The sequence below is a fragment of the Euwallacea fornicatus genome, chromosome 24 (assembly GCF_040115645.1).
Source record: "Euwallacea fornicatus isolate EFF26 chromosome 24, ASM4011564v1, whole genome shotgun sequence".
NCBI classification, from domain to species: domain Eukaryota; kingdom Metazoa; phylum Arthropoda; class Insecta; order Coleoptera; family Curculionidae; genus Euwallacea; species Euwallacea fornicatus.
Genome location: NC_089564.1, coordinates 809,327 through 1,093,682, shown reverse-complemented (window position 1 = coordinate 1,093,682; position 284,356 = coordinate 809,327). Strand labels below are relative to the sequence as shown.

At 34.9% G+C, this 284,356-nt stretch overlaps 25 protein-coding genes across 49 annotated transcripts; 11 read left to right on the top strand and 14 right to left on the bottom strand.

The window, feature by feature from the left end:
• Positions 1 to 50,828: 50,828 nt before the first annotated feature.
• Positions 50,829 to 58,911, bottom strand: LOC136346650 (uncharacterized protein MCAP_0864-like). 3 transcript variants are annotated; one of them, XM_066295966.1, is made up of 6 exons: positions 58,383 to 58,911; positions 56,125 to 56,407; positions 55,109 to 55,484; positions 53,564 to 53,846; positions 52,784 to 53,515; positions 50,829 to 50,968 (listed from the first exon to the last, which is right to left on the bottom strand). In XM_066295966.1, the coding sequence occupies exons 1-6, from the start codon at positions 58,455 to 58,457 to the stop codon at positions 50,915 to 50,917; spliced, it is 1,803 nt and encodes a 600-aa protein (XP_066152063.1). In that variant the 5' UTR covers positions 58,458 to 58,911; the 3' UTR covers positions 50,829 to 50,914. The 3 variants fall into 3 exon arrangements, with proteins under 3 accessions (XP_066152063.1, XP_066152067.1, XP_066152062.1); XM_066295970.1 differs by lacking the exon at positions 50,829 to 50,968 and adding an exon at positions 50,992 to 51,327; XM_066295965.1 differs by lacking the exon at positions 50,829 to 50,968 and having other exon boundaries at positions 52,556 to 53,515.
• Positions 58,912 to 63,548: 4,637 nt separating this feature from the next.
• Positions 63,549 to 66,291, bottom strand: LOC136346714 (uncharacterized). The gene is made up of 2 exons (XM_066296080.1): positions 63,638 to 66,291; positions 63,549 to 63,582 (listed from the first exon to the last, which is right to left on the bottom strand). The coding sequence occupies exons 1-2, from the start codon at positions 66,252 to 66,254 to the stop codon at positions 63,569 to 63,571; spliced, it is 2,631 nt and encodes an 876-aa protein (XP_066152177.1). The 5' UTR covers positions 66,255 to 66,291; the 3' UTR covers positions 63,549 to 63,568.
• Positions 66,292 to 70,900: 4,609 nt separating this feature from the next.
• RfC3 (replication factor C subunit RfC3) lies at positions 70,901 to 73,933 on the bottom strand. Its single transcript, XM_066296285.1, has 8 exons — positions 73,462 to 73,933; positions 73,317 to 73,381; positions 72,103 to 72,230; positions 71,797 to 71,959; positions 71,589 to 71,748; positions 71,290 to 71,501; positions 71,150 to 71,227; positions 70,901 to 71,097 (listed from the first exon to the last, which is right to left on the bottom strand). Exons 1-8 carry the CDS (start codon positions 73,494 to 73,496, stop codon positions 70,949 to 70,951), a joined length of 990 nt encoding a protein of 329 aa, XP_066152382.1. The 5' UTR covers positions 73,497 to 73,933; the 3' UTR covers positions 70,901 to 70,948.
• Positions 73,934 to 74,051: 118 nt separating this feature from the next.
• Positions 74,052 to 76,876, top strand: LOC136346823 (G patch domain-containing protein 1 homolog). Its single transcript, XM_066296283.1, has 4 exons — positions 74,052 to 74,192; positions 74,486 to 74,787; positions 74,906 to 75,945; positions 76,025 to 76,876. Exons 1-4 carry the CDS (start codon positions 74,123 to 74,125, stop codon positions 76,761 to 76,763), a joined length of 2,151 nt encoding a protein of 716 aa, XP_066152380.1. The 5' UTR covers positions 74,052 to 74,122; the 3' UTR covers positions 76,764 to 76,876.
• Positions 76,877 to 77,613: 737 nt separating this feature from the next.
• Positions 77,614 to 78,602, top strand: LOC136346825 (thioredoxin, mitochondrial-like). The gene is made up of 3 exons (XM_066296286.1): positions 77,614 to 77,887; positions 78,142 to 78,265; positions 78,425 to 78,602. The coding sequence occupies exons 1-3, from the start codon at positions 77,721 to 77,723 to the stop codon at positions 78,539 to 78,541; spliced, it is 408 nt and encodes a 135-aa protein (XP_066152383.1). The 5' UTR covers positions 77,614 to 77,720; the 3' UTR covers positions 78,542 to 78,602.
• A 1,485-nt stretch (positions 78,603 to 80,087) lies between these two features.
• tefu (Serine/threonine-protein kinase tefu) lies at positions 80,088 to 98,229 on the bottom strand. 3 transcript variants are annotated; one of them, XM_066296280.1, is made up of 31 exons: positions 98,116 to 98,229; positions 97,219 to 97,418; positions 97,017 to 97,134; positions 96,760 to 96,918; positions 96,464 to 96,702; positions 95,533 to 95,634; positions 95,106 to 95,354; positions 94,886 to 95,037; positions 94,593 to 94,829; positions 93,210 to 94,051; positions 92,977 to 93,149; positions 91,880 to 92,030; positions 91,674 to 91,819; positions 91,420 to 91,620; positions 91,165 to 91,357; positions 90,237 to 90,505; positions 89,901 to 90,179; positions 88,824 to 89,838; positions 88,417 to 88,673; positions 88,133 to 88,362; positions 87,844 to 88,072; positions 87,481 to 87,789; positions 87,026 to 87,419; positions 83,605 to 83,800; positions 83,342 to 83,540; positions 82,666 to 82,877; positions 81,999 to 82,600; positions 81,489 to 81,862; positions 81,040 to 81,292; positions 80,692 to 80,979; positions 80,088 to 80,597 (listed from the first exon to the last, which is right to left on the bottom strand). In XM_066296280.1, exons 2-31 carry the CDS (start codon positions 97,411 to 97,413, stop codon positions 80,425 to 80,427), a joined length of 8,436 nt encoding a protein of 2,811 aa, XP_066152377.1. In that variant the 5' UTR covers positions 97,414 to 97,418; positions 98,116 to 98,229; the 3' UTR covers positions 80,088 to 80,424. The 3 variants fall into 3 exon arrangements, with proteins under 3 accessions (XP_066152377.1, XP_066152378.1, XP_066152379.1); XM_066296281.1 differs by lacking the exon at positions 98,116 to 98,229 and adding an exon at positions 97,749 to 97,988; XM_066296282.1 differs by lacking the exons at positions 96,760 to 96,918; positions 97,017 to 97,134; positions 97,219 to 97,418; positions 98,116 to 98,229 and having other exon boundaries at positions 95,533 to 95,630; positions 96,464 to 96,580.
• Positions 98,230 to 98,837: 608 nt separating this feature from the next.
• LOC136346652 (uncharacterized) lies at positions 98,838 to 100,530 on the bottom strand. Of its 2 annotated transcripts, XM_066295973.1 has the most exons (3): positions 100,462 to 100,530; positions 99,684 to 99,787; positions 98,840 to 99,375 (listed from the first exon to the last, which is right to left on the bottom strand). In XM_066295973.1, exons 1-3 carry the CDS (start codon positions 100,490 to 100,492, stop codon positions 98,962 to 98,964), a joined length of 549 nt encoding a protein of 182 aa, XP_066152070.1. In that variant the 5' UTR covers positions 100,493 to 100,530; the 3' UTR covers positions 98,840 to 98,961. The 2 variants fall into 2 exon arrangements, with proteins under 2 accessions (XP_066152069.1, XP_066152070.1); XM_066295972.1 differs by lacking the exon at positions 100,462 to 100,530 and having other exon boundaries at positions 98,838 to 99,375; positions 99,684 to 100,201.
• LOC136346651 (arf-GAP with dual PH domain-containing protein 1-like) lies at positions 100,448 to 111,944 on the top strand. The gene is made up of 8 exons (XM_066295971.1): positions 100,448 to 100,750; positions 103,688 to 103,913; positions 106,462 to 106,587; positions 107,847 to 108,009; positions 108,072 to 108,185; positions 109,235 to 109,430; positions 110,787 to 110,978; positions 111,552 to 111,944. The coding sequence occupies exons 1-8, from the start codon at positions 100,672 to 100,674 to the stop codon at positions 111,614 to 111,616; spliced, it is 1,161 nt and encodes a 386-aa protein (XP_066152068.1). The 5' UTR covers positions 100,448 to 100,671; the 3' UTR covers positions 111,617 to 111,944.
• Positions 111,945 to 118,713: 6,769 nt separating this feature from the next.
• On the bottom strand, positions 118,714 to 119,831 carry LOC136346646 (uncharacterized). Its single transcript, XM_066295963.1, has one exon. It carries the CDS (start codon positions 119,829 to 119,831, stop codon positions 118,737 to 118,739), a length of 1,095 nt encoding a protein of 364 aa, XP_066152060.1. The 3' UTR covers positions 118,714 to 118,736.
• Dcps (Decapping enzyme, scavenger) lies at positions 119,812 to 122,095 on the bottom strand. The gene is made up of 4 exons (XM_066295964.1): positions 121,644 to 122,095; positions 121,439 to 121,584; positions 121,069 to 121,294; positions 119,812 to 120,101 (listed from the first exon to the last, which is right to left on the bottom strand). Exons 1-4 carry the CDS (start codon positions 121,981 to 121,983, stop codon positions 119,812 to 119,814), a joined length of 1,002 nt encoding a protein of 333 aa, XP_066152061.1. The 5' UTR covers positions 121,984 to 122,095.
• A 451-nt stretch (positions 122,096 to 122,546) lies between these two features.
• Sec24CD (Secretory 24CD) lies at positions 122,547 to 128,013 on the top strand. Its single transcript, XM_066295962.1, has 2 exons — positions 122,547 to 123,090; positions 124,294 to 128,013. Exons 1-2 carry the CDS (start codon positions 122,670 to 122,672, stop codon positions 127,383 to 127,385), a joined length of 3,513 nt encoding a protein of 1,170 aa, XP_066152059.1. The 5' UTR covers positions 122,547 to 122,669; the 3' UTR covers positions 127,386 to 128,013.
• A 1,406-nt stretch (positions 128,014 to 129,419) lies between these two features.
• Positions 129,420 to 133,085, top strand: NC2alpha (negative cofactor 2 alpha). Its single transcript, XM_066296274.1, has 5 exons — positions 129,420 to 129,613; positions 129,680 to 129,752; positions 131,293 to 131,430; positions 131,819 to 131,977; positions 132,248 to 133,085. The coding sequence occupies exons 1-5, from the start codon at positions 129,572 to 129,574 to the stop codon at positions 132,610 to 132,612; spliced, it is 777 nt and encodes a 258-aa protein (XP_066152371.1). The 5' UTR covers positions 129,420 to 129,571; the 3' UTR covers positions 132,613 to 133,085.
• Positions 133,086 to 134,560: 1,475 nt separating this feature from the next.
• Positions 134,561 to 164,583, bottom strand: gek (serine/threonine-protein kinase gek). 8 transcript variants are annotated; one of them, XR_010733371.1, is made up of 34 exons: positions 164,210 to 164,583; positions 158,337 to 158,634; positions 158,011 to 158,267; positions 157,795 to 157,958; positions 157,579 to 157,729; positions 155,293 to 155,347; positions 154,995 to 155,200; positions 154,707 to 154,915; positions 154,487 to 154,610; positions 154,277 to 154,427; positions 153,934 to 154,148; positions 153,586 to 153,734; positions 153,304 to 153,430; positions 153,136 to 153,249; positions 152,878 to 153,027; positions 152,499 to 152,709; positions 151,635 to 151,809; positions 151,405 to 151,508; positions 148,213 to 148,257; positions 144,424 to 144,626; positions 144,164 to 144,365; positions 143,479 to 143,571; positions 143,125 to 143,318; positions 141,853 to 142,090; positions 141,623 to 141,732; positions 140,950 to 141,123; positions 140,710 to 140,890; positions 140,020 to 140,208; positions 139,643 to 139,828; positions 139,480 to 139,588; positions 139,249 to 139,420; positions 138,789 to 139,025; positions 137,660 to 137,741; positions 134,561 to 136,236 (listed from the first exon to the last, which is right to left on the bottom strand). XR_010733371.1 is itself a non-coding variant. In XM_066296267.1 (33 exons), the coding sequence occupies exons 2-33, from the start codon at positions 158,545 to 158,547 to the stop codon at positions 136,120 to 136,122; spliced, it is 5,223 nt and encodes a 1,740-aa protein (XP_066152364.1). In that variant the 5' UTR covers positions 158,548 to 158,634; positions 164,210 to 164,582; the 3' UTR covers positions 134,561 to 136,119. The 8 variants fall into 8 exon arrangements, 7 of the variants coding, with proteins under 7 accessions (XP_066152364.1, XP_066152365.1, XP_066152367.1 ...); XM_066296267.1 differs by lacking the exon at positions 137,660 to 137,741 and having other exon boundaries at positions 164,210 to 164,582; XM_066296268.1 differs by lacking the exons at positions 137,660 to 137,741; positions 164,210 to 164,583 and adding an exon at positions 164,017 to 164,070.
• A 3,033-nt stretch (positions 164,584 to 167,616) lies between these two features.
• On the bottom strand, positions 167,617 to 189,269 carry lin (protein lines homolog). Of its 3 annotated transcripts, none has more exons than XM_066296298.1 (2): positions 188,879 to 189,269; positions 167,617 to 170,655 (listed from the first exon to the last, which is right to left on the bottom strand). In XM_066296298.1, exon 2 carries the CDS (start codon positions 170,623 to 170,625, stop codon positions 168,466 to 168,468), a length of 2,160 nt encoding a protein of 719 aa, XP_066152395.1. In that variant the 5' UTR covers positions 170,626 to 170,655; positions 188,879 to 189,269; the 3' UTR covers positions 167,617 to 168,465. The 3 variants fall into 3 exon arrangements, with proteins under 3 accessions (XP_066152395.1, XP_066152394.1, XP_066152393.1); XM_066296297.1 differs by lacking the exon at positions 188,879 to 189,269 and adding an exon at positions 170,871 to 171,054; XM_066296296.1 differs by lacking the exon at positions 188,879 to 189,269 and adding an exon at positions 170,791 to 171,053.
• Positions 171,594 to 182,492, top strand: LOC136346827 (condensin complex subunit 3-like). Its single transcript, XM_066296292.1, has 16 exons — positions 171,594 to 172,064; positions 173,078 to 173,293; positions 174,305 to 174,442; positions 175,203 to 175,325; positions 176,024 to 176,161; positions 176,213 to 176,427; positions 176,483 to 176,680; positions 177,252 to 177,442; positions 178,061 to 178,188; positions 178,244 to 178,483; positions 179,457 to 179,624; positions 179,829 to 180,050; positions 180,525 to 180,645; positions 181,529 to 181,737; positions 181,817 to 181,984; positions 182,128 to 182,492. The coding sequence occupies exons 1-16, from the start codon at positions 171,936 to 171,938 to the stop codon at positions 182,281 to 182,283; spliced, it is 2,760 nt and encodes a 919-aa protein (XP_066152389.1). The 5' UTR covers positions 171,594 to 171,935; the 3' UTR covers positions 182,284 to 182,492.
• Positions 182,868 to 183,794, bottom strand: LOC136346843 (proteasome assembly chaperone 2). Its single transcript, XM_066296325.1, has one exon. It carries the CDS (start codon positions 183,644 to 183,646, stop codon positions 182,921 to 182,923), a length of 726 nt encoding a protein of 241 aa, XP_066152422.1. The 5' UTR covers positions 183,647 to 183,794; the 3' UTR covers positions 182,868 to 182,920.
• LOC136346839 (zinc finger protein 271-like) lies at positions 184,401 to 191,370 on the top strand. The gene is made up of 9 exons (XM_066296318.1): positions 184,401 to 184,855; positions 184,906 to 185,086; positions 185,872 to 186,079; positions 186,250 to 186,370; positions 186,437 to 186,549; positions 187,261 to 187,432; positions 187,490 to 187,651; positions 187,706 to 187,873; positions 191,157 to 191,370. Exons 2-9 carry the CDS (start codon positions 184,943 to 184,945, stop codon positions 191,245 to 191,247), a joined length of 1,179 nt encoding a protein of 392 aa, XP_066152415.1. The 5' UTR covers positions 184,401 to 184,855; positions 184,906 to 184,942; the 3' UTR covers positions 191,248 to 191,370.
• A 468-nt stretch (positions 191,371 to 191,838) lies between these two features.
• Positions 191,839 to 207,417, bottom strand: LOC136346826 (calcineurin-binding protein cabin-1-like). 5 transcript variants are annotated; one of them, XM_066296291.1, is made up of 23 exons: positions 207,087 to 207,417; positions 206,786 to 207,031; positions 206,580 to 206,725; positions 206,088 to 206,321; positions 205,932 to 206,033; positions 205,666 to 205,874; positions 205,373 to 205,595; positions 205,034 to 205,315; positions 203,948 to 204,221; positions 203,550 to 203,815; positions 202,930 to 203,491; positions 202,542 to 202,872; positions 202,327 to 202,472; positions 201,713 to 201,882; positions 201,294 to 201,591; positions 200,902 to 201,235; positions 200,654 to 200,846; positions 200,170 to 200,417; positions 199,521 to 200,101; positions 197,262 to 198,166; positions 194,785 to 196,776; positions 193,541 to 193,620; positions 192,495 to 192,636 (listed from the first exon to the last, which is right to left on the bottom strand). In XM_066296291.1, the coding sequence occupies exons 3-22, from the start codon at positions 206,652 to 206,654 to the stop codon at positions 193,564 to 193,566; spliced, it is 7,482 nt and encodes a 2,493-aa protein (XP_066152388.1). In that variant the 5' UTR covers positions 206,655 to 206,725; positions 206,786 to 207,031; positions 207,087 to 207,417; the 3' UTR covers positions 192,495 to 192,636; positions 193,541 to 193,563. The 5 variants fall into 5 exon arrangements, with proteins under 5 accessions (XP_066152384.1, XP_066152387.1, XP_066152386.1 ...); XM_066296287.1 differs by lacking the exon at positions 193,541 to 193,620 and having other exon boundaries at positions 191,839 to 192,636; positions 207,087 to 207,413; XM_066296290.1 differs by lacking the exon at positions 193,541 to 193,620 and having other exon boundaries at positions 191,839 to 192,636; positions 203,948 to 204,212; positions 207,087 to 207,413.
• A 218-nt stretch (positions 207,418 to 207,635) lies between these two features.
• Positions 207,636 to 218,844, top strand: Socs36E (Suppressor of cytokine signaling at 36E). 5 transcript variants are annotated; one of them, XM_066296308.1, is made up of 8 exons: positions 207,636 to 207,892; positions 211,895 to 212,006; positions 214,314 to 214,577; positions 214,628 to 214,867; positions 215,114 to 215,309; positions 215,490 to 215,660; positions 215,719 to 215,897; positions 216,564 to 218,844. In XM_066296308.1, the coding sequence occupies exons 3-8, from the start codon at positions 214,373 to 214,375 to the stop codon at positions 217,040 to 217,042; spliced, it is 1,470 nt and encodes a 489-aa protein (XP_066152405.1). In that variant the 5' UTR covers positions 207,636 to 207,892; positions 211,895 to 212,006; positions 214,314 to 214,372; the 3' UTR covers positions 217,043 to 218,844. The 5 variants fall into 5 exon arrangements, with proteins under 5 accessions (XP_066152405.1, XP_066152404.1, XP_066152410.1 ...); XM_066296307.1 differs by lacking the exon at positions 211,895 to 212,006 and having other exon boundaries at positions 207,637 to 207,892; XM_066296313.1 differs by lacking the exon at positions 211,895 to 212,006 and having other exon boundaries at positions 207,638 to 207,892; positions 215,493 to 215,660.
• Positions 218,845 to 219,342: 498 nt separating this feature from the next.
• On the bottom strand, positions 219,343 to 222,357 carry Pex3 (peroxin 3). Its single transcript, XM_066296323.1, has 5 exons — positions 222,143 to 222,357; positions 221,347 to 221,597; positions 220,929 to 221,135; positions 220,145 to 220,324; positions 219,343 to 219,780 (listed from the first exon to the last, which is right to left on the bottom strand). Exons 1-5 carry the CDS (start codon positions 222,219 to 222,221, stop codon positions 219,454 to 219,456), a joined length of 1,044 nt encoding a protein of 347 aa, XP_066152420.1. The 5' UTR covers positions 222,222 to 222,357; the 3' UTR covers positions 219,343 to 219,453.
• Positions 222,358 to 222,477: 120 nt separating this feature from the next.
• csul (protein arginine N-methyltransferase 5) lies at positions 222,478 to 227,897 on the top strand. 2 transcript variants are annotated; one of them, XM_066296303.1, is made up of 11 exons: positions 222,478 to 222,942; positions 225,188 to 225,432; positions 225,489 to 225,697; positions 225,761 to 225,931; positions 225,985 to 226,220; positions 226,354 to 226,420; positions 226,473 to 226,637; positions 226,700 to 226,856; positions 227,021 to 227,220; positions 227,276 to 227,506; positions 227,630 to 227,897. In XM_066296303.1, the coding sequence occupies exons 2-11, from the start codon at positions 225,192 to 225,194 to the stop codon at positions 227,816 to 227,818; spliced, it is 1,866 nt and encodes a 621-aa protein (XP_066152400.1). In that variant the 5' UTR covers positions 222,478 to 222,942; positions 225,188 to 225,191; the 3' UTR covers positions 227,819 to 227,897. The 2 variants fall into 2 exon arrangements, with proteins under 2 accessions (XP_066152400.1, XP_066152398.1); XM_066296301.1 differs by lacking the exon at positions 222,478 to 222,942 and adding an exon at positions 223,379 to 223,538.
• Positions 227,898 to 229,970: 2,073 nt separating this feature from the next.
• Positions 229,971 to 253,618, bottom strand: LOC136346813 (heterogeneous nuclear ribonucleoprotein U-like protein 2). The gene is made up of 18 exons (XM_066296262.1): positions 253,255 to 253,618; positions 251,791 to 251,987; positions 251,288 to 251,329; positions 250,994 to 251,225; positions 250,811 to 250,935; positions 250,538 to 250,753; positions 249,971 to 250,162; positions 249,462 to 249,707; positions 248,654 to 248,923; positions 248,471 to 248,593; positions 248,287 to 248,415; positions 238,144 to 238,312; positions 234,475 to 234,621; positions 233,397 to 233,585; positions 232,490 to 232,642; positions 231,994 to 232,140; positions 231,239 to 231,360; positions 229,971 to 230,603 (listed from the first exon to the last, which is right to left on the bottom strand). Exons 1-18 carry the CDS (start codon positions 253,388 to 253,390, stop codon positions 230,592 to 230,594), a joined length of 2,847 nt encoding a protein of 948 aa, XP_066152359.1. The 5' UTR covers positions 253,391 to 253,618; the 3' UTR covers positions 229,971 to 230,591.
• Positions 253,619 to 254,744: 1,126 nt separating this feature from the next.
• LOC136346816 (deubiquitinase DESI2) lies at positions 254,745 to 258,342 on the top strand. 2 transcript variants are annotated; one of them, XM_066296265.1, is made up of 5 exons: positions 254,745 to 255,002; positions 255,076 to 255,270; positions 256,755 to 256,869; positions 257,744 to 257,885; positions 257,949 to 258,342. In XM_066296265.1, the coding sequence occupies exons 2-5, from the start codon at positions 255,090 to 255,092 to the stop codon at positions 258,120 to 258,122; spliced, it is 612 nt and encodes a 203-aa protein (XP_066152362.1). In that variant the 5' UTR covers positions 254,745 to 255,002; positions 255,076 to 255,089; the 3' UTR covers positions 258,123 to 258,342. The 2 variants fall into 2 exon arrangements, with proteins under 2 accessions (XP_066152362.1, XP_066152361.1); XM_066296264.1 differs by having other exon boundaries at positions 254,757 to 255,002; positions 255,089 to 255,270.
• A 5,931-nt stretch (positions 258,343 to 264,273) lies between these two features.
• LOC136346815 (putative autophagy-related protein 11) lies at positions 264,274 to 269,344 on the bottom strand. The gene is made up of 12 exons (XM_066296263.1): positions 269,159 to 269,344; positions 268,187 to 268,376; positions 267,387 to 267,470; positions 267,103 to 267,322; positions 266,779 to 266,963; positions 266,460 to 266,687; positions 266,263 to 266,406; positions 265,597 to 265,731; positions 265,425 to 265,535; positions 265,054 to 265,373; positions 264,885 to 264,987; positions 264,274 to 264,455 (listed from the first exon to the last, which is right to left on the bottom strand). The coding sequence occupies exons 1-12, from the start codon at positions 269,257 to 269,259 to the stop codon at positions 264,330 to 264,332; spliced, it is 1,947 nt and encodes a 648-aa protein (XP_066152360.1). The 5' UTR covers positions 269,260 to 269,344; the 3' UTR covers positions 264,274 to 264,329.
• A 326-nt stretch (positions 269,345 to 269,670) lies between these two features.
• Positions 269,671 to 273,284, top strand: LOC136346695 (ubiquitin-like protein 7). The gene is made up of 5 exons (XM_066296050.1): positions 269,671 to 269,957; positions 270,454 to 270,665; positions 270,721 to 270,855; positions 270,927 to 271,225; positions 272,960 to 273,284. The coding sequence occupies exons 1-5, from the start codon at positions 269,813 to 269,815 to the stop codon at positions 273,093 to 273,095; spliced, it is 927 nt and encodes a 308-aa protein (XP_066152147.1). The 5' UTR covers positions 269,671 to 269,812; the 3' UTR covers positions 273,096 to 273,284.
• The last annotated feature ends 11,072 nt before the right edge of the window (positions 273,285 to 284,356 follow it).

The window sequence follows — 284,356 nt, the reverse complement described above, 5'->3', positions numbered from 1 at the left end:
GATGACTCTATATATGATCATCAGTCTGATCGTCATGTCGCAGAGCCAATGCTAAGAATTTAAGTTTGAAGCCTAGTGTTTCCATAGAAACGTTTGTTTGTCCAAAGGGACAGCTTCGCTTCGTTGACTGTCTTTTCCAAATGTGCGTTCCAGTTTAACGTCTCGACAGAGTTAAACCTCGGTAATTCGCCTCTAGCGCAAGTGACCTTCCTCCGAAGAGTCGGTGCCTCAAAATAATCCCGTTTGCCCCATCTCATAAAGGAGACTATCACTGCATTGATGGGATTCACACGAATCTGCAGTCCCAATCACCATACACAGGGTGATTCACTGTTAATGATAAGTTAGGCGTTTGCGCAAAACGAGATTCGTGATTTCTCTTAACTCGGAGAAAACGTAATTCGTACGGCTCTATCGCTCTAAAATATTTTCAGCACGCAACGTTGCCGGTTATACAAAAAAGTAGTTGCAAATATAATATTTAACGTGGCGCCCCCTATGTTTTTGTATTTTTAAGTTCACCATTTCTTTCGAAGCATTCGCGCTTAACAGCTCCTAATCTAACAGGTTTCGATACGTTAATTATTCACTTTTAGCTAAAAATGGGCCCCAGTGAAACTTCTGTTCACAACGCGATTGTAATTTAGAATGAACGGAAGTTTTGGAGATGTTTCGCAGATATCCGCCAATTTGCCCCACGAGGAAAAAGTGGTTCCACCTGGTAAAGGGTGGTTCAAAATTAACATCTATACGGTTAATTTGTAAGTTTCTTCACTTAAACTGTCATACTTAGTAAATTGAGATGTTTTCTGTATTTTTTTTTTGAGCATTCTATAATTTTGAACGTGTGAAATTGTTCCTTTATCGTATCAAAAAGTAAAAAAGGCTATCAGGACAAGGTCGGGATGTCCAAAAGGCCGGTCCAATCGCCTAAATCCGTGATCGTCAAACATTTTAAGAGTTCCTTTGGAACGTTCTGGTTGCAACGAATGGTTCGGCTGGAACGAACAGATGTAAGGTTCTTTTCGTGTGAGATTTTCTAGAAAACCACATACAGTTCATCATTTATGATTGTAAATGATGAAGCTTATCATCTTTCGGGACACAAAACATTAACACTAATTCCGTTTTAATTTAATCTCTTTAACCATGCGTGAGCTGCGATTAGTCCGGAACGGGTTTTTGACGATTGAAAAAACTTTCATTGGAAAACTTGACTTCGTCTGATGAAGTTAAATCAAAGAAAATCGAGGTCTTCTGGTTTTCCCACCAAAATTGTTTTGCAAAACCGAACTTGGCATTTGCAATTTTTTGGTTTTAAAAATTGGATTTTGCGAACCTGAGCGCATGCGTTACGTGCGCGAGAAGAATTAAAGCGTAACTGCCTTGAAGTGCTCGGGATTAGTATGAATTGACCTCTTGTTTCTTGTCTTTCACGTTGTAATGCTACGTATTGTTTCATTAAAGTGCAAAACGAAAAAGTAGACATTTCCATGAAAATATTAAAAATTAATAACAATAGACAATAAACTAAAATTTTGGAAACACGTACGAAATATTCGACTAGAAATCATAAAAAGGGCGAACACTGACATACAAAGACAAAGGGATTAGTGTGGAAAACGCCATAAAAATATACAAAACCATATGCAGACCACTATTGGACTACGGGCACGTACTGAGGGCAAATGCAACAGAAAAAACAAGCAAACACATACAGACTATGGAACAGATTGCACTAAGGCTAATCACAAAACTAAGACACCCCGAAAACCCGTTACACAACCCACCCAACCAATTACTGTACCAACGCGCAAACATGATAAGAATAACAGAAAGACTGCGACAACTACAGAACAGATGGAAAAAGAACACCAACAACTCAACTATACTGAGCCCACTTTGCTTAACAAGACAGACAAGACAATCCCGCCTCCTTCTCCCTTCGAGCACCCTTTGGGAGCACTTCCAGACGTAATGTGATAGTATTTACTCACTAAAAGATTACCATCGTATCACAGGCAGAAAGACCTAACAGGTCGATAGCCTATTTCTGAGGAAATAAAGATATGTATATATTAAAAATTACTTTTTATATTTGATTTCAGGTTATCTCGTATATTAACATACACATACATTAACATACATAACAGTTTTACAGCTGTACCTCCGTGCAGCTGCAATGCTAATGCTAGGGCTTTCTAGCCCTAGCATTAGCATTGCAGCATTACATGAGCTTATTTAGTTCTTAAGTGTATCCCATTACCATTGGCTTGTCTAAGACCTATCTCCTTTCATTTGTATTTGTCTTAACAGCATATGATGTTAAATTATGCCTGAAACCACCGTAATCGGTTCATTTATCTAAAACTGGATCAGCGCAGTGCCTTTTCTTTCGTCCTGGCTATTCGTCAGGTCGTACTTAACCATCGTTCCCGTAGTTTCGTGCCGACGAAGAAAAACTTGTAATTTCTCTTATGATTAAAAAGACCTGTGGCTTTTTCGATAATAAGTCGAATCGGGGTTTTGGATCTGAAATTAAGTTTCGCGAACCTCTGCATAACCTAATCATTATCGTCGATGTCCACCGGTGGTCGCGGCAAAAGCGGTCATACAAAGCTGTGCATGGTCCCCGCTGGCGAATCGTAAAATTACTCATTCATACCGATTTGTTTCATTCATCCATTCTTGGTAATGCCGCAATAAAAACATGATAACTGCATAATAAAAACAAATAGGCAAAATGTACGCACTGTTCACATAGCTGCATCCTTAACGATTCATTGTTTTTATGTTGAGATCGAGACAGACACTTTTGATTGCAATTTTCATGTTTTTTTTTTGTTGCCTTGAAGCTGCATAATAGTAATGTTTTCGATTCAGTTAAGACAAAGTTGGTAACGGACAAAAGATAAGAAGACATTGGAACTACTCATAAAGTAAGAAGAAAGTCAACGAATTACTCCTAGACAGGAAGAGGATGTGGGTATCATTAGAGAGAATGTGAAGATTATGGAGAAACCACGTGCTTTGGTTGAAATATTGGAAAAACAAGATTCGATAAGAGTACTGAGAAGACCACAAAAAAGATTTCCCCAGAACTGGACGTCAAGCTGCTACCAGTAGCTGCATGCACCAAAACAAACTGCTCGTAGAACTGACCAACGAAAGAGGGTCAGATTCTATTTATATTTGCGATCATATCATACTGCACATTAACTAGCTACGATATGTAGGCTTTCACCTGCAACTGCGATGTCCTGTAACGCATCCTTCAGGGAAGCCCTCAACCCTTTCAGGTGGCAAAGTGCCTGAAAAATTCTTTTGAACGATGCGTAAAGTCCAGAGGTGGTGGACCGGGAGATTGGCATTTCACCTACCCGACCATTGGTGGAGAAACGAAGAACTTAGATACTTTTATTTTGCTGAGAGGTGAGATTTTTATCGTTGCACCTCCATTGTTTGATTATACCCCCATTTCTTGATATTTCTATAAAGTTGGAACGATGAGTAGGTCTACGCTATTAAACAATAAAATATTCGGACACGAATGTTCCTAAAATCTTGTCGAAGAAACATTGACCCAACGATTTGGTTTCCTGAACGTTTGAGCTATCTTTACTTTCTGTCGAAGCTCTGCACGGAGGAAGTCCCTGAAAATGTGTGAAATTTCATTATCCCAACGTCCGCCATTGTGTTTTTTCACAAAGCCACGTTTTAAAACGGCGTTTTTACAACATTCGAAGGCGAAGCAAAAAAAATCAGCACATTTGCAAGGAGAATTGAAATACCATTGGTTTAATGTACCACTCGACCCCATTGGCACTCAAGATTCTCGATTAAATCGCCACCCCATTTAGGGGGACGGCTTTACATCTACGAATCTACGATCCGAAAATGTCCCGTTTGAAAATAAAATTGACGCGTTTCGGGTTTTTCCGAAGAAAAATATTCCATTCGGGCTATTTCATGTGGACCGTTCTAAGGGGGCCACCCCGCATAACGAAACGAAAGCTCAACCGAACAAAAGCGTTTTCGCATGTGTTTGAATTACATTTGAAACTGTTCCGAAGTTATTTGGATGAATTATATTGCAACACTGTTGATATTGAATTTGATATAAAAAAAAAAAAAAAAAAAAAAAAAAAACTATTTGATGTGATACAGTTTGACACATTTCACAGAAAAAAAAAATAGAAGGAACTGAAACAACGCCCTGTGGTATGTAAATTGACACCTGGTAGTTCGAGAGAATTAAGCAATTTTTGTAAAAATTCTATTTTTTTTTTTTTATACAGGGTAAGTCTTCCCCTATGCCCGTAAACTTGGGTAAAAAAATTTAGTAAAACGTTGTTGGTTTCGGGGACACAAACTTATTTCAATTAAAAATAAAAAACTTGAACTTAATAAAAGTGAAATTTCCATCACAGCAACTGTTCGCAGTTACTTCCGTGATGCTGAGCGCACAGCTGAGCTGAGACACGAAAAATTTGTCGCACGAACCCGAGGCCTTGCCATGACAAATTAAATACATTTTCAATTTTTTTGAAATTTAAATTCTTTTATTTTTATTTGAAATAAATTAATATGCCCAAAACTGAATATATATATATATATATATATATATATATTTTTTTTTTTTTTTTTTTAATTTAATTACTTGTAGAGATACAATCTGTCACAATAAATGTAAAGATAAATTGGACATTCAATATCTATGCTGGCAATTACAAATTATAGTACTAAGTGGTGTAGTAAAAAGACCAACATTTCAGTCCCTTACTTGGTTGAATCTATGTGGCGAATCTAGAAGGTTGAATCTCTTCAACCTGGTTGTACATGTCGCTGTGTCCAGTAAATTTATGGCTAAGTCATTTGGGTGGTGATCTAATCCTCGAATGTAGTCATTAGAGTAGCTCTCTATTTCTTCTCGGATTGTTTTGATTGAGAGGTCGGAGTTAATTGTATTGTTGCTAACATACCATGGTGCGTTAACAAGCATCCGTAACGTCTTAGATTGAAAACGTTGTAAAATTTCGATATTAGAGTTGCTGGCGGTTCCCCATAGCTGGATACCATGGGTCCACACGGGCTTGATGATGGTTTTATAAATTAGCACTTTGTTCTCTAGTGATACTTGCGAGCGGTGTCCCAGTAGCCAGGTAAGTTTTTTTGTTTTGAGATTTAGTTGAGTTCTTTTGGTCTTGATGTGCTTCTTCCAGGTTGGCCTCCAATCGAGGTGCATTCCTAGGTATTTCACTGATTCTGCCTGGGGAATTTCCACGTTGTTTATCTTCACTGGCGGGCAGGTATTTCTTCTTAAGCTGAAGGTGATGTGGGTGGACTTGTTTTCATTAATCTTTATCTTCCACTTAGCCAGGATTCTGGTTGTGAAAGATAGTCTTGTGTGAGGTCAGTAGCAGTTTGCGGGTCAGGACTGCTAACCAGAAACGCAGTATCGTCTGAATGTATTTTACGACATCTTTTTCGCTATGAATCATTACTCAGAAAGTTTACATAAACTTGAGAAACACATATGTGCACTCACACACATGAAAAATTCGATCGTGAAGTCGATCGATCAGGTTCGTTCCACCTAATTCGTCGTGTTTTAACCTGCATTAGACAGTTCGCACTCGTTCGACTTGCAACCCGCATTTTTGCTTTTTATAAAAGCCAAAAGTTCACTGTTTTTTGATAGATCCAAATTATCCTTAGTGGTAAAAGTTGCTCTCAGCATAGGGTGCTTGGCACAAAGGGCTGATGCATACGCTCGCTTCGATTTTCCAACTAATATTGCCAAAAACGCTTATTCTGTGTGTAATTTTCAGTGCCTTCTTCTTCTTTGACCCATTTTTCGAAGCATATACCGGGTATTATTTAAATACGCGGCCAACCTTGAAGGGATGATTCTTTGAGTGATTCAGAGACGAAAAGTTTGTACTAATGCAGGTCCAGTAGTGCTCCGTTTCCGAGGTACTGAATGTCAGATCGACAAAAAAAATCGCTTTTTGCAAAAATTCTGATGATTTTTTAGCCGATTTTGCTGAAATTTAGCAATACGATTTGTGGTAATTATTGTTATTTACACGTTAGTCACTTTTCCGACATTTTAATACTTTTTTCGCACTAAGCGACTAAAAATACCACTTAATGTTATAAAAAAATTATAGGGACAAAAGGGTTTTTGTGAATGTTGGAGTGAAATTTGAAAACAGACGTGATTACTGTTTCGAAAAGAATTTCGAACACTCGAAATATGAATAAACAATTTTTTTACACTGCAGTTGATACTTAAGTTTGTCTAGAATTCGGACGCGATTTTTCGAAAACCTCTCAGTGAAAATAGAGGCATGATTGGAAAGGTAGCCGAAAGGCTTTTCAAAAGAGGTATCACCGAATCCCTTTCCTTCTTTAAGATTTAAGTGGTTGTTCCTCTTTTCCAGTTTAATAGAAAACCGACTTAAAAAATCTCCTTCTTGAAGGTGAAATCGAGGTGTTTTTGAGCATTTACGTAACATCTATGAGGACCGACATATCGAGGGTGGTTCGTTTGCAAATCGACACGTCCTAGATACAATATGCAAATGCGTACAATTGTGATGGATCTTGAAACGGCAAACTCAGGAACAAGTTACGAAGTAATTTATTTTTCAGTTATTTAATGATACACCTTAATGAAGGAACGAAATGATGAAACTCCGTTAACGAAGTGAAGGTCAACGCGGCAAATCGGTCAACAGTTCTTTCACAAAGTTCTTAAGTACTAAAACAGAGGCCTAACACACAGAGGCGTACCACAGCTGAGGGGCAATCATCGGTTAATTTACTATGAATATCTTTAGAGCGTAACACGTAGCTGAACCGCAAAATGGGCCGTTTATTGGCGTGTTACAGTTAACCCTTTATAATAAAACTTGGATGTGCTTAAGCTCAAGGTCTCGCTAAAAAAAATGGTGAAAGTTTTGTTACACAGGGTGATGCTCAGCTGGGGTAATTAGTACTAAAATCTTGCCATGCCTGACGCATTGCATGGAAAACTGGTAACGTTTATGAGTATAACATAAGGGTGCGTTACACAATTACAAATTTCAGGTGCTTCCGCACTGTAGGTTGGAAGGAGCTATATGAAAATTACGACAAACGAATAGAACAATTATTTTGTATGAAACTGAGTAATGGAGGCTTATATATTTTTAAGCAAGTGCCTGCCCGGCTCGGGTGGGCACTATAGAGAGCGTATTTTGCACAGGTGCCATCTTCATCAGCTCTTTTCTTGACTGAAAATATTCAATAATTCAAATACAAAATATGACTGGAATGCAGGCGCACTTCCAAAGAAAAGTTCGCGAGAAATTTTGAAACAGCTGCACTACTTTTTCGCCAATGACGGGGCTTAATTGAAACATTAATAAGGCAGTTGTTGAGTTTAATAAAATAATTGTTAAAAAAAAATTCATTTGGGTTACTGACACACATTCTCCAACGTAATTTGCGAACGCATCACATTTTTCGGCCCTGTTCGGTATGGAAGTTGATGCGGTTTACGACGATCTCGAGGCGAGTTGCAATTTAACCTGGAATCTCGTACTTTTCTTTCCTTAAAATTAGTTGTTCTGCAATACCAAAAGATGTCCAGGGTGGTTCCTGTTAAAATGAAATCCCTCTACATAGCGGACTAGGAGTCCCTAAGAAATTCATTAAAAATTGAAGGAAGTGTTTTTCAGGAAATTCTGGAACGCATCGAAAGTTGTGTATTTTTTGGCCCACCAGACATGTACAGAGGGTTACCCGCGTATTAAACAAATATTCTTTTTCGTTTTCCTCTTGTGAAGCCCCGACGTACCTCATGATGTTTTTTTAATTATTTGAGAAATTCTGAACGTACTTCATGTAACATATTTGTTGCGTCACGGAGCGTTTCCTCCTTGGGGCCAATAGTGTGGTCGCGGGGGTTCTGTTGAGATTCTGTCTTGAACCCTTTAATACTGCCTTTTTTGCTCCTGCCTTTCCGACATTCCGCCTTTACCTTTCGATATTCCACGTGGTTTTCGAGACCACTACTGCCTTGCACCTCGAACTCTCGACATCTGCGCCACAACTCGCGTGGTCGATTACCAGTGCCACTCGCACTCGGCTAATAGTATTACGTCACTGTTTGTATACGTAACCATTGCAATCACTGCCGAGAGAAAGGAAGAGCTATCCCGTAAACCAGTGTTCCGACTCCCCCTCACGAAGGTAACCCCAAACCAGAATCTTTATCGAAACCTTTGTGAAGTACGTTTGCGATTCTACGGATTTAAGATGGAATGTTAAGAGCTGGTGCTCTTGTCCCTAACGGTCTGTCGATACACCGACACATACCAATGCCCATGTCTAAATTCAACAGGTTTCGAAGAAAAAACAGCAATATAAACTACTATAATCTAATGGTCGAACTATTCCCCGTTGATTTAACCCTAACCTGAACAAACCTGACAGCGGTCGAGCTGCAATTCAAACACTTCTTCATCTTTTGAGGGAGCATTTGGTGAGCTTCTTTAGTAATTTTATTTTTTGAATCTTCCATGCTGTTGGATTTTTTATGTGCCATATTATCCACGCACCCTACCGTTTAGATAACCCCTTAAGACAAGTCCGCCGGGGTCAAGTCAGGCGATCTAGCAGGACACTTTAATTGCCATATTGCGCGAATATTTCAACAACTGGTGAATATGTGTGGAATGTGTATGTTACGTGGAACATGTTCAGATTTTCTCAAAGAACTCAAAAATGTCACGACATACGTGGAGCTCCATAAGCAAAAATTAAAATTAAAAAGTACATTTATCTGCTGCATGGGTAACGCTGTATGCAAGTTGGTTACGCCAAAAAATATACAACAAAAGTTTTACAATAAACAATATTTGACACAATTCAGCATTTTCATGAAAAATACTTCCTACAATTTTTAAACAATTTACGTGAGACTTTTGGTCCTCTATATACGTTTCTCTTCAGGTTTTTAGCATCTTTTCACGATTGTTGTGTACCTTCAGCAGTTTCCCCCGAAACATCACATCATCAACAAATGGCGGCTAAAGTCAACAAAATTTTTTCAAATAATTACTGCCATAAAAAAACCAAGAGACTCCATCTCCGTTCACCGAAAGTAATTTCAAATTCTCTAAGGAGACTTCCAGAAACCCTGGGACCAGAGAGCACTCCAACTCATTACCCTGGAGCCGCGGTCTCTGAGTTACCTACGCCACTGGCTTGAAAACTTGATTTACTGAGAGTTTTACGCAAAAGTCGGGTCAGATTAGAGAGTAGCTAAAGATCTAATATAGTCTTGTATTGACTGCTTTTTCAGGAAGTTTGGTGGTTTCTGGTTTTTTGGGCAAAGGACTGCTCGTTGCTGAGTTGACCAAGTTGGACTGTTGGTACAGATCAGATTAACTTGATTCAAATAATTCTGGAACTTGAAATTCAATTTAGAACATTTAAAGCAAAAGGCATTTTTCGGTAAAATCTGGACAATTTCAATATTTTCAGCTATACAGTGTGTCTCTAGATAGAGATGCCAAGACGAAAAAGTTTCTCAATTTTCATTTCACGAGAAAAATGTATTATCCATGAAAGTTTTTGCTTGGTCGAAACGGGTTGAATCAATTCTCGTTATTTCGATTTTTGTTTTCGTTGCAGAGAAACGACGAACAATAGATCCGTTAAACGTTTCTAGGTCCCAAGAATTCATTTTAAAATAGACCATTATGGTACGTCGTGACAGGTGTGAGGGGTTTCTAGCAAAGGCGTTTTTGTCAGAAGAAGCTGCGTTTTTGATCAATGGTCACGTAAACAGCCAAAAATACCGATACCGGACACGTGAAACTTACAATGAATGAAAAAGGTGAATGTTTGAACCGGAATTATGAACAACCGAATCACGAGACCATACTTTTTTGTGAAAAATTTAACTGGAGCTCGATATCCTCAATTCCTTCAGGGGCATTTGTTGCCACAACTGAATTAACATTTTCCAAATGGAAACGATCTGCGTCTCCGGCAGAACGGGGCAGATAGGCGCTATGCCCTTGTCGTAAGAACCTACTTAAAGAGCGTTTTCCCAGATAGATGGATTGGGAGGGGAGGATCGATAGAGTGGCCGCGAGGATCACCGGATTCGACCTCGTTGGATTTTCTTTATGGGATGCTTGAGGGGTTACGCTTATAAAAGAAGATCGTACAATTGAGAAGGGTTGAAGCAGGTGATCTCAGAGATTCTAGAAAATGTTAAAAAAGTTTGAGCATTTATCATGATGTCATAGAGTTAAAAAATTTTAGTAAGTAAACTGATTCATTTAAAAATTGAGGAGAAAGTAATTATACTGCCGAGTAAACGATGAGGAGATCTTTTGAAAGAGGTATCAGATGACACTTATTTATAACTTAAAAAAGCTTTCGATTACGTCATTATGCCCACCTACACCACTAGAATGGGGCACCTTAAAAACTTAAACACACGTCTTTTACGATTTTCGCTAAGTGCCGTTCATTTTAGACATAATGAATTTGTTGCACACACTTACGCTATACAGTATGTACATCATATGACGTGCTTCGGTCGGTGCTCTGCAAGGTGTTAGTTGTTTTCGACTCAGGTTCCCATTAATATTGCTGATCACATCATGCCTGAGAACAACCGGCCATCAATCTGTGGATGTTTCCCCCGTCATAGGGCTCAAATGGAACATTTAGTGAGACAATGGTTGGGTTCACATACATTTTTCTCTGTGAATTGCGAGCGGACCACATTTATTGTCCTTGTTCAATACGGAAGCTGGTCCCATTTGCAACGGTCTCGATGCCGTTTGCCATTTAATCATCAAATTTAAGTGGAGGCGGTTTTATGAAGCTAAATATTCCACAGAATTGAAACGAGTTTAGGGTGATATGTTTTAGACTAAAATTCCGGCATGTTTCTCGCCAGTTTTCTAATTTCTCTCCACGATCGACCCTTATCTACTCTAGTTTATCGCCTCCTGCTCAATAACCACGATCAGGATCCCGATTTGGGATAAGTTTCGCCTATTTATCGAATTTCTACTATTAAATTTTTAACTCTCCTTCCTAATCCAAGGGACCACATCATTAATCAAGGGCACCTAAAGGCAGCATAAATCCTTCAACGATTTACCACCGGAGCAAATATCGAGCGGCGCCATCTTCATTCATCGAAGACGATGAACGAGTTCTCTGAAGAAACTACCTGGAACGCTGGGACCTAAGGAAGTCCTCTTATTCATTCCCCTGTGTTATGGTCAGCCAAAAAGCCCTCGTCTTTGAGTTACCTGCGACGTGGCTAGTGCTGGTAAACAATCATTACCAGATTTACTAAGATTTTTATTAAAAAGTCGAGCTAGCTCATTTTTAAATAATACATCGACGATTTCATTCGCGAACACCTGTCACTACCCTGCATATGAGCAGCTTTAGGGGTGATATATGATAACAGCTGTTACGTGGTGTGCTGCGGCCGTATTTTCAGGCGTCGAGATGGGGCAGTAGGAAGGGTAATTTTATAGATCTATCTTGATGATAGAACAGCCCATTTGTGGGGTATTTTAAGTGAAATTACATGCTAAACATCTAGCAAGTAAGTCAGAACGTTTAGCATAAATACATGCTTTAGAGCAGGAGTTCCCAAACTTTTTAGAGATGTGTCAGCATAAGGACATACAAGGCATCTTTAAACATAGTGCCATAAATTCTATCACGTATCCTACGCCCAGAAATGTGACGAAAACTTCGTATAAATGTATATCGAAAGGCGTTTCGTTTTCGATGTACAGGGTGGGAAAAGTTGGTTCGTTAGGATGGGTTTCTATTAGCGTTTTTGATACGGTTCGAGATAAATTAATGAAACATTTTACATTTTTATAACTATCTATGCTCTTTCTGAAACTTTATGAAGAAATAGACACTTTTTCCGGGGACAGGTAATACAGGGGATGGCGCTTTGAAAATACCTAAACTTTTTGTACTCAACTTTATGAATATCAAAATTATAGAAAAAACGTAATATTTTAAGGTTTTAACATACAAAAAGGGACTCTTACTGAATATCGAAATCTCTAACAATTTTCGAGATAATTGAGATCACTAATATAGACCACGTTTGATTGAATAAGCATTCGATTTTTTTTCATTTATTTGTGAGCTTGTTTCGTAGTTTTCAATTATTTTATTTGTATTTAGTGCCAGTTTAGAAGCGCCAATACTCAAAAAATCTTTCAAATGGCCCTCAGCTAGTTTCGAACAGTTTTTTTTTATTTTATCTGCTTTAATTTGAAAAAATTCTGTTCACAGACGTAATTCTTCCAAAAACGGAAATCATTTCGCTGAAAATCCCTAACATCGCTATAATTATTTTTAGCTAACACGAAAACAACTGAATTAAAATTTAATTTTTAAACGAAGAACTCAGAGTTTTCTTAGATCGCAAATCCAGCAAATGTAATTACAAATTCACATCAGCTTCGTTAGGAGCCACACCAAGCGGGTGTTAGTGCAAAATAAAACTTTTTTTATTATGCATAAAAATCCTTAAATCGCGCATGTTGCTCGTTTTTTAACAATTTCATTTCTCAACGCAACTTTGACCTGAAAATGTAAATTTCCTTTGCGTAACTTTCTGCAAATTTTCGCAGGACCGGAAACGTGAACACTTGCCTCGTTGTAACTGTTGCTCGAAATTAAGTGATTTTGTTTCAAGTGATTTAATAAGGAGGAAAGTTAATGTACAAGCCATCTTCCCCTTGTAAGTTGAGATCCTACAGCCCGCATCCATACGGGATGTGAGAGTTCCGGAGTTAATTTTTCCATTACAAATGTGTATATCAATTTCGTTTCCTAACTCAAAGAAGCGTTTTGGCAATTTCCCCTGGTTCGACAAAAAAAAAATCGCAAACGACTAAAAGTCACAAGTGGCAAAAAAATCAACAAGTGCGACAAGTGCGTAGGACCGGATTAAGCCCGCGGACCGCAGTTTGAGGACCCCTGCTCTAGAGAGCTCTAGCTGTTTAATAAACACGCAGTGTAACCAACATCCTTTTTGCCACGTTGAATATTCGAGGCAGCTTTAATGGCCCATCGAAGAGGAAGTCCCAAGAGTCTTCCACCATCGACAACTGACATCATCAATCATAAGTCACGTACAGATACACAGTGTAAGTGTGCAGTTTTGCAGATTTTCAAACCGGATCTCAGTTCTCAAAGGGTATAAAAGCGTGTCAAAGTAATCGCATTTCGCCGATATTACCCCAACACCAAGTTTATTTGATTATGAATGATGACAGTAGTGATGTGCGTGTTTTAGCTTTAAAAACGCATATTAACTTTCGAATGCCCCTTGATTTGCTAATTTCACGGCTATCATATATCAGCTCGGAGTGCCAGAAAGGTCAAATAAACCATTATTCAAAACAAGTCTCAGTTAAATTAATCCGCCCGCAAAAAAGATGAAAAGAAAACATCATTCGAAATCATTACTTTGGTATGGTGAAAAAATCAAAATGTCACCCATATTCATCAGTCATTTTTAACCGGTTTCTCTCTGTTTGTTCAGACTTAACGTAATCTAAACCCTTCCTCACATGCACCAAAAGTATGATATATCTTAGTAGTCTAATCCCATGGTTGCAAATTTTAGGGTCACGACGAATTTGACTAATGAGGATAAAATGCCGACATCCGCTCTTTTTTCATTCCGACATCTCAACCTAATGATTACACTACAAAAACAATTTTGGGAAAGGTTATGGGTCTGTTTATTTGGCGATTATGGCCCAGTTAGAAAATGTCACGTATACTTTCGTAACGCACTCGCTAATCATTCTTTGATGGTCCTGGTTTCGAAAAACTGGAAATAATCGTGTTGGTCGTACGCGGTTCCGCACGCGCATGTGCGCGCATTGTTGCCAAATTTGTGCACATGCGGCAAGAGAAACACGAGGCGCGCCTCATTTTCGGCATGCGCAGAAGCTGCGACGTGCGAGAAACGTCAGTATCGACGTTCTCATCCCCCCCCCCCTTTTACAGACCAAGGTCACCTGTGTTATACGTTAGCGATGAAGAGTGTGCTATGGAAGTGTGCGGAAAATGTGCACTTGTGCAGATTGAGATCAGTGAGAAACAGCTGTTGCTATGGTCATTCCCGCTCTCGGACATCTGCGCCGTTAATATTTATGGCCGTATTTGTGCTGGGGAAATTGACATGTCACATATACAGGGTTGGTGACAAACTGACAATGGCGAATTATGCACACAGTTTTTGAGTCGTAAAAATTCCCAACTGCCAGAATGGCACGGTTCATCCAATACCGCATAGAGCCACGGTCGCCTTTCATTTTTAGTTGCTCTAAATCGTCTCCGGAATAGTAATGATTTAGTTTATTAAATTATTCTCCAAATATACTGCAACTTGTTTGCCATAGAATAAATTTCTTGTTACGATGATTACTTTTTATTATATTTTTAATATTATAAGAGAATTGTAAAGAAAAAAAAATTACCAAATAATACAGAAATTCGAGAAAAATAAAACAATAATAGAGATATTATATACTAATTGAAGAAATTAATTATTTAATATTTCGACAACGATTTGAAATAAACAAAGGCGCGAGCTTTAAGTCTCTTTTTTAAGCAAATTACTTTTTACAAAAGACTCAACTAAGAGTTGCAAAAATCAAATTACAAATGTGCAAACCTTAATAGTTTAATAAACTTTATAAATAATTATACATGAAGGCTCGTCGGGTCTAATTTTACGCAATTGGCTATTTCGGAATCCTAATAAGGCTTATCAGTCTATGTATGTCGGTACCGTGCTTGCGATAAGAAGGGGACTGCATGACTCATGTTACACAGAATAGTTCAACATTTTCATGAGGTATCGAAAAATGCCTTCCCATGCAGGGATTAGTACGTTCGCACTTGCTAAGCAAATAGGTCTTTATGTGCGAAACACAACGAAAATGTTTTCATCACACTTGATTGCCGATCGAACTCCGCTTCACGTCTTTGGGTCAACTGGAATCAGCGTGCTGTAACACTTTTCACACTTGTTAAATAAATAACTATTCTTCACTGACAGCCCGAATTAGGATAAACCAACCCTAGCACGTTATCGCTTTGTTGGATATTTTTCCTATAATTATATGCGCATTCACTTTACTATCTGCTACAAATTTATTTAAATAACAGCGTGTGTAAAATCTTTACTCGCAAACGTACGGTACAGTATATTTCGTTATAAATCCGGATAATGACATATTTACGTATGCGCCGAGAGTTTGACGTGCCAAGTGACATGGGAAATCGTTTACAGCGGGAGAAAGCATATTTCGGGTTTATAATGAACAACATTCTTCATTGTTAGACTCTGAAAACGAAAAGCAATTCCTCGGATTGATTGAGTTGCTACGTGGGGTAATTTTTTTGGATTTGTGAACGGTTTTACAAGAAAATCTTTCTATTCTGGTTCTGTTGCTGTTTACATTCATAGGAGGAATCGATTCTGTAAAGCAGAAATTTTCATTAAATACTCATAAAATTTCATAAATTACCTTCTCTTTCGTAAAAAAAAAACAAGAATGTCCTTGACGCAATTTTATATTTACTTCCCAGTCTTTCTGACATGCAAATCATCAGTAGTCATTGTCTGGGTTTGCACATTTCTTCCTTGAGATACCTCGAGCAATCGATTCACCAATTATAAGGTATCTTCAGGTTGTTGTTTGAATTTTTAAATTCTCACGGACAGATTTAAAAACGATAAGCAAACTCCGAAGTGACTCATTGGAGTGATCCTAAAAAAAGGGATGACGCCATATTTGTTATTAGGCTCTGAATTCCGTTAGGAGTCCATCAAACGATATTTTTCCGCGCCCTCGCGGGAAAAGTGCATTTTCTCATGTCCTTACGGGAAGAGCGTATTTTCACTGCAGTTGACTGGCGAAAAATACTAATTTCCAGTGTGGTATAATGATAAAATTATTTGTCGCACGCCATATCACCCAAAACTTTCGGCACTGCTCATGTCGCGTTGATTTGCGCACGGTAAAAGTGCTACTTTTATCTCGAAAATGAGGGGGTAACTCACCCTTATCGCACGCTGGCGCGAAAAAACTTTATTTTAAGACCTTTTAAACGAACGGGACAGGTTTTTGGAAACCTAAAACGTTCGCTTTATATAAAGTAAATTGTAATTAAATCTTAAAGTTTCTGAGATATTGGAGAGTTGCCAGGTTTATCAGCGACCGTTGTACGGATCGAAAAGTGCCCTGTTTTATTCGGGGACTTAATTCCGAGCTCTCAAAGTAACTAACGTTTTTTCAATCTGTTTCGTTATGAGTCGGTGAATTTATCACTTTGCTGGCAGAAGAGTTTGTTTAAGAAAAACCAATCTGTGGCAACGACAAAGAATCAAACGTAGACTGCCGATTGAATGACCGGGAGCGAGCAAATAAAAGTAGACCAGCCACACGAGCATCTTCCATGATGGTTTAGGGCGGATACCCGTGGCAGATTTGAGAAAGCACACTCAAACAGAAGGCTTGCAGCAGGTCTTTGCCACCAATGGAAAATATTTGCACGATTTCATTGTTCTCCACGTTCTGTCTGAACTTCTAAGTTTTCGTCATTTGCCAAACAAATACACCACTAACTTCTCTATTATTTCCATTGTTTTCAATCCGTTCTCTTTCAAAGCTGAAATTCTCTGAAAATGTTGACGTCAAATGAGAGCGGCAAGGAGGGCAAACATCTGCCTCAGAGCCAGTCAGGATCAGAGCCTCTGGAACGTCGGTGTCGTCGCGTGAAATATTTTCGGAATTTCTGAGAGAACTTAAAAACGTCACAATCTACAGGGGTTCCATAGAAACAATGAAAAAGTACACTTAGCTACTACATAGGCAACTTAGTACACATGTCGGTCACGTGAGAAGATGCACAACCGAAAACGATCATCGACATGCTCCAGCATTTTGATGCGAAGTATTCCCTACGACTTTTAACGAACTTATTCGGGACTTTTCGCTCTCGCTATACATCGTCCATCGATACAGTTCTAGGGAGTCCGCCCTGTATATACAGGTAATACATCAGGTCTTTAGCCCATCGTGATGAATTAATTAACAGTTTTTTTTACATGTTTAATACAAGAAGTGCTAATTATCCGCTTAAAATAGCTAATTGCCTACAAACTCATAAATTAAATAAGCTTCAGAAACAAGGTTGTTAGGTTCTAAAATTAAAAAGACACTTTACGCTAAAGAAGAGATGTTGAATAGGTGCCAAGGCAACTTTGTTACGTCTCTTAAGCTAAATGTTATTAAGAATCTTTCTTAGTTTGCTTTGTTTCAGAATGTCCATTAACGAACTTGGGGAGGTGAGCGACGGAATTTCCCATTGTATCGTTTATTAATTGTATTTTTACTTCTTAATTCTACTCATTACAACGGATGTTTTCGACAATTTCGATTAAGTAACGAGAAATCGTCGTAAAGATTCCTCTTCCGCATTAGCTAAGAGGTTTTATTAAGGCAAATGATGATATCCGTCTGGGTCTGGCGTGTTCTCAAGAAGCCCCACTATAGTGTTAAATTTAAACTTCCTTCGTGACTCGTATATGAAAACTACATGCCAGACCTCGGGCTACGCTTTATTTACGAAAATAAGAGAATTGTTTTGACTGATGATGATGCCTTCTTCGGGAACCACGTTTAAATTTCTTTTTTATTGGCGACTCAAATGTAAACGTCATCGTCTCCATGGATAACTAATTAATGGAATGCTTCCAGGAGAATTAAAGAACACCAGTTTTACGATACAAGCCAGCGGCGAGCGAAACCGCGCTACATATGAATACCTTCGAAGGCAACTTACGTGATTGTGACTAATGCTGAAATTCTCGTATTTCGTCAAATTGCTTATACAGGATGTTTTCAAGTACGACCGCGTATTCACGCGGAAAAACTAATACGTAAAATATTCCTCGTTTGGGCTGGCGAAGATGCGCAATGAGACAACCCAAATTTTGCCCCGAGTGGAAGGCACTGGCCCGTGCGGATTGTACTAATGAAAATAGAAAATTATTTGTTTACAGCACAATGGGACCGAATTTCACAAATCAGTACTCGTAAATTTAATTTAAATGTTGCTAGCCACTCTGGATAAATGGAAAAATGTGCACGGTCAAAACGAACTTGCGAAATTTCTTATACAGGGTGTCCGGAAAGGTCACGTCGTAAGTTCTGGTGGTTATAGAGAAGGCCAAATTATTGCGAGTGCGTCACGTTAAAACGCATCCTAGTTAGTTCAGGTTAGTACGTGTTCGTTCGTGTTAGTTCAGGTTAGTTCGTGTTCGTTCGGGTTAGTTCAGGTTAGTTCATGTTGGTTCGGGTTAGTTCGTGTTGTTTCGGGTTAGTTCGTTTTGGTTCGGGTTAGTTCGTGTTGTTTCGGGTTAGTTCGTTTTGGTTCGGGTTAGTTCAGTTCAAATTATTCGCTCTCAAACCAAGAAGTTAAAAAAATATATTTTGGCTGTAACTTTCAAACAATTATCATGGCGACAGTGAAATTTGGGCGGTTTAACGAATTCGTAGACGTTCTTAATTCAATATGTAACCTGATGTTTTATATGTCTTCCTTATACAGAGGAAGTCTAAACCTCTCATTTCGACTCATAAATTTGTTCATCGACTTGACGAAATCAGCCTTTTTTCATAGCTTGATATTTTCATAATTTTGCTTGAAAAAGTGTGCATGTTGCTTTAATGGATATCTTGTACCGTCTCTGAAAAAATCGTTTTTTGTTACCGATGAGCAGCATACGTGCCTAGAATTTGAAATTAAATGAAATATCATTAAGAAAAATTGCATTTGTTACTGTGAAAGTGATAAAAATTGAAAAAAATATGAAATGTTCATGTTAACATTCACTGTTATCAACAAAAGTTATTTTAATAGTACTTTTTATAATAAACTGCTAATTTATTTGATTTCGCATCGTTGTCATGTATGGTGCGTGCTGATAATAAAATGCGAATTTCTCAAAAACGGTGAAAGATATCGATTAAAGCGAAATATACTTTTTTATAGGAAAAATACGAAAAAAATACCGATTTCGTTAACTCACTAAACGACATTAATGAGTTTAAATATGAAATTTCGAATTATCCTGGATTAGGAAGACATGTGGAGCACCTATTTACATATGAAGATAAGTACTACCGTGAGCTATTAAAACCGTCCAACTTTCATCGTCACCATGATAATTGTTTGGGAGTCACAGCTAAAACACTGTTTTTACCTTCCCACTTTGAGAGCAAAAAACTTAAGGCCTCTAGGACTTTTTTTTTTTTTGGTGTGAAGCCCTAGGGCTATTTCAGCCTTCTCTATAGTCCCGACATGACCGTTCCGGACACCCTGCATGGGAAGAACTTTCTGTAACTTGCACACGGTTAATGGACTCGACAACACAATTTCAATCAATTTCTTCAAAATGTCGTTCAGTGCGAGGGCCACACGTTGCATGGTCCAACCTGTTATTAACTGCTGAAACAGTTTAGGTTAACTCAATGTTATGCGTCAACTTGACTAACCGTTTAGGTAACTAAATACAAATTTAGTTCCGTTTTAGATCATATGTGTGCCCACACGATTTCGAATGGAAAACAATGCCGTCATATCCAGCATCCAAAAAAGTCAATGTTATGAACTCAACTAATTATAGCATTCCGATGTTTGACCAGACGATAGGTCAGACTGTTTTCGGCGAACTCGGCTATTCGCATATATTTTGTCTGGAATTTGTCGGCTTCTCTTTCCAAATCAATTACCGCAATAATTTCATTAAAACCCCAGACCCTCAATATTTAACTGACGCACTTGGATGAGTTTTATATTTCTTACAACATTTCTAATTGAACGCCCCCCCCCTCTCTTCCCCCGAACCTTAACCCCCCCCCCCCTCCCTGATCGGTCATTTCAATAAGGACGCGAGCCCACTGCCGTCACCGAACCCTTTCGGTAAATCCAAATGATGAGATATTTTCAACTGATACAATTCCCTGATACAGATAAAAATCACATTTTCTTTGAGTGGAACATTCCCGTCCAATAATAGAGTTATTATGTGTAAATTCATCTGTGACATTTCACTTTCCTCCCCTACGTTTTCACGCCGTAAAACCTTTATGACGGACTAAATTGTAGTTCGGTTTCCAATAAAAGAGAAAATAAGGGGCTTTACCTTATAAAGCCATTCGCTTGTTTATAAGAGATCCTTTCCTTCGAAGCTTGTGTGCAGGCTATAAATTGACACCATAAAGGGTGCAAACTTAATAACTTCCTTAGATAAAATTCCGGATTACAAGGAGCAATGTCCATTTTCAAAATATTTGGAACATGGCGGCAATGGGAAGTGACCAGATGTGGCTTGTAAAGTAGTAGTTTTATTCATTTATTAAATTTACTAAGGGAGGGGGGGATGGGATGGGAATAACGCCCCACGCAAAAGTAGGGGTTGTTCTATGGGGGTAGCGGAGAAATTGCACGCTATTCTCGACTAATAGTAACTCGCGTAACATTCGTCTTTTACCAAGGGTTCGGACGATACGAGGATGGTTCCAGAAATACCCGATCTAACCTAAAGAAAATTGGAAAATATTCCATTATTTCCCAACATAGTCTTCAATCGATCTCGGACGCCACCTCTTCATTATTGGCAAATCTCCCCACCGGGCCATTTTTTCAAGTTGGGAAATGGAGAATAATCTGATGGAGCTAAATCTGGCGAATAGGGTGGGTGAGGAAAAAGTTCGAAACTAAATTGATTGATTTTGTCCATCCTAACGATGGAAGTGTGGACTGGTAACTTCTCTTGATAAGCAAAGAACGTTTTCTTCGCCAAACGCGGTCTCCTTTTCTTAATTTATTCGCTCAAACGAGGCTATAAATTTTTATAATATTCTCCGTTTATTGTTTTCCCTTTAGGGTCCGTTAGTCGATAAAAATTGTCCCACGTGCATAAAAAAAAACCGACGCCATCCCCTTCCCTGTAGGTGGAACGGGTTTCACCTTCTTTATAGGCGACTCTCCCCTTTGAATCCATTGTTTTGACTGCTCTTTCGTCTCAGGTGTGAAATAATGGATACACGTTTTATCCATGGCTATGAATCGATGCAAAAAGTCGGCTTTATTGCTGCGAAACTCTGCCACACAACAATCCCTTGAAACATCCTCAAGGCGCTGTTTTTGTTCAATTGTAAGCAATCGTGACACCAATTTTGCCCATAGCTTTCTCGTATCCAATTGTTCGGTCAAAATGCGATGTCCAGTACTTTTGGAAATGCCTTTCAGACTCTTTTTTTTTTACGAGGAGGGGAGAATTTTCTAAAGATACCCGGCGTGGATTTACAGCTGGGAAGTGCGGAATTCGATCGACCATTACGTCGCCCTTTAACCTATTAACACCATCTCCCCTCTTCCGCCCCGAAAACGCCCTTCGGCATTTCATCGCGGACGCCTATCCACCCGACTAAGTACGGACGCGTCATCCTACTCTTCTTCTTTTCGTTCTCCCTTCCAATCTTCATTCTCAGAATCTTCTCTGTCATTCTCTCAAACCTTCCCCATTTCTCCTTACTTTTTACCAATTCGTTCTCTATCGTCCTTCGGCTTAGATCGAGTCTCTTCTCCCATGCCTCCGTATGATGACCTTCCTGTTTTGGACCCACCCATAGCGTGTACTCTAGGGTGTCCTCCCTTTCGTCACAAAACCAACGCTCAATACTCCCTTCCATTCCGATCCGCCTCAAATATTTCCCAAACACTCCGTGCCCAGTACACCTGAGACAGCATATACCTACTCGTTGTCCACTCACACTCGTACCACTTACGAATCCGAGACATGAAGATTTTTACCCATCCTTCAATACCTCACCCGTTCCGTCTCCCATTCCTCCATCGCTCATTCTCGCACCTCGTTCCTGTTTTCTCTCCCCTTCTCCCACATCATGGTCTTAACCCGCGCAATTTTAGCCGAAGGTTTTTCAGGAAAATTTTGTGGATTTTCACCGCAATATCTGGAGTTGTCAGATCTGGAATGTCACTGGAGCGACCACTGCGGAGTCTTGGTAGCTCGTACAACCACGTTTAAACCTTGCCACCCAAAATTTTAGAATTCGTTAGCGAAGGCCCAAATTCCCCCGAGTAAAATCCAATTCCGCTTTGATGTTGGGCGAACTGAGACCTTTCACATGAAAATATTGAATCACGCTTCGATGACCAATTTTTTTCCATGTTCACAATATCTCTAAAAGCGTTCAATGGAAACGACTCCAATGGAAGCACAAATCAACGTAACTTCCTCAATCTTTACACATAAGATTTTTGAGGTTAGGTCTTCGTAATTTACGCAAATTTTTAACAAACAAAATCGCCATTTATGCGCCAGGTGCGGTACTTCTGGGACTGTCCTGGTATAATCACGATCGAAGATCATACATCAGTTCGATTGGTCTTGGAATTACAGTGCTCGCGTGTTGTATAATGAAAATCTTGTTATACCTTTGGCGCAAATCGTTTTGAACGAAAAAATGGGCCCAATCTATTTGTTTACACCTTAGTTTCCACGGCGAAAACAATGAATTTACGACCGGGCTTTGTTATATTTTACGACTCGTTTCTCGCGGCGACGGGCCGTAAAGTCGCAATATCGCCCTTGGCAACGGCCTGTAAAGTGAAGATAACCCTTCGGTAATTTTTTGGTGGCCTTTAATCAAACAATTATGTATGATATTCTACTTGCATGTCGAAGATAAAAAAATATCATTCCTCCGTCAAACCTTGAGGCTGCCACGAGCCGAAAAAGGTTACGTCCTTGACCGAATAAAAATCCTCTGCTTCGCTGCTTTGCATCAGGTCCGAACTTCGGACACGGGCGTAATCTTCTTATTTCGGCTCTCTACACGTAGAGGACTATTAGGCCCTCGACGGGCCTTCGGAATCGCTCACGATCAAATCTGGGGAATTTTTACTTATAGGCCGGACTCGCGGCCGCAGGCGTAAAGTTGAATTTTACGCCCTTGCCACCGAAACGGCTATAAATAATGAGTGTAAACAGTTTCGTGTCGCCCGTTTTCAAATTTTGGCATATGTTATTGCCGGTAGGTTGAAATAACATCTCGACTGTAAGTAGGTATGTATGATGCCACTCACAGACGGTATAACAACCTTTGAAATCATCGAGTTCAATAGCCATTGCTCTATTTATTTACTTTTTTTTTTTTTTTAAATAGATTGTCAAACGTTTCGGGCGGAGGAGGAGGACAATTAGGGGATTTGGCACGGAGGTTTCTCCACAGCACGTGGACGATTTAATTCGGGTTGACCTTTGAAAAAGGCGACGCGCGGCGTGGAAACGAGGTCAAGAAATAAAGTAGAGAAGATTTTTAGATTTTGTTCATTTAAACAACCGTCGTTATCAAGACGGTTAAGGGAACCAGGGGAGGTATTAAAAGTAGAAAAATGTACATATGCGAGCGCCTAAACGAGTAACTAGCCTAGATATAAGTGCATCGCCTACAATGGAATTAGTGTTGATTAGTTAAGTTTCCCAATGCAATATTTACAATTCTCACAAGCAACGTTGAACAAGACAACAGAACTTTTATATGTTGTTGACTAAGCTATCTCGACTCCTCTACGGCCTGTACTAAGGCGCGTTTAGCTTAACAAGAGACACGTTCCACATCACTCAGCGTTCCCCGCTAAATGATTTATTTAATTAAAATAGACAAAAACTAATGTTTTTTTCCATGGGCAACGCAATTTCCTACATCTATAAATTTGGGCTCGGATAACCTTCGTCTGTGAATCTGATGTGCTAAGAGCCATAATTTTCTGTTTTATTTCAATATATTTTATTACGCATTCCCGCTTTCGCATAATTGAAACTGAACGTGATTGGTCTGGCTCCTAAGACAAGATGTCCCAAGGTAAGCCATCAGAGCTTTGGGAGTGGTGAAAAAAGTACGTCCCAAGATGGCTCGCTCGTATAAATGCGAGCATCAGTAATTCTACAGGGTGTTTCAAGAAGAACAGGCCGCATGAATTATTTAATGTAAAATTTTGTCTAAAGCGCAACTTTTTTTTTTTTTATCTAAACCTGTCATTTGTCTATTTCCTACCAGTTCAAGCACAAATACCGCTGCGTGTTTAAAAACTGGCAAAATGCCGTCTGTAAGGTGGGACAGGAAAATGGACGAGAAAATGAAAGGGACGAATCGATAAGTTACGACCAAATTCTCTCATATCAAAATATTTTCAACACACCCAGTAAAGGTGCAACTTTCGTAGGACTAATACTAGATCGTTACAGGATTTGTCAAAGTTGACTTAGTGCACTGAATTTGGCCGTTTACTGCTAAAATTAAGCCATTCTCTACACACGTAAACAAACGGGGTTAAATCGACTTATTTACCCCTTGGAAATGAGTTTTTTTTTTAATTTTTTAAAGAAAATGAGCCTCAAAAACTACTGGTACCTTGCCGTCTGTGTTTTTCTGGGGCATGCTGAACTTAAAATGACACCGGGGATATTAGAAAAGGTTTTTTTCACGCAGAGAGAGTAATTACCGTTGGAAGTGTCGCCGCAGAGTAACTAATGATTTTGCCTGGTTCTTTGTCCTTCCATATAGGTACATCGCGGGTTCCCTTCAGTCCTGAGCTATAGGTTTAGCCGGCAATATCGAAGTAGCATCGTTTTTCTTTTTTAATAATTTTGGTCGTTCTCTCTGGCAAATAAAAAATATTTCACGCTAATTCATGACGCCGAATTATTTTCTTCACAGCCCCATCTCCGGCTCCGCCGTGAATGCCGCTGCGGCAGCAAATTGGCCACTTCATCGCCTCGTAAAATAACTATCTTCTTTATTACAAACAATAACCTGGTTAAATTTAAAAAAAGTCGGTGTTTTTATAGAAAAAATTCAATTTTTAGCTCATATGAAGCACATACACATTTAATTGGGGCCGTCAAGCGAAATGACTTAATCTGACTAATTCCATCAAACTATACGTTAAATTTGGGGTTAAATTTTAAGAAATTGCTACGGGTTTGCTATTCGGAAAAACAGCTACTACGTATGTAATTGTTCCTTATGAACCTTATGAGTTTATGTCATTTCTGGAAAATGAAAGTCTCCAAGCAAAAATCTGATAAGCGTGTTTTACTCAAGGCAGTCTTCTCTACAAATTTATCATTTATGATGGTTCCCTGAACCCGCGAATAGCCGCTGGATCGACCTTAAAAAAATGATAAAATTTGGTTTTTGTAGCGAAGGTCGCGTATATGCGCCGACTGCGCCGACGCATGGGACATCCACGACCACCAAATGATGCCACGAAGGTACCATGGTACGTGATAGCCTTCCGTTCGAAAATCTTACCGATTCTAGTGAAATGCCCGGTAAATCCTTGTTACATCCCGCCCTTCCAAGTCATTTAGTTTTTTCGAACTTTATATTGCTGCTTAGGACAACGCTGCGTGGGAATACCGACAAAGTAAATTTATTGCTGTTTATGGAAGGTCACAATAAAATATGCTAAAATTACTGCACCCTAACCAATGGGCATTTATGAAGTTTATTAGGCGATCCGAGTTGCCGCCGGTTAACGTTTATACCTGCAGATTTATCGTCTAGAAATTGTGCAAATCTCACTTTGTCTTGGCAATTAAAGATATATTCGATGGCACAGTTTTTAATCGAATTACACGTATAGATTAGTCTCGAAATGTCGAGATAAGAATGCAGAAACGAACTCCAGGAAGTTGCGTTTTTTACGAAATGAGTATCATATTTCCCACATCAATACCTCTTGAAATAAGCTAATAATAAAATAGGCTTAGAATTCAGAGATAAATCCAAATATTAAAAAATATACAGGGTCATTTGACTTAATAAAATATCGCGCTATATTCGATTTAAAATACTCAACAAACCCGTCTACTTCCGGGCTAACCAGACGAGCCGCCATCTCTAAAAATACTCCAATTGAATGGACCATTTCGCCTTTCGTCGCTGGTCCTGTTCGAACAGGAAAAACAATACCGGATTGTCATAAACATAGGCAAGAAGTCTCCATAAGCATAATGCGCACACTTCTGACTTTCCAGAACATCTGTCGAAACAGGCCTGGAATTCCATCGAGCTGGACTATAAGCGCATAGCACTTAGCAACAATAGGACATGGTCGTCTTTACCGTGTTTGGTCAGGACCTCACGAGTCGTCCGGTCATTCCTCGCAACACGAACTGACCGTGTTGAATTTCTGTTTTAGATCCATGCGATTTTGCGCGCAACAATTAAGGAGCTCGCGCACCTCTGTCCCCGATACTGGACAACCAGGTTGGTCTCTCCCGTCTACGATTATTTTCAGACCGACTTCATAGTTTATCAAGTAAATCGTCCATATCGGAACCTAAGCCTAAATGAGAGCATGGGGCAACCCCGGCAATTCTCTGAGGGTTCCTGCATCGCCGCGGACTAGGAACTGTTGAGCAGAAGCCTAGAGTGATGCTTCCCCAGCGGCATGTCAAGCGGATTTAATTAAAGGTCCCCTCAAAACTTCGAAAGTGCTTTTAAAAGACCCCGTTAAGTTGACGAGAAAGACCCCAATATGATCTCAAGGAATTTCTCTCACAGCTTTCGAATCCAGCAGTCGAGCAAGTGCGTTCCGACCAATAGGGCACCGTTCCGAACCACTGGACTGTGGACCGCTGGATAGTGCAAGAAACATACGTAGCCGAGGGGCAATGAGAAGTGGAAGCGGACCATCAAGACCATCGGAGAAATTTAATTTATTACTGCGAATGAAGAAGGATGAAGCTAGATTCGTGTTCTTTCCGTAACTACGCGTCACCCTCCTCGTTACAGAAGTCTAGCACTCGCAGTCAGATTATTTCGACGAAACTTCCTTTAGGTGATCTCATCTGGAGAATTACCGAGTACTGCCCTGTTCAAATTAATTCACTAGTTTAAATAAAAGAAATCCATCTAATCATGCTAGATTTGACTTAATAGCTGCCGGACGAGTTTTTAGACACATATTGTAACTATTATAATCAGGCACCAATGCGGTGGTCCTCAATTGGGCGCTCACTCTTACCGTCCACAACATCGGACACAAAGGCCAATTAGAGGTTGGTCTATTAAGGAAAAAAAAACATCACGTCTAGCGAAACTTTTTTAATTCTCTCACACGGTTTTTAGCTCAGGGCCTTTTTTAACACGTTTTACGTATTAAGTGAAAGTTTTTTTTTTTTCCATTATTTTTTAATCTGCATGTTATTACGGCTTATTTGGGGTAATGGGTACCTAGTGGATATAGCGCACCGTAATAGAACATAACGAAAACCGAGACATTTGGGACTGAACAAGGCTACTTCAGGTAAAAAACCTTTTCACGTGCGAATGGTTCGAAACGGTTTGTTTACATCTTGGGTTCCACGGCGGAAAAGATCTGACGTTAGCGACTAGGCGTTGTCATAGATACGTGGGCTGCCGCTCACGGCAACGGACCGTACCGTCAGAATAACGCTCGTACGCTTTTGGTAACGAGCCGCTAGAGCTACAACGTCAGTTAATTTCTCAACAGTTTTCGTTAAACGACCAGGTAAAATATTTTTTCAGTACCCTGTAGAAGACACAAAATGAATTATGCGTAAAACCTTGTACTTACCGCAGGTCAAAGGAGCAATTACGTCTTTGACCTAATAAAGGCCCTGTGCTTCGTGTTGGGCTTCGAACTTCACCCACGGAACTAGTCTTCTTCTCTTCATCCACACATAAATAACTGTTTTTGAGTGTACATCGATAATGAGGCAGAAAAATATGCCAATTTTGTTACGAACAAAGGTGGAGGTGATTATGAAAGCAAAAGCAGAATGGGCATGGCCGATTATTTATCATAATTATTTAACCAACGAGTGTGTTAAAGAAAGCGTTAATAATCGAGACGGTTTAACGTATGAGAAAATTGAGTGGTTACATTCATAGTGAAGAGCGCCAATTTAAGCATATGAGTTGTACAAACTGCCTATTTCAAGAATTCAAACATAATGATAGTAGCACTCGTAGCACGAAGCAGAATGAACGATGACAAATGCGAGCCTTTGAAATTTGAAAATTAACCCACATCTCTTACAACTTACGTATATATAATGTATATGTATATATACATATATGTAATGCTTGAGTAAATGTTAGGAAGGACAGCAACAGAGTGACCCTGAAGTTATTTAATAATAATAGAAAATGGCACCCCATTTTGTTGATTTTATGTATGCTTCGTTGCTTATGATAAAATCGTCCATTAAAATAAAACAATTAAAAAAAGGAAAATTGATAAGATGCATTGCTAGATGGTTTTGTACGCATTAGGCAAACGTACTAGCAGCCAGACGAACGGACGGATGTGAAGCAACATTGTAGAACCAGGAATTTCTCAAAACATCCAAAACTCGAATTAAAAATTGTTCATAGGGGAAAAAGCGGAAAACGTAAAATCGAGAAAATTAAAAATTTTTCCCGTCACCCCTTGCATATCTTTGGCAACGAGCCATCTTCACGCTTTCCACCTGTCATTTGCTGCATTTCCACGTTGGCGGTTGAAAAATGCATCCCCAGCGACAAATTTAACGCTAATTTTATTTAACTGCCTGCAAGTATAAAATTTTAATTAAAACTATAACTAAGTATAAAGACTTTTTCCACGGTTTTGTCCTTATTTGCTTTTCCTGGAACTTTTACACTCTCGGTTAGAGGTCAGTTGGTGAACGTACTCCCCTGTAAAGAACTGGTAACGTAAATTAGTTTATTTTTTATACCGATTGCGAGCATATAGTTAAAATCTAATTAAAACTTAATGGTAAAAAATTTGGGTCTCGCTGGACCTCATTTACATTAATACCAATGTTTTCGTTGGTATACGAGTCCCATCAAACACTAACCCGCGTCGTAGCTAGAGAAAACGCTTTCTTGTTAATAATGCGAAGAATGTTAATAATTTTTGAGTTTTTAGCGGCTAAGCAGCACGAATACGAAGGAGTTTAAAGGCAAATTCCAATGCCGACAGTCAATGCCAACGTACGGATATCATCATGTGTTGGCATTGACTCAAATTTCAAAACAAATCTAATTTCTTATTTAATTTATTCAATTATCTGCCTCACTTTGCGGCTATTTATACTGTACTTCATTCGACGGCAAAGCAAGTGTTGCTTGGAAATTTCCGTTTTGTAACGTTACCATTTCCCCCATATTCAGAGTGCATATGCATTTCTGCGCAAACGCCGGAAAATGCAAGACTTGAACTATTCAGTACGGCATTGGGCTTTAATGAAAAAATATTTGACTTCACACCCTACAATTTTCTGTTAGTTCTTGGACAGTATTTGGGGGAGGGGGGGGGGGGGGTGAAGTCCGCCCCGATAGAAATTATCGTATTTTTTTGAGTGCGCTCTCCTACAGCGAAAAATGTCAATATACAGGGTGAGTCGGGAGGATCGTGCCAAACTTCAGTACATAAAAATATACATAAAAAATAAATGTAAAAAAGCTCAAATGTCGTTATCCGATTTTCGTTTGTTTACAAGTTATAGTGTAAATAAAATTAAAACATAAAATTAAAAAAATTTATAAATTTCATAAGAAATTCCATAAATTAACGTTCGGATATCATAAGTAAATGTTCAAAAATATCGCCATTAACTTCTACATATTTTCGGCTTCGTCTATGAAGAGCATTCGTTGCGCTCCTGATTGCTTCATGTGTTTCTTTAATGGCAGCTGCAGCATTTCTAACGCGTTGAATTAGTGCTTCTTGAGTGTCCACTTCTACTCTGTACACTTCAGTTTTAAACCAACCCCACGAACAATAGTCTAGTGGTGTGAGGTCTGGAGACCTCGGAGGCCAACTAATAGGGCCACCGCGACCAATCCAACGTCCAGGAAACTTTTCGTCTAAATGTTGCTTAACCTGTCGAGCGGAATGTGCGGGAGCTCCATCCTGCTGATGGTACATTTGGATTCGGATGTTTAAAGGAACATCCTCAAAAAGTCTCTGCAATTCATTTTGAAGGAAATTCAAGTAGCGTTCTCCCATGAGGCGATTCTCCAAAATAAAAGGGCCAATTAAATACCTTTCAATCTTACCACACCACACGTTTACTGAAAACTTATGTTGAAAATTACTTTCGACTGTTGCGTGAGGATTTTCGTCCGACCATACATTCAATAAATTATTAATAAAAAAAAAAATTATAATTTTTTTAAATTTTATGTTTTAATTTTATTCACGCTATAACTTGTAAACAAACGAAAATCGGATGACAACATTTGAGTTTTTTTACATTTATTTTTCATGTGCAACACGCTCCCGAAGTTTGGCACGATCCTCCCGACTCACCCTGTATAGTTCTTCTTTAGATTGACGGGCTCGTTAACGAAACTAATTGCAATTTTTGGTAAAATCCTTCTCGAAGATGGTGCCAAAGCTAAGGTGAATTTCAAAAATAGAGCTAATTAATGTCCTGCCACCACTCAGATCACCTTAAATTACAGCTACCTATAATTAAATTCGTAGCGGCCAGTAGCAGGTAGTTTCGCATCTGCTGGAGGCCTATGTCGTGTGTGCAGGAAGAGGATTTACAAAGAGGAACAAGAAACGCGACAAGAATATGACACCCAGTGACCCGCCTGCACAAAGTGTTTGGAAAGGTTAATACGAGACTTAAGGAGGAGAAATTAGTGCTAAAAATAGCAAAAAAGCTTATAAATGTTGGTCCCACGGAACACCGTTACTGAGATGCGGGGCTCCGAAGGGGTCCCATCATTTGGCTATTTTTTAAAATGGCTTTCTTTCTGATTAAAAAATGAAATGAAAAATGTAGATAATAATCATGCCATAATCGTGCTTTCACTATCCTAAGTTCCATCATAGGCAGTTGCAATTAAGGGTGGTTCTCTGGCTACTTCTAACAGAAATTTGTCGATTTTTTAAATTAATTTAAATGAAGCAATTTTGGAAAAATGATCTGCTATTCTGTTCGAATTCTGCGTAGTTTAGCCAGCAATAATTTTTTTTTAATAATGTATGACTCAGAGCATCAAAATTTTTTCACACAGTAATGATGTGTATTTGATGACGTAAATTTCTATTTTCACATAGTAGACACCTTTATGTGATTTTACATATCTGTTTCATTCATACATACGTATCACTCTTAAGATGTGATTATTACCACCCGCGTTCTTCTGCAATCATATAAAAGTTGACACTGGATTACGGAGAGAAGTGAGAAAAGCCTAAAGAACTGAGCTAGGATAGAAATGCGACGGGTGGACTACATAAACGCACACAACAAGAAATTCAAAACTTCCATTACCATGTTTTTTTTCTTTTATGGTGCTGGATGTTCTTGGATATTTTTAACTGAAGAAGTGGCAGTTAGACGCGTCGCGCCTTGGCACGAGAAGATGCAGCCACAGCTGAGTCTTGTGGAGCCTGCCCGTCTTTGATCATAGCCGCATTCTTTCAGAGAATAATGATCTGTTTATATTATTAATTAATTTTACGTGCTTTCTTATTAAAAAGTACTGGAATGCTCGCGACGTCTGTAGGACAAATTCATGTTTAACGCGTTATATATACTTTCACCATTTATTCCATAATTATTGCAAATTTTTTAAATTAACGGGACAGATAATTTTGTCCTGATAAACCGAAGAAGGTAATATCGATAAATCGAAATGAAGTAAAAATTATCTAAAATAAAGCAATTTTCGATACGTCTTGCCTCGAGCAATGTATGCAACCCATGAGAAATAAATCAGAGCTCTCTACTATTTGGTAACATATTCAAATCAGATATTTACATTTTCGGCTAAAAAGAAATACAATTCAATAAATAATTGGTAGACACATTAACTTATAAATAGGTTTGTCGGCATAATGTGCTTTCATTAATTTTAAATGGTTTTACATACCAAATTGAGGGTTGCCAAACCCAGCAAGGAAAGCTGTATAGATGAAAATTTGGGATTTATCGAATCAAGGATCATTGCGACATATATTATATAACATGGACTCAACGTTACCATTGACCACTAAGCGATTTACTACGGTTTTATAGTATATAGTGGAAAACCTGGGAACTTCAATGAGGAAAACAATTCGTTCCATATTATTGGTGCAGCAGATGGAACCCGCTAGAAAATTTTCCTGCCATGGGAGGAAGTTTTTTTTTATGTGAATAGAAAATTTTGCCACATTGAACTTTTCCGAGAGACCTCAAACTTCAGTTTAGTCACTCTTTAGAAAAAGAAAATTATGCTACTTCCATTTCCGGAAGATACTATTTTGTGGGTGATCCGGCATAGCGTAACCTTCCAAAAGATACATGATGACTTTTCACGGGGAATGGGCATTTACCAGATGATCTAAGACAACAGAATTGCAAACAGGCTAGTCAGGTGATTAAATATGTATTTGAGTAGGTCAAAGGCAGATTTGAACGAATAAGGAATTTTGAAAACGGCGATTTACAATGTGTTTCAAATTGTGTTGCAGCCACATGGGAATTTTATGCAATGATACGATACGGTGGCATGCAGTGGTGAATAAGGGTATGAATTTCAAGATTTTGACTAACTTGTGGTAGACAAAATTGTAGAAATTTTTTTTTTTTTTTTTTGAGAACGCTTCTTGATCAGTTTCAATCATAAAACGCATAAAATCTAGTTTCTCATACTTTTTCAAATAAAAATACTCTTTCAATGCTTCTTCTATTAACTTTTATTTTTACTTTCTTCTGGAACCCTCGTTATTTCGTTTCAGCAACTTGCGAGTGAGTTCGTGGACGCTCCAACTGAGAATTACGTTTCGAAGTGGAGAGTTTCAGTTTCCTATTGTTCAACATGTTCAACGATATCGAATAAATCAACAACACAACACTATATTCTATTTACTTCAGCTCTATATAGATACATATTTCCGTTTCACTGTTCAGAGATTTATTTCCAAGGAGGTCGTTGAGTCATTCAACATATTGAAATATTTGTAACTTATACGTCACGATCAGATGTTAACCCTTGATTGATCGGTGTGCTCTCATTAAATTGATTTTTTTTTCTATTTATTTCTTTTTTCTAGAATAAACCTACATTGGAACAATACCGAAACCGAAGAGCTCTCGTGTTAGTATTACTTATTGCTTCGGCAATGTTCATCAATTTTGCCCTAGAGAGGTTATAGGAAAGGCCTGATGAGATTGCTTACATTATAACTTTGAGCAGCAAATTCTTCGGCAATTATGATTTAAACATATTTTTTCTTTTTGGCTTCATTTGCTTCTTTCTGTTGATGGGGACTTGTCAAAGGCAAGTTCTCCGTCCTCGGCCAGTCCAGTGATTCTGCAATTAACACATATCTAAAATTCGTAAAAAAAAATTAATTAAAGTTGAAAAATTTATTTATTTAACAGATTAGCGCTTCCATTAGTAGCCTGTTCATAATATTTATCATTCGAGTACACGACACTTTTCAATTACTCTCATGATCTACCACCTTCAAAACTCGCCAATAGCCATTATTTGAATAAAAACCCGAATAATGTCGTATACGTAACAATTTTTTTGCCAAACACAAATTTAATACATATTTTCTTCTTATTTTGATGAAGGTTGCTCTGGCTTCGCCCCATGGAGTACAATATCTTCGACCTCCAGGAAGGAAGGGCGATTGCAGATCCAAATTTTCGAAACATAACTCGTTCCAATCCAAAACATCAAGTCCAAAGAGAGCGGCTCACATTTAAACACATCGAAAGAATGAAGCACGTGTCTTTTTCATGTCCCAAATGGAAATTCTGTTAGAATAGAAGCTGAATGGCTTGGTGTCAATTGCACTATGGAGAGGAAGAAACAAGAAGTGAAAGGGTCGGAGAAAAAATTAATTGTTAAAGACTTCAAAGAGTTGAATGTCAGAGGCGTCGTCAGGATTGTGAAATTTCCCTGAACAGTCATATAATAGTGGATTCTTCAACGATTGAAATGTTCATAACTTTACCATCTTACAAAACCGAACCTGTTGCACAATAGGGCGGACACATGTCATTTATAGCTGAGAATATTCTTAGTGATAGAAGAGAAATTTTACACAGTAACGTTGATCCGAAGCGAATAAATGACGGTTTCTAGTCAAAAAATTATATATAATTTTATTGCATTCAGAAAACACAAACTATAGGAAAATGGGGCAATCGGTCATTGCGATAATGGTGACCGCAAATTCTCAACTTTGGCCTACTGGAGAACCAAATCGAGAACCTTTCAGATGAAATCTATCGATTCTGATCGATGAAAATTGATATTTTTCCTGAGAACCAGATAACATCATATACCCCCGCTGTGTTGATGTAAATATACGTTCCCGGATATAAAATTCGGGTCAATTGAAAAAAACATGCGCAAACAAATTCAGTGGGGCACTTCGCTAGCTTCCCATCAAAAATTCAAAACGATCTTGAACAAAGAAACCAGCCTTGTATCAAAATTCCTGAAAAGATGCGTCAGCAGCATTTTTTGTTCAGTCTCCTTATCAATATATTGCAAATCCTACGACTGGTATGAGCGTCTTTGTCACTTTGTCCTTTCGTTGAAATTTCCATAAATCCTACTGTTGCAGATATAGAAGATGATGGTAAACAGCGCGTACCTGCTAAGAACCGTGGAGTAAGCCTATCCAGTGTGCAACAGGGGCTTTAGTGGTATGCAGAAACTGAGCTGGTCACTCGCAGATCGGGATCAGAACGAGCGAAGCCTATAAGAGCTGGAGACGGCCGTTTTCTCGTTTCTATTGCTCTGAGGAACCGAGCGGCTACCGCAGTTTCCCTTCGAACTCCCTTGCAAGAAATGAAAAATGAAAACGAAAACGAGTATACCGTTAGGAGGCTATTTCATGCTGCTGGACTAACCTCTCAAACTAAAGCTACAGGGCTTCTAATTTCTCGTGAACATCGGACTGCGAAGTAGAATTTTTGCACAAGAAAACTTGGCTTGCACAGTAGAGAGTTGCAGTTGCGTGTTATTTTCCGATGAATCTCTACGTTGTCTTACAGGCTCAGACAAACGTGTAAGAGTGCAGCAGAACGACCAGGCGAGAGATATGCTCAAGAGTGCATTGCTGAGCGACTTCCATGTGGCGGAAACTCAGACACATAGTATCGGGAAGAATTTCTTTTAAAGCTCATACGGAGTTAGTCCTGATCCTAAATCGGCCTCTGAACGCGTAAACGCGCCTGACAAAGATTCTAGGAAACCACCTTGTACCGTTCATGGTTACTCTTGGAGAGAACGCAACGTTTATGCATGATAATGCACGGCCACACACTGCTCGCATGGTTACCGCTTTTCTCGACGAGGTTCCAATCACGCGATTTGTCTGGCCCACCCGAAGTCCGGATTTGAATCCGATAGAGCATATTTGGGATGAGATAAAGAGGCGTTTACGGAGACGTGTGCCGACTCCTAGAAATTCAAGAGGGCTTCGCGAAATGCTGGTACCGGGAACGATCTTCCACAGAATTTGATCCAAAACCCGATGCGAAGCGTGCCTCGTCATCTATGAGCTCTTATCACTGCTAGAGGAGGAAATATTTGATACCGAAGTCCGTAAAACTTCTCATGGTCGGGATAAGTGCGGGTTTTTTAATTTCATTATTTTTAATACGTTTCGCGGCAAAAACGAAAAATTCTTTTCATTCAAGCAATTACGACCAAATGATCGCATAAAGTTAGCAAATTACGTTAGAGGCGGAAAAAAATTTCAATAAATTACAAGTTATTAAATTAAATGGAAATCACAAGGTTAGCCTAATTTTATGCTTGGGAGTGTAGCATAGTAGCTAAGAGAACTGATCATTAGGGTGATTTTCTTCGTTTAGGTCAAAAAAATTCTAGACCCTGCCTTTCGGAGGGATAATCTATTTTATTCCCTACTGAATCCATCTCTGCATCAAAGGAGTATAATACACACTTTCCATCCATTGAGAATCCGTCAGCGGAGCTCAATTCATAGGCAAAGAATTTGGGCCAATTTCAACAATTAATCAATGTCTTTTTAACAAGATTAATATCTCCGAATGGAAACAAAGACATCTTCTTGTGTTATATTAACAAGTTAAGCAGCGACGGCTTAACGGTACTGCTCCTAAAATGCTTTATATGTGATTTTTTGTAAAATTTTATTTAAAATTTAAATGTTCACATTAGTAAGCCTTGTCCGAAGAAGTTTATTGACCTTGATGTGGAGAATTTGAGTGGGAGCACAGAAAGAGAGCGTCTCGCTTTGTTGGGCTTACGGACACCCTCAGAAGATAAGCAACGCATAGTGCGATGGTTCGGTTTAATCTCAGTTAAGTGGTACACGGTCAGATATGGACACAGCTATATGATTTGGTATTTAAGCTCAACGAACACTGTGACATATAGCACAGCTAATACATTGCCATTTTTAGAGGCCTCGCCCACCTTCTCAATCTAATCTGATATGTGACTGAATGGCAATATGTGCTGCTAATTCCGATACGTTATTTTCTTACAAGGCAGCAAAGCAGGTTTTACTATAGATACCGAAACAACTTAATAATTAATAAAATATAATTTATATCCTTGTATCTAAGAACTTTTGTGAAAAACTGCTTCCATAAATATCAAATTTATTAACTTATTCCTGTTAGTCATAATTCATGACACCTATTCCAATAAGTTAGTCGCTAATTAGTTAATAAAAGGTAAGAATTAGCACGTTTAGTTGAAGGGGAGCAATAAAATCGTGAGCTTAGTCCTGGTGCGCATGCGTGGATGTTGAGTGATCGCCATTTTCGAAAATCGAAGGAGCTCCACGGACGAGCACCGAAATGAGCACCGCTCTTTTGCAGTTCCCCTTACGTCACGGACTAGTTATCACGTGATCATTTATTTCTCCTTTCGTTCGATTTCGATTGTTATCGGAGGAGTTTTTTTCCCGCATTATACCGATCTGCAATTTATTTGGTGACGCTGATGGATCCTCTAATTATTTATGCTCACATGCAATATTTCAATGTCTCGGCTGAAATAAACCGTAAAAGAAATCTCAATAACCTTTAATATAATCTACATCAGTGTACCGTTGCTTTCATTTTAATGTACGAATGCGAATATAAAGCAAATTAATTTTAGAAACCAGACCGGACCGAGACAAGTAACATATTGACGTCACCTGATTTTATCGCCATTAAATGGTGAAAGGGAGATAATATGGACTTTCTGCTTGCCATTTCAGAATGTTTGAACAATTATCGAACGTTTAATAGGGGGTGTGTCGCGTGTGTTACGGCTGTCTTTATGTGTAGGTGAAACAGCAGATGCGAAATTAGAACGATGATCTTGCTAGAGAGGACTCATCAAGATGGAATAGGTCAGGTTTTTGCGTCGGTGCGAGATGATTTTTAACATTTACTACGGCCATTACTTTGAACTTTTGTATGCGAGTTTTATGTGTCTCGTGCTGGGATAATGCAAGACGACGGTTGATCTACCTGCATTGAAAATGGCACTGCAGAAAGAGGACAAAAAGAAGCAAACAACGTTCAATCTAACCGACACTCATACTTATACGAGGATAGTCCCAGAAGTATCCCACCTGACACTTGAGGGAGAAAAAATTGGCAAACATTACATTACTTCTCAATACAGTCTCCTTAGAGAATGGCACACTTTTCCCGGCGATGTTCTACGAGTTCTAACCCCGTTCGCGGTAAGAAGCCTCGGATGTCTTAAAACAGGCATTATCTTCAGACTCCGCCTTTCCGCTATTGGCAAACCTCTTTCCATCGAGCCATTTTTTCAAGTTCGGCAACTGAAAATAATCTGACGGAGCTAAGTCCGGCGAATAGGAGGGAAAAGTTCGGAACAAAGTTGATTGATTTTGACCACATCGCGATGGTGTGGACTGGTGCGTTGTCTTGATGAAACAAGACTTTCTTTTTCGTCAAATGCGGTCGCTATTTCCTAATTTCTTGGCTCAAACGCGGCATTAAATTTGTATAATATTCCCGTTTGTTATTTTCCCTTTAGGCAGATTGTCGATAAAAATTACCCTAGATACATACGAAAAAACTGACGCCATCACCTTTACTGCAGACGGAACGGTTTTCGCTTTCTTCCGAGCCGATTCTCCACTTTGGGTCCATTATTTGATTACTCTTTCGTCTAAGGTGCGAAATGATGGGCCCATGTTTCATCTATGGCTATAAATCGACGCAAAAACTGGTATTTATCGCTGCGAAACTTAGCCGAACACTCTCTTGAAACGTCCTCACGGCGTTGTTACGCACGGCTTTCTCACATTGAATCGTTCGGTCAAGTAAAGTGTGAGAATAACACTTTTTGGAATGCACGTCATCCAGTACAGTTTCGTGGGTTTCCACTACAATTTCCAGAGTCGTAAGATCTGGAGTGCCATTAGGTCGACCAGTGCCGAGTTCGTCTTGGAAGCTGGTACGGCCGCGTTTAAGGGGTGCCACCCAATGTTTTACAATTGTTAACGAAGGACCAGACTCCCCCAGAGTAGAATCTAGCTTCGATTTGATATTGGATGGACCAAGACCTTTTAAATGAGAGCACTGGATCGCGCATCGGCGATCAATTTTTTCCATATTCAAAAAATCTCTAAAGGCTTTCGATAAAAACGGCTCTAAAACGAGTACGAATCGACTCAAACTTCCCTCTCAGACATCCTCAACAGACATCAACTTTTTAACGTTAAGTCTTTGCAATATAAATAAACTTTTAACAAAAATATCGTGATATATATATCAAGTCGGGTACTTCTGGCAGTACCCGCCTATTTATATGAGGGTCACCGTCTTGCATTGAATTAAGCTACTGTGTAAACTAGCATTTGATTATGATAATTTGGATCTTCAATGAAAGGAAATTCGTCACATGCTCAACTCGTATTCAATCAAAATCACTTTCAAGTTTACATATTTTACCCGCAGGATTTTATAAATGGTTTGACTGAACTAGCCCAAGGGCTCTATACTTACTTATTCATATGTAAGATCGAATTTATACACCCTACTTTCGTGTATTTCTGCTAGGGGGGTTTTAGCTTTCTCATAAGACCTACTACAAGACAGTGCTTACTACGTTTATGGAATTTAATAGCTCACGGCCCGTTAATTCCAGTATTTAATGTTGGAATTAAGCCACAAGTATAATTCGTCCAATAACGATCATGCATTCGCTATTTAGTCCGACAACATGAAATGAAAGTGTATTATAAAACAAATAAAACGTCTTATCAAATAAACAAAAACTCTTGTGATGTTACACATGCTAACGGTAAAAGGGACCATTTCAAGTTAAAACGAGAGAATTGAGCAAGATTAATGAACATGTGTATAGTTAGATGCTGAGTTGGAATGTCAGGGGTATTGCAGCTCATAGAGTAGTACCTAGTAAATTCCTATTCGAACATTCTATTAATGTTAAAGGACAATTCAAGTATTTATTGTTCTTCTGTATTCTTCTGTATACTATATTTATTCATTCCCTCGATAATTCCTTCCATCATGATTCGCATCCATTCCCCTCTGCCAATTCTATCCATCGTGAGAGCTCATCACATTTCATTACATATATTTCCCATTAACTTTCCTTGAGACCTTCCTATTCATTACAAAATATCTTATTATACTCTCTCGAGTAACGCATTTATTCCATTCATCCTCTCGATTACATTATCTTTACTTACCTCATTACTGTGAGTTTTCTTCTACGTTTTATACAGGTCCTCTGCTTTGGCATCATGCCTGCGGCGGCAGTTAACTTCTTTCTTTTGCAGAAATAAGCTAAACTTAAAGAAAAATCTCAAATGTAAAAAACTTAATTGACCTAAAATTTCTAATTGTAGATTTGCGATCTTCGCCTCGTGCGATAAGGCCACTTCACTGCACACTGACGGGGAAAATCATAGAACATGCAAAAATGAATTAAAATGTCTTTTCAAAATGTCGACTGCCTATACCAATACATTTTCCAATTCTTAAACCAAATCCAAAACGGAATTTGATTGTTCTTTCTAATTACATTTACATCTCGAATATTACCGAGTAACTGTTCTTCGCCGTTGGATACAGACTTGTCCACCAACGAGTTAAAAAAAATAAATCTAATGGCGTCAAGCCGGGATTTTGCGGTGACCACAGATGGTCCTTACCCCGACAAAATGACGGACGTGGAAAATTCACATTCAAAAACTCTTTTACACCTATAGGGTGATGAGCTGAAGCGCCATCTTGCATAAACCAAAAATATTGTCTTAAAGCTGTGAGAACATCGTTCAAGACTAAGGGTAAGTTTCTGTCTTAATGAGCTCAGGTACCGTTCCCCGTTCGGTTATGCCGGAGGTTCAACCGGCCCCAAAACCGTATCCCCCAAAGTCCTACACTTCACACTTTATGAAAATTCAGGTTTAAAATAATGTTCTGTGAATAAATAAAAATGTTCTCTGTAGCGAGAGCGGCTTTTTCTTTATTTCAATACACATCTCCTTCTAAATGTTTTTCCTTGATAAACAGTATTTTATTTTAAAAATTTCCATTAAAGTGACAAATTGCTGAAATCAATTGTGGATGGAAAAGCTATTGGCAATAAGTTTTGAAAGGTATAAAATGTTATAAAAATCGCATCTGTTTCCGTAAATATCTAAAAATTGATTATTTGCTGACGTCCGTCGCTTCAGAAGCACGTCTGTGAGTCAAAGACTGCGAGACTTATTTCCAAATTATAGAATTAAAGCAATTTTTTTTACACTCTATAAAATGAAAACAAGCAATTTTCGTATGAGGAAAATCTAGCCGGATCGCTTTATATTTTTACCATTTCCCATACAACCCTCATTCGCATTGTTGTTCCTGGACGCTTCGCGTATCAACTGGACAAACATCGAACGTCCTTAAAATTGAACCAAATTTTGTGCAAAAATCATGGATTTTGCTAAGTAATAATAATAAGTTTCATGAATCAAGAAAAAAATCAAATACTGTGATCAAATTAACATTCTTCCTTTTTATCTGTTGATGTTAGCTGCGACCTAACCATTTTTTAAAAGGAATTCAAACTGGAATACTCCAGGAGCTACCACAGTGATTAGAAACAAACTTATTTTACTGTCAGGACATTAACGGACAGCATTTTGAACAATCGATTTAGGTGCTTTTGTATTTGTAGTGCTCACGAAGAAATAATCGATTTACCCATCAGCGGCTTCTTCAAAGCAAGAAACTTTCGTATCGCCATAAAGACCTTCAAAAAGCCTTTAGTTTGACGTGTCACTTGGCCCCCTTTCACATTCAAAATTTTAGGGGCTGCTCGTCTCCTGCTCAGGGGATGAAGGTAATCACCGTAAATACCTAATAAAAAATCTCCCCCCTCCACACTGAAGTTGACGTGTCCGAGCATTTTTGCATAACTGTTTTATCGACCGAGATAACAGCTCTGATTCGTTTTAGTTGGCGCACCCTGTATAAAGACGCACTTGCATTGAGCCAAATTATGCATGAGGCCGGATAATAATTTGCTTTAAATGTATAAATGTAAACATTTCCGATTAATTAAAAACAGAAAAGATGTCGCTTTTGTTTTATTTATGGCTTAATTACTCTTTATTTTAAAATATTTACAACATTTCATGGAAGCGCTTCATTAACTTCAATTTTGTTTTTTTCGAATGTGAGCCTGCCTTTTTTGCATTTTTAAGTAACTTTAGACTCAATAAAACTCAAGGCACTTCGAAATCGAATAATATGCGATGGCACTGGAGAATTTTAAAATTTGACTAAATTTAACCTTAGGGACCCACACGGCCAGTATAAGAGTTAAAAAAGGGCAGGCCCGTACTAAAGAAAAATAAGTTGAATTGGGCGACTTAATTGCGCAGTTTCTTCTTGATGAAAAAGGACGAAAAAGTGTTCCAAGAAAGTGCTGATGGTTTTCAAGCATATTATGAAATATTTATACCTTTTAATTTCACTGTATTAACTCTATTTAACCCAGTTTATATCTTGTTTGTAGCTTTTATGGTTATCCAGAAACGGCAATACTAATGCGTCAATTTAGGAACGCCCTGCTATAAGAGAGCTCGCAACTGAATTAATAATAATAATGAATAATCGGCAATAGGGACTTGAATAATAAAACAGAAATTAAACTGGGTTAGAGTGTTTTAGGGCGAGTTATTGAATCATGGCTTAAACTTGGTTCACCTAAACCCGATGGTTGTAAATTTTGATGTCCGTAACAAATGCTTTGCTGCCACAATAACTGTAATCTGTAAAATAAATGCTTTATGTGTTTTGGTGATATATGAGGGGCCGGTTTAACGGAGCCGAGCTCAAACCATGATTCATAACACACCCTAGATGTAGCATTAACAGTGCATTCTTCATTAATGCATTAATGATGGTAGATTATTAGCTGGGGACTGTGGTTGTGTATATTTGTGGACTTAACAAGTAGATAATAAGAAATAACAATACTTTGTTCTATTAAACCTTGAATGCCCGACAATACCATTTCGTGTCCTACTTGAGAAGCAGTTGGCTGGCTCAGTTGATAACGCAGCACTGGTTCTGTATTTTTAAACCTGAGGAGATGATGAACCAACCTCTTCCCGTGCCTACACACCTCATTCGTGTTCCATATTTAAATTTATGTCTTATCTCTTTTGCGACATGGAATTGTAACGAACTCTGCCGTTTCGGACCGTAACAAAAGACAAGAAATACGTATGTTACCTACCTTCACGTTTTCTAAAGTCATCGATATTAATATTCAACAGGTCGTTGAGATGATTTAAATTAGATCACCCATCATGCAAATGAAATCAAATTTAAAAGCGAATACATTAAATAAGTTGTCTTTTTTTTCCTTTTTTTTTTTCCTTTAGGGTCGATGCTCTTGGTACATAATAAAAGAGATTGGGATTGGTACGTGAGAGATGAACCTAAAATGTGTATTAAGATAAAAATACGAATATCTAGAAATGTGCTATTTAGCACGTTAGATTCCTGCAATTACTTCTAGGTAACTAATGGCGGCAGCTCCTTAATTAGCATTAATTTGCTAAGATAACAATTAATTATGAGTTTTTACACGTGCATACGTATCGATCGAATGTTTCTCATAGAGATAATACATAATACCATAATTACTGTCTTACAGCGTCTTTACTCAAATGCCCTGCTTTTGTCGATAAGCCCCCACGCGCGTAAGGGGTTTAATAAAAAGTGATTTTAAAATATGCGTTCTGACTATACGGGGTGTTGCCTAAGTGCGGTACATAACTTCGCGAGCGCGTTCTACAGCTGAAATAAAGGTAACTCTGTTATATAAACTATATCCCAAAAATGTTTCGTTGCGGAAATACAGGGTGTGAAAATTTCCTTAAAATTTTTTAAAAATATTTCCCAAACTACTGGAGACGTTTCAATGAAACTTTGCAGGGTTTGAGAGTTAGCAACGGAGCGTGTTTTACGCAAAAAACACGCGCCTGTTGTGCAACCAGTGGCGTGCGCGCAGGATAACTGCCGGATATTTTAAAGAAAAATGTGGCACGCCACTGTTCTTTTCCAATATCGCGTTCCTTCCTTAATTATGTGTTCGACTTGGAGAAAAAAGGTCTCTCGACTTTTTTCCGTAGGACGCACCGTTTTCGAGTAAATAAATGAAAAACATCGTAGCTGAATGTTTTCATTCTTTTTTATCATTCTCAAGGGAAGAAATGCTTGTGTGAAGATACGAATTTTTTTGTTGTGTGCTTGCCCGTTTCGTTAAAATTTCATCAAAACGTCTCAAGTAGTTTCGGAAATATTTGAAAAATTGTAATTTTTTAAGGAAATTCTCACACCCCGTACTTCCGCAACGAAGCATTTTTCGGATGTAGTTTATATAACAAAATCACCTTCGGTTCAGCTGTAGAACGCGCTCCCGAAGTTAGGTACCGCACTTAGGTGACACCCTGTATTGCCGGGCACCATTTTTTTCATTTTCGCTTCGACTTCGCGTAGCTCGTTCCATTCTTCGTTCCCGCTTCGTTTACGAAATTCCTGAAGCGAACGATTAAAGAAGGGGAATATCCATTCGTTTTCAAAAATTCCATACTGCACTGAAGAAAGTGGGTCCAAATTCAATTGGAAAAACTGACGATAACTTATTTGTTTTCCATACAAATTCTTGGCACAAAGGCAACCAGCGTCGGCCCACAATGTAACATTAGTCATTTTGCTAGGGTGATCTGAAGCTATAGGCCATTCACCTGAAGTTAAAGTGTCTAATTAATATTATATCCATTAGGCGAGCCTAGACAAGGCCAGTCTTATTATTACAGTGTTAGTCACCTCTAAATACATTGTTTTGCCGGTGTAGACGTTTGGCTGCGTAACACTGTGATGCAGATGCCAATTATTGTAGATCCAAAAACAAGAGCTTCGTACTTGCCACTTGTTGACCGCGTTCAACTAATGTTTATTAAATAAATAAATTTAATTAAACATCGCCCCAACCTTCAGTGTTTCTGACAAACAAATTAGGTCTTTTATGTATTTTTATGCAACATTGGTGATAACCCTTTTTCCGAATATCGTTGTCTTGCGCTCACTATCTATCTCTTGTTTAATTTCTTCTTAATGCGTCACACCATTCATTTATCCTTCACAGAAGCCTACGCATGTATGAGATAAATGTTGTATAATATAAACACTGGCGGCAGGAACCAAAACATGCCATAGTCAGATAATGTTTAGATGGGAAGGATACAAACGATGGGTCATTTGTAAAAAGTAACAATGGGCTTTAAAGGAGATCAGTGGGACCCGCAAGAATTACACGAAAACCACAATTACCTTAGTAATGACCACATAATCCAACAGTCTGCCGGAAAAATGTGAAGCAACAGCAGGCAGATGGGCCAAATTACGAGCTGGGTATGTTGTTGCGAGAATAGGAGGGATTGAGGGATTGCATAACGATTTGTTAATGTCAAATCGGTTTGGTTATCGAGAAAGACTAAGTGTATTTTTGAAGTCGATTTGCATTTTTCAGGGCTGAAATGAAATAATTAATAATTCAAAGCCACGCTCGTTCCTTTGTCGTAAAATCACGCAGTTGTTAATCGAATCGATTGCGGAATCGAGCGAGGATCTCTAGGTCCAATTAATAATAGTTTTATTTTTCGAATACGGACCTGCACTTTTGCGTTTCAGGTAGCTTTAGTCTCTCCAAAGTTGAAGGAGCAACGCTTCGGTATCGAACAATACGAGCCGGCACTGAAGAATTTTTTAAATTAGGCAAATTTTTAACCTGAGGGCCAACGGCTGGTGCAAGAATTAGAAAAGTGCGAGTCCGCAGTGAAAACGGAGTCGATATGGACGTGTGAACTAAAACTATTTCCTTTAAGAAGACGGAAAAATGTCCCAGGAAAACGCTAATGGTTTTTGATAGTAATGACGCAGTAAAAACGCAAAGAAAATTATTACGACACGGTATGAGAAAATGGAAGTTCCGTTTTCTGATGGGAAGCACAATACGCAGGGTGCGCATGACGTACGAACCGGCTTAACACGCATTTGAAAGGTTGTAATGCCGGTGTGGAAATGCGCTACGTGTCATTCAGTTAAAGTGTCACAATATTTCGTTTCTGTTCGATCGAAGCCGAATAGTTTTGCACCTAATAATCGCCATTTGTGCAAAATCCTCATTAGACTTTTACAATTTAAAGAAATCCACCGCTGAAAGCCATCGCCTGATCGTAGAATCTGACGGCGAACGTGCCGTTTCTGATGGTATGTGAGGAAGATGGTTGAGACAATTCGAAAAAGGCATTTTCGATGTTCGATGTGATGGTAGATCGAAAACGTTTAAAAATGAACAATTGGAAGCATTACTTGATGGTGATCCCTGTCAAACTCGACGAGAATTGTCAGAAGCATTAAGTTTTCAACGGTCAACTCTTGAAAACCGTTCACCAGCACTGGGACTTGTTCAAAAGCACGGAAAGTGGGTCTCACATGAATTAACTGAAAGGCAACGAGAACACCAAAAAACCATTTGTGAAATACAGGTTCACAAACGACAAAGGATTTTTTACATAGAATAATTGCTGGAGATTAAAAATGGATTTACTACGAGAATCCTAAACGTGAAAGAGCTTGGGTAAACCCTGATGCACTTGATCCATCACAGCCAAATAATTGTGACGAGGTTACACTCTATGTTTGGTGGGATGTGATGGGCATTGGATACTGTGAACAGGTGAAACCTTCCGAAACAATTATTGGCGATGTCTATCGGCGATAACTAATCCGTTTAAAGCGGGCTATTGACGGAAAACGACCCGAATGGGAAAATGGACACGACAAGGTCATTTTTCAACATGACAACGCTAGATACATTGCTCAGCCGATTAAAAACTCCTTAAAAGAGCAGAAGTGGGAAGTGTTACAGCATCCGCCGTATTTACCAGACATTGCTCTTTCAGATTGCTATTTGTTCCGGTCGATGCAGTCAGCCTTTAGTGGAGAACGGTTTTATTCTTTTGAAGATATACGAAATTAGCTTGATAATTGGATCGCCTCCATGGACGAGCACTTCTTCAGAGATGGAACCGCAAATTGCCTGAAAGATAGGCGAAGGTTTTAGGTTCAGATGGAGCATAATGCACATATATGATATAAGTGCTAAATAAACGTTTGTTTTTAGGAAGAAAAAAAACGAAACTTTCCCCTTCTCACAGCGATTGATCAGGTCCTCACGTATGCCTCCGAAAGCATTCGGAATTACTCTTTGAAGCAATTTCGAAGAAGAAACTTTCCAAAATTTCTAAAGTAAAAGTTGACGACAATCCCCGGAGCTAACCCCCACAGTCACGGGGTCCTGGACGTCATATTACTTCCAAAAATTCCGAGATTATGCAACGTAAATCTCAGTGTGATTCTGGATTAAAACTGAAAACTTCTTTGCTTGAATGTTTTCGATATAATCGAAAAATTGCGAAATCCAAGAAATGCATCGTGCTCCGCTTAAAATAAGAAAAAATGCTTATTGCAGCTGACGCTGCGTAATTATATAGATTATTATTTTACCGGGACGAAATGCCCTTATTAATTACAATATACCCATTATGACGCTACACCAAATATATTCATGTTTTTCTTCCGGAGGTGATATGTTCGGAATCCCATAATACCGTTTTTGTTTTGACGTTGGTAATGAATACTTCCGAAATAGACGTTATACATTTTCCCCTTAAAAGCCGCAGAAACAAAAAATACTATTAGTATATTGTAATATGAAAGTATAAGCATGCTATTAAACACCTGCGACATTTGGGAAAACACGTTTCGCATGGAAATGTTTCATACATTTAAAGAGCGTTAGAGGCTCTTACAAGTGAATGTTGGACAATATTTTTTGCTCCAAATGCAGCAAAATTACAGTGAATTCACGCTTTCGGACCTTAAGTATTGATACGAGTTTCTCAAAATTGCACCGGAATTAAAATATCTATGATATTGTACCGGTCGTATCCATAAAAACTTTTTCATTACGCATGCAACATAAAGACTGTTTTATGCACGCTGGAGCGTGCATAAACCGTCGATTGTAAAGCATATGCATTAAAAAAAATTTTATTGCGCAATTTTATAACATTCATATTTTATTAGATTATGGTCTGGAAAACCCGCATCATATATTACATATGTACATACATCCTACTAGCGCATGTAAAACACTGGCTAGCGCTACTTTCAGCTCATAAATACGTGCCTTAATAGTATACGTATTGTGCAACCAGTGCGTACCTTTTTGTGCGAAAAGTGATTTTCGCACGTATTCCACAATATACTTTTTCTAGTACTGCGGAAACTACGAGAAACTGCTTTTTTATTTCGTTCAAATTCATTCCAGCTCACTAAAAATTGAGCTGGAATGAGTTTGTTATAACGATGTAAAAAGTAAGTTTTTTAACGTTCATGGTCGAGGATGTCCAAACACTTGCGCAAAGGTCGCAAAAACATGGTTAATTTTTTCCTTGACCGTGAGCATGGTCACGAAAATTTGAATCTGGAAAGAGAAATGGTATCATTCCTTATGTGGCACTCTAAGCGTCTATACCTTCTTCTCTATACTTTTCTATTCTCACTTCCGCAATTTCACCTTAAATGCTTAAAAATGAAGATATAGTCGGTATAACCAATCAACAAGGAGTTAGCCAAGTCGGAAGTCCCATTAAAATTCGAGGTAAATAAGAATGGAATTGGTCTGTGTATCCCCTAAACAAACTGTCATTTAGTAATCGATAAGGGGTTAATAGAATCATTAACTGACGAATGCCAAACAATTTTCTACGGAAGATCTATAACAATAACGCTAATGATCAACTTGACGAATTTGCCTTAATTCGGCTCAACCATTAATCGAAGTAAGACATGTTATCAAAGTTCATAGAATTATAACAAGAAATTCTATGAAATGTCCTTAAGCTTTCCTATTAACACGCAACCGCAACGAAAATCGACTTTTTTAACAATGCAAGGTGGTTTCCACTCGGCCGAAGAAGCCTCGGTGAATCACTCGGTCTTATGCCATTTGGTCAATCACTCTAAAAACCCAACTGAAACAAAATATTCATGACCCAGAAAACTACCGTTTAATTTAATCCTCCTGTTTACAATTACGATCAAAACAAGACATGCCTCGAGAAAACGGCACATAATCATTTTCTACCACTATAGGGAAAGGAAAAATCAAGACGATGGTCGAAGAGCACCTGCCACGAAGTGGGTGCACCTGTCTCAATAAAAAAGGGGCGCCAGCTGGGGTGTTCGACACGTCTTCTCTTTGTAAGATATTGTGCGTGATGGCTTCTATACCCGCATCAGGCATGTGGATATTTAATAATTTATAGTGACGCGCCTTCTTGAAACTGTTAAAACTGCTTTTATCTTCGCCGTGTTGGAGGGCAGGTTCTTAAGAGGTGCATTTAAGGGAAATTAATTTATTTATTCGGAAGCGCTGCTCGCGGGTATAGGCAACATGCAAGGTAAAAACTAATTATATCTCAATTGCCTCTGGTTACCTTACAGCATTGACTTATTAAACTGAACGTTTCATATTGACCGTTGGGAAGGAGAAAGAGACGTTTGTCCACGAGAATTAATATTCGATATTATGGTAGATGGTCGACATGTGTTTACATGAAAATCTAACAGAAGAGGATAATGCCGGAACTAAAACGTGAAGAAGAACAAACGGGTAAGTTATTTGCATCTCAGACTTGAAAAAAATACTTTTCGAGATAATTTAGGGATTCTCGCCCTGACTTGCCTGCTCGGATGTTCGAAATAGATATTCACGAATTAAATTGAAGTCATGCTTTACGTAGAAAACATCAAATCTAGTTATGTAATTCTATGTACGGGGTTTTTTACGTTTACACAGAGGTAAGCACAACAAATATGAAGTAAGTAGTAAAATAATAAAACGGGAAATTGCGAGCAAATCTGCTTTGCGGTCGCTCTACCGGTTACAATTATTACATATGAATAGAGAATGAAACTGAGCATAAACAGTAGCAACAATACACACAATATACAGTAGATGATTGTAGAGAAAAAAGATTTAACTTTGAAACGTGAGTCAAGAAGGAACATAATGTATATGTATTTGTTGACTTTATGTCAATGCCCTGGCGGCTGCTATAAGTAATATCCTTAAGGTAGTTTTCACGGCAGGATTGATTTTCGGTCAGTTTAATTTCGTTTACCTCTGTATATTCACAATTCTAAATGGAACTGATTAATCCGTATTGATCTTCCTCCTATTTCCTGAAAAAATCATCAAAAGCCGGCGGGGAGTAAAAATGTTATATGCATAGGATCATATTTTGGTAATATTAAATTGAGCATTAAAACCGTATCGGATTTTTTTGCTTTTTGCGTCACTTCGTTAATACTATTTATCAAAACTTTCTGCTATTCTACACACAGTATGCAGAAAGTCGCAATTTCTCCTAACTAGTTTGTGCCCAATTGACTTACAAATCCATTTTGAGCGCAATTACGATCGAAGTGACTCCTGCAAGGTGTCTGAAAATTATGTGAAAAATCAATATTTAATGCTTCTATTTGAAGCACAAATTTGAAAATTCCTGCACGCATATATTTTCGGTGATTTTTTTTGCACCCTATATGTGTAATGTTTAAGGTAATTTCATTCATACTTACATGAAATATGTAAACACCCTGCAAAATATTCTATCAGGTACGTTTCAATGTCTATGTTATAAGCAAATGGAAAACTTGAGCTTCGTTTTTTGTACAAATGTAATAAACTCTGCTGAAAACTAAAAAGGAAACAAAGTGGCGAAAACGTCTTGAGAAATCGCTCATAAGATCAGGATGAAACATTTTGCGCCTTATGAATCACTTTCCAAAATGTGGATAGTTTGATCTTATCGGCCTTTGATTTAAAAGCGTTCTATATGCTCTTGTATGTCGCCTTCATGACGGATTCAGTAATTTATACACTCATACGAATATACCATACTCCTGCCGTTTAAGAAATAGCAATGATAGCACATCGGATTTGGAACATCCTGTATGCTACTGACCTAATCTTCGTAAACCAGTTTCAGTGAATTGAATGCTGTTAGCTTCGTACACGCTAATTCTGAGACTAATGATGCACTTACATTATCAGTGTAAACTAATCATAGCATTTCTTCGGTCAACTTTGAACAACCAGCATCTCTAAAAATTGAAATTCTCATATTACTGCCGAGGTAAGACGATAAATCAAATCAACTTTTGACTCGGCTGTCAACGTTCACGTAATTTGCTGAATTTTTCAACACATACCACATTCATTTCTCGCATTAGAAAAACTGTTATTGTCGTTTTTTCATACAGGCGAACAACGACTACATCCATGGCGACGTGGGACATTTAATTAGTCGGAATGGCATAACTAACTATATTGTAATATTAGAGTCAAATGTTAACTTAATGATAGTATTTTTATAAACAAATTAAACGACAAACTGCGAAAATAAACTAGTGATGATGATGATGATAATAAGTCACTTAATATGCCGAGAGGACGATGACACCTGAAAAAAAGAGAAAAGGAAAAGTTTCAAATCCGAGGATTATTAAATGAAAAGTCGAAGGGACGGAGAGATCCCTTGGCTTGAAGAAAAGCTATACGAGAAATTGTCTGTAGACGTCAATTTTTGTCGAACACGTTAGCAATAAAACCAACGTACCACAGGTACCCGAACACGTGAACTGGCTCTTGCAAATGGTAAAAACTGTTCTGATGTAAGTTCGATTTTTAAAAAACAAGAATATGTCGACAGTTTTACACAGAGCTCATTTCTCTTTAACATGCCATTTAAATGGCAAATTCAGTAGAAACCTATTATTAAGAAAGGCGGTCTAGAATCAACAGTTATATCCCTACGCCAAATTTTGCAACGCTTAGCTAATTTGGGTACGGGAAACAACCTTAAAAAAATTGAAAGATTAATTTTACTCAGTATAAGCTACTTTGGACCAACAGGTTTTTTTGCAAATTATCTAGTCAAATCTTGACCTTTCAAAAGTGATGTTAGAAATTAGTCTTAAACTAGACAGGATTGAACCCAAAAAAAAATTAATTAAAATCTTTTTTCTTGCAAGAATCGTTTCACCTGTCCGGAGACATACTCGACATTCAATATACTGCTATACCATTCCCTCAAGCAATTCATGCAAAAATACTGTGCAAGCTTGTTCAAAACATATACAGTATCTGAAAAATACATAAAATGCTCAACCTGGAAGTTGTAGCCGCATTTTGACGCTATAATAATTGGTCTCGAATTGATAATGAATTTCATAGTCAACCGCATATGCGTGGTTTCCCGGTAAGATGGTTACGATATGTGATAACTGTTTAACTCTAGTTACGATTTTCGCAATTCCTGTTAAAGTGATGGTTAGCGAAGGTAGTAATAAGATTTGACCGATGTCTAATGTTAACAGAAAAGAATTTGAAAAAATTAGCAATCCATAACTTGAAAACGCCAAAATACATGCAATTGCAGCCACACGAAGTTATTAATTTACAGAAAAAGACCCATACAGGATGATTTCATATGCCTTGCATGTTTTTTCGAACTAGAACGAAGTGGTTTTCATTAACTTTATCTATATTCCATATCTAGGGTAATTGAAATGTTATACTATTTTTTTATGTTAAAGAGATGTATAGATTTTTATATGATGATGGTACCATAATAAATCATTGCTACGTATCGGATGCTACTACAGATAATTTTTTTTTTATTACGGTATTTCATGGGTCTGTTGTTATTTTTCGAACATCGTAGACACCATTATTTACTTTCCTAACTTCGAACCTGCAGTTTATTGAGGACGTAATCGCTTAACCCTACCACAATTTACTCCACTCTGTATGTCTCATGGTTTGGAAAATTTCAAGTATCACTTTCGAAACGTAGAAGCCGTATACATTTTTGCCAAAGAAAAGGTGGAAATTATTGAAAAAACTATGAAATTTACCCGATTCTGCTGCTTTTTTTTCAGGACCGCATTCAAGGGCTGAAGGTCACCTTCGATGCTACTGTCACTATTCCAATTGCGCTCAGGTGCAGGAAGTGAAGACTTCTTCATTACCTTCCTGGATGGTTCTCCTGATGACGGTAATTTTGGAAAAACAAAATCTGGCTTCTGAGCTGCAACTATCTTGGCATAAATCGAGGCGTGAGGTTTCATTTCTTGATTCTTATTTCGTTCTAACTCCCTCATATTCTCTTTCTCACCATTATAGATTGTATTCAGCTCGTCATTTTGTTTTTTTTGCTGCTCCAGTGTCTCTAATAATGATTTTTTTTTCTCTTCAAGTTCGTTAATGTTCTGATCAAATATTTTGAGATTGATGTCCAGTTGGATTTTATTCGTTATGATCTCATGGAGCTGTTTCTCGAGTTCTTGTCTCTGCTTTAAATGATTATTTTCATACGCAACCATCTCCTGCTCCCCTTTGAATTTTGTTGACTCTAGTTGATTGGCCAGTTGTTGAATTTCATGTTCCTTTATCTTGGCCGAGTTTCCAAGGGAAACTTGTTCAGCTTCGAGTTCGTTCACTACAGCGGAAATATCGTTGAACTGTTGAATTAGGTTCTCGAGGGTTTCTAGCGATTCAAGATCTTTTTCTACTTCTTGCAACTCAGTGGAGAAATCTTCGATTTCCCGAGAAGTGATTTGAAGTTCTTCGTTTTTGTCGCTCAGTAGCTGCAATAAAAATATGCTTTTTCCCAATTTATTTTTAGATTAACTCACTTGAGAATTTCTATCCACTTCCTGTTTTAATTCATCGAACTTCTTACTTCTCTCCCCAATGTCTACCCGAATGCTTGCGATTTCTTGATCAAATTTTAACATATCGTTCTGGTAACGGTTTTGCAGATCCTCACAAAATTTTGATATCTCAGACAACTCTTGGTCCAATTTCTTTTCGTATTCTTTCAAAGTATTATAAGAAACCATTGATTCTGTATTTAAGGCATGTTGTTCTTTTATGTCATGAGTTCGTTGCGAAATTTCCGCATCAATCTGTGAGGACCTAGACAATATAGGTAAATAGTTAAAACGATTTTATAATTAATTACCTGACATTCTCCTAATTATTAATTTTTTTCTTAGAAATTTGTATATAAAGGTCTAATATATTGTCTCGCAAAATATATTAGAAAATTCTTTTTCAATATCGCTCTGTAGACTCAATTCCTTACATTAGGTACTCATTTTATGTTTTAGGTGATTTTAATATATTTTTACAGAAATATAGTTTAGGTTAGATGGATGGCTAGATAGGTAGAGAGTCTAGAATAAAGAGGTTCTACTTCTAGCATTGAAACGGTTACAAAGGTCTACATTTCTTCCACAATAATAATAATAAATAATAATAATAATGCTAATAACAATAATGGCAAAATGTAAAAAAACTCGCTTAAAAAGATTTAGTTTTATAAACGTTGAATATGTTAAATATCTAAGCGTTTATAAATTGAGTTCATGTTTCACAATTGGTTGATTTCTCAAAGACAATTTGGTCATTTAAATAGAGCTTTTACAACGTACTAATTCGTGATCACCGCAGGGTGTTTTCAATTTGAATAATTTAGTGAAAAAATATAATATTTTTTACTCGGGATAAACTCCCTCACAATCTCAACTACGGCACAAAACTTCCTGTTTTGACGTGACAACTTCTTATTTTATTTAGTGAGGAAATTAACGTACCTTTACTACTTAACATTTTCAGAATTTAATTAATTTGGTCAAAAAGTTCAGAATTGAAAGAAAATTGCAATCATGTGTTACTGAACTATTGTTGACAGTTTTTTGAGATTTTTAAGCCTTTTAATAGGAAATTTAGCAAAGAAGTAAGCACGGAAAATCCGTGTTTCGGACAAACTCTTTCAAAAGATTGAATTAAATTTTGCAAAATACCTAAACAAAGCAATCCTTTTTCCTCAACGATTTTGGCATTTCAGGAATTTTTAAATGAAATTTAATAAGGAAGACTTTTATTCACAAATGTCAGGAAAGTGAATTTTGAGCGTCCTTTTGAAAGACAGTTTATAATTCCTGATATTAACCTGGCACCTAAATTTAATTAGGATATAAACTCATTTGAGGACCAGTATATTGATCAACCAATACGAAAAATTACTGTTAACAAGATGCTCTCTATGGACATCTCTATATTGGTGACACTGTGTAAATATATCATTTTTTTAGTGAAACGAAGAGCAATAGAAAAACTTTTATGTATTTGATGTGATGATTTTTTGTTTGTTTTTTTTATTATTGAAAACTTACTTTTTTTCCATATCGGCAAAAACAGTACCATCATACATCTTTTCAATACGTTCAAGAGCTGCATCGCAGGCTTTTTCTTCTTCGTTAATTTTCAAGAAATCTTCATTTAAGACTGTTAATTTGGATTGCAACTCGTCGAGTTCTTTTTGCAGTTGTTCCGGATCGTTGCTGTCATCGTCATCATCATTTTCTGAGAATTCATTTTCCAGTTGTTTTAACTTGCTCTCTAATGCAATATTTTCTTTTCTCAATTTCTTTTCCTCCAGCTCTATTGACTGAAGCTTCTTATTCTTTTTCTCAATCAAGTTTTTTTGCAATTCTTCGAAATTGTCGATCTTCTGTTCGTAGCTTGCCATTTTAATTTCGATCACATTTTCTAAAGCACACAACACTTCTATTATTTTATTTAATATTCCGCCGATAGAGGATGTCCCATAATTAACGAAACGAAACTGAACCATAGATTTTTAATGTAAAAATTTTCTTTTCTTTTCTTTTCCTGAGTAATTTGGGAAAAGCAACAAAATATCGCACAAAACTAAATATTATTAAAGGTGTTCATCTAGTGGAAAATGTTACTTAAATTTGAATGCTTAGTATACACGGTGCTGTCTGCGAATCTGCTCCTATAGTTAAAAACTCAGAGCTTTTTGTTTTGTCGATATATTGCACTAAACGATCAAATTGATTTATTCTTTCGACGTGATTTCACGAGTCGATTTACAGACATTTGCATGTATACATACATATTACTGCCTCACATAGGCCATAATTAATTAAATTGGAAGGTCTAAAAGAGAAAATCTGTAAATGGAAATTAGTTTTCTATTCATCGAAAATATGGAATTTCACTGACCTATATGTAGTAATGAGTTTTTTTCACAATGACTTTTTAATAGTTATAATTTTAAAACTTCCGAACCTGTTTTTCGCTGATAATTAACTTTTGAGTATAACTGTGATCCATGTATGTGAAGTGCGTCATTAATTAATTATAGGTCACTCTGTTCACTTACCAATGCTGACTAATTTATTACTGATAAATAAAAAGTCTTTTTCGACATCGTTGACGAGAGAATAACATGTATTGTATGGCAGACACATTTCTTTGCACCGGTTTTTGCAACTCCTAGTCGCCTCATTGATAAAACTTGCTCTGTTGTTAGTCATAAGCACAGCGGCTTGTCTCTCGGCTATTGATTTATTTAGATTATCATTATATTGCATTAATTTAAGGTAAAAGTTTTTCTTATTTTCGACCAATTGTTCCTGTTCGAGAATTTGTTCTTCATTACTGGTCTACATGCAAAAAATATCATTGTTATGAGCATAAAATGAATCTTGTAATAGGTATCAAAGGAACGTTTGTTCTACCATAGAGAATATTTCTACTATAACTATTCGACATTATCGCAGTATGAGATAGTAAATAGTTCTCATAAGAATTAGAAAAGCAATTTCTTTCTCTCAGAATTCGCGTGCTCACAATTTGAATTTCTCCGACACCTAAGTTGATTTATTAAAAAATTTCCTCTCTGAATTAAAATTAATGAAAAAGAATACATGACACTTAGATACAGAACACACATACGACCCTGCTCTGTAATCAATCATGTCAATTGTGAAGAATGAAGTAATTATTTCGTTTACAGAATTGTGATGTAAAAAGCATATGTGTCTTTAACTTAAACATAAATGCAGGTCCAAATTTTGCTCAAGGTATGATATCAAAAGTAATGCATATTTCTCCCATATGATACAATATAAAGCTTTGCAGGTCGTTCAAATAAATATGATTTTTTCAGAATAGGCGAAATCTCTTCTCTCTTCACCACTACCAAGCGAGGAGCACTTTCCCTTTCCTCAACCAAGTTTGCTCGTGCTACAGAATCCCACTCGTTACGTGAAATTTACCATTTTCAAACTGGTTAGCTAGATAGCTATAGCGTACCTATTTTGGGAATGCATAATTTTATATAACGAGTGCTTTTTTTGGACACGGAATATGACCCAAGTTACATAAAATAGCATTTTTTTCTTCTTTAATGTTATTGTGTAACGAACAAACAATAAGAGACTTAAAAGCATGAGCATAATGAAGCTGCGGCTTGTATATGTTGAAAAAACCCGCTGTCGTTACGAGCGGTTTCATTTGTTATCTAAGTTATCAAATGACTTTGCATGGACACATTATTACATTTTCCATTTTAAATACATGTACACAGACGTCACATTGAAGGAAAAGTACAACTTTAACGAATCCATTGATAACCGTAATTTCCATTCAGAAAAAGTAAATCGGTTCGTATATTGAATACGAAGAAATACAATTTATCTACGTAAAAAAAATCTGCACAACCAAGAGATCAACATTTGTTCAATTTTGTTGAATACTAAATAGTTTATGAAAGATTTAATCATGTTGAAACGTTTGTTGTTTTCGCATTTTTCATAATCTTTAAAGGCTTCGTAATTTTGAAAGTAACAATGAAATCGGCATTTAGCTAGGGCCAAGTTTCCCCATTTAATGGAGATTGTATCTTTATTAATAAAAAACTTAACCATACAACGCAAGAGATGACGGCCATCTTCCAGATACAATCTCAAGTCGTCAGGAAAATACGAGTACACAAACGTGCAGTGCCACGCATTAAAATATTTTATTTATTAATCGCCTTCATTAATAAACTTATTAGTTACAATACTATAGTTTGTAGTTTGGATCTGTGCATTTGTATCGAATTAGGTAGGACATGTGTGCCTAGGGTAGACGGAACATAACGTTCAAATAGCAAAGATAGAGATATAATGCATGTTTTCTACAGACTGAACTAACGGGTCAATATTGATAATGGCAGTGTATACGAGTTGAATAAAGATGGTGGTATGAACGTAAATCTTTGAGTTGGTTATTTGTTACAATTCTAGTATGATCAGACGCGTGTCAATATATTTTAATGATTTTACTGTGTTCTGTATAATTATAAACAGATTTCGTGATTTAATTTTTCTGGTGTTTAGTTCATAAATTAATAGTTCATTTCCCCATTCGTCATCTGCTTTTGTTATATCAGCTCTTTTTATTATTTCCAAAAATATAACCTTTTTGAGACGGCACTGGTCATATTTTACGTTAACTTTGAATTAATTTAGTTCATACGATTCGTATGTATCACACACGTGGAAACATCCAAACTGCAAACTATATTCTAAATACCTGTATTAAATTGAATGTTCGAAGCTATGTAGAAAATATACTAAAATAGAAACTCACCTTACACGCCAAAAGCTTATCGGTTTCATTGCAAACCAAGGCAAAAGACTCGTTAGTTTTGTCATCGTTCTGCATGTTAACGATTAATTGTTAGTACTGAGTAATTATTATAGTTATTACCACTAATTATCGCAAAGTTCTGAAGTGAGAAAGCGGATTTTAGCAGAAATTACTGCAGAAAATTAATAATTTGAAGAGGGAATGCCAAAACATCAAACCTGCATTTGTTCTTTGATTGTCTAGTGTTCAAGATGGGAGCGGTATGACGTTTCATCTACAGCCTGCTAGATTGCAAAAACGGTCAGAATTCGGCAGTGAACCTGAATTTTTAAATATAATTTTTTTCTGTAAATTAAAACATGAAATACTCAGTCTATTAAATTGTTCCGTCGCTAAATACTCCCACAAATCACATTTCATTTTTTGGTGATTTGGTTTTTAGTTTCTTGGCCAAGGTTAATGCAATATGACAGGTTAAGCGGTAGCCGGTTTCGATCAATCGATCCTCTTTCAATTCGGATAATTTGCAATTACTTCCCTTATTGACGAATCTCTTATGACACTAGACAGATTTGGTTTTTCAGTCTCGGTGATGGCCCAGTTTCCACTCTTAGCTTCAATATTTTTCTTGTTGCGGTGCCTCAAACTTCAGATTTAAATGTGCGCAAAATAGGGTGTGTATTAAACGTCGAAGAATCGTATCATACCCTTACTCGCATTATGTATTCTGTCATATTTATGAAATAAACTATGGCCAACACAAAATTTGAAAGTAAAACAAACTTAATTTCTGAAAAAAAAATCGGACACCTATTTTCGAACACAGGGAGTATCCGATATAGTTTGTAATTTGGGTCTACGCATGTGCGTAATACGTACGAATCGCATGCGCCAAATAAATTCAAGGTTGACATAGGATATGACCAGTGCCGTCTCAAAAAGGTTATATTTTTGGAACTAATAAAAAGAGCTGATATAACAAAAGCAGATGACGAATGGGGAAATGAACTATTAATTTATGAATTAAACACCAGAAAAATTAAATCACAATCACGAAATCTGTTTATAGTTATACAGAACACAGTAAAATCATTAAGGTATATTGTCATGCTTTTGATCGTGCTAAAGTTCTAACAAATAGCCAACTCGAAGATATATGTTCATACTTTTATTCAACCTGTATACACTCCTATTATCAATTTTGACTCGTTTGTATGGTCTGTAGGAGACGTGCATATTATATTTCTGTCTTTGCTATGTGAATACTATTGTCCCTCCACACACCCTAGACACGTACGTGCAACCTAATTCGATACTTACGCGAAGATTCAAACTACAAACTATAGTTTACTTTTTGTCTACTAAGTATCAACAAGGTCTTCTGCTATTAATGCATTATTTCCCCTTAATGTATGGTTTCCAATTTGTGCTTGATTTGTATTCTACGAATTGTATTTTCAGTACGCAAAAATGTGCAAATATCACTCGGACGCATACAGAGTATAGAGTAAACGCTTGAATTAACTACTAAAATACCATATTGCAAGTTTTTAGGTTCAAATATCCGCAAATGATACATTTTCTTCCGCTGAGAAAATCGATTTGTTCATTGTAGTTTTCTACGTTTCTAATACATCAATATCGCATTGAAATAAAGCTTTAACTTGCATCAAGTAATCATTTTATTGACTTGAGACCGTCAAAATCCCATGCTGAGTGACTGCTGGTCTAGTGCATTTGAAATATGATGATATTTAAAGAGACCTTTCATTTTAAATATATTCTTAATTTAAATACATTGACTTGATGTTAAGTGAAACTGAAATTGGCACCTCGTATGCTTCTAGCGATAGTTCCGTGAATGACAGGCTGCGTTCGTGCATCCCTATCAAGCCTTTCTTTTAAATTGGTATATTTTATTTACGTTGAATGCGAGAATAGATTTTTCTCAAGAACCATAACAGAAAATATTCGTACTAACGCGTACAGTCCCTTGAAACTTATATTATAACGAACTTGTGCGTTAATGGGCCCTGTATTATTTTGATTGTATTAACGCGCTAACATCTCTTACGCGCCAAACCGTTTGGATTCTTCATCGCCTTCATTAACAATTTAACTTATTAGTTATCTTATTTCATTAATACGCGTAATGCTTAACTAACTATACTGCTACATACATAAAATAATTAAATTTACATTCTAAAAGTTTTTTTATTTCAGTTTCTCGTAATGGAACATCCGATTTTTATTTTGTTAAATGAGCCCCATCATCCTGATTTCAAAAATACAAGGTTCTGTAATCTTATCTTGAATCGTTTTCACTCAAACGAATTAGTTGCGAAAGGAGAACACTTTAATTTCACACCTTTTACTGGCGAAGAGCAAAATTGTATCGAGACCAAGACTTGGCCTTATTCTTTTATGAAGAGCCTTGGCCTTGGTCTTGGTGTTGGTACTAGACCCTTGCTAGTCTTGCTAATGTACATTGAGCTTAAATAGCGACTAATAAACAAATTTAACAATTCGTTAATTTGTTAAAAAGTGCCGCAGACCCGCCAAATTTCCCGATAGTAGATCCTCCCAAACCTGCATACCAAAGAGTAGAAGACTGTACAGCAATGTCGCTGTATTAACTTCCAAAATTTAAATTTTCGGGATTTTTTAGTGCGTCCGCGTGACACCTAATGGTTCTTTTTTAATTAAAGCTAATATCCTGCGAAAACTGCTCCTAATACTTAATCGCATTGGTATAATGGGCACGTACCATTAAAATATGCAGATTCATTGATAATTCTATTTAAAAAAACTGATATACTTACTCGGAATAAAGGATCTCTCTCGTCCTTCGTCCTTTTGTTAGCCCAACGTCTTCTAACTTCTTTTATTCGCTAATTGAGCCGTTCCGGATCATATGCTTAACTCTGTATCGAAGCTTCGAATAAAAAATAAAGGTGAATGATATCAGAATAATCGGAAGTTAGAGAAATGAGCGCACTTGAGCTATCAAAGAGGCTCAAGTGCTAAAGTACCACGTAGGAGCGGTTTTCTGCGCAAGTCGGAGAAGCCATTACATACTACAATGAGAAGGCGACAACATGAAACGGCAATAATGTTAACGCATTTATTATTTCCTTAAACTACAGTAAAACAGGATTACAGTGGGCCGTTTTGTCTACCAAAAATGGAAAAATATGGGACGCATGTGAAATTAACTTTGGTATGTTAAATAGTAAAAACTATTAAATTCGTAGTGGCAAATGAACAAACCCACGATGTATTCCCTATGAATAAGCCCTTTGCGCTCAAGTTATTTACGCGACAGTGCCACCCATATAACCTTTTTATGGTATATGAAGACTTAGATGGACGTGTCAAGTATAAAAGTGAGTTGATACGCATTTAATCTCTTCTCAATAAAACAGAGCAATAAGACGTTGACGCGCCATTCGATTCAATTCCTTACAAAAATTTATAGATATTTGTAATGTTAATTAAAAATTCATTTTCACCTACGCATGTACATATGTAAAAACTAACTTCTAAGGGCCGGTTGTGCGTTCACATTTCATCCTTTGAGATTAGTTAAAATTAAAATTTCGTGAAATACAGCATTGTGCATTAAATCAGGTGCTTAACCCCGGAATTTGAACTTTGATAATAACTACAGCTAACAACTCTCAGCGAATTAGGACCTCCAAAAAGAGCGCCGACATACGACAATAGAGCCGAAAGTTACCTCCTACAGTTTGTCCTATTAAGGAAAAATTAAACAGAGACAATCGGAAAAGTTGGTGCGCTCTGTTTGGATAATATGTATGTACATGTGTGTAATGTAAGGAATGGAACTCACAGCAAAATTAAACACCTATTCATTTAACATAACCCAGTTAAAAAGTGAACCGTGAAAGCCTTTTGTTGCAAATCGAAAAAGGGAAATAATCATAATATTCCTTTCGAGTTGGTATTATTGGACAATCCAAATTGACACGGGTGGACCTACCTGATTCGGGGTCACTGCGGTACCTCCTGCAAGAAAATTCAAGTTTTGTCGCTCCACTTACTATTATTAAAATATGTCTATTTTTATAAAATAAAACTCCCTGATAACGTCCCAATTTAATTGTTGTTAATCCTTTGAAGTGCCGCTATTAGTCAGTTCTATTCGAATTCGACAGACCCTAGGTGCACAACATGCAACTCAGTGCTGAAAGTGGACGGGTGCTTTGCGATCGGAAAAATGTATGTGGAAAATGAATTTTCCACATGCATGTAATTATACAACGTGCGTGCATGTACACGTGCTCGTCATTGGGACTAGTAGCATTAGTGAGTATGCAATCCGCGGTGCTCGTTATGTTAGTAGAGGGCATTTTTATTTATTTTGAATTGATTAATAGGCAGACGGTTTTTGTAGAACCTAATCATTGACCCTGTATTACCTAAAGGTCTTCTGTTCCATTTCGAACAGTGAAAAATTGGATCGACCAATCGACAATGGCGGAAACTTATCGGACAGCAGCCGAGAAAGGACATGACGTATGAAGTCGGTCGAAGTAGGAAAAATCAGGATTTAATTACTAAATTTGAAGTTCCCCAAAAATTTTTAAATATGTTTTGGAGATTTTCAAAATCGGTTAGATGCGCAGTTGTCCCAGTTACAACTGGGAAAATTTAAAAATCAATACGAACTGGTCTTTGCATGTGCAAGAAACATGGGTTTCTGTAACTCCCAAGTACATCGACAGCCTGGTCAGGTCAGTGAGATCTTGAGGCGTTGACGTGATGAAAACTAGAGAATTTGCAACTTGGTCGTTGTGTCATTGTGTAAGGTTATTAATAAATGTTTCTCTACTTTTTGCCACACTGGATTTATCAATTGTTCTCTCTTGGCAAAAAAAACTATTAAAAAACAAAAATGTTTATATACAGGAATGTTGTTTACAAGCTGAAATCAATTGTGCATACTGGACGATTAAGTCTTTAAATCGTTTTTTGTAGAGTATTCGAAAATTCTGAATTGCTCCTCCACTTTTTGCCGATAGTGCAGCTGAAATGAACTTTTTCGATCGTGTGGAGGTATATTTGAAGGCCATAAGCCCGCGAATGACTCGGCGATATGGTGGTGGTTTGGGACACATTTGAAGGGTGAAAAAACATTTGAGGGAAATGTTCAAAGTGAAGGGCTAAAAGAACAATCCTGGCGAGAATTAGGTGTTAACGTTAAAAATTATCGTTGAAAATTTCAGCAATACCTGGACAAATAAACTCAATTTTGGAACCATTCAACTTAGCGAGTCCCGCTAAAGTTACTATTTGCGTCAAAGTGGAATTACCAGGAATATTTGGATTTTCGGCTATTTGCTTGTGGATTGAAATTAGATCTTCTTTCACGCGGGCGCGAATCAACGCATCCACGGCCTTAACATCGTTGGAAAAAAATTTTCTTATAAAACATTCAAGCTTTTTATCGATGAACTTGGCTTTGAAACAGGAGACGTCTTCCGAAAAGCCATCGCTTTCACATAGAACTTCAACTAGCACCTTGACGTTCTCGGGACTGTCCAAAAGCGCAGGAAAGCTCAAAACCGAACATATACTCTCGTCGATATCTTTAAAACTTTTCTTCCTATTTCTGCACAAGTCGTTGACATATTTCAATCCCTCGGATGTTGCAATTTTATCTAAATGCAAAACAGCGGAGACCATCAATTTCTGTTTAACAAGTTCTTCTTCGTGAGGGGACGCAGCCACCCATAGCTGATGAAGGTCCTGTCCAGACACAGCTTCTAAAAACGTCAAAGTTTTATCATAGTATTTTGGATTCACCACATCCAAGTCGTCGCAAAATAAAACTATCTTTGGATATTTCTTCGTTTCGTCTTTAGCATCGGTCAGAGCCAACAGGAAAAGTTTTCTCGTAAAAGCGTTGTGTCCAAGCATATCTGACAGAAGACTGATAGCTGGTTCTTTGTCGTCTCTCTCAACATTGATTTGCTGCAGAAATTTACCATGTTCGTTTAAGTTGATACGCACTATCCACCAGTTCGGGTTGGATTTTTTAAAAGCTTCATGAAGATATGAAAAAAAATCGGTTTTACCAAATCCTGACTCGGCTGTTAGAAGGAATCTTCCCTCTCGTTGAAAGAACTGGTCCGTTGTAATGAATTCTTCGTCGAGGGTTTTCGCTTCGTTCAAATGCTCCCCTGCTCCCCTATAACGTATAGATCGCTTCATGGAGTTTCGTCTGTTATAGTTTGGCAACGGATTGTCGATAAGAATCCGAATGTTATTGATTATATGTTGCTCTAAAACATTCGCATCAAGGCACGAGACTGCAGCCTCGCGATTTATGACCTCCTTTAAACGAACGTCTGGATTTCCTTGAAAGGTGATCTTTTCCTGCAAAATTTTCTCCAAACTTTCCCCAGTCAAGTTGAGGTGGACTTTATCGTCCGCATTCACAATTTTACATTTTATATTGAGAGATTCGATTTGTGACTGCAAAATGTTATTTAATTCTTCGTTTTTTCGATTGGTGACAAACAGCACTTTTTTTATTCTCTTTTCATCCTTATTTTTAGACGTATTCTTGTGTTTTATTATTATATTCAACACCTGTCTCGTAGTGTCGCCTATTATACGACTGTCCAGTTCTTGACCGTCATCTCTGAGAATCAATAAATTTTGAAATTTGGACGCCGTAAACGTTTCGGTTAGTAATTTTGGTATCCACTCATAGCACAATTGCTTAAACGGTAAAAATATTACGTCATCTTTAAACTTAAAATCGTTCGATCCGCTTGCTCTTCGCAGGTATTGGTTGACTTCTAATGCACGTAACAAGGGATTCTCAGAGGAAATATACAAAACTGAAATTTTGACATTTTTCGGATCCAGGAAAAGCTCGATCTCTTCTGATATGTTAAACTCGATTTTCGGAAATCTGAGGTCCCTAGAAAATTTCAAACTCAGTTCGGTCATTTTTATTTGGCTCAAGTAAATTTCGAACTTCTTAAAAGAATATTTTTCTTTTTCTATTTCGAGCAAGGGAGCTTTATTCTCGGCGTTCTTGCTCACAAACCACAAAAGCATATCGTGGGCAAATAATGCCGTGAGCATCCCCGAATCTATAGAACCGACATTTAAAGCAATTTCCGCTTGAATTAACTCCTGAAGTTTATCGTGACTAGGGTAATTAGTGAGGTAAATGAATGTCTCAATGAATTTGTCTAGCAACGAATTTATCAAAGCTCGTTTCTCCTTAAGAACTTTGCCGGCTTTTTTCTTACAAAATAATTCGAATTGCTCTTCCAATTTACTCCTACACTTCGGATTTAAAGAATATTTTTTCACATCAATGCCGTGTTTGGACGGTAATGCCAATAGGTCAGATTCTTGAACTGTTTTTTCTTCAAAATACGGTTTAAAAGCTTCGTTGATTTTTGCGTTGGTACATAAAATTACCTCAACATCGGCATTTTTAAATCCCTTATCTGATTTTATGCTACAAAAGGCTTCCCAGTATGTAAATAATTCGTTAAATATATTCTCGCACGTTTTTCTTGAAGATGAAGGATCAAGATTTATGTTTTCCTTATGTTTGCATTGTATCAGATGCCACACCCAATCGTCCCCCTTTTTCCCATTGCTAGCATTGATCCTTTTGTGGCCGATCACTATATCATCAAACTTTGAAGCGTTCTTCATTTCAGTGGCCAGTCTATAACTGTAATTGTGACACATCATGTGCGCCCTGTATGCATATAAAGTTAGCAGATTTAATTGAAACTGTATCCCATGCGCATTATTTTTGAAACCAACAACATCATACAAATCACCCTTATAAAGGCGGTCATCCTCTGTCGACATGTCTTTCAATTGCGTTGATTTTGGCTCAGGTGCATGCCCAAAACGATCCATATGTTTAAACTAAACCTGCATAAAAGAAACCAAGATCAAGCTTTTTGGTACTTCTTAAGCGGGCCAAATGTTACTTACTTAGCTTGTCAACCAAAGTTCCACATATGGATCAGTTATCGATAACAATGGTTAAACTGTGGAATATAAAAAAAATAATAAAAAGCTCAATTTAATTCGATAAACTGCCGGGCACTAGGAGGAAAAGAGGGGGATTATTCCATTAAAACGAAAAAGAAATAATGTCTTATATTAGATACTTTTCGAAGCATAATCCAGTGACGGACTTCGATCTTTTCTAGGATATTCCATTGACCATGACGATGGTACTAATATTAAGACATAAGCTTCATACTCATAAGGTAACCCATTGTCCCGTCAGTCCGAACTAGACCAGATGATGTACGTGACAATGGCCCTTATAAAGTGCATATACAGAGTGGCCTTTCCGGGAGCCCAACCGTGGAGATCTGTACAAACATAGAAGAAAGGAGGCTGATGAACTAGGAACTCGTTTGCCCAATTAAGAATTCACAAACTTGTCGTTTTAAAATTTTAAAAATTCGATTCACTTTCCGAGTTATTAAAAAAAATTAAAATTTAAAAAAATGTTTACGACGAAGGTAAAATTCAAGGGGCTCCGGTGTAGCGGTCCTGCAACCCGTTTCTGGTACCACGCCATCAAGAGTACAAAAAAACTATAATCTGCATGCAGTTTTTGAGCTGATTTTTCCTAAATAAATCATTTCCTACTTGAATAGTTCGAAAACGGTCAAGTTTGGCTGTAGCAGTCAATATTCAATTATACGCCGAAAAATGGGCAATTCCGTTTTAAAAATCGCAGCTGACAATTTCGTTCAAAATAGTCTTAAAATGCGCACAGGACGAAAACTAAATCGCGATTTTTACTAAAATCACCGTCCTCTGAGGACTTCTTAATATTCTTAATATATTCTTAAATATTCAAAAGCATACTACAACGCCTTAGAGGAATTAACAGAATATGGAGTGCTTGAAGGCATAATTCCATTTGAATAAAGCCGTAAGCAGTCGAGCTGCTTGCTTCCATTTTTTTGGCTCTTATAAACTTTTTAACCGCCAATATTAGCAGAGTTAAGTAGAAATAATTGCCCGGCAAGTACAAGTAATACTGCAATATACTTTATAATCAAATTTTACCTCTCTCTCTCTCTCTCTCTCTCCCTTAATCCCTCTTTGTAGAAATGGACACAGCAGTAATACAAACTTAACTTCTTTCTCACTTTACTGCAGGAAATGTGTTTCTTACCGTGCTAGTTCTTTAAAGACGATAGAAAAATATGTATCAATCAAATATTCGCGAGGTTTAAATGAATTTCAACTAAAAAAATTATTTCGTATCTTAACTGATAGATAAGCATTTTGATATAGAGTTTTATTGAGCAGAGTTTACGGATGGTAAAAAAAAAAACATAAAATATTATAATCAAACTTAACAGTATTAAATATATTTAAGTAAGTTTACTTATGACTTAATAATTAAATAGTGATTAAGCTAAATCATCAATTAGGTAACGCGCAGATCATTCCTTTAAATTTATTAATTATCTAAATCCACAAAATTTACTATTTTTGTTAATTTTCAGATTATCTACGTAGGCAGTAATTTACCTAGCAATAAAACTCATTACATGTACGTGATAAATATTAGGTACTATTTCCAAAATTACTCGATTACGTCCTAAGCCTTAGGTAACAAACGCCCAATATTATAGGCAGAATTGGACTTCTGAAATGTTGGTCAATTTTTTTCACTGTCCATATGTCGCTTCGCAATAAGACTAATTTTTGCCACAAGCTCTCGACACAAAGTTCATCAAAATTAAAATTAATTAAATTAAAACTTAAATTTTAAATATACATTTAACACAGTATGCTAGCAACGTTTTGTTGTAGTTTTCATTAGATTGTCATAACAGGTTTCTCTTACGTTACAATGTCGTTACCAATAATCTAGAAGAACTGGACACAAGAGAACCTTTTTGAACAGTTTTACACTAATCTACGGCCGTTTTCCAATTGAAAAAAGCCCCTAACTTACAGTGGAATGCCGACAAATGTTTACTACATCCAGTTCTTGTAGATCATTGATCGTTTCATTGCAATTTAATAAATGTTGTAAGAAAATTCTCCAGCAGACCTTCAAAAAAATACTGTGACCCTAATTGGTGAATACTCATGCACACTGTCACAATGAAATATGAGACTTGTTCCAACGTATCAAAGCCCTGATTTTATAAGCTGTGGAAGCGAGATGTAAATTTCTGGATGATATTTTATGATATTATATTTCTGAACAGAAAATTCATATCAAATTTAAATTTCTAGTATAAGTTACTCAAAAAGATTTGCGAATCGTTTTAGTACGATTTTCTGACCGGTAGTAATAGGTCTACGGGCACCTTAATGGATCTAATATTTTCCATTGCTTTAGAAAGTACATCGGGACTTTACCATAAAGTTACTTTACATCAGAAAATTATTTACACGTCTTTTCGTAATCTGACACATAGAAAGGTCGTTTAACTCCTTCTGGAAACGAAAAAATCTAATGAAGCTGCCACAAGAACAATAAAAGTTGATGATGGTTCCAGGCAACCAAAATGTTGTCTTTTAAATTTCAACTTCGCACGCGTGTTCGACTCAAAGGAGTTTTACGGATTTCGAAATCTTCTAAAATAAAGCACTTATAACGAATTTTTGGAACACTCAATTATGATTATCTGAAAATTTCTCAAAAATCTGAGCAATTAGGTTCAGGCCGTTACGTCTCTAACATGATTTCCTACAACTTGCCCATTTAACAAACCTCGTAACTGTTATAGTTCCAAGATTTCAATAGATGTAAGTCGAATTTTAGGCCCACTGTAAGAAACATCGCACTTCTTACTTTTGCCAATGGCTAGAAAACGGTAAAAAACGGTAAAGGCGGTCAGTGGCGTCCGCCAGTCCATCGATTGAACCACTTTGCTACTCCCTGTGTTAGAGGTAGTAAGAAGGATCGTGACCTCCGAAAAAATTTCACCTTGTACAAATCGACAACTATTTGTAAATGGCATTCCTGTAAATTCTAAACAAAAGGGCACGGTCAAAATCGTAATGTAATATCTAAAAAACTGAATCACTTGTGAAATAAAATTTTGTGTAATTCAGCGACAAAGCGTTTTGCAAATATTGTCTATGCGAACTAGTACTATTTTTGGGCGTAAAATCCCTGGTTAAAGTCCTGCAACAAAAAAGAACGGCCACCCTGTACTCTTTCAGCTCACGAATATGTACATAGGTGCTTGAAAAATGACCTTAAACAGCCTGATCGTGGGAAAGATATTTGAAAAATAAAGAGCTAACAGATATAAATATCTATTTCGTTTTTAATGATAAACATACGGAAATTAACAAACTATTAATACCGATTCTATATATACCTGAAATCATAAATAGGTATTTAGACGAATTTTTTCAAATAGGGGGAAACAAAAAACGGGCAATCGAATGTAGTATAAAAAGAGTAAATACATACGGATTAAAAATTAATGGTATAAATTGCGTCTCATAAAAAGCTTACTGGCATTATCACAGATAGACATTTAATTATCTTTAACGTATTACTTTTTATTCGAAACTGTACTGATACATAGTTATTTTGTACTATGTTGCAACAACAACAATCGAAGTACATCAATTTATAACTTTTTTCATTATTTTTAAAACGGTAAGCCATAAAACTTTGGGTTTGCCAACTTTTAAATTAATAATTATTTTTCAGTATTTATTGTATTTGTCAAACCACACTTAGAAAAATTAATGCAAAACGCAAACTTGCTAGGTGTTGTGCCCAGCAAAACTGCGTTTTAAATTTAAGTAAATTGAGAATGTAAATTTACCTGAAGATATTGATTCTGAACGTTCAACAAGAGCTAAAAAGAGGAAGTATGCAATATTTATCGTGAACTATTTATAATCATTATTACCTCTGTTATTGAATTTTTTATCATGCCTCCAAGATAACAAATATAAATTATTTAAGGGAAAATCGTTATTTTTGGAATAATTTGTAATTTTCGAAATTTTAAAACGCAGTTGTGAAGTCTATGATTAAAAGAAACTGTAGTAAACGTCGCAACATTGCATTTATCATCACTGATTCCTGAATCACTAATAATCAGATTAGAAAATTCGGTAGTTTACTAAAGCCATTCTAGAAATATATAACTTTCCCCTGTAGAAAATTTCACAAGGAGTTCTAATGTGGAATAATATACAAGCACTCCATAAAAAAAACTTAAATTGTGCCCACAATTCACACAACACCCTATATGGTCAAAAATATTTTTTTAATAATACACCTGTTATGCCCTTATGGCGTTCGTAGGAAAAATTGGTCAAGTAGAACAAAATAAGGAAGATATAGCACTTTGCCACACTGTGACACCATCCTGTTCGTAGGTTTTTATTTATCCCATAGATCACAAAAAAAACATGCATTTGGAATATTATATACATGCTGCACAGGAAAACAAGGGAGTAGGGAGTTTTCGGTACACAGAAAGACCTTTACATATTAATGGAATAATTTATTTATGCAAAAACCATGTTATTAGTTAAATTTATTCAGGCGGCTTAATATGTTTAGCGAACTGAAGGGATGAGATTAGGCCTGTTAACTGGATATTTTCATTCGCCCCTTGTGATAGTCTATACTCAACTTCAGCCATTTTATCCAAAAGTCGTATCAATGTTTCGAATGGAAATTCAACTAAAAATGTATTTCAATAAGGAAAATGAAAACAATATTTTGAAACACTCACTTCTCAGCACAAAGTTGTGCACCTCAGTTAATATGTCAGTCAGAGCTAAACCTTTTAGGGTTTTTAACTCCTGGATATCTAGAAAATCATATCTTCATTATCATTACTAAAATCTAATAAAGAAAACGAAAGAAAAATACTTTTATACGTAGTCTTTATATCATCATTTAGAAGCCATTTAACGATATTCTCAATATCCCTCCTCAACGGATGGCCCACACAAGTGTAAACCGTATCTTCAGTGACGTCTTTGAAAGCCAACCAAGTGCTTTGAAGCACGTTAAGCACCTTACGCATATCGCCCTTTGCTAGAGTTATTAGGGCATTCTTACCATCTTCAGATATTTGAACTCTGAAAAGTAAAAAGCATATTTTTGCTCAGATTTTATCCATATTTGATTGTTGCCGATAAATCATAAATTTATTAAATTTAACTTACCTCTCTTCATCAATCACATAATTCAATCTGGGCATTATTTGTTCTGGCGCTAAAGGACCGAATCGAAACCTTGTGCACCTTGATTGTAACGCAGGTATGATCTTGCTCAAATAGTTGCAAATTATACAGAATCTGATGTTTTCAGTGTATTTTTCAATAACTAGAATAATATGTTTCAAAAAAGGAAACTTTGTAAAATCAATCTTACTTCTTCTTAAAGCATTTTGAGCATCCATAGTCATAGCATCAGCTTCATCTAATATAATCAATTTAAATCGACTCTTAAAAATAGTTCTAGTACTAGCAAAAGTTAATATTTGCCCTCTTACAATGCCTATACCCCTATCGTCGGAAGCATTCAACTCTAATACCTAATAATGCAGAAACAGAGACATATGATTTACTTTAAAAAAAAGAGAGCTCTGAGGACTCCAAATCAATTATTATGGCAAGTCTGTCACAAGTCCCATTGTGAGGACTTAATTTGGAAAGATTATAAAGGTCATGTTTTTACCATTGAAGAAAATTGATTTGGTGTGTAAAGCTGTCGCGCACATGCCAATATTGTACTCGTTTTTCCAGTTCCTGGTGGACCATAGAATAAAAGATGTGGTACTTGGTCTTCTCTGATAAATTTGCTAACTAAAAGTTAAGAGATTGGGGTTTTATATTTTACATTTTTACTTTACGAAATTCGTACGCCAATGTCAGCTCTAAAACCCTTAGTGTCAAGGATTTCTCGATAGTCTCAACCAATACAATATACAAGGTGTAAATGCAATAAAAAGGCATATTTTAAGGAGTCATTTTACATCCGAAAATATTAAGAGAAGTTGTTTAACCATGTGCTATGAAATTGCTAAGTATAGAAATGCTATTAAAAAAAGCTCTATGGTGTATACAACAGAATGGTCCTTATTTAAATACATTTTTTTAGATTGTGATTTAAATCAAAAGCTTTGTTGTCATAACATAAATTGAAAAATTGTTCGCATGTCTTCAGTTGGTTCAGTCAGTTGAAAAACTGAACAAAAACGATCTAAACATTACATTAAACTTCACTTTCAACTTTAATCAACCAAAATAAAAAAATTATTGAAATAGATGACACCGTTAACGAAATCAAAACCAATTAACAGATAATTAAAAATGATGTTCTAACTGATAAAATTATATATAACTTGTAAAACTAACATGTTTTTTAAAATTTAACCAGAAAATCATCTTTAAAAAATTTCATTGAAATTGAGGAAGATATAAGAACTTTTTGATTTTGAATTTGCCTGTCTTTTAGCTGGAAATTAAATTAAGTATGGAAGGTATGCGTTATGCATGCTCTACATATATATGTATATAATTGATTAAACTAGGTATGTACATATTTCCTGTTAGGTAAACATAGGATATGGGCTAGAAAGGTGCCTCTGAAACAATATTAAATGGGCAATTCCTTGTTTAAAGTGGTATACTAGAAATGAAAGTATAGTTATATTGTTCAAGAAAATCACGAATGTTTAGTTAAATTACATTTTGCCTAACCTCTATACCAAGTTAAAATAGGTTCTTTTATCCATTAGAAGATCAATACCTTAATTAAATGCTTAACACTAGTAGTTTTTGAGCCATCAAAGGTTAACGCTATTGAAAGGCTCTGTATAAAAAAACTGAAATTTTCAAGAACTTTAGTGAAGTAATACATATTGTACTATTTAAGGACACTTTAAGTACCTGTGTTTATAATATCATCATGTGAGACAAGATCTTCTAAAGTGCGAGGTCTATACTTTTCAACCCTAAAAATGTTAATGTAGAAACTCTAGTATAAAATGTTACAACTCTAGTTTTGAGGGTAAACTGGTCATAGTACACATACCAAGGGAGGTTTACTTTCTGGTCATTTGATACCATGTTTATTTAATTTCTTCAATAATAGAAACGCTCCGATTTCTTAATCAAATCGATCACGATAAGAGAGCTACTGAAGTGAGAAAAAAATTAAGTAAAAAACTCACTTAATACAAAAAAACTTAATTACTTGAATGAAAGAGCGGGAAATATTTGTTTATATTAAGGAACATGAAATAGGTTAGAATTTAATCCAAGTGACAGATCACAGAATAAAGTCAATTATGTAAAACGATCTAAACCAGACGCGTTTCGCAGGTTTTAGCGTCGTTTTTGAGAGATTTCCTCATTGCAACAGTCGCATAGATTAATTGCAAGTCCGTAGAACAGTGCTGGAATGTTTTCAAAACAAACTACACGCTTCGGAACTGTTCCGAACTACTCCCGCTGCACGATGGAAAACGCCTCATGTTTGCAAATCCGAAATTACCAAAATGACAAAAATTTTATTTTTCAAAGAGTTGTTTACATCAATCAGCTGTTTTTCGTTTTATTTTTTAATTAACTATCGCATTCTTTATATCGGTGTTTATTCCTGAAAATTTTAAATTAACTAAAATCCAATGTCGGACCGTATCATGTTTTTTTCCATTACCGAATTAGAATGTTAGGTCTTAAAATTCTTTAAAATGTCAGAATCTGAAGAAGAAAGTGAACATTTCTGCTTTTATGGCAAACCACTGGAGCCTTACGATGAAGGTAATATCTGAGGAGTTATACCTTTAATGGTAGACTAGGTGCAAAATTTGAGGCATCCTTAAGACTGAAAACAAATCTAGTAAAACTTACTGCAGATCTTGCTAATATTGCATTGTTGGGCTAAAACTGCTGCAAGCTTCAAATAAGTTAGAAAGCAGTAGGGGTATGAGATATGTTCAGCTGTACTGATTGCCAAGTCTTATAGCGTCGATTCCTAACAGAATAATTAAATACCTATCTATTTAGCGTTCCTTTACTAAGAGTTCAACTATATTTTTGTTTGCGTTTTCCAGATACAATACCCAGAAAACGACCTATTACAGTTGAAGAACAAATTGCCACTGATGCTCAAGGACGCCGCCGTTTCCATGGCGCCTTTACTGGTGGTTTTTCAGCTGGTTTCTTTAATACAGTAGGCTCGCTAGAAGGTTGGCTTCCTGGCGAGTTTAAAAGTTCCAGATCTGCAAAAACTGAAAAAGTAACACAAAAACCTGAAGATTTTATGGATGATGAAGATATGGGACAAGATGGAATCGCCCCACAAGTGGTCAGAGCAACTAGTGATTACAGTACTAGTAAAAAAAGGAAGAAGCAGGTAAACATATTTTTTTCCATAATTTATTGCACTATAAGTTTTAAAATATTTCTATAACTCTTTATCTATTTTACAATATTTTTTTAATAAATTTATGTATTTGAATTTTTTCGTTAAGGTTTTCTCCGATGGACCGATACCAGGCGAACCAGTTCTGCATAACATCCTTTCAAGTGGCAACGAAACAATTGGCTACATGCTGCTAAAACATCTGCGCATAAAAGATAAAAAGAAAAGCATAACTGACCAAAAAACCTACGGCTGTCAAATGCCAAGTTCAGACGTTTTTTTGCAGAGCACTGAAGACAACCAATATGAAATTCCTCAGTTATACAAGGACTTCCTTATGCGTCCCAAAGACAACACATTTGGCCTGGGTTATACAGGATTAGACAAAACCAGGTTCAGTCTTTTTCCCAATGAAAACAAACCTCAGTTTAAAGTAACTGACAGAAATAATAAAAAGTTTTCAATATCTGGGCAGGCATTTGGAGTGGGTGCTTTTGAAGACGATGATGACGATATTTATATGAAAGATGACATGAAGAAGTATGATTTTGAACTTGCTTCTGAGAAGGATGTGACTAAAACTAGTTTAGATAAGAGTAAATTGCATTTAGGCATGTTTGAACGTTCGAAAGAAAATCCAGTGTTGCGCAATCAGATTAAATTCCTTCCGCCAACTATACCTCACAGCTTTACCGGTAAACATAAGGTCAAGAGATCGCGATTCGAACCACTCCCTGAAGAGGAAACTCCGAGCACTAGCAAAATAAATCCTATGGTGCGAGCCAAATATTTAGGCGAAGATTACGAAAAGGAATACACTTCTTCGAAGCCCGCAGTAGACCATTCCATCAAGAAAGAATCAACAAAGAAAGTTACGAAAGTGCCAAATCCTTCAGAAACGTCCGCTGCTACCACGAGTTCTGTGGATGTTAACTCTTACTTAAACGACAGATTTGTGTCTTCGTCAACGAATGAGGATGTGGGAAATATATTGGAAGTAGTGGAGAAGACTGAAACTATGCACGGGACGTCGCAGATGCGCGATGCTGTAAGGATGAAAATGTTTGGGCCGTTGACCAGGATTACTTCCGATTGGGTGCCCCATACGCTGTTGTGCAAGAGGTTCAACGTTCCCGAACCATTTGTTGAGTAAGTAGTCATTGGGTAAATGTTTTTTTTTTGTAAACAGTAATCCAAATTAAATCCCTAAGTAATTTTATCATTTCAGTCGACCTGAAAAGTCCAGAACCCGAACCAAGAACATCATATTCGAATACCAGAAACACATGGAACAGAATAGTCTACAACCGGGAATTAAAAGGGAAGAAACATTCAACGAAACGTCTCAAGAGGTTAATGAGAATATTCCCGAAATACCTTCAAACGGCAATACCATTGAAGAACCTTCAACAGAAATGAAGCCAGACACTGAACCACCGACTTCTGCCACCCCTAAAGACATTACTGAACCCATTCACTTAGAAAAACAGCAAGACTTGTTCAAGGCAGTCTTTATGAGTGATAGTGAATCAGAACAAGAAGATCAAGTTGAAAAAGAAGACGAAAGCGCAGAGCGCCAGAGGGAAGACATCAGGAGAGAAGAGATGAAATCCACAATTCTTTCGGATCAACTGATCCCCAAAATAAAACCACTGAAAGAGGGTGTTTTATCTGGCATTAACTTCCATATCTTTTCTAAATCCGATGTTAAAACGACGGAAAACAATCAAGGTGAATCGAAACAAGCCCAAGTGAATGATGATCCAGATTTGTATGGTCCAAAAATTCCAGAAAGATTAACTGCAGCACCAAAAACTGCTAACGTTAAAGTAGCATCGGGAAGTGAAGACGAATGGATAGAGAAAGACGAGAGGGATAGTGAAAGCAGAGAAGAAAGAAAATGTAAAAAGGGAAAGAAACACAAACATAAACATAAAAAGAAAAAACATAAAAAGAAATTGAAGTAGGGTAGTGAGGATTGAGTAATTTTTTCTTGATAATCGTGATCCGCGATTTTAAAACAAATTGAAATTGCTACGTCATTATTCCATTTCATAAAAATATAAAGTTTTGAAAACGACATGTTAAGTTGTTAGTTCGCTTCAATTTTGCACACCTCATATCCTGACGGTCTATTCTTGAGATGCGATTTTAGAAAATTTAAAATTATATGAGCAAGAAAAAATAGCCTTATATTCAGAAAGCGAAAGAATGTTAGGGAACTTCTGTCTTCAGTGGTATGAGATTGCAAATTAAGTTACGGTTTGGTAATCCTGACCTTCATATGACCCTGGTACACACAAAGAATTTGTTCATGTCATAATGACACCAATGTACATATTTCTTATGAACATTAGGGATTTTATGGGTGAAGTCTAACATAATTATAATGGGGTAAAAGACCTGACAGTTTTCTTTGTTAAACTTATCAATTTTTCTTTTATGATAACATCTCTCACATATAAGCTTAAAACCAGAGTGGAATGTAACTGTTAATGACCTTTTACATGTTAATCAGATAGATGTGTTAAACTTATATTTGTTTTTCTGTTGTGAAAATGTATGGTGTAGATGGAGGAATCAGAAAATCAGCGCAGCCCCTTTACAGATGAAATATGAAATATACGGGTATCACCAGTTCAAGCGGAAATAAAGGTATTGCGCAAGTGGAAAAAGGACCGTATAAAATTTAATGTGTTTTCGACAAAAACCAATGAAATAAGTCAAAAATTTCTTCTAAAGTCAACACTTACACCACGAGTGTAATTTCTGAACTCGATTCTGTATTGCTGTTTATTTTATTTATGTTGCACTTGTCATATTAAAAAATTAAATTATAATTACATTTTTGTTTTTAAATTTCCTATCAAGTTTTCCTTAACGTAAGAGATTCTAGTCAAAAACATTTATTAAGTTGTGAAAAAATGAGTGGGCTCATTTCAAGGCACCTCGCGAGGAAGTTGACATCTATGGGCAGAACTCTGGCCATAACACAGAATAGGGCTGCATCGTTCAAGGTACAAGATGACAAGGATTTTCTGGATAAAGTTGAGAATAGTAAAGAACCTGTGATAGTCGACTTTTTTGCTACGTAAGTAACGAATAAAATAAAGGAATTAAAATTAAAGAATATTTTTGTTTTTATGGTCCGTAACTAGCTGAATTAGTGTATGTGACAACGAAGGGCTCTTACTATTCCTATCAATGAGAAGAAAATTCAGCTCACAATGCTCACCTTTTCTGTAAATTTCCTCATTTTAACCAATAATGAACAAAATTGCCTGATTACACTTTAAGGACACAAAAATAAACAGGTGGAAGGAATAAACTATTATTGAATTCTAGGTGGTGTGGCCCATGTAAAGCTTTAGAGCCAAGATTAGAAAATGTTATTGCACAGAGAAAGGGTGATATTTCATTGGCAAAAGTAGATATTGATGATTTAGGGGAATTAGCTGCCAAATATGAGGTAATCACCAGTACATATTTAGCATTGAGCATAATTAAAAGCGATAAATATGTGTATTTAAAGTACAGCGATAGCTCTAAAGACAATTTTATTAATAAATGAATGTGACTTTTAGTAGATGATAGTGTATGTTATACTTATTTGCCAATTTTTATTTAGGTGAGCACAATTCCAGCCTTGGTGGTCTTTCAGAATGGCAAAGTAAAGGAACGATTGATTGGCCTACAGGATGAAGACAAGTTAAATTTGTGGATCGATAACGTTCTCAAGAAATAAAAGTGTTATTAGTTATTATTTGGTTGTATAAAAGTTGAAAAATAAAATATTGCAAGATAAATTTGAATAATTTTAACTACTACCCAAACAAAGATGAAGATAGGCCAATGCTAAAGGTGTTTAAACATTAAAGAGCACGGCAGAAGATTGAAAATATGTTTTTTTCAGTCAAGCGTAAAAACACCATTTTTGTTAGGTTGGTTTAATACTAGTCTCCTACAGAATCAACCAAAATCGGCTATTTTAGATTGACAACAACTCCTCAATGCTTCATTTAATGACCCTGAAAATTACTCTCGCGACAAAGAATTTCTTTTGTTAAAAAAGCCCATTAATATCATTATCAAAAGATAATGGAACAAAATCAATAGAAATATATCGTGTTATAACTTAGACGAAATAAAATGCCGGACCTCTACTTCACTTCTTTATTTCGCTTCGCGTCAGAATAGAATGGTTTATCTAAAACTGCAGGTCGTAGGGATTACACATCGCTAGCCGGCTAGTTGGCCGCGTCATCATCACAACTTGGCTGAATCACCCAACGAATAATACACATAAATAAGCAACTACCACCAATAATTAATTAGTAACGACTGATAAATTTACAAAACAAAATTTTAGCTTACATGAAGTATTCAATGGTTGGTGAAAACCAAATAATAATATTAAAGGTGTTCCTTTGCCAAATAGAAATTTTGTATCGTAACTCTTGTTTTGCATGGAATCATATTTTTCGCAATATTTTAAATAATCCTGATTTCAATACACAAAATAATAAATTCAGTTTTTAAGGATAAATGTGGTGTGATTGCAAAGAAAGAGGTATTTATTGGGATCCTACCTCGAAAAACTTATGCAGGGCATTTTAAGCAGGACCACTCTATAGCAAACATGATGCTCTTTTTGTCTAGTATATTAATACTTTTTTTCGGCCTAACAGAAGGACTTGCCAATGCGAAACTGCAACAATTTTTCGGCGGAAATATATACTCTGCAAAAAAATACATTTGTATTAGAAATCACAAAAAGTACCATAAAATTCTTTGCCGATTTGATCACCTGTCAAGATTGATGTACTTTTCATCAATAAAATTTTCTCAGTTGTATCATCAATTACCAAAACAGCACAATTGGATTCTTTCTCCTTCAGTACTTATAGAAAGATTGGTGATGGGATATATTTTATGGGTTGTATTTGCATTGTATTATTTAAAATCGGTAGTTTCTCAGCTAAGTGGATTAAAAGAAATTGTCAAGTGTTTTTTTGGGACTATTAAGGGGCCCGTGAACCTTTTCAAATAATAAGAAATCAAAGTTCATTTGAAGTCCTCCCTTAAAATTGTGAATATTTGCTAAATTTTTAATTCAGCTTGTTTCCAAGGGCCCTGTTCTGTAAAATAGTATTATACTCTCTAGACATACGAAACAGAATTTTAAAATTTGGGGCTATAACGAAGTTGGAATTTAGGGCATGCAATATCCTGACATACCTTGAGGGTACGATTAGGTTTACCCAACATTGTACTAAATGAAACAATATATGTAACATAAACAATTAACATAGTATGTACTTAGAAAAAATCTTATACAACGTTTACTTGGCGTGGTTAATTTTAACAAATCTTTCTTTTAATTTATTGCAGTCTGAGTTTGGGAATAAAAAAACAAAATAATTTGTCCGCGAGATCAAAAACGTGATGTATATGACATAAACAAATTTTCCAAAAGGCTTCAAAAATATTAAACTTACAACTAGTTTTAACAACAAAGGTAAATGTAATAAACTTCGCATTGAACCGTAATTAACTTTCAGTAGGAAATAAACAGTTTTACCGGATTTTTTTTTGTTTTGTAGGGACTTAACAAAATCAGCAAAAATCTTACAAATACGGTTGCCATCCATGAAACAGACGACATAAATTCTTGGGCTCCATAGCTTGTTGTATAAGGGTACCTACTTGTTGTTCCACACTTGATGGTTTTCCTTCTTCCGTCCCTTGTAGTTTGCCTCTTAAACGCAACAAGGCTCTTTGAGCCGATATATTTTTGTTTTCTGTAGTTGAAGAAGAAAAGGCATAAAGTCAGTGAGTGATAATGTCATACCACATTAAACTTAAGAAAGGTCAGATCGTTGCATATCTTTATACCTTCATCGACATCATCTGCCATAGGCCCATAAGTGTCATCCTCAGTTTGACGCTTCTTCGCTTCGGCTGCCGACACAGTCCAAAAGTATAGGGGATCATACAAAAGTACCTCCAAAATAGTCAAAATTATTTGGGAATTAGATCTCAGCACTTCCATAGTCTTTTCGCATGATTTCCTAAACAGACCTTCAACCCCAGATACGCCCATTCCATCTACGATATCTCTTGATAATCTGAATGGTACGGTTTCGGGCGTGGGGAGACATTTTCCTTGTTCAAAGGCGATACCTATGAAAATGGTTTCACTATATGATCTCAGTTATTATTATTATCAAAATAGCAATATACCGAAATCAATGTGAATAACTTCAGCTGTTTGTTTGTCAACAAGAATGTTGCTCACGTGCCTATCTCCGATTCCCAGCACGTATCCGCACATACTCGTGGTGGCGACACTATGAATGTACGCTCTCCTTCGTTCGTACCAAACGGACGGTTGTCGGAAATAAGTTTCGAAAAATTTATGGAATACCGGATGAAACTGCTTGCAAATCGAGTTGTAAATTGCCAATTTGTTCTCTAAGGATTTGCCTTGACACATCTAAATAATTAATAATTTTAAGAGGAATCCATCCCAAAATGCGCTAATGTAATCATTTCAGAAACCCCGATCAAATCTAAGACACCCTGAACAATGTACGTTAACATAGTAAGAAAAATTCCTCATGATGAGCTTTTTTTGGGTTAACCATTAAAAAAAGAAACAATTTTTTAATATATTCAATCCGTAGTCTTACCCTGAACATTTGCTTGCAATCGGCTGGAGTCTTATCTTTGGGTCTAAATTCTTTATGAGCCCCAATGTATTCCTTACAACCGCATAAATATTCCCCAATGGGCATACTATTGGCCACCCACTCCAAAATACCACTGCGCATGGACAGAGGTACTATTTTATAAGTTCTGACTAGCAAATTGTTTGTTTGCTTATTCGACGAGAGGAGATTGGTCATGATGGTAAAAACTTGTTGCATTACTGCATCTTGACGCAAATCATCCTGGCCTTTGACTAATTGCAAGTGAGTCTCGCCGAAAGTGCACCGACACTCGATTCGTTTGGGAGCGTTAATACCTCCCACAGTTCCGAATTTTGGAATAAATCTGGATATACCTGAAAGAAAGTGTATACGAGATGTTATCTCGGAAACGATACATCTTTTTGACAAATTGTATTTTAGTAAAAAGTTTTAAAAGAGTAAAACATTCGATCGAATGTTTTTCATTAAGTGCATTAAAGGACTACTTACCAACAATTTTACCATAAGTGTTATTTTTGCTTACTGGCAGTGAAACCGTGGGAACTAAAATGTCATCAAATGCCTTTATCTTCCTTATCTTTAACCTGGAGGGAATTTCAAATTCATTCTTCCTACTAGACTGACTGCTGTCATCAACATAATAGGCCAATTCGATTAACGCGTCCGCCAATTTCAGCATTTTATCGATAATACAACTAAAACCACTCTTCTTCTTTAGTTTACTGAGCATAGTCCCAGCTGTTATAGTCCTCTCATTAGCTGGAAATTTGTTTTTCGAGCTGCTGTACTCTCGATCTTTGTTCGCATTGACCAGAGCCAATAGAAGTGGTAAGGTGTGATGCGGATGGTCGGAGGCGCATTTCTCTATTATTTGGTTGATTTGTTGTCCGAACAAATCGTGCTGGTGATTTGTTATGTGCGGAATTAATTGAGGTAGCATGATGATGTATTTGTAACTTGGAAATTGTGGGACCATTTTCTGGAGGAGATCGATTAAAACCTTGTTGTCCTTATTTTCGAGGAAAAGAGCCATGATTCGGAAAATTTTTATGTTGTTCACGTCGCAAGATAATAGATTTTTTATGTAATACCTGACGAAGAAATTCAATAGCTTCCAATTAGCGGATTTTATCTCTAATTAACCTGAATATCTTACTTTATAGCGAAACCTAAAAGTTGATCTTTATCGCGCTGGGCTGCGGTTACTTCACTTTCATCTATGCGAATCTGCTTTTCATGAATGATTTGTGCCTTTTTTTCGTCATCCGTTTTCTTTTTCTGCTCACTGAACGCCATTGCCATCTCTTTACACGACTTTATAGTGGAGATTTTTTTTTGGAACAAGTCCGAATTTATGTGGCTCATTATCTTAAAGAAACGATCATGTCAGCTTACAAGAAACAAGTTTCCACAGCATTTACCCGAAAGGTCACGCATCGCTACATATGATAAATTTTACACTCATCTTAAGTAAAATTTGTCATATACCAGGTGACACAAATTAGCGTTTAAGTACGGGAGGTCATGCAAACTGTAAGAGACACTAATAGAGTGAAATTAGGGCAAATGCGCCTTTGAGAGTCCAATTAAAGTATTTTTTTTAAGTTACAAAGTTCAGAATATTTCCGGAGATATCTACGACAATTTGAATTATCCGATTTTGTTGTTCATGAATAGTATATACACAAATGAATATACGCATAATACATAATTTAAAAAAAATCGTACATTAAAACAATGCAAAGAAGATAGAATTAAGACCGTATCAGACTCGCTTGTCGAAACTAATTGACATTTTTTCCACTAAAAAAATAAATAATAAATACGAATACCTGCTGGTACTCTTTATCTGCAAATGTGGCTATTTTGTCATAAGTATCCTGAAAATTTTTGTAATCTTCAGCAGTCATACTATTATGGATTTCTTTATATTTCTGAAGTAATTCATTAAAGTTGTTTAGTACTGAAGTTTTGTCGTGATACATCTCCGCCGTATAAACTGCCTGCAACCTTAGACAACTGGCTTGCAATCTGAAAAATAAGTATACACCGGTTTTTATCACCCTTCACTTAAACCTTTCTCTCGATTATTCACCTCGGCGTTATATTTTCTGCTTTACATAGTTTTCTTAGCAACTGTTGTGCAATAAATTTATCTCCCTTCAGCCATTCCAACTGAGCCTCCCTTAGCTGCAGCTCAATTTCAATTGTGTTATCCAAATTGGGAATCTTCCGAATGTTCAAAATTGCGTTCTCAGCTACTCGGATTTGAAGTTCCTCTCTCGCATAATCTGACATCAAGACGTAATATTCATTATCCTAACTCAAATTCATGTTGGGTAACACAAGGTAAAAGTGATACATGCTACATGTACATTATTTAGTTCCATTTATACAGGATATCCCTGACTGTACAACGTTTGGCCAAAAGTGCTTGTACAAAAAAATACGGCATCATAAGCAAACTTCCCTATATCCAGTGTGGTTTTGTGTTGCCCCTGCAGGGCACCAAAGTTCTCAAATTATTATCGTTTTTTCGAAATAATCGCTAAAACGGTTTAATTGATTATCACTAGTTTTGAAACTAAGAGCTACAACATAAATTGGCGTTTTTTGACGTGGATGGGATTTTTTTTTAATGCCTGGAAACATGGGCGCGTGGCTCGTAAATCAAAGTTTGTATATTTTTTACCCCCTGTACGAATCCCTTTAATATTTTCTCTATCATTAGCTGACTATTTTGATTTTTTTTAATCGCTTCTTAAATTTCCTCCAGGTATACAGTTTCTCTACAAAAAAAATGATTTACGATACCTTGAAATTCATCGTTGTTGTGAAAACAATGTTAAAAAAAAAAGGGTTTAGCGTTTTTTGCGCCATAATAAAGCAAATATTCCGTACATCTAACGTGCAGGTAGTGTTTACTGTGGTTGTTATTCATCGGAGTTGAGTTTATGATAAATTAAATAATTTCTGGTCTTTTAAACTGGCATTAACGCGAATGTGCTGAGCTGGTGACCGCGTTCTTGTTAATTACCCAGCAGTTCCCGAAGTAGAAATGAAGAATTAAAAAAGCGAAATTTTAACGGGCTGTATCTCCAGAACGAGACAATTTCGTATATATCACCATGAATCGATACATTTTTGACCAAGGAATATGTGGGTAAGCCCCGACCCCCTCAATCTGGGACCCCCTGTATACATATTTATATTAATTATGAACCTAACGTATTTAATACCGCTTGAAATTCTAAATTAGCATTGTTTTCAATAAACCTCATAATTTTTCGGCCGATCAAGTTCTTTTCCAACAGGAGATGTATTTTTCATTCCATCGGGGCACGTTTGCATAATGAAACCGCTTCCTTAAATTTGCAGCTCTTCTTCGATTTTACTAAATCTGGAAACGTCGCATGTATCATTTCTAGGACCGATCACCTGTAACTATACAAAAGGCAGAATAAACATTTTTTGCATGATTTCGTACCGATATTACTTCGCAAATGATTCAGTCCAACTCTGGCGTGGCAGTGAGCAACATCTTCGTAAAGCGCGCTGCATTAATAATTGTGAAAATCGGTTTTTCTATTGTTTTAAAAACTTGTGAGATATTCTACTGGTATATCCATGACTTAGTGATTGAAAGTGACTGTGTTTAACCGTGATTTTCTGAGTGGAAGTGGGTATTGGTGACGTCATTCTGATTCACGTCAAGTGTTCGGGGGTAAGTTCTGACTTTTGTTCTTTGTAGTTTTAAGTTACGCTTCGACAGGCCAATGAGAACAAAGAAATTTCAATTTTAATTGAATGTCAAAATTATTAGCAACAATGGATCATTTTGAAAGAAACTTGGAACAATCTTTGGACGTAGCCGAAGAATGATATCGCAACAGTTTTGAAAAATTTCAATATTTTTCCCTAATTAATATTGATTTTCCCAGAAATTAAGTAATAGAGATTTTTCGCGTTTCACATTCCAAATGTAGGCGCCTCTGCTTCGAGTCAAAATTAACTCAAAATTTTAGCTGCTTTGAAGGTTTATTACATAACTAATACTGTTTTCTTATAGTTTCAGGTTTGAACTGGGTCCGCCTTTGTTTCAAGTCAAAATTAATTCGAAATGCCAGCTGTTTTGAAGGTTTTTTACATGACTAATACTGTTTTCTTATTGTTTCAGGTTTGAACTGGGTCCGGCCTTTGTTTCAAGTCAAAATTAATTCGAAATGCGAGCTGTTTTGAAGGTTTTTTTCATAACTAATACTGTTTTTTTTTCAGGAAATAATATTAATTTTTTTTTCAGGCATTAAGATTGATTTTTTTGGTAGTTATGTAATTTTTTGTTTTTCAGATTTCAATTGTGTACACTTCTGCTTCGAATCAAAATTGATTCGAAATTCGAACTTTCTATTTCCATTGATATGCTATAAATCAATTGAAATTGCACCATATTTTTTTCTTTTTAATATTTGACGTTTTTCTGGCATTCGTGTCTTTGATTAACGTTATTTGAAGTAAAACTACTCGATTCCGTAATTTGTCTGTCAATACTCGCGAAAATTTAACAATTGGAGTCTTTGATACTCACACGTTCATTTTCTTCGCGCAATCCATATACTAGAAGCATGTCAACCTTCTCAGCGATAGAATAATGCTTTTTAAAAAAACCAAAAAGTATTCAATTTACCATAAACTCAATTCCGATTCACAACAACCTTAGTAAACATTATCGGTATGTCTGTTATGCGGAATATTTATTTTACAGTTGCGGAAGAAACGGAAAAATAAGTTTTTTTAATTTTATTTTTTTTGTAAAATTGTATGATTGGTAAAAAGTTTAAAGAAACCATAATGTTTCAAAAAAACCAGCTTGTCGCTGGAAAAAAAATATTTGAGTATTTGTACAGGGGGTAACAAAAATTTTAAAAATTATTTACGAGCCACGCGACATTTTTAATAGTTCCATGTGTTAAAATAAGATCCCGATGGTCAAAACACATCAATTTATGTAGTCACTCTTACTATCACAATTAGTGAAAATCAATAAAGTGTTTAGAAATTATTTAAAAAAAAAACTATATTAATTTGAGAACTTGGCCGCCCTGTAGCGGCAAAACTAAACAGCACTTGAAAAATGTTAGTTTGTCTAGAACGCTTTACTTGTAATTCCAGAATTTTGGTTTAGGCGTAGCACAATATTTCCAGGGACACCCTGTATGAATAGCTTTTAAAGTGCTATTGTATACCCTAGTTTTGAACTCGATTTGGCTTAAATTTCAAATTTAACATATGTTGACTAAGCTATCCGTAATACACATTAGTCTCTACTAGTTTATGCCGGACGCAAAATTGTTCAACGAGTATTTTCCCCTTATTGTAATATACTAATAAACTTGCTTTTTGCTAATGAGCAAGCTTTATAATTGCATCACTGCAAACTACTTTCACTTGGAAAATGAAATGAAAATAAAAACCTATGACCTCGACTTTTCAAACAACTGACGTTCAAATGAACTTACCAGCAATATCTAACATTATATTAAAATATTTTTTCTTCAAAGCAGGATCCTTCTTAACAAATTCCCCTAGAATGGTCATTCTTTGAGCAATTATGGGTTCTATAAACTGAAAGTCGTTTTTCCGTATAATAGTGTCTTGGGCTTTCCACTTTCTTATTGTATCTTCAAGGCATTTTCCATCAATTGCATTCAGGCAGTCGTCCATTTCAATAAGAGACTGCAATTGGCAAAATATCGGATACAGACTTTTAGTACTTTCGAGACTCGTATGTTTCAGGTTATCGATTATGCACAAGTCTAATTGATTTTTTGTCACGTTGAAAGTGTACTTATCATTGTCGCAAAGGGATTTCAAGCAGTGAAACTGGTACTTATCGTAACCTGAAGAATTAATCTGAAATCGTCAAAAAATATGTGCTAATCTGGTAGGGACCGCAGTCGGTTATTTTTAATACCTCATTGTATTTAACTGCATCTTTTTTGTTCAAATTCCACTGGCCCAATCGCCATAAACACTCATACTGGGGTTCCTTCGAAATATTGTCACATAACAATGGTAGCTGATGCAGACCATTCATTTTGAAACTTTCGATCAAATTGGCCCCATTCATCTCCGAGAATCCTACTGAATTCATACTATAGTAGTTCATTACGAGATCCCATTGACCGGTGTTTTTGTAATATTCGACCCGACGTTCTGGATGCAGGAACAGAGAGATTCCGCATCCAGACAAGGCGTCTAAATCTCCAATTGATTTGTAGGACTATAAAAATAATATTTAATTTAATCCAGGATTTTACAACAAACATACGCTTACGCTCTGCAAAATTTGTTGTAAAGTAACACCCGTTTCTTGAGGTTCGGACTCGTAAATGAAATCTACCAAAGTGTAACCATTCTCAAACGGCTGTCCATTCAATTTCCCTTGGGCCAACGCAATTTTTTCCTGGCACCACAATTCTGTGTACAATAAAGCGGAGAAATGAGCGGAACAAAAAGCCGCTGCCTTGCCAATGGGCAGATAGTTAAGTTCTAAATTATGCGATCTAAAAATATTCCAAGATGTTAATTCCAAGTATAATTAAAGTATATAAAGAAAAACTCACTTTTTATATATTGCTGGCTGTTGTCTGATGAAATTTACCACGTCTAACATACATTTCACCGATTTCTTGTTTACAGGTACTAAGTTACTAGTTGACGAAGACACGGTCAAATTCCAATGTTGGGTGAAAAAGCTATTTATTTGATTAGATAGTATCTTTGTAACGGATACATTGTTTAAAGAGAGCATTAGGTAAACTAAGAGAGGTAAAATGTGTTCGCAAAATTTCGCCTAAAATAGCAATGGGGTTATAATATGCAATTAAAAGTAAAATCAGAAACTAACCTTAACTTTACAAAGAGAAGCCAAATCCCTTAAATAAGCACCATACTCAAAGACATTGAGTAGACTTAGTACCAAAGAAGTAATCCATTCGTCATTTTTGACGGGGGATGTAGGACACCATATTCTTGAAGTAACTGCCATATCAGATAAAACTTGAATATCTACTCTTAATTGTGATGTCCCTTTGTGGAATGTACTTATATAGGGGATTATGAAATGTTTATTAATTGGTCCATAACCAAAATCAATGTCAGAAACTAAAAATATTACCAATTAACACTTCTCCCACGATCGCTACGTTGCGGCACTACACAGAATAAGATCTTACACTCTCCTAACTCAATTTTTTTATACGTTGCCTTAAGTATACTTATAGTTCAACGTAGAAAATAGATATAGCCACTTACCCACAACGTTCTTGCCTTCTTTATATTTTAAAACTTCATACAATGTCTCACTAGCAGTCTTAACGACGTTTATGTCAGAATCCACAATATACTGCGTGAGCAGTGACACTACATGTCCGGTAAACAACTCCAGTGGAGTGCATTTGATGTCCAAAACCTTCTTTTCGGGCTCCAAAACTATGGTGGTTAAATTGGCAGGACCCAACTCCCCTAGACATTTTATAGCCTCCTGGCTAATGTTTTCTGTCGGATAACAACTCATTTTTATTAGCATTGAAGTCAATCTATGAATGAGGCTTTCATCGCAATCCTCGGAAAATCGTCTCTTTTCTGACAGTTTGTCGTAGAGTTGTTTTAGTTGCTCTTTTTCTTTAGAGAGAAGGTGCTTAAGGTGAATTAAACTATCTTGCCTAGTGGCAAAATCACTATAGGCCAAAAAGGACTTAATTTCGTCCTCTAATGTCACATTTTTACCCTCGTATTTAATTTTCTGATGAGCTTTTCTAATGCGGTCAAACTTGGTAGTCAACGGGAAGGCATCCAGTTTTTCGATAGAGTGCATTAAAGACTGCTGATTTTCTATTATCAAAAATTCCAATGCGTCAATGCACAAAGCGGAGAGGACGTCCCTTTGCTGGCAAAGATTTTTCAAAGAATTGACAGTGAACACCAAAAACTCTTCAAAATCTTTGGTTTTATCCGGAAGGATGTTTTTCAAAAAATAGCGGATATAATTCACTACTGCCCTACAAACTTTAGTCTCTGAGATATTTATGGCCAAATGCATTAGAAAGTGAATGATATCTCGCAGAAAAAACGTTGTCAGTGGAAATGACTGTTTAATAGTAGTAACGATGAGGTCAATAAATATTGTATACTGGTGAAGACACTTCAACTGTTGATCAATAGTGGCAGAGTACACCTTGCACTGAAGGTGCAGGTTTATTCGCTGTAGTTGGCTTATCTTCGTTTGGCTAAGAAATTGGATCAGAGGGCGGCTGTCGCAAAGGAAACTCTATAATTGTAAAACAATGGTGTCAAAGATTTCAGTAATATTATTATGGTTCATCGGAATACCTCAACGTAAGAGATACAGGCTTGGAAATCTTTCAGTGATATGCCTTTAGAGATGACCAAAACATTTTCTCCCAATACTAGTTCTAAACTTTTTGAATCGGTCACCATGTTAATAAGACATAAAACTAGTTGATCAATGTTTTCAATTAAGTTTTCTCTGAGTCTACTGCCTAAAACTTGCGCAGCATACGCAACTTCCACGGTACTTTGAACAAAATTTGCGTTCGTGTTACTGACACCGTTGGATAAAGCTCGGCCGAAAATTTTCGTACAACATCTCTAAATAGCAAAAATATGAAACCAACTAACATACTTAGATTTTACTTTTTGGCTTACCTCAAATACGTCTTTTTCAGTCATACCAAGCTGTCTGGCAGCTATGAAAAGGTCGGTTTGATCCGTTTTTAATAATAACGGTAAGCAAATGTCAAAATACTTCGTATAGAGGTGGATTTTATCGCTGCATCCTAACATTCTGTACTCAAAATCACCGATATTGTAGCCTAAATTGAACCAACCAGTCAGGATATTTTCTACGTATTTCTCCATGAAATTTTCAGATCCGAAATGATTTTGGAGGACTAGAAATGCGCGTCGCATCAACTCTGGAATTACATTAGTTTTCAAAATTTCATTCACCACATGTGCTACACTTAAAATAAAGTATTTAATTATTAAAGAACAATTGTAACTACACTAATACAAGCCTACGAGCTGAAAATTCTTCAAAATTTTAACAAATACATAACATTTTACCGATTATTTTAGGGAAGATACATATCACTCTATAATAATAATTTCGATGTATAATTTTTGATGAGCAAAAAAAGTTCCATAACCAAGGCGGCCTGAAACTTTCTTAACCTGAGTCAAGAAACTGTAGTCTAAGTATCTGTCCATTATTTTTCGTCAAAAAGTGTAATTATTACCAAATTTTCGGTGTATTATGTAATTTGAAAATCACATGAATAAAATTTTGAAAGCAGAATGTTTCGCAATCAAATTTTGGAAATACAAGTCAAAAAAATCAAAATAGTTCGTTTTCAATACATAGTTGTATTAAACTCAGAATAAGTCGTTTTCTTTTTGGGCGGGCTTTATCCAGCCAATACAAATCGACAAATGGATGACGCTTTCAGTAAGAAAAATTTACAAATTAGTTGTTTTAACACAAGAATTACTTTAAAAATTCACTTGAATTACCTAACAAGACTTCTTTTAACTCATACAAAAGCAGTTTAAAATATTTCAAAACTGCACTTACCTCCATTGCATAAATTATATAACTTTTTATTGTGTTCCAGGCGAATAATCGCAAATAAAGATTCTTCAATCCAACTACTACAATTCACTATAATGGACACAAATGTTTGCAAAGCAGACGAAGCTCGAAATATTACCTCGTCTTTCTTCCTCTCATCTGTTATATCACCTTCTACTTCGAAAACTATGATATTCTAAGAGTTAAAAAAATAACGTGTTAAAACTCCTAATTAGAAATCACAAAAAATGTTCATACCGACTCATAAATCAAATCGAACAGCTCCTCCGATAAATGTATGGTTTCTAATCTTGTGGACCCAGATGATATGCTTAAGAAGAACTCTAATGCTTCTATAGCCCGATAACGAACCCTTTGAAAATTACTCGAAAGATATACGGGTACATATTTTATTATTTCCTTGTTGTCCCATTGAGAATAAGAGCATTGAGGGTCCACCTAGGTGAGATGATTTAAATAACGGAAATTGTACTACATCATTTAAATTTTACCTTGCAAAGTTCTTCAATGCAATCCAATACTGCAAGTGCTATTTCGGGTCCGTAATAAGCCGAGCGAAGGTAAAATGGTTTCAACAAATCAACTGCTTCACTTTTCAAAGTCTCGTTTTCAATATGTTTAAGATGTTTGTAAACGCCTGCGTCAAGTAATAATGGAACTAAAGATGTGATTGTGAGATTTTATGTTCTTATTGTACCTTTCTGGATTTGTAAAATCTGTAAGGCAGATTCATAGCGACGATAAGTTGCAAAAGCAAGACCTCTAATGCATTGTAACACGTTGCAAACAACGGCTTCAGACAAATAATTTTCTCTGGCCAAATGGATGTTCATTAAAAACGCCATGATCTGGAATATAACGAGAAACTTTTAGATTCTGATAGTAATACTGCGACTTATAATTGACATTAAACTGCGCACAAGAACTGTCGAAACAAGACATTTTTCCATATTTTTACGAAATTTATTATTTCGAAAATGTCTTTGCCGATTTCCACGAAGAAAAAATTTCGAAAAATCTGTTTATTCTAGAATTATTCGTAAATAATTAAATACATGTATATCGGGATATTCAACTTTACGATCGAATAGAGTTTAAATTTTAACGAAAACAATTTTTAATTTAAGTTAGGCCTGTGATTCATTAGATATAATACCTGCCTTAACTTAACTTTATTTATTCAGTGAGCATCCAAAATCTCTTCTCCATCTGCCTTCGCAACGCATTGACATTGATTTGAAATTTGCAGATATATTATATTACCTAAAAATCCATTCTCTGAAATAAAGCCAATAGCTCTAAATTTCAAAATAGCGACTGAGTACCATTGTCAACTGTTAAACAATTTAAAACAAATAATACAAAATGGCGCACAATTGATTTACCCCAAAAAGTAGTCTTTTTATGCCTTATAAGACACCTCCAAATTTCAAATCTGAATGTCAATTTTACAAACACTGGATGCGAATGTCGAAACATACAGTTTATTACGTAAAGTGCACAAAACAAAATTAGGTTAAATTTTCATTCAAGTTGTTCCTGTAACAGCTTTGTGTATCATACCTAGCAAGATACAAGTATAATATTAAAATGAAATGTTTCCAGATTCATGTCCACTATAAGTTTTTAATATATTTTTTAGAGGGAATATCCTTTTAAAATTGTTAATACTAAATTTGCGATCCCAATGTGATACCACATGCCCGATTAATGTTCTTTAAAGATGTTCAAATCAAGCACATCTTTGTTTAACATTAATATGCATTCATATCAATTGGTAAATAAAGTACATACCAAATCGTAATCTGTATCGTCGCCGAAATTATAATCCGGTTTGGCTATTGCCACCATGATGTGCTCCTGTGTTTGACTTGCTTCGCCAGCATTTGACACCAAAGAATATTTAGCAAGCGCTCCGATTACAGATTTTTTCAATCGATGCTCAAGCTCGACCTTTGATTTTGCCACTAAAAAAAATTTTTTTTGACAACAAAAAAATACAATTTTTGGAAAACCACATCACGTACCACGTTGAAAAAAATTTACGATTCCCAAAAGACCTCGTAAGAAATCTATATGAAATAAGCTTTTTACGGTACTAGTGACGCTGTTATTTAAGGAAAATATGTAGTCCAGTATCTGTACAATGGTCACAAGTTCTTTGAGCATTTTCTCGTTATGGTTTTCATATTTACTGAAGGATTTAACACTGTCTTTGTCCAGTAATTGATTAATTAAACCATAAACTCGACATTCCTGAATTTGCTCCATTTCGACTGCTTGAAAATCAGCCATATAACTCAACACATTATACAGTAATCCTACAATGCATAACAATTTATCAGTCGGCTCTGCGTCTGCCGAAAGAGCGAAACTTTGCAATTTTTCAATGAGAATGTTGACAATTTCAAAATCGACATTAAAACTCCTATTGGACGAATTTTCCTTAATTGGCTGCAAATATCTACATTGTACCAGCTCAAAATTGCTTTTTGCGTACAGATCTGCCAAAGACTGGTAATATCGATTTGAGTGGTCAACTGCATTTTCATATTTGAATGGGGGACATTGCTTTAATGTTAAAGCCACCAAGAGTTTTGCAAAACTCGGTTTTAATAAGCAATGGAAATCTTTAATGCTCTGCCCATTGAGAAGGCTATTAAACAGCTCTCCTCGTTTTGAAAGCTCCAGCTGTGAGAAGTTAATTTGCTCCAGAACTAACTGCAACGTGTGCACGTGATGTTCAGTGATGATTAACACGCCTGACACGTAAGTTTGTATCACAGATTCCAAGTCTATCAAATTTGAATTGATTAATTTTCGTAATAAGTTTTGTGTTTCTTTTACGTTTTGATTTAAACCTACTGCCCTGAAAATAAAAAGGATACAGGTGTTCAATTAAAATCAATCTCTAGTGTCCTGAAAATACAATTGCATTTCCAAGGTTAATTAATAGAGCCACAATATAAGGGATAATAGTTATTTCTGAAACTAAGATTTTTTTTAAATTTTATGTTGGTCCTTATAAATAAAACTGAAGTAACTGTTTTTCCTTTAAAACTCTATATATTCATAATATGAACTGAATAAAACATGTGGCTATTATGTTTAAGGTTTAAACAAATGATAAAAATTTACAAAAATGTTTTATTACTAAAACATTTTAAAAAAATCTGTGCAATCCATTTCATTTACTTGTTAAAATTGAGAAACTATATATTCCACGTTATCAGACAGCTTTACCGGCGTTTCAAGACGCTCTGTACAAGGTGTACGAAATATTTTATTGTTCTTATGTGTTAATAGATACCAAGCAACAAGTTGATCAAAAAACGGCATTTTCCACACATATTATACAAATAAATATTATAAATATTAATCAAATTACGTAATAATTAATCTTAGCTTACCTTAAAGTAGAATCTCCTACTAATCTCCATAAATTTTCAGTCTCTTTCATTTCGTCCTTAAAACCTAAAAGTGGCTCAATATCTAATAAAACTGATTGAGTTTCGTAGATGTAACTCGTCGTTAAGCTGTCTCTAACTTCCAGTTGAAGAGAATGTAATACTTTTACCAAGCTTAAATAGAGCTTATCATTTATCAGCTGAGGGTATTTGGCCAGCAGTGATCCAACAAGTTTGATCCTGGCGAATAAAATTATTATAACACAAAGTAAAGCCCGATTTGCTTTCAAACGTACCAAACCCAACTTTTAGTTTCCTTTATCTCTGCAATGAAAGATTCTAAGGAAGCACACACTTTGCGTTTCTTTTTAACTTGGGTACACAAATCTAAATCACAAAATATTGATTGACTTCTACTGGCAGTATTAGACTCATAGGTAGTAAATAACTGTAATAAAAATTAAAATATTGACCAAATAATTTATACTCACTTCTTCCGGCCTGAGCAATATTTACCTCTTTACAAACTTCCACAAACAATATAACGAAGCTATCTAATATCACAGTCATTTTGCCTTGAGGAATGAAAAAATGAACGTTTTTCACGTTCTGTCTCAAATATTGAGATATCTCTGTAGTAACTATAGTATAAATTTGTCTGATGGTCAATTCCCAGCAATGAGAATTCAAAGTCATGACCTGATATTGCCCTGCTAACCCGCCATGAAGGGTCATTTGGAGCACACAAAATTCAATAACATTGAGCTGGAATATTGTAGGGTTAGTATGCTTGTTCCTTTTTATTGAAAGTGGAACTATCACAATAAACTCAGCAATGAAGTTTCTTTCTTACACCTTTAGGGAACTTTATGCACCATTAGATGAAGTTAACTTAGACGTTTATTCATTTGAAAAAAAAAATACAATTATAGTAATTACTTACTTTCAATTGAGAATCATGACCACAGGAATGATACAAATTAACCAGGTTTTGAAACACATCCTCCCCTAATTTCATACAAGATAATCTATTATCTTCTGCTGTCTAAAAAAAATGATCTAAAAAAAATTTGTAAAAAACGGGGTTATAAAAAAAATTGGATAAAACCCAGAACTAGCGAAAAAAATCGTCACCCAAGCGGTAAAAATTTTTCCGAATTCGGAATCATGAACCAGCGTAATAACACATCACCAAGTAAGATAATATATTAGAATTATACACATATAAGTAATACGATGATATATATGTATATTATACCATCCACTAAATTTAGTAATTGCATCTAAAAACCGCTAGACAAAAGTTAGTTCTGAGCTCTCGAATGATAATACCGAATTTCGCTACGTTGTGACATGTCAAACTAATTTTGACAGCTTTCTACAACCATATTGTATTTTCAACCCATCTACATACCCATTTTTAATGTTTGTTTTTATTATCAACAATTTTTTAATTAAATTATGCCAGATCTACACGTGCAGACTTCGGCGAGTCTGAAATAGTGAAGATTCGATATTTCGTAAATACGATCTAATGTAAATGGAAGTCGTCCTTACAATATCACATTTGGTTCAGCATTATCCTACCATAACGACAGCGTTAAATTTATAAAACTACGTTTACTATCTAGATTTCACCATAGATATTTAGGTGTCCGTTCAGGCGTAAATAAGGTTGCACTTTAATGCCTAATTTGTGCATTTAAAAATTGAGTTTCATGTATTCGCTCTATTTTTTTCTTAGCGCCGAACAAATTATATTGAATTTATTCTAACCTTTAACAACTCACTATATAAATGAAACACATATTTACAAAAAAAATTATAACAAACAACGAAATTATATACAACAATTATTTCAAAAACATACGTACATGTTTACAAAAATTCAACACAATCTCAACAGCATCTTCTTGCAGCACCCTTGCGTTGTGTTGCGTGATAGATTGACATAGTTTAGACACAAAACCAAACTGTTCTCTCAAAAAGGTAGCAGGAAAACTGGCAAGAGGTCCATTTTTAATTATCAAAGAGAAACACTTAAATACTATCACATTATTGCCAACTGTTGAACTGCCCTTTAAAAACTCGGTTTTAAGTATGTTGAATAGACCTAAAATATAGTGGTTGGATCATTATAACTTCTATGACTGACAGTGTGGGTACCTACATATAAAATCGTCTGGCTCTAAGTACCCAATAGAAATGGGGTTTTGCAGGATCTGATCTTTAATTGTTTTTAGGAAAGAGTCCCTGCAAACCCTCATCCCTCTCTCCTGCAAACAGCCTTCAAAATATCTCACTAAAGTTGATAGATCTATATCATTTCCTAAAATATACATCAGAAAAATGAGTTTTTAGTAAAAATTTTATTTTAATCAAAACAGTTGCAAATAAAGGAGCACATTCAAAAACTTTTTAACTTACCTTCCTGAATCCCCAATTTAATAAGCTTTGAAACAAGTTCCAAAGACATGTCAACAAGTTTATCAGGGCCTTTTAAAGGCCCCTTTTTTGTAGCAACTCCTTCAATCCTATCACATTCCTATTAAAACACATATTATAGTTACTTTTCTTTCAATTTTTAAAGCAACATAATTTTGAAAGTATTATATTACTAAAAATTTACTTTTTTTAAACACATCTGAACATTCTCTAAAAATATACTCCAGGAATGGCTTCTATTTAATTGAGATATAACTGCTTCTTTGTCTAAGAGATCGATCAGGTTTTCCAGTGATTTTTTACGCTCACTCTGTTTGGTGGAGCGTAAATTGGCTTGGGCTTCCTCTAATTCTCTTTGGAAGCTCATCACTGCAGTCATTTACCCTAAAATGATTTAATCCTATTTAGCGACTGCAGGAACACCATTTTATGTCTTTTGACTTTGATATAAGCCATCTTACAAATGAATTTATTATCAAATAAATACCAATACTTCATAAATATCTTCGATCAGTTATAATAATTTTTTAAACAAAAAAGTGCACTCTTTTGCTTTATCATCTCAAGGCAATCATTTAGAGTATAAACCTTCTAGGAGACTTCCAAACAACCACCAGAACTTACAAGTCAAGATGTCAACAACCTTTATATTTTCCAAAATATGTTAAAAATATGGCAATTTTTAAGGTGATTTAAATGTGCAATAATAAATACCTAGATGGGTTCTGATATATCTAAAATATAAGCTGTAATATTGTTATTCATTGACGAAATATATAACTAAAAAATCCAAAGCATTCTTTAAAGAATAGTGCTGAAACTGTTTTTCTTCCAGACTTCAACACTGTGTATTTCAAAAATGAAGCGGTTTATAGCATATGTTTATACCAATTTTTTTTAATTTTAACCCGAGAAATATTCCCTAAAATGTTCAAGGAGTGTTTAGGAAACACTCTGTATATAAAATACAAATGTTGGGGTATTTTTACAGGTTAAAAAATCAAGAACAGGATACTTTTTTCTTCCTTTGTTTTTTATTGTTAAAATAATGTTTCAAAGCCTAATTAAAATTGAAACTCACCTTATTCACAAATTTCAAAATAAACACTCACATTACATACAAAAACACAAATCATAAATCTTAAAAAAAGATTTCGGCGGGACATAAAAATAACTTTTTTTTCATGGCCTCTCGTCATCTTTGCAACGTTCAGCCAAACGATTAACTTTTGTTAAATATGGCGGACTATTACTAATCAACCATTAGGGGCCCCCTAGACGCTCAATTATATTGCACAATATAATATTGTGTAATATTATATTGCTCAATATTGTTTAGCCTACACAATTCAACATTTTTGTGCAATATACACATTGGCCAGTTTAAACTTGAAACTAGAAAGTATTGAAACCTAAAAGTAATTGAAGTAAAAATGTCAAATAAACGTAAAGCCTGTTTGGCGCTTGTTTCATATTTATCTTCCATAAAAGAACCAAAACCGCGTTGGTCTAAAAAATGGTAGAAGAATAAAAGATGCGTATACAAGTGAGAATTTACCGTGTAACTTGAAGTTAAGTGATCCAAAAGATTACCAAAACTTTTTACGAATGAATAGTCAAACATTTCATGAGTTTTTGGAAATTATAGCGCCAATTATTGCAAGACAAGATACAATAATGAGGAAAGTTATTTCACCCGCAGAACGGCTAACGACAATTCTACGATTTTTAGCAAATGGACGAATTTTCGAAAATTTAAAATTCAACACTGCAATTGTAGTATAAACTATTAGTGGAATTATTTTGGAAACATGGGAAGCAATAATTACAGAACTGCAAGAATACATCAACGAAAATTATATATATTTTTAAAGAATAAAGCAAATACATAAATATTCTAAATATCTAATGGACATTTTTTGATTTTTTACGAGTTGTCATATGAACGTGATGACTGATCCGTATTAATTTGTGGAATTGTCGATTGCGGTGATGGGAGAGGTGTGGATGTATATGACCAATTTGTTCTTTTCGATTGAGGAATTAGTTGTCGAACATTTATTGAAAGTTCATTGATCTTTACGGAGTGTCTATGTAAAGTCCCCAACTGTCCCTCATACAAAATGTCGTGAATAGCTTTTTTTGCTTGAATTTGTTGGTCAGGGCTCATCTTTTTTAATTCATTCGCCCATGTTATTCCCAGATGTTCATATTCATCAGACCTTTGTAAATAGTCACGTGCCAAATTTAATAATTCTCTTTGGGGATTGATTAGTTGCTTTTTTCCTGGGGGTCGCTGGATGTTTGGTTTCGGCCTATCTTTAACATTTCTACGTCGCTCCTGAAACAAAACTGATACATTTTTTTTGTTATTAATTTAAATTTAAATTATTAACATAAACGCAGTGTAGCTAATAAGATTATTTGTGTATTTTAGCTTCTAAAAAATGACATTAACCTCGATATAGAACGTTCTTAATCATATTCAGTACAACTCCTACGAGGACGAAACGCATCAGTTTCTGCGAAAATCAGGCAAAAGTTCTATGATTATATCAACAACGAAAGGAATGTGGCTTGGCAAGACGATCTCATTTAAAATAAAATTCAATACATAAATAAATATCTAAGTAAATTGTCTTTAATTACCTCTGATACATTTTGCTCGTGTATATCTACCAAGACATCTATGATCCCTTCCTCTTCATTTTGGGATATTATCGCAGAACATTCGTCCTTAGGGATATACTGGTCTTGTAAAAAATTAAGTTCATTAAAATACCATAATGCAGGCACATAAATATCATCGGTGTTAGTTCCCGACTTGTAGGATGCTTTTACTTTCGTCAGTTCTTTTCTATAATTAGTTCTCAAACTATTAATTTTTTTTTTCACAGTTTCTTTGTCTGCTTTCGGGTCAATCTCCTTATATTTTTCAATTAACACTTTATATGCATTATCTTTTAAGTTTCTATCACTGTATTCTGTACTTTTAATCTTCCATAATGCTGGATATTCACGATATAGTTGCAAAAATTCAATAACAAATTCACGGTCTTTATTTCGCTTCGCCATAGTGATGCCGATGGTGATTTTAAATAAACTAATAAATATTGTGCAATATTGCCGCTACACGCACAAATAATGCAGTATTGTGCAAATAATTTCCAGTAAACGCAATTATCGTTCAATACTTGAGCAATATACATAATGTGCTCCTCAGACGCACAATAATATTGTGCAATATAATCGAGCGTCTAAGGAGCCCTTTAGTGATAATTATTATGTTTACTGGGTAATTTAAGTACAATGGCGGATATTGTGGTAACTTCCTACGCACCCTGAATTTATAATCAGTCGCTATAAAAACCCCAAACCAGTTACGGTCTACGGTTAGTCTGTGTCCTAAGTTGATAGGCAAACATACTTTCAAATTCCAATTCATTTCTATCTTCCATTCCTACATAGTTCCATCGGAGTAATTAGAGACATTTTTAAATTTTCGGAACAATGTCAAATGTCAAACCAACGTCGTTTTACGTCAATCCCGTCAAAACAATCCTTTAAAATGGTCGCAGTTTTGTTTTGGTTGCATAGTTGTTTATTGCACGGAAAAGGTGTGATTTCCGTTTAGAAAATGGAACGAAATGAAAGAATTTTATGCGAACTTTTGAAATATTCAGGGAATAACGTGTGTGCGGATTGCGGCTCAAAGAGTAAGAAAAGTCCTTAATTAATTAATTAGTCTACTCCTGCCCATGCTACATTATGATTATTTTGTAAATTAACAGTAATTCCCTGATAAAACATTAATGAAGAAGTTCATTAACTGTTGTAACGTAGTTAGTGTTTCCCTTAAGTAAATTTCTTTTCATCATTTGAGGGTACTAAAACTGAAAGTTTTAGTAGTATGTTGAAATCATATATTTTATGTCCAGATTTTTATTTCCTATGAATTAAAAAAGATGCAATTGAAACAGTAAACAAATTGTATATTTCATTTCTTTACGGTAACATTTCATGTTCAGAGTAGAGACATCACATCACAATCCAGTTGTAGGCCCGCTTGAATCTCATCATGTTAGACCTCATTAAAAATTTAAGATTAATGATTCAAGTTTTGTTAGGTCAAGTAAGTATTCTAGTTCATAATTCACCCATACCACTACTTACGGCAGTAAGGCTTGCATTTCATGACCTTACATAATAGAATGTTTTTCGATGATGATGTGTAAATTTTAAAAATGCCATTCCCTGAGCTTGGTAACAGTGAATTATACAATGTGGTCAATGTTATAATTCACAGAAAAGTTCTTTTTAACTTTGAAATAGTGACTTCTCATGGATTCATTTTTTCATTTCCACAGAAATTTAATTCTGATAGAGCTAATGTGGTAGTTTGTGATAGTTTTACTTTTTTATGTACCTAAACATCAAGTGTCAATATAATATGCCTATATATCCCTAAAATAACATTTAAACTACAGTAATTACCTAGACAATCAAATTAGTAAACACAATCAAATATTTGTTTATGATTATCAGGTCATTCTATAATAATAAACAAATTCCTTCCCTTTTTACTAATCATGAAAGATAAGTTACTTACATAAATATTATTTGTTGATAGTGTAGACCCTATCGAGAGTACCAAGATTGCCTTTTAAATGTGTCAATTGTTTATTTGAAGCATTTATTGCCCATTGTTTTATTACCTTCAAATCTCAGATAACATATATTCAGATAGACAAAAGAATAAAAACTATTACTATTATTATGAATTAAGTAATTGCATGGGTAGTTACCTAAATATGGGTTTTTCATGGTCCTGCTAAACTGCACGTGTAGTATCTTGTAGTCAAGGCTAACCATCAATTAAGGTGTCTCTCTCATTAGAGTTGTCATTAATCCACCTGTGGATTAAGCTCAAGTTCAGTCCAAAAAATACTTCAACTGTCAGTCACTTGGTAATTGATAGCTCTTGCCCTTTGACTGGACTTTGAAGAATCGATCCTAATTCTCGTCTTTTTGGTGCCTTATTTAGGTGTGCCCACTATTTCTAACTCTAAAGTAGTGACTTAAGAACATGCCTTAATTAGAAAAAAAGTTGCCACTGAAGACAAATTGACAATTCTGTTTATATTAAATTAAATGTTTTCAAACTGTCACTATACGATAAACGGTGTTCCGAGATTTCTCAAAAAATGTAAAATTGGTTAATTCAAATTAGATTAAAATATAATTCATTATCAAAAGGTACAGACAATCTCGTTGACAAAGTATATAAAAGTATATAAGCAAATAAATCAATATCAATTAAAAAAAAATTCAAAACTCTAAACTGGATTTCAGTAAGGGATAATAATGAAATATGAAATCTGAGAAAAAATGTATAAAGTACAAAATGGTTTAATGCCATAATATTTTAGAAAAACTAGTGTCAAGATCCGAACAGCTTTCATATAATGTTTGATTAGATTAGACAATCTCAATGCAAAAACAACTTTTTCAGATATGAAATCAATAACAAATTTAAAATTGTTTTAATATTTTTGATTATATATTAGATAATTGAATTAATATTAAAATAAGTTTTTGAAGTAAGAGTAGTTAACATTGACTTATTTGGTTTTGAATGTGTTGTGATGATTGTAAAGAAGTAACTCATGCTATGTAAATAAAGATTTACTTACTCACTTATTTTTTACGGTTAGCAGTCCAAGACCATAAAATGACCTTCCAGGCTATGAGACACATATAGTTTTACTTGTTTATAACTGTATTCAAATTTGTATGCTGACTTTCAATATCTTTAACTTGTTCACTTTTTTTTTAATAGGCCACATAGTTCTCCTGATATGACCCCAATGGATTTTTCCTACATACATATTGTGTTGCCACGATTTAAATTTATAATACTTAAGTCATGGATTGTCATACCCTCAAGAATAATGTTGGGTCAACATGAGAGCAAAAATTACAGCGTAACCGTGATTTCAACTGAAAACAAAACAAGCTAGAAAGCAATGTGGCAAATTTTCCCTGAGCATGTTATCTCACGTTTCAGAGGACACGTGGCGTGGTTACCGGATTTCATCGTTCCTGGGCTTTTCTTTTCCGACCTTTTTAAAATAAAGTTATAGTTTGTACACCTTATGTTCATAGTCTCGATTATGAAAAAAGTTTAGTTGCAGCCCTCGTCCGTTTATAGTTTATATCTCCTATCCCGGTAACCCAATGTTAAGTTTAAAAAAGTTCTATAGATGGATAAGCAACTTTTTTAATAACTTTTTTTAAAAGTTATTTATTGATTTAATTATTTTTTAGTCAAACTGAAGAAATTATAAGATTACCGTATTTGGACATATTCAAGTTGTGTCCTATACCTATATGTTCTCGTTTATTAACTAAGGTACAAAATTATGGTACCTGCTGTGATATTATAGGTTTCCCCTGTCTATATGTTTGGATTACGAAAGCTATCTCGGTTATTTAATGTACTTTGTATTTTATATTTCATTTTAAATAGCCAAAATAAGGGTCAATTAATTAATTAGTTTTAACATCTTCAAATTCAAAATGTACCTAAATACTGCAAATACTCGGAGGAAGCAGGATTATTCAGTTTTGTCACCAGTCTTTCTTTTCTCTAGACATTGAATATGCCGCATACAATATTGGCATATTCATTTGCGCCCGATGCTCGGGCATACACAGAAGCCTTGGAGTCCACATAAGTAAAGTGAAACATTTAAAACTAGACAGATGGGATGATTATCAAATTGATCGTATGAAGGAAGTGGGGAACACTAAAGCCAAAATGAAATACGAAGAAAGAGTGCCTCCATGCTACCGGGTGCCAAAGGAAGACGATCCTCCGTAAGTGATGGCAATTTAAGGCAATTAATTTTGATGATGTTTTCATTGTCGGACGTCATTTGCATACGAGTATAATTAGTCCAGAAATGTCGGGTTTCTGGCTGTTTTTGATATACCGATTTTTGTGACTGGAGCTTGTGCGGCGTCTAGTTCGGATAAATTCCCGTTTAAGGGATCTTTATTGGTTTAAATAATAGTTAGCTTAATTTTGTTTCGAACTGATTTAACTAAAGCCGAACCACAGCCACAATAACAAAAACGAAATATTGCATAATTCATTCAAATTGCGGGTTAAGTTCATATTTAGATTCAAATGAGAATTTCCTTTCACGGTTCTGTTTTGAGCAATATATAATATGTTATAAAACACGTTAAAAATAAATGTGCAGGTCTTCACTTTAAAATGCACCGTTATTAACTTAGAACTAGGCATAGAAAAGAGTGTGAAATACAAAAGTTGTTAGGAATTTTTAAAAAATGTTTGATATCAAAGGAAACAATGCGAGTTACGAATAAAACTGTTTTTTACTGGGGCGTCCCGTTCATGATCATATCTGTAGTTGAGATACTTCATTCTAATTTAAAAAATATATGGCTAAGGATGTTACCATCAATCATTTTCACGCAAATAAAGAGAGCTTGTTCCATAAAATTAATGTGCTTTACAATTGTAGATACCGACAAGATATGCAAATATCCATATTTTAAGTAAATTACATGTAAACATATACATAGACGTAAACTAGACAAAGAATTATTAATCTATTGTTAGCCCTGTTATATGCTTTTTAATTTAAAATTTAAAAACACAATTAAGGTTCATTTCAACTTCCCAGGCTTGATGAGGACCAATCTCCACAGTTTGCAAAATTTTTAATCTCGATTTAAACGTAATATTATAATTTTCATTCATAACCATATTTAATCATTAAAAAAGAAAGGAATTTGATGGCAAAGTTTATAAATTGATAATTGCAAAATGGTAAGGTGATGGCTCTCAACGGCTTCTCAGTCTCTTTTTGCCCCGCCCTTCCCAGCCTATCGGCTGAGTTCCTTTATAAGCGATTGTAGCAAGATAGTCTTAATACGCAAGCGCATGTTATTTCTATTTTCATTTGCGTAAGAAATATTAGAGATATATCATTAAACCACACATTTCTAACAAAAAATCAATATGAAGAATCTCATCCATCGAAATAGTAATATACAGGGTGTCGCATTAAAAGAGAACGTAAGTTTTCGTCATATATTCCAAAGGTTCTTTGAATACCAAAATGTTCTTAAGAAAATTCTATACAACGTTTATATATTGGACACATCTTGGAATAAAAAAGTAAAGGAGGTGTATATTTTTTATGAAGACCCTGTACTTCATGTTGTATTTTAATGAAAGGTAGTAAGATTACATTTACTATGCGTAGTGAAGGAAACTCAAAGGGTTGTAGAAATTCTGCAGCTTTTTAATAGAACTGCATTTGTGGATTCACAGAAAAGTAATGCCTGTAAACCTCTTGACTTCCGACGACAGGGGAATAAACATTTATATATGTATACACACACACACACACACATCACGTTGTTTTTGTTGTTATTGAAATGTACTCACACAGGCTGTGTATGTTACCTGGGCTCTGCAAAATTTAGTATCTGCACCATACAGAGTGTCCTATATTGCTAGAATATTGCTATACTATTAAAAAAACAGAAACTCACCCAGAAAAAAACTTTAAAAAATCTTAAATCCCATAGAATTTGGCCTACTATAGTTGGAATGCTAAATATGAATTTTTCCCACGCTAGGGAATCGTTATTTATGTAAGTAGAATTTTACCAGACGAGCACGAGGATCCGCAAGGTGATGACGAATTACACAAAGCAGCACTTCCTAATGGGTTTTATATATGATTTTATTCTAATTTTACTGTACGATCAGGAAGTTCGAAGAAAATTATATAAATTCAAGTAGATTCAAGCTGCATGCTGCGTTTGTAAAAGTACAGCAGATTGCTGTTGCCTGTTCCATTTAACAACTGTGTTATAAAATCAAGTAACTTAAGTTTGAATTTTTTCCTCCATTTCCCTATAGTTTTTCAGTTATTTATCTGACAATATGAATATACGTTAACCTTCATACTTAACTTACGTTCACCTAGACTGTAATAGACCTCAGGTTATTTCAGGTTGGTGGAGAATGGGGTGCATCGACGCCATAATCTAATATAATTCATCACGGTCTACACAGTAACGCGTCTCGTCAATCAAGTTATTCATCTACATTTCGATCTCATGCTTTCTTTCATCACTGTATTCTCTTCTATCTCCAAAACAGCGCGACTCACAATTTGTATTAATTGGGAGAAATGTGCATCTGAATGAGCTCATTAACGAACGTCCTGTAAGCGTATGACATTTACAGTTACTTAGCAGAAAGGCTAAACTTAAGTGATTCACTAAGATGAAAAACATTTGTTTTAATGGTTTTGTTTAATTTTTCTTAATATTTTGACCTTTAACGAACTTCTGACGTAATTTCCAAACATAATTATAGAGTTTTGGTCGAACAATGGATTCAAGCAAAGTACCAGAGGGAAGAGTTCTGTCATCCGGAACGCCAAAAGTACACTAGTGGATACTATTCAGGTTTTTTAATGAAAAGAGGAAAAGAAGATAGTAGGTATGTAACGACGTAACAAATTTGAAATAAACTAGTATTTATACTTAACATTAAATGTTATGGTCCAATTAATTTGAATTAATTCTTTTAAAACCGAAGTGAATAGTTATTTAACGAACAAGTGTATTAATCGTTCTTTAATGTACGTGTTAGTTACATGATGTTTCGCTTCATCGCATCGCTAGAAATGAAAAGAAGCAATAAAATTATTAATTAAATTTTCAGAGCCAAAACTCACTCTAAAATTCTTATTCCCCTCCTAAATTAGCAGGTCAAAAACGAAAACGTGATATTGATCTAGTGATAAACATATCGTTCAATTGATCGGAAGTACGGTGTGATCGTGGGCTATTTATCAAATTTGCAAAATCAAGCACTAATGAAAACATTTCACATCAGTACATTAATATGAATCATCAATAAATGATTTTGTGTACGTTGATTGTAGCGTGTACCTACTTAGTCGAGAAAAAATTGATTTAAGTTAAGTCATAGCTTAAAATTTAAATCGTCTTCCAAAAAAACCGGTAGCTCCATAAATGAAACGAGCTCATATCACGTGCCCCATATTTAGTCCTCATCAGGTGATCGCGTGAATGATTACTGACCACGTTGCTTTTTTGTATAATTGATTTATCATTGAATTTTCGGTAATAACAAAATCACATAAAAATCCACGATATTATAACTCCCGAAACAATTACTGTATTCAACAGAAATAACTGTTAAGTAAAAATTCAAAATTTGCACTGTTGTCTATCTAAAAATAGTTTTATTAATTTATATAAATATTAATTTAAGTCATTTCACCCTTGATAAAGCAAAATCCTGCCCAACATAGACGATGGCGCCATTGTTTGCATTTATAAATCATTAACTCAAATTACAAATGGAACAATAAGTTGTGTATAAAACGATTTTATTCCACGGATGCACGCATGACTTGAGTAAAATGGCATTCATTTGAAGTATTCGCTTTTGTAATTTTAAATTTAATATTAATTTTATTCTATGTACGTGGACTTGATTTAAATTAATAAACTATTTTTACCTTCATATTTGAAAATTTAATTCGCGAAAATGGAGCACTCTATATCATATTTTATTATTTTGAAGTAATTACTAAATCTTCGGATATATTATTAGGTACTGACCTAACTGGAGAAATTTGATTGGCCTTACTAATTATTTTCAATACTTCGGCTTCGCCTGTAAATTTATCCGCCATGAATAATCACTGTAATTAACAATTCCTCAAGGTACCGATCACGAAAGTTCATCTTATCAGAAAAAGATGACACTCTAAGTTATTTCATCACCGAGTATAAGGAGCCTAAGTTGCCCAAGGCGGTTCTTAGGATATCCGAATTGAATGTAGTTTTAGCGCCCGAGAAAATGAACGTACATCCGTATTCCTTACAGGTTAGTAGTACTCTCGCCTCCAGAAAATACTGTGGATTAACGTTTCTCATAAACTTTATTAGATTACATTTCTGAAAGACGGCACAACACGACACATTTACGTCTACCACGAAAAGGCTGAAGAGATCACCAATTGGTACATGGCTATCCGCTGTGCTAAGCTTCACAGATTACAGGTAAAAATGTATTATAGAAATAAGTTAGGTGAGAGTTTTTAAATATGCGTTGAAATGGTGGTTTATTTATTATGCTTCATTGTGTTCAAGTGCTTATAGGATAGGAAATAGTCAAAATAGCTTACATACTTCAAAAATCAAGGGCTATGACTAAAAATCCTCGTAACTCACGAAATTATTGAAAGTGATACTTTACTATTTCTCCGTATCTTGTGTGCTCGTCTAGATTTGTTGGTAAATATACTAAGTAGCAACTTTTTTGTTGATTTGATTGGTGCTTTGAAAGCAAGTAAATAAGACCTTGTAATGATGACTCTGTCTAAATAACCTAAACCTCATACTCCACGTTATTGACAATTTGATAGTATTATATTATAGCTGTTTTTATGTTCCCTATTTCAGGAGGAATGTGTAAAGCCGTACGTGCATTTTTTTTTATTGATACCAGGTAGCAGTATTTTATTTATTTATTTTTTTTATCGATAATTTTCTTTTCCCGCCGAATAGTAAAAGAACATTCCAAATATTTTGTAAGATCGGTGACGTTGTCAGTCCCTCGTATAGCAAATTGAATGGAGAATCCAAAAAAAGGTGAACAAAACATAGCCCATTTAAAAATATAAAGTTGATTTCCACAAAACTGCTATGCCTGCAGATGCTAGGTATGTTCTTTTACTCTTCAACCTGACCTTTAATTACATTTCAGATACATGACATTTCGTTTCAACAGGTAGTGAGATAATTACACTTTTCCATGCTCTTGGAATGCCTCGTCTTTTTCAGAAATAATATTATTTGATAAAAAGTAAAAAAGCCACTAAAACAAAAGATTATCGTGTCATTTTTGTTCTTATTAAGGCAATCCAGACAAATCTACGAAACGCAAACAAGAGAACAAGAAATATGTTTCCTATTTTGACTGAATATTTTAAGGTGCTCTGAGATTCAAAAACTTCAGCCTAAATTATTTGGCGTCAGAAACGTATATTAAAAATCTCTCGTCTGGATTCGTTTTATTGTTCCTTAAAGTAAAATTAGGAAACCTCTAGGTTGCATATCCATCTGCCAGCGAATCTGAATTGGCCAACTTCCTAACCGAAGATTTCGCACGGGAGGGTTGGTTGTGGAAAACCGGGCCTAGGATAAGCGATGGTTTCAAAAAGAGATGGTTCGCCTTGGACAATAGAAAATTAATGTACCACGATGATCCCATGGATTCCAACCCTAAAGGGGAAATTTTCATCGGTGTGTAAACATTAGTTTAACAGAGATTCAAATTTTTTAATATAATTGAAACTGGGCAGAATTTTATACTAAATTTGAGAACAATGAGGTATTAGGATAAGAAAGAACTCGCTTAAATTCTTGTAAACAATTACTTTACGGAAAAAAAAAACAAAAAATTAAGCTTTGCCGAAACATGGAAGTCGTAATGAGTTGTGCATAAATCTCCCTCCAACTTTATTTATGTAACAAAATTGAATCCTCCTTGTTGAAAAAAGTTTTCTTAAAAAAAAGGGCAATAGCCACCATATATACTATGATCCAGTATAAAAATATCATAGCAGCATGGAAATTAAAAATTTTTCTTCGTTTACTTTTGGAAAGAATATTTGATTACTTCAGCACCGTGAGTTATTTCGTGAGTATAAATACCAGAATATTGTTGAAGTCCAATATTTTAATTGAAGTTATAATCTGTATTGTAATAATTTTTGGTACCGAATGACGCACCGTAAACTGCGTCTATCGATACACAAAAACGATAACTAGGAACAAAACTGAAAATTTGTGCAACATTATCCCGGACTACGTGTCTAAGGAGCTAGTTTAACGGCCAGAATTAAAAGTGGGTTCATGAATTTACCGCTGATGTCGTAATACTGCAATGCGAAACTGATTGTCAAATTGCAGGGACCACTCGTGCAACAATTATTTAATACGACTATTATCCATTTTCCTAATAATTACGTGTATGTGACCAAAATCATCGAATTGAATACTCATCAGCATACGACATAAACTAAACATGACAAAATAAATAATTGCTACTCTTACCCACAGCCCATAGAATCCAGATACCTCTATCGAAGTCCCTAATTATGACGTGTGTGAGTACAACCTTAAAACCACTATTAAATATAAAAATCGAGTATTATCCCAATGTTTGTAACTAAGCAAAAAAAAATTAACTATGATATTTGCACTAGTAATGGATATATATTATTCAGATTCATTGTAATTTGCGTAAAAAAAACTATATGATTCTTGAAGTAAAAGATCTTTGTCGTACTTTACCCAATTATCACATTCAAAATATAATTTTAAAAAATAATGAAAAACTATGGGTCCAATAAAAAGAAACGTTTGTTCTAATATAGATATAACTAAAATCGCCTCCGCCTTGAAAATACCTTAGTCGTTTATTATTTTTGCTCTCATCGATTTTCATAGAGTATCGAGTATTCAATTTTTTTCCTAATTATAATTTGTCCAAAATCTCATTCGCCATTTTAGCATCATGTAGTTGCGCCTAATCAAAATCTAGCTTGCAACAGGTGATGACATTATTCAGTGCAAACAAAATTTCAACGATTTCAGGTCATTCATCGGATGGCTATAGTCTTAAAATGGGTGTATCTACCGGAGTGAGAGATCAAGGTTTTTCCTTCATGCTTGCCACACCAGAAAGGGTATTTAATCTGTCCGCACAATCGGAGGTCGATCGAGACTTGTGGATCGAAGTGTTAGAAAGGGTGATTGAGAGACCGCTGACGCCTCAAGATATCGCAGGTACTGATTTGATAGACGATTTCTTTTAGCAGAGTCGCTTAAATTTGATTAATTTGCATAGTAGTTGAGAGAAGAATCGCGTAGTGTTTGAAAAATGATTTATATGTGCTCCGAAAAAAAAAACTTTGTATCACTGGCACACATATGCGAAAAGTGAAAAAAGATTTTTCTAACTTGGTCATCTGGAAAAATTGGTGCGTTTTTCTTCAATAAAGTGTTAAAAAAATATTGGTGATTGGCGATACTTTTTTTGCGGAGCGCATTTAAACTCGACACCTACTTTGTCCGACGAGGAATCAATTTTCCACATTTATTTCCACATTATTTTCCATTTATTGTTAAACAAAATTTATCCTACTGCAAAGAAAAATGGAAAAGCGGTGCTAAGAGGTACCATCGAGCTTTTCTACCTTTACTTTATTTTATTTTTATTAGTTAATGTTTCTAACCAAATTTAGATATTTTCAACATTGTAGAAAAATGTAGTATGTGGTAATTTGGTTGTCGGAATTAAGCAAGCCTTCCTAAACGCTTGTGTTAATAACTCACATAATAATATGCCTTTTGTTTCAGTCTCAAACCGCCTTGTGCGCAAAAGAACGAATACGAACTCCATGAGCATATTCTCGCCTAGGTAGTTCCTAATGGACATATCGCCACTCCCATCGCTAGCCTAGTCCTGCCGTATCACGTGTATCAAACTACCATTATACCATGCCACACTCCTCATTATTACAAATACTCAATACCAAAACAGGTACCTATATTTTTCCTAAGAAGCAATCTCCTTTTTGCGATAGCATTTATATATTCCAATATTTTCGCGTGTCCCTTTAACCATTACTTACCAAGAACGTAATTGAATAGGATGGATGAAGTTTTGTCTGTTCCAAGTGATGGCTAATTGAACCACTGTTGAAGACTATTTGTACAGGTTTATACTAAACATGGTTTATTTATTTTCAATTTCCTAGCTTTATTTCCTACATATACCTAACAAGTTTGTAAGTATACCAAAATGATCATTTTGGATTCGTCACTCGTCGATTATCTGTGGTTTACTAAGTAATTTTTGTATGTTATCATAACGATTAGCGTGAATTTTTGAAATAAAAAAGGCATATATTATATTAAAGAATTTCATCTACACGATGCCCCAAACTCCGGGTGACCATTGGTATTTCAGGAGGCTATATCAGACTTCGTGTCAATTAAATTATGCCACATTTCAGAGAATAGTACTCAATCGAGTACTTCTCGTAAATTGGAAAAATTCAACAGTCTGCAAAAATATGCGGAAAAACGTAAACTGCGAATTTCGGCTTTAGTTTTTTTTTTTACAAAAGCTCACCTGGAACTTGTATTTCGATTTTCAAAAAAGCTTTTCATTGTAAAGAAGAAAACACAATCGTACTAACAATTTTCATCGTTTCAAGTTCATGTTTTTATTACAAAAAAGCCATCTTCGTGTTAAATTGCGAATATACATAAATCTATTCCTCTAATCTAAAAAAATATACACACAATCTAAGATTTTTTATTTTGTAAGTGTAGTTTGTTCTCGAATCTATCCGTGATACCCTTGCCCACAAAAGAGATAAATAGGACACATTTATTCCTTGGTAGTGATTATAAAAAAGGCAGACTCAAGACGATTGGTTGTCTAAATAAAATATTACACGTCATATATTTTGTTCCAGTATTCAAATTAAATATTGTCAATTTAGCCCTAAATTACATACAACTAATTATTCGTTACCTATGTATTATTTAAGCCATTTCATTAAATTTTCCTTTAAAAATGTTTCCTTTTTTGTTTATCATGTATTTATGTGTTGAAATTGAAAATACAACTTTAAAACTGTGAAAAATCAGAAACTTAAAGTTATTCCTTACACCTATGTACACTTCGAATCAGTACTGCAAAAAAACTGATATTTGCTACTGTGAACATACATGGTTTGTTTTTCGGTCTTTTTGCTAAGACAAATTGAACATCTTTTCTGATCATCAGTAGTTGCTGCGGGTTCCGAAAAACTCACGAGCTTTGTCCTCAGCATTATTACATTCGTTTTTCAATTAAATATCACTGGCGCATTGTGTGAGAAAATATCAAACGAAGTGGGTACACGCACGTGACGCATAAAAGTTTAAAAATGTAGAATGCGATAGAAACCAGAAGTAAATTCATTTAAAAAATTAAATAATTAAAAGATTCTGGCCAGTTATTTCTAAAATATAACGTGGGATATAGATAGGCCCTTAATAGCAAATTATGACTGCTACCAAAAAATATGGTCATTGGTCAGCTTCGTACTCCCCAAACAACAGTAGTTGACGTGTTTCTAACTTAATGAGCCGATACCTAAGTTTGTCGAACTATAAAATAATATGGTATATGGTTTCTATGTATTTTCGTCAATTGCTCCTTCACGGTGCATAGTACATATCAATATGACTCTTTTGGCTCTCTTTGAAAGGCGAAATACCAGGACTTCATCAGAAGTAAGTTCTAATAAAGAAGAATCAGTCGCTTTCTTTTGGTTTAGTAAAAATTGCGTAATGTAGTCTCATTCAGGCAGCCCCCATAGCAAAAATGATAGGAACCCAAAAAATCCGAGGGTATAGCAGCAATAGTTCATCAAGAAATTTAAAATTTTTATACAGAATTGTCCAAAGATTAGTTACACATCAAATTTACATCTTCTTAAATGGGATCCGCTGTATACGGAGTGTTCTTTAATGAAATGTTTCAAATGAACGTATGCCCGCGAAGGCTGAAATTTTAATTTCAGCTGCAGTTTTACTTTAGCTAAATATTACTTTCAGGTTGATGAGCTTTAATAGGACAATAATCAAATATTTTAATTTGAAAAGATGTTCTATGGTTCCAGCAATCGTATCCCTGCATATACGCCCTCTGAAAAAATTCTCGTCATTAACTTTTTCCTAGAAAAGTTATATATCTTCCGATTAGGCAGGTCTCCTACGCGTTTCTTGTTAGACCGGCGTTATTGTAAAAGAATAAAATTACGACTGTTTAATGTAGCAATATTTCCATTAGAGTAAATATAAGCTGTTTGGATAGTTACATAAAACGCAAAAAAGTTAAATTTACTTTTCTGCACTACTATGGAAAAGTGTCCTTTCCCCCCCACACACACACACATTTTTTTTAATTGCTCTGATGAATCCTTAATTTTTCTCTAAACCCTGACGAGTGACGATACCATTCTTGTATTATAATTTAAAACAAGAAGCCTAAAGTTATAGTTGGATTTAGGTGCACCGACTCTAAGCTAATGAGATTAACATATAACTCAACATCTCGCGCGATCTTAATTTGAAAATGCAAAACTCCCCCGCTTGCGTCATGAATAGCGGTAGAGGTCTGAAATTAAAAAGCTACAGTAAAGTCCCAACCGTAAAATTAGGCTTCGTACGTGTTTAGATTTCTTTTATATAGTGCACGTCAATGGTCCGTTAACTTTCTAATTAAACTAAACGAAAGGAAACTAATCACTTATAAAGTCGTAAATAAACTATGCTAATCGATGAGTTATAAATATGATAGCTAGCAGTTACAGGCTAACAGGCACTCAACAGACCTGCGTAATAACGCAATTTGTACGTGCTACCCGAGAAGGAAATTATAATATTCGAAGGCAAGAAATTGTACAATTTGGAGATAATAAGGATCATGGAATTCCAATCTTAATATTAAGATGCCCAAATGCAAAAGACACGCCTTGTCCAATTTAAACCAGATTGTGCATAGATTGGAGTTATACAGTGCTATTCCCGAACCCTAAAGAAAAACCTCAGGCAAGAATTAACTAGCCTTATAACCTTGCTGAGATAAATCTAGTGGAAGACTAAATTCTTCAGATTTTTGTAACCCCTCTGTGAAACTATAAATTTCCTCAGAAAATTTTAGATCAGAACACCTACGTAGATGCCCAAATTCTCGCAGATGTCTTCATTATTGACTTCATCTCTACTGAATACAAATTATTTTCAATTGCGTTTTCGACGAATTGAGAATATGACTATAGGAAGAACAAATATATATGAAATCATTGTTTGAGACAATCTGGGCCCCAAGATTGTCATGATGCATGTGGAAAAGCGTTAAGGACCAAATTTAAAATAATTATTTCTGTTGTAGCGGAAGAGGTGAATGTATTAAGCACTAGCCAAAGGCCTTTGATGTTGTTATCATTGGTTGACCCCAGAGTATACTATTTGTCTTGGGAGAACCCAGGGGATTCCCACTAAATATTCTTTTCGCTCTTCATCCCGTTTTCATTCTGGAACTGCCGTCAGGCATTGCTCCAAAGAGGGGGGGGGGGGTATATATACAGATTTTTTTGTTATCCCGGATCTCTGCTGCTGTTTGCGAATCCTTTCTTCCTCTATCTTTATCACCATCATTCTCTCCAGCTACCCTCCAATAAATTCCAGTGTTTCTCTGATTCCGATAGGGGTTTCGGGCAGCACGTTGCCTTATTAAAAAATCCCTTCATGAAGGTGTTACTGAGTTCTTTCCTCGGACCGGTAAATTTTTGATGCCCGAATGTCGTGTGTTTAGGGTTATCTAAGTTCCCAAAGAACCAATGCTCGTCAGTGTGCAATTTACCGATACAGTTCAAGTTCAAACGGAAAATTCCATGCCCCGTAAACACCTGACTAAGATAGCAGTCCACCGCTCCCCACTTGCCCTCTGTCCACGTCTTCGAAGTTGGAATGAATACCTAGGCCCCTCAGACCTGGTACCCCGTTCATCTTTCCACCCATGCCCTTTCAATTTAGTAATAGCATTACAATTATCCGCACGACCTTGACTCGGTAAAGAAAAAGAGTCACAGGCCCGAGACAATTTATTTTCGATATTGTTATTAACCGTCAGATGCATGTCTTGGGTAAGTTCATCCGTGGTCTTTGCTCTCAGTTGCAGATATTTTATTTGTATATTTAAATTTTGATATTCATGTTTAAATAGCTTAATCGACGTCCCACGTTTATGATTCACCACCTACAACGGGTTTTTTTAACGATCACCCGGTAAGTCGTTTAAAAATCTTTACACAACAAAGGGTAATTACCAGGACCATGAAACTGTTAAGATCTATTAGCACTTAAAATGCTTAGAAACTGCCAGTTTTATGTCAAACCATAGTACTTTAAATTTTATAACTGGCAACTGCAAAAATCGGCTCGCCCTCTGATGGAAAGTATGCGAAACAAACCAAGCATATTCTCAACCAGTCAATTGAAAGAATTTTGACAGGTTTTACTCGCTGTCTTCCATGTCTGTTTACATTTCGGAGCGCCCTCGTAGGTGCGGACTTTAAATGTGCACTGTATAAAAAAAACTAGTATTAAGTTTGCATATAATATTGTACAGTTTGAGTATTTGACTTGTACAACTTCTTTTAATACAAACATTCTTTAGTAAAAAATATAGTTTTGTGACTTGTTGGGCGACCAATTCGTCCCTGTTTAAAATAAAATGTTGCGCCTAAACGATGATATACTGAAATCCATTACTTCCCCGTGTAGGTATAATGAAAAAGCAAAAAACTATTTACTTCTTGGTTTAAACACGGTCGAAATTTAATCGCGCTGATATTTTATCATAACTCTTCCTAGAATATTACAGCCGAGGTATATCTATTAAAATTTATGTGTACCGTCGTGTTTCAATGGATCGCAGTAGCATAATTAATTAGTTGCTGAGTTCAAATGTTAAACTTGTGCTCAGGGGCTAAAAATTTTGTACAGGGTGTCCCGTAAGGTTGTGCCATAAATTCTAGAGGTTATAGAGAACGCTGAAATACTGCTAGTACTTCGTATAAACAAAAAAAAATCCAGCGGCCATCGTTACTAAATTGTTCGCTCTCATGCTAAGAAGTTAAAAAAATATATGTTTGCTGTGATGCTTGAACGATTTTCGTGGTGACGATGAAATTTGGACGGTTTAAATAATTAGTAATCGTGCTTATGTTCATATATGAACAAATGTTTCAACGCGTTCCTTATACAGGGGAAGTCAAAATTTCCCATTCGGGCAGTCATTTTTTTTTAATGAGTTGAGAAAATTAGTTTTTTTAATTTTTTTAATTTTGGTTTTTTCGTAATTTTCCTACAAAAAAAATATATCTTGGCTTAATCGATATCTCGTGTCATTCTTGAGAAAATCCTATTTTATTATGAACACGTACCGTACTTGCCAACAATTTGAAATCAAATAGAATAACAGTTTATTATTTAAAAAAAACTGCTTTGTATTACAGCTAAAGTTATCAAAAGTGTTGTTCTCATATTAAATACTCTTGAAAACTTTATATTGAGATAGATACTCTTTTTTATAATGCATGGCATATGTGGTGCATATTGATAATAAAATGCGATTTTCCCAATAAAAAAACGGACAAAATGTACATTAAAGTAGGATACCTTTTTTGGAGAAAAATTATAAAAAAAACGAATGTCTAAATGAGAAATTTTGACTTCCCCTGTATAAGGAACACATATGAAACACTTGTTTGCGTATGAAAATAAGCACAACTACGAAATATTTAAACCGTCCAAATTCCATCGTCACCGTGATAGTTGTTTAAAAGTTAGAGCAAAAATATAGTTTTTTAACACGATGCACTATCATTATTTCAGCCTGCTCTATAATCTCTAGAATTTATGACGTGACCTTTTCAATCACCACGAATATGTAAATGCCCTCAATCGTATTCCTAATTATCTAAGTACTTGTTTAGCAGGTTGGGTCAACACAGGACGTAATACTTAATTCGCAGTTTGTATTGTGGTATTAGGCACTGGACAATACAGATAATATAATGTTTGGATTTTAAAATTAGCACATTTTAGGATGACTTCGTATTGCTTTGATAACGATTAGTGCAGCCCTGAGATTTAGTTATTGGCTGTTAAATCAACACGTAGTTTATGCATTTGTAACAATAATATATATTTCAGATTCTGGTTTTTTATTATTATTGGTTTTTATTTAATGCTCATTGTAATATACAGAGCGAATGCCCTTTTCTGTTAAAACGACAAAAAATCGCTTGGGCAAAGCTTTGAAATGCTCATTTTAAAATAAATTGCTCAGAAATAGATTAGAAAGCTATTCTTTTATGCATGAAATACTTTTTTCCTTTATTGTACTCTATACTCCGTTTTAATTGATAATTTGAACACGCTTCATAGTAATGTTAACAACTTTAAACCATTCAACTTACTGACTGATAGGATCAAGTTCGTATAGCATTTCAGAATAGAATTTGAACTCGTCTTAAGTTTAACTTCAACTGGATGATTGAATCCGGCATGAGGTTCAAGGTCCCCTGTGTCTGCAATCGTATCGGATCAACATTAAAACCTGTTGCGTTGAGACGTGCCATAAAATTCTTGCTTTTGTACGATTAATATTTTTCTACGGACGTGTGGTAAAGTGGCTTTACTCCATGCATTCGATTTCTGAAAATAGTACTTTGTCGCATGTATGCAGTAATAAGTTTTACCGCCGGCAAATTGAAACGGCACGGATGAGCGTTAAAACTTTTTACGTCACGCTAGTGTTTAACAAAATATATTTGACGTGTTTCAAGATATTTCTTAGATTTACCATCAGGAAAAGGCAGATTTGGTAAATTTTCAAATGAACAATCCTGTATAATAGGGGCAACAACAGGGGGAATGCAATCAAAAACTATTTTCAAATTAGATATTGTCTCTTTATTCGTACATAAACAAATAAGATACCAAAAAACCATTAGACTTTGCGAACTCAGCAGGAAAGAGCTCATGACATTTATATAAATGTTTTAATACTTCCAGCATCATATTCCGCGAGACATCGACTAACTCGACAGTCTGGTCATTCAGCCACTGTTCGAGCACCTCATGTTTTTCGTTTTCGAGAAACATAAACAATGCTTTAGCCACCTCCATCTCTTTATCTAATGCGTCTTTATCACTAAAACTAATTTTAAGTTGTTTTTCTAAAACCCACAGCAGCAGAAAATTGCTGGCACCGTTTGACTTTCTATACCGAAAAACTGTCCTTAAGGAGTTAAATAAGCTATTTCGGAAGAGATTTGCAATTGTTAAAAACACATCTGACAAACCGTTCGTCTGAATAACGGTTCCTCCAATATCCGTAATTGTTACTGTATTAAACCACAACCTTAGAGTCGAATTTTGACTATGGATCCCCAACCAATTGAGGCAAAATTTACAAACCACAACCTCGTTTTTCGACAGGAAATTCTTTATACTGTTCTTGCTAAGATGCATGTAGCAAGCAGTATAAAAGAAGTCCTTTAAAGTAGGCTCCAAGCTGCTAGCCTGTACTTGATTTGAGGCATGTGCATGACAGAACCAATCGTTTTGGTCTAGAGTGTCGGGTAGGGGCAAAACCCTTCTAAAGGTTAAAGTAGACGAACATAAATTTCTTTGGCAATTAACGCAGGCAATGGTATAAGAAGTATTAGGTTGAATATCATTAAAGTGTTCAGATTTATCACTACTTGAACTGTTTTCAATAAGTTCAGTTTTAAAGCTGCCCGAATTTGAGTGAGAAGTGAAGAACCTAAAAGAGATGTGCTTTTTTGAGATTTTCAATGATGATAAGGTTGAAGCCTCTGCCTTAAAATCCTGCAAATACGTCGAAAACTGCCTATTATCACCTAAACTTACACTAAAATTGTTTTCACTTAAACTAATGCTGGCTGTTTCAGGACAATCCTCCTTTAAAACAATAAAAACATTGGCGCTTCTCAGCTTAGGTCTCAATTCAATGACCACTGACTTATACAACCGACTTTCCATCTTGCTTTTTCAATATGCCTTTTTCTTCAAATTTCGAAAACAGCCCATCGTTTTCCCGCACAACAAAGGGAATTGTCACTTTCTGATAATAGTCGGACATTAATTCTAAGTTGCTGATCACAGTAGCTAAAAGATGTGCCCTCTCAGCCAAGATTCCTGGTGCCTCGTGTCGTAAGTAGGTGAAATGGACGTGTAAATGGTAGAAACTCGGTTGATAATGTAGATAAATCCGCAGTTGTGAGCTGTCCAGGTTGTATTTTTCTTGGATTGCTTCCTGATATAAAAAAGTTTGATTTCTGAGGTAAAATATGCAGTAATACAAAGGATTTTGACAAAAAAAAATTGTAATTACTTTTTTTCTTTTCATTTTAGTAAAATTAATTCAATTCCATTGTTATGCAACAAAAATGAATTATATATAAAGCTTCACAAACTTATTCTATTTGTTAAAATATTTGGCAATTCATCTTTAAACAAGTCTGCAGTTAATAGAAGAAAAAATAAAAAAAACTTTACACATGCTACATTTTTGAAGTTGTTTTGGTTTCTTGTTAAAGAATTGTTAGTTAAATTTGTTAATATTAAACAGGTCATAATAGACAGTTCCAATAAGATAACCTAGGGTAATTTTGAGTATTTGCAATGCAATACAGGTAACCCGAACTTGATTTCATAAAATACTGCTAATTTAGAAAATGTGAAGCATCTCAGAACAAAAGGTTAGAGGTTATCCACAAATTTGGAGTTTATCATAATTATATTTTAGTATTTTTGTAGAGTCTATTGATTCTCTGACTGATATAGTTGTTTGGGGGTCACATTTCTGTATCTATATCATACCTAAATAATGGTGCAATGCATTGTTTTTTCTTATTATTGATCAAATTTTGGTAGATCAATTTTGTTTGGTTTCTTGCAATATCAGATTAAGACAGACTGATATTGGAAGAATCTAAACAAAATTGCTTGAGCAAGGTTTCACCACTAACAAAAAAAATTATGTATTGAAGCATTATTTGTGTATGATATGGATACAGAAATATGGCCCTCAAACAACTGTATCCATCAGGGCCTTAGCAGAGCTATACATAGATATTAAAATGGAGTATGTGCTTAAAATGTTACTATTGTGAGTATTGTGAAAAGATTTTTTTTTCACACTTTCACAACTACAGAGCTACAAACAGGAATTCACACAAAATTTGTTTTTACAGCACAATAGTAAAAAAATATTTACTTGCCTTTGTTTTTGCCTGAATATTCTTAAGCAATGAAAGATGGTCCCCAGTTAAATCACGTAAAGATTTCAGGTCTCTTCTATTGCATATTGCTAAGAAATATAAAGTATCAACTTCCCCATTCCACTTGAGATCAGGAACTGTTACAAAACCGTTTATAGGGTCAGCATCTTCAACAAGAATTCTATCACTTTCTGACTTATGCTCTAATATATTGTAAACCCACTAAAATGAAAGTCGGCAAATGATAAAAACTAAGAGCAATGATGGTACTAAGAGATGATTGTACAAATTTGTATAATTTACATCCATACAATCAATGAAATCATTGAAAACTAATTACGATTAAGAAGGTAAATTCATACTTACTTGAAGATCAAATTTATCCTTCGTAATATGAGGCAAAATTACACTGTTATAAATCTCAGGTGTTTCATCCACCATATAATTCTGCTGTATAGAATATTTGAGAATATGTTTATCTGTAGCTGGATGAATTACAGTTGTTTTTATTGCTGAAATTCACCTCAGTCTTAATAATTGTCTGACTATATAAAGGTGCATTTCTACTCACTGTTTAATTCAGGTACTGGGAAGTACTTATAATCTCCATATGCATCATTATGGAAAACTTTAGACAGTAGACTTCGTTCTGTAAAATATTCACTCTCTGGAACTAAATTTTCCCCCGCAAATGCTGTTTTTTCCAATATCACCAATGCATTTCCCTCTGTAGATTCAAAGGTTCCTTGTAAGCAAACCGTTTTTCGTGTAGTATTATTATGTAAGACCGTTTTTAGTTTAAAGGCAGATAGATCTTTGAGAGAGCAATGGATGGAATCTGATGAATTCTCATCCAATTTTTGCCTTTTATTTGGTATAGCGTCACCGTTTCCAACTTCCACAGCGGCCATTGTTTTGAGGTTGCACGTTTAGAAAATATTCATTAACATAGCCACAGAAGAGAAAAGTTTTGCGCAACTCTCCTGAAGTTGGTGTAAAATGCTCTAATCCCATTTTCCCGAAAGATGAGAAGTTCTACTTTTTTTTTTATATTAATGGGTGTGTTAAAAATGAAGTTCACACTAAATTAGAACAGATTTGACTTGATATTGAAAAACTACAGCACACCGAAAAATAAATTTAATTAAATGCAGTACCACAAAAGTATTTTCAGATTGTACATCTTTTATGAGGTAAAATGGGCCATTAATAATTCTGGCTAATAATGCATGAATCTTTCGATAACAAAACTAGTATGATTTTCCATTACGTCTTTAACGGCATTTTTTTTTTACTTTTCAGTTTTTATAACTCATCTCATCTCACAACCATCGAAAAGGTAGTTTATGAAAGTAAATCGGTAGTAGAAACAGAATCTCTAGAACCTACACTATTTCCCCTTGTACCAAAAAACTTGCAATCGGAAAACTCCTTTGTTATTGTTTACGTTTTAAAAATTCTGTCATGTTTGACAGTGATAGTTCCCATTTTTCCTTACGTGTAACCTTACGTGGCACGAATGAGTTGTGCCTGTTCTAGTTGAATTTTCGTTAACAACAGAAATAAAGGTTCAATTAGTGTTTTTCTGCGGGAAATTATGAATTCCGCTCATTTACCACCTCCCCAAAACAACTTCAATCCTCCATCCAACGGGTTCCCGTCTAGGCCCAGCCCCAACGTTCCAGTTGGAGCCCCAACAAAAAATGGTCCACCACCAGTGAATTCTCCCAGTCCCAATTTTGGGTCAGCTAATGCACCCCCTGGTCAAGATATGTCCAGAAGTACTCCTGCTGGCAACCCATCTGCACTACACACCTACCCATCTAATATTCCACAACAAAATGGACAACAGTTTGTAAAAGGGAATGCACCTCCACTACCACAATCACCATATTTAGGAAATAGTGATCATTTAGCAAATAGCCCTCCACCTCAAACTAAGCCTGGATTAAGTCCACCAGGTCCACAACCTTCTCAGTTTATTGGAGGAGGTCCACAGATGGTACCACAAAAACCAGGTAAACATATTTACTACTTTCCCTGGATAAGTAATTTAGTTCTTACAGTTATAAATGAAAGAAAGGAAATAATTCTTAGTCTTAATTTTACAATTATATTTTTCCTTAATTATCATTGTCCTTTTGAGCTTTAATTCTCATTCTGTTGATAAATCCATGATGTTGGTATATCCACTTGAGTGAAATGACCAGCAAGCAAACAATCATTTTGCAACTATTACTTTCTTCAAATCTATTATATCTAATTCTGTATAAATCCTAAAAAGGAGAAACCTAAACTATTTCTTCTCAAAAATAAGTTTTACATGCACTTAAACTCAAGGGTTAGTGCCTGATAGGTAGTTTTTGTAAATGATTTTCTTATTGCAGCAAACATTGCTATTTAATGTGAATAGGAGCATTAGCCCTCAAAAGTAATTATTTTTGTTTTTCTCAATCTCAAATTATTTTCTATTTAATTTGGATTTTACTATAGATTGATTAAATTAATGATAGATGTGGTTTTGTCAGAAATACTTCAGTTTCCCAAATTATCCTTTTTGTAAAAAATTTTACTTTACATTTCATTATGTTATCTCTCTATGTTATAATTTATTATTTATGTATAATTTTTATATAATTAAATAATTTTTGCTCTTCTGATTGTGGTTCTCAAAAAGATCTGTGATTTGTTTTTGTTAAAACGTCATTTCATTACAATTTAACCAAACTTAGGTTTTTGGGGATCCAAATAATTTCTAACAAATTTAACTGATACAATTTATTGATAGAAAGATCATTACCATAATTATGTGCTTTTTCATTAGTATTTAACATTATAGATGCATCTGATTTTGTATTGTCCTATAAACCTTATTGATGAACTTTAATATTACACTCTTAAATGAGGTATATTATATTTTTGAATATTTTCAAAGACAATTTCAAAAGATATCATAAGAAACTAATTTTAGCTGTTTTCAATTCCATTTAGTAATAATCAAATCAGATGTTAACTGATGACCCATGCTTAATTGCATAGTATAATTTCAATACTGTGTGTACTGTTTCTTGAAAATTTTGGTTTCATTATTGTAACAAGACTGATATAAAGACCTTATTTTTCATCTGAGCAGAAGTCTTCACCTCCAAAATTATGGAAATTTTAATTTATTTAAATTTTTTTTCTAGCCATGTACAAATTATTCTTTGTTTTATACACAGGGCAATACCCAAATACAAGCACACCATTAAGTGTGCCTCCCCAAATGCAGCAGAGACCAATTCAGCAACAACCTCAAATGCCACCGCTTCCGCAACAAGGTATGTCTCCAAGAACTGGTCAAATCCTGGCGCCCTTACCAGGTCAACACGTTCCTGGAATGCCCCCAATGCCTGGTCAACCTCCCTCAATGCCTGGTCAACCTCCCTCAATGCAAGGGACAATACCACCTGGGTCACAAATAGCACCAGGACCTCCAATTCAAAACAATATGCAATCTAGACCTCCTATGCCAGGCCAGATGCTACCACCTCAAAGTCATATACCTCAACAAGGACAAATACCACATACTCAAGGTCAATTGCCACCTCATCAAAATCAGATGCCACCTCATCAAAATCAGATGCCACCTCATCAAGGTCAAATGCCACCCCATCAAGGTCAGATGCCACCGTTGCCCGGTCAGATGCCCCCTCAAAATCAAATGCCGCCTTTTTCCAATCGCATGCCTCCATTACCGGGTCAAGGTCCGCCAATGCAACCAGGACACATTGATCCAACCAATCACATGGCTAATCAGATGCAAAATATGTCCCTAACTGGGGCGAGGCCTGGCTCTCACATGCCACCACCTCTGAATAATCAGAATTACATGCAGCAGCAGCAGCAGCAGAGGCCCATGCAGCAAGGACCCCCAGGATATCCTCCAATGGGACAACCAGGAATTGTTGGAGGTTATTCCCAACCTTCCCAGCAACAGAAACGGTTAGATCCTGATCAGATGCCTAGTCCTATACAGGTAATTCAAGACGATCAAAAAACCAGGAGCGGGGTATTTGTGACTAATCAGAAAGGACTTGTACCTCCGTTAGTTACCACTAATTTTGTGGTGCAGGATCAAGGGAACGCCAGTCCTAGGTATATACGTTCTACCATGTACAATGTGCCCATATCCCAGGATATTATGAAACAAACCGCGGTTCCTTTTAGTTTGGTTATTAGCCCCATGGCCCGCTTGGAAAAGAATGAGTACCAGCCTCCGATAGTTAATTTTGGAGAGCTCGGGCCTGTGCGGTGTATTAGATGTAAAGCCTACATGTGCCCTTTCATGCAGTTCATTGACTCTGGTAGACGATTTCAGTGTTTGTTCTGCAAAGCTACCACTGATGTCCCTGCTGAGTATTTCCAGCATTTAGACCATACCGGGCAACGTTTGGATAAATATGAACGACCAGAATTAGTGCTTGGTACTTATGAATTTGTAGCAACGGCCGATTATTGCCGAAATAACGTGTTGCCTAAGCCCCCGGCAGTCATCTTCCTTATAGATGTCTCGTATAACAACATCAAATCGGGTCTTGTGTCCCTTATATGCTCTAGGATGAAGGAAATTATCCAAAACTTGCCTATAGATCAAGGTCAAGACAAGAGTAATATGAGAGTGGGCTTCATCACATACAACAGCTCCGTGCACTTTTACAATATAAAGGGTACCTTGGCCGGGCCTCAAATGATGGTAGTTGGAGACACTCAGGAAATGTTCATGCCCCTTTTAGACGGATTTTTATCTACCCCTCAAGAATCTGAGGCTGTAATTGATGCTCTAATGGAGCAGATCCCCACGATGTTTGCGGAGACTAAGGAAACTGAAATTGTGCTACTGCCTGCCATTTCAGCAGGACTGGAAGCTTTGAAAGCTTCAGAAACTGTCGGAAAGTTAATGGTGTTTCATTCAACTTTACCCACCGCAGAATGCCCCGGTAAACTGAGAAATAGGGACGATAGAAAACTGCTGGGAACTGACAAAGAAAAAACGGTTTTGACTCCCCAAACTCAAGCGTACAACCAACTGGGACAGGACTGCGTCGCTTCTGGTTGTTCTGTAGATTTCTTCATATTCAACAATTCCTACATAGACCTCGCAACAATCAGCCAAGTTTCCAGATTAACAGGAGGGGAAGTGTTTAAGTACACATACTTCCAAGCTGACATTGATGGTGATCGATTAGTTAACGACATAATAACCGACGTCAGCAGGCCTATAGCTTTTGACGGCGTTATGAGAGTCAGAACATCAACCGGGGTAAGGCCCACCGATTTCTACGGATACTTTTATATGTCAAACACCACCGATATTGAACTGGCCGCTTTGGATTGCGACAAAGGGCTCGCCATTGAAATCAAGCACGACGATAAACTGTCTGAGGAAGAAGGAGTATACATTCAAGCAGCTTTGCTGTACACGGCTTGTTCAGGGCAAAGGAGATTAAGGATTATGAACTTGTCCTTGAAGACTTGTTCGCAAATGGCCGATTTGTATAGAAGCTGCGACTTGGACACTTTAATTAATTTTATGGCCAAGCAAGCCACGTACCGGCTGCTGGACAGCAATCCCAAGACTGTGAAGGATGCATTGGTGAATAGAGGAGCTCAAATTTTGGCTACTTATAGAAAAAACTGCGCTACTTCTAGCAGCGCCGGTCAGCTGATACTTCCTGAATGTATGAAGCTGCTTCCACTGTATGTTAACTGTCTCTTGAAGAGCGATGCTCTTTCCGGGGGTTCTGACATGACAATCGACGACAGAGCGTTCGCAATGCAAGTCGTGTTGACCATGGATGTGTTATCTTCTGTTAATCATTTCTACCCAAGGCTAATACCGGTGCACGAAATTGACTTGTCTACAGACCCACTAGAAATGCCAGCGCCCATTCGATGCACCGTAGAAAAAATGAACGAGCAAGGAGTGTATATTTTGGATAACGGCATTCATATGTTCCTTTGGGTCGGGCTAGGGGCCAGCCCCGAGTTTGTGCAGAACGTCTTTGGTGCGCCTTCAGCGATTCAGATCGAAATTGAGAGACCGTTCATTCCAGACTTGGACAACCCCCTCTCGTTGGCAGTGCGGAAGATAATTAATGATGTAAGGATAGAAAGACATAGGTTCATGAGATTAACCATAGTACGGCAAAGAGAAAAGCTAGAGCCAGTGTTCAAACACTTCTTAGTGGAGGATCGCGGTACGGACGGTTCGGCGAGTTATGTAGACTTTCTGTGTCATATGCATAAGGAAATTAGGTCATTGCTAAGCTAGTTTTAATTATTAGTTAACAAAGGGACAATAGAGGATTAAAGCGAATATGTTAGTGGTTGGCCTTGCATTTCTGTTATGTGCAAAGATCAACCATCAGGCGAATTTTATCTGGCGTCAGAGACATCAAGTATCTAAGCTGTCTTTCTTTAAGTCGTCTGATAATGCAATTAAAGTGTATGTTTATTAGCAATCACAGTATAGGAAAGATTGAAATAACTGAAAATTATTAGGAAAATCCAGTTCCAAAATCAAATCCGCCGGGCTGTTTAGGATCTGATTTTTAATAACGAACGTTTAATCACATTTAATCCGGTATCACTTTTCTCTCTGAAAACTGCAAACAAGAAAAAATTAGACGAGATGATCTGCATACCGTGTAACAATGCCCATAATCTTGTAATTCGTAAATTTTGTTGTTTCTAAGTTCGTGAGATTTTCGAAGGGACAGGTAGTAAATTAATGAAAGAGGTTTAAATTATAGATTCTTAATTATACTAAAAATTTGGTTTTTGTTTCCTGAAACTCTTTAAGTTAACATCAAGTCTATGTTTATAGTTATATTAGCTTATTATGTTTTGTATATATGTATTACTTTTTCTAAAAAACAAATATATTTTATTTTATTGGACGGATTAGTTCATTAGTAGATACCTACATCTACTGGAAGAACTTCAATTTTTCTTTAAACGGTCTCGACTCACTGGCTCTTATCTTTGTTTAATTTATTTGTGAAAATAGAAGTTCTTTTGGTTGCGATGGAGAGGGTCACAATCGAGTAGTGATGATATCTTTTTCGTCCGATTTTAAGTTTTTAGATTTAAGTATTTTTTTCCAAAGGGGCCCTTCCGACGCTGCTCATCCAACATATTCCATCCTCCTTCACGCATTGGAAAGTCGCTTTCCAGAGGCGGATTGTGTTTGAGTAGGTTATTAACTTAATTTTATATAGTTTTTGCGATTGTTTTCTATGGTTTCTCTAAAACTTTACATGTCTCAATCGACGCTTTTCCAGTAAATGGCGTAACTAATTAACTAGAGTTGCCATTTTGATGGAATTATATGCTAAGAAGTATTCTTTCGTAACGACAAACTAGCCTACGTGAAACTAAGCATTGCAAGATACTGGGATTTGAAATGAGCATGAAGAGCCTCATCTATTGAAATAAAAATATATAGGGCATTCTGTCTAAGAAATTAGTTTGAATCCATAATTTTTTTTTGGAAAACTGTATAATGTTCACTATTTTAAAATGTAGTCAAAATCATGATCTTTGTTCCTGGTGTGACCGTGTATGTATAGTTTATATGTAGATGGGATATAAAAGAGACCGTTCAGAAAACTTATTGACGGACTTGGGAAAGTTGCGGAGAAAGTGATCGAGGCCAGGCTGATGGCCTAGGTCAGCGAACATGGTATGGTGGGTGATAGGCAATTAGGCTTAGTTAAGGGCAAAAATTAAAGTTTTTTCTGTTGTATTGAACACTTTGTAAATATTTTTGGCTAAAAGAGAATTCGCACCTGCTAAGATGAGGTTACACGAGCCTCCATCCTAAAATGATCAAAATCTCACTTAAGTTAGCGGCGATATTAATTTCTTTATGAGGCACCGTAAATGTTTCAAATTTAATTTAAAATGTTATAGCTTCGAGTCATTGCATCAAAGGGAAAAAATCTAGGAACTAACACAGGTTTAAGAGAGGATTCTATTACGTGAAAAAATGCAGGTGGTCCCATTAAAAAAAAAGTACTTTATGCCGCTCTGCCTTTTTGAGACACCCCGTAGGGTTGTCGTTAATTTTAAAATTCACTTTCATTAGCTTCACATATATATTCCCATAGTTGATTTTTTTATGAAATCACAAATAAACCCATAGAAGTCCGTAAAGCTGTTTGACGTACGCCCTGTATAACTTTGTAAGTGAAATCGTGCTCTAAGAATCCAAATCTACCGTTATTGTGGAAAGTCAGAACCGGTTACCATTGAAGAATCGTAAACGCCTAAATTCGTAGAGGTGATTGACGTAAGATTGTAACCTCAACTAGGAACTTTGTCCTGTCACATTTGTAGTTCCCTGTTACATTAAAATTACATATTTATTTTCGTCGAAAAAAAAAAAGAAAAGCAAAAAAAGTTTATTAAAAAGTTTAGCAACTTTTACTTAATTTAGTTTACGAAGATATAATAATGCCATCAAAGAAGAAAAAATACAACGCCCGTTTCCCGGCCGTAAGTTACCGAATTCCCCACACAAGGGGCTTACTATGAGATAGACGTTTAACATACCTGTTTTAGGGTCGCATCAAGAAAATAATGCAAACTGATGAGGAAGTGGGTAAAGTAGCACAAGCAGTACCAGTCATAATCTATATCCTTTTTAAACAACATTTTCATGTCTAACTTATAACCTAAACAACTATCCAAGCTAATATTCCTTTGATTTGCAGCATGTGTTGTATTTACATTGCTACTATATTGTGTTACATTCTGTATTTACATGTTCGGACATAGAATACTTGTTTGTGAATGAATTTAGGGGAATGAGAGTTGTTTATAAGAGAAAGTACATCTTGACAAACTCCAGTACCCAAAGTAATGTGCACATTCGCAACAATATGCGTGACTTTTTTTTACTAATTTTTATGTTTTATAACGTGTTAAAGTAAGACAGATATCCTCTTGCCAGAATGTGCACTAATGTAGGTGTCTGAATGCCTTCGTGTTGGATTCTTGTATGGATAAGTGTTAGCTAATGTAATGACATTTTGGTAAATGGTAGATGTATCCGTGTGATAAGTACATTTCCATGTTCCCTGTGCTGTCAAATCCTGCAATTGATTTGCCAAGAAGTTGAATTTGAATGAACTTTTTGGCATGAGGCTAGCATAAATGAGAATGAATATCAATTCCATATTATTCAAATTAAACAGCGTAGTGAGTAAAAAAACTAACTGAATTACATTTCTATACACAATATTATTTCAAATTTGACAAATAACAAAAATGATATATAAAATTGATTTAGGCCAATTATTATTAGTTCTAAGAAAGTGTGAATTTAAAAGCTTTGGGAAATGTTGGCCTGAATAAGAGATACTTATCAGATTCTTTTTGCATTTTAATAGTCATTGATAAGAAAAATAAGGCAATACAAGAATTTCATGCCACACTTCATTAATATTTGGTTTAAAATTAAAAAAAAAAGCTGTAGATCCGTCATTTTGAAAATAGCACTTGTTTGTTGGTATGTTTTTAAGACCTAGAGAAAGAAGAAAAACAATATTTTACTGTACTTAAAAAAAAACAAGTTTAAATCATATCTCAAAAACAACAGCTGTAAACAAAAACCTGATAAGTGTATCTCATTTTGGGTAACATTCCCTAGAAACTACACTTATTTACCTAATTTTCTTTCAAGTAATAATAGCGCGGCTAAATTGATTTAAAAAAATTGATAAAACCTTGTTTGTTAGCAAGTGATGAACTTCTTTAAAAAAATATGAGCGGATTTAAATCAATCCTCTAAAACTGCAATTCTTTTTCTATGTAACCAAGTTTGTAGCAGCTAGGTTTAAAGGCCACTCACTAAAACTGAAAATATCTCACCCAGTATACTATGTACTGTTGTGTTTCTATTGCCGCAACCCCAACATTAAGGCCATTTTAATAAATATAAATAATTTTTTATTTGGTAAGTAGGAAACGGTATGGTTCACGTTAAAATGACACTCTATGTATGGTAATTGGTTTTGTTTATTCTCTAAAATGTGCCCTTTGAAGAGGGAAAATTGAAAATATTATAATACATTTGTCAATAAATAGTATGTTAGGTAGCATGAAAATTACCAGCACTTACGCCTTATTCCACTATCTTAGCTTTCATGACTTTTTTCCTTAACCCTGTGCACCTAAAGCATTAGAAATGTTCATTGAATCCCTCCTAAAGAAGTCATCAGAAATCACGCAAAATCGGAATGCAAAAACATTAACTCCGTCCCATATGAAACAATGCATTCTTTCAGAGAGCAGATTTGATTTTTTAAAAGGTAAGTAAAATGGTGGGGAAAACAATATTTTCCATTAACTTACAATGGGAGACATAAGGAACTTTAGGAAATTTCCAGTAGCAGTCAGAAAATTTTATCAATATGGGTTTACAAAGATTAACATCGTGTATCTCAGTAAACAAATGTTTCTGGATGTACGTTTTGTTAATTAAAACAAGTTATTTGGGAAAACTTAACAAGTTATTAGTATCGATAAGTTTTTATTTATTTAATGACCAAATATTAACCAACTGAGAATTACGTTATCATCTTATAATTTTTTTAGAACTCCTTAATGTTATTTTTTGCGCAGTCATTGAATTACTTAATTGCACAAGGTTAACTCAGTTTAGTTTAAGTATATTTGAAAAGTACGCTTTTCCTCTAGACTTGGTAAAAAATATTCCCGACGCAAGCATACAGGAAGATAATGAAAATAATGCCCTAGCTGAATCTAATGTGGACTTTGGGATTATTCCTGACGATCCTGGAACACCAATTGAACCTCCACCTCCTCCGAAGGAGAGAAGAAAAGATCAAGTTCCAAGTGAGTTTTTAATTAAAAGACTCTTTTCTTAACTTATAAATCAAGGTTTGGTTTACACATGTTACACAAACGCTACGTCCAAAGAATAAAACGCTCGGAACAAAAAGTCGTTTTGAGGTCCCCACTTACGGGGTCACTTTGAGAACATTTTTATGTAATAATACAATTTGACTTCGTCTACGCGGGGCCGAATCGGGCCCACCTTTCTGACGTTAAACACCTTGCATATAATTTTTTTACGGTTTCTCTCATTAGAGGGCTCTATTGCAGCATTTCACTGTGAGCAAAGCAGTTCCAAAGCCAGTTCTACAAGTAGAACGCCCGTAATCCAGTTCGGTCCCAACGTCTCCAGGCCGGAAAGTTCTAAATTCAACTTTTCAGTAGACAATTTATTAGCGAATAAAGATAGCCATCAAGAACAGTCGAAACTGCACGTCACCATCGCTTCACAAGAACTATCGCGTTCGCAGCCAGACTCCAACCCCGTGACGAGAAGTCATTCAATTTCGAAAACTGGATCCTCGTCGTTCGAGGTGATGCCCTCTTTAGTGCCACTTTCTGCAAATATGTATGGTCATAGTAGTAGTAGTAGTACAGGCGACAATTTGTGTATTGACGAGGACTATGACAATTAATGAAGAGACTGTAGAGAAACATAGAGGTGGACAGGTAATAAGATTTTTTTAAATTTTATTCTTACCTGATTTCAGTCATCCGTATAATTATTCGAACCACCGCTATATACATATGCCTACCATTGATTTGAATTCACTTCTTAGTGTTTTTCGACTTCGAAGCCGAAATGTTATTTTTATTATAACTTTTATTTTGTTTATCTTAACAAATCGTATTGCATAGTAATAATCTTTAAGAGATATTAAGATGAAAAGTAGGCAAACGGAAGAGACTTTTCATTGATATAACGACTTAAACTTACTGTTAATGAAGTTACGCTCCTTACTATTTTTCGACTTCGAACTCGAAGTTGTGAATTAAATTACTTCGGTATTTTGACATTTTCATTGAAACAAATCTTGTTGCGCAGTAATAATCTTTAAGCGAAATTGATGTGTGTTTATAGAAAAAAATAATAAAATATTTTCTTGTATTTGTAGTGAACTATTTTTCCTACAGAGGCGAATAGTTGTTATTTTATTATTTGTTATATTTGTTGTATAAAATGATAATTATCATGTAGGCAAGCAAAAAAGACTTTTCAGGCTTACATTGTCTTTAATGTGGTCAGACCTTACTATTGGCACAGCAGTGTTCTTGCGAGTGCCGAGATCAATTCAAATCCAACTCCAAAAGGTGACACGAGTCAAAGTCGGCATACTGAATAAATGAATAGAAAAACTTACCCATTTTTTTCAAGGATTTTCAAGAGGGGGTGCTAGAACCTTTAATTTGATGTGTCGTAATTTTGACGGGAAGCGCTTTCCCATTGGATTTTCTTGTAATCTGAAAATTACACAAAAAAAATGAAACTTTATTCTGAATTTCAATTTCGAGTTCAATCATTGAAATAACTGTCCATCTATGCACACTTCTGTTATCTAATTTTATTTACTTCATATTTAAATATGCGCATTTGTAATAATTTCGGTAATTAAATTCGCTGCACCTCTGCGCAAACACACCCATTATTCCACCGTTAATTGACTAAACATTCCTACATAAAATCTACCAGGAAGTTGACTTTTTGAAAAAATGAGGAATAAAAAAAGGAAATTAACACGTAAAATTGTGTGCATAAATCTAATTAGTCTGACAGGGGAATTAGCAGTTTTCTACCAAAATATGCAATTTTCCGAAAAAAACCCTCAAAAGTTTTTGTTCTAGAGCTATAATTACAAAACTGCCAGGCAAATCTTAAAGGGAGTAATATGTAAAGAAATTAAATTGAAAAAACTTGCTTTTCCCCGATTGATAAAAAGTTACTTTGAATGACAGAAAACGGGGAGCTCTTCATAACTTTGCCATCATCCGGGCTTCTTAAAAGTCTCGTCTGAACTAGTCTATGAATTCCACTGTGACAATAATTTTCTTACTTTTTCGTCTTGTAAAATAAATAGTAACTCGCTTTAGTAAATAATCAAAAGGTGAAAAAGTCGTAAATTATTGAAAGTAGAGATAAGGTAGCAAGTTTCATTACTCCGAGTGACACAAATACATCATTTGCTGTCGATTTCGTACTATTCAAAATCCACGTTTGTTTGATTTTTGAATATTTTTTGTTCTTGTTCTAATTCACTGAAATTTTTATTCGTAATTAACTACGATGTCGTTTTGGCGTGTCGATGTGATTTTAAAATTTACTGGTTGATAGTTTTTCTGGTGTCATGCCCTGGCACCGCCTCCATCAAGCGGCACTATTTCGTGGTATCCTAGGCACACGAAGCCGCCTAAACATGCGGAATGTAGATCGTGAGAATAAAAATGACAACACAATTGTTATAAATGCAGGTGGGTGGTCCTTGTGGCTTTCTAACGCGTGAAACAACCAAATTCAATTTTATGTCGACGGAGTAGCGTTACACGTTCCTTTTATAAGTTCACGAGGCGTGGAGAAAAAACTGTCCATTGTGATTTAAATCTTTACTATAGTAGAATCAGATTATACAGGAATAAAAATAAACATGAAAATTATATGACAAGTAGATAGTTAAAGCAGAGCAAAATAACACACACAGAGAGTGAAAAACACAACCATAATTCAAGTTTATAATACTATTAAATTGTATAATATTTTGTTAATAATATAAATTACTCTATTAATAAAATAAATAGCTATAGTATATCATTACTTTTAACGATTTAATTGGGTGTTTAAGAATACTTCGTAAAAATTTAATCGTTATTAATCTCATCACAACTAAATTATATTCGTCCAGGAACCAACACTTTATTTTCTCTTCATCGGGATTATCGTTTTCAGGCATAATGTCTTAATTTTTTGGTAGAAATAACTTCTTCAGTTCCCAGTTGAACAGGAAAAAAATGCTTGCATAATGAAATATCAGTAAATTTCAAATAAAGTAGTGTATTTGGAAAAGTGACTCTAATTTTTTCATAGTTACTGTTTAACACCGAGAAAAGTACAAAAATTCTACAGTTTCGTCACTTATCACAAATACCATATTGTCGTCTTTGTAATATATTCAACTGAAATGGTACTAAAACGAGCGCCCGTTTATTTCTAATTCCTAAACATGGTGGATATTACTCGAATGTGATTTCTACACTCTACGATAAATTACTAGTTTAACTCGATATCTTTATGTTAATAATGGAAAAGAATTAAACACGAATTAATTCAATAAAAGGTACAGAACATCCGTTTCTTGCAACTCATTTAGAATTTTTTCAGTTCGTTTGGTTATTTCAGAAGCGACTAATGTTAATGTTGGGCCTATGCGCGGTGTTATTGTCATTAGAATTACGACACGAAACGAATTTTCAGAAATTGGTTAATGCAAGCGACCCAACCGCACTTCTGCTTCACTTTTACACCAATTATCCGGATTGATAAAAATAATCCCACACGAATACGTAATAATTGACTTGCATTTTTACAATACTTACCACTAGGTAGGACTAAAAACTAAACGTTAAGAATGCATTCAAATAATACAAAAATATCATACAAAAAGGAAATAAGTACAGTGCCAGGCCTTAATGCTAAGATAATTGTCGTAATATTGTAATCATCATCTTAACAGTGAATTAGTTTTATTCGTAAACTTGAGGTAACTACTCGCCCTGATATTAGGTGACTGAAGGGTCCAGTAGATATGAGAAATTAAGTGAGTTATTGCTTTTTTCCTTTACGAAACGGTCAACGTACATATACCAATTACATATAATCAATTAAAACGGTCAAAACTCAAATTCTATAAGGCACATTCAACGAACGTAAATATTTGCCCGGATCGATCCGGATTAAAGACACTTCAGTTACCTACTGTGGGCCTAGATAACGAGAAACGGGTACAGTATGGAATGGCAACTACATATTATTCGAAAATTCTACTTTCATATGAAATCCCCGAAATGGTCCAAATCACTACCACCGATTTTGATTAATTGGACGTGTTAATGGGGGGGAGGTAGTCGACATTCTGGTTAAATAAGAGATAATTTTAACTGTCGTAACTGGAACTGTTGTGGTGATCCGCCTGCGGCGATGGTGGAGTGGAAAGATTCGAACTATTGTTGCTGGCGATTGAGTGGCGAGGGCTGCTTTTCGCCTCTGTTGCCTGTTTCAAAAATATTATATTTAATCGGGGACATCTGTGCCAGAAGTAATTGGTTGCAATGTTAGTCTACAACTCGTGTTAGGTGACAACATGTCAAAACGGAATGCGTGGTTTATTTTAATCTCGTAGCTTGATTAAACAAGTTCTTACATAAATGTCTAACTTAGGCGTCTCATAAATTGTTAATTATTGGGCGAAAAGTTCATCGGTTTTTAACGAAAAATGTGTTCCGAAATCGCGAAACACTGGATAGACGGCTAAATGTTCAGTCTTTGCGATAATTCTAACGTACAAGGCGGTATATATCTCGACAATGTCCAAACGTCGTTGAATATTGGAAATAGGGCTCAAGAAAAGAATTATCAAGATGTTCTCGTTTTGATTCTCTACGTCCAAGTAAAAAAAAGTTTAAAAGAGTGAATTGCGCATGTGCTCAATTTGACCAACTGATGTCAGCAAATCAGTCAGTCATTTTTCAATTAGCAATAGCACGTGTTGCGTTGTAGAAATGCTCCGTAAAATAGCTTCGATCCGCGAGATTCTCATAGTCACCTGAGCATCTTCATTTTCTGCATTTTTATAGTCAATGACGTTATCAACACATTAAATCCAACAGGTAGCTGGCTACATCCTTCAGGAATTTCCACTTCCTGTTAATTGCCATTGGCGCGAGGAGAAGCTTTCAAGTATGCCACGCCATTTTCATGAACGGTTGAAACATCACTGTTGGTTTGCAGGATTAATTTAATTGTTTGCTTTTAAATGAATTTTATTTCAATGCTTCGTGACAACAATGCCATTCTGCAAAACAAAGTGAGGACGCTAGACGTCGGAACCTTAACGTCAAATCTAACGTTAGAATTATACGCTCCCTTTGGTTTGCATTTTGTCCATCAGACCTATAGAAATTATAATCAATCTTCTACACACACCGTTTGTACCTAGACTGTAAATTACTGATAACGAGTCTATACTAAAGAGAATATTTCGTTAGGTTAGTTCTAGTTATCTTCTACTAATATTTTAAAAGAATAAGAGTGCAAACACGTTTATTAGTTTAGCAATGCTTCAATCTTTAACACTGTTTTGAAGGAACCTTTAATCACACATCACACGCCCTCGCTCTTTCTAAACTGATCATTGGAATAATTCTTCAAATTCGGTTGAGTTTCCGCACTGGAGAATTTCATGAAATTTATACATTATTCGAATGTGTATTATTTCTACTTGAATTTCAAGAATTGAATCACACAAATGTGTCGTATTCTGCAATTCGGAAAATGGATCTTTTTCTGGAAATTGCGCTGTGTTTTAGCGGTACGATCCGTTTCCCGAATTCCAAAATATGCGTCGGAAAATGTAGGAGCCAGTTTGTTAGTAAAATTTTAGTTCGCACACGGGGAGCACAAACAATAAAACCTACGTCAATTGGAATGAAGGCATATTGTAAACACACTTCTTCTCATTTTCCCTAATTGTCATAAAGTAGTTTTTGGTTTTCCCACCTAATAAATAAATTAGAAAAAAAAATACATATTTCGACTTCCAGTTTTCAATTTAGCTACACTGAAATTTAAGGCACATACGTATATATTACCGACGAGCATATGGTATTATATAATAACCACATTATTTGGTAGCCATGGGCACGTAATTCGCTTCAGAAGAGGAACAATCAGCAAATTTCCTACTACAGCCATATTCATAGCCGAGTTGAAAAGGATATATAAATGTAAATGTGTTAAGGCACTAAGTTTGCCTTTTTGCCAAGTAAATCATATAATATTTTTCCAAATTCGTACCGATTGACTCGCTCTTCTCCTATATACGAGAAACTTCATAGAGCTAAAAAGTGATTAACCCAAAACAGGTCTGTTAAGTGTTATTAAAAAGTAACTTTGCCGTCAACCGTTGAAAAATTATTTTCCTTTTCAGTGTGGCTAAACCGAAATTGGCAAAATAAAGCTTATACAATGTCAAATATAATTAGGAACGCGTTCTTTTATCCACCATAGGCAACTGATTCAATCCTTTGCATTCTTTTTCCGACCAACGGATGTGCAATCGCATTCTATAAATCCTGACGTCTCAACTTTCGATACAATCTACATTAATCGAAAGATTTTGATCATTAACTTTTGGTACCAAAGTTAAACTTATCGTAATTGTTACACAGGGTGTCCCTGAAAAGACTATATAACGACTGACTAAACATAAGGCCGTTCTCAGCAAACTTATCCATATTCAACGTTCCTTCGTTTTGCCGCTACAGGGCATTTGAATTTTTTTTAGAATGACAAATTTATTTTTTCCTGGGAATTTTGGCGCCCTGTAGCGATGAAACGAAGCAACATTTGGTAGAGTAAGTGTGTCTAGAACTTCTTAATTTTGGTTCAGAATTTTTTGGCCAAGCGTTGTACAGTCATTTCAGGGACACCTTGTATTAACTGGGCGACGTCACGCCAGCGGTACTGATCAGTGATGAATTCCATCAATGTGCGTGGATGAATAAATGAAAGCGCCCTAAACATAAAATGTCAACGGTCTGTTACCTTAATGATGTCTTGTAATGACGACATACTGCCAATGCTGGCAGGATCAGGCGACGGTGACGTGTCCGACGGTCGTGGCAATGCCGGTGGCAGATCGCGGGGACGCGGCGGCGCAGCCCTTTTGGCGCCGTTGTAAACGGGCGGTGCCGGTCGCAATGGCATGGGATTTGAGATTTCTAAGTGTGGTCTTAACTTACCCGAAGAAGGAACTGGAGGTAAGGGTGCTTGTTTCGTAGGCTGCAAATGAAAAATGAAAGTGTATATGGTTTTTGTCTATATTTTGCAAAACCCAGTCTTTTTTGTCTCAGCAAAGGCATCCTGTACATAAATGTTTGTAAGCGACTATAAGAGTAGGATTATTAATATGCTGTTAACTTTAATTACAAGATTATTTCAAGTATTGACTAGTTTTCGTTATGGTAGTTTTTTTATATTTTTACTGTGTAACCGAGGTACTCACCCTGGGCTGAGGTGTAGGTGGTCCATACGAAGCTTGATCAGGAAGTTGGTCGACAAGACTTGTAGTTAAATCGATCAGTCTTTGTTGCTGGATACTATCGCCTGGCCCTACATGGCTAATATGATTAAAATTCGTCGGTGCCGATATTAGCTTAGAACGCCTATCCGTATTTCTGTAGAAATAAATAAAAGGAATATTACTTTATAAATTAAGCTTAAGCTGGGTGCTTACGTCCTTGTCGATCGGTTTCCCTCTCTAATTGAAAACCTCCTTCTTGGTTTCTGTACCACCCGGCCTTCTGTATCTAAAGCAACTATGTTCTCCAAATTTAACAGCTCTCCTAGCAAGCAGTTTAATTAATTGAATTTGTATATATTATGGAGCATATACATACTTTGATGAACATTAGACAGATAGAGGAGATGAGGCAGATCGTGCAAAATACACAAAGTGAGACTCCCGCTATCGTTCAAGGGCTTCGCCCTTTTGATATTAAGAGTTTGAACCCATTCACCAGTTGCGCAATTGAATATGTCTATGTGAGTTTCGCTATAAACTACCAAATGGCCGTCTCTATAACCTAAAAAAGAAACATTTCTATTGTATAGATTTCCGCCAGCATCAATTTTATTTTTTGTTATTTTCAAACATTCGAAGCCTCTCAAACCAAATTTCTACCATATCTATAATTTTAATGATATTTTTAAGTAAAAGACAATAAATCACAAAAATAAGATTTATGATTTAAAAAATATCAAGAAATTAACTTACTAATGGCAGTGGGCACCGCGGGATACATAATCTCTCGATCTCGGGACTTGCGACCGTGCTTATCAACGTAAGCAGCCAAAGTTCCGAACACCAACAGATACTCCCGCCTCGGAAGTTCTATCACCCTCAAGGCGTCCACCGCACTGCAGGTTATGGTGGTGTATAGAGGATTTTCTGGGTGCAGCAAAGCTAAAAATATGAAGGGTGTTAAGTACGTAGCTTACCTAATTATAAGACAAAAGTTTTACATAAAAATGTATACATATTAGTATAACATGGAAGTTTGCCGGCAGATTTTCATATATGAAAAATAATTAATCTGAACAAAAGAAAGTCAAAAGATGACTTTCATGAAGTTTTAATTACTACATCTAAACACCATGTCAGATTAACTAAAAAAGCCCTTTATAGCTTATGTTATATAAACTTGTTGCCTTAAAATGAAGGAAGAAGTTACACTCAAGTTTGGCCACATACTTTATTAACACTCTGCATATTATCACTAAGCGACTTCTTTTAAATGTTGATAGAGATGGGTATTTTAAAAGTAGATTTCGGGAAAAAAAGATTTTCATTATTTTTTTATATATTCCAGAAAAAATATTTTTGGAAACGGAAATCCCTCGTAAAATCGCCTATTAAAAGAATTAAAAAAGAAAAAAAACGAATAAATCCTTTTTTTTCACTCACAAATAAACGAATCTCCGCTCTGAATATTATATACAGTGAAACAGGATGGCGATCCAACACACAGCCGACCATCTGAAAGTATCTGAAGCGCTTGAACGCTAACCGGGATGCCAATTTCGTGCACTCTTTGGTGTCTCGTTCTCGTTCTTGTTATTTCGTAGATAATGATTACTGAGGAATTCTAGAAAAATGCACTTCTGCATAAAGAGAAAGCAAATGCTTTGACGCACACTATTTTACTTGTTTTTTGATGGCAATACATAAACAGAACGTCAAAGGTGCTCGTAGAACAGGGCCAACAGTTAACACTGCACATCCCTTGCTTTCCGTTACTTTGATCCATTCTGTGTCGTCACCGTCTAAGGCTCTTATAGGCACTAATCTCACTTGGCGTTGTTTACCACTAACCACAACCTGAAAGATAAACTGTTACAAAATCGTTTCACATAAGCGACAGTGTCATACAATTTCCGATCGTACGTTAACGGTAACTGACTTGTTTCGTAGGATTGCCAACATAGCAATGATGCTATCACTTAAAGGAGACATCATGTACTGTATGATCTGCTTTATAATACCAAGACTTCACCAAGCGATAATTAAAATTAAAATAAAAAAGTTTCTCATAGAAGCTTTGCAAAAGACAGAGTCCCTAAAGAATGACATGCACTTCAGAGTTTAAGTAAATATCTAAAAAATTAAATATTAGTTAGTGGATATAGAAGGATATAGGAGGTGAGAATTTTAACGACATCTATTATATGGTGAATGCTTGATATTGTAAAGTGTATTAAAAAGAGTCTGTATACGTTTCCATCATAAAGATTTGTAATTATCCATTAAAATATTAAGTATTTTTGTCAGAGAAAATTTTGAATCAATATTTTAATATACATTCATTCATCAAACTTACTAATAAATGCTCCTCACTAATATATTCTATTTGGAAGATCTTCTTCCCCTCCCCTACCCTAGCAATTTCAGTCCTGTCTAAATCTAGGCAGTAGAGACCCTCTTCAGTTCCTAGATGTTGCAAACACGACAATATAAATGATTTTATACTTTTATTAACTTGAAATATGCCAGAAAACTGTAAAATCCACTAGAAGTAACTGGGAATCATTGCACTCAAGAAACACCTACCTAAAACTATCCGATCAGGATCTATAATAGCTGAACTGAGGGTATTCTTGAGCATTGCCAAGGAGTTGTCTATCAGCTCCCTGGCCAAAAGCACTGTGGTATTAGGCAAGTTGTTTCGTTTCATTATACGATGCAGTTCCGCTAACGCTACAACCCACTTGTTCTTTTCCGCTTCCGAATCTGCTAACATAAGCATCGAGTTTCTTGGTCCCGGTGGTTCCATTAGGGAAGTGGTGATCTGTGCAAAGATAATTAGATAAAGACGACATATATCGTGATTCTATGCAGGATGAGTCGTAACTACGTTCAAAATTTAAACGGGTCGATTCATCCACTCAAAACATTAAAAAAAGTTCCGATAGACCGTTGTTCGAGCACCAGTTCTTTTACAGTACCTTGCAATGCATGCTTGTGGATGGGATTTCTACCCGTTTTAAACAAATTCGGTGCAAATCAGTTTTAGCGGTCATATCTTGAAGACGGGTATTTTTTGACCAACGTTTATAGAAACTTTGTTTAATGATTTGACTCGAGGAATCGGCTCTTAAAGACGACACGCCGGATTATGACTCATCCTGTAGATTGTCCTAAAAAAATTTAAGATTTATCAGTTTAATATGTTTAAATAGTTTAACCTACACATAACAAAAACAAAACTGTTTAGAACTTTTTTTCCAAAATGCTTCGTCTGCCCTTTTAAACAGCCTCTTGAAGAGGTTTTGTTCGTTTTCTTATAAATCCAGAATGGTTAAAATCAGAGCTATGAAATATGCACTAAACTGAACTAGAAATATAAACAACTTCAGTCAGAACTCTCACATTTGGGGGTATCACATGAATAAAATATTGTATTCCCGTGCGATTCGACTTTCAAATCCCTAAGTATTAACGTTGGTAATATTTAAATTTTCAAGAAAATCGATTTAAAATTCAACTATTAAACAAGTATTCATTTGAAGGTAAAATGAATGAAAAAAGCATTTTTAGAAATAGGCGAATTGTAGGATGTTTTTTAGTTATTTTTACGTGTAGATCAAACTGTTAGTTTTATTAGTACATTAAATTTTCTTTTTAATTTTTTGGGACCCTCTTAAAATTTTCTGCCAGGTTTCTTGACATTGTGGAAAAAATGGATACATACAAATTTCAAAAGAACAACCACAATGTCAACTTGTTAAGAGGTGGTTTATTATCCGCTTCAGCACATGGGTTAACGGTCAGCACAGTAGAATCAAATTATCCAACTCGAAGCTTATTATTAACAAAACAAACCTTAAAAATACAAGGGATGTCCTTTTTATTCGCATGAATGACGTCGGAATCTTTCACGCTGCTAACGCTAAACTGGGTGTCGCGCATGTCTAAAACCTGTGCTACATGAACGCTGGGTAAGGCATTGCGATCCGCCGATATGTCATATAGGAAGAGTTTAAAGTCGCAGACTACCACAAATTGACGGACCCAACCTTTAAAACAAATTCGTCTATTACAATCCCACACACATCTACTAAGTGGATTAAGTAACATTCAGTTAATAAATATGATTTAAATACACGTGTTCGCTAAGCGATTTCTTACACGAGAAAATATAAATGTCCATTTAATTACAATAGTTCTTGACCTTACCCCTTTTCACACCCCCTTGTTTAGGAACTTTAACATAGCCTTCATAGGCTGTGCCTATTCCTCTAGTCGGATCAATTCCCAACGGTCGTTTGGCTGAAATAAAATCACGATGGGTTATACAAACATAAAAAACTCTAGGATAAATAACGAGATTTTGATGATATGCATCATAATCGATGGCACAACATTCATAAAGTCGCCTTTATGATGCATGTGTGGTTACCGGAGGAATAATAATGTTGTAAACATATCAATTTCGGCATGTTTAAATACCTCGACAAATTTATGGCATTTGTTACGCACACGTATAAATGAAACCAACAGTTGTGACATTGCTGCGCTCGTAAAAATAAAATATTACATGACCTTCCAGCGATTACAAAATTGGTTACTAGTTTCGGGAAGAGGCTAATATGCTGCCTGGTATGAAATTGTGCTATTTAATCCTCAAAACGACGGACGTTGTCGATACTTTATATGTGCTTTTCCGAAATTGATGTGCAATAATCAACTAAACTCGTAAAAGACAACATAGTCAATATACATGCGCTTGTAGAAAAGTACTGAAAATGTATTATACAAACTACCATGGACACCGCACTTATACGATAAATGGATACTGGATGGATTTCGCCTCCAAATGCATTCGGTAAAGTAACTTTAGTTCCTAAGAATAAACACTTACTCTGATCTGGAGGTACCGGGCACACTGAGGGGACATGCGGACAGCATGATGTATGACAGGTGAATCCGCATATTTCACACACCATCCCTTGCCGCATCAAACCCACCATCAACGACGTACAGTGACTGCACTTCGTCGGACTAGAAAACGTACGCACCAGAAATTGATGCGCCTTATGTTTCATTGAGGACGGAGACTCGTGCTGAAAATGGAACCGATCATTAAAACCAATCGAAGAATGTTCTTCGTCCGAAGCTTACCACACTGACTTCTGACAAATTGCTCTTGGAACTCACTATACTGGGTGCTCTATTATCTTCGATATCACCATCCTCGGATTCGAGCGAGCCCCCCTGGTACAATTGCGGCGGTACATTGTCATACATGTTTTGAATGGAGGAGGAGTTAGTCTCCTTCAGAAACTGATCCAAGTACGACATTTGTGACGACGGTCGTTCCAGAACTAAGAAAGTGCAAAGAACGAACATTAGCTTAAACTGCAACGATAGTCGCAATCTTTCATGTTAAATTCAAAGTTACATTTTATATCGTGAATATTTCGAAGGTCAAAGTTATTACCTCATGTTCTAGGTGACGATTTACTTCTACGTTCAGTTCGAGTTACTAAGAAGCTGAACAAAGTTAGCACTATTTTCATTGCGAACTTCAACGAGTAGGTAAAGAAGAAACACTACGTTTACTACTACATAAAATTAAATTTCCCAAAGACATAACTTGTAAAGTTAACATGAAAGACACATTTCATTGTTGCTGATGAGACATACGAATGGGATGAATGGATATTAATACTGTATTAAGATATGCATTAAAACGATGTAACACCACAAGAGCTATTAACAAAAAACAAGACAAAACACTTGCAATTGTCTTTGGTCAATAATCTAAATTCATTAGATATCTTTGCTTTTCACTAAATTTAACCGCATGTCACTTAATTCCATGCGTATCCCCTCTCATGGTTAACTCTGAAATCATTTGGAATATTACTATGAGAACAGAGCATAGGGTTATCCCAAATCCGGTTTTAAAGGTATTTACAACTTTTTTAGTCATTATATTTACATAATTTTTGGTAAGTAATAAGAATTGTATTAGAAAATCTTTCCTACCCAAACGGTAACTTACGATTAACAAAGTATAACTATAGACTGAGTCAAACTTGTAGGGCAACCTATAGTCGAAACAACACAATCAAAGGGTTTTTTGACACTGTATTATCATAGAATGTTGCAAAGACAAAAGGGGAGTTGAACGCGCAGCTTTGTGAGCTCATTTTCCCTTCAGTTGAATGGTTAATTTAAGTCAATGTAGCTGCATAAAAGATCTAAACAAATACAAAGATATTAGCACTCCAAGCAGTAACTAACAAGGGATCACTTAAAGCAAAAAAAAAGGACTAAACATTTAGTACTATGGAAAGAATCTTTAATGAAACTTTAAGAATACACTTAGTTCATTTAATAATATTTAACAATCTTCATTAGAATGATAATCACACGATAAAATTTTTAATATTTAAATAAGTTCATTAATGCACCACAACCAGACATTAACTTAACGAATTTTAACTACTTAAACTTGAAGATGTTGATCTTTAGATTCACCTTAACTTAAATATTCTAACTTAATACGAAGACCGTAGTCTGACGTTTTATAATTCTGAGTTTCCGAGAACCCAAATAGATCTGTTTGTTTTCTGATCCAATCATTATCGAAACATTAAAGTGTTTACCCTCAACTACGTGTCTGCCGTACTTATCCCTAAAATTTAAACTCATCAATTTACCCTCAATTTTTAAATTTTTTTCACTTTTTGTGTAACATTTGCGAGTTTCTTATGGTTTAATATGGAATAGTTACGATTTAATTAATCCACGATTCAAAATACAGGGCGCTTCGGGCGAAAAGGTCCAACGTGAGTATTTTTTTGACTACCTATTTTATTAAGAAAAAGTCAAAATACGTCAGCATTGATGTCAAAGGGACATGTTTCAGTGAACAACTCGTTTTTTAATCTTTATCAATCTATTTCTGAGGATTGCTCTTTCGAAATTTTCAAATTGGAACAAGGGTTGTGGTATACTTTTGTAAAAAAGGCATTTTCATTACTATTGTCTTCAGAACTAAATTGAAAAATTCAATGATAATTTGCATTTTCCGTAGAACCATCGGTTTGTTCAAAAGTATTCAAGGACTGTTGGTACACGTGCCACTTGTGAAACGTGAAATATGCTATTATTGAAAAAGTCATATGTTATTGCTGAAAAATATGCGTTTAGCTACGAACACCTACTAAATTTCATTGAAATATTTCAATCTGTTTCACAGAAATAAATAAATCATACGTTTTTTAAATAAAATCGTAAAATCCCATAATTCTGTTAATTTTGATATTTCGAAAAAATGGACAAGATAAAATGCTTATATCTGTTTAGCTTTATTTCCTGGTTTTAATGCTCCCATTTCATTCCTTAATGCACCAAAGGTGATGCAAAATTTTTAATTCAAAATTCAAAATTTCACTGACGATGGAGGGCATTTAGAAGGCGTGATTTTTTTTTAATTTTAAAGTTATCTAAATTAATGATAAATCCCATAGAATTAGCTACGTTTAGGTGATATCCGGTTCACATATGTACGCTATTATCGAACCACCAATGCATAATTCGTGAAAACTATTGCAGATGTCGAATTTCACCGAGAGTACCTTTTTATGTAAAAATCTTAAGATTTGCCATTAGTTCTGTAAAATTGTCAACAAAAGTATACATAAAACACCCCTGCACAAATATGACCATTTTACATGTTCGTGCACAAAGGGCAGAAAAAGTTCAAAACGCACCGTTCAAAATTTAATTAATTTATTTTAACACATTACGGAAATATAAATTAAAATACATTCTCAGAAATTAGCTTTTCACGCACTGTACATGTAAAGCGAAAAGTCCTTGGAAACATTTTTATATGACGTTTTCATTCTATTTTAATATTTTCTGTTGCTACCATTCACTACCTTCCTTGATTCTGCCTATACCGCAGTTTTACCAATTATCTTCAAAGTCTTATTTTACAATTTTCACGTTTTTCGCTGGTTCTTTATTAACTCTTTCAACTGCTTCTTTTGATAAAACTTGATTAAATCCTCTGGTATGGTTAATTATATTTTTGTAGTACTTCCTTCTTGCCTCTCCCCTTTCTGTTTAACTTTCTGAACCTACTGTACTCGAATAATTTCTTGTTTTATTTTCTTGCTGTCCAAGCCTTAAAAGTGATTCCTATAACATCCTCCGCTACTTTGTTTTACCGGCTTTATATTATTATTCCTAACTTTGTGACGTTCTCTAATTACATAATATAATATTTTTTGGCAATTTAGGATCTTATATATTTAAAGTTTTTTCCCATCTCTAATGAGTCACAAGAAGCATTCTAAATACAGGGAAACACATATGCACTCTATGCTCTCAATCACGCGGCATAGCTTGAAATAGCACAATTTACAGTTTTTTCCTACCTTTGACCCTCATGTATCACTGTTAGTCCGAAGAAATTCTATGACGTCATGTTGACATCAATGTACTTTTAACGGATATCAAAATATTCGAGGGTCAGATATAGGAAAGCGAAACTAATTCTTAATGGAAAGAATGGGCCTTAAACGCTTAGCATCTTGTCTCTACTTATACAGAATATTTCCGTTTTGTAGTGCCAAAATGAAATAGGGGGTAGATGATCCAAAAATTAGTTTAATTCGATTATTCCCGCAAATATGTAATTTTCAACATTCACGATGTTAAGTTCAACACCTTGTACATAAGATCATCGAATCTTTGGGCACTTATTGAAATTTTAAAATGACCATTTAAATTTACTACTTTTTCGGATATATTATTATTTAAACTACTATGAAATCAACTAGATCTGAGTCGAATTTGCTTTCCACAATAATCAACGTCTAGTCCTTTCCTCAAACCAAAATGATTTTAGTCAGGCTCTAACACAAACGTAGCTATAAATGAAAAACTAACCCTTCGGTACGTGACGTTTGATGAATGACGAAATTCCTATGCTTGCTGCATGAAATTGTGGAAATATCATGAGAAACACGAAAATATCACCGTGCCTCAGATTTTCACATATACTCAACAATTAGGCAATGGCGAACTTAAGAGCTTCTCATAAAAAATAAATGTAGTAACTTTTCAAAAAGAAACCACGAAATATTTAAACTATTATTTATTCTCAGTTCAAACAAACTTTAACAACTTTATCTGTCAACAAAACTGGGAAAAAACAAATCCATAAAAATCCAAATAAAGCCATCAAAAACATATCAACGTAATTAGTGTAGAGTTGTGTTGTGGCATGTATCGCGTTAAAAATGTATAGGTGTGACGTTTTTTGAGCAAGTATCCTGAAAAATAAATTTATACAAAAATTTTGTTATTGCGAACATCTTAACCAGTAAATACAGGGTGTTCCTAAATATCTTGTACACACGGAAGAGAGTGATTCTTAAATTCATTTCATAACTAAAAATTCGTATAAACATAGGTCTGCAAATGCTTCGTTACCTATCTGCGTAGTGTTCAAATTAAAAAAATTAAAAGTAAGTACCGTTGATAAGTCATGATATCGAATATTAGATGCATTTGAAATCATAAGAAGCACAACGAAAGTATTCGAAAGACTAAGGGTATCAACGAGAAGAGGGGTAGACGCATGTGTTGGATGTCACCTTCAACATTTGTTGTAATATAGTTTCCTTGTTAATGTTACTAATATTATTATTTAGGTTATTATTTAGGGTCATCTCGGTTTTAATTTTTAACAGGTAGATTCAATTAAACTTTCAAAATTCTTTAAAATAGAGAATTACCTATAACAATTGCTTACCCGTAATACATTTTAATTTCATCTGGCGAATTACAAAAAATGGTGTTTTTTTTCTCGATAACGGACGCAGATATGAAAAAAATTTAAGAGACCAAAAAGTTTCTAAACAAAAAAAAAAACATTTTGTATTGTAGAATCCATCTACAATGCACCGTGACAATTTCAAGAAAAGAAAAGCGGGCATGACCCCTGAAAGAATATCACTGTCTATGTTTCAAAACCATTTAACATACCCAATGATGTAATTGCTGTAAAATAAACTCTGTTCGAAAATTTAGCTAAATATCTCAGAACTTGTAATAGTTATAAGGACAAAACTGACAAATTTCTAAAATTTCAATATTACATACGTAACAAAGAGTTTGCGGACCTATGTTTATATGAACTTTTAGTCACAACTTAACCTAAGGAATTACCCCCTCCGGATGTAGACGATATTTAGAAACACTCTGTATATTAACTCCATAGGTTGTTTTTTTTAAGCGAACCATAGAATTTTGCGTGTCAAAAACCCTGTTCTATTAGAATTAAAGTTCTGAAATTTAGCAAAACATTAATTTGGAATGGCTTTATATGTGAAGGTTAGCATTAAATGCCTTCAAAAACAAACTCTTACCCTCAGACCACAAAATGAAAGCCGGTTCACGTACAATAACAACAGATAGACGCAAAATGTAACCAAAGAATGACGTGAAGTCCCTCGGAATAACAATCGACAATTAAAATTTACTAAACATATATAAGAAACATTAGAATGGAAATCGCCAAAAGAATAAAAATTTTTCCAACATTAACATACAAAGACGGGGTACAAAGGGGTCAGCACTAAAACTGCAACAAAAATATAGAAATCCATTTGTAGACCATTTCTAGACTACAGAAACATATTAAGAGCAAATGAAACAGAAAAAAAGTAAACGATATATACAAACGACAGAATAGATTGCACCAAGACTAATTACGAAAATAAGACACCCTGAACACCCACTGCCCAAACCACCCAATCAATTATTAAACGAACGCACACACATGATAAAAATAATAGAAAGACTGCTACAACTGCAGAAGAAAGGGAAGAACAATCCACACCACTCGACTATACTAAAACCACTTTGTTTAACAAGACAACCAAGACAATCCCGTTTCCTCTTTCCTCTGATTACCATAGTGGGACACTTCCAGATGTAGGTTATAAGTTCAGTTGTAATAATGTTTAGTTACCTAAAGTTAAGAATTTGTACCTCAGGCAGAAAGACCGACCAACTTGGGTGATAGCTTTTTAATAAGACCATTGCAAGTTTTTTTTGACTCAATTGATTTATTAGCGTAAATTTAGTAGTACCAAATTTCGTAACTTTAATGCGACTAAAAATTTTAACACGCAAAACCTATGTTGCACATAATTTTTTTAACGAACTGTGTACAGTAAAAAAATACCCGTAATCTTTTCATAGTATTAAAAGATTGGATTTGGTTTCACCATTCCCCCTTTTAAATCGAAGGATTTGCTTTTTCTCTTCAGACATTATAAAAGAGCGAGATTCCCTTAAAACATTTATAAAAGTCTAAAAATATGTGTCCTACTCTTCCACACGTTAAAAAAAACGTACACAACTTGACTCACTTTACGTTAGTGTCTCCCAAACACAATTCCGAACAAAAGAGACAAATGGCACTATTTAACATTTTATCAAAATTGAAGCAATTCTGCGCCTCTGATCTCCTTGCCTGGACTTGTCACCATAAAAAATGCGAAACGAAAGCAAGGCTAAATTTTACTTTTCTCGTTAAACGTCAATCATAGAATCGCAGGTAGACCAACATAATTCCCCAGAAGCACGAGGTGATACCGATGACCAAAGGTAGTTGCTTGAACCACGAACCGACTGCGTGTGCATACACAATAAAAATAATTACCACAAGGGCCGCCTCAGAGTGCTAATATACATCTGGGTTGATTTGGATTGTGTGTGGAAACTGAGCTGGTAGATCAGTGTGGAAATTTTCTTGTTTAAATCTTGAATTATAAAGCAATACTTGTTTCAATATAACTTTTTTTTTTAAACATGCCTACATAAAATATTTCTTTTATGAGTTCTTATTTATTTATTATTAGACAATTTAAGATTTAGTCTTGATTGATTACTGTCATCCAAGCTCTCCAAATCCAACACAATATCATGAAACCAACCCCAATGTTTCAAATTCAACGAATGTCTTTGTGTGATTTGTTGAAACAAAAAGAAGTAAAAGAAAGAATAAAGAGAAATTGAGGAAGTAAAAGTAAACAAGATAGTAGATAAAACTAAAAAAAAAGTACTTACATCCTTCTGAGTCCAGTCTATTTTGAAGGTCTTTCATTTGCTTCTCTTTTCGTTTCAATTCAAGCGATAAGGCCTCGCTTCGTTGTCGATATTCGCGAAGGTCCCTAGTAAAATATCACTTGAAGCTTTTCAAATATTTCACACACAATAAATAAATAAATAAACGATATAGACACGCAAGTAAATTAGTAGTTAGCGAAAAGCACTGAAATAAAACGCAATCTTCTTACTTTTGAGCCGCTAGAAGAGCTTCTCTCGTTTTACTAAGATCTTCACTTATTGCTTGTTTGGCTTGAATTTCGCTTTGCAAAGAACTCTGCAAATTAAGTAGCTCCATTTTGTCGAGTTTTTGGGACCGCCTGTTCCTCCAGTTCTTGTCGGGGCCACCAACGCTATTTGGTACACCTATATAAATGTATAATTATATATAAGCTTTAGTTAGTAAATGTGGTAATGGCAAATAAATGCCAAATGATAACAAAACTGATAAAGAATAAGAAGTGATTCATGTACATACAAAATATGCCAAATAATGTGATCATTTGTGTCTAACCAGACAATTTTGTAATGATGTTAATTAGTACGGTAAATTAATCAGATTTTTGGTTGTGAGAATGAAAAATACAAGAGTGAAAACCTAAAATATAAATTATGTATATCAGGTAGGTCTGAACTTGAAATTTAATACTTCCAAATGTTGATACCAAATTAGTCATGAAATTCCCTAATGGAATGACGAAATGAATGTCAAAGGTACGATTAACAATAAGTATTGCGAGTTAAAGACCTGAACTAGACAAATAATTTTTTAAACTAAATTTCCACATGGTAAAATATATTTCAATAAATTCGATTCAATGTGGCTGTTAAATCTACGAAAACTTCACACTATGAAGATGTAATTTTCATACAATTCACCGTTACTTTTCTATCACTTTATTACGCAGATGAACAAGTACTTCAAACAAAATAAGTTTACTTTCGTGGATTTTACTTTTACTGATATGTTTTTGTGTCTCACTTGTCTCAAGAATGATAAAATGAGCCATCTGATTCAGTTTAATAGCACATACATATTAAGAAATGTTTCATACCCGCATGTTTCAAGTAGTCCAACTCCTCAGTCATTTTAGTGGCCAAAGCCTGGAGATACGCACGAGCATCTTTTTCATCGCTAACCCATTGGATGATTTCCGTCAGTTGTGACTCCCATTGTCCCAAGGCATCTTGCTTGGATCGCAAGACCTCATATTCTGATTCCAACGTAGCGCGTTCGGATTGAAGCCTGCTCACCGATTCACTTAACTAGAAAAAAAGAAATAATTGAAGTTTGTACAGATATTGGAATTTAAAAAAAACAAATGTTAGGGACATTAAGAGACGCCATTTCAGTTGTAAGCTCTGGAGTTCGCTTCAAACGCTGAAATTTCCAATAAGGAACGAAAAGACGAAATAAAAAAAATAAAAACTCACAAACTGAACATTTGATGACAACTTCTTGTTTTCCTCGCCTAATATCTGCTTATCTCTTTCATGCCTTCTATTCAGCTCCGCTAACGTCTGCTCCGTGTCCGCTATCGACTCGAGTTTCGATTTTTCCCACTTCTCCTTCAATGATTGAAGCTATATGTGTGATCGATACAAAATCATAAATAAATAAACAAAAACAATAACCGCGAAATGGATAAAAAATGATATTGCTTAGCAGAATTAATAGAGAAAGCCACAAACCTCTCTTTCTAACAGATCTCGATGCGATTCGGCTTCCTGTAGTTGTTCCCGAAGAGACGTCAATTCCATGTTATACCGCGTTTGTTGCTGCGTTAAGCTTTCGTTATATTGCACCTAATCAAACACGATTTTTGATGTTAACACACACAAAACAAATAGACTACAAACCTCCAGTTTTTCTAATTCAGCCTTCAACCTTAGAGTATCTTGTTGGTCCCTAGGGCTGTGCTCGGATCGCACTCTGAGTCTGTCCGATTCGGCTTGCATTTGCCTGCAGTATTCCTCGGACCTTTCCCTGTAATATGTGCAAAGAAATCATAAAACAAGATATGACACTAATTAGCGATAACAGAGATCTCTTTGTGCATTAATTTTTTTAACGGCAAATGGTTGTCCTTTGAAGAATATTTAAGTGATATAAATAAACTCTATTTTTTCAAATGAACGAACCTGAGTTTTCGCTCTTTCGTGGCTTCTGCCTGTGCCTCTTCTACTCTAGACTCCAATTCCCTCCTGAGTTTCTCGGCGCGCCTAATGTCGTTGCGCAATGCATCTACTTTTTGCATCACAGTTTCTAATTCCTCTTCTTTGTCCCGAACCTGAAATCGGTTTAGTCATTTCGTAAGATCGGGGTCTATAACCATAAATTAAATTTAAAATAAGTTAAATCGCCAATGAATAATTATCTAGGTTAAAGTTTTAGGACAATGGTGCCTCTGTCAGAACTGTCTATCGATAGCTTTTTTAAAAAAATGAACAGAACAGAAAAGACTCGAAAGTCTTACCCATCGGACTTACCTGTCGGGAAATTTTCTGCTTCTGCGCCCGCAATTCTGAAAGCTTATCGGTAACTTCTGCGTACTCCGACATGGCCAATTTCTTTTGCGCCACAGCATCTTTAAGTTCTTTATCTTGGAACTTCAATTTCTCTTGAAGGTCCTGTTTATCTTTCGTTGCCTCATCTTTCTCTTGTTTGAGTGCTCTTAATAGCTTTTCCAATTCACGAACTCTCACTACAAAAAGTATCACAACAAAATTAGACAAAATTAGACATAGACACTCAACTTAAAGCCGCCAATTTACCGAAGACATTCGGAATAGTTAACAAAAAGTACGCAGAAATTTATTCATCTTTTCTTACTTTTGTCGCCTCCATCCAAAGTATCCGTGGTCTCTAAGCTTCGCAGCTGCGACTCCAATTCACAATTTCGCTTTGTCAACATATTGATTTCATCTTGAAGTTTTCTAGTGCCATCAGGGGATGTTCGTTGTTTTTCGTTTTCTATAGGTCGCTACAGAAGAACATTAGTGACAACTGTTTCGTTATTATTCCAGATTAAATTAAACTAACCTGGTTTTGCTGGTTAGTTGCTTGACCTAGTGACATTATATCGTTCCTTTGATTTTGTTTTTCAGTCATTGTCGTCGTGGCAGACGAATTAAATGAGTATAAATTACTCAAGTCACAGATATAACTAGAAAAGAATAATAATATACGAAACACTAAGAATGGATAATATTGGATCACGATGATTAATTCTTGGTAAGTTTATGTCATAAATGGTACTTACCTTCCTTGAGTAAAGGTAAACCCAACAAAAGGCAAATGAAGACCGGTGAAGGCGCTATTGGCAGTGGGTGGTAGAGCATCAGATAATCGAATATCTGCGTCATCAACATCGAAATTCGACGTGTCCGTGGGACTGGACACTTCAGGGACATAGGGTGCATTACTATCCCGGATTCCTTCCCAATCGACCCCTTCAAACCACGGATGACCCTGAAACGCAAATATGATAATTTAATGAAAACATTGTTGTTTATTTAAAGTGCCAATATTTAAAGGTGCTTCCACTCACTTTGAAATCATCTATCCCGTTTTGACCTAACCTAAATTCCTGACTGCAGATCAATCGTTTGATGAGATCCTTCGCGGCGTCGGACACGTCCACATCCATCGCGAAATCGAAGCAGTTTTTGTGATTCATTATCTTACCGTAAGTTTCGACTAGACTTTCTGCATAAAATGGCGTTTCGCCAAACAGCATCTCATACATACATACACCTGCGAAAAAAGTAAAAATGTCGATTTGAAATTCGAACGAATACGAGTATAAATGTGATTCTTTCTGCATGGGGAAACACAAAAAGTCTTACCTAATGACCACCAATCACACTCAGGTCCATATCTCCCCTGACCATCTTCCATTGCCTTAAAATAAAGAAAAAAAATTATGGCTAACCATAAACAAACTAATTTTATGAATATGATGTGCCAAGTTATTAAAATTTTTGGATCGCCATATATGAAACCTGTATATAAGCAATAAACAAAGATAATAGTGAAGTTTCACTAATGAGTAATCTCAAAATTCAGAAAATGTCAATTATATTAGAATTCAGAAATGGTTGAATATAGTGTATGGAAATAAAAAAATTCAAACTCTTTTATACTATCTGCCAAATGCACTATAGCAGTGTGGTTAGAGCACCTATAAGAAGTCGACTAATGCGAAGAACTGTACGTAATTTTGTACTGTACGTACTTGTTTTTTCAATTTTAAAGTAGCATATTATAACTCTTATCTCAAAGTCCACTTTATAGAATTCGCTACGCCGCATCCGTCATGTAACGTGTACAAGATTTAAGGAGGAGCACGAGGCATGAGATTTATCTAAAAATGGAGGAATCCCTTCGCTGTTTATAACCCTTAATAATAAAAAAAAAACCTTGTACACGGTGGTGAATAGTAAACATAAAAAAAGTAAATTCACCCAAGGCACACATTCCTAGAAATAATGGTAAAACTACTGTTTTCTTGCTTCAAATACCAAGTGAAAGACTTGTAAGGAAGATAAATAATTACAAATTGGAGTTCGAAATTAGAAAAATCTATCCCGAAGAATTCTTCAACGGTTCAAAAGTAGAATCAATATATGTCACTTTAGAAAACGTTGCAGAGATTCTTTAACGTTAAAACTTTGTCGAAAATACATAGGTTGAACAATGTCATATAATAGGTGTTACCAAGACCGATCATCTATATATTAATGTACTAGTTATCAATAGCCGGTCAGGCCAACCATTTTTCTATATGAAATATCGATGGGTATACTTGACAAATTAATGTTAACACAGCTTTTATGATAATGTTTCGTCCTACAAGATTGCGACGAAGCTTTCCAAACCTTACCATCAAACGTTCATTATCTAGAAAGTACAACAAGCACACTTAAATTTGTGTAAAATTGTAAAGTGTAAACAAGTACGTTTAAATCAAGAAAATGAGGCTAATATTTTGTAACCAGGAAGGCCCAGAAAAACAAGCACGGGCACCGATAAATTAAAGGTATTCATTAACGGAAGAAACAATTTTCAACGGTTCAAGGCAAAAAAAGTGATTCCTTCAACATCCAATTATTTGTTAAGTCTGTCACATCACGACAATGTTGAAAAAATAACTACTACGTAAATTAACGAACTATATAAAAGTTTCAATCCAAATTAAAAAAAATCTGTGTTTTTTAAGATGTTTTTAAAATTTATTCGAAATTTTCAACAGCTCAATAGCGCTGTATTCACTACTACTTGTCTTAGTTGAATAAAAATATTTATAAATTTGTCAGGTTTGAACAGAATAAAGCGAGTAAGTAATTCAATTAATAGCAGGAAGTATATATTTAGGATATTCTGCTCAAACGTCTCAGACACCTTGTTCATATCATAAATTCATATATTCTGGAAATGTACCGTTGGTAAAAGCAGGGTAGGAAAAATCTAAACGTACTAATGGAGCTAATAAAGACTATTCTAAGTACAAATATATACATTACATGAATAAGTCCAAGAACAATGCAACAACAAAAAAAATTAAATGCGAGACCCCGTATCTTCGTAACACAACCTTTGCAGACTTACATTTACATGAAATTTTAATTTTATCGGTATAATCCATACCTAAATCCTCTTATTTTAAATCACTACATGTTTTTTGTGCTTTTTACAATACAAAAGTGTGTTCCTTTTATAATAAAATACTTAAAACAATAGTAAGAGATTTTGAGGCCGTTTAATGTATTTAAATCTCCAAATGCTTTTAGCAACAGCCGAAAATGGCTTTTAACTCGCTCACTTAAAACAGTGTTCACATTTACCGTACAAAGCATGGAAATGACTTGAACGGAAGACCATTGAATTTCAATCGCTGTAATCTGACAGGAGTTACGTCGCCTTAAAACAATGGTTAACGACGTAAATATATCACACCTTGAAATTGCCACTTTTAACTACTGACGCTTATCAGAAGATCGTTAAAATAATATCAAAAATGAAATGAATTAGTATTTTAATTTTTGTTGCACGGCCAAATATTATTTGTTTAATGATTTTCTTTAAGACAAACAACTAATCAGAAAGACGAATGAACACATTAATGTACTTACCCTCAGAATTTCGGGTGAAATATAGTCAGGGGTTCCTACAGCTACATTTGATTGCACCATGCCATCATCGTTCAATTTCAAACAACTACCGAAATCTGCTAACCTAATATGTCCATTAGCATCCAAGAGGACGTTGTCTGGTTTTATATCGCTAAAATAAATTGTGAGAAAATGTTGTGCATGTTCTCTTGATAACACGTTGTCCGTAATACTTACCGATGTACATATTTCAGTCTATGTATCGAATCGACGGCAAGTACCATTTCCGCGATATAAAACCTCGCCATATCCTCTGGAAGACGATCTTCGAATTTGCTCAATAATGTTAACAAATCGCCCCCGCAATAGTAATCCATAACAAGATACAGATTTGATTCGTCCTACAAAACAAAAACTATGCAAATAAGAAGAGACTTAATCTGAAAATCGAACCTGAAACGCGTAATGCAAATGTGTGATCCATCGCCTATCCCCAAAAACCAAAACGTCGCGCTCTTCTTTGAAGCACGCCGTTTCGGCCCTCTTCAACATTTCCCACTTGTTAAGTATTTTCATGGCGAATACTTTTTCCGACCCGCGTAATTTCACCACGCATACTTCCCCAAATGCACCCCTCCCTATCACCTTAACAATCTCGAAATCATCCCGAGTAAGACGAAGAGTTTTGGCTGCGTTTGCCACCGGTTTTACTGAAATCAGATATTTAGGTTGAATAAAATAAAATTGAAACTATTCAATAACCGATCTAGCACACCTACCATATTCTAAAAAATCCGAAACAGTCTTCTCTTTCCTGAGGCTCGATATGCAGCATTCATCATAGAGAACTAGCATAACATCTATGAGGGTTTCGACGCTGAGGGCCTGTCCATGAGCGGCTAGAGGGCCGCTCAGGTAAAGGGTCTCCAGTTGACGAAGACGCCGCTCTGCGACCGCCCCCGCAGTTTCAGATACGTCAAAGTCGCCCATTGTGTTTCGGATCAGTAGGGGAGTAAATGGTTCAAGTTTGAAGTGGTGGCAAAATTGGGAAGACGATTGTTATGGACATTGTTAAATCTGGAAACAAAACGGTAATTCATATATATTTGCCTTAAGTTAACCGAAATGTCATGGCTTGATTAAACGAATGTTTACGAACTTAATTCTAATTTGCGCAAAATGCACACAACGTTAGTTATGGAATATTGTTGCAGAAAACGAATAAAGAACAATCACAAATTGCAAAACCACCTGTGCGTTTTCTTGCTGGAAATGAAAAGTTGCAGCTGGAAAAAAATGGAACTATCATGCAGTAAATTTGCTTTGCAGTTGAATCAGAAAATTACACGGTTACACCAGAAAAACTTCCTGAAGGATTTAAAGGAGCAGTCAAACGTTGTCTACGAGCAAGTTAAGAATAAATTGAGAATCGCCAGTGATCCAGCCAAGGCGAGATGTGACCTGCTCTGACGTCGCCCTAATTCAGCCATAAATGGGAAGGCTCTTTTATGGTGGTAAAGAAAATTAACGATGAAGTGAACTACAAGGTCCAGCGTACTGCCAGATGAAGAAAAAGGGCGTCAATCTGGATCAGTCAACCAGATATCATGAAGGTTTGTCTATTTGGGACAAATTGCTTTAAGAGAAATGCAGCGTTACGGAGGGCGTGCGACTACTACAGGTGAAAAGCAGAGACAAAAGAGGGTTTATCGTGAGCACTCAAGAGAGTGATTTACTGCCACGTTTTATATATGTCGAATATCCTAGTATATTTGCTATAACGTTGATGGTTGTATGTAAGAAAATTTCTAGTCGTACGACCGCTGTTATGAGTCAGTTTAAGACTAGTATAGCTATAAGAACAAAACAATTGTTATAAGCGATATTAAATAGTTTACCACTGAAATCGTGTTATTATTTGACGAATTGCAATTGTGTTCACTTATCCAGTTAACAAGAAATATCGGAAAAGACAGATTTGTCTATCGTCGAAGAATTAGAACGGAATCGATAGGACGTCTCAATTTTCACGCGAGTTATCCTGCTGGCAAAGCCCCAAGAGGTTCGAAAAACCGGGCCCTAAAGGGAATAATCGTTCTATTGTTTCTGTCTCATAACGCAAGCATTACAAGCCAATCGGAGCAATACCTACGCATGGAAGGAATTAGTCTCTTCCCGCATTTCCATTACACACCTCAATTACTGCAAACAATAATAAACCTACTCATACATTCCAAATTACCAGCGCTAATTATTGCTTCGGCAAATATTTTTCGAACGTGCTCATATACTCGGAAACCTGTATTTCCTATGTTTACTCACAAAATTCTTCAATTAATTATTACCTAATCTTTACTGCGAATAGATTCCCTTCGATATTAATATCGTGCTGCAATGCAAATACACCAAAACACTCGTCTATAAAAATGATTAATGACAGATTAGATATAACCTTTATAGCTCTGGTGAACCGTCCTACACAATTACAGGTCTCACCTGTTTCTTTTTTTTTCGATAAATTAATTATTTTCGCCAATACCGGTAGAACTGCTAAACGTCCAGGTGGAAAGACGCATTGTTTAATCGGGAACGATTTCCAAGGATACGGTTCGCCGGACCAATCGTTTGCATTTACACTGCCGATGTAAGATACAGAAACATCTGTTATTGTCCTCTAAAGAAGACTCGAGCACCGAAAACTTCAATTACAACACTAGCACACAAGATCCTATGCGGCACATGAATACTAATGCGGCTTATTATTGGGCCAACAAAGCTAACTGCTTCAAATGCCGATCCGTTCGAGATTAATACTTAAAGAGGTCAAATTCTCGAACAAAAACAAAAAGAACAATGATTAAAATTAGCATTGAAATGTCAGGATGAAATTCTCCCGTGTAGTATATGAAATTATTTTGTTCTCATAGGTATCATAAAGACTGCTCGATTTTTCAATGGAACTCGTGCAATATGCTAAATAGAGTTTAACAAATGGACGATAACGCGAGTGCAATGAGAGGATTTTAACAGTGTATTCGTTTCGGAATTGGGCTTGCTCGGGTGTCTCGTGTACTACTTCCTGGTATATGAAGAAAATTTTACCACGAAAGAGCACAACGTAAAACGTCTATGCGCACGTTTTTCTCCGCAAATTTTCCTTGCGCTCCCGCCCCTCTAACTTTTCCCAAAAAAAAGCATCGAACTCACCTCCAATAAAAAGAGGAAATGTATTTTTGCCGCACCAAATTCCTATTGAAAAACGTGGCGAGATCACTCAATAGCTCGAAAACATCATTTACACTGGACCAACTTTAAAACGTCTTCAATTGGCCAAAAAATGTATTCACATTCTCCTGGAATGAAGGCGAGAGGTTCGTGCCCATTGCAAAGCCGCTACATATGATTTTAATAAGCTCGCATTGGAAGGAACTAAGGCTAATCGAACCAATGATAACAAATAGATAATTGGACTTATTAGACTAGCTAGTTCTGAACTGTGCTGACGGTGCACGCGTGCAATTGAAAATCAAATAACCAATGGTACAGTACAGGCCCAATATAATCAATCGCACTATAAGCTATTTGGCACGGGAATACATGTTTAGAATGGCTGGACTGAGGTTAATGTCAACATTTTTGCCTGCAAACTGTCGACCGACTATCATCCACAAATTATTTGGTGTTAAAAAATGACGATTCAGATATGAACATTTCCCACCCATTAACATCTCGCATGGATAATTAATTCAACTCAATCGGCGTTATGCCACTTATTCCTTAAGATATAAGCTTCTACGGAGCTAACATACGGACGACCTTATGGGATGCGGGCCGGTAATGTGGTTGTTTATGAAATACCTATTGTTATGTAAGTTATTGAACGGTTAAATTGGCAAATGTGAACAAAAACTCGAACATATCTCAACCGAGATTTCAACCGTAAGCGAGATCCTCGCAAGGCCTGTCCACTTAACAGGAGCAGAAAAGTCGCGAAAACTATTCGGTTCAGTGTACCGGGTGTCTTTAAATGAGCGTCATAGAACACGTACAGAGAGGAAAATACTTTAGCTCGATAGAAGAGCAAGTATGTTCTTTTGTAAGGAGCCAAAGTTATATTTTCTTTCTTCAGATAAAGTGGGAAAGTTCTATTTTCTGCAAAGGTTGTAAAAAAAAAATTTCCGTCCGCGTTCTCCATACTCTTAATCACGCTTAAGACACCCCAAACTAGAAACGATTAACTCACGGCAGCCGTTAAGGCTGAAATCATTCATTAAAATGTGCATGCTTATTAGATGATACGTTGATGTATAATAAACAAACAACTCATATAAATTAGTTATTTGTTTATTATACAGGACGTTTCTCAATAGTATGACAAAAATTCAGGGAGTGAATCTATGGATGATTTTATGGGAAAAGATCATTTGGGAATGACCTTTTCCCTCAAAAATGAAACATGGAAACGATTCCGTTTTCGCTTCCTGCTCGAAATACAGAGTGAAAATAATTTTCTTTAAGTTTTTAAGTGTGTTTCGGCCCTAAGTATTTTTATAAAAATTTAAGGACGTAAAATGAATGGATAGACACATTTTTTAAGGGAAAAATAACGTTTTTTACGTTCGCCCGTGGCGTCCCCGTTGACCACGAACATTTGAAACAAAAAATATGATATACTAGCGGTTTTTTGTAACAAAAACAATTAATATTTCCATTAAAACATGTGTTTCTATACCGATTCTACGCTCTCCAATTTGCATAAATCACGATTTAATGCTAAAACAGTCTTATTGGGGAAAAATCTATTTTTTTAAAATTATCATCTCGTACATCAAAGAAGAAGCAAAAACGAATCTACATTCATATGAATTATTTTTCTTAAAATCATCCACAGATTCACCCCCTAAATTTTTAGCAGAATAGTATGAAACATCCTGTATACATAAATGTATTGAAATTCCAAGTTGATTCTACAATGCCTCTTCTAGATTTTCTATAAAACATCCAGATTTTCAATTTTATTTAAGGAATTTCATAAACACTCTCACATATTTACGTTTTGGACATGGCTTTCAAAGTTCTTCACGAACACACCCTTTAATCGCCCGTGAAATTGAAGGTTGTTTTATAATCTATTAGAACGTTTTTCGAACCTTAGGAACGATATAATGAAATGTGCTGAATGATACATTACCCATACATTAAAGTGGACAATTAAAATATACATATATTCAAATTAGTTACCCTAATTTTCCACGTTCAAGAACCATATGTATTAATATCAATCATTTATCACTGATGTTTTTCATGTTTCTATTCAGTAGTAGTGTGTTTTATATTGAATTTGAAAAATATTGAGAAAATATATGTAATTTTTCAATTAAATTGAACATTTTTTTTAACTATGAATTAAGTTGTCTGATTTTCTTCTTAATTTTAAAATTAATAGACATTTTCCAATTAATTGCGGCCATTATACCTTAATTGTTGCTTTTAAAATTAGTTATTATACAGATATTTTGGAGCCACATAAAAGCCAAAATTGAAGAGCTAATATAATTAATGTGCACTAATTCAAAGTTTCGAGTTCTTTATTTTAACAGGGTTCAATCTGTAAGTATAGTGTCAAATGCTTTTAAATTTAAAAATCAAATTGGCCCAGTATTTACCTCAGTGTTTGCATACTAATGAAATAGTCAGGTGTGTCTGTATTTTGAAACTCTCATTTATAACTTAATTTCTGCACGATGGGAGCTTATCAAAATGTTTCTACTCAAAAATGGTGTAACAATATTAGCAGACATGACTTGTATGTCAAAATTTACTTACAGCTGTCTTATTTATAGCTGAAATGTGGGGAAAGCACTCTTAATACTGAATAATTTAATTCAGTTTGAGTAGCATTAAACTGCCCTAAATATTTATTAATATTAAATGAAGGATGTCTCACCTATGAAATTACTGTATGTTTTGTCAAAAAAACCCACTAAAATTATTGAAAAACATCAAGAAACTTAGGAAATCAGATTTTTTAAGAAATCAGAAAATGTTTTCTCCCAATTGATGAATACATATTAGAATTCATTAATGATTAATAATATCAAATGTTTACCTATATTTCTAATCACAATAATTTGAATAGGTTTCCCCTTAAAAGTAAATAAACAATAACTAGCACTTTTAGCTGAAATGAAGATTATTGAGACCCTCCAAAAAAGAAAAATAATAAGATAAACATTACCCATTGTAGTTTGTTAATATAAAATGCATGTGTAATCTACTGATTATAAGATTAAACATGTAATTAATACTGTGACTGTGATATGGCAATGGTTTTCCAAGTATTAAGAGGAGATCTAAAATTACTGTGGAATTCTACACATGCAGTATCACAATCACCTATAAACGTGAGAAAAAATGCTATTTCAGCAGCAACACTTTCCAAGAAACACATATTTTTACCTTATTTAACTATCAGACGTGTTTATCGGTTTGCAATGTTTATCGGCAACAACACCACACTTCCTACACTACGAGTTTTACAACATTTTATCAAGGATTTCCTAAGGAAAACGAAGGGAAAAATTGCGAATTCGGGAAATGACGAAGTTTAGTTTAACCTAAATATAACTTACGGTACTGAAAATAGACAAACCTGTTCTCAAGACGTACAGCATAAGGGCTCGTAAACAACGGTAAACACAAAAGATTTAAGCACCTTTCGCAAATCGATTAAAAGTTCATTATTTCCACCGTAAACTTTCCATTCCAACTACATTTCCTAGAAAACTTTCGGCGGCCATTTTTCTCGTACTCCCCCACCGAGGAGAAGTGTCAGGATTTTTTATTTCAGCCTTTGGAACGTGGCCAAATTTCCATTAACGCCAATAAACTTTAGAACGACTTGGCCTCGGCCATTAAGAAATAAATATTTATCAGAAATTAAACGAACCTTTTGGAAAATTCACAATATTTTGAAAGGAATTCCTAAAATTTGAATTGGATTGGGGATTGGAGTTTCATTTATTTTTATTAACAACTCTTGCCCTCTATACTTACATACTAATAGCAAGCTATTGATTGACGATTACAGAGTTCTGCAACAAAAAATCGAGAATTTGTAGGTGTTTTCAATTATGTTACTCAAACGATTCGAATCACCCGTACATAAATTGTAGACCACATCTTTCATTTCTACAGGGTGTCCCAGATTAGAATAATCGTTTTTGGAAATTTTTTCCAGAAAACTTTTTTAGAGTAATGGATTTAAATAATAATTTTTTTATATCGTTATTTTTCTTAATACTCAAAACGATGCTTCTTAGATAGATCTCGTTCCCTTCATATTCGTTCTCCTATAGACTAACTTTAAAAAATGTATTAATTTTAATGACATTAATGTTTTTAATTTTTTCAAAAATGTTTATTATTTTTAATTAACTTTGTATATTATAGCCCTTTAATAGACGATTTGAATGGTCTATGACGCACCGTTTGTGGGACTTATCCGACGTAATATTCAAGAAAATAGTAACTTTTGTAGAAAGATGTATATAAATGCTAATTGGTAATTGCACATCGTTTTGAAGCAGATGTTTGCCTAAAATATAGCAATGTAATCTTAACTCTATGAAAGGCAGAGAAATTCAATTTTCCTTAAACCATTTTGCCTAATTGCCTCATTTTTTCCATATAAATGATATAATTTTTTTAAATCATGTAATTAAATTACTCATAGATCTTTGTATGAAAATAGTCGCATTACTAAAGATACCATCAAATTCTTTATCATCATACAACGTGTCTCAATAAAAAAAATTATAAATTTAGATGGGAAAAAACAGCAAAGGCGCCAAATAAATTGAGTAAATTCAGATTAGTCAGTTTTCCTATAAAGTATGCAGGGTGTTACCGTTTTAACTCGCACAAGTTTAATAGCGTATTGAACAACCAAATAGAACGTCAATTTGCTATATAAACCAACGTCCAATAAGGCTTCCTTTAGCAAATGCAGGGGATTAAACTTAATTTAAAAAATGTAAAATATTAAATTTATTCAAAAAGGGCTAAAGATTATGCAATGAAATCTCGAAGGCGTTCACGATTCAAAATGGGAGTGTGAGTTGTGATATTCCCTTCACTACTATGAATTCACAGCGCACGTATTAACAATATGTCGTACTATAAATTTTTTCGTGGATGAGAAATGTTCTTTCTCGGAGCTATGTAGACTTCAAGTAGTTCAAGCAGCAATCCTCCTGGATATTTAAAAATATTATATTACTTGAGAAAGCAGGACCTACCTTCTACTTTGTTGAGGATTTTTTAGCGATTCCCTGGAACAATTTTATTTGATTGAATTAAAAAACTTTAAAACGATATTTGTAAAGGCACAGTTTCATTATATTAAATACAATTATATTAGTAGGTACATATTATATACAATACAAAAATAATTTAAAGTATTTACACATAAATTATAAATATATGTAATTAATTTTAGATAAAATCTATGGCGAGTGGAGTATGTTTACATTAAATTAACTAAAAAAAGAAACTTGCCTTAAAATGTTACACACTGCAGTAAAAAGCAGTCAATAGTAACATTATAAATAATAATTATTGTAACAAACACACCTAATAGTTACGTCAAAATAACGTATTTTTAAGTTTCTTAAGGATAAAATGTTTTGAGCAGGAAGAGGTATTCTGCTAGCCTGATTAATTATTTATAAAATGATTCTTTAAAAACAAAGTAGGATACATGTAGAAATGAGTGTATGACAAATTTCATGTAGCCACATATCATTCATTAATACTGGAAATTAGTTAAAAATGGAAATTAATGTTTTCCATAAACGTAGAAGGAAAACGATCTTTTTGAATCTCTTTTTTTTTAAATTCACCTAAAAAATTATCTGGGAAAGATCGAGATTTTCATATTTGTAGCATTAATTAATCAATAAAAATAAAAATAATATTTACAATATCATTAAATATTAAATCAACTGTTAATCTAAATTCTGGCAAGATCTCTTACAGCAGATTAGTAACTCTATGGCACCTACTTTATATTCCATTTTGTTACTGGCAGTGTACTAAATGTATATTGTAGTTGTGTTTGAGAGCTGAGGAAAATAATAAGGTTCCGCGACCATCTTAGCCAAATCAGTCAGGGTGCTACGTATCCTAAGTAGACGCAAAAAATTTAAGTTGAAAGCCTGGATTTGGTTACTGTTACTGACTATTACTAAGCAATACGGTTATTTCCAATTTCTGTTAACAGCTGAAAATAAGTTTGACTATGTATCGATATGAAAATTTGCAGATCGGTACGTATAGGGTGTCACATGTAAGTGAAGCATAGTTATAACATTTTGTCATAAAAGGTCATAATTATGCTGATGATACGTTATAATTATGTTGATAGTATAATGAACTTCAATTTTGAAAAGAACAGGGGAAAAACCCGATTGTTTTTCAAAATTGAATATACATACCAATGCAGTAAAAAGAATATTTCAAAAAATGTTTTGATGCATGCTCAAAGAAAAAATGTTTCTCTAAGGTCATTTTTCGATATACTTGCGTTTAACTCGGAAATAATATTATCAACGTATGTGAAACAAAAATCAGAAATAAGTTTTTCCAAAAAATTGATGTACAATTACTTTTTTAATGAAATGTTTGAATAGCTCAGAAATATGTTGCTAAAATCCCCCTAATAAAGAACAAAAAATTCCTGTAGTCAGTTTAAATTAAACACTTATACTACAAATCGAAATGCAAAATGTTCTCAACTTGAAAGAAAAATAAAGTACATATTTCACCCATATTATATTAACTATAGAGATTTTTAATACGTGTGTATTTAACTACGCATTGTTCACGCGAATAATTCAAAATTCATGGTAAATGATCTTTTTTGACCAAATTGAACATTCTGTATTTGCATAAAAGTGTCTATAGAAATATTATTATTTCACAGTTTTGATCCAAAAATTCTAGATAAAATTTCGTCTTACAAACTTACACAGGTATAGCTCTGAAACTCCCTATACCTAAGTACTACACTTAAAATAAATTCCTGCCGGTACTTAAATGCGGCATTAAGTTAGTATTCAAACAAGAATACAACTAGCCTTTCTTTAATCTCTACATATTCATTGTAGTCAATTAGGTGGGTACTACGGTTCCTAACAAATCGTTCAAAGCATTAACAATGAGTGGACGGAAATATGGACTTATAAGTATCTTAAGTAGAAAAATTACCAGGAAAATATTAACCAATTTTGTTATTCAATTATCAGCCGTGATATAATAAATAAGGCACATAAAAACAAGGCACGCCTGCATTCATGCCCTTTTCAGGTTTAAGTTACAAGAGTGAACCGTTGTCAAAAACTATAGATGAGGTACATCTGAGACAAATTATGAATTATTCTTATAATTTTTGAGAGTTCTGTCTCCCACATCAGTAAAGTATGTTGTTGCTGTGAACATGTGCACTATTCTCAATCAAAACTGAGAGAAACATTTACCTTTTCCTAAGGGCTCCGACGAACGAACGAACGAAAAAAAATAGAAAAACTACAAACTATCACCATTATCAAAGGCATGCTGGCACATACTTGACTTATGAAATTTTGTATTTTTGATGCAATTTTAGAGCTCTTTAGTTATATTTTCAAGGAACTAAGTTTTGTCAATATAAAGTTTCTCACCGTCACAAGGAAATTTATATATGACATTTTTTGTCTCCTCATTTTTGTGGTGAAGTTTCATCTTTGTAAGTTTATTTAAACTATTTAAATTAGTCAATAATTATTAACTATTCAGAATGTTAATAAACCTCACTAATGCAGATACTGTTTTTATTTGTCTTTGAACACCTTTTATTTGTTATTTGCATCAGCTATATTCATTCCCATCATACAAATTTTCACACATGGTGAGCAGTCTCAAAATAGGGTTGATATTATAAGGAAACAGGTCCCTGGACACCAACCGGTTGATTTGCATTTTTAACCTTATTAGCACAGCCATAGTGTCATCCAACTCATTGCTTCGAGATGTGTTTCCTTCACCACAACTGCTGACAAATTTTGCCCAGTTTCTTCGAGTATACTTCAGGAATCGTAATAAATACAATAAAAAGCAGGTTTCACTTCCAACCAAGTAATCAAGTAACACATCTGAATCATGACTAACAATCTTCAGGAACTCTATGAAAGAGTGAATGGGATTCAACAAAACTGCCAGATCAGGGAAAACTGCATTTCTATAAGAAATGCCTACAGAAATATCCAAAGTAGACACCATAGATTCTATAAGATAATTATCTTGGTCACTAAACAGATGGACCATAGTGTTACAAAGTGGAGTCTCTGGGTGAAAGTCAGAGGCGTTTTTGACAAATGCATCCACTTTTTTTAAAACATCTCTAATAGATCTTTCTATCAACTGCATGTCCTGATAAAAATCAAAATCATCTGAACCTACGCTGGAATCTGAACTATCTGATCGAGTCTCTTTAACTGTTACAGCTACAGCTTTTAGAACTAATAGCACCATCTGCTGAAGCAAAGTTCTGTCAACATTTGATTGAGAGGCTTCAATGCTGGGAATTGTTCCTACAAAGCTATTTACAGTACTGCCTGGCTCAGTTCGGTAAGGCAAGCTATCAAGGAGCCTATAATCTTTAACATAACGAACAATTAAGTGAGCTAACTGGCAGGTATCATCTGGAACCATATCTTGTAAAGCCAAGGTACTACCGTAACAAAGAACTTCATTGAAAAGGGACAGTAACTGTTTCCAAATTATTGCTGGTAAATTGTTATTTAGTAATGCAACAAAGGTTTCTAGATGGGCATAAAAAGGCTTAATATCTATTACACTTAAATTGGCTTTAACTGAGATTATTCTCTCCCACAACATGAGGAATGTGAGACTGCAGGTTTGTATTTCAACAGAGGAGTTGTTCAGTATCATATTTTGAATTTTGGCAATTAAATCTGGCCACTTTGACTCCAGACTTTTTATTATTAATCCTTTAATTGCAGACGTGTCAAAGCTCTCTGCATCACGGAAAGGTACTGTTTCACAATTAGCATTCACATTGCTTGGTGCTTCTTGAGAATCTGTGTCTTCAAGAACATGTATTTCAATATCTTTCCACTCAACAACTCGCTTTATTACTTCAAGAGAAAAATTCATTTTTGGGTAATTTAAAGATTCTGAAGTTAAAAATCCAATCATTGTTTCTAGCCACTCATTATTAATGTTTGTCTTTGCTGTTATTAAGAAACTACTTAGTACTCGAGCTGCTAAATAATGCACAAACTTATTCCTAGTTTCACAAAGTGAAATAATCTGCTCAATAAGATTATACCTGTTATAAATAATCATTTCACAATTGGCTATAACTTTTGAGCAGATAAATCCCTTGTTATTCTGTTTCAGAAATACATCAAACAAGAGTTGGAGATTTGAAAGAAATTGTAAAACTTTACTATCATCCCACTCTAATAAAATTATGCTTTCATTACCCAGAACTCTTGGTAGTTGTTGCAAAGGCTGGCACAATATTGTCTCAGATACTCCACATAAGCACTGCCTGATAAGGCTTTGTTGGAACTCATTAAGTGTACTATCTCCAGTGCTATTTGCAGGGTTTTCACTTGATCCAGGCTCATTTTTAAGATCAGAATTTATATTTGGGGCGGGAGGAATGGAAAAACTATCTGACTGTATGCTAGCAGATGATGTAAGTTCACTTCTTGGTTCACTTTGTTCTGATTCACTAACACTTTTTTCTAGTTCACTATCACTAGCCACCAAAAAGTTCTTGCCATTATACTCTAAATTTACGGAATTTAACGTGATTTCGTCTTCATTGACATCTGGAGACAGAGAAAGGTGTAATGCTTGTAGGTCAGATTGAACTTCACTGTCACGTAAACTATGAATGAAATCTGTCTCATCTGCATCTGAACTATTTCCCCGCTTTGGCTTCTTTTTTACAGGTTGATCTGATGACATTGTGGTCTCTCTTTGCCTGAGAACCATTAGAACTGGTGGATGCAGCCTCGGGTTGATCTGAAAGAGTAAAGTAAATATTTAATAAAATTATTTGTGGTTGGATTACATATTATCTTACGGAAAAAACTGTTAATGAAAGTCATATTTAAGTGTTTCCATCAATTGGAACAACATTTTGTGAGGAAAACTTACTATTTACAATAAATGGGTAACTTCATCCAGTAGTCACTTCTAGATGTTGTAATCCACGCATTTTAAATGGGAGTACTTACTGTACTTGCACTGAAAACTGGTCATTTTCCTTGAGACCGTCAATTTCCATCGTAATGCTCTGATTTAAAAGGCAATAAGGGACAAACTGATTGTTTATAAAAACATAAAATTACAGGAGAAAAGACTCCATTTGCCTTCTTCATGCGGAAGACATATTCCGTCAACTATCATTAACATGTTGACTTTTTTGACAGTTGACAAAAGTAAAATTACCGATTCGCCAAGATACACTCAGAGCATAAAGAACTATGAAACGTAGACATAAAATAAATTTATAATAAAATCTATGATTCTGAGATAAGCTGTGTTTTCATTTATGTGTATATTACTACAGAAACCTCGTTTCTTGTTATTGATGTACAAAAAAATATATTTTATTTTTAATTATTGGTTGTACAAAAATATATTGTACAATTTCGGTAAGTTGGGTATGGACGATCTATTCTTATTGTACAAAAAACTGCTAACGATCGACTTTTTCTGATACTTCATTAGTTTTTTATAATTTTTTCAACTTTAAACCGTTATGGTTATCTTACTCCAGTTGATCGTAAAAAATGTTAATTATAATTAATAAATTGTACTCTAGCTTCTGCTCAAATTGTATTTATTGTACCACACTATAGTAGCTGTATTTTAGCTTCACTATTAGCGATCACAACTAATATTCTTGCTCATAGCTCTCAAATTCAACTTAACACTCTTAAATAAATAACTGACATGTGGCATTGACATTTCCTTCAACGATTATTATTTGTTTACGTTTTCGTTCTATTTTCCGTTTGAGTTTGAATTTGATTTGAATGTTTAATCAATATTTTTAGGGAATAAAATAAATATAAATCTGTAGAATTATGGAACCGGGTATAATTAAAAAAATTTAAGCTAGGAATTTTCTTCTTAAATTGAAACTTACACGCAAATTACAATACCAAACACTGAATACAAATTGATAATCATAATACAGTTTCAGTTTAAATTTGCGATACTTGCTTCTTTTTATATGATTTTATGTTTGTTAAGTTAAAAGATAGGCATGATAATTAGTTTCTAAAAATATTAAAATGGAAATAGACGGGAAACATGTAATGGACGAAACTGTACAAGAAATTTTGAAGATATTTTCTACTTCACAGGAGACTACAGCATGTCACCAAAAAAATGCTTTCCTGTTGAAAAAAATTTATAGTCAAGTAAGTATACTGTGGCCTAACCTGGTTGTGTTTATGCCGTTTTTTTAAGAGAAACAGACCTATTTCTGTTGTATTACAAAAGTACAGGGAAGTTTAGGATATTAATAATTTACCTTTTGATTTAAAAAGTTAAGGACTTTTTGTAAAAGATATAATTTCTGTGCATCTTTTGCAACTTTACAATTGACCTATATCTTTCTTAGACTGAAAGGTCATCTTATGATTTTCAAAGAGTAATCATAAAAAGTTGAGCAGGATTGATAGAAGATTCATTAGCAGATGAGTGAAAAAAACAGGCTTGGCAGTTAGGCTACATAAATGTTTTTTTTTAAAGCAAGACATGTATTATATAGTATATTTTATGTGGAATAATACTATGAAATTACCTATTATCCAATAAACAACTAGGAAATTTATAGTGATAATTTTATCTACAGCAATATGAAGGATGTACACCTTCCTAAAGCATACAATTATTATGTACTATGCATTATTGCCATTAATACAACTTATTTTTATATGCAAACTATAACTTGATTTCAAATCAGTGTGAGATATTAACTTGCATGATTATATAACATATTTGTGATTTGTAACTTAAACTGAGATTGATATAGAAAAAAGCTAAAGCTCTAATAGTTTTGTGACAATATCTCAAATAATAAGTGTTTTTCACTTGTAGATTGATTCTAGTGATTGACCATTTCATGTTATATGAACTAAAGGATACCTCTCAATAAAAATTGAGGATGAAAATTGTTAATGTGTGTACATTTGCAGTGTTACATTCTACTGCATTACACACTAATTTTATGTGTTGAAATTTCACACTATATGAAATTTCCACCCATGTGATTATAGGATAATTTTTGAGAACTTTCTGGTATTTAAATATAAATAAAAAATAATTTTTTAAACCTATGAGTTTGCACTGTATTTTCGGCGCGTGTTTATTTTTCTTTATTGTGTTTGTAGGTCTAGAGTATCATAATTTATGATTTTATTATTTTTAGTCTAATTTAGAAGTATTCTGGAATGTGCTAGTCCGTCCAATCAATGTGATTTTAACAACAGAATTCAAGAATACAAATCGATATGTTGATAGAGTTATTGACTTCTTGGGGAAATTTTGTGCCACCTTTTCCAGAAATCAAAAAGCCCCCTGTAATAATAATGAGCCTTATTTGGAAGACCCTTTAATTGTCAAACTTTTTATGTACTTACTTCAGGTTAGTATTTAGCACTTTCAGAAAGTAAGTCATCAATTTTTTTTATGCTCATGGAATGCATCTACTATTTTCAGCTAACAGGCAGGATAATAATAAACAACAATGGTTTGGTCTGGTAACAATAGTACCAATTTATCAGAGTTTTAAATTTAAGAATTGTGATTCATAAGAACAATGTCTACAGGCATTGAGTTTGGCACAATGCATGTTGTAGATGTTTAATTCCCTATTTTTGTAACTTTGATAAAATCGACACTGAATGTTATTTCTATACAGTGTATAACACATCATTGAGATATTTAAGGTAGCAATAGCACTCTGTAAAATAATAAAAAAATATTAATATACTCATGGTCAAACACGCACCTTGTTTGATATGCAAAATTTCTTGTTTTTTCTAATTTTTGTGTTAAAAAAACCATTCCGTATGTGGCTACTGACACTTGTGCCATTTTGTCGTGGAGGATCTGAACGTAAATAGGTGTACAAATTTTCAAAAATTTAACCCAAGGAAGACGCGAGAAAAATGCAAAACATTAGAAAAATGTGAAGCTTTGTTAGTCCATATCTGAAAAATTATGCATTTTTAATCATGAGTATTAGTATTTTTTTAAAATATTATTTTACAGAGTACTATTGCCCCCTGAAATATTTCCATTATGATATGGTACACCATGTAAAGCAGAGTTTTTAGTGTTTTCCATTTTTTTTAATCATATATTGTTAAGAATACAGGATGGTCTAAACTGTTTGAAATCATGAAAAGAGAACATTGTTGGGTAATTATAATTGAGAAATCAAATTTGAGTACAAGTTTGCTTGTGTGATCCCAATATTATTATCTTTTGGAACAATATTGCAGTTTATACGGCGTGATTCAAATCCACTTTTGACGTTAACTGGAAAATAACCAAAATTTACCATAAATTAGGGATGATTAATTTTTGACCCATGCCCATCAATTGAACAACTAAGTCTGAGTATTATTATCCAGTTATATTTTTATTTTAGTATAGCAACAATATATCCGACACTATAAGCTATCGTTCCTGTGAGCTTATAAACAAAATCATAGAACATTTGGCAGACTCTGAATTAAGTGAAAATTTGTGCCAAAAAATACTTGAGAGTTTAAAAGATCGCTTATTTGTAAGTTACTTTTTTTCTTATTAATGCAATGAGTGCAGTGCTCCATATCTGCCCTACCTGCACTTATTCGGGTTAGTTTCTGAAATAGATAATTGTAAATGTTAAATGTACCGTAAGTGCAAAGTAATTTCTATAAAGTTTTTTCTATGAAAGCAATGGAAGAAAAGACACATGGGTGAAATTGAACACTTTCAAAGGAAAAGTCCTATTTCTAACATAATTATAAGAAAATGGGGGGCAGTGCCTGAGACTATTTGTGTATCAAACTTTATAGTGAAATCCGCATTTCGATTTCTGTTACCGTTTGAGGTACAAACCGGTTTTTAAATACGTGATTTTTTAAAAATTGTCTATAAATATTTCCCTCCAAAACGTTAAATTACTCTGAATATTTCTTCGAATCAATTTTCTATATATAATTTCACTGTACTAAATATATTTTATAAAAATTCATATTTTCATGAGTAGTAAATTTTTTTAATCCGATACCCTACATATTTTTCCATATTTGAATAAAGAAATTATCGTGTCAAGACATCAGCACATGTAATGCTTTGTTTTACGTTGTTATATCGAAATAAAAATCGAACTATGAAAGCTTGCACGGTTGATTAAAATACCGGAGAAATAAACTGCTTAAGGAAAAGATCGATACAGGAAAATTTTTCAGATGAAACTTTCTATTTTATGAAATGGGGCAAATACGGAGCATAACAACCAATCCTACATATTGGTCTAGTAACAAAATTTCTCTTTCTAGGATGCCAAAGGTGTCATTCGGTTACAAGCAGTGCAAGTTCTGTACCCATTCCAAGATCCAAATGACTCTGAAAATCCGGTAACAATTAAATTTATGGAATCGCTTTATGATAGCCAGGCGCAAGTAATATATCAATTTCTATATCATACAGAGTATTAAGTATTTAGGCAAACTTTAAGGGATGAAACTTCGAAGACTTTTAGCATAAAAATTTCGTATTCATGAGTCCACAACGGACAAGTTCTCTGGTTACTGAATAATTAAATTAAAACCGTAATGGTTTTTTTGTTTACATTTTTGGATAACTACGCGGCATCCTTACGAAATTTGATATACCGGGACAGTTAGTAAAAGGAAACTCAAATGTTTATTTAATTTTTTTGATTTGTATGAATGAAGAATATATTTTTTATTCAAAAAATTATATAAGACTCTCAGATACTATCATATACTGGAAGCTTTAAAAAAATTTGTGGGTATTTAAATTCAGGTGTAATGCGTTATGCATCACTCTTCATAATAATAAAAAAGTGAGTAAATAGTTCAGTTTTTTATCATCGACTTTCTCAAAATGTAAGATTTCGTTAGAATGCCGTGTTATTGTCAAAAAATTTAATCGAAAAACGAAATAACGATTTTAAGTTGAATATCCTGTATCTCTATAACTTAGCCTAATTTATGCTTGTTATTATGAACTTTTTACCTTAAAATTCTTCAAATATTCACTAGTTAAAGTTTATCTACATGTTTAATCAATACAATGGATTTATTTTAATTTTACTGAAGTTTATACATAAAAAAAAAGTATGACGTGATTTTAGGTGCGTCAAATGTGCGTGGAGAAAATAGCTTTAACTCGAAATGTCTCTGAACACATAATAAAAAAGACTAGAGATGTTAATCCCGAAGTCCGATTAACTGCCTATAAAAGACTCGCGAAGCTTGTTAAAACCCTTAAGGTCAATATTAAACAAGTGATCTAAAAAATTTCACTCTCCTGGCTTATTTAGATTGCAGATCGAAGAACTGTGTTTATGTCAGCCATGTTAGATACAGTGAAAACAATAAGAGACTATGTTTGCCAGGAATTACTAGCTTCCTGGTGGCAGATTAATGACTGTAACATAATAGCCTTACTAAAGGCCTTTCGCCTGGATGCTGATGAAAAGGACATTGAATTTACTATTAAAATTTACGAACACATCTTAATCGATTTCTATTTTAAGTAATTTACCAAAAATTGCTGTTACGTGACTACGTTTTAATTCCTAATATTTTAGAAATAAAAGTAGGGATGAAATACTGGGTCCTTTGCAGTTGAGTAATGAAAAATTAGTGCCACACGATAAGTTAAATTGGGAAACTGTCATCTACTGGCGCGTCTTGGTGTCCCAGATTGTGAGTCGAGAGTTGCAAAATGCAATAGATTTAGACCCCTTGGTGCCGGAGGTAGTGTTTTTATGTCAGTATATAAAAGAGTAAGTAATCATATTATGAAGCCGATTTAGACTTATTTATCTTATATATCTAACCTGAACTAACCTGCTCAAGGCAGGTTTCGCATTTACTATAATTTTCATGATCTTTATCGAATATTACTAAATTTTTTGGTTAATCTCTTTACGTAAAAAAGCAAATACATATATATTTGATAAAAAATATATTTTGTAATTTTTCCAGTCAATGTGTTGTGTGACCTCTCCAATGTTTTATTCGAATTTCTATAACGCGCCTATTTGCTAGGTTTTATAAGGCCTCACAGCAACCGACATTAGTCTCTAGAGCGACATCGAGACTTTATAGTAATTCATTCAATAGATCAAATGATCCGATTTTCACAGCGTTTACAAACTGATGTTTGTGCAGATCCGCAAAAGTACTTCAAACTTGAAGCTTTAAAAGAAAAAAAACATTAGGAAAAGAACAGAAAAAAAGAAAAACACGATTTCCCATCCATGACCCAATGTAATGTCGATGGATGGGCGAGACAGCTGAAGGACCATCAAGTTGTCTACTTAATAATACTAAAATTTATTACTTGTATTATAGATATGTTGAATCATATATACCTACCACAGAAACTGGTTATTTAGAGCAACAGTACATTATTAAACAACTTTTTTTGGCACTGAAATTGCTTGATCTTTCTGATGCCCACTGTATGAAATCTGTACGACTGCTCGTAGAAGTGCTGCTAAAATCTGGGGATTTAATAGACGACGTCATCGAAACTATTATGGGTAAGATTTTGAAATAAAATCACAACAAAGTTAAATTAAGTTGTGATTTATTTTGATTTGATTTTATGTGTTTTTTAATTACGACTATGTATGCAAAGTGCTTTATTCTATAAGGTTTTAAATTTAACCGGGACACCCAGTGGCAATAATAACGGACCAACAAAAATTTTAATAAAATATGAACTTGTACAACGTTTATATTTTATATTCGACATTCAAATTTCTTTTTCTAGTTAAAAGAAAAGATCGAGATTTTTCAATAAGATCGAATGCGTATCTAATATAAGGAGGAATACAACATTATCTTTTTTGAATCTAATATTAGAACACTCTGTTGCTTTCTCTATGCAGTTACCAAGATTTCTGATGTAAAGATCGAAACTTTCTCACCCTGTACATTGGACATGCATTCAGGTTGATTGGACAATCTGTATGAATGTTAATATTAAATCATGCTCCTCTCATCTATAGAAAGAAATTTGAAAAGTTTAAAAAAATAGAAAATTTCCATGAGATAATATTTAGTCGAAATTTATAGGGCACTGGTTTGGTGCCGGTAAGTGTGTGCTCTAAGCCTTTCTGCATATAGTTTTGTAGTTTTTGTTTAATGCATTGCAGCAATTATGGATAAGATTTTGCCAAAACCTGAGCTGCGATTTCAGTTTGCAATGGAAATAATATCCGACATAATGCATCCTATCGATGTAACTGAGCACCCGCAAGTACAAGAAGAACGAAAATTCCAGGTACATCTCCTATATTGTATCATTTATATAATTAGTTTGTAATATTCTTTTGCAGCTTGCAAAATTGAAAGTTGAACTGACCTCATTGAAGGCAGACCAAGAGAGTGCGTTGCAAGTTAAAGAATATATGGAGGCAGAACGGTTGAAACATGAAATAGAAGGCATTTCATTACAATTCGCTAATTTAAAAAAAATGATTGATATGCCGGTTGAACAAGAAACCGCATGTCGTGCAGATATCTCAACGCTTTGTAAATGTTTAGATATTGCCTGGGCAGTTTTACGCACAACCAGTGTAAGTATGCAGAATTTGAATAGGGCGGCGCTATAAATCACAACTACATTTCATGTTGCACGTGTCTTCTAAGGTCGCCGAGGCAAGAGATCAATCAATCGTGAGATAATTGAAACTAGAAGACTCCAGAAAATTTTGATAGAATATTAGAGGCGATAAGGGCCATTCAATCAAAATATTTACGCACACACAGACTGAAACTTAAAAATATAGAGGGTGTTCCATATAAAATGCGAAAGTTGCTACTTACCTGCAGTCTAATCGAATGCATCGCAATGTGGAAAACATTTTTGTTAAATGGCCCCCATCGTCTAATATTTTTTCTTAAGTTTCAGAGAAGAATATTCCTAAAACTGACTGCTGTCCTGTCACGTCTATCTTAGTGGAATATTTTGTATGCTTAAAGCACTAGATTGTTTTGTTATTTGAATTTGCAGTTAAGTACAATACAGTAAACAAAGAACTCGGTAAAAACCCTGATTGTATGCTTAATCTCACGTGAATGTTTCTGTGAATGTTATGTTACCTGAATTTTTAATGCGCTGCCTTATAGATTCAGCGTTAGATACAAAAAAAGTTTTATGTAATATACTATACATGTAATATGTACGTGCATATGGTATATTATTCTGTGTAATTCCATTATTAATATATCGATTTATAATGTATATAGTATAAATCATGCTAACTGTGAAAAATTTCCGGGTTACCATGGAATGCAAATGTTTCTTAACATTTGCCGAGTTTTTAACAAAATTAGTTTGTCAAACAAGGCCACTATCATTTTCCATTACTGTTAATACAGGGAAGGAATAACTGTCTTCTGCCCCAACGAAAAATTGTTTTAAACTCTATAAGATTCAATGCGTTGACACTAATGTACTTATTTTCATTAGAGGAAGAATTGTCGTCCATTAGGCCATGTTTTTCTTTGGGTCCCAGTATACATCGATAATAATTATCTGTTTTTCAGGCAGGTGTGATAACGCCCACAATGAGATCTCTGAAAGACGAATTTTTGCCGGATCTACTGAGCCACGATAACGAAGTAGTGAGGCTAAAAGCTCTCAGGTGCTACGCTATTTGCTGTATCTATGATAAGCCTACAGCTCGGCAGGGTATCCATATTTTTGCAATACCGGTAAGTATAATAGGGATCGTTCTTAAGAAGAGCGTTAGAATTTACAATATACCATTACCGCAAAATCGCAGGGAAGATATTAACATTGAATTGGTTATTTTTCGTTATCGTAGGATTACAATAGAAATAATAAAATATTGCAATTCTACTAAATATTTATAAACAGAAGTTAATCTAATGAGAAATCAAGGATTTGTTCTGCAGATTTCAGATTACCAAACAGAACAAGAGTGTTGCACGCAACTCTTATTGATTTGCATAGCTGCAATATCGGATTTATTGTGGATTTACGGCAACGATCTATTGACCGTTCCACAAGACAATCAATTAAGCGACAGCGTCGATGAGGAACACGAAAAAGTCTTTGCCGGAGGCACTTCGTTTAGTTCGTTGATTCAGGGGTTGGTCGATTTAATGGATGACGAGGTAAATAAAAAAATGAATACGTCTGATTCTTCTATTTATGGGAAGTTCGTTTTTTATCTGAAACCAATCATGTCACTAATGGTTTTTCATTGGTTTCTCTTAAGACTGCTAATAGCAAAATTGAGAATACTATTTTGGAGAAATCCTTTAGATTTTATTTCATTTTACTTCCAAAATTACACAAGAAATACATGTTTTCATATATATATTAAAAATTTGTTACAACCCTGTATATATTCAGATACCTTTTGTGAGATTTCAGTCGAACAGAGGGCAAATAAATGTAATTTTCTGTCAGCTATTTTTTTGCATGGCTCTTACGAAAACACATTACAAAAACATCTACGGAATATTCATGCCAAATATTTAGTTACTCTTTAAAATTTATTAATCAACATCTCACGTTTGCGGTTTTGCTAAAGCGAAAATTAATCACTATTTTTTAAAGAAACATTTTCGTTTTCTCTCCTTTAGGAATATGACATACAGCTAAAAGCCTGCGAGGGACTGTGCAAATTAGTTTTAGGGGAACGAATACAATCGCCTATGGTAATTTCCAGGCTAATTCTGAAATGGTGTAATCCTTGTGAGGAAGGTTTGTATTATTTATCCGTATTAAACTAATTTATTCAGTGCTGGCTGGATCTCTCCCTCTGTACAGGGTCGTAATTTCTATACTGACTACCATTTGGATGTCCACAGCTGTGACGATTAGAAGGTCGATTATAAAAGGAGCAAGTCGCATATTTTAATTCTTATTATCAATGTACTTTCAATTGAAAGTAGGTATTTTTATGCCACAAAACGTATAAATTAGATTTGATTGAACTTCGTTTTTTGAAATTTCTCATGACGGCACTTTCCATTACATTGATAGATTTCTTCTAGATCTTCTAGATTTTTTACAGTCAAAGCAACGTATTTTGTTGACAAAGTGGCGTATTTTTATGGGAAAGAAAATCTCTAAGAAATTACATTTTTTACTTAAATGTCGATGCAATTGCATTCGCATTATCGGTAGTGCATAACTGTTTTAATCTATGACGAATATGGTGTTTTACATTATTACTTTTACTACCAATCGTTAAAGTGGCAAATTTTTCTTTATTCGATCCCCTAAAAATCCATCGTGGAGTCCAAGAGAAATACGAAAAGTTGACTGTTGGTGTGAAAAATCTAAACGGCGCAGAAGAAATCCATCACGACTACATTTGATAAATTCGATTTCATAGTTTTCACCGCATGATACTTTTTTTTAATTAACATATCGTGATAGATAAATCTACTTTTACGGTGGATTTTTAATGAGAATTAACATGCGCAACGTTTTCCTAATTAAACGTTCCCTATAACTATCACTTTTTCGGAAATCCCAGCGGCGGTCACTGCCAAAGTGACCAGTTCATATGAAATTTGTTTAAACCAGATTTCTCTAAAACCATTAATTGATTGATTTCAAACGAGTTTTTTTTTCCCAGATAAATTTGAAGGCGACTGTCTGAGACAGTATATAGGTGAAGTACTGGAAATGATTCCGCACTTAACTGACGGCGCTGAACAATTAGAAAAAGCGGTTTTGCCCACCATAGAGACTTTAGTAAATGCCCCCCAAAAAAGCCCTTTGTCTGGAGTTGATGTCTTTATTATGACCAAATTTCTATTGGCTCTATGTAAAGTGTCTTCTAAGGTATATTATAAATTTCGCTTAAAAACCCACTAACATGAATATGTACCTAACGTTCTTAATATTCGTTATTCTACTGTAGGGTCAATCCATTCACTGCAATTTGGCTTTTTCTCTATGCCGAAAAATTAATCACAATCCAGAATGTAAAATGAACAGTTCGTATTCAAAAATCTTATTAATGATAGACTTGCCAGAGGATAAAGGCGCTTTAGAAGAAATGTTCGTAATAATAGATGATGCACGCGAGGTAAGCCTTTCTTTCTTAGTTTTTTGTTAATTTAATTTATGATTCTGCTCAATGAAATTTATTTCTCTAATACCAAACACAAAATAAAACGTGGCACGTTTTACTTTGTGTTTGGAAAATTGAATCTTATACAATGATTTTAGTATATAAACGAAAAGTTGACGTTGAAAAACGTTACCAAATTCCTCAGTATATTATCTCAACGCATTCGGGACTGTAAAAATATGTCTGTAATTGCTGAAGATTCTTCGTCGGAGTCATTCGACGATGAGGAACTTGAGGACGTTGAGAAGGTATGAGAGTTATTCAACATATAGCAATTAGCGTAAATTTTCTTTATTTAATATAAATGTATGACATTATTTGTCTAGATAAAAAAATTAAGTTTTTATTAAGTAATGAAATAATATTTTCATTATCTAACATAAGACCTAACATTAAAGCATATCAAAAATGTTTATTTTTAACGATCTATTTTTGTTATACGTAATATATACAAAGATCTCAAAAAAGAAAATAACCATTATTATTATATACTGCCCCAAAATTGATGATATAACACAGGCATTATTATATTTTGTACACATAATCAACTTAGTTTTATACTTCGGTGCAAGAAACAAAGTATTTTAATTCAGAAATAAGCTTGAAATGTTTTTCTTATTTCTTGATATTATTTGGTCTCATGAGTTACTTAAAGATACCTTGTTTAAGTAACTAATCAGTCAACAATTTGCAAAATTTTTCAGTCATCCATTCAAAATATGGTTAAAATCCAGGCATAGTAATAGATTTGATTACATTGATTTTTGGTTGTTTTGATTCCTTTTATATTTTTGGGATTAAAGTTTTGAATTTAAGGTAAAAACAAGAAGTACTGTGATTTTATGTAATGAATTTTATTTTGAAACGTAAATAATTGTTATCACATTTAAATTAAAACAGGCCTAAAGGTGGCAAGGCTCCATAAACATAGTTCCACGATGAAGGAATTGCAACAGTTCCAACAGCTTTCTCATCAATTCCAATAAATTGCTGCACTTTTGAAAAACACAACATGGCATCATTAATGTTATCACCTTCTGATACATATTTAATTATCATGCAAGCACTTATCTTTGTGCCGATCAAATCAAACAGCTTTATGCCAAAGCCTGCACCACTTACATTAAACTTTCCCCTATGGTCAGTTTTTAATACTTGTGCAGAAGTCTGTTTAATTACTTCTTCACCATTATCTCTGTTAGTGGCAAAATAAAAGGTGCCTCTATTTTCTATATTATGCAACTCATAATCAAACCCTGTTGCCAAAATATAAAGCCCCTTTAACTTCATTTCAACTAAACAATCAACCAAGTTACTTATGAACTTTAGAATTAGTTTCTTTTCAATGGTGGATCGGAACTGTAGGGCCGCTAATTTGAAGTCTTCATTCACGTAAAGTTCACACGCAGAACATATAACATCGGGGTCGTTACTGAAAGGGTCAGATCCAATTGATGGTACTATTCCTGGGTGCCACAGGGTGGCGACATTTTTAAGCTTCAGGGTGGTTATGAGGAGGTCTATGGTTAGTTGGGGCACATTTCCTACGGATATGCTGGGTATTATTAGGGTATATCCTGAAAGATCGACGTTTTTGTTGAAATTTAGCAGCTTCATTTTACACTTGTGGATGAGTTAGTATTATGCGGACTGTTTTTAATTTTTACTTATATTCAGCTTCAATTTTGGAGGAACTGCAGCGAAAACACAAATCACTTTTATACAGTCCTAACCTCAAACAAGAAATAACTTAAACCTAACCTCAACTTCATCTGACTTTCGGAAACTTAATAAATATAAAATAAAGCATTTTCGGTGTACGACTCTTTAAATCGATTTACAAGGGCTCCTTAAGTGATACCCGACGTCCGTAAAAATTTTAATTTAAGATTGACCCTATCCTCATCTCACCGCTATCTAATTTTTCGATCAGCAAAGTACGTTTAAATCTGCCTTTGAATTTAGGCAATGCCTGCACCTACATTATTCTATTCTGTTAAATAGAAGATAAGTGTAAAAATCGTAATTGTATTGTAATGACTACACAAAAGATTATGAAGAACATTTTTAAAGCAAAAGATATTTCTGTCCACCAGTGTTTTGTTCTTTAACATGTTTTTATTAAAAAATTATAGCGTTGTTGTTTCACTGTTCTCGGCTAATTGAAGTTGGGTTTTTGATTTTTTCAAAAACACCTCTGAAATTTAGTTTTGAACGTTCTCAGCTCATGGAATATGTTTTTTCCAACGAGATGTCATGTGGATGCGATTCAAATTTAAATTTGGCGCCATTAACGGCACCCAATTATACAAGTGACACCAATGACAGTCTAGGTATTATGAATGGAAATTTCGAACATATGTTTTTACTATGTTTACTATTTCGTACTATAATCTTATATTCACCATCAACATATTAACCGTTATTTATTTAGATATTTTAAGTCTTTATTTAGCTTTTCCAGATTCTATGTAATGGTCTGGGACAAAGTTAATTACATGCATGTTCCGATTCTTTAGATCGGATATATACATATTAGATAGTTTTGGCTTGCCAAATACCTTAGCATTTGACTAAATTATCTTCTACTACATAGTTTGCTTACTTTCAGTCATATACCTAAGTACGGTCGAACCCTCCAATACTTCCAACAATAAAGTAATGGTTTTCTACTTCATTACTTTTTATTTAAGTATATTATTACTATGATGAAATATTAAATGAGCAAACTAGTACAAGTTTAATATTGTCTTTAACAGAGCATCCAAGATATTTTGCCAATATTCCAAGATATTTCAGGCTTTATCATAGTTGAATAGAAAATAGGTAACATTCTACATATAAAACGGAATTGCTTTCATGCGGACGAATTTTAGTTCCATATCCTATACTAGAATTTAAAATCAGAATCCAATGGCCGAAGCTATAGTTGCTGAAAAATTAGAAATTGATTGTGTTTGTAGAATTTGCTTAAAACCTGAAAAGGCTAAAGAAGAATTAAGAGATTTATTCCAAACCAATGTCCCGGTAATGTTAAAGTTCTGTCAATTTTTAGAGGTAGGTAAATGAAAATAGATTTTTCCAAAAAACTGATAATTGGTAAATTTCATTGGGAAAAAAGCACGAGATATAGAAAGTGAAAGTTCTATCTGAAAAGAAAACTGATATCAGTTAAGTCTTTAGACTACATTTATTTGAATATTTTAAAATTACAGCCAAGATGTCACCCAGAATTTTTCAAATTTCTCTATTATTAATCATGATTTTATTCAATAATTTTAATAGTGAACAGAGTCAGTCATATCAAATGCAAATAAACTACTGGCCAAAATTGACGTCAGAATGTAAATTTTTAAATAGATCAATAAATCTTATGGGAAAAAGTTGATATATGAAAGGTAGCAAGTACTGTAGAAACTCAAACATTTAAAAAATTGAGTTTTACACTAAGGTACAATCATAGTATTTAGAAATAGCACTCTAATATTTTGGGCCTTGCCCATCATCTAATTAAACTCCATTAAAGTTGTATAAGTATTAACTTTTACTAGTTCATAAACTAGTACCTCAAGAAGCATAAAACTCTTGATCCATTGAATATCACATTTCTAAAATGTTGATTTCTACTTTCTGGGTTATAAATAAATTTAAACCATCAAACACTTCTCAGTTTGATATATGAAACTAAATGTATTCCTACTTGCACATTTCTTTGCATTTTCAGAGCTTTTTTTTCAGTGAAATCTTTATATTTTTCTTAATTGTACTTTTTCTCTGATCACTTGATATTTCCATCAACACCATAGTTTTTTTATTAACGGACTATTTTAAATGTGTTTTAGGTGTTCGAAGCAGATGAATTGCCGAACAAAGTCTGCGTGACGTGTCATGAAGCCGTAATACAAAGTTACAAGTTAAAACAACTTTGCATTTCCTCAAATGTGTATTGTCAGTCTTTGTTAGATGAGACGCTCTCAAGGAAATTGAGCTCTGAAATTGATGTAGCAATCAGTGAGCCTGACGATAATCTGATTAGTTGCGACGTCTGCGGTTAGATTCATTTTATTTATCTAATTAGGGACAAATGTAAGAATGCGACATTCTTTACAATTGGAAAAATACGTGCATTTTGAGCGTCAAATTTAGAGGAGATTGACTCATCTTAAACTTAACAACTAGAACTTAGAACTATGTAACTAACCCGAACGTTATTCTTTTAGATCCAAATACCTTACAGGAATCTATTCCTAGTGTAAACAGTGATAATATTAGAGATTCAATCGTATTAGAAGAACAAAGTAACAATACCAAGGACATTTTAAGCTGTTCTACTGTTTGTAGGTGGGTGGTTTGAATGAGGATAATTTTATCAAATATTTTTTACCAAAAGCGAAATTTTTTTTACAGGTATGAGTGCGACACTTGTAAAAACTCATTCAATAATGAAAACGACCTTTATATTCATCAATCGATACACATAAGCGGACACAGATGTAATGCTTGCAGCAAAACTTTCCAGTGTAAGTAGTAATGACACTCACACATTTGTTAGTTTGAATGTGTCAAAATGCTTAATGCACTAAATTTGCTAATTTATCATTCACGCATATTCTTTTGCTCAACATGATATCTTGGAACTTATACAGGGTGTGATATACGGATATATCAGAGATATATGTCGGATAAAGTCAGGTCAAAAAGATATTTAAAATAATGTATCATTTGGACCTCCTTTCCATTTAAACTTTTAAGGGTAATTGTTACCTTAGCTAAGGGGTTGATATTTGTAGCATCAGAATACTATCAAAAGGTGTATCGGCTAAAATAAAAATTGACGTGCCTAAGCAATTTTGCCAAAAATCAAATTCCATGTATATACCGAATTTACTCTAGTTCGTCACCACACTATACATATCTTTGTACATATTATTGTACACCACATCCGTGTTTAAGCCTTAAAATATTTTGTATAACATATAGGCGTATTCTGACTTTAGCAGTTTTTAAAATATGCTCATTGAAAAAATATTAATTTTTACCCTTTTGAAAGACGTAACTGCGAAACTGCGTGAGGTAGATTTTATATCGATTGGATGATGTAGATTCGTATAGAGTTGCATTGGCATACGATGTGTGAAAGGTCTAAGGGGTCATTTTTATTGTAAAATTGTTGACTGCATTGCGAGTGGGCTACAGTGAATAGTAAGTGAGGCTAAATACTTTTCTTCTAGCCATGAAATGCTTAAAAAGGCATATAAAAATTCACATGACGACAAAATCTCATACATGTACCATGTGCAACAAATCCTTTGTAGAGGCTTGGGATTTGGCCAAACATTCGAGGCGTAACCACTTGGGAATTCCTCGCGAAAAGAAATACGTTTGTAAACTTTGCGACCAATGGTTTGTGAAGATAAACTTATGTTTTTTTATGGTTACAATAAAATTATATGACTTTAGTTTCGCTGATCAATATTACTTAAGGATACACGAAAGAAAACACTCTGGAGAAAAGCCTCTAAAGTGCAATGATTGCAACAAAAGCTTTTATGATCCCAGATCTTTGAGTGTTCATACAAAATCTCATAAAGGAATTAAATCCTATTTATGTAACTTTTGCGGGTAAGTTTCTTTCTCTTCATTGCTACGTATGTCTGAGGGTAAAATAATTTTCAGAAAGTCTTTTCTGCAAACTGCTCATTTGAGACAGCACTTAATAGTTCACGAACAACGAAAGCCATTTTCCTGTAAAATCTGTGATAAGCAATTTACTCAGATGGGGTCGGTTCAAAGACACCAAACGGTGCATTTTCCTAAACACGTTTGCGACTTCTGTAAAAAGCGGTAAGGATTTAAACTACTGGGGATAACGGAATTTTGCATGTGTGAGACAACTGCATAGTTCAGGTGTCGCAATAAGCAATTCTTGTCGACGCCTCATTCAGTACAAGGGACAATACATTGGTCTTTTTTTACTGGCAGCTGCAATAACAGTTATACCAATAAAAAATACCAATCTATTTTTGTTATAATACAACACGGTGGAAGTCAGCCTAGAGGATCGCGGAATCGCTTCTTCAATAGCAATCAGAATATCGTCTCCACAATCGTGGGACATGATTCTTGTGCAATACGCTTATGTATTATATAGGGTGTGTTTGAAGTGATTGTATAATGCTTGACCAAAGATTTCTGGACCAAAAATGAGACGTTCTGGGCAAACTTTCATGTATGATATATCAAATGTTGCTTTCTTTTGCTGCTACAAGGCGTCGAAGTTTTCAAATTAATATCGATTTTTGAAAATAATTAGGAAGCGCTTTTATCGACTTGCACTAATTTTAGAACTAATAATTACTACATAAATTAGCGTGTTTTAACGCGAATTAGATCTTTTTTTAATGCATGAAAATATTTAAAATGACGCGTGGTTTGTAAATAAAGTTTGTTCCATTGTTACCCATTGTACAACCAACTTAAATTTTTTTGCTGGCACAAGCTGGCTTTATTTTTAAAGTTTTTTTGTCTGTAGCAACACACACGCACACACAGAAAAAACGCCAAGAATCTTGCAGGGCAATTTACGAGTGCATTGTTGCCTCTTCCGATCCATTTGTTAGGATGTTTCATCAAAAAATCAATATTATCAACGGAGAAAATTGGATTTTTCAAAACAGCTCGAGTTGCGATATCATTCTTCGGTAACGTCCAAATATGGTTTCAAGCGTCTTCCAAAGAGAGCCAAAAGGGCAAATAACTTTGACATTCAAGTAAACTTCTAGTTATGTTGTTCCCATTGACATGACGAAACTTAACTCAAAGTTATAAAAAAAAACAATCAGAACTCACCCCGGAGAACTTGACGTGAGCTAGAGTGACGTCAGCAGCATCCACTTCCACTCAGGAAATAACGGTTACACACAGCTCACTTTCACTCACCAAGTCATAAATACACTAGCAGAGTACTTTTTTCAAAAACTCACGACAACAAAACCCCGATTATCACATTTAGTGCACCGCGCTTTACGGACATCTTGTTCATAATCGCACCAATGAATGAATCATCTACGAAGTAATATCGGTACAAAAGCGCACAAAAAATTTACAACCTGCTTTTTGTACAGGTACTTTGAAGCGATATTCGATAGGAAGTAAAATGCGATGTTTCCAGATTTAGTAAAATGGGAGAAAAGTAGCGAATTCAATGCAGCAGTTTCGTTAAGTAAACAATATTTCGATGGAATAAAAAGTGCGTTTCCTATTGCCCAAGGGATTCTATCGAAAATAGAAGTCTGAGGTTTTTCGAAATCAATACGAATTTAGAATTTCATACCGTACTAAATACGCCACATTCATGATCGATTTACATTTGTATATAATAACAATAATCCATAACATTTTGTCCCGGTCTATTGAAAACTTAACAACTTCAGGGTTGAATAATATATGTGAGATTGTAAATTTAACAATAATCATAAGCACTGTGTCACGATCCTGCCGAGACATTTTGTTTCTTCACCAAACTGTCCACAATTCGCAATTTTCATAAATTTGTGGCTTTTGTAGGAAACCAATTAAATTTTGTAACCAAATCATTTTGTAGTACTTCGCGTAAAGCTATAGAGTGCATCGAAACGATAGATTTGAGATATTTTTCAAGGCAATTGCTCCACGCGTTCCAAGTTTGAAGGGCGACAAAAAAGACCTCTCTTTTTTGTAAATAAATCCTATTGTTAATATATATGATTTAAATTCTTTTTCTTTGCGGTTTAGTGGGATTTTCTTCCACCGGGGTAAATAAAACATCCCATTTTTTATAGTTTTTTTTATTTTAATAAGACCCTTTTTTCTAACATTTTTTGTTTATAATTTATTAAGCTCTCGAGAAGTGCGTAATGAATGTGAACAGGCAGTAGCCGTAAGCATTAGCTATGCGATCGTCTCACAAGGGAAAATTGTTGTTCAGCAAATTGTCCAGATTTTGTAACTTTTATTAATAGCACATTGTTGAGGCAGATAACTATTCATTATTTGCAATAAATACGTAAACATAATTCCACCTCTCGACGAATCTTCTTAGGTCTTTCTTATCATTGATTTTCATATTGAGAATTGCTGGGAATTCAATTGGGAATGGATTTCTTGGATTCTTTCTACTTCCGTAGATATTCGCTCAATCAACTGAGACGGCACCATATTTTTTCCTTCTTAATTTTTGGTGTTGGAATCTTGGATTAACATTATTTGGATGAAAACTACCAACTCCCTAAGTTACTTTTCAACACTCATGAACGTTTGGCGATTCGAAATCCTACGATTTGGATGTTCGTTAGGATAGATTCTGATATTCATACGTTCCCTCACAGAATGTACGCTCTAAGAGCATGTCAACCTCCTCAGTGATACACCAATTTTCCATTTTAAAACAACAAAAATTATTCAATTTACAATCAGAGCAATTCCGATCAACAACAACCACAACACTATCGGCATATTAGATATACGGAATGTTTATTCCACCGTTACGTAGAAAATGCAAAACAATTTTTTGTAGAGAAACTGGGACTGACCACTGGCGAAAATTTTAGAAACGAGAAAAACGTTCCAAAATAAAGTCAGTCTGTGGCAGAGAGAAAAATTAAAGTTGTTCGTGCAGGGGGTAACAAAAATACAAACTTTTATTTACGAACCACGCGCCAATTTTTAAATTTCCACGTATAAAAATGTATTGTTTACGTGAAAATATGCCAATTCGGTAGTACCTCTTAGATCCAAAATTAATGAAAATCAATTAAATCGTTTACTAGTTATTACAAAAAAAAAGCGATATTAATTTGAGAACTTTGTCGCTCTGTGTCGTCAAAAGGAAGCAACATGGAATATAGATGAATTTGGCTAGAACGAATTATTTTCGGTTCAGAAATGTTTGGTCAAACGTTATGCAGTCACATCAGGGACAACCTATAAGATAAATATGCGCATTGTACAAGCATCATATTGCATGCCTGCGAAGGTGATATCCCGATAAACTCACTAGGTTTCTGGTTACTCAAAGAGCTATGTTTTTTAGTGATCAGATAAATTGCCAGGTTCGTCGAATTTAAGATTGAAATTGTGATTTTTGCAGCTTTCGTACGAAAACCACCTTACATAGACATCTGGAGGACGAGCACAACATTAAAGTGAATAAGGCATCTCTAGAAGCAGCTTTCGTATGATTATTTCAATTGTACTTGGAACAATAAAGAATAAATTTGAAGATGCAAGACGTTCTGAAAGCGATTTGCAAACATGCAAATTTATTCAAATCTGCAATTTGTAAATATATTTTTGTAGTGACATAGTGACAATAATTTTTTTTTGTATGATCATGTAAAAAGAGAATTCTCATCATACTTTTTATCATAACGGAAAACATCACTTTCTCTTCTAGAGGGAAAGAGGATATCCACGTCTCTAGACGGAAGTCAACGTCGTGGATCGTGGGAGCAACGCATGATTGTTACTCCCCATTCATGGGGGAATAGCTGTATGTTAATTGTCGATTGTGTTTAAATGTGGGTGCCTATAATAAAATCGTGCACAGTCCATGCACAGTGTCCTAGTACGTTTGGCGATGCTAACGATGTATACACTTATTAATTATTTATTTCAGTTTGTATCGTGAAACTACTCATTGAAAATAATTTTCCGTATTCATTGAACTATTTCACCATGAACAGCTATTTTGGGGAGACCTACATATGGTGGACCAATAGTGTACTTATTGCCTAAAGTGAAAAAATACTGATAGAGTAATGTTTCATTAGTATTTCACATTTTAAGTTTTATTAAAAAATATGACATTCTAAACATATAATAAAAAAAAATTAGGAATGGGGGATCGATGTCCATGTCTGACCTTGAATGCACAATTACCCCCTTCGCGTAAGAGTTTAAAACAATCACTCCCTGAATAAATATTTTTAATTTATAACACACCGTCCATTTCACTCTAAAATTATAACGTCGTCGTCACTCTCCTTGAATTTTCTCACGCTGTCTGCAGAACGTGAAGGCAACGGAGTAATATCAATCGACGACAGTTTCTTTATCACCGATAAGGCCTGAGATTCGTTCTTTCTTTTTTCCGAAGCATCATGTTTTTCTGCGCGTGTAGCCCTAGAACTAGACGCAAATTGCCTGGAATAAGATTTCGAAGATTCTCTGTATTTTTTTTCGAATTCCCTGTCTCTTCTCGAATGCTTGTTTTTATGGGAGAAATCTGCAGGTGGGCTTCTGCTCGTTTTAGTTTCGCTTGCCTCAATAAGGTTTTGTTTATAAGTCCCTATCAACTCTGTAGCGTGTGCACCTTCATCTTTTGACTTGCTGTTGGACGAAGTCGTCTTCGTGAGCGCAGCGCTTGGGTCTTGTTTAAATCGAGACACGCTCAGTTCTGATAATGATCTCTTCTTTAGTGGCGATTTTGAATCTTTCAGAGGACTTAATGAATGGCTGCTTTTTGAATGAGACCGCACGCTAGAGATTTCCACAGACCTGTCCACGGAAATAGGTCGGTTTGTTCCAGGGAGGCCACGCTTTTTGGGGGGTGAGTTAGAGGATGCGATCTAGAAATGATCCGAAAATAATCTACTTTGTTAAGTTTTTCAAAAGAATTCAGTGTTTAATAAGGTTTTTATAGTAATCTCACGAATTGGTGTTTGCAGAGGTTCTCACACCATTTAATGATTGTTAATGAGTTAATTTCTGTGGACTTAGTATTATTTATACGGAAAGCTTTAGCGTGTAAGGTAGATATCAATAATACGTCGGGCTACGATCTAGCATTGAGAAGGTGCAGCCAGAAAACTAAACCCAATCGTGTCAATCTCAAATTCTCTATCCCATCATAACATAATATCATTTTCGGGTGCCTAACACATGCCTAATGCCCAAATTCAACTATTGATTCCAGTAAGTAGTCCTAAAATAAGCTTTTTTAGAGTCGTGTGTCTCTCCATGGAAGAAAAAGTATACTAACCAGCACCTCCTTTTTGACAATAAATACTAAAAATGTATCATTTCATGCCTACAAAGCAAAAATGCACCGTAACTATTTACCTACTTATAATAACCATAAGACAAAGTAGCGTGGGCGCAGTTATGGTTATACCAAATATCGCTGTTATAAACACACTGAACTACCCATTCCACACAACTTTTGAAGCACATACTTTCAGATTTGAACTTATGTATATCGTTTATACTTGAGGTTCGGTACATGCATGCAAAGCTCTAAGTTTTGTCGTTTTACTAATTGTATGGAAACACATTAGAAACCAACCAAATACAAATACTTATTACTCATATATTTGCTCAAATATTCTACTGAAACGCAATAGGTAATTAAGGCCCATAGTATAAACTAACCATATCAAATACACTAGAATGTCTTGCAACGCAGTGCAACTAAGAAAACCAATCTACAATGCAACTACTTAATAAGATTTCAAATTCATTCGGGTCACTTACTTATTCCGATATCTTTTTCTAACTTAGAACGAGGGGTTCCAAATGTACGGTTTTCTCGGGGGTTGAGGTGCATTTTGTGTCTATTACAGAAATATTACTTTGTGTAAATGTGTGTTCTTTTGGTACGTTGCAGGTACCTGCCTAGTGTCATTCTTACTTTCCAATCATTTAATATTATGTTCTGCACAAGCTCAGTAATAACGGGAATTAAAAATAACACTTGGCAAGATTGGACAATGTAACGAAACGTACTATGTCCTGACATTAAGTTTTGACAAACTTCAAGGATAATCTGTTATCGCCTTGCTGTAGAAATTAATAAGCTCTTATGCAACGTTTTTGAAAGGATTTGCGAGGAAAACCTGTAACTCATCAGCTGAAAAGATGAAGCAAGTTGTTTTAGCTGAAACGTTCCATAGAACCTTAAAAGGATATTGCCTACCGCTCCTAGTGCTTCCCACATAATTTTCAACCTAAAAACGATGCAATAACAGATAGGAACCATCTCCAGCTTAAACCTAGTTCATCGTAAATCGTACGGTTGATGTTTCCGAAGAAGCGAGTGTATTATAACACGTGATGATTTTGTTTAATAAATAAATAAATAATTAGTAATGTGGTTTAAATATTTCAATGAAAGTTTTGATGCATCATGCATAAAACTTCCCCTCCTTTTTGTAAACGAAAAATAGAGGGGGTCACCATTTTGTCGAAATATCCTCAAACTGTGCAATTTAAAATTCAAATAATTATGTAACCTCAATGGTACATAGGCAGAAAAAGTAATTTCAATCGATTCCAAAACAAAAAAGTTAATACGAGTGAACTACCTCAAGAGGCCCGGAATGGATAATGTAACTATTTCTGGATGTTTATAGGCAATGGAAACCTTTCTTAAGTAACCAATAGAGCAAGTTGGCCGCAATTTAACTAAAACCATATTCGTCCTACTTTATGAAAATGTACTTGTCTGCCCTTTTGAGCTAATAGGATGTTTCTACATGTAAAAACCAACCTGCATTGACCGATTCTTTAGCCTGCTCTAATAAACAAAGGCAGTGACGACAATGGTTCATTTAAGAGACTTTTTTCTCCTAAAATTTACCGTGACAAGTACCCATTTTTGGTTTAAACTAGGCTTACGCTAGTATCCACCGGCCCTTAAACTTAGAAGCAAAAATATACAACTCATTACCCTATATTTACAGATAAATCGATTCCTACTAAATAATAATGGCACTTACTTGACTTAGAGACACTCCGGACTCAGCAGGAAACCTAGGCGTATACACCGGAGGCGGTAGCGTCTGGGAAACACTCAGCCCGGAAGGGATTTTCATGTCTCCTACTCGACCCACCATGCGGCTTGAACTAGTGGAGAAACTTGGAAAACTGGATTGTTTTTCCGGTATCAATTGAGGAACCTGATGTACGGGCGCCATACTCGGCGATACTGTCAGTGATGAAGGAATACTCGGAATATTCAGGCCTTTCAAGATATTAGAAGGCGGCGCGGTTTGGTGGGGCAGCTTACTGTTAAACACTTCAGCTTCGATATTTTTCATCAACTGTTTCGTTTCCTGCTCCTTTTTCTTTTCAGCCAACTTCTGTTGCAACGTCTTTCCAGGACTTGCAGTTTTCAAATACGAGGGACTAGAAACCGGCGGGGGAGGTGGTGGTGTAACCGGCAAAGAATGAACAGACTTGGGGCTTGTGTGCGCAGCAGGGGCTTGCATCACTGTATTTGAGAATTGAGATTTGGAGAATGACCTTGCACTTGTGATGGTTGGCATGTAAGCAGCTTTAGGTCGTCCGACATCGGTATTTAGCTTCGGTTTATTCAAATCGGAACTTGAATAAATTGACGCAGTGGTTGGTTGTTTGGGCAAGGAAAAACTGGGAGATATCGATGAAGAGTGCTTAGTTGAGCTAAAACTGGGGGATATTGTTGTCGCTACCGGTTGCTTAGTCGAGCTATAATTTGTGGTCACTATTGATGGATGTTTGATTGAACTAAAAGTCGATGATATTGCTGAGGAGAGATGCTTATTTGAGCCAAAAGAGGAGGAAGATACTGACGACGACGAAGAGTGCTTGGAGGAGCTGAAAGTGGATGTTTTTGTCGTCGATAAAGCAGTTTTAGTTGCTCCGAAATTTGGATGTACTGAGGATGTCGAAGAATGTTTAGAAGAGCTAAAGGAGTGAGTTACTGAAGGGTGTTTAATTGCACCGAAACTGGGAAGAACTAATGATTTATGTCTGGAAGAAGTAGATGAAGTAAAACTTGGAGGAACTGAAGACTGAGTTATCGAAGCTGCAAGGCCTCCTCCCTTAGTGGCAATATTCTGGCTGCCTCCAAAATCAGTGGTGGTGGTAGGCGGTAGCCCAACAGGAATAATCGAAATATTTGGGCGATCTTTCATAAGTAAATTTGCGGTATTCACTTCACTTGGCCCCGACTTAGACCTTAGCGGCTCCTTAAATTTGCTCGCTGGCATTTTGGCACTAGCCAAGGTAATGTTACTTTTACTCCCCCCACTAGATGTCGTCTTAGGTACCGGCAGTGGCGTCGTGGTATTAGAACTGACAGTAGAAGCCGGCTTGGACAAACTTGGCAACATGGACTCCAAAAACTTCATTTGTTCCTGAGAAAGATTAGCCAAAGGTGGCACCTGAGCAGTGTTGAATCCTTTTTGCAGTGAATTTGGATCCAAAAATGATGAAGCACTTGTAGAAATTCCACTGCCGACACCGGATGCTCCGGATCTAAGCAAATTAGAATTGAGAAGACTCGTCTGAGCCAAGTACTGATTGGTCAAATTATGTCCAGGGCTATTAACTCTCCCTGAACTAAAATAACTAGTCAGCTGCTGCAGTTGAGTAAGATTTAAATTCTGACTATACTGCTTAATCAATTCCTCCTGATAGTGTTTCAAATACTCGTAGTTAATGTTAGAACCGAACATCGTGCTCTGCCAAGGGTATGAACTACCACTGGGACTTTTAGCACGCGATTGACGTGCTTGCCCAGGGACTTTCGGTAGTGGGGGTCGTCCTCTGGGTCTGCTGATTCCTGGTGGCTTCATAAGCTTATGTGGTGATGCTAAGTTACCAGGAGTTGGAAGAACTGGATTGGCACCTATTCCTGGTCCCCTTCCGGCGAAAGCGGTATTTTGACTACTGGCGACTGTTGATCGGTGTTTTTCCACAGGTCTGTGTTGTTGGCAGAATTTAATCTAAACACAAATCACAAATGGTCGTCAATTTCATAAATCGATGTTATATAATATATATTGAAAAATAGTTATTTCTCAGCGATTAATGTGGAGAATTATCAATGTTTTCCATATTTTTCATATTTGAAATTCATACAACCTAGTTATTTTTCTTTTTGTAATATTTTTTCTTAGATTCTGAGAATAGGGACAGATTTGTTATTGGAATGTTAAGAAGTCTTATCGAACTTTTACTAAAGCGTGAATGTTATTCTCGGCTAGTTTTGACCAAGAATATCATACAATTCCATCACTCCATAACCTCTTCTTATGTGAAAGGCATTATTGTAAAAATAAATAAAAAATAATAACAACAACCCACCTTAAACATATAGAGAATGCATATTTAAATCAAAGTGACAGTCAAAATTTGAAGCTGATTCAATTTATAAATAGCTAGCGCCCTATATAAAATATTTAGTAAATAATAACTCCAAGCTACTTACCGCTAATTCTAATACATTTGCATTATCAGCAATGGAATCACCAGCATAGCACTTGTAAACTTCCGTAAGCAATCCGGAAAATACGAGTTCTTTACTGGCTAAATATTTTTGAACGCGTTGGAACACCCTGAATACGTCGTGCAAAAGCTTAATGACTTGCGGTTTCGGCATATTCGGAATGTTCTTCATCTGCGCCCGGAAGCTCTGCACGCACATCTCCATGGCTTGTTCAGAGAAACTTATCCTATCACTATCTCGGATGTAAATTTTGTCCTTATCTGGCACTTTGCGCAATTGCATGCTCAGCTCCATTAACGTTTTGGTATCGTTGGTATTCCTCAGAACTTGCAGCATTATGGAGATGCAGCGGTTCATGTGCGCAGCAAGAGACCCAGGCCTGTCAATCTCAGTAGAGGGTATCCTCCAAATTCCGTTAAAGAAATTCTTCGAATTCCTCTCGAAAAACAACCCGTTTACCGTCACTCCGTTCTTGCACTTATACTCCCCAAGAAGTAGTTGTTTGCACTTAACATAATCCTTACGTGCTTTATAGTTGAAGAATAGGTGCGCCAACCTGTAGAGAGCTTTATAGTTCTGAGGTAATCGTGTTATACAAATTTCAAGTCCGTGTATGCATTTGTCGACCAATTGAGAAGTTTCGCTGTGAGACATGTGTTCGTTAGACGAGTCGCTTGAAGAGGAACTGGAAGAGCTATCTGAGTCATCGCTCTCCGAATCGGAGCTACCGCTATCGCTACTGTCCGACGAAGAGGAGCTGGTAGATTCTTCGTCGATTGTTGTCTTTTTGTTTTCGGTGTCTGCTTCGCAACTATTAGGTTTAGAATTAGTGGGGTCCATAACGATGGTAGTTTTTTCAGTGCTTTCTTTGATTGGAGGTGTAGTAACTGCAAATGAAAGAATCATGTATCAAGAACATGCAGAGATGCAATTAATGCGAACTAGAATGCGATTAATTAAAGCATTATGCTAAGCTTACACATTCTTGAAACATATTATCTTCAGAAGGGCGATTGTTTTCACACTTAATTTGTAGTAATTTAAGCAAATCCTTTTTTAAGTATCTGAATTTATCTAAAAATTCAATTATTTGGCTATACGGAGCGGCAATAATTATATAAGTTAATGAAAAATTTACTAAGTCCTATAAATTAAAAATGCGGATTTAAAGGCATATAAAATTGATTTTTTGTGAGAAATAGTTCAAGCTTGAAATCTTGAGCGTTTACACAGGAACAAATACCATGAATTTAATGTCATTAATAAAATGATTAAATAAAAATTAAATAATTATAAAGCTTTCTTTCTATGATAATTTTCATAGTTCAGAATAATTACTCAATTTTATTATTCAAATTTAATTACTGAAAGGGATGAGCAATGATGGACTGGGCGCACTTACGTAAATGCACAAAGTGATGTTACAGTCACTGTATATAAAAATGGTCAATTTTTGTTATCTGTTTATTTCATATGTTGACATCGACTCACGTTTCAAAACCAAATCTTATATTTTGCTGAATTTCTTTAATTATCTGCTTTATTTCGTCCTTTATCTAGTTTTCATAATTGCAACCAGTGGAACGATCGCAAAGCAGATTTTATTGCAAATTTCCATTTTGTAATTTTATTACTCACTTTGTATTATTTCTACTTATTTCTGCGAAAACGTTAAAAATCACGAAATTAAAAATGTAGAGCCAGATTATTTTAACTTCGATGACTAAATATTACCCATCTTTATTAATTTTAAAGTACGAACTAAAATCTGTCGGAATATCTAAGTGTAAGAACATGTTTGCATATGAAAAAACATGCAGATTCAGTAAGATTCTATTGTTTTTTAAAAACATGTCAGACCCAGGCGCGAGAGAATCGACAGGAAGCATTTTTGGCAGCTTTTGCATCTGGCTGAAATGAGGGGAATGTAAACTTACACATGACAACGAACCTGAATGTGGTATGTGAATTCAAAGGATTATTGTATCCCCAATTATGAAATATTTTTTGGAGTATCTGTTTTTTTAGAAAGTTGCCATGTCATATTTTACTGCCTTCAGCGCAAGTTAAATGAAACACGCTTTACGGTTTTACTTCCCTTAAATGTCAACCGCTTACATACGGAATAAGATTAGGTGTAAATTGTCAGAAGAGTCCTAAAAGAAATTGACTTCGCAGGTTTACTTTTTGAACATAACAAATTAAACCACGAAAATGAATAATTAAATTGAATAAACTCACCTTTAACTTGTGTGCCAATATCATCTTTTACGATCTCCTCAGTACTAGTGTTATTCGTTGCCATCAAATGCTCTGCACCGCTGTTATTTGTATCCGAATTGTCCAGCTTATCTGGATCTGTCATCGTAGCTTCCATCATCTTGTCCAACATAGATTGAACATCATCACGCGATACTTCTTTTTGATCATCAACTTCCATCTTTGATTCGTCTTTATTATTACTAGACGCTTTCAGGGCACATTCGACTTCATCTTCTGAATCCGAAATTATCATCACGACATCATCGTTCTCGATAATGGTTACATCCATATCTTCAAGATCGTCGCTCTTTATGTCTTTGACATCTCCTTGTTTTTCACCTTCAACCACTACGGTTGATTCAGTTGAAGTGCTTTCCTTAACTGCTTCTTCGACTTTTGTCAAAATATCTTCCAAACAGGCCTTCACTATTTCTTTAGCTTCTTCCAAGGTGGATGAATCATTAGATTGACTTTTCAAAGAATTGAGATATTGGTTCTGGAATGTTGTGGTTGAGGACGATGGTTGGAGTGTTGTTTCAGTTTCCATTGGAGTAGGCAGTCTGGCAAAATTCATAAATAATTTTATAAGCATTTACAGAATTTCAATGTTTTCAAATTCCGAACTTACAGTTCTTGTAGTGCTGACGATGGAGGTACAACAACCTCATACCGTTTGGCAGTGGAGCTGAGGCATTTCTTGAAATATGTACCCAAAGTATTCGGTATGTCCTTACCTTCGTGAAGTTCAAGGTATTTTAACACGGAAGCGTGAACTCTGTAATGAAGCTCCAAGGCTTCTACTGATAAATATTGCGGAGAATTGTAATTTATCTTTCCAGGGTATGTGGCTTGATTTTCATTTAAAAGATTGCACGCCTAAAAGCAACATACGTTGCACACAGTGTGTTTCTGTATAGGTAAAGCAAAACTCGTGTAAAAGGTAAAGAAATTTCAACGTAAATTGGCATTTCTTTGGCTTTAGCTCTAAGTGATTAAGGATTACTGGAATATACGTATGTAATTTCAACCAATATTTTCATAAACTCAACTATTTTCGATGATATTATAATACTTATGTCCACTTCATAACTAATAACTGTTTTGTAACTGACCGTTAAGTAGTGCTGCAAATACTCTGAAGGCTCCTTTCTCTTTTTTTCAGCAATCTTCCCCAGAATATAGTATTGTAGCCACCTTTCATCTTGCTCGTTGGAATCATCAATTGTATAAAGGGCTATGGCGTGTTCTAAGCTGCTCCCTGAACTGTCCAGATAACTGTCCTTTTGAGTCTCTAACAACTCAAATCTGGAAAATATATGAATTCTCTGCAAAACAATTTGGCAATATGTGTAGTTCTCACTTTTCCAAGCTAAAATTTTCAGACTCAAATTTAATCAGCCGCGAACAAAATGAGTGGACGAGATATTCAAAGGAGCCACATTCGATCCATAAAACCAGGTTTTCTGGGTCCAATTCCAGAGCTTTTCGGTAGCAATTTTGGGCCGATTTCGCCTTATCGAAAAAATCAGACTCGTTTTTTAGTTTTTCGCAATAATTAAGTGAATTTTCGACCTGAGCAGCATAGCTTAAGCCTAAAGCTGCCCAGGAATCTAATCGCATCGGATTTATGCATATGTCCAGTTGATAATATTCGATGCATCGAGTGAATTCCTTTTCTTTGAAGTAATAGTCTCCTGATCGTCCAAAAATAAACTGTCATTGATGGAAATCAAGATTTCACTCCATATTTACCTAATAAGTAATAAATAGCTTTCACTTTTCCGGGAAAATCTATAGTCTCGGGTAACTTTTCTACTTTTCCCTGTATAAAATCTGTAATTTTAGGCAGTTGCTCGTGTAGAGTTGCAATGGTGGGAACAAGACAGATAATTTTCTTGAAAAGCTGTTCCAAATCGGCAGATATCGATTGATTTTTGTAAGAATTAAACTCGGGAAGACTATCAGGGGCGTAATATTGATAGAGTTGGAATGAACGCTCCCATGTTAGAGGAATTGGGTTCACGTCATGGTCCACTAAATGGCGAGATATCTAGAACATTATTACAATATAATATTACGATCCTAACTCGATTAACATACAAAATAACACATCTCTGAGGCACTTATTTTTTTAATAGACGGTGACATTAAGTCTATGTAAACCACCTCACCTTATTTTTCTTGCTGGGATACAAGTAAAGACAAAATAGGGCTTGTTCAATATGTATATCAATTTTATCCCGAGACGCTTCAAAGATCGGTGTGTCTAACCGATCTAGAATAGTGTCTAAAATAAAATGAAGCAACTCGCCGTCTTTAGTTAAACACCACCCCTTGGGACCTACAATACAACACTACGCATAGAATCAAAGAACAATTTCTACCAGTTCAAGAATACTTCACCCAATTATAAGGCAGTAAATAACTATAAAAATAAGAATAAAATTAAATGTACATATAAAAGTAGAAGTGTTATTCTAGATTTCAATGAGATAAATTACCTTTAAAAGGGGTAAACCAAATAACAAATATGTGTAAATTATTGTTTGAAATGTGCTCGAATTTTATTGTATGTATTGCGGTTTGTTTAAAGTCGACCATCCATTTTGTAACGTTATACCGATGCGATAGCATTTTCCACATTCACACAAAAGATGTGTAGATAAGCGTGTGCGTTTGCAAGCGCGCGTGTGTTTCTATGCAACAATTTATTTGATTTGGATTTTACCCAATTCAATATCTCCTGATTCCAGAAAAGTAATTAAACTTAAATAACCGAACTTACCCAAAAACTCGTGAGCTGAGAAAAGAATGGCAATCGACGGAGGCAATTCTTCGTCAGAGCTTTCTGGCAGGTTCTCTTTAGTAGTATCAATTTTATCCCGTTTAGTTTGGTTCAACCTCTTATTGGCATATTGGCGTTGTTCCTCCCTATATTAGGCAAAATAAAGATACCATTAATAGTAATTTTGTGCCGGCTTTTAGGAATTTTTAACCCACCTTAATAGGACATAATGCAGCACAATCCAACCCGTGATAGTTCCTAAAGGAATTTTTGTCACCCCTTCAGTATTTAATTGCTTAGAAATTATCTTCGCTAAGCTTTCAACCAACCGGGAACGCTTCTCTTCGGTAAGCTTATCAATAATGCTGACTGTCTCTTTTTTGATAATTTCCTGGAATATACCAAGACATTTCTCGATTATTTTTTCCCATTTGTCTTGGTCAGTATTGGGTTTGCCCCAGCTTAATACTGCTTCATTTAAGCATTCTTCTGTCCAAATAAAGCAATCCTCCCAGTCAGTAAACCATAGAGAATGCATTAAAATACCTTTAAAAATTCTTATTTAAAATAGTTTTAAAGAAAAAGGGTAAAAAATGCACTTACCTAACTGAGCCGGTCTTCCCATTCTACCTACTTTTGAGTAGCTCCCAGAGTTAAAAGTATGCTTCAAAACGTCGGCTACTTCAGCATATTTTTGAGCATTAAACAAATTTTCAATATTCCCCAATGAATTTATCATATTCAAATGTTTCATAATCTTTTCGATAACTTCACTGGATATAAATCCATATTTCAGGCTGTTCGGCACATTGAATGAAAACTTTTCAGAACTATCTTTTTCTCTGCTGTTAATATCGTCCAAAATAGTTTCCAACGCACGAATAGCCAATTCGTTTGCTTCTCTTTTCCTAAAGCAATGCGATTGAAGCCAATAAAATCGGATAAGAAACATTGAGTATTCGTCTTTCCAATCCTCGCTCCAACTGCTCACAATCTGTAAGTAGGTTAGAATTGTGGGATGCACAGTTTCGACCGGTTCTATACTGAAGGTTAGTAATTCACCATAGAGAAGAGTTGCCAAAGTGTCTTCTCTGATTTGCTCAAATGAGTGGTCACCGCAAAATGGTTGCGGCTGGTCACAGTGCTCTCTAAACATTTTATAAACCTAAAAAAAAAACAACAGTTATCACAGGCTGGAACATAGAGTCTTAAATGTAAGATACCTCAATGTATAGAGGTATGAGTTCCTTAGGCCATTCATTCCTCCATAATTTAGCTAATTCGAAAACCAACTCTTTAACTAACACTACAGCATCAACAACAGTGCGTTTTTTGATCCAAAAATTGGCCACGTCAAAACTTTCACGGTCAGTACCAAAATAGGCTTCGAAATTAACTGATTTCGGAGAGTGGATGGGAGATAAAAAGTTTAGTTCCTTATTTTCTACATACATGTTGTATAAGTCCATTGTATTCATTGATTCTTCTCCTAATAAAAATGATAATAAGATAAATACATTTGATTTCTTACCTAGTGGGCTGCAAATGACATAAAATATTAAATTCCCATTTGTAAACTAAAAAATTGAATTTTAAAGCAGTAAATTAGACAATCACTTACCGCATTGTGGTACTTGGTTCTTAGTTATCTTTGTTTTTAACAAATGCTTGGGTATAATCCTATTAAGGGCATCTTCTACTGTAAAATCTCTAGTTGCTTTTTTTGGCGGTTTTCGTTTGCTGTGCCAACCCCAAATTTGGAGGTCTGAAAGTACATCTCGCTTTCTTTTTCCTTTTTTTCTTTGCTGAGCAACATCTGATGTGTCTAGGTTTTCTCCTTGGTTGTCACCGTCAGTCTCGTCGTTATCCAAGTCCATATTTTGTTCCTGGAAAGACTTTTTTACGATCAAGTATCATTCTGATTCTTTATAATACAGCAGGTTCATTGGTTTTGTAACAGAACTTGATCTTAACGCTTTGAACTAAAACTCATTTCACGATCAACATAATAATCTCATATGCTTAGTTTTCGAGATTAACGTTGCCGTTAGCTGAAGCACGCTTTGAAACATTTCTCTTCAACTTTGACTGTAAAGTGTCTGTGTTTACACTACTAGATACACCAAGAGATTATTAAAATCCACAAGATTATATGTATAGGGTATTTCGCAAAATAATGGACAGAGAACAAGCACATGTAAAGAACCTCAAAAGGGTTGATTTTTCATATAAAATATTTTTCTCATTGTTGAGATGTTGCATGCCGTCCTGTATGCAGTCATATGTACTTTAAGTAGGATTGGATACTAGACAATATCTAATTTCTCTATCACGTATTTTCTTGACGCTTTCCAATATAAAATAATATGTATGGAAATCGTCAAGAAGATGGACTGGGGGAGGTATATATGTACATATAAGTATATATAACTATCGACATACAACGTTCACATAGTTTTAGTTAGGCCATATGTGTAACTCAATGTGAAAGCATCAAAAAACACAAATAACACAAACTATAAACTGTTTTTTGATGTCTGGCATGTCTTAAAACCTCTAAATATGTAATAAAGTATCGTTTATTAGCTGTACTGAAATTAACACTTCCCTGCCATATCACTCAGATATATAAAGTATCTCTTCATCCTAACTTGGTACAATAGGAAGGAGTTTATGAAGGATATTTCGACAAAATTTAAAGACTTACCTCATCATTGTCAGTTTGACTTGGTGTGTCTTGATTCTCATTTCCAGCAGTATTCTCACTAGTTTGAGAAAACCTCCTTTCAATGGCAGCTAAAATTGGTTCAGTCTCCACATTTTCTTCATTTCCATTTGAAGTTTCAATACCATTCTCATTTAGCTCCTTTTCGTTCCTTTTATTACCTTTGATTATCGGCACATCATCAATAATTTTATTTTTTAATACTTCTGTAGTTTCACCTGATTGACTCATGCACTTGCTTGTATCAAAAATCGTAAAATGACTCTGTAAAACAGTCAAAATTTTATTTTATGTGGAAATTGTCATACTATTAAAACTTACCATGTTATGATCAGTAATATACTGGTGACAATAAATGATACACCTAGTTAATGAAACCCACGTGTACTCTTCCAATGATTTTGGTAGTGGTATGGTATTAAAAGGCTTTGAACCAAGAGTTGTCTCCACTTCAGTTACCCTCTCACATAACAGCTCTGCTTCCTTAAGAATATCTGCTTCTTCCTGTTTATCTACTTTAATATCTACTGGTGGTTCATAAATGCTGAAAGGGATGGTTTTCATAAGATAAGAAAAAATTTAAATATGAAACTCATTGTTTTGAGCTTACTCACTGATCAGGATTATAAAGCTGATAATATTCTTTTGTGGCTGGATTGTCCCTGTAAATTTGTTTTCTCAAAACCACACCCTTTGTATATTCTCCATCCAATGTCAAGGCCTTTCCTATGTAAACTAAACAGGAAATAGTGTCTCTAATTGCATATAGAACTGAGATAAGGTTATCCAGACATGGCCAATGGGATTCACTACATTCAAGACCCTAAAACATTCAAAATTGAAAATGAAGACAAACAGTTCCCAAATGTAAATTCTGTACTTTTGAAAATGCATAAGCAGCTTTATTAAATTTATCCACCATCAAGGAAAGTTTCCCAACTTTAAACCATAAAGTCACGTCGGTTGAGTCCAATTCAGATGCCTAAAATACTCAATTATATTCTAGAACCAACAAGAATTTACCAATAACAATTACATTACTAAAACAATCCAAAGCTTCATTTATATTCTCCTGGCTTAAATATATATTACCAAGATTAACATAGCAAGAATATTTCAATGTTGACATTGATTTGGGCAATCCTCCATTGTTTTCTAATTGTGGAATATTTTCTTCCAGAAGCAGTTTGAGGCTTATAGCAGATTTTTCAAAATTTTTTTGAGCCAAAGCACGTAAGGCATTATTATACAATTCAAGAGCAATTTCTTCCTGAAAGTAAATTTGATATTTGTGTAAAGTTACTATTAAGTGGTCCTGTATTACATCTCATCATGTTGATTTAAACATTTCCATCATCCAATATGTATACACAAGTAATAATGAAAAAAAATGGGATACAGTTAAAGATATGTAAGATTGAAATTCTTAGAAACTCAATTATAACATTATTCTTGAGATCTAAATAATTTTTAAATGCCTAACTTTGGACCTAACTATTCACTATACCTACTACTATGAACTACGAACCTGCGCTTCTCTTCTAATTGTTGGAACCTCTTCATCTGATGATGATTCTTGGTTTAAGGCCTTAATTTTTAGCATGATTGGAAATAAATTTCCCTTCTTGCAAATCTTGCTAATTATAAATGCATATTATTCATGATGAGTGAATTCTGAAAATGAAATGACCATTCTGGAATTAGATAAACATTGCACATTCAAACAAGGCATACCCAGAGTGTCAGCTTCGATAGAAGTAACACAGCTTCTTGTTTAAAAACTGAACCGGTTATAAAGAATAGAAAAAATACATACCTACATAAATGCTAATTTTATTGTTTACGATTATTTTGCAATTATTTATTATAAGCATGGGCAGCTATTGTAGGGATTCTTTCAGAAAATCCTGATATAAAAAAAGATGCAACAAAGTAGCAGTAAATATATAGAAAACCACTCAGCGGATAGTCTGTATATATCTGGAAAATGTTATGTTATCATTTACAGCACCTTGTGTTGTTTTCGACTATTTACTTAATGAATACGTCATCGTGTCAATGTCACTGCGAGCAGTGAGAGTGAAAATAAAAATTTTTCCCAGTGAAAGCGGTGAATGAAATTTTTTAACGAATTATCATCGATAAAACATTCATTCAGACTCCCACATGCCTTTGATAAATTAATAAAAAGTGAGTCTGAGCTGAGTATTGATAGCGACATTTGAGATAGAGAGCAAAATTTTTGTGGATGTTGATTGGTCAAAAAATTTCAATCGTCAATTTCATTGGATAAAAATGTTTATTCTTACCAGTTCCTATAGAACCAGGCTCCAGAACTTGGTTCCATAGGAACATATAACGGTAGGAATTAATGTATTAGGTAACTATGAGGATAAAGAAATCTTTAACGATCGAGATAATAAAGCTACATCGTAATGCCTAACACAAGAAGTGTTTAAGACGCTGAAAACGACGACGTCTGTGCTTTAGCGTTTCAATATTTCAAGGTTCGAGACGCGATAATTTTTGACAGTTTTGACACATCTGTCATTATCAATTGTCACTCCTCTTTCTATTTCAATGCTATTTTTATTCATAAATTTTGTATCATTTTACTACTACTCATATCTACTCGCTACTATCGACTGTCGTACCAAAAACATGAAATTACGGGTTTCTTCATTGAGAGTCTTGAAAACTGAATTTTAAAATTAGGACGTATATATTAATAAATAAAGTACATTAAATGAGACGAGTAACTGGTCAGGCCAGTAGTGCAGTGTATTTTGTGAAGTAGTCCTAAGGAAAAGAAGCCCAGAGGGATGCCCAACCCACTCTAAGGTATGTCTGACGTAATTTGTTTTGATAGTCTTATTTTGAAAATAGAATTTCATTAATTATTTCGATTTCCGAGAATTCCTTGTCTAGTTTAATCTCTAAAATAACTGTGCCAGGGGACTTATTTAAGGAACAATAAGCCCATTAAAGGAGTACTGTGAGTTCATTGACTTGCTGTGGCTAAAGAAGTAAAGAATTTTTCATTTGTGCTAATTTTCTTTAAATGTAAAGAATCTACTATGACTGGCATCTTATTGCATCTTATATTGTTCCCCTTGATCAGTTAGCTTATGATTAGCCAACTTACTTGAAATCTGACCAATTGTTTAAATCTTGTTTGCAACGAGCAGTACGTTTCATAGCATCAAGTGCAGTCTGTACAGCTCAATGTTCAACTTATATCAATCACATGGATAATAGAACAGCACAGAACATTTTAGTCTCTTTAAGAAATCAGTAACACAAGTAATTCAGCTCTAATACAGATCTTCAAGTAGGGCAATCTTTTTTTGAGTCATGTTATTTATTAAATACACTGAAAACAGCCTTTTCGTACATTCATGCACATAGAATTTGAGAATATTCTTAGAGAAGGTGATTTAATGTCAAACAGGTATGATATAAAATTTGGATTTTAGTAATGATGCCCCAAAGGGTACTCTGTATATGACTCCCTGTATATTATTAATCTGTTAGGTAAGCTTCTTTATGCTGATATAAAAAATTAGTGATTTGTGACGTCATCTATAATTCGTTTACTCAAAGCAATTATTTGTGGTCTACTGTTCAAGCAGAATAATACATCTTAATTTCAATATGGAAACAGTGTGAAATCTACAATATGCTTAGTTGTATATATATAATTTTTGCCTAGTTATAATCAAGTATGTAATTATTATCCTCCCAATGCCCTCAGTATCACTATAATACTCATAAAGTGCTAAATCTTGCCAAGTCTTATGACTTGTTTGCATATATGAGTATATAGGTAGTAGCTTTTAGTAGCTTGTAGCTTCATGTTTGCTGAGTAGGCGAATATTAGATAATACGTAATTACCTTTCAAATAAAACAATCAATCGTAATTTCAAAAAAGCAGAAAACAATTTTTTTAAACAGATTTATCAGGCAATATTTACATAATTACTAGTCTCTTATCTGCACTTGACAAAATAACCATATGCTGTTCTCTTATCATGGCTTTACTTTTCCTCAATTTCAATCATTAAGCAAGTTGAGACTTGTTGGTCATATAAGTCGACGCAATGAAGACATCATTATTTAATCATAGAACTTAAGCCTATTTGTGTCTTTACTGTTCCAATGATAGCTTATTCACAATCATGAGTGTCTTATAATAACATTTTCCTTTTTGTTGATTTACATTAAAAGCGTTTGATCCAAAAAACTAATATTATGGGTACGTGTTTTTTTAGATTGTTTTCCTACTTATAGTGTATAAAGGGGCAATGCGCATATATTTGAACACACCGCATTATTTTTCACAGTTCTAGCAACACCTGTTTTGCAAGATTATACAGGATTCGGCTAGGACGTATAGTATTTTTGTGCTGTGTGATGGATATTTTTTTCTTTCGAAATTGTTGACTTTCTCATTGAGACATGCCATTTTAACATTACATAGCACTGACAACAATTGGTTATAATGTTATCTTGATCTATAGTATATTGTGTATTTCTTTACAATACCTTCATTGAAACTCCTTTAATACATTTTTTTTAAAGAGGATAGAAAATTCGCTAGTGGTCTACAAGAATGTTTGGTGAAGCATGGTCATCACTTTACAGATACCCTTTTTCCTAACTAACTTTTTTTTTATTTTTATACTCTTATTTTTGGTTTATGCACTAATGTGTTTTTTTACAGTTGGTTATTTATTTTATGTTTTCGTTGCTTGCTATGTATTCCCACGGTCTAATGCACAAACTAGATAGAATAAAATAATTTTGTCTGGCAGTTTTTTCAAACGCACCATACTTCTCTACCCAACCCTGTAGAATTGCCAAAAATCAGCAAAACATTTATCCAATTTCATCTATATCCGGTTTCTTTGCCGATTTATTAAAAATTTGCCTGGTTGTTTATCTAAAATTCTAGAAGAAAGGTTCGGATTCATATCCAGTGCAAAGTGAAATATTGTATATTTTCTTTTACCCGGCATTCGAGCTTTAAAGTAAATTGAGATTATTTAAAATTGTTGAACGTCAGAAGCCTATTAACCATATTATGCGTAGTAAATGACGGTATTTATATTTTAAAACGAGGGTTTCATAAATATTTATTTTAAAAGAAATGGGGTTATAGAGAAATACAAATCAAAAAACGTATAAGCAATTGTGACTATTAGTGTAAGTATTGATTTTATTCGTGGGTGAGTTCTGGCTGGATATTTTTATACGTACATTATTTCAATTTAAAAACTTCGGAAATGAGCACGATTAGAAGTTCAGTTAATGTCAGGTTTTATTAGGAATGTGATGAATTTCGAATCTAATCATCCAGCCGAACGGTCAGAAATCAAATTCAAATTTTGCTCATATGCTGATTATGAGAATCTATACGGTTGCAATTCACAAATTGTTCTCTACATGTACAAAGTTTAAATTTTTCAGTAGTGAAGTTTGCTTTTACCGCCCAGAATCGTTTTATCGGGTCTCATTGAGAGTCTAGTTTGCGAAGCTTGAAAAGGAAGTTCAGTTTAGGAAGTTTCAGCTTTTTGCAAAATTATGTAGGAATGCATGATTTCCTCATGAGAACTGCATATATTTCATGTGTTTTCCTATTTGAATTTTCAGATATGTAACAAATTACAGAAAAATTGAGAGATTTTTCTACTTCTATTAGGTAATTGAACATATAATATTTATTTTCCACAATTTATCACGTACCCGGATATCCAAGAGCATATGCACTTGCGGGAGTATCATGCGCCTTCCAAATACTTTTGCAAATAACTAAAAAACCGTGACTGATGCGGAAACACTGCAAGAGGCGAAAACTTGCTAATCAGAAACCTTTAAATAAAAGAGAGAATTAAGATGCAGTGGCGGCCGAAGAAATAGTTCGGGATCAGTAAAACGAACCTTGACCACCACAAAGGTGCCGCTCCGCACTAGTTGTCTACAGTTTCCGAATTACAATTGTCTCGATTTAAAACGGCGGTGTACCCACCAAATTTATAACTTGAACCCCGGACACCCTGTATTTCGGCAGCGAAGCCTTTTTCGAATGTAGTTTATGTAGACAAGACTGGTTTTAGGTGTAGAAGACGAAACGCACACGAACACTGCTGCAAAAACCCGGACGCCATTTGCATACCGCCTCAATGACGTGTTTTTATCCTAATCCATTTCGTTGTTTTTTCCGAGTAGAGCATAGAGGAAATTACCTAACAAGTTACTATTTATGAAAGCGATTTGACGTTTTTAAACTCACATTAACCCGTAGAATGGCGCAGAAATGTGACCCTAAAACTCTGAAACAAAGCTCAAAATTTAATATGATGAAAAGGAGACTGAGTGTTCGTATTAATATAAGCCATTCCCCTAGCATAACATTCAAAGAGTTGCCACGCTCATTTGAGTATGAGCGTGAGCGTCGCTTAGTATGAAAACGAGATTTCCCGGTCTGCCGCAGGAAGGTTTCCAAAGATTTCCACGTAATACATTTGTAATATAGGTTTTTCATTAAAGGGGCGATTACCTGTTGCGTTTTACGTCTTTACCGCTACTGAATTATGTGGACTATAAAGAAAACGTGGGATTTTTTCCAGTTATAGTGTGCACTTTAATTAAATGTTTATTGAACGACCAATTGATCTACACTACCTGAGCCACACGACCCAAGTCATGTTCGTAATTAGTGACTTAGTGTATTAGGCTATTTTGGTTACGGCTTATTTGAAAGAAAAAAAACTTTATATGCATGTTACGTAGCGTTCCAGAATCTATAAACCCGTAGATATGTACAAGTTTATGACCTGTAGCAGGAAAACATGATGGAACGATAAATAACTGCCTTGGAACTGAACTACAAGAACACGATGTCGCAGGCACTGTAGGCTACACTGTCGCGAAAGCAGTCGGAGTGGAATAAAGGTATGAGAAATGGTTCCTAGAGAAAACATCTACTTAAAAGTGCCCGCATAATTGTAAAATACCCATTTTTGAGTATTATAGGCCCCCTGTGTACAATTCCCCATTACATTTCTTGTAATTTTTTACAGCAGGAAGGGGAATTTTTACGCATAAGAAATGACGCGCTTATTCAGATTCTGGTTTCATCTATTTTTATTACTTCGTCATTCCTGCTTTATTGGCTGTTTAGCTATATCTCCAGCAGTCATATTTACATGTACAATAGCATTGGAAAATGGCAATGGCAAATATTAAACCGACGTGAAAAATAAATGTTTATCGTAAAATTCAAATACATAGATAACTATGTAAGTTGCATGCCACGTAAATAACGACATTCTTAATAATTAATTTGCATATTTATTTTCAGTTTTTTGCGGTGAAGCTTGAAATTACTAACTAGTTTTTGGCCTGCGAATGAAATCGACGTTTTTATGTGCTAATCGGATTTTGTTTGTTTTTTAATGCAAGTACGTGTAAAAGATCGTGTCGAGTTGGATGGATCCATTTCAGTCGGGAAGATTTTGTGGCTCGAAGGATCGTACCTCCGAACTTTTTTGCCTACAATCTTAGTCCATCGAAATGTGGCACAAACGTACGTGCAAATCGTTCTTCTCCTCCATTTTTGACATGCCGAAAATACTTGATAGAACTGCATTGTATCTGTGTAAATTACGAAGTTCCACTGCGTGAATATTCATGTAACAGATCGAATGCCGTAAGTCGTTCCTTCAACAATCCCGTGTTGTTTCCCTGATTCAACACTGGGGAGAGTTTTGGAGATTTTGGTACGTACCTGTAGCAAAACTTGATATCTTCGTAAATCCTCAATCGTATCACTACATCATCTGCATGTAGCGTAGGGACGTTTCGTGTCGTATGGTGTTCGACCTAATTTTGACTAGAGGGCGCTAAAGAGCGGCTGACGTAGTCGTCGCACTTGAACCCTTTAGATTGTTTCTTTGGGATTCTGTTACGTCATTCGTCCACGTCGAAGCTTAGTTGAACGATTGTTCGAAATGACCACCGTTTGCAGGTTTGCAATGTTCTAGGAGGTCAAAGATGTATTAGTTCCTTTGGTACCATTTTGCTCCGGTTCGTGGAGATCTCGGTACTGCTTTATTCTCGTTCTGATTACCACAAGCAAATTATTGTCACCCACTTTTTCAGATTTTCACCCCGTCCCGCCTTGTCTCCAGACAGTGTTCACGCCTTCCTTCCCCCAAAACGGAGCTCAAAATATGTTTACTCTTATTGAGTTTTTCTCTCCGTTTTATGTACTCTAATTACTGTGTGCTTTAAAACGGTCATGTGTAAATATTAATTAATGCTAACATGAACACACGCTTTCATTTTTATTCGCTAAATTAATGTTCTTGGAAAGAATTGGCAGGTCGAACAACAAGAACATTATCTGTTTTATGAGTTGTTATGTATGTAATGCCTTGCTGCGTTCAGAGACAAATTTAATTTTTGAAAATTTTGAAATGGTCTAGATGTATATTTCGCTAATATTATTACAAACTAAACTGTAGATAAATATTGAATTCGACCAATTAGTAGATAAGTAAATGAACTATTAAGTGTTTATCTTCGGCTTTGCAAGTAAAGATTGAGAAGTTTGACGCTATGCAGGTTGTTTTTTTTTTTTTTTTTTCAATTTTATTAATTTTCAGTAGCTCGTTAACCTTTGTCACCAGTTTTCGTTTAATTTAATCAACACTTAATTCGGACGTTTTTTTTTTTTTTTTAATTCCGACGATTATTAATTATCGTCTAACGGCACAGCCATCGTCAAGAAACCCCAACCGTCATTAACTTCCATCACCTAAGCTGACTCTATTACATAAGTTTTTCTCAATACAAACCTGTTTCTGTTATCGGAGTATCCGTTCACAATAAACGACTAGCATAAGCAAACAAGATAAATATTGCGATAAACCTTATTGCAATAGTAAAACCTAATTGATTCCTGTGGTACTAAACCCATTCGGTTCATTCATAAGCAGTTTAGATATAGACCCATTCATAATTATCCTGTTATATCTCTCAAATAGCGTCAGTCTTTATTGAGAGTTCTAAAACGAAAGGTCGGCAGTTAATTAAGCCATTATGTTTTTGCATGTATACAGGTTTTTGTTGAAGATGTTTTAGTCATTATTCGATTCTGGGAAATGTTTGTTGTTTTCGTTTTCGCGTTTAACGAAGTATGAATTTTTAATAGGGGTCTAATTCTGATTATTCTTATTTTAAATACCGACTTTACAGGTCATAATGTAATAGCCGCATGGTTCTATTGTACATCTGGGTCAGAGACACCACCGCAAATGGAGCCGGATCACCAAGACAAGTGTTCCTGTAGTAGAACTGAACTCTCACAAGAGAGCGAATACAGTTATTCAGAGTCTGCCCAAACTAAAGAGAAACGCAGCAAAATCAGCTTCCTAAATCTGCGCAAAGGCAGGTCTTTGCAGTTCAACGCCAAAAGGAGCAAAAAGGCGTCACAATCCAGTCAGGGTTCCAATTCTAATAGTACGGCGTTGCAAATTTACAAATGGAGTTTATTAAGTGAACTCTTTCAGGTGTTTGTTTCAACTTAGTAAAGAAATCGGCCAAATGGAGTATTAAATTCAATTGTACCGGCAAGAAGGAATCCGAGATGGTGTCTTCCGGATCGGACGGTCGGTCATGTTGCAGGTGCACTTGTTTTAAAGGTGTGGATGAGGACAATGGTTCTTCGCTATCTTTAACTAGTAGAGAGGAAACTAGCACCGCGCAGTCAAGCAATATTGCGGAAGAAATCCTGCCTTCTGTGGTTGAGGGTAAGTTCCCAATCACTTCCTAATCATTCGCATTACCGGTTACATACTTAAGTGTTTTTAATTTGAAGCTATCAACAAGTATGTACCGCGCTCCTGCTAATATTTAACCTTGGAGTTATTTGCAAAATGCGGGTTCATATTTAACAATATTTGCGTTTATGCAAATTTATTAAATACATGTGAATGTAATTGACCAGACATATTTAACCCTTTCTTTTACATAATTATATTTTTCATTGCTTGCAGAAGCGACAAGCGCGAATCCGACCAACAACGACAACACAATTCAACCCGTCCCACAAAATTCCGCGGCCAATCCCGAAATACCGCATGTTCAGGTGGAACAAGCAGAAGGTGTTAGAGGAATTTATGGCACCGCCTTGAGTGGAAATGGAACGCCATCCGGAGTTCTTATCACCGCACCTTTCGCCGATACTCCTTGGTGAGTAATAATACGGATTCTTAGTATAAAATTTGAACTTTCATGTCCGTTCTGTCTCGAGCTAAATTGTTTCATATAGGATTTACTTAATTCTAGAATAGCTGAAATGAACTACATTATTGTAACTCCTAGCATTGTTTGGCCTTAATATTTTTAGAGTGTATGATTAATTGTATTAAGTAGGATGCGAATGATTCACGAAGACTGTGACGAAGCCGCCCGGTTAGCAAGAGCTCGAGAGATAGAGCAAGGCGTGGATCCTCCCGCTAATTTCCGTTCGGTGAGAAGGTGGCAGTTGTTGTGTTCGGACTCCGACCTGGAAAACGGACAATCTCATGCCCCGCCGAGGAGGTATCCATTCAAACTTACGGAACGTTCATTTTCGGAAGTTCACGTCAATTCCTTATAGGTTACAGTTGGTTTGTCCCCCCGATTTAAACGTCGAATCGCTACGAGCTTTATTTCAAAATCACGTCCAACTCAGGTCCTGTCCCTTGGACTCAATCACGGGCTGCCATACTCAGGTTGACTTTATTCACTGCCTTGTGCCTGATCTATTAAATATCACAAATTGTAGTTTTTATTGGGGTGAGTAGTAATTGCCGTAATTTAGTATCTTCGTGGGTATAGCGTATTTGTAAAACGGTGAGTATTATAAAAAGTCGATTTATTAGAATTCTCAAGCGTGCTTTCCAATAATACTGTAAATACGTAACAGCAATAGCGTTAATGTGTTCTGAATAATAATATAAATGAATTGTTAATTGATTTCTTTTATTTGGTTAGAAAATAATTTCTCGAATACAAGTAATTCTTGGAATGGTGAAAGTATTGATAATATTATGTTTTTAGTTTTAACTGAGAATAGTGTGCTGTTCCACAAATACTAGGAAACTCCCGGCTGCGCTTTCCTAGGAAACTGTCCCAAGCTATGGTATAATATAGTGTTAATAATACTTTTCGACATTAATAACGGTCTTGCTGGTCACTTCTGCATTAACTGTTCTAGCAGAATTTGCTATAACTGAGATTTTAAGAGTTTTGAAGCGGCTGTCATACTTAAAACAAATGCAAATAAAAGTGATTTGAGGTACAACTTGAAAAATTAAGTTCATGCGTCGTTTTCCTTCATTTTCTGCCTATATCATACCAAGTTTCGACTTCCAGTGTTACCGGGTGCAGTATAAATTGCCAAACTTTCATTTTTCTTCACCGTAATTGACATAAACTATTTATGCATCGTTTTCATTGCAGGTAAAATGGACCGCTACGAAGCCGAACGCCTACTCGAAGGAAAACCGGAAGGCACGTTTCTTCTGAGGGATTCCGCTCAGGAAGAATTTCTTTTTAGCGTCTCCTTCCGTAAATACGGCCGTTCATTACATGCTCGGATTGAGCAATGGAACCACCGGTTCAGCTTTGACTCCCACGATCCCGGGGTATATACCTCGGACACCGTGTGTGGGCTGATCGAACATTACAAAGATCCGAGCAGTTGTATGTTTTTCGAGCCGATGCTTACGTGGCCGTTGCACAGGAATTTCACATTTTCCTTACAACATCTCTCGCGAGCGGTTATCGTCAATCGGCTGACGTACGACAATATAAATCACTTGCAGTTGCCCAAAACTCTAAAAGCATATTTAAAAGAGTACCATTACAGGCAAAAGGTGCGAGTGGAGAGGTTCGATGATGATGTTCAGTGGTTGGAAGTACGGAACGTGCCCCCTTGACCTGGCAATGTCTCGTATTGCCTGCATTTCGGCTTTAGTTAAAAGATCTTAACGGTGTTTTTCCCTACGTCCTTCATATTTTTTAGGTTTTTTATTTTGTTGTATTATATCATTAGTATTCAATTTATTTAAGGTGCTCAGTTTGGGATTGAAGGCGGCTCGCGTTTAGGTCAGAGAGCTATGCACGTTCATTACAATTGCTTAGGTTTTTCTTCATTTCTCTGTGTTGGTGGGTTTCGTAGGAGTCGGGTTTTTCAGGTGTCTTTCTTTTTTGGTAAATATATACGTGTCTAACAGTCTTTGTTCAAGCCTGGTTAAGATCCAAATTACAAGGAATGCATTTTTGATTTGCGGAAAGTCCTAGAAATTGATGTAAATTATACTCTACGAGTTTGAGAAGTGCACATGATCACGTATCAAAAAGAATCAAAAAAAGAAGTCTGGAATCAAAATAAAATGACGCTATTCACCCCGGGGGTGTGGGAGGTAAATTAGAAGGTTTGCACTTGTCATGAAGTATCAAAAATATTCATACACTACTTTTGCTAATTCTTAACGTGGAATGTGTTGAAAATTTTGTTTAATGGGCACATATGTATATGAGAGCTCACAAAGAACTATTGTGGTATTGGTTGCCAAACATAGATCAATAGATCAAATAAAATTTATATTATCCGACTAATATTTCCATTTCATCAAATTCACATTCTTGGAAAAAAATCTGATTCTCGGAAGTAGTAGAAACTGAAATTCGCCCGTATTTAAGCAAATAGCAGTATTGCAATTTCCAGTCCCAGAGAGCTCATGCATAAACGTATTCATGAAAATAATATTTGAAGAAAAATCTCGACAAAAGAAAATAACCTTGATGCACACATTTGGGAAATAGTAGCGCTTTATTTCACCGCTTGCGTTGCGCTGTAGTGGTGACTTAATGCGGTAAAGCATAGTACTCAAGGAATTTTGAATGTTTAGGTTTACAGAATAAAATTAACAACGCTTATCAAACAAAGAAAACAATTAAAGAATTTAAGTTTCAATTGCTTCAGCAGTCAACCGTAGCAAATTCCCCGCATTTTTTCAATATTTCTATTAATTGCCCTGTATTCAGGATTCAGAAGTAACGGTTTAGTTCTTTTACTGAAATTTATTTAAGTTATTTTATATTAATTCTAATTGACGTCCCTACCCATCAAGAACACATCAAAGCAAAACGTTTGAGTATCTTGAATAAACCTATAATTTTCCTTCAATTGACAACGCAACCATGTGCAAAATATGCAGCACTGCTGAGTTAATTTCCAGTACTATAATGAAATTTTTATTTAACTAAACTACGGCGGGTAGTGTAATCAATCGGATATTTGCTCTCAATAAATGAAATCTGACCCTAGTACGCTGTTACAAATGAGTTTAGTGAATTTGAATTAATTGGTTATATTAATTCACCAATATTGATAACATATCATTTAATTGGGTTCCTTTGTTCTCTACCAACCGATCGCCCCGATATTGTAGAAGTTTTAGAGCTTTAACTATTAACCAATTGAAATACTTTTTGTGGCTTAGGAGTATCTGAGTGCCAATCGAGTTGGATAGATGGAATTCTAGGTTGCATTTTACCACTTGTACAGTTAGCTAGGCAATTATTATCGAATCAGTATGAATCTATAATACTCTAGATGGTTTTCGGCAACATTTGAATGGCTTTTTTAATTCGCGTTAATTTAAATTTGTAAATAATTTTCTTGTATATTTTTATATAGTCGTAGAGTAAATAAAGATGTGCAGACTGAGAATAACGCATTTTTATTTAAGTTATAAATAAAGACAGGGAATTCAAGGTTCTGGAGTTAAGATTATCGAGTTTTTTCTGTATATTGCATGCGGAAAAGATTATTTGCCGGTAAAATTAACGTTGACAGAGTTTCTCCAACTGATCGCCTGAAAATGACTGTGTCATCTGTTTATTGTATATGTTCTATACATTTTGAGGCTTGTTCATTTTTTTCCTTTTATTTTGTTTGGGAATAACGCTCTGAAGCTATTCCCAAACAAAATGAAAGAAAAAAAAATCGATTCATTAAACAGAGTACTTTTTAATAATGAAACTCTAATCCCTGTATATTAATCTAGAGAAAAAAACAATAATCCGTTTTGGATTAATGCACTTATTGCACTTGGTTTTCTTTTAAACGTTTCAAATATTGCAGTGTATAAATCCTTTACATAATCACGTGCGCTCAAATTATTCGAAATTCTTTTTTCTAAATGTTGCAGGTGAAAATTAAGTAGCACAGTTATAAAGATAACGGCACAAATATATCAAATATAATTACGATCATCATGTACATATAAAAACTTAAAAACAATAAATATTACCCTTAAACAATCACTATGTAGTCAACAAATTAATCCAACAAACTTTCATACACATTAGCACATAATGTTTGTAACTTTTCGTTTGTAATCAGGTGATGCATCAAATTGTGTGGTAAGGACTGCTTAGACAACAGCCCGTTTAAGATGGGTAGTATTTTAGCTAAAGGTTTTTTGTTCATAAAGGGATTTTGAAATTGATCTGGTTCTCCATTCGGGGCTACCTCTGTTATGTTTGGTGTGCTTTGGTTGAAAAATTCGGAAAGTTGATCTCCAAGAAGCACGAAGCCTGTATTAATGTTATGGATTATTAGGAATTTCACTTCTTCGCTCTCTAGTAAGTCTGCCGTGTCTCTAAGCTAAAATACAAATAATCGTAATAGTTTTTTATTTTTAATTGAACGACTGACGGGATTAAAAGCTAAAAATGTTGTAGTCTTCTTTCTGCGAAAAGGAGCTAAATACTTAATGAGATTATTCTCATTTCCTTATGTTGCTCATTTTAGTTCCGTTTTTCGATAATGGATGAATAAAGAGAGGTTTAAATCTTCATGTCCTACATATGTAACTCGTGTTTCGCCTATGTATATTACGCTATTGAACTAATTTTTGTGCAACTTTAGTTTTGAAGCAGAAATAGTAACACTTTCATGTGTTGCGTTTGATGAGATAATTTTGTATTACCACAACCAACAAAAATATGTCATTCACTTACAAACTTACCATATTATTATAAACATCATCTCCAGAGGGCGGATCATCTAAGAAAATATAGTTCTTTAACTCATTCACCGGATTACCGTCACCTGCGCCCAAACTACTTTGTAATGACCAAAATATTGCCTCTAAATCACTTATTTTCATTTGTTTCTTAAAGTCCACATTTTGTAATAACTTTACAACCTAAAATGGATCACTTTTTGTTAAATATATAATTCTTGATTAGTCTTCAATTAGAAAATCCAAAAGAAGTATGATAATTTGGAATTTTAATTTTTAAAGTTTTAAATTTCCAAATTTCCTACATAAACATTAATTTTCAATATATATTAAAGTATCAATTAGCAAAAGTTGGATTTTATTTATTAACTCTTTCTATACAAAGGAATGGAAAAAATATAAAACTACTCTTTATTTAATGCTGTGCACATGAGCACTACAATTGCAGTTTAGGTGCTTGTCCCTTTCAAGTGCTCTTGGCAAGTTATTAAATATTATTAACAACATTAAGAGTGTTCATTTGGTTTGATATAACTCTGGAGTTGCATTAAAAAAATGAAAAAGTCAATTATTAAAAATGGTCCATGGCAATTTTATTTCTCACTCTCCTAGTTCGACAACAAACCCATTACTTCACTCCATTATTGACTCAATTCCCCAGTTGAACTCAATCAAATCAACACTCAATATTTTTGAGGGATTGTTAAACCACATAACTTCTTATGACTTCCATTTACAATGAGAATATATATTTGACATAAGACATGCTTATTCCCTATAAACTTACCTCTTCTTCAATCAATTTGGCCAATTTAGAAACACCAGAATTAAGAAAACCTTCACATAGAGACAGGTATTTTTCTTGAACTTCTGCAGGCACACTCGTTGGATCTTTATATAAATAGCCTCCAACAATATTTAATTGTAATTTTAAAGTTATCACTAACACCACTAGGGAGTATATAATACAGCCTGCTTTGGTAAACAATTTATTCTGAAAAAGAGTGTTAATCTCAAAAAAAACCTGAAACATCTATTTGGTACTTTGATTAGAAAGGTTTTTACAGCCTTTTTATTTGCTGTTACTAATATAAATTTAAGAGTAAAGATACAAAACTACAAATTAAAATTACAGTTTTATTGCAGATAACAATTCAGTCATCTGAGAAAATGGTAGTAGTTGTAGCAATGAAATACTTTCTTACCTTCAGCAAAATCCACAATTCTAACTTATTCCCAGGATTTGACTTTAAATTATTAATTGTTTCATCGGTATTAATAGTTTGGTACAATTTTTCAAGCAGAGATGTGGATAAATTGATTACTGTCTGGTTGCATGTCCGATTTATGCTTTCAAAATGGCTTTGTTTGCGATTTCTTTCGATAAATTCTATTGCTTCTTTTTCATGCCATTGTCGCAAACGTTGTTGTGCATATCTTGTGAAGAATATTGAGCCTGTCAAAAGAAGTAGTTATGTATTTAATTGATAATTACTGTAAAACCACTTTTCTAATTTTACAAATAAATGAAAAAAAATTGAAATACATAAGTATGATTATGTATCATCATTGACTGAATTTACTGGACGATCTTGTCATATCACACGTCTGTTAGAAATCGTAAAATCAAAAATATAAAACTGAATTATCTTTGATGATAGCATACAGGCGCCTCTGAGAAAATTGCACCTTCAAGGATTTATATAAATGGTGTAATTAGATTTATGGGAATTTATCATCAATTGCTAAAATAAATGCCAACTCTGAATTTAGTGTGGAGTTTATAAACTCTGCTGAACATGGTTTAGATATCCTGTAGTACAGTAACATAAGGATTGGAATTATAATGAGAAACATGTAAATACAGAACTGTGTCGCACTATTAGATTACTTTTTACTGTGGAAAAAACTCAAGCAAATATTTGAAAATTTATACAGAAGCTTGTAGGGCAACAAGTAATTTCGTTTTTGATTAAACGCTCCTGATTTGCTTCCACTCACCCGCTAATATAATACCTCCAACAACAAACTTGTTCCTGTGCCTGGACAAAAATCCTTTGATTTTTGAAAACACAGACATTTTTAAAAATTTTGGTTTATTTGGGCGTTGAAACAATTTACTTAGACCCTGTTCATTAAATTGCGACAATTATCGATTTAGCATAAATTAACCTTTTACCTAAACAAATTAATTAAAGAGTCTAACTATCATGAACATTGTTAATCTGACAATGCTATTCAGGCCTCGTCCAATAAGAATCCAGGAAAAATTCCCCCTATTATTTAATCAGCTGATAATGTGACAGATGGTAGTTTGACATTCCAAATTCGGCGCGTAGTTTTAACTATTACACGCAAATCATTTTATCCTAAGGCAAACCCTATGAGTCCTTTTATGTGGTAAAGTACACTACTGCCTAGTACCATTTAGTTAACGTTTTCGTCCTTTGCAACATGGAGGACATTTCCCGTCGTGTTAGGATTGCAAGAGAGTTTCCTTCGTCTTGAAGCTCGCGTAATGAAATTTATTTAAGGCCCGCAGGTGATCTTCAAATTTCTCTTTATCTATCATATCAAATTTTTTAAAATCGGAAAAAACGGGATGCTAGTGAAGTTTTTAATTTCTGCAATAAAAGTTAAGAAAACGTACACGTTGAGAACTTCTTGATGTCATGGTGAAGGATCTGCAAAAAATCATCATCAATGGAGTGTAAACCACAGTTAACGCTTTTAAGCAAAAAGCTTGAAAGAGTATGTGACAGGCGTAGTCGAACATAGGTTAAGGGCAAACATGACTGAAGGTGGGTAAATTAAAAAATGTATCGTTATATTATATTAAAACGTTTACAAATACGATACGATAAACGAGGTTTCGATCTCTGTCGTACATGTAAGAAAAATGTCATCCTAAATTATCGAAATGAAATTCTTCTTGAGGTATTTTTGAAGATGTTGCTATGTCTAAGTACAATAAAAAAATTGCTATGACTAACTGTAATTTTGAATACACACGCCTTGTATTATTTTTAGACGATTCACATGAATTTGTAAAAATTATTTGTGATATTGTGATTGTCGAATTTGCGATTAAATACATTTCATTTTGCAAAGTTGTAGAATATAAGTAAATTGTTTCTATATATTGTATTAAAAAACTTGATACATTCATAATTGATATATTCTTTAACTTATATCGATACATCGGGTATCGTACCATCCCTAGTAACATAACCTCAAATTTAATTACTTTTTGAGGTTGAAGAATCGCGGACGCCGATTTTCCAACATTCAATATTTTCAGTGTTTATATAGTATATAAGCAGCTTATTCTCTTCATTTGGTTAAGATATATAAGTCTAATTACCGTCGTCAGATTTTCAGGTCCAGATCACCTGGGGTAAGTTTTCACAAATATTTCACTTCTCTATTTGTGGGGTTGTGGTACAGTATGCTATATACGTACCACCTTTCAACTTCCAATTATTTTCTGTGCTGTTAATATTAAAATCAAATTGCTTTCCATAGAAACTTGGTTTTTTACATCAATCTACTTGAAAAAGTACCTTGGTTTTAAAGTTAACGGCACAATATTTTAATCTTTAGAATGGGTTCTTTAACGGTCAGTTAGGTAGCAACCGCTCTCAGGTTTAAATAGGCTCCTTTATTTGCAAATAATTGTACATTATACATAGTCTGTTGTCATCTGAGTATCTCACTTCAGGATGTCAGGAGTGTAGGCCATAAGTATCTTCCAACTCCAGTGATTTAACTAGATTGAACATTAACTGTTTATTACTCGATTTAACTAAATTTTATAAAATCACAAAGAACAGTCTTCAATTAAGTGTGTGTGAAATTTAAAACACAAAAAGACCCACCTAGAATCATGAAATCAACAGTGATATTTTGTTTGACAGTTATTTCCATTCAATATATACAGTAAGCCATATACATACAAGCTCAACTGTTTTGTGTGTGTCACAGTATCCTCTACTTTCAGCTGTGGTGGATCTCTTAGTGCAAAGGGTGTGTATACAAAACCATTATGTACTTCGTGGACCATTTGAAAAGTAGTGAGGAAAGTGTTACTAAATTTACTTAGCTCCAACTGTTTAACATTGTTACTACCCACCTAATATTCACCATTTAAACCCGCAGTGATGCATTTGGCTCAAAGGGGGAAAAGCACCCTTATTAAATCACTCCATGATTCACCAGTGGTTTATTGCTGGGAAATTTGATATTCCAGCATTAAATTTTATTTTAAAATAAAATTGAGCCTAATTTAGGCACAAAATAAAGAAAATAATTGAAAAAATTAAGCAAAAAATGTGATTTGTTTTTATAACATGATTCAAAGTCAACATACAAAATAAATGCATAATTGCACCTTTTCACTAAACAAATTTAAATAATGAAATGTTAAAACATGTTTCACTATAATTCATCTATCAGAACTATGAAATTACCTGTAGAAAAAAAACTTAGAAAAAATAGGACTGAAATAAATGTTGAGGAAATAAATATAATTGAATGAAAATTTTCAAGTAAATCTATCTCAGGATCGTTCCATTAGTGGAATAAAAATTAAGACAGAAGAGTTACATATATGTACACTTTGTAAAATGATACTAGTTGAAATTGCTGCATCTTTAACAGCCAGACATATAGAAAAACCCCTGGACGATCTATAGTAAGTGATTTTTGTGAGCCAGATGATAATCTTTTTGAGGCAGAAAATGAACTGGTAATGAACCTTTACATACAGACAGAGTGGTTCTTCAGTAATTTAATCAAATCTGAATAATTTAAAAATTTTGCTCAATGTGAAAATCGATGGGAAATATATAATTGAAAAACTCTTTAGAAGGTGCATGTCTGACAGATTCAAATTTTAATAAATCTTACTTTATCAAGTAAAAACTAACGTACTTTTTTTACCTAATCCCAGACGCGCAGTTGCATTTGCAACAATAAGTAGGTTTTCTTTTATTGAATGTACGTTATAATGGATTGTAAATAATAGTCGTCTAAAATATATTTCAGAAAAATGGAAGGATTAGATCAATCGGACGAAAAGCGAAAGCGTATGTCTTGCGGGGTATACAGTGATTGTCCGGAAGATCTTACAGCGGCGCTTCAAAAAGCTCTGGATAATTGTTTCCATTTCATAGTGACCCAATTAACGCACCCAAGTTTTGTTAAAGATTTTGAGGGTCCCGATACTCAACATGTTATCGGACGAAACGACCGACTTTTAAAAGCAAACGAATGGGGCAGACTGATTGTAGGTAAGTTACTTATGAAGAAAATGCTTTTGCAGGCTCCACACTAATATTTATTTTAGGAGTATTAAGTACCAACTTGGATGTGGACAGTGATGTAAACGAAATTAGACAGATTAGTAAAGAAATTCTAGAAAAGGAGCTTGGTTTTGCCTCTCACTTAGGGCTGCCCGCCATCCTAATAGATCTTACTAAACCTAAAAACATCCAGTTAGCCCGAATCATAAACGATAAATTAAATTCGGGCTTTGCATACTCAATTTGGGTTCAAGTAGGCTGCTTTTTATTAAAAAAAAAAACATGTATTCGAACAATCAATAAGTAAATATTTTAGATTCCTTTAGTTCATATATCACGAGATAAACCAATGGGGGAAATCGAACATGACACGTGGGATTGGTGGAATGAATTTCGCACTTACTGCGATTACGATAAAAGGGTGGGACTTGTTCTTGAGATTCCCGATGTGAAACACTTGCCATCTGCTGAGGAACTTGACCGATGGGTATTAATTACGTGAAAATGTTTTCTTATATTGACTATTCTTTTGGAAATTAGGTTGGTGAACCTGTAAAAGCTCTCGTGTTAAAGGCCTCTTATTTCCTGATAAATCAGTACGGCAAACCGGTTTTACCTAAGGTGCATCAGGAAATTATTAAAAGATTTATGACAATCGATGTACAGTACATTATCCACTTGGACGTGGAAGGAGATTCCAGTCTTTATGTCAAGTATATGAATTTTTTAGGGAAGAAGCTCTATATTTGTGATGCTACTGCAGAATTTGTGCAAGGGTTAGTTCACTTTTAATCAATAACAGATTTTAGGTATTTTGCTTTATTGATAAAACTAGGTATTTTATTCACAAACATCATCTTTATTATCACTAATATTATATATTATATTTTTGTTTATATCATGTTTTAGGTGTGAAGATTATTTACAAAACCCCTTGCAACCGCTTACTGAACATTTGGAAAGCACAGTTTACGAGGTAGAGACAGCAATAGGTATATATTTATTTTCATTCAGGGTCATTTTTTTAGGTATTTGAAAAAGACCAGGTGAAGTACGACATGTATCGCAAGGCCTTTTATGAGGTCTTGGAACAATGGTCGGAAGACAGAGTTCCGATAGTAATGGTGGTGGGAGCTGGCAGGGGACCTTTAGTACAAGCGGTTTTAAATGTGTCAAACATCTTGTCAAAGGAAGTGCGTGCAAGTCTTCACCTTTCATAAAATTGTCTATATGTAACATCTTTCAATTAACTTAGGTCAAAGTGTATGCCGTAGAGAAAAACCCATACGCCATGAACACTTTGGTTCATCGAAATAAATATGAGTGGAATTCTGAAGTAACTTTAGTTAAAGAAGATATGAGAAGTTGGCAAGCACCGCAGCTTGCTGATATAATGATTTCAGAACTTTTGGGTGATTTTTTGAGTATATACAAGAGTAGTCTCAAAAGTTTCCGACCTAACAAAGGAAAAAAATTCTTTTTTTTTGTGTATTTTTCTTTTATATTGAGGTCGAAAAGTTTACAGACCACCTATGTATACGTGCGTTTTGTAAGCGACTAAAGCATGAAGTTACAGGGTCTTTTGGTGATAACGAACTCTCTCCAGAATGTCTGGATGGTGCCCAACGTTTTCTGAGACCGGAGACGGGAATCTCAATTCCTCATCAATATACGTCGTTTATAACACCCGTACAATCGCTTAAGATTTTTAATGAAATAAAAAACAACCGGTTGCCGGATAAAACGTTAAGACAGTGTTATGAAACACCTTACATAGTATGTATACGAGAAACGTTTGTATTTAAAAGTTTTAAATTGTTTTTGTTTGCAGGTGCATTTGGCCAATTATTATCAACTGGGACCAACAGAACCGTTGTTTGTTTTCAATCATCCCAATTTTCCTAGAAATGGTCAAAAAATGAATAATACACGACATAAGTCCATTCGTTTTCCTCCGATATCCAAAGCAGCTGTGCTGACTGGATTGGCAGGTTTTTTTGAAACTAAACTTTTTGGAAATATTACATTGTCTACGAATCCTAAAACGCATACACCAGATATGGTAAGTTTTATTTCATGTTTCTTATTAATATTATTCGATCCTCAAGTGACTAAATCTAACTTTATTAACAAGTTTAGAACTCGCGTTCCTCTGGGTTGTAATACTCGTTTCATGATATTTTAGGTGTCATGGTTCCCAATCATTTTTCCTCTCGCATCGCCCATTCACTTGAAAGCAGGCGATGTTGTACGAGTGTCTTTTTGGCGCGAAGAATCTGTGGACAAAGTATGGTATGAATGGTGCTTAGAGTCACCATGTAAAACGCCTATAATGAACCCAAATGGCCGGTCATATAGTATTAAAAAACATTGACTCATAGGAAAGTTTTGACGTTATAAGCGTTATAAATGTCCTTTTTATAATTGAAATACATTTTTTTCTACGACAACTATTTCCGTTTGTTCCTTATTTAGCTGCTTTACACAATCTACGCGTACCTTTATGTGACCGTTTATAAAATGGGGTAGGGGCCACCTCAACCAAATTTTGATATTCAAATTTTAAGAATTCCGAACCAGCTGAATTACATCCATAGTGAAAGAAGAAAATGTTTGTCTTGTTTACGGTCTGATTAACGTCAATCGTCTCTTACATTTCAAAACGGTTTTCAATAATTCAAACAAAACCTTCGTATATTAGTTTGCCCTTTGACGTAGAATATTATTTACTCAAGGGAGTAAATAATGCCCTCTGGTTTAAGTGATTTAGGAATAGAGGCATCAAGCGCGAAGACAAAAACGTTTGTTAATTAGGCAAATTGGGTTCCATATACGCCTGACATTAGTGCTCTTCTACTGGTCCTATTGATATTCATGTGTTGTAACATTCGGCAGGGTGTTTCAGAAACATGTTGCCAAGCTATAGGTTATAAAGAGCGATAAGTTAAGTGTTTTTGCCTTATGAACACATATCTGGAAATGAGTCGTTAAGGCACTAGGCAAAAAAATTGTTAAAAAAGTTAAAGAATGCATATGTTTTTGTATTTACGACTTTTTGCATTTTTGTCTTCTATGGTAATTATTATAGAAAATAAAAACAATAATAAAGTATTACGAGAGTTGTTCAAAATTGCGGCCACCAACTTGCTGACATGCGGTCGTACGCCGACCCAGTCGAAAAAGAACATGTGGATCTTTCAGAATAAAGTGACTTGCAGCCATCACTCTTCCAACCAATTCTTCTTCTGTTGTTACAAGTGTTTTATAAACTAGTAATCTGAGGTAACCCCAAAAAAAGGAATCGAGAGGTATTAGATCTGGACTCCGGCAGGGGTTAAAATTATTACAGTTTTCTTCCCCATTGATTTTACAGTTTTCTACATAGTTCCCAAGTCGCCATCTGCCGTCCAGGGGTTGAAATTATTACAGTTTTCTACATAGTTCCCAAGTCGCCATCTGCCGTGCAGAGGTTAAAACTATTATAGTTTTCTTCCCCATCGATTTTACAGTTTTCTACATAGTTCCCAAGTCGCCATCTGCCGTCCAGGGGTTGAAATTATTACAGTTTTCTACATAGTTCCCAAGTCGCCATCTGCCGTGCAGAGGTTAAAACTATTATAGTTTTCTTCCCCATCGATTTTACAGTTTTCTACGTAGTTCCCAAGTCGCCATCTGCCGTCGAGGGGTTGAAACTATTACAGTTTTCTACATAGTTCCCAAGTCGCCATCTGCCGTCTAGGGGTTGAAACTATTACAGTTTTCTACATAGTTCCCAGGTCGCCATCTGCCGTGCAGAGGTTAGAACTATTATAGTTTTCTTCCCCATGGATTTTACAGTTTTCTACATAGTTCCCAAGTCGCCATCTGCCGTCCAGGGGTTGAAACTATTACAGTTTTCTACATAGTTCTCCATGTCGCCATCTGCCGTCCAGGGGTTGAAACTATTACAGTTTTTTACATAGTTCCCAAGTCGCCATCTACCGTCCAGGGGTTAAAACTATCATAGTTTTCTTCCCCATTCATTTTACAGGTTTCTACATGGTTCCCAAGTCGCCATCTGCCATCCAGGGGCTAAAACTATTACAGTTTTCTTCCCCTTTCATTTTACAAAAAATGGACTGGAGAAAAAAAAAAATTCCGCCGCGGCCCTCCCTGCTGTTGACACAGTTAGTTTTCTCTAGGCAAAACCAATCCCTGGTAGTGTAAACAATGCCTCTTCACTTCAAGTTTAAGCCAGATATGGGCAAAAGAAATACGTGCTAATTCGCCAGATCAAAATACACTGAAGCTCTCCTTGTGCACGAAACATATCCCCCAGGGACAGTACCGGCACAAGAAGGGTTAACGAGGATCAACGAGGTTTTTAGTGGGTTAGCGCTCTCAGTAGCGAGTCCCACACGCCCTTCCAAAGAAGATCGGTTGGGTGTCTTTTAAAGATTTTCCTCGTAAAAAAAAAGATCTGGACTCCGGGCCGGCCAGTTAACAAGTCGACCCCGTCCAAGGAAGGTTCGGGAATCAAGACTCAGTTTTTTTTAGCAAAACCTTTTAATTTGTATACTATAAATATCTCCGAATGAGATTAATACTACTGCACTTAAAAATGTTTGACCGTACGACGGAAATATGAGGGTTTAACCTATTATAAAATTGAATATACATAATGTACGGAAAAAAATTTTGCCAATTGTAATAAAATTATACATCTGAAAAAACCTCTCGACACTAAGAAGTTCCACAAAAAAGGTTACCATTTGATACTTTTTTCTAAAGTAACGATTCAGTGGAAACCAATAATAATATCGCTATAAAAAAAAATTAGTTTTACATTCCCAAAAACGTGACACTATCTTTAGGAGTTGTTTTAATGATTTTAAATATATTCAATGGATATCAAAATTAATTGAAGTGAAATAAACTAACTATTAACTCTATAGTTTTGTAACGATATCCCAGAAATTATTTTTAATTCTTTGGTTTTGAACCAAAGATTCGTACAGACTCTAATCTACTAAGCTAGTTTTAATGTTCGGTTCTCTCACAATATATTTTTTTTCATAAAGAGCTTATTAAGTCCACCACTGTCAAACAATGACTAGTGTTTCATGACGGATATTTCCAAGTTCTTAAATGGTGGTCAAAGAGATGATCTATTGCTTCTTCTGAAAGAAAAAAACACGAAATTACATAAAGCATTTGGCAATTAGCAGAAGGAAAATTAATTCATGAAATTTACAGAGACACGAACTCGCGAAAGGCTGGAAGTAAAGAGGGCAGCTTAAAGCCATGTAAGTTTAATTGAAATGTTGTGAAGAGAACTTTTGATCCAACATAAGTTCTCAATCCACAAAAAAATATATATATATATATATAATAAGTAATAAAAATGTAAAGAAACTGGAGATACCATTTTCTTGCACTTAACATATATCATTTTCAACAGGAAATACTATTACTTACTAAAATTTAACATAGTAACAATAGATGCTTTGGCAAGATTCGTATTCGTAAAAAAGTGCTTTAAACAAGGAAAAACATTTTGATAGATTCCTGATGTAATACACTACTAACAAAAATTTGAATTCAAAACTTTGATTAAGATTTGGGTTAGGATTAGGCTGGTACTTTTGAAATCGTCGCGCGTTGGCACTAACTCTGTGCCTCGCGGTCGGTCGAAATTTGAAATGGACAACTTTTAATTTATCATGTGCAGCCCCTCAACCTTTGTTCGAAATGTGAGGATGTTTTTTTACTTTCACTTACATAAACTTGTGGTAGTTTCGAAGAACACTCTTACCTGTTGATTCCCCCAACCCTGTTGTTGACCATACTGCCCGTAATAGTTCCAGCTTTGACCGTAACCCTGACCGTAATCGCCTTGAGCAGCGTATCCAGCCTGTGTCCCGTAACCTTGATTACCTTTAAAGATGCAAAAAAAGAGGGGTCATGTTTACGACAATCATGTTATTGTATTGTCCGTGTTTATATTGCTATGTTGAATATTGAATAATTTCGTTTATTATATTTTACTAATTTTATCAGTTGTAAATTTTTGGTAAACTTGCAACTGATAAAATTAGAAACGGAATCGAATGCTTGAACCACAGATCCAGTTAAGACTCTGATGTCACTAGTATTAATGGAATAAAGTTGGTTTTGTACGGAATTGCATTTCAAGAAGAATTACTCTCCTTCAAAACCCCAAATTCGAAAGCTTTCGGAAAGGTAAGAAGTGGCTCGTTTTTCAGCGGGTGATAGGAAATTACAAAAAAAAAATTAAGATACCTACTTTGAAATTTTGTAGTAAACAAATATTAAAACTGCAAAAAAATCTATTTATAATCTCCGCTCAAAAACCTGTCTGCGATAAAGCCCTTCCTCGCATGACATAGACACAAGATAACAAAAACTCGCACTAAATAAAATGCAAAAAGGTAATGCGAGGCAAGATATTTATCGATTACGAGGAAACTACAACCAGGAGAAATTTGGAGTCGATAGAGAACATAAAATTAAGAAACATTGGGACGTGTTTTGCATCAGCAATCTTACCTTGAGATCCTCCATATCCACGTTGACCTTGGTTGCCGTACGTGTTCTGCGTGGCACCGTACTTCCATGCGGCTTGTTGTTGGGCAGTTTGGTTGTTCTGGTTCCATGCACCATACCCGTGAGAGCCATACATGGAGGTATTCCAACCTGAGCACGAAAATAAAACTTTAAAAAATAACCGATCGCCAATAACTGTGTATCCCGCATTTTTTAAAGTTTTGTATTGCATGTTACATATGTATAGCTGCTACACAACCCACAACTCTCAGAACTAGTCTGGATCAACTATTGCTAGTGATGTCAGGCTGCAGATAATATCTTTTCCTTTAAGAATATTAGTAATATATGTAAACTTCTGTATCACAGTAGACGCTCAATAGCACACACCCGTGAAAATGAAAATATTTCGATAGTGTAAACGACACCTGGTTTGAATTAGTTTATGCTATCGAACTTCGGCTGTACTGATAATAAAAATGAAATTATCCTTTCATACCCCCTTGATTGCTGCCAGATCCCCAAGCTCCGGCTCCGTTGCCTTGCCAAGAGTTGTTGCGTTGACCGCCCTGGTTATTGCGATATCCGCCCTGATTATTACGTCCGCCTCCGTATCCACCACCAATACGGTTATCACGAGGTCGGTTTTGATCTGTCCAACCGAGAAAGACTTTTTTAGAAAAAATTCCTTCAATGCGCAGTAGCAAGAGATTTTAATTTTGGTCAGCGAAAACAAAAATACAACACGTTTGAAAGTCCGTAAAAAGTATCTTCAATATAGAATGAGCAAGATTTAAGCATAATATACAGGGTTGTCCACCAAGAGCGCGTCGGAGAATTACGGCCTCGTTTATAGTTGTTTTCGAAAATTCTTTTTACAGTTATATGTACGACTTTATAAGGTACATTTTTTAAATGTTATTATTTATACAGGGTCTGTCAAAAAAAGACAACAAGAAATGTTTTTTTATGGAACACCCTATATATTATTGTATTTTTGGATTCTACGTTCAATTTTAGAATTTATAGTTCAGGAGGTTGTGCAATTGAATGTTGAAAACCAAAGTTGCAGATATCTGCGAAATTGCAAATAGTTAACGAACGTAAAGGTATTTTGGAACTGTGTTTTTGCCAAAATACAGCAGAAACTCCATATTTTAGTGTGGTGCCAAGCTTTACCTAATACTTTCCATGGTTTGTCCACAAAAATAAAGCCAACTCAAACATAAAAAAAAGTCAAAACCTCTATGTTCGCATTTCGTTATCTAAAGTAAAATCGCATAGTTTTTGTGTAATTTTGTTTTTCAAGTTTATGTATGGGCGGCGTATGTCTAATTTTCATTTATAACGAGAATATGATGGGCGAAAGTTGATATAAACGTTTTTCCGAGAGTACTAAACCTCACCTCTTTGTGGCTGTCTCCATCCTACGGGTCCGCCTTGACGAAACTGTCCCGGCGGTCCTCGCATATCTTTTCTGCCCCATGCTGGAGGTGGTCTGTTCCAACCAGGACGTTGAGGCGGGTACCTGCCGAAGCGGCCTCCTCTTGGACCGTAAGGCCTACGCAACCCCGGTCGGAAATTTCTCTGATGTTCTTTGTGGAGGAAAAATTGAGATATTCAATCATTCTATTATCGTCTAATTTTAATTCGCTCTAAGAACTCAGAAACTAATTTATTATAGCCTAATGACTGGGATTTGCTGCGAATAATCCATTTAATAGTAATTTGTGATTTTCGAACTCCATTAAACCACAAGAAAATGATTTCTATCTAAATCTAATTTTATACTATTAGTCGATCGTGGCAAAACGAAGCTAGATACGCAACGTCATATTTCTCAATGAATTTCACACAAGACCTTTTTGGTTTTGTTTTGGATATGACAATACGACACGTATGAGCAGAATAAATGCACTCATAAATGATTTGCGATATCCACTTGACATCGCCGGTTTTGAAAAGGGAAAACTTTTCCTATCCGGGTGTGAAAAGCAAAACGTTTCCAGGTCACAAAAGCTTTTTAAAAATCTTTCATTCATTTATCGTAATTAGAAAAATTACCTTTTACACAGAACAGCGTGAAAAAAGAAATGATAGGAATTCTCGAATATTTTTATCAAAAGCGTCAAAACATTCTAAGTGTGATTCATTCATGGAATATAATCGGAGAAACGCTGCATCTAGGTATTTACCTCATGGGATTGCCTTATGATTGAAAAGAGGCGGTTAATTTTAATACTAGAGCCAAGTTGTCTTAAAGAGAGCTAAAAGTCAAACGAACACTTTGATTTTGAAAGAACTTGCAATGTTGGATGGGCGTTAATCCTCAACGTAAAATAAAGTTTTATGAGATAAAATGAAAAATAATTAAATGGAATGTGAAAGATTTAGATTAATTTTGACGGGCAACCGTAAACCAAGATACAACCACAAAAATATATATGGTAGCGCATCTCTCCGAATGGTCTCGATAATACGTACTTCTATTGTGCTGCCATCTTTTGAAGTAGCCCTTCTTGTTTGCCTCTTCATTGTACTCCTTAACTTTCTGTTTCGCTTCTTCCTCGTTCAAGTCGGGAAAAATCAGTTCTTCCACCCATTCGCATTTCTGGGGAAGCTCCATTTGCGCTAAAAAATATTACTGGATAACAACAACGTATAGGAGCGGGTTTACCGGGAGAGAAAAAAAATCTATTTGTCCATGCCAATGTTACATTTCATTCCTTTGTTATTAATAAAATGTAATGGATGATTAAAAAAGCACGTTACCTATTAGTTTCTTGGCCGATGAAATGATTTTCCTAGAAGATAGGCACCCAATTAGACGTAACTAAACCTAAAAGCTATTAGTAGAAGAGTTTGATAATTTAAAACCAACCGGACAAAAGGAGTGTTAACGGCTCGTATGTACAAAATTGGATTCGTGTATCAGAAGAGCTTCATCTCAGCGTATGAGAAGGTGGCTAAGGCTCTTAACGCCCTTGGCGCGAACGAGTTTTTTTACTTCCTATAATCCCGGCTTGCTTCAGTGAATTTTACTCACTCGGGAAAGTTTAATAATTCAACGATTGCAACAGCAATAGAGGATCGAATTCCGCCACGACATAAGAGCAATCTTAAAGCTGAATGTCATGCCAAGTTTCTCATGGATCGAATACCAAGTTATTTTTGTGTAAAATTCCTTTTTTTTAGCGAGACAAGCCACCAGGAAAAATGTTATAAGACCGAACATCTCTTCCTAACAAATAAATAATTGTTTTTATCTCTGGCTTTAAACAGGAGTGTTTTGATCGATAACTTTCCGGCAGTTTCTAACACGTTTGCCTCAGTTGTGAAGCAGTCTCCCATTCCCGATGCCCATGACATTAAAGAGACATCGAAAACACCCTTTAAAGAGTCGTTAAATAACTACTGCATTGTGTCCTACCGACCAACACTGGGCCGAAGTTTGGCACTGTTTTGGCACATGTAAATGAACTTCCAAGGCTCTTTCCTTGACCGTGCGGCTGCTAAGAAAGCTCATCTTTGCTGCTTGTTATCACTCGAAAACGGATCACTTTGCCGAACGGCGCACTTGGAATTTGTAACTAATTCTAAGTCTGAAACTTCATTGGTTTGTTGAAAAGTTCTTCAAGTGTAAAAGGATGAAGAGCGACAACGCGACGTTTTCATACGTTTTAATAACATTAGAGCGTAATGGCAAAAGTAACGACGTAAACTCATGCCTAAAGTTTCGAATCCTTGAGTTTGCCAAGGGAGCCCTACACACCTATACGGTATTGGACAAAAAGTTTGACACTTTTTTTGAATCTTAAATATGTTTTTCGTCACCCGAAAGAGGCATTTTAAGACGAAATTTGTATCAAATTTACAAATGGACGCGACGTTAAACAATATTCGGTCGGAACGTCAAAAATTTGTTCATCGAAACAAATGCCTGTGTGTTATTTCCAAAGCACTCTTTGCAAAAACGGTACTTGTGGAACTTCTATTAAACGACACGTCCGGCACCCCACACGTGATCCATCATCGCAATCGGGAAGAAAGCTGAATCCAAAATGGCGCCCATAAGAAAAAACAAAGTCGATGCTGGTTCCGGAACATCGAAACGTTCGATTCCGAACTTGACACTTGTCAATGTCATGTTGCCGAGGAGAAAAAGCGACTACGAAAATGTGTCAGCCATTTTCAATTATCTCTCCAAATGAGTCCGGAACAAATAAAAACTCTTTTTCGAAATTCCGCGTTTTCCCGGATACTTCCGGAAGCAATCAAAATTTTATGGTTCTTCAAACGGCATCTTGCAAAGCTCGAAAATGCGTAACTTTGCCCTAGTTTTACCTTCCTCCTATCCCTTCAAAAGACCGAGATCCCCATGGTCGAGCTCGTAAAACGGACATCCTGTACATAATACATATTTAATTAATATTTAGTGCGGTGCCCGTTTTCCCTGTTCGCATCGTTTTTTGGGAGAACGTTTGATCTACGTTTGCAACGGCTATATTTTGGTGTCAATATTCCCGAACGAGAATCGTCTCATGTAAGAAAATTTTAGCCGCTTTTATTTATCGAAACTGGAATTGATTGTGATTACTCCCTTTAAATCAGTGCTCCGGTGAAAAACTTATTTCGGTGCTTATGCGAAAAGAGTCCAGGTCGATGGCGAAAAACCTCAAATCGGTTAGATACACGATTACCGCGAAATAATCCGTTTGCGTCTCTGTTAAGCATTTCGGCTGCCATTAACGAGACTAGTTCTTCTGGAACCAAGGATCGCGCAGTACGACGACGTTGGACAGAGGCGAGCCTTCACAGTTTGAAATCCGGCAAGAACCCCTTCTGAGTAAGAGGAATACGAGGGCAAGTTTACACTTTGCTCAAACTCGCACCGGAAAAGATTGAAAACGAGTCACTTTCCGTTACGAGTTGAAATTCAACTTGTTTGGAAGCGATGGTGTTAGTTGTGTCAGGCGTTCGAAAAGCGAGCGATTGGACGGAAAGTTCGTTAGGTCTGTAGTAAGACATGGGCCCGCTGTATCGCACAGCGGGCAAAATGGACAGATTCATGCGTTTGGACACACAAAAAAAAAGTTGCATCCCTATTTATTCGATACAGTGCTTAAAGCACAAGTTTCAACACAACAACGATCTAAAGCTCACGTCGAAATGAGTGCAAAAACACTTGTTGGAGAAAAAAGTTTTAAGTAGTCGTTGCAGAATTCTGGCCTTAATCCCATTAGGAACTTGTGAGACGCAGCGAACAGGAAAATGAGATGGAATCCAATTAGAAATTTACGAGAACTTTTTGAAAACTTTTGAAAATTGGAGAACGCGTGGTGCACTATAGATCGAACAGTAATCGCGAAATTAATTAAATCTATGCCGAAACGGTGTCGCAGGTAATCAGAGCAAATGGGCGCCGCCTTAAAATATTAATTAAAATAAACAATTTTACTATTTTCGTTTACAATAATTTCTTCGATAAAACCGTTCCAACCATTTTGTCCAGGCGGGAAACAAGATTTATTTCTACAGTTATCAGTTTTAATATTTCATTCGTTATTTGTTAGCTGCATCCGGAATGTCTGTCCGACGGCATATTAATCATAATGTCACAATCCATTCGCGTGTTAGATATTAAGAAAATACTTTAACTTTGAACAAAGCTCCAACGTTTTTGTCCAATTCCCGTACGTGTTACGCACATTAGAGAGACTTCAACCTGAACATGAAAGTGACGCAAGCGCCCTCTAGTGATCGTTTACTTAACACTGGCATGGACAAAGATAGTAACACAAATAACCCAAGAAATTCTGCGAGAAATAATCATATTATAAGGAAATAACGGGAAAAAACGAGAAATTCCACAATGTGAATATTCTTACTGGAGGATGCGGTGTTATAAGCACCTGAAAAAAAAATTAAGGACAGCATTTTCGTGAGAAATCGGTCGTCAAATGGATAAAGAAACGTTAAATGTGTTAACCCTAAAATACTAAGTAAAATCATTCAAAATAATTGCCATGCATTGTTCAGATTTCTTAATGCAATTTTTAAAGTACAATTGAACAATTATTGTACTTTATTTCAATTTTTGTTTTCGAAAGACATGGCAAAAAATTCGAAGAAAAACATATCACAATTAGATACCTTTGAGGTCGTACATAGTAGACTCGGGTACACTTTTACCATAGTCGTTCTCCTGGTCCAATTGCCTACGCGCATGTTCCTCATCGTCGCAAACTACGATAACCGCCTTTCGGTTGAAACCTTCGAAGTTGCGCAGTTTGCGCTTCTGTGCGTTCGGGAACACGTTCGTCTACCACAATATACGCTCAGAATTTAGTTATCGCCCACTATCAGTTGGCTATTAATTATAATTTTAATCCCTCCCCCCTCATACGTTTGATAAGAACAAGGTTTGAAACGGGCGCATTGCAGCTTTGAACGAAACTTCGACACGGTTACCAATGAAACAAAGTGAACATTAAATTAACCCCCTTCTGCCACATATTTCAAGATAATATGGTTAAATTGCTATAATAAGCCACAACTCTCAATACAAAACTCTGATATTAATGAGCAACTAGGTTGCTACCTAGCGCATACAATATCGTCATACTTACGACAGTTTTGTACTGATCAAATGTCGTTTACTTTAATTATTGGCGCCTTATCTGCACATTGCGAATAAACTTGCATTTGTGGTACTAATGTACTTTTTGTTCCTTTGTGGGATGGCCCAATTCCAAATATAGCTACAGTTGTGGCCTGCCCCTACAGGGCTTTATCGGTGGAGGCTTCCTACAAAAATACTAATAAACAAGTCAGTTGCATTATTTCTAACCCAGAATTTCGAACATTTAAATACTAGACAAACTCGTGTTGGCCTTTTTGTCATTTTGCAGGAAATGCGATGTCGGGGGATCAGCCTTATGCTGTAAAACGTCCGAGATGCAATGCGTCAATATCTCGCAGATACGTATCCCTTATGGATATTCAATTTCAGAAAAGTTTTCAAGTGTTCTGTAATTATCAGAAGCTCCGTCTTTTCCTATATCCCAATTGGCCAAGCCGACTCACATCTCAATATCCTGGCACGTAATCTTCAAATTGACGATTTCCCTACGTAACGCAAACGGAAATGATTCCACGTTTTGGTCTGTATCTTTTTGAAGTGAGTATCTAATCGAGCAGACATCACCAAGGAATATGTTTCCCACACTTTAAGTACGGCCGAACTTCAAGGAGTCGAACACCGATAACTCGAGTTAAAACGATCGTCACTAGAACCATGAGCCAAAATAACGTGACATTTTCACCTAACAACTCGAAAATGAACTTTGGCATTAAATTTGATGAGCTGAGTTTTCCGAGGTATCTGAGTTGAATTTCCCGAGGAATCCCCAACTATGTGGATCCGCATCGGTTTGTTTTAGAGGGAAAAAATGCAGACAGTTCGGTTTCTGCCCTGCACGAGTCAACGTTCATCGCTTATTACGTGTGTATTTGTTGCAACATGTCATTGAAACCGGCACTGACAATTTGATCTGTTGAAGAAAAGTTCCCACTAACCAAAGTAGAAGCTGGATCTCGAAAGAAAGATGTGGTTGTCAAGTAGGGCATTTCAGCAAGTGCTTTATCTGCTATTTTAAATAAACAAAAAATTATTAACGCGATTGGAAATGGAGATCCCAGTGGAAGTTCCAAGAAGCTTAAAATGCCAACGTACGCAAATATGGACAAAACAGTTTTAGAACGGCTTAAGTAAGCAAAAAGTCAGAATTACCCATATCCGGGGTATTAGTTAAGGAAAAGGTGTTAGAATTTAGTCGGAAACTAGAATAATCGAAATTCAAAGCGAATACAGATTTGCTGGACTATTGGAAACGAACGTGGGTATCGGTTGTCCACCATGATTACTGGAAAATTAGGATTTCATTCTTAATTTTAGATTGGGCGTACTAAATGGAAACGTGACATGCTATGTGATTTTCGATACAGTTATCAAGCCCGCGACATACTTAATGCAGGTGAGAGGTTTATTTTTCAAATGTCTCCGGATCACCCTCTGAACACCCCATAATATACTCCCAACTTTGAAAAATCAAATCCCGTGGTGAAAAGCACATCAAACGGAGAATTACATTGATGATTGACGCAAACATGTACGAATCAGAAAAAAATGGGAATTGCTCTTGATGGGTAAAGGTAATCCTCCTCGCAGTCTTCGAGGAGTCTAAGGCTTGGCGCTCAACAACAAAGCAAAAACAAAGGCGTAGACGACAGGGGAATTTTTCGGACAATGGTCATTGAAATTAAGCGAACAATTTCGAAATTAGAAAAGAAAAATTCTTCTTTTTATTGGCGACTGTCCGACCCGTCCAAATTGTAACCATCGACGAGGGATAAAAATATAAAAATGTCAATTTTCCTCAGAATTTGGTAAAAACCTTTAAATTGCTTCGAAGAGAACAAAAAAAACTAATGCATGGACCGTGAGATGTAAAATCTGAGACAATTTCTAACTATTTCAAGCAGACGAATTTTGGATAATTTTCTGAATGGAACGAAAAAGACTGTGTTTCTTTAGGTGAACGCTTGAATGCTAAAAATTAAGAAAAAATTTAACTACAAATGAAATATAAGGTTTTGGAAAATCAAATCAGAAGTGTCCAAGGTGTCACCTTTGATGATTTTATGTGCGTAGAGGGCGACATTGCTACTTCTGAGTATCCCACAGATGAAGAAATCATCCAACTTTGCAGGTGCTAAAACAGACTCTGCACTGTTGGAATCCAATAAAGATGACGCAGAAAGTGATGTAATGGATGATTATTTGCCGAAAACCCCCCATCAAATGAATTGGCTGCAAATTTGACACGTGTTCTGCGCTCGTTTTTAAAAACCAAAGAACGCACGACCGATTTCCTTTATAACAGTGTAAATCATTAATATTACACTTATTTTGAAAATGAAAATAAGAAAAACACATATCAGTCGCGAATGACCAAGTTTTTGTGACAAAAATAAATATACAGGGTGGGCCAAAGAAAACGAAACAAGCCCGATTTCTCATATTTAATACTAAAAAAAAAAAAAAAAAATCGCTGAGACCCGTCAATTTTTATTTCGCACAATTTTTTTTAACGCAAGTTGCGAATTGCAAAAACAGTATTTGTTCAATGTTGGCTTCTTCAACATTTATAACGCGATTTCTCGAAAACTACCGCATCAAATTCAAAAAATTTGACAGCGTTGAAAAGATATTTCGATTATCTTTAAAATGAGGCACCACTTGACCCCTGATCCCATTTAAGGTGTACGGGTTGCACCTTCCCCCGCCGAGGGGTTGAAAGTGGCAAGGTTGACAATGATCGCAAAAATTTCCCCCTCGAAATAAAAATCGACGGGTCTCAGCGATATATATATATTTTTTTTGAGTTGGAAATATGAGAAATCGGTCTTGTTCAGTTTTTATTGGCCCATCCTGTATATGTGCACGCATAACGTTTTTGTACGTTTGTGTTTTCGATGCTTTAAACGGTACACATTTAAAGGACACACATATTATGCGTTCTACGTGACAACTGAATTTTTTTGTAGCCGGTTACGATTCGAGTTATCGAAGTTCGACTGCAGCACCTAATACGCTTAAATTAATCATTTATACCCAGATTACGCCCCCCCAGCGCGGTTACTCGACTTCTTCCATTACATGGTCCCTCCGTCATTACTGTTATGGAAACGTTTGAGCATATCGACCATTCGGCACAATGAAACATATGGAATATGCGCTTAGGACTTACCACATAAACGCACAGAAAGGGCTGTCCAGCCCCGTTTTAATAATAATTAAAGCTGGAAGAAACAATTTCCGCTCATAAACGACCGCACAATTCAGCATCCTACCAAAGCGATCGAATTGGCAATTATTAATATTAACGAATTATAACGAGGTATATGCTGCAAAATACATTTCCTACAAAATATGCCAGTGGTTTATCTAGTAATTTAAATATCAAAACATAATCAACACCTTAACGTTGACAACTCCTAAACATCCAAGATAGAGCAGTATGTATCGCAACATACTTCATTGCAAGTAGTAATCGGAGATGGATGCAATGGCATCATATAACTTGAGGCTACAGAGAGCCTATCGCGAAAGTATTTGCTACAATCTGTAAAAATAATTGTGTCCTTATCTTCACCATCCAATGCATAGCCATAATAACCTGTGTGTAAATGGATTAAAACACAAATTAATTACACGTAAATAACCGGTCTTATTTCGTTAATTTTGCTGCAATGCTACCGCCAAAAACATATCCTCCTCAAACCCGCATGTGGCAGAATAAAACTTAACTAATCCTAATATTAAGGAATTAAAGAAAAAAATGGCAGTATTTGTAACATGGACTAAATATCCATAAGGATTAAATTAAACACTTAACTAACAGGGCCTCCGGCCTCTATAACACAATGTCGATCCCACGTTATCTTCAGTGGCCAAGTCAGCACCACAAAAATTCACATTTAACAATACCTTGTGTTTGGTAATCAATTTCGCATCTGTTTCCATGTTAACTGCCGACTAAATTTGGAAGACTTACCTCCTGTGTCACTTAAGGCTTACGATTTTTTTTTTTTTTTGGTAAGCATCAGTTTAAGATAAGTTTTGAATTAGACAGTGCCGCGTTTCTCCTTTCGAAGTTGGAGGCTAGAAGAGCTGCCATTTCCATGCCTCAATTCCAAATCCGCGTTATCGGTGAAATCAATAGACGTGTCACATGGGCAGCTGCACATTTTTGTAAAAAAAATTCTGCGGGAAATATCTAAATCTTTATGTTTCTAATTTTCCGCGAAACAGTTCTTTCCATTACTTTTGGTAAGTTGACTGTTTCGCATCAATTCGCATCGATCTGAGAAAAACTGTACCAATCAGAAAGTAATTATGAGCACACGATGATGGCTATTATTAACCGTGATCGAGTTCTAGCTCGAATGAATGATGCCCATTATATGACAGCAGCGTGTTATAATCGAACGATGGGATTTACAGACAATATTCAAAAATTATTCTTCGGCAAACGTACCAAGAAACCTTTCACCACTCCGCCGCCATTCGTCTTTCAACTTTTCGGTACTCCACTAAGGTCTTTATTGACAAAACCACCTGGTACCTTGTAATTGCTTCTGAAAAAGCGACGTTTCGATGGATTTAACAAAAATATACACCTCTAAGGACCGAAAAAAAATGACTAGAGCTTTATCCTAACAGGAACGAAAAGTAGTCATTTGCGTCCAGACTCGTTCGAACTCGCCACAAAGGCGGAACAAAATCTACCTCTTGCATTTACGTTTCAGGACGAGAGTAACACCTCTCTTCCGCCCGACAGTGATTAGATTTAAATGGTACACACAACACTTGCTGGTACTCAACTTACCCATTTTTGAACTGGATTGAACAACCATTCTTGTACAGGGTGTATTCCAACATGGGGATTTTGGCACCTCTACGAGCGTCGATTAATTGTTAATAAATTCAACTTTTCAGTGGACGTCAATATACAATTCTAACATTTTACAAACTCCTCTACTTTTATATAATATTTAAAAACAAAATTAAATTGGTCAAGCACGGAAATATCTGATTTGCAAAATTGTTTTCGTGGTCGTATTTGAAGATGCAACAAAATTAAAATGAGTTTCCTGCATCACGGTCCGAGACCTATATGGACGTATGATTTTTTAAAAGACGTTTCGATTTTCCAACACCATCTTCAACTTAAAAATTTGAAATGTGGACGTGGTACCAAAAGTGCGTTTCAGGGCATGATATAAAATCGAAGTTATATCCGCATCGATTTTTATCAAAAATTATCATTTTAATTAATAAACATAGGTGTAAAATCTATATTTATTCCTACGCACGCCTATGCATAAACATACGTTTGGCGTTCCAAAAAAGCCTAAAATTTGAATTTTTTTTAAAATCGAATATCGCCAATCAAATACAATCAACACGTATAATTTACTTAAAAACAGCTTCGATGCCTTGTATTTCGAAAAGCATTAAATATTGGATAAAATCATCGTACTTCGCCTACTGGCATCTTTGACATAGTTTTGTACAACCTTGTAGGTACACCCTAAATATTTAAATGGAGATAATTAATAACCAATATTGTCAAAAGAACTTGAAAAACCTGCGCCGATGATTTTTCAAAGGATCATATGATTGTTAGTCATGATGACTAACCTGACTGAGGTGATTATGCCTAACGACTATTTGCACCTTTTAATGATTTACCATTGTTAACGATCATTTGCACGTCTTCCCTTTAAAACAATATTGTAGTATACATAGCAACATTTAGAAAATTGCTAAGAAAATCTTCGCCTATAAAATAATCGTTTTCCATAACTTTGAATAGGAAAGCCGAAATGAAGCCGTCAATATTTAACTAATTATGTTTGCCTTTCATTACGTATTTTTAATACAAAAAAGATCCATTAAGGAAACAGTGTAATTTCGACTGTAATAGATATTTCTCTGAGAAACGAACACTTCACTAAGCATCTGCCATGGGCTTTGCCTTGGCTTCAATAGCTGAAAACGAACCGTTCCTAATAATGCATTTTTGTATATTTAAGATAACAGAAAAAATACATATAAATATTAAAAAAATTTCCCTTATTTTAAATCTTTTTAGCCTGTTTTGCCAAGTATTCTACTTTTTCAGTATGCCCCAAATGGAGTTTGCTCAAATTTTCATTACCTCAGTCCTCGTTTTCGTGAGTACCAATAAAATTACCAATCAATAAACTACAGCTTTCAATACTAGAACGTCCTTGCATTGATATGTGTGATCTTCCTAATGGATATCGACAATCTGATGAAGTCCCAAAAAAGGAACTGCTGGCCTTTGGACAGTGCCGGACTAGAACTCAAACAAGAAATTTTTAAAATCGCCAGGCTTCAAGAAATTTCAACCCTAATAGTTATTTTAATTTCAGTATTCTGTTGCATTCCCTATATTTTCTCCTCGGAATATATTCAAAGGGCTGATTACATCTTTAATTTTCTGAGCAAACACTGGCCAAAACTGGGAATTGTCTACACGATTTGTTTGATTATTTTCACTGTCTTAATTATTTTCCCTATTTCTTTTTCCTGGCCTCTCTATTTCATGTATTTCAGTTGGCATGTGCAGATGCAGGTCTTTATACTAACGAAGTTTGTTAGAGGTAAAAAAGTGTCAAAAATACAGAATTTCTTCAAATGTCGCTTTATAGATCTAGGAGAGAACATCACTGATGACTTTCCTTTGACACATTGTGGTGGAATTCAGGATGAACATCATCAATGCTCCATTTGGAGGAATTTATACTTCATTATTCAGCGACACACTGAAGTTTTGAGGTAGTTATTACTTCCTAAATTTTTTTAAAGAAATGATGATTGTATTTTTAAGGTACAGTAAAGAGTCGATGCGAGGTTTGAGAGTTAGTATCACTTCGTTACTGCTGGGAATTTCTGGTTCTTTCATGGGTTTCAGTGCACTATGCGTTACAGTAAGTAACTTTTCCGTGAAGCAAAAAAATTCCCATTGAACATCAACATGCTTAGGTCATCGAGAAAGAAATAAGAGGAGGCGTGATACTACTGATTTATCTGATTTTTCTCCAAATGTTGGGATTTTCTGCTCAAGCCCATGAGGACAGAGTATATTTTATTTCCAAATAGGCTTAAATAGTTGATCTAATGTTTTTTTTTTAAGTTTGGTGCAATATATGACCTAGCATTGGAAGCTCCGTGGTACCAATGGAATGTAAAAAACCGGAGAGCTTATTTGATTTTAATTCAAATGTCCGCACAAGTTGTACCGTATAAGTTCTTCAATACTCGTGTTAACAGAGCGTTTCAATTACAGGTAAATTTCAATTTAAATCTGACTTGAGGTTATATGAGTAGACTTTTTCAGCTTTTGAAGACCATATATTCGATAGCAAGTATTTTCATTAATATTTAATTTTAGAAAAATATTTCCTGGATCCAACCATTTTTTTTTTAATATGATGAATAAATACATCTAGTAATTTTTTGCCATTTTTCAAACATCAATTGTAGAAACTTCGTCTCAGAAAATACATGAAATTAAACGCCAAGCTTAACACACATTTTCGTGATGTTAAAAATGCTTCAAAGACACGTAACATTGCATTTCTAACACTCTAGAACCTGAAACGACACAAATACCTACAGCATAGTGAGCTTTACATCAATTTTAATGATCTCGTCTTTCTTCAAACATGCTTTGCCTACTAGGTGTTACTTTATGGTAAAACTTGAAACAGGTATGGAAAATTATTTAAGACTCGCAATACGAATCTCAATGGCAGATAAAAAGAAAATAACCGTGAAAAACCGAATTTTTAGAATTTCGTTTCGAATTTTTGTACAAAAATAAAAAACACTCCATCAGGAATTATGTTAACTCCATAGCAAATTTCAGAAAATGTTTTTTACCGTATAATAAAGACACTTCGATTAAATCAGGTAACCTATTGCTGCAAATTTGAAAACTAAAAATAACCGATAAATATAGAAAATACTATACATCTTGCAAATTGGGACAAATTCTATAATTTATTTAATATTCCGTCTAGATAAAATTTTCGGAAAAGAAATCAACAAGAGGTAGACAACCTTGCAAGATCAAAAACGTAGGCGCTTATTAATTCCATCAAATTGAAAAATAATATATTCGTTAAAATATACCTCAATTAGGCACGTATATATAATTGCAGTTAATTTCAGTACATAAAATTTTTGATATACTTACTGCGTCAGTTAAATCCTCAGTTAATTCATATCTGCCCACCGTACGGATTTATTTATCAGTATTTACATACAGCAAATCTTCCAAACCAAGCTACTCATAAACATTTGCTCATAGAGTGTATAAAAGTGACTATCGACATGTTTACATAATTTGCCGAAGTTTTTACATTACATTAAAACCTAAACGATTATGACCAGTATAAAGGTGTCCGAAATAAATAGGCGATCTCGAAAAAAAAACAGGTCCATGTTTACGAGCTTATGCTGGTTACGATTGTCACCATTGCATTGCTGGCATTGCCTTTTTACATTACCTAATTATCACATTTCCTGATCACATTCATAAGTGCGCATACCATTATTTCGTTATTCCACTTTGAACTACTAACTACTGCCACTATCACATTATGCCTCAGTCTTAAACGAACCATTTTTGTTTTGTTTTGGGTTGCGTTAGCAAAAAAATATAATTTTTTGGACCTGGATTTTTTCGACTAAATTTGGCTAATTCCAACCAAAAATGGAACACATAAAAAGGTACAATTAATTATAAAGTTTGTGTTAAAAAGGGATTTTACAAATACTCATCAATATAACGCATCGTCAGATTATACGTCACAAGATCTCAATTATACAAAAAATACGCTCAGCAATATATGCCTGGAAAACTTCCAATTATTGCAAACTGCGGATTTCATTGCTGTTAAGTTAGACAACAATATAAAGTAATATGAAAGAAGTAAAATGTTTACTTCTTTTAGTACATACTGCTGGCGGACCGCGTAAACTGCAAGTGGCGAAAAGACATTGAATAATAAGGTTTAATGAATTACTGAATTTAGATATTATTTATATATAGATTTATATTGGTAAACCCCGATCGTCCAAACATTCGACAAGGTTCTTGTATGAGTGACTTGGAATCTCTTAAGTTATTATCCTCTTTAAATTAATTAATTCATTTTTCTCTATCATAAATTCTTTTTGAAGTGGTACAGTTACATCAACAGATTTAAAGTGATATCCATTATTAAAAGACATCCTGTTGCACAAGAAAACTGGTGATTTTGTCAAAAATTACAGCTGGGGCATTAGCAATCCACATTATGGCCGTTTCCTTCTAAATTTTATACGTCAAATACTCGCTAATTGAACATCATGATATTACCTTTTCATTTTATGGAAAGGAAAAATGTGTCACTTATAGAACACAAACAACAAAAACTGATGCTTAACAAAGAGACACCTCCCGCGAAGCCTTAGCCTAACCTAGACCTAGATAGTTACCTTCCACTTGAGGAACTCTCCGAGCTGAAAAGAGCATTACTTACCGTTGTTGTGCGGTCAAACAGCACTTTTTTTTTTAACTGTTCACGTATGTAAATGGCTTACCAATAACGTAGAGGATTGAACAAAACCTTCCTACATCTACAAAATGTTACCTGATCGATGACGTAATTACGCCGACGCAAAGCCGCTTGATCCGTTAACTGATTGAGGCATTTCTGGATTCGATCCACTAGTATCTTCCACGAACCTCGGAAATGAGATTTAATCGGCTCACCTTGGACCTAATAATACACATATTCCAAGCACGAATTTAAATATGAAAGTGATTTGACTTACTGTCATTCTATCAAACAAAGGATTATTTCCAATAACCGTGTACCTTTTATCTAAATTGGCAGCCACGTGGTTCTTTACCCAGTGAGTTTTGCCCGATCCGGGTAAGCCGATTAATAGGAAAACCTAAATTCATCGTACCGAATCAATTAGACAGATGTCTGAATAAGCAGATAAAATACTAACCTCACAGTCTTCTCGTTTCTCAGGCCTTTGCGGTCCTTCAACTTTATGTTCAGCTTGTTCTAGGAATTGGTATGTTTGGAGTAGGTCTGGATGAGGAAACCACGGCTCCTTATCTCCAAAATTCACCTCGTAGGCATAGTTGCGACATAAAATGTGCGGGAATAAATTAAAGTTCTCTTGTGGCAATTCCGATCGGGGTACTGTGGCGGCAGTGGGTTGTAATATGCCGTTTACCGTATATGTTATGGTGACATTTTCATCGTCAATATTCTAGAATAAAAAAAAACGTTATTTATATTTGTTCTAACAGCAGCCGTTAACTTCTACTACTAGGTTCTTGATTGAGCAGGTAATATTTCATCAAAGTACTTAACAGTTTGTGAAATAGCTTTCAGTTCTGGTTGCTTAAAAATCTGGCAAACAATAACTCAATGACAGTGAAAATAATTTTTAATTTAATTTAAGACAGTGTTTTAGAATGAACAATCTTAAAAATACAATTTATTACAAAAAACTCATTAAGTAGAACAAAGTTAGGTTAGATGTTTATATTAATTTTTTTCTGTAGCAACTCTGTCTATTGCCCAAAAGATATCAGAAATCCATGAAAGCGATAGATGATAACTGATACTTAATTTTTCTTTCATTTTGGCAATCTACGTTTGCCAGATTGAACGTTTGATGCTACAAAAAACTAAATACATAAAAAATAACGATACCAAATTAAATTGATATCTATAAACATTTGATTCTAAAAGCACTTTAATGTTTGATACTGGTACTTCGATTTTTGAAACCAAATACTTACAAGGTAAGCTCCAACGACATCTCCCACTCCAAATGAAATTCCATAATCTTCGAAATTGTTTTCAGAAATGAATTTGCCAGTCGATTCGTAAGCGTATGAATATTTAACTTCGCCCAGCTGCAGCGAAGTTTCAGGCAATGAGAAGCCGACCCGAAAGAGATGGGTAGGGATCGGAGGAAGGTGAGATTTATCCTCCGGTTTCACTTGATTTTCCTCTGATTCCTCGTTCTCAATTTCCGCCTCCTCCTAAAATTAAAATTCAAAATTCAATTCAATAAGAATGGTACAAATAATCAAAATGTTGAAAGAATTATTGCTCGAGGCCGATATTTAGAGTTTGTTACATGAATTGGTCCAGAAATTATATTTCTTTTGATTTGAAATGTGATTACTTTTTCCATGTTCATTATTAATTCAATATTGGAATCAATCTTTAATGACAAAACAAAAAAGCACAATTAAATAACATAAGTTTGTAGCTAACAAAAAGTATGTATAACATTTCATACCCCTTCTGTTTTTTCTATTTGTTCAATCGCGACTTCATTGGTTGGAACGTCCTCTTCTTTTTCACTGTTTTCTGATTCTCCCTGCTTATTTTCCTCCACATCGTCAGTATCCATTTTTCCATCTCCATTTCCATTTTCTGGAGTTTCTTCTTTGTTACCCTCAGAATTTTCATCCAGATTTACTTCTTCATCCTGGAATTTGACCAAAAATTATTATTTTTAATTATAACATATAAACTTACAGTTCTCTTATATAAAGTCAGTGACTAAACAGGTTTTAATTGACAAACTAGTTACATAATAAAAGGTGTCTCTTCGATTTATAGCTTAGTTAACAAATGAAAAGACTAAGGACAATTCATTTCTTAATTTATAGTTTTTTATTTTTCTCAGTTCTTGTCTCTATAAAGACTGATAATATAAATGGCCGGAAAATAAATTTGTTTTGACAATATTGCCTATAATTTTAAGTTTATAAAAAAAATGAATTTTTACTGTACTTCGTTTTGGCCCCGAAGAAATAAAATTAAAAAAATAATGGTCAATAAGGTAACTTTCTAATCTCACCTTTTTTTCTTCTTCACCTTGAAGTTTTTCTTGGCAATCTTCGGGTTTCTCTTTGACCTCTGCAGGCATATCTTCATCGCCTTCAGGCTTGACTGACTCTGTTTTACGACGATCAAATCTGAATCTTTCCCTGTGGGATTTGTCCAACCTTTCTAGCATTCTGTCCGCTAAATCGTCCCATTTCAGTTCCTCTGTTAATTTTACCTCAAAGCATACCTAAACACAGACAACATATTGAAAATTCAAGGCGCAAATCTTATTACTGTACATTACCTTCCCTGACGAAATTCCGTGAGTTGCTCGGGCTCCTGCCCAAACATATCCAAAGCAGCCCTCAGTAAGCGGTTTTGCACTTAGGAATGTCTTGTTGTCAATTTTAAGGTTTAAGTCTGAGTCAACTAATAATTAAATTTAGATAAACTCAGGTATGATGTATTTTGGTAAGGAAATACTTACCCCAACTCAGTAAGGTTTTTGCTAAGTCAATTTCTGGCTCATCTTCCCTTGGTGGCGGTCTCTCTCGAACTGGAGTCTCTATAGCGGGCTCCTCAAGATTTTCTACGGCATCTTCAGCCTCACGCCGCTTTTTTTCTCTTCCTTCATTACCCTCTTCATCATCTTCATCGCGTTTCCTTTTAGCTCCATGGCACTCAACCTCTATTTGTTCATCATCTTTCTCTGTCTCAGCCTGAAATAATATGTTAGCCTTAGGCCTGTAAATCCAATAATTTTTCTAAAGTAAACGTCTACCTGATCGTCCTCCTTTGGTGTAATTGGGAGCTCCTGATTAACCTATAAAAAATATTAATGGCTAAATGTTCATTTGGAGTCAAATATGCCATATCTTTTAAAAATCTCAAAATATTCAAGATATGTACTATAGCAACTGCAACATAAGCAAACTTCATGGCCATTTTGCCAATTTCTTTTTTTAAAATGTGTGTGATTACTTCAAATGTTGAAAATAAATTTATATTGTAAAATATAAATTTTTGTGAGGCTTGTTTTGAACTTGTACTCTTATTCCATCTAATTGTGTATGAATGAAAATAAACCTCTAGTACAAACAGCTTCACTTTGACAATTGAAAGATTAATTCTTGTAGTAAATGCAATTCCAAAGTTCCACTAAGATAATAGGTAAGGACCTACAAGCCAATTATGATAAATGCATGTTGTATGGGTGATTCATAGTCCAGAATTTTATACTATATATTTTGGCAGATAATGTATTCACATTACATGAAAAGTTACCTTCTCTGGTGAGGATTTACTAATTAGAGGACATTCCTTTGGTATTGGTACTTTCTGAGGAGATGGTGAAACTTCCTTCTTAGGTGAAGTTGCAAGTTCTCTTTTTGGAGATGGGCTTTTGGATAGCTCCTTTGTGGGCGATTGTAATTCTTCATCTGCCTCTTTATCACCTGCTGACAGGACTTCTGGCTCAGAGTCTAGGATTGTAATTTAAACTTTAGAAGTGGTCTGAGAGGCACTATATTAAAATATGTATGTAGATGACTATAATTATTCAAAAACTATGGGTTATCACTTTTAGTTTGGCATCAAAAACTTTAGATTATGCTTTATTTATTTATCTCACGTTACACTATGTATGCCTTTATAAGATAACAAGTAGTTGCTAAAGATATTGACACTTTTCAAAGTCAGAACATGTTAAGTAGTTTCCAATGCAGGGTAATTTTAAGTAAGGAAACCAGCTGTTAAAATAAGCTGTTTTATTAAATCTAAACCATAATTTACAAGACCATTTGTTTTGAAGGAGGAAAAAATGAATATTAAAATCATACTAATGCATATGTTTGACAGATCCTTTACTGAAAAGTACCTTAAAAATTAGATTTCCTATTGATTGTTGATATTTTGTCATCACATCACAAAAAAACTATAACAAGAAACAGTATTGCACCTACTTTGCATGTCTGGGCAAATTTTAGTAACATAGCCATAATTTGTATTTTCTGGATAAGTAAAAAAAAAATCTAACTTATAAAGTGAATCACATGGCATACAACACTGAGTATGTATTTTATTTACATATTAAAAATACTAAGATAAAAAATTGAGTAAGATAGTTAAAATCACTAGTGACCAACCAGAACTAGTATTGGTACAAAATTTAGAAACATTAATAAGTCCACTTCAAAAGGAAAATCTATGTTGTGATTTAATAGAACATAAAATTGACCAAATTAGCAAACTACATTGTAGCATAAACGAGCATTGCTGGTAACTAAGAACAAGTTGATTTTGTTTTACTGTGAGATATGAGGTTTTAGAGAATTTTAAGAACTGCAGCATCTTATGTATATATATTCTTTTAAAACATACAAAAACTTCATTTTTGAATTATTATAGTTGTTTTGAAAAATATAAATAGTGGACATATAAGAAAATACTATTTTTAAGGAAGTTTAAGGGTTAGGAGATAGCCTGCTAAAGCCCTCCACAATGTGTTGGGTATATTGAATTAATAATGATTCAAAACAAATATTAACATACCTGCAGGTTGTAATAATAAAAAAAGACATTACAGCATTAGTATACAATTTTAATGCAGGGTGAAAGTGTGCTTATTTTAACTTATGATAACTCAATAGAGTGGAATTTAGGAAACAAGGAAATTAGTTACTATTAAAAATAAGTTATATATATTTTTTATAAGTAAATTGAATTGACAAAAAATCCAAATGGTCTTACCGCCAGCAGTAGCAGATTCGGCGTCCAAAGCATCCTTCAAACGTTTCACTAGAGCGGCTTTAACTCCTTTGGTGTCCAAGCCTCGCTGCTGTAGTTCCTTACGTAAATCAACAACCTTTAACTTTTCCGGATCCATGATCACTTTTCAAAGAAAGGTACGTAGGTACTATGAGCTTATAGAAATTACGAATTTACTGAAATTGCACATAAAAACACTGAAACTTGTCACGACACCACAAAACGGCTGCTGTTAAACGTGTGATCACCACTTTCTCAAAATGGAGGATATATTGACAATGTTGACATTATAAAATTGTCAGTAAGTGACTGTCGTCTAAAGAGATCGGACATCAATTTTATTTCTATTTACTAGGAATGATGATGAAAATTAAAACAACAAATCCACCCGGCAAAATACGAAAACGAAGAATTAGTGAATAAAAATATATTTACTAGTTTCAAGCTTATAACTATATTTTAGTGCTCCCCTTATAAGAATAATGCTTATACTACACCCTTCTTTGCATTGTTGCCAAAACATTTTATAGAGAAGACAAACTTTGCACATAACCCCACTTCTACTTGTGTTTACAAAAATTTTATATAGAGTTTTTATTGAAATAATAATTAAAACCCAATCTAATAATAAATTTAAATATTACAAAATGCCTAAGGTATACTTGCATACATTAGTCTACTCACGGCGGGGAAACACAACGTGTTTGTGAAACTATCGTTTTAACAAGTCTTAAAACACTACTCAGAAGTACTACCATACTACCGATTATTGAGTGCTTTATGAGCAAATAACAATATAATAAGCTTACCTTATAGTACTTGCCGTGTATGAATAATACTTACATTCATAAATAAATCTATATATCTCTCTTGGAAATGTAACAACCTGCAAATTGAATGCTGAGGTGAAAAGTTCGGAAAAGGTAGCTTTTACGATATTTTTACAGATTTTAAAAATATTTTGAATTCGGGAAATTAGAGGTCTTTTCCGAAGACGTCATCTTTTTTTTACTTGTACTTTGCAACATCTGCGCATGCTAAATAGCAAGCGCGTTTTCAAAATTATATACCTGCATTGGCCCAAAAGGCATATTGCACAATTGGGTTTGGGTAGGAAAGCAACACTTGCAGAATGTCACGCATGCAAGTACCATTCAGCATTGAAAATAATTCCACGAGTTGTCTAAACGCAAATATATATATATATATGTGATAAAATAAATTATATAAAAATATTCCCTACGTCCGACTAATTACTGAAAGTATTAAAGATTTGGCAACAGCACATGGACATAAGCGTGCTTAATTGAGTGAAATTTCGTTCATACCTAATTTTTTTAAACTAAAATTATCAATGAATGCATATTATCTCATTGAACTACAGGTATATAGAGGGTGATCATAGAAAAACTTAATGTCTTAATCAATACGATTGATCTACGAATCACCGTCTACTTTGAGGTTTTTTTATGATCACCCCTTATATGTTCCCATTCGGTTCGGCATTATTCGGAAATCGATTGACAGCAAAGCGAACAAGAATAAACTGTCAAAAGCTTGAAGATAACCTTTTGAAAACTGTTTTATTTATATCACAAATTTATCAGAAAAATTGTCAGTAAATGAGTAATTAAGAACAAAGTAAATACCTCATACGCTGGCAGTGTTATGAATCTATATTTGCACAACACACTTTAATTGCTTTGGCTGTTTTTGTAGAAGTAACCAAGGTAGGAAATGATCATAAAACATATTTTTCTTTTCTTTATATCAGTGTATAACGGCAATGAAAACAAAAAAAAGTCACTCCTTTTAGAATGTTTTCCAATGGAATTAGTTGCAATTTACCCTTTAGTTGTATGAGTGTGGCAAGGGACTCTGGTTCGGATGAGCTGCTGCCAGCACAAATGTCTCGAGAACCAGTCCTGTTGAATGTGTATGATATGTACAAAATAAATGAATATACATCTAATATAGGTCTAGGAGTGTTTCATTCGGGTAAGTGTGTAGAATTATTAATTTTAATATTGTCATATTATGTATAGGTATATAATTTCGAGGGGAGTTTAAAAAGAAACTGCAATAACACCTTATTCATATTTTACTCGATCTCTACCGCTAACTAAGTCTATTAAACTTGATAAGCTTGTTTAGGGTAAAATTATTAACATGCTGTCAACTTTAATGGCAAATTTTGAATGAACTGATGAAATAGGACACCTGAGCAAGCACCTGATTTCTGTGGGAACTGATTTGAAGTTAACAACTAATAATTTGATTTCAATAGGTACTGCTGAATTTATCTGTAAGTGGGCTGTTTAAGTGAAAAAATATTAATGTGCTGCCAACTTTAACTGCATGTTAATTTTTACAAAAATGTTAAAGTAGAGTACAGATATTTGCCACCTTCTGCATTTCTGTGACAAGTAATGTGAAATTGTAGTGCAGTATAAATAAATAACAGGTTTAATACAAAATAAACTGTTTTTTCCAATCAGAGTTGCCAGTGCAGATATATCACAACATAGTTTTTACCGTTGATAATTTCTCAAAAATCGAGCTTATGACCTAGAAAGTAGTTTTTCTTTATCTAGTCATGAAATAGGGTTTTCTTATGAAAACAGTCAAAATTGGATATTCCTGTATAGAACGTCCAGAATTCTTTGTTTTTAACAGATATCTTCTTATTAATGACAATAGAATGATGCAGTTTTCATTAAATTAGCTTCTTTTTTGTGCAGTAAACATAGTATAAACTGATTTTTCATGCTTCTCTTAGATTTCATTATTTTGGATGATTTTTAAATTATACTCTTTTAGAACTTTGTTGTCTTTGCAGTTTTCAGAAAGGTAAAAATGACATGCAAAATATTTAGTGATATAAAATACAGTGGCAACGCTTTTTTTCCTTACATATAATAGAGAAATTTAGTTAATTATTGACGCCTTAACAAGTAATTGGTTTTGCACAATTCAAGAGGTAACAATTAAAAAAACGTGTAATATTTACAAAAAACAATTTTTCCAAAAATTTGGTTCAATCGTTTTTTGATAAGATCTTCAGATATTTCATTCATTCGTAGATTTCAGAGAACATGCTACGACATATATACTTCTGTTTAGTCAAAATTGTCAAATAGCACAAGCCAAAGTGGTATATGGTCGGTTGCCAGTGAAAAAATGTATTGCCATTAATAAGATCTGAGAACAGGATGGGTCTGAGTATTGAACCTTGCGGATTTTCATTGAGTACATAATATTAAGATGATAGCCCCAGTGGAATCTCAATACAGCATATAGAAAATTTGTACTGCATAAAAGTATCACTTGTTTAACATATGTAACCCTTACAGAGTCCAAATTGTTTACTTTAAAATAGATTACGTTTTTTAAAAGAGGTGCTTATCTTTTCAGTACAATTTATAGACCATAGATTTATAGCTAGAGAGGTAACATATAAAAAACATATTTTGATTTAATAGGTGTAGAAATTTACAATACAGAGTTTGCCTACGGAGGCCATCAATACCCTTTTACCGGAATATTTGAAATAAATCCTAGGGATGAGAAAGAATTGGGGGAGCAATTCAGATTTAGGTAAGTCCAAATTTTCATCCCCATTTATGCTTTTATTGGTGCATTTTTTAACTCCATATGGTATTACTTTCGGCGAAGCTGTTTATGTTTTAATGCCTTTTAACGTAAAAACATGTTGCCTCTTGTGAAGCTCATTCAAGAAATACCGTTTTGGGAATGTGACATTTTCAATTATTTATTCATGAAGATTAGAGATATTTAGAAATATGATAATTAAGCGCCATAAATTTCTTTGTACTTTAGCAATAACTATAGGGAAGGTATAATAGGAGATAAAATGAATAGTAAAAAATTGTAAACACTTATCCTGCGGTTTGAAAAGCTTACAAACAAATATACTTAAATACTATCTCAGTAATAGAAATATTATATGAAATGCCAGACCCCTATGTAATACAATTAAGTTGCTAATGATAATTCGTTTATCAACGTTTATCATGTTACATGTAGTAGCATGCGTAATTATTCAGTGACTAAAATGCTGTTTAAAGTTGTACAAACACTTAATTTATTCTTTTATTATATTATTCAAGGGTAAGATATGAAGGAGGGTGACAATTTTGCCAATTTTCATATTATTCTAATAAAAATACCTTATAAATCATTCAAAAAGTTGCAACTCCGTACTTTTTCTTTAAATCAAGACAATTAAAGCCATTTTTTCCTAATTTAGCCTAATTAACATTAAAATGTGCATCTTTTCCCTAATTTACCTTGTACCACGGTTTTTTCTTTTACGTTTTTTAATTAACTTTGTATTCACGTTTTAGGAGATTCCTTTGATGGTTATTGTAAAAGTAACGACCCTGTATATGTTAACATTTAATTTTCACGTTAATTCCCATAAGCAGTAATCAATACCGATCACTTGTAGACAAACTGTACACATCGGATATACAGACTTTACAGAAGAAGACGTTAAACGAATCGTAAATGAGTTAGGAAAAGAATTTCGCGGAGATAGATATCATTTGATGAATAATAACTGCAATCACTTCTCAGGGTCTATTACAAAGGTAAGGTGTTTTCGTGGCAGATCTTTTGCATTATTGCGAATACGTCTGAAATTGCCTCCACAGATATTATGTGGTCAGGAAATTCCTCCCTGGGTGAACCGTTTGGCCTACTTTAGTAGTTGGGTACCATTTCTGGAACGATGCCTACCCAAGGAATGGTTAACACCAATGGCGCTGCAGCATTCGTTAAGTTGTAGACAAGACTCCACTTGTTCAGAGGCCTCGACGCCCTATTAACTTTGCCAAAGAATAAAATAAATAATATTTTCCTTTGTCATTTTTATTGGTGAGTGGATTAATTATTGTTACTATCAATTAGAACACTTCCCAACTGTGGTTTGATAATTAAGAATGTGAATTGTTGCGGATCTCATTGTGCTTTTGCTTTGACTTTTTAATTTTATATTATTTGATTATTTTTATTTCAATCTTAATAAATAGTTTTTTTTTTAATTTACGAAGGAGTTTTAATTTCTTTATGTTTGGGATGGGCGCATTATTATTTGTGAAAAGTTCGTCAATTATTACTAAATAATTGCAGAATGTTTATGGACTATATTATTGAACTATTAAGTATCATTTTAATTATCCAGTAAACAGAAAAGACAGTAGACCGCCATGCAATGTATTCATTTATTGACTGTTTCTTTAGAGAAGGGATTATACATCTTGTTTGTGTTGGCGAAATAAGTATGATTTGTGTTAAAGTCTACTCACGATTGTAGTGCAAAAAAATATAATATTTTAAATTTTATAACGGGTTAAGTGTTAAATATTATAAATATTAAATTTTATCGTAGTCAGAAAATAAGGTACAAGTACCCTTTGTACTTCCCAGGGGTGATCTATATGTTATATTTGTAATTGTATTCAACTCATCACTTAACACCATCAAAGTTGTACTTTTCAGCAGAGTTATCATCCTCCGTCTACATTAATATGCGCAATCAATACAGAAATAACGCTACTTGGTCTCGTCAACAGGAATTATTGTCTTTAAATAATTAATATTCTCGTTTATGAAACAATTCTAGCAGTTTGCTGATAATTAGATTTCTTCCTGTATTTTATTTTTTGACTAGAGCGCAAACCACAATGTTCAAATGTTAATAGGGTTAATACTCATACGCAGGGTGTCTCATTAAGTAAATTACAAAATAATATCGGTGGAAGATAGCGCAGTAACTTTAGATTAGAAAATTGTAAAATATAGCGGGGTGCCCCAAAAGAAAACCTACTATATTTTAATGATGGATTTTACGGAAGATGCTGCATAAAAACATAGCACTGATTTCCTCTGAGTATAAACATGCTACAAAACAGATACAATAATACGAGGTGACAAAGTTTTAGATTTTTAAAAGATTTTATTTCGCATTTTCTACAGTCCCCCCATCGACCAGAGGTAAATACTTTGAAAACCGTTCAACCAACATCTCAACACATCACATTTTCAGTACCTGAAAAAATCTTTTAGTAATTTTGCCATGTTTTTTGTTTAATCCGATCGCTTTTCTGACGATTTGGAACTACTATAAATTTAATGTATTATTTAAAGTTCCCATCTCTTATAATAAAATTACTATAAGTTGTCTCAACGTAAGGAAACACCCATGCAGGGTGGTATTTTATTGGGGGCCAGACCCCCTTCTCTCACCTCCGACAATTTGCATTTTGCTACTGACCATAGACTCACCGTTTCCTGAAATTTGTTTTTCCTGTTCTATTTCGAAGCTTTGAGTTTTCTTAGGTGTTTTCATAGTGTTTTAATCGTTTTTCAGCTATTTCAGAAAATAACGAGAAAAGCATGAAACTTTTCTATTCATTTGAACTCGAGCCATAGTGCCAGACAAATCTCGCCAATTGGATACTTTTGCTATTTAATATATGTAGCAAACTATTACTAGTACGATTTTCAACACATAGTTGAAGTATAGGCGGTTTATTTTCCGGACACCCTGTATGTGTAAAGGAGAAGGAGCAAAATTTAGTAGGTATATATATACATATATATATATTTATTCATGCCGGGAAATGCCACTTGTTTAGCGAACCTATAAACACGAATGTTATCTCTTCCATTAACTCAACTTCCGGATTCTTGAATTTTTCGGGTTGAAAAAAGGGTATATTCATGGCTGATCAAACTCTTAAAAATAAATCTCATCCATCGCCCTTCGATTCTTCCTTTAGCACGGAAAGAACCTGCAGAAAACTGTGTATAAAGGATATTTTACATTATCAGTCGGATCAAATATTAAAAGATTATTGATATATAAATTGATGCGGTGCGTCAATTTGAATAAACAAAACAAGATGAATCTTACAATATTTTATCTGACTGATAATGGTTCTGCAATAATTTTTATGGGAAGTTAACAGGTTCGGCTAAAATAAATCTCAATAATGGCCAATGCACTTTTTTGGAATACCTGAAGAGGCCAGTAGTGAAAGTACCTATTAGACTAAGTTCAAAGCTCATATCAAGGTCGAGAGAAAAGTCAATCCTTTAAAACATTTTACCCCGTTGCTACCTTTGGATGGCCATATTTACGAACCTATAGAGTGAGTACTAGAACTATCGAAAGGTATTTTTACATTAAGTGACTCTTAATAAGCCACCCTATGGGGCAATTTCAATTGCGAGAGAACCGGCTGCTTCAGGTAGCACAAATTATTGCTAACGCCATTTTTTTCAATACATTACATCTTTTTTTCTCTTCTTTTGGGCGTAGTGCTTTGCAAAAACCGCGTTTTCTCGATAACTAACTGAAACAGCCCTTATCGCAATCTTTGACAAAGCCAAGAATGTTACGAAAAGCATCCTTTTTTTTTAAGAACAAGAAGGGCTGACCCTAAAAGTTACTTTTCTTCTCTTTCTTGGGCTTATATAAATCAATGTTTGATTAGAGATAGGATTAAAGTTATGTTAAGTCCAATGAATGGGTTTTGACCATAACGGGACGTTTGTTTAGAAGATGTAAGACCATAGGTTTATATTTTAAATCTATTTTCTAGATCGTAGTTTATTTCGCATCGCTGGCCTAGTAGGTTTTGTATTAAGTAGTTTTTATATTAACGTTAATTTGGGCACAATTTGATGGAAACCTGCCCCGCAAGGGTCAGACGATTTCATTCTGCCGTTTCATCCTACTACTCCATGGATATTTCCACGTGACATTTTATTACGTGTAGGTACAGGACCTTTCAAGTAGGATTGTATACCACTATCTTGGGCTACACCGTATGTATTCCAAAATTTGAAAATAGCCATTGTACGTATTGATTGCGTAGAATTTAAAAACGCTATTGCATGTTTTGCAAAAAACAATGCAATATTAAATTTCGTTACTTGTAATGGAACACCCCGTTTATCATTGATTTATGTAGGTCTCTTCGTGCTGACTTAAAAAATATAACGGTTTCGTGATCTTGTGCCCAATGGTTTTCACCCAGAGGCAGAGTGGTGCTAAGATAGTCTGAAACACGAACGCGTCTTGATTCTACAAGGTGATTCATTCGTATTTTATATTATTTTTATGAAACAAATCATTGGTTTGAGCAAAAAAGATTAGAGATGGAGTCACGGAACTTTGTATTTTTAAATTCACGAATTTACTTGTGTCAATACGTGAAATTGCTATTATCAATTTTTGTAATAAGTATGGAGTAAAGTCAAAAGAGTGGGGTATCCAGCCCAATTTGTTACGTAATGTATTCATACGTACGATTCGTATCAAAACATATGCCTGGTACTTCCAACTCTCATGGTGTACAGGTATCCACTGTAACTCCCATTTGGACGGGCTACCTTTTATTTAATTTCAAAGCCGTAGATGATTCGGCCATCTGAAGCTGATGGAGAAAAAAAAAGGATTTTATGGCCTAATGGTCTGAAACATGTTACATTCACTTTTTATTTGGAATCTTCAGTTTAGATCGGGTTCAGATAATCTGAACTACCCCGGTTGTTCGGGTTTACTTGACTCGTTCATCATCAAAGTTCCAATGCTGAGAGCGTTTGGGCTTTGACAGTATTAGGAAAGGTCGGTTGTCGCGCTTTTGAGTCAACTTTTTGGCCCGATTATAATGAAGACTCTTATTGGCGTATTTGACAAATCATTGGATTTATGAGCGGGCGGATTTTTCTGAATTTAATCCCATAAATAATAAATTGACAAATCCTCCCAGAAAACAAACTTCAGACACAAAAATCCGAATGTTAAAATATAGATCACTACGTCCACGTTTGAGAACGATCGATGATAAAATCTGACCTGGCTTGCAAATAACTTATATCTCAGGATATCAAACCCATTCCAATTATTATCCACTATCTGCAACGTGCCAGTAAATAATAATAGGTTCAAACCATTTTTTAAGGTTTGATTTTAATGAAATTCGCTTGACACTAATCCCTCAATACAGCTAAACTTTAGTCCTTTTACTACCTGATATTTTGGTTGATAATTATACTTTGTGTTTTTTCACGTAAAAGAGATTTTTTACTGGAGCTACATGTTTTCTGGTATGTTGTAATGTGCCAACAACTATCTACGTATAGGAGTTACAGTCTACAAATATTTAACATTACCAAACGTTTTTATAGGGATCATATACAGACGATGAAAAACAGTGAAAAAATCTGCCAATTTGATCATCTTTCCTGCTTTATGGCCTAAATTAAGACTTTAGATTTCCCAATAAACTTTTTGCTTGCACATTTCCTAATTTGGGAAGAGGGAACGATAATGTTTTCTGCTGTTTTAGATAGTATGCGAGCATATCCGTGAATATCAGATGACTTTACATCATCCCCAGGAAATGAATTCCTACCAAATTCCAAAATTTATTACTTTAATTCTTTATATTTTTAATAATTTTAGTAATAATAAGTAAAATAACAGTTATTATACCCCATTTAAAGAATTTTCAACAAGAAATAAATTGCTAAAATCTACAATTGTTATTTTGAAACAATAGATCCTTTGACACAATCTCTTTAAATCTCAAATTAAGTTCAAAATTCCCTTGCAATAAAAAAACAGTGTGATTTAAACGAGAGAAAATGCATTAATTTTCTTCAGTAATTTATGACTTCTTATTTTCAGATTCACCAAAATGACAGGAATTTTTTTTACAGTTGACCACAATTGGTTACTGCAAATCAAAATCTATTTTCAAAGGCAATAATTACTATGGTTCTTTGTCAATTGCTTTGAATGGTGGTTTCATATGAATTATCATTCAATTATTATACTTTTTCTATTTTAATAATAACGAGAATGAAACTATTGGTTCCACACCAGCAAGTAAAAAAGTCTTCTTCTAAATGTTTTTTTGGGATCTAGTGTTATATTACAAAATCCCGCTCGTTTGTCGCACAAAATACTACTAGCTGCACAAAACAATAGAGTTCCTAACTAAAAAGAAAGTAATTTCTTTAAAAAGCGCACATAATGTGAGAACGGCTAAAGACGAGCATATGTCCTCTCCAGTTATTAAATAGATCCCGTTAGTTTGATAAATTCGATTTTGCCGATTTTTCGTATATATCTTGACTACGTGTTAAACGGAGGTGGATAGATGAAAAATAAAAATTTTAAGGCTAACGAGATATTTACATTTAATGCGTTGACATGCTACACATTCATTTTGGAATCATAAAGAACCTAAAAATATAGAATAAAAATGGGTTTCTTCTAAAATGTTTAAAACTTTCAGGAATCAATAAGAGCCGGCCACTATGTGTCACTTACATACGATTATGTATATGACACACAAGTATATGATTTCCTCTTCTACCGTCTAAATATACACAAAATTTTTTATTAAAAATACTAATTTTTTTAAAAAGTTAAGTAGGAGTTGACCGTTTCACACAATATTCAATTTTTTGGGGATACATAGACGAATTCCACTAAAAAAGTGTTTAGATACTTTTTTAGAACTTGGAAACGTAAAGAATTGATAACATATTAACAAATTTGAAACTTTTTATTTCAATTATTTTATCAAACTAAAAACGCCAATACCAGATACATGCCGTCTCTAAACCCTCCTTAAAAAGGGCAATCACTGCAAGTACCTTTCACAAATGTTCATATATTTTGCCTGTTATCCTTGCAATATGAAATCACCAACCTTTTTGCCACCTATTTAGCACAGGTAATTTTATACGTTTGTGATAACAAAAACCCGTCACATGTAAGATTATAAGCTGTAATGTACTATGTGTTTGCAAAGAATTAATTCGCTCTGCATTCAAACGGTTTATTTATATTTTGTATGAAATATTTGTAAATAAAAGTATCACACAGTGTTCAGTTTGTTTTCTTAAATTTATTTGTAGGTTCCAGTAGGTGTAAGCAATAATTTAAAACAACTATTTCGGACAGAAAAAGAAATTTATTCCACAATTAAATATAAACAAAAATAAGTAACTTAATGATCAATTAACTTGGCGTAAGTCTCACGAAGATGAATTAAACGTTTGAAAGATTCCATAACATTCTGCTTCAATTCTTCAACGGATTTTTTCTTCCCTTGCAACATAACGTTCATATTTCCCTGAAATAAATGGTTTGAAGTACAGAAAACATGTTAATACATTTCTTAATTGATTTTCATTGAAATATCTTTGAAATAGTCGAACTTTTTAAATAAAATTTGTTTTGCGAAATATTGAAAATGATTCATTACCGCCGGGAACGCACCGTTTGCATCCTTCGGATTTTTTTTTTCATCACAGAGAACCCAAAATTAGAAAATAATTGTTGGAATACAAAGGTCAATGGGAAACACTCGATTAAAATGTTTTCAAATGAAATGCATTTTTGGTTATATCAAAAGCATTTACACTATTACTGAATAAAATTGAACTTCGTCTTACGCTTTTAATATAGGTTTTAAATGCTTGAAATAGATTTGATAGTAAATTTTTTTACGAAAATTTCCTGCTTTTCAAAAATCTATTTTACAACCATCAAACGAGCTTACCTCTATATTTTTTATATCCTGTATTATCTGGTTATGCGTCTCCAGACAAAAGGCAACATAATATTTAGAGTTTTTATCAAACTTCTCCAAAAGGTTCTGGTGCCTAAAAGATGTGTGAAATTTCCAACTTAAATTCCGATTTACCAATCAATATGTCCATTATACGTACGTTAATTTTAACTCATCAATAATTTCCTTTTGTTTGCGGATTTCAGCTTCTTTATTTTGAACTGAAACTTCAAGTTTTTCTTTGTGATTTTTCTTACACTCTTCAAGATCGACAAGTAATAGCTTATTTTTTGCCTTTATTGATTCGATTTCCGCTTTTTGGGCATTCAGTTTTTGACGTAACAAATTCGTTGAATTGCTTCTTTCTTGAAGAGATTTTTTGTCTTGTCGCAGCAGTTCGAGAACGTCTCGACCCTCTCGGAATTCCTTAAGCAATTTTTCAAGCAAAACGACATTTTTCTTGTGGTTTGTTTCGATTTCCTGTAACAACGTAACTATATTTCCATACTTATTTCAGTATCATTTATTTACCGCCAAAAATTGTTTAGATACAAAACCCTTCTCCCTAAGTCGCAAGACTTTAAGTTCCGGCAAGAAACATTTTGTAATTGCCATATTCCAATTATCCACTTGTTTTTCGACCTAAAATATCGCACCGTTTCCCACCGTTCACGTTAAAATATCTGCATTTGCACTTATGTACCTTTATATGCAGATTTCCTAGATGTATATCCAAATCATTTCGAACCGATGTATATTCTTTCTGTGATTGTTCCTTTCGTTTGATTATTCTTTCTTGTTCCTTAATTTTATTCAATAGGTTGATTTTGTCATTTGACTAAAACACAATTTTACTTAGAAATATCAGTTTTTAATAGGATGATTTGTGACTGTTTGTTGGTTGAAAATTTCTTTGTTTCTTTCTATTGGGAGATAAAATTTAAAAAAAGCACTTTTTCCATTGAGTTTCTCCATTATTATACAGTTAATCTCCAAAAATTTGAATTTAATATAATTATATTAGGTAAAGTGTTTGGATTATGATCACATTTCCTAGACTAGTATGATTACGATTATGCTTCCAAAGTTAAATTTCCTTCTAACAGGACACATTGAAAACTTTTCTAATTTGAACAGAAATACTTTTTTTCTGTTCTTTGTCTCTAGATTTCCTTTCCAATTATATATGACAAGTTAATATTTAAAAAAATAATAATAGAAAAACAAAGAGTTTCTATTAAAAATTAAAAATTTGATTGCGGTTAAACCGGAAATGAATGTCGTTAACATCTCAACTCTAACCCGTTTAAAATTAGATTTCTCAGATTGATATGAAAACGGGAGCTAATTTAGTTTTTATCAAACTTACCTTAAACTTTTGTTTAGCAATACAATCCTGTAAATCATTGATTGACATACTTAGTCCCTCCTTCGTTTTAATGCATGCAATGTACATATTCTGCAATTGCTGTAGTTCCTTCTTAATTTCCAACTCATTATTACCTTTATTTTCCTACAGCATATGTATGAAGTGTTAATAATTCGATAAATCTTACTTAACCACACCTTATATTTTTCAATAACACCCTGTCTCTCTGCATTTTGAGTTCCAATCTTTGCATTTTCGGCCAAGGTATCTTCTAGTAAAGCGTTGACTTCATCTAATTTAGCTTTTTGCTCTTTGAATGACATGCTCACCTTTTTAATCAAGTCACAATCACAGCCAGTTATGTCAATAATGTTTGCGTAAAATTCTTTCTCTTCTTGAAGCAATAAATCTTTAGAACCTTCTGACTAAAATTAAGAGAATTACGCCACGATAATATTGTAAATGAATAAAAAGGTGCACATGAAAAGAAGTGAAACCAATCAATTCCCAACTTACCGAGCGAGCAATGATACTACTATACTTATTAAAGAAATCTATCAAGGCATAACGCATATTCAAGGCAATTTTCTCTGATGGCTCCAACTGCATCATGAATGCCTCATGTTCTTGAGTCAGTTCCGCGCGACCAATAAGCCAAAATATTATGGCCACAAAATGGGGCCACCCATGGGTAGTATTCACTAATAAACAATTATGTTACTGAGTCTTGAAAATTAAGTTTGGTCAATATTTCAATGATAGTTAAGGATTTCTTCCCAATTTACAAATTTCAATTACTCAAACTAGGAATACGAATCAGTTAAGAAAACTCAATCATACCCGTTTTGAGTGTAGATGCAGTCAATTGAGCTGGATATTTCAATAATCTAAGCGTATTCAGCATTACTTCCGCGCAATTTTGTACATTAATTGGGGGCGTTTTAATGATCCTATCCAATAATTTGGAAACCAGTTCTACGAAAGTACCCATGGTTGGCGGTTTTATTTTGCCGGCTAGCTCTGGATTAAATAGTCCACTGGTAAGTATAAATTCTTGAATCTGGAAAGGGCCAATAGAAGAAATAATTATCTATGTATCTATTTTGTTGTTGTATTTAGCTTACTTTGGAAAACTGATTGGCAACCCATTTTTTATCATTAGTGAATATGACTTTTTCACCTGGGGATTTGCATGTATTAGTTGACGTCTGAAAGCATAACATGACATTCTTATAAATACGGCCTTGAATGCCACTAGGGTTTACTAAATTACAAATCAACTTTGTTATTTTAAATGAAATACCCTGTAAAATGTTGCATATGCATTTCAAATTTGAAGTAACTACAAGATAAATATGCAGTGGTCATGCCGATGTTAGATAATATGTTGGATAATAAAAATTGCCCAGGTATTGCAAGAGTCCCTCAAGATGTTGCAGCACTGTCATTGGAATATATTGGAACTAGTTAGCCCATTGCATTGCATGTTAAGCTTTTACATCATCATTATGATAACATAAAAACAGCTGAATCATGACCAATACTGTCCAGGGCAGACATTTGTGATGATTCTTGAAGATAATTTAATTTTTGAATTTAACATAAAAAAAAGAACTCATTGCTTTAATTTGAAAAACAAGACAGCCCACCCATCATGGGAATATTGTTGAAAGTTGCCTATTTCAAAATTTCAAAACCTTTGATGACAAACCCATGACAAGAGCTCAGACATGAGTAAATGTTAAGCAGGATAACATTACCAGGTTTGTTAATTATGCATATACCTGGCTTCCTATCACACATTTAGATGTTAAACTAAAAACAATTGAAAATTTCAGCATTAGCAGGCAATTAATGATAATTTTTTTTATAAGTTAAACAAACATGTCAATAGTTAGTTCATAGAAAAATGAATTTAACTTACCCTGGAACCAAAACTGCTTAGTGACATACTTCTTTTTTTAGAACCTGTACTGTATGATGGGGTAACAGAAGGTGTCCATAATACTCGAGAAACTTTCTGATTTGAATACTTCCTATCACTGCCCCAATTTGGGACTTTTAGCTGTCCCATAGGTGTCATGAGACCGTCCGCACTTGGTTCTCGACTGTTACTATAAAACCTCAATTTTTAGTTGTCAATCACTAAGTACTATAAAGTAGTAATAAATGAGTAGCTATAAGTTGTTTACACAATCATATTATGATTTTTTAGTATATAAGTAAGAGGCAAAAACTTAATTTAATATCCTAAAACTGAAGTTCTTTACATAATAATGTTTCAGGGCCCCATCACATGTTATTAGATAGGATGAGAAACATTCAAAGTGATTTATTTGATAGAGCATAATGTCAGACATATTTTATGGAGTAAAAGTTTTACAAAATATATCAAAATATAAAATAGTAAAGAGTTTAGTTCATATTATGCTTGATTCTAAGATCCAGAACATCAAAGTATGGAGAGAATTTTGGAGATACTTCATCTCTTTAGGATCAATTCGAATTAGAACCACACAGCTTTGGATAACAATGCTAAAATCCTAATTATACTCCAAACTGACAATCCAGTGATAGTGACAAAATCTTTAGTGATGGTAAGTATATCAAATAACACATAAGTGTTGAAAGTTGTTATTATTTTAATATCTACACAGGTCCAAAGCACCAGGTACAAGCATCAGTATATCAAAAACATTAACAGCTATAAATAAAACAAACTTTGGGAGTTTAACATCTTGTATTTTCATAACGCAACTTTGAATCACATAAAGTTAAACAGACTGTGTTTCTTATTTTTATGAGTTCTATCGTCTGTTAAAGTTTTCCGAATAATATTGTGATAATCTATGCAGAAATTATTTGAAAAAATGACATTAAACTTATAGTTACTTACCGAGAAACTGATCTTATCCGTTCCCTGCCCCTGGATTCAACATTTCTATTTTGCAGACATTCAAGTTGAGGAATACTTGAAGATGATCGCGATTTTCTCATGATTTCATTAAATTTGTTAACAATTTTAAAAATTATGAACAAAAATTCCGTTGGCTTTTTGACATTTGACAATCTAAAGACATAAGTAAATATTTCGGTTTTGTCATAGGGCCTTTCCAATTGACACCATACTTGAAAAGGTGATTAGTGCAGATAAAAAAAACACTGGGGAGTTCGGGAACTCGCATTAAGGGTGCTATTCTATGTTATGTACATGTATAGCGAAAAATACTTATTAGTGGAACCCATCAACAAGAAAATAAATTTGAAACTACTCAAGTGAGAGCGCTATATTTTAGCAAGAGGTTCTTATTGCTTTCTTATAATCGAGTATAACATATTCCGTACATAGAAGCAACCTACACTAGTAGTACTAAATACTTCACATCTACTATGACAAGATTGACAATTGACACCTAACCTCCAACCTCCATTATTCAAATAAAATGCAAATAAATATAAAATTAATTAAATCAAGCTACCGAACAAAGAACGTTGACGTTCAAATCTAACAAGATTTCAGAAATATAATCTACGCTGCCAAGCAATAGAAATGGCTTTAAGTATATTTTTGGGTATATGGAGTGAAGAAAAACTCAGTAGAGTTAGAGTGGACGACTTGGATTTTGATGCAAAAGTGGAGGCCCTGATGCCCTATGTCACCATGGAGCTGGGAGCAGACGCTTCAAATGCTGTTGGTAAGAAAATTTGTAACGGTGCTAAAATAAAAATAGAATGAAAAAAATTTTAAAATGATTTTTTTTAGGATGTCCGGAACCATTGGAAATTTTTGTAATATCAAAATTTTATTTGATTTGAGAGCTAATTGTGCAACTGTACTACAATTTAACTAACAGTTTATCTTTCATGGTTTTGAAGATTCTAATGGTCACCTTGAATTTGGGACACACTGTACAGTATCAATTTATATTTAAAATTCCACTTCTATGAGGATATATCATCTCATAAATTAGCATAAACATGGCAATCATGTGATATGTGTTATTTTTATGTATTTTCCTTAAAAATTTAAAAAAATACACAAAACATACTTATCATTCTTCTGCTGATCTAATTTTTTTTTATTGTTATCTCAATTATATAAATAAATAACATTGCAACAAAAAATTAGAAATTTTTTTATTTTGATTATTTGTATATAATTCAATGAATCACAATTTCTTTTATTTCCAGAGCTGACGTTCTGTGGGCACCTTCTACAAGCCTCTAAGCCACTCACAAGTTATGGAGTAACTTCAGGTGTAACTATCCATGTAACTGAAAGTGTGGTCCAGCGCCAGCCTAGCAAACCTGAACTCCCCAAAATTACTGAATCCACTATTCAGGAGTTTGTTAGCAATTATAGGAGCTTTAAGTTATCTCCTTCTTTCAGAACCACTTTACATGTAAGGTTTTTAATTTGGAAGAAAGATTAAAGAATTTTAGTTTGTATTGTCTTAGCGCTTGGAGACTTCTGAAGACTTAGATAAAGTCATTGCTGCAGTGCCAGGGCTTCGATCCGATCCAATTGCGATTGCGTTTGTGTCAAAACCTGATCTTCTTAGCCAATTGGAAGATCCCAAAGAATGTTGGGCAGTAAGTTCGTTGCCTATGAATTAATGGAAAATTAGTACCAAAATTTAAGACTTGGAATATGTTTCTAATAGATTGCAGAAAAGAATCCTTTGATACTATCCGCCGCTCGATATATAATTACGGAGTTTCATAAAAGTACAGTCGCCGGCGCTAGTTCAGCTCTTCAAACACCGCCCCCATCTGGGCATTCATATTCGTTGGATGCGCTTTCCGATGATGATGAAGAGATGGAGGGAGACGGGCCTTCATCGGGAGCTATCACGGCTGCTCAGCTGGCAGATGCATTAGCAGCAGCTTCAGCTGCACCTGTCTCTAGGATTACTACTGAAATGTTGCAGCAGGCATTGACTCCTGCCAGCAATAGCTCAAGGTAATGTAGGGTTCTCATTTTGACCTTATCACTTTATTTTTTATTCAGTTGTTTAGTATCGAAAGCCCCTTTGTTCTTCGCACACGCTGTTATAAGTTTTGAAATAAAGACAAGGCATAATTTTAGATCTATTTTTATAATAGGATGGTAGCTTACTTAAAACATAAATTGGGACATCTGACGGGTTGTAACACCAATGGACTTAACACAAGTTTACTTTCAAACTCGGTTTATCGCGACAAATTTAATGAATAAATATACTTTCAAGGTAAACTTTGTTTTAAATTTACTCCTGCTAGCGTCTATTATTCTTAACAATTCCTCCGATTATATCTCTGGAAAAAGTATTTTACAGTTAACGGAACTTTTAAATTATGTACTTAATACTTCTGTAAACGTTAAAATTGAGTCAACATGCAGTAATATCGACGAAATGCCTTGTCAGCGTTAATACTAATTATAATCGGCATGTATGAAAACATCAGATAAATTGACACCAAACAGACAATATACAGGGGGATTCGTGGTCCATGATAGGTCAGATATTTACTGAAAACGGTACACATAACTTAAACTATTTTCGTAAATGACGTTGCAATGTGATGTTCCCGGTTATATAGTTTTTCTTGTTGCACCACAGTTAACTATTGAACTCTGTTATTATTTTCAATTACCCACTTAATCGAATAGAATCAATAGCTATTTTATTATTTACGATTTTGTAATTCAGATCTATATAGTGCCATCAACGGCTTCTACCCCGTATGGCGTGATCGAAATTTCAATCTAAGGAACCGCAGTATATAAAAGAGTCAGTTAAATTGGAGCAATGTTACGCAATTAGCCACCGAATAAAATGCGCCTTGGAGAACAAGAATGTTTTATTGCAGAGGTATCTAAACAAAAATTGGAAATTTACAGAATCGTTTTTATTTCTTTTCGCCTGTATTGGATAAAATGTTTTTAAAATGACACTTTGCTATTGGTAATTATTTTATTATTCACTGTATGTAAATCTCGTTAACGGTATACCTAGACGTGAACTAGGGAAAACCTCACTGGTTTAACGTTTTCACATAATGTGTATAATTTTAGGTTAAGAATAAAGTACTGTGTGTAAATGTAACCATTAATTCTTCATCAATCAACGTCGGTAATGCCAACTTTTAGGGACTCAAAAGATCAAGATTCTCCTTAGATATGAAACGTGATATAGTCATAATGTTTTCTTATTCTTTCATACCGGTACTACCCATTTATATGATTTATTGTGTAATTAAACGCAGTAAGGAATTTAGATTGGTGATCTACAAATTACAGAATGGTTCTCTCGGATGGTTTCAGGTCTTTTTTCTCCTATCTTCGCAATTTATATACACAGATCGGAAGAATTCGGAGTCACGCTAGTATTTACCTATGACGTGAACATATGTAATGTAACGTTTCTCTGTAAGAGGTAAATGTTATGGCGATCTTAATGAGCAAGCGGATAATCAAGAATAACGTTTACGTTTATGGTTTCTCTGTGACTTAAAGTGTCTATTATTGGCTTTATAACGATAACTAAATATTTCATAGAAATGGAATTTCTTGCACGAATTTAACTGTTTTATTTTATGCTCAAATATGAATAAAAACTATGAAACTATTGCAATACGGGTGTTTGAAAATTCTTCTGCTCGTGGATATTGTACGATGATTTCTAATATATTTTTGTTCACATTCTCCACGTAGGTATACCTCACAATTACGCCAAATGAGGGAGCTTGGTCTGAACGATGAAGGAAGAAATCTAAGGGCTTTAACAGCTGCGGCAGGCGATGTTCAAGCTGCCATTGATCTAGTTTTTAGTGGAGCTTTAGATGACTAAAGAGTTGTCACTTTTCAAAATGTATATGTAATTTAATATATTATTCCTTTTGTTTTTTGTCTATGTTAAAGAGAAAGGGCAAAATATATCATGTTTATATACTAACGATAACAATTGTATAAAAAAATTTCAAATAGTCAAATTGGTATGTACATATTTATCTAAGTAAATAAATTCGTGGTTATTGTAGATACTGTGTTTTAATTACACTAGATATGACCATTGTGTATACTATATTCTATTCAGTAAAGGTTAATATAGTGCCTATTCGTGGACATTTCCCTGTACAATACAAGCGTAGATAGCAAATTTCTACTTTCTATTGCTACTACAGTTTGGTAAAAGCAAGTCTATAACTTTCCTATAAATTTAACACATTTTTGAAAATGTCCAATAGTATACAAGGACATTGTTGTAACAACGATTTAACTAATTAATTGTTGACTATCTTTGACGCTCAGAGTGATCTTTAAAAAAGTGTCAGTGTGGAAGTTCAGTGTTGTCGATTTTAACCAGGCATTCTTGGTGCGTTTACTGGTTTCAACGAGTTTTTGTAGCTACATATTTGAACATAAACTTGAGTAATGAATCGAATAACTATTTTCTTAAATACCGCATATTCGGCGCCCCCTAATGAAAGGAACTCTGATATTTGACAGAGCTATATAGCAGTGAAATGTACTTCCAAGTCACTGTAAGTCTGTTGTATTATTTTCTTGCTTGTGTGTATTTTCCTTACATGCAAACAATATTTTAACCGCAAATATGCGCTGGACACGTACCGAACTTATTATATGCATATACATATATGCTATTCTAATTCGAAAAAAAACACATGCACACAAATTACCATATTTATTTTTCATTACAGTATACATGTAAGTTGAGTTAACAATGCCCGTTCTAGATTTCGGTTACAACTTCTAATTTATTCATTTTACTGGGGGAATCTGATATCGTCACTTGTTCAAGTTTCAGATACGAATATCAAAATTCTTCACACACCGATCTTCCACTAGGCGGAAGGCGCGTTTTTGTGATTTACTAGAATTAATTTTTTTACTCTTATACTGGAAATAAAGAATGATAATGTAAGAATAATTTACAACAGAAATCCAGCATTGCCTGGTAAATGTGTGTGCACAACAATACATAAAAATACTCAGCAGTTAGAGATTATCGCGTATGGTTTCAAGAGATATATTCATGACAACTACGTCATATTTTGTGTGTGGCCTAAAGGATACTTCAGGATTTAGGCATGGGAATGAATGAAACATTGTTTGTGGAAATTGGTATAATTTATTTATTAGATTAATTATATATTGAATTAAGATAATAATAAATGAATTAATTAAATTCAATAGTTTTACGATCAAATGACCAATATAGTCCTCTCCTTGACGCTGTCGAGCTTTTGAAGCCGAAGGAAAAGCATTATATGGCTGACAGGGTGGGGCCTTTTCGACGGACTTAAGGGATATTGGCAAAACGGTAATACAGGGTGTTTAAAAAAGGAGCGGCAATATTCAAGGGGGTGATGGTGATTGCTCAGGTCACTTTATGAAAAAAAGTTTCCTTATACGTAAATGTGGAAATGTATTATTTCCAAGATACACGGTGTTAAAACTTTTTTTTAAATGACGGTTTTTGAAAAATAATTAAAATATCTTTTGACCGATTTTTTAAAACTTGTTAAAAACCATCAAACCACAAAATATTCTTAGTAATAACGAGGATAAGCCCTTGAATTTTTTGAAAATGTTTTTGTATGATAAGTCGATATGCGATAAAATTGTTTTTTTTTTTATTTTGTAAACCAAGGAAGATAGGATGAAAATTCAAGAGAGAAAAAAGTTGAATTTTGAATTGCTTCATATCGAAAAAAATTTCGAAGCTTAATTAAAGTCAGTGGGGTGCATTTTTTTGTCTATAAATTTAGTTAACGTGTCTCTCCCTAACGCCACTAGATTTAATAATTTTAATCTAGTTAGGGCTGAATTAATCCCTTATTACTACAAACAACTCTACCAAATTAAAAAAAAATTCAGAAAAATATATTTGAAAAATATATAAATTGTTATTAAAAAAAAATTACACCCTGTATCTTGGAAATCATACATTTCCGGACTTACGTTTATAAGAACTTTTTTAAAAAACGATCTAAAAAATCACCCCCTTAAATATTGCCGCGTCTTTTTTAAACACCCTGTAGATGGAACAATGAAATCTTATTCACGTTTCTGCTTCAAGGTCAACTGAATTTATGTTTGAGATGCAGCGTGTTTTTGAATAATTTTCATTTAAACATAACATCGTATCGTGGGTATTATAGATGGTACAACCAAATTTAACTAGCAATTTTTGTCAGATTTTTAATTAGAATTTAGTGGCGTGCTAGACGCTTTTCAGTTGATAGCTGCCTAAAATAGCATAACAGTAATAGCAAATTGCTGCTGTTTTCATAAATTATCAACATTACCTTTTTTTGAAATACAGATTTGAATTTTAAAAATGTTGTTTTTGTAAGGTTTTTTATTTTCTGTTCAACGACGCTTTCCTTTTTTTTTATTAAATACCTCACCAAAGTCTAGTTAATATCTACATTTATACGATATGTACCCGATAAATATCCCATCACAAATTTAGAAAATCATTGTTAAGGTTATTGAAGTATTCAAATATATATAGGTTCCCATTTTGAAAATCTGAAAATAGATTTAGTGGTGTGTTATTATTATTTTTTACTTGTTAACAATTTTAATTGTTCAAATAGTCCCTTATCGAGGGTGAGATAATGTGTATGAATGTTTAAATTAAAAACTGCACAATTTAAAAGAAAACGCAATAAATCAACAACTTCTCGGTGATATCTAAAGGCCCAGGAGTTCTCACAAGATCGAAGGAATTTCTCGAGGGAAATCTGAGTGCCTCAGATTTTTTCAATTATTAGTTAAAAATTTGAAACGTTTTCGAAATATAGACAAGAAGGATAAATACTTAACGATCCTTTCCACCGTCCGCGGAAAATCGTAAGGCAGTGCGGAAATCTCGAAGTTACTGCGAATCAAAATTAAAGAATTTTCCGCTGCCCCACTTCATTTGGCGATTAGTTTATGTTCTGGATTTGATTTTACTACTAGAATTAATTAGCCTTTTCATGAAAAATGCGACATCAGTGTCTTTAGATCCTGAACATTTTTCCCTTTTTTGAGTGCTGCAAGCACGAATGGTGAAGCACTTAAAAAGCGAGTTTCTTTTCAGTTTTTCGATCTGCTGTCCAATATCCGTCCAAAGATGTTAGATCATAGGACTAAACTTCACGTTAAGCTTCGAATGCCTAAAAATAAATTAACCTTGAGTCTTTGTAATATGTATTAAAATCAATACTTTACGCCTACAACGGAACTCATTCCCTTCACTTCACGAAAAAGATATCCTTGTGTAAACTTTTCCGGTAAAAAGAAAGCGCTTAATATTATTCTCGTATACGTTTATCGGCCGTTATAGAAAATAAAAGTCAATTAAAATACACACTAAACAAGGTAAACAGACCAAATAGCGTGTCCAAAGAGCCTCACAAAGGGTCTTTAAAATCCTAACATGATTCGCCTGATTGCCTTTGGTGGCCCCGCCCTTAAGGGCACGCCTTATTGCACCCCCGCCCGCCATATTGACAGGGCATGTGGCTGCATTGGTCGATTTTTTAAACGGGTGAACGGTGTATATTTTACGTATCGATGGATTTCGCTAAGAGGGATGCTATAAGATTAGGGGGAAGCTTGATTTTTTTTTTGGCGGGGGGATTGATAGGCATTTAAGGACTTAGTGGATTGAGAAGGATTCTCGGATTCCCTTAAATTTTACATCCGTTGATGGTTTTGTAATATTTTTTTAGGCTCGGAGCTAATTTTAATATGAACTGGATTCGATGGCGAACCCGGACGTATTTGGCAAACCATCGAAATAGATTATTGCGAAGCTGTATTATTCCAATTAAATTTGGAATTTCTTGGTAAAATTAAGTTGAGCAGAAGTGTAGGAAATTAATTGCCATTTGTGGCCAGATTACAATAGCTTATGTGGCATGTTCAAGGTTCTGTAAATTGAAGACTGGATATCAGAATTTTGGGAAAGATAGCGAATAACTATAATCTGCGGTTATTGCCTCAATTCGGTGGGTTTCGAATTCCAATGACTTTGGCATCCGACTGAAATTTGTGGTTTTTATCAGAAAATCTTGACGCCTACTCAGCTGTATGAATCATATTTGCGAATCCCATATTTTGTCCAGTAGATGATTGATAGCTGAGCCGCGCTATATCTCGCTGGGAGCCATCAGTTTATTTCATAGTTTTTAGGTAGCTGAATTTGGAGGGCTCGCCTAGCAACCATTTCCACTAGCAGTCTCTATGTCTTAGAACACCTTACAACTATTTGCTACCCCATGATTAATAAGGTAGCGTTAGACATATAAATATGTTAACATAGCTCAATTTAAAAACATATTCCCCGAGTGTGTAAACGTATAATATAACATTTTTACTACTTCAAACGAATATTTAATCACTCTAACAGACAATGCTACTTTTAAAATGTTACTTTTGGTATCGTTTTATTAATATGGTTTTAATTACTCACCTTGCCGACGTTTTTTGGCCCACACATTTATTTACATTTTATACAATTTAAAAAATGACAAAATTAGTTCAATTTTTTAAAAATTTCGCCTCGGAGTTCACAATTCGTGAGTTGGGTTATCGGACACGATCCGTGATTGTTCGTGAACCTGTGTGATACAACGTTCTAATTATAATGTTATAATCTATCGACTTTTAATTAAGAGCAGAACGAAATGACATAAATAATTAAAAAGTAAAACAGGCAAAGTTCATATATTTAAAATAACAAAAAACTCGAGAACATTCATTATTTTGGATTTCCTTTTAGCTTCTGTAATATGTGCTTGTAATGGGACGCAATCGTGCCACTGGGTCAAGACACTTTCTTGTGAGGTATGTACACTACTTTTCCTACAACCATGATCCAAATACAAAACATGATTAAGTAAAAAAACTGGTCGGCCGGAATCGAACCCGGTCACCACCGCGGAAATTCCATATTACTTCATCGTTGAAGATCTGCGCATGATCGCTTTCGTAACGGTCTCGATGACGCTTGACATTTCGTGACATTTCAGCAACCTATATAGTGTACATCTATAAATTTGAATCCGACCCTGAATTATTTCGTCCCGAGTCCTTTCCGTGTTTTTTACTTCTTCCCCTCGTTGCTATTTGACGACTATTCTTAAATGTAGGCGACAGGGCATCATCAGTGGTCGCAAATGCTGCTTATATACTCCTCACGTCAAAATCCTGACTTCATACGGCTTTCGTTGGGCCGATGGGAATTTTTTTTATAAGTCACGTTGGAACCCGTAAATTTTCCCGCGCCATTGTTTAAGACGTCACGATTGCACAATCTCATACACGAACAAAAATAATACAGTTTCTCCCTTGCACTGTTTTTTTTCTTCTCAGTTTTAATTACATGCAAATCAAGTTACCTTTCAAACTGGACACTTTTATGCGACTCTCTTCGATTGTTTCGAATGTCAGGGGCGCCCGTACTCACCCTTTTCCAGTATGCAAATCGGCCGTTTTTTACCGTAACTGATTTTTGTTTTTTATAAGTGGTTCGAGCGGTGACAATTGTTTCAGGGCCGGATGAAACAGTTTGGAAACGGACCGATTCGCGTCACCCTTCATGGCTTGAAACAATGTCGCAAGAAAAAAAAAAGGTTCGCATCGAGATGGGCCCGCAAGGGATTAAGTTTCGGTTTGAATTTGAATACAGATTAAAGAACATGTTACGAGCGGTGTGTTCTGAATGTTTCCGGAGGGCCTGTCATCGTGCGCTTTTGACTTTATGCATTCAATTAAAAAAAAATTTCATTTTATATGTCAGTTTAGTCGCAGACCTCAAGAGGGACTGCCCGATAAAATACGGAATTCTGATTTGGGTCAACTATTAATTTACGACAAAAAAAAAACAATTTCCAACAGGTTTCTCCATCACAATCTGGAACCTATTATTCTCAAGTTTCGTCAGTTCTCATGTGATTTAGCGCATCTTCTCATTGCGCGAGTTATACAGGGTGACCCCGAGCAGAGTGCCTTGCATTGAACCACGCGTTCCAGGACTCGAAATGTGGCGAAAACTTCAAATGAATATGTATTGAAGGGCGCTCCGTTTTCGCTATATGTAGGGAGTGAAACGTTGATTTCGGAGGATGGATTTTTACTAATATTTTCGGAACGTTTCGAGATAAATCGATGACATTTTGTCTCTTGTTACAGCTTTGTGCCCCCCTCCTGAGTCTCTACAAAGAAATCGCCACATTTTCTGTAGGGGCACTTAAAACTACCTACACCTTTTTACACTTTACTTTGTTGAAGATTTCGTAGGAAGATAGTAAATTTGAAAATTTCCACATGAAAACGGCGCCGTTGTTGGAAATCGAAATCTCCAACGGTTTTCGAGAAAATTGGGATTTAACAAATCCGTATTTTTTAATACAAAATCGTTTAACAATAATTGTAATTAAACACTGTCGCGGCGATAGTGAAAAACCACCCGACTTTGTTAATTAATGTAGTCATCTACGCAAAAGCTACAAATATTTTTTTGCTTCATTTCAAACTCAATTGGGATTCAAATGTGATGCTTGTTTAATAAAACATAGTATCCACCGATTTGTGAATTCTTGATTTTCTCGAAATCAAATAGAGATTTCGACCACAAACGAGAGTACCTTTTTTATGTAAAAGTCTTTAAGTTTAATATTTTTCGTATAAAATCGTCAAAAAAGTTTAGGCACTTGCTAAGCGTTATACTTCCGTATTAGTCGCTGTTAGGAAAATATGGCAATTTCTTTATGGAGACTCAGAAATGGCACAAAAATTTATAATAAAGCACAAAATTTCTTTAATTTGTGTTAAAACCAACCCTTCACACCTTATACAGTATGTAACAACCTTGTTCGCACACACGGGTTTATTGAGGAAAAGAGTCGTTTGGATGGCTTATATATAGAAATATCAATTTTTTATTCTCTTATATAGTGGCGAGCATAAAATTCGGGTCACTTCGAAATTTGAAAATATAAATGTATTGAAAGAGAAGTGATATTTTTCGCTGGCATACCGGCATTGCTTCATGAAATTTCTGATCATTGGGAAAATGTTTACGGTTCTGCATGGTTTTACCATGAAAAAAAAAAGATTGATAAAATACCTTCAATATCTATGCATCCTCTTTATCAGTTCCATTCAATTGTTGTTCACTTTAGGCGAATTGGTTAGAGGTGTTCTTTTTAACTTCAAGTTGCGCTAACAGTAGAAAGGCAAAAAGAGGGGGAAATACGCGATATTAATGTCATTATGAGTTTTTTTTCGATAGCACAAAATTGTATTAAAAAATGTTACAGTGCTTGGGTAATGGGCACCTGTACAATACATCGGTTATTTGGATACAGGATCGTGTTTTTTTTACCATTTACCCTTAACAAGGTTAAAGAACCTCAGTATCGATAAGGGCTATCCTTTTTTATTTTTTTGGAAGTTAGGAAGGCAAAAATTTCGAAAATACTAAAGTGACCCGAATTTTATGCTCGCCAGTATACATATATTAACAATAAATATAAGATTTCCTTTATATATTCACAATATATTGGATCGTGGAACGTTTTTTATTTGTTAATTGTCCTATTTTACGTGAACTACAGCCCCTGAGAGCCATATTTACGATAGATTTCTTTAAATCTAAACTTAGTTCCTTTCTATTGGGCATTTTGAATCGAACTGATGAGACAATTTTAGGAAAAGGGAGAAGGTACTTTGTTTACAGTATTTGTTACCCGGACGAACAAAAAAAACGAGAAAAAACATGTTTACCCTATTTTTCAACGATATTCAATTTAATTGTACGAACAACAATGTTGCAAGAAAATAATACTATATTTTTATTAAATTATTAAATTAAACTATTGAAAGCCGGTTCGACACATTTTTACTTAAGTACATAACATCATAATAGACTTCTTATCGAAAATGAATAAACGAAAAATAAAAAAAGTGATTTTTAACAAGACAAATCGAATGTTTTTTTCAACAAACTCGGGTGTACGAACAAGTGTGTTACATACTGTATATCGACAACGAAACACGTTCCTTATACATACATATATATGTTCATATGATGTTTCTGTCGTATTTTGAAATCTGAAATATGTTGAACTCATCGCACCATGTTCAGAGACACCTCGTTTAATTTATTTACAACCGTATATGTAATGCTGAGATTACAAACACTTACAGTTTGCAAACATCATATTACCTACGTTTACATCCCGTCCTCACTGGCCACCCCATTTCTCTCCTCGATTTTCCATCTGATTTTCATTAATTTCCCAGCATGGTTCCCAACTTACTATATAGCGCCCACAAGGTCCATAGCTTCTTCTAGTTGCTTCGTTTCCCAAAATACATAATTGGCACATTTTTACAGATTAAATTCTGTGCCTTTCATGCAAGAAATTAACGTTCGGTCACATGTCATACTGAAAACGTCACTATAGGACATATTAAAGTAATAAATACCTATCGGTTGCAGATAGGGGTATGTTACATTGGAAGGTTGTGAAGTACATTATTTTCATCCGAGTAGTAAGTTAAATCCCGAAACGCGTGAAGCTCAGAGTGTGAGACATGCGAGTTGTGAATCCCAACCGACGTGTACGTACCATTTTTCGTGACAAGTCTTAAACAGACCTTATGGAATTGGAATAATCTTACCTAAAGTAAGCTTAAATTAAACCTGAAAGCTACAAAGGCATCGAAACATAAAGGGAATGGTGAAATTTCGTTTGACAGCTGTTTCCATGGCAACCATAAATAAAACAATGGAAATGAAGGAGTTATTGTGGTCGGTTATGCTTGTTAGCTAAGTAATGAGTTATACGCATTATAGTCGCTCAGCACTGCTAATAATGGAGCTTTTTTAAGGCTCGTAGCGAACAAACTAATCCACAAACTCTGGCAGGAAATCTCTTTACTGTCTCGATATCATAGTTAACCTCCACAATTCACAGCGCGGGATGTAATGTAACTATTACAAACCCTGCAACGTGTTCTGGAACCGAGTTAAATAAGACTCATGACAATGAGAAAATTCCACGGAAGGCCTCAAATTTTCAAAAACGCCTCGCTCTGAGTCGCCCGATGCGTTCGGAGAAACGCTTAAGGCCTTTTAATATTTGCTATGATTCAATAATGTCTCAATTCATTCTAATAACAGAGTTATGAATAAATCGTACTTTTTAAAAATAATTTCCCACTTTGATCCTGCGACTCTCTCTATTAATATTCGTCCCTTTTTCTTATGACGAATTTCGTCTTTTTCTTAAGGAAAATGCTGACTTAAAGTTCGAGTCATTTGAAAGGCAAAATCACGAAAATAGCCCCAGAAGTACCCGACTTAACGTAGTCAAAGCAAAAAAAATTTGGAGCACGTCACATTATTTCTCAACATGGTCCTTTGAGATTGACACACTGCTTAGCGATGTTCTATGGCTTCTATGCCCTGTTCATAGCAGGAAGCTCCGAATATTTCAAAATATGCATCAAACTGGGACTCCACCTTTTCATTATTGATAATCTCTTTTCAAGTTTGGAAACAGAAAATAATCTGAGTGGACTAAATCTGGCGAATAGGATGGGCGAGGAAAAAGTTGATTGGTTTTGACCATCGGGATAACGGAGGTGTGGAATGGTGCGTTGGCTTGATGAAACAAGACATTCTTTTTCGCCGAATGCGACCCCTTTGAAAAAAACATATTGAATCCCGTATCGAGATCCAATTTTTCCATGTTCACAAAATCTCTAAAAGCATTGATTAAAAACGGTTCTAAAACGAGCACAAATCAACGTAACATTTTCAAATTTTAGAGATAAGCTTCTTAACGTTAGGTCTTTATAATATAACTAAATTTTTGACAAAATCGCCATCTATATGTCCAGTCGACTATTCCTGGAACTATCCTCGCACCATCAGTGACCATTTTATCATTTCCCTATGATTTGGAACACGTTCCATTAAAAGATGATTCTGGAACTACTAGACATTAGTTTTTTTTTAATTTTCACAATTGTATGCGTTGTATTTTAACAAGCATCAATTTTGGTTTCCTACACTAGTGATAACCGGCAGAGCTTTATTCATCTTTTGCAGGAATAGCAACCGGCAAATTTTCGCAGATTTCTATGTTCCGTGTGGCTGAACTATTAAATATTCGTTTATCTTTTACATTTGGAATAATTTCGCATTATACAAAGTGAGCTTTTTACGGGTGGTGAAGGGAATTAGCAGAGTTATAAAATCGCTTAAGGGCCAAATTATTAACGACCTGTTATCTTTAACTGCAAGCTGACTTCCACGCAGTTTTAGTGTTAGTCAGATTCTTTGTTTCTGTGAAAAATAGCATGATGTCAAATTTATCAGTTAATAATTTGGTCCCGAACGGCACAAGTATCGTACTTTCAGCGAACCGATTGAAAGGCCCTTTCTATTTTTAAGTAAACGTCCGGTTGAGTAGTACTACTCGATTTCCTTTAATCGACTTTGTTCCCCTAAACAGACTTAAAAATGTGAAAATTGAGAACAATTTTCACGTCCATCATACACTAATCAGGTTGATACAGTCAATTGTTACTTTTAACGTTATGAACAGAATCATGAACATGAACAGCAGACACTCCTCGAGCTTCCGAGAGATGATGTTCTCGCCAATTTTCCATATACATCTATGTAGCTTTTTGCCAAAAGGGCAGGTACTAAGGGTTCGAGGAGAAGTGGTGAAAAACGGAAGCATTACTGTTGCAATTTACATTTCAGCACCTATGAAGCAGCCGAGTAACGATTGCAGAAAATATAGAATACGCTATAGGTGTTCGTGTTAAAAGAGTGCGAAAGGCATTCACATGAGTGGCCAATCGTGCCATAGCTACAGATTCCATTACAATGGATTCTGTTGATTGAACTTTTATTGAATTTTTGTGAGTTCCAGATAAGTAATTAAAGAAGCGTAAGCCGTCGCCCTTAGTGCAAATATTTACATTGAATTTTACAAGAGAACCGAACAGCATGCTAATGGGGTATTCTCCCCTTTTCAATAACCGTTCGAAAATTGAATGGATATT

What these genes read in the sequence shown, in the direction of transcription:
- lin (XM_066296298.1), bottom strand. Translation starts at nt 170,625, where the DNA reads ATGGTTCTCAGGCAAAGAGAGACCACAATGTCATCAGATCAACCTGTA.
- LOC136346825 (XM_066296286.1), top strand. Translation starts at nt 77,721, where the DNA reads ATGAGTGGGCTCATTTCAAGGCACCTCGCGAGGAAGTTGACATCTATG. An exon ending in ATAGTCGACTTTTTTGCTAC is followed by an intron (nt 77,888 to 78,141) that starts GTAAGTAACGAA and finishes ATTGAATTCTAG; the next exon opens with GTGGTGTGGCCCATGTAAAG. An exon ending in AATTAGCTGCCAAATATGAG is followed by an intron (nt 78,266 to 78,424) that starts GTAATCACCAGT and finishes ATTTTTATTTAG; the next exon opens with GTGAGCACAATTCCAGCCTT.
- LOC136346843 (XM_066296325.1), bottom strand. Translation starts at nt 183,646, where the DNA reads ATGAAGCTGCTAAATTTCAACAAAAACGTCGATCTTTCAGGATATACC.
- LOC136346816 (XM_066296265.1), top strand. Translation starts at nt 255,090, where the DNA reads ATGTTTTCCAATGGAATTAGTTGCAATTTACCCTTTAGTTGTATGAGT. An exon ending in TCTAGGAGTGTTTCATTCGG is followed by an intron (nt 255,271 to 256,754) that starts GTAAGTGTGTAG and finishes TTGATTTAATAG; the next exon opens with GTGTAGAAATTTACAATACA. An exon ending in TCTCAGGGTCTATTACAAAG is followed by an intron (nt 257,886 to 257,948) that starts GTAAGGTGTTTT and finishes TTGCCTCCACAG; the next exon opens with ATATTATGTGGTCAGGAAAT.
- LOC136346651 (XM_066295971.1), top strand. Translation starts at nt 100,672, where the DNA reads ATGGAACGAAATGAAAGAATTTTATGCGAACTTTTGAAATATTCAGGG. An exon ending in CCAAAGGAAGACGATCCTCC is followed by an intron (nt 103,914 to 106,461) that starts GTAAGTGATGGC and finishes ACATAATTATAG; the next exon opens with AGTTTTGGTCGAACAATGGA. An exon ending in AGAGGAAAAGAAGATAGTAG is followed by an intron (nt 106,588 to 107,846) that starts GTATGTAACGAC and finishes CAATTCCTCAAG; the next exon opens with GTACCGATCACGAAAGTTCA.
- LOC136346695 (XM_066296050.1), top strand. Translation starts at nt 269,813, where the DNA reads ATGGCTTTAAGTATATTTTTGGGTATATGGAGTGAAGAAAAACTCAGT. An exon ending in CTTTCAGAACCACTTTACAT is followed by an intron (nt 270,666 to 270,720) that starts GTAAGGTTTTTA and finishes GTATTGTCTTAG; the next exon opens with CGCTTGGAGACTTCTGAAGA. An exon ending in CCTGCCAGCAATAGCTCAAG is followed by an intron (nt 271,226 to 272,959) that starts GTAATGTAGGGT and finishes TTCTCCACGTAG; the next exon opens with GTATACCTCACAATTACGCC.
- LOC136346650 (XM_066295965.1), bottom strand. Translation starts at nt 58,457, where the DNA reads ATGCAGAACGATGACAAAACTAACGAGTCTTTTGCCTTGGTTTGCAAT. An exon ending in ATAAGCTTTTGGCGTGTAAG is followed by an intron (nt 56,408 to 58,382) that starts GTGAGTTTCTAT and finishes TTTTGCATGTAG; the next exon opens with ACCAGTAATGAAGAACAAAT. An exon ending in TTTGCCGATATGGAAAAAAA is followed by an intron (nt 53,847 to 55,108) that starts GTAAGTTTTCAA and finishes TATATTGTCTAG; the next exon opens with GTCCTCACAGATTGATGCGG.
- Socs36E (XM_066296308.1), top strand. Translation starts at nt 214,373, where the DNA reads ATGGAGCCGGATCACCAAGACAAGTGTTCCTGTAGTAGAACTGAACTC. An exon ending in CCTTTCGCCGATACTCCTTG is followed by an intron (nt 215,310 to 215,489) that starts GTGAGTAATAAT and finishes AATTGTATTAAG; the next exon opens with TAGGATGCGAATGATTCACG. An exon ending in TCTCATGCCCCGCCGAGGAG is followed by an intron (nt 215,661 to 215,718) that starts GTATCCATTCAA and finishes AATTCCTTATAG; the next exon opens with GTTACAGTTGGTTTGTCCCC.
- RfC3 (XM_066296285.1), bottom strand. Translation starts at nt 73,496, where the DNA reads ATGGTATCAAATGACCAGAAAGTAAACCTCCCTTG. An exon ending in TCAAAATGCTTTAAGAAGAA is followed by an intron (nt 71,749 to 71,796) that starts GTAAGATTGATT and finishes ATATTATTCTAG; the next exon opens with TTATTGAAAAATACACTGAA. An exon ending in TATGTGATTGATGAAGAGAG is followed by an intron (nt 71,502 to 71,588) that starts GTAAGTTAAATT and finishes TTTACTTTTCAG; the next exon opens with AGTTCAAATATCTGAAGATG.
- LOC136346652 (XM_066295972.1), bottom strand. Translation starts at nt 100,109, where the DNA reads ATGGCGAAGCGAAATAAAGACCGTGAATTTGTTATTGAATTTTTGCAA. An exon ending in ACGAGCAAAATGTATCAGAG is followed by an intron (nt 99,376 to 99,683) that starts GTAATTAAAGAC and finishes GTTTTGTTTCAG; the next exon opens with GAGCGACGTAGAAATGTTAA.
- NC2alpha (XM_066296274.1), top strand. Translation starts at nt 129,572, where the DNA reads ATGCCATCAAAGAAGAAAAAATACAACGCCCGTTTCCCGGCC. An exon ending in CAGATTTGATTTTTTAAAAG is followed by an intron (nt 131,431 to 131,818) that starts GTAAGTAAAATG and finishes CTTTTCCTCTAG; the next exon opens with ACTTGGTAAAAAATATTCCC. An exon ending in AAGAAAAGATCAAGTTCCAA is followed by an intron (nt 131,978 to 132,247) that starts GTGAGTTTTTAA and finishes GCTCTATTGCAG; the next exon opens with CATTTCACTGTGAGCAAAGC.
- LOC136346839 (XM_066296318.1), top strand. Translation starts at nt 184,943, where the DNA reads ATGGCCGAAGCTATAGTTGCTGAAAAATTAGAAATTGATTGTGTTTGT. An exon ending in AGTTCTGTCAATTTTTAGAG is followed by an intron (nt 185,087 to 185,871) that starts GTAGGTAAATGA and finishes AATGTGTTTTAG; the next exon opens with GTGTTCGAAGCAGATGAATT. An exon ending in AGCTGTTCTACTGTTTGTAG is followed by an intron (nt 186,371 to 186,436) that starts GTGGGTGGTTTG and finishes TTTTTTTTACAG; the next exon opens with GTATGAGTGCGACACTTGTA.
- Dcps (XM_066295964.1), bottom strand. Translation starts at nt 121,983, where the DNA reads ATGGCCGCTGTGGAAGTTGGAAACGGTGACGCTATACCAAATAAAAGG. An exon ending in CCCAGTACCTGAATTAAACA is followed by an intron (nt 121,585 to 121,643) that starts GTGAGTAGAAAT and finishes GGTGAATTTCAG; the next exon opens with CAATAAAAACAACTGTAATT. An exon ending in TCAGGCAAAAACAAAGGCAA is followed by an intron (nt 120,102 to 121,068) that starts GTAAATATTTTT and finishes TATATCAGGAAG; the next exon opens with CAATCCAAGAAAAATACAAC.
- LOC136346813 (XM_066296262.1), bottom strand. Translation starts at nt 253,390, where the DNA reads ATGGATCCGGAAAAGTTAAAGGTTGTTGATTTACGTAAGGAACTACAG. An exon ending in ACGGAATTTCGTCAGGGAAG is followed by an intron (nt 250,754 to 250,810) that starts GTAATGTACAGT and finishes GTCTGTGTTTAG; the next exon opens with GTATGCTTTGAGGTAAAATT. An exon ending in ATGGAGACAGCCACAAAGAG is followed by an intron (nt 232,643 to 233,396) that starts GTGAGGTTTAGT and finishes TCGGTTGGACAG; the next exon opens with ATCAAAACCGACCTCGTGAT.
- tefu (XM_066296280.1), bottom strand. Translation starts at nt 97,413, where the DNA reads ATGACTGCAGTGATGAGCTTCCAAAGAGAATTAGAGGAAGCCCAAGCC. An exon ending in GTCATGATTCTCAATTGAAA is followed by an intron (nt 95,355 to 95,532) that starts GTAAGTAATTAC and finishes ACAATATTCCAG; the next exon opens with CTCAATGTTATTGAATTTTG. An exon ending in CTGAAAAAGACGTATTTGAG is followed by an intron (nt 90,180 to 90,236) that starts GTAAGCCAAAAA and finishes TTTGCTATTTAG; the next exon opens with AGATGTTGTACGAAAATTTT.
- Sec24CD (XM_066295962.1), top strand. Translation starts at nt 122,670, where the DNA reads ATGAATTCCGCTCATTTACCACCTCCCCAAAACAACTTCAATCCTCCA. An exon ending in GATGGTACCACAAAAACCAG is followed by an intron (nt 123,091 to 124,293) that starts GTAAACATATTT and finishes TTTTATACACAG; the next exon opens with GGCAATACCCAAATACAAGC.
- LOC136346827 (XM_066296292.1), top strand. Translation starts at nt 171,936, where the DNA reads ATGGAAATAGACGGGAAACATGTAATGGACGAAACTGTACAAGAAATT. An exon ending in TCCATATTTTTGCAATACCG is followed by an intron (nt 179,625 to 179,828) that starts GTAAGTATAATA and finishes TTTGTTCTGCAG; the next exon opens with ATTTCAGATTACCAAACAGA. An exon ending in TATGTAAAGTGTCTTCTAAG is followed by an intron (nt 181,738 to 181,816) that starts GTATATTATAAA and finishes ATTCTACTGTAG; the next exon opens with GGTCAATCCATTCACTGCAA.
- LOC136346823 (XM_066296283.1), top strand. Translation starts at nt 74,123, where the DNA reads ATGTCAGAATCTGAAGAAGAAAGTGAACATTTCTGCTTTTATGGCAAA. An exon ending in ACTGGAGCCTTACGATGAAG is followed by an intron (nt 74,193 to 74,485) that starts GTAATATCTGAG and finishes TGCGTTTTCCAG; the next exon opens with ATACAATACCCAGAAAACGA. An exon ending in GTAAAAAAAGGAAGAAGCAG is followed by an intron (nt 74,788 to 74,905) that starts GTAAACATATTT and finishes TTTTTCGTTAAG; the next exon opens with GTTTTCTCCGATGGACCGAT.
- LOC136346826 (XM_066296287.1), bottom strand. Translation starts at nt 206,654, where the DNA reads ATGCTAAAAATTAAGGCCTTAAACCAAGAATCATCATCAGATGAAGAG. An exon ending in ATTTGCAGCACTACTTAACG is followed by an intron (nt 200,418 to 200,653) that starts GTCAGTTACAAA and finishes TGTTGCTTTTAG; the next exon opens with GCGTGCAATCTTTTAAATGA. An exon ending in TATTGGCACACAAGTTAAAG is followed by an intron (nt 198,167 to 199,520) that starts GTGAGTTTATTC and finishes TTTCATTTGCAG; the next exon opens with TTACTACACCTCCAATCAAA.
- LOC136346646 (XM_066295963.1), bottom strand. Translation starts at nt 119,831, where the DNA reads ATGGAAAGTCGGTTGTATAAGTCAGTGGTCATTGAATTGAGACCTAAG.
- gek (XM_066296267.1), bottom strand. Translation starts at nt 158,547, where the DNA reads ATGGGCGACTTTGACGTATCTGAAACTGCGGGGGCGGTCGCAGAGCGG. An exon ending in ACATCCCTTGTATTTTTAAG is followed by an intron (nt 142,091 to 143,124) that starts GTTTGTTTTGTT and finishes ATCTTTGCACAG; the next exon opens with ATCACCACTTCCCTAATGGA. An exon ending in TCCTGATCGGATAGTTTTAG is followed by an intron (nt 141,733 to 141,852) that starts GTAGGTGTTTCT and finishes TGCAACATCTAG; the next exon opens with GAACTGAAGAGGGTCTCTAC.
- csul (XM_066296303.1), top strand. Translation starts at nt 225,192, where the DNA reads ATGGAAGGATTAGATCAATCGGACGAAAAGCGAAAGCGTATGTCTTGC. An exon ending in ACTGCAGAATTTGTGCAAGG is followed by an intron (nt 226,221 to 226,353) that starts GTTAGTTCACTT and finishes ATCATGTTTTAG; the next exon opens with GTGTGAAGATTATTTACAAA. An exon ending in GTTATGAAACACCTTACATA is followed by an intron (nt 227,221 to 227,275) that starts GTATGTATACGA and finishes TTTTGTTTGCAG; the next exon opens with GTGCATTTGGCCAATTATTA.
- LOC136346714 (XM_066296080.1), bottom strand. Translation starts at nt 66,254, where the DNA reads ATGTCGACAGAGGATGACCGCCTTTATAAGGGTGATTTGTATGATGTT.
- LOC136346815 (XM_066296263.1), bottom strand. Translation starts at nt 269,259, where the DNA reads ATGAGAAAATCGCGATCATCTTCAAGTATTCCTCAACTTGAATGTCTG. An exon ending in CGGATAAGATCAGTTTCTCG is followed by an intron (nt 268,377 to 269,158) that starts GTAAGTAACTAT and finishes GAGGTTTTATAG; the next exon opens with TAACAGTCGAGAACCAAGTG. An exon ending in TTGCCAATCAGTTTTCCAAA is followed by an intron (nt 267,323 to 267,386) that starts GTAAGCTAAATA and finishes GGCCCTTTCCAG; the next exon opens with ATTCAAGAATTTATACTTAC.
- Pex3 (XM_066296323.1), bottom strand. Translation starts at nt 222,221, where the DNA reads ATGTCTGTGTTTTCAAAAATCAAAGGATTTTTGTCCAGGCACAGGAAC. An exon ending in AATTGTGGATTTTGCTGAAG is followed by an intron (nt 221,136 to 221,346) that starts GTAAGAAAGTAT and finishes ACTCTTTTTCAG; the next exon opens with AATAAATTGTTTACCAAAGC. An exon ending in CCAAATTGATTGAAGAAGAG is followed by an intron (nt 220,325 to 220,928) that starts GTAAGTTTATAG and finishes GATCCATTTTAG; the next exon opens with GTTGTAAAGTTATTACAAAA.